The 276,226-nt window shown below is 39.5% G+C and overlaps 9 protein-coding genes across 17 annotated transcripts; 7 read left to right on the top strand and 2 right to left on the bottom strand.

The window, feature by feature from the left end:
• The first annotated feature begins 15,946 nt into the window (after nt 1–15,946).
• LOC121503700 (N-acetyllactosaminide alpha-1,3-galactosyltransferase-like) lies at nt 15,947–38,129 on the top strand. The gene is made up of 6 exons (XM_041778229.1): nt 15,947–16,227; nt 19,413–19,497; nt 19,596–19,685; nt 21,373–21,468; nt 34,736–34,873; nt 35,007–38,129. The coding sequence occupies exons 2-6, from the start codon at nt 19,493–19,495 to the stop codon at nt 35,689–35,691; spliced, it is 1,014 nt and encodes a 337-aa protein (XP_041634163.1). The 5' UTR covers nt 15,947–16,227; nt 19,413–19,492; the 3' UTR covers nt 35,692–38,129.
• Nucleotides 38,130–44,905: 6,776 nt separating this feature from the next.
• On the top strand, nt 44,906–48,295 carry LOC121507200 (N-acetyllactosaminide alpha-1,3-galactosyltransferase-like). The gene is made up of 2 exons (XM_041783410.1): nt 44,906–45,038; nt 45,172–48,295. The coding sequence occupies exons 1-2, from the start codon at nt 44,959–44,961 to the stop codon at nt 45,854–45,856; spliced, it is 765 nt and encodes a 254-aa protein (XP_041639344.1). The 5' UTR covers nt 44,906–44,958; the 3' UTR covers nt 45,857–48,295.
• A 4,398-nt stretch (nt 48,296–52,693) lies between these two features.
• LOC121507410 (N-acetyllactosaminide alpha-1,3-galactosyltransferase-like) lies at nt 52,694–76,616 on the top strand. 2 transcript variants are annotated; one of them, XM_041783719.1, is made up of 6 exons: nt 52,694–52,819; nt 65,312–65,406; nt 65,500–65,589; nt 65,781–65,831; nt 75,436–75,573; nt 75,698–76,616. In XM_041783719.1, the coding sequence occupies exons 2-6, from the start codon at nt 65,402–65,404 to the stop codon at nt 76,380–76,382; spliced, it is 969 nt and encodes a 322-aa protein (XP_041639653.1). In that variant the 5' UTR covers nt 52,694–52,819; nt 65,312–65,401; the 3' UTR covers nt 76,383–76,616. The 2 variants fall into 2 exon arrangements, with proteins under 2 accessions (XP_041639653.1, XP_041639654.1); XM_041783720.1 differs by lacking the exon at nt 52,694–52,819 and adding an exon at nt 63,793–63,877.
• A 5,384-nt stretch (nt 76,617–82,000) lies between these two features.
• si:dkey-264d12.5 (coiled-coil domain-containing protein 30) lies at nt 82,001–100,186 on the bottom strand. Of its 4 annotated transcripts, none has more exons than XM_041783081.1 (21): nt 99,846–100,186; nt 97,848–98,024; nt 97,609–97,729; nt 96,342–96,550; nt 96,073–96,168; nt 95,548–95,713; nt 95,231–95,302; nt 94,913–95,028; nt 92,444–92,563; nt 91,885–91,974; nt 91,532–91,648; nt 87,730–87,852; nt 87,403–87,477; nt 87,191–87,288; nt 87,039–87,099; nt 86,850–86,962; nt 86,519–86,660; nt 86,096–86,232; nt 85,844–85,961; nt 84,267–84,328; nt 82,001–84,077 (listed from the first exon to the last, which is right to left on the bottom strand). In XM_041783081.1, exons 1-21 carry the CDS (start codon nt 99,858–99,860, stop codon nt 83,963–83,965), a joined length of 2,343 nt encoding a protein of 780 aa, XP_041639015.1. In that variant the 5' UTR covers nt 99,861–100,186; the 3' UTR covers nt 82,001–83,962. The 4 variants fall into 4 exon arrangements, with proteins under 4 accessions (XP_041639015.1, XP_041639016.1, XP_041639018.1 ...); XM_041783082.1 differs by having other exon boundaries at nt 87,730–87,837; XM_041783084.1 differs by having other exon boundaries at nt 91,550–91,648.
• Nucleotides 100,187–102,720: 2,534 nt separating this feature from the next.
• On the top strand, nt 102,721–108,080 carry emp3a (epithelial membrane protein 3a). 2 transcript variants are annotated; one of them, XM_041778849.1, is made up of 5 exons: nt 102,721–102,844; nt 106,195–106,303; nt 106,416–106,518; nt 106,684–106,824; nt 107,297–108,080. In XM_041778849.1, the coding sequence occupies exons 2-5, from the start codon at nt 106,226–106,228 to the stop codon at nt 107,470–107,472; spliced, it is 498 nt and encodes a 165-aa protein (XP_041634783.1). In that variant the 5' UTR covers nt 102,721–102,844; nt 106,195–106,225; the 3' UTR covers nt 107,473–108,080. The 2 variants fall into 2 exon arrangements, with proteins under 2 accessions (XP_041634783.1, XP_041634793.1); XM_041778859.1 differs by having other exon boundaries at nt 102,734–102,844; nt 106,179–106,303.
• A 4,391-nt stretch (nt 108,081–112,471) lies between these two features.
• Nucleotides 112,472–120,513, top strand: fam83e (family with sequence similarity 83 member E). Its single transcript, XM_041783593.1, has 9 exons — nt 112,472–112,933; nt 113,447–113,593; nt 114,706–114,830; nt 114,916–115,350; nt 117,205–117,264; nt 117,350–117,421; nt 117,497–117,728; nt 117,810–118,028; nt 120,236–120,513. The coding sequence occupies exons 1-9, from the start codon at nt 112,472–112,474 to the stop codon at nt 120,413–120,415; spliced, it is 1,932 nt and encodes a 643-aa protein (XP_041639527.1). The 3' UTR covers nt 120,416–120,513.
• Nucleotides 120,514–121,669: 1,156 nt separating this feature from the next.
• On the top strand, nt 121,670–129,753 carry utp3 (UTP3 small subunit processome component). 2 transcript variants are annotated; one of them, XM_041815139.1, is made up of 16 exons: nt 121,670–121,822; nt 122,044–122,131; nt 123,203–123,259; nt 123,345–123,401; nt 123,488–123,593; nt 123,681–123,749; nt 123,844–123,965; nt 124,060–124,215; nt 124,930–125,001; nt 126,388–126,428; nt 126,513–126,609; nt 126,795–126,932; nt 127,025–127,161; nt 127,237–127,297; nt 129,135–129,242; nt 129,530–129,753. In XM_041815139.1, the coding sequence occupies exons 1-16, from the start codon at nt 121,806–121,808 to the stop codon at nt 129,617–129,619; spliced, it is 1,416 nt and encodes a 471-aa protein (XP_041671073.1). In that variant the 5' UTR covers nt 121,670–121,805; the 3' UTR covers nt 129,620–129,753. The 2 variants fall into 2 exon arrangements, with proteins under 2 accessions (XP_041671073.1, XP_041671066.1); XM_041815132.1 differs by having other exon boundaries at nt 123,488–123,749.
• Nucleotides 129,683–133,777, bottom strand: ppcs (phosphopantothenoylcysteine synthetase). Of its 3 annotated transcripts, none has more exons than XM_041815154.1 (4): nt 133,693–133,777; nt 131,628–132,165; nt 131,438–131,541; nt 129,683–130,399 (listed from the first exon to the last, which is right to left on the bottom strand). In XM_041815154.1, the coding sequence occupies exons 2-4, from the start codon at nt 132,160–132,162 to the stop codon at nt 130,073–130,075; spliced, it is 966 nt and encodes a 321-aa protein (XP_041671088.1). In that variant the 5' UTR covers nt 132,163–132,165; nt 133,693–133,777; the 3' UTR covers nt 129,683–130,072. The 3 variants fall into 3 exon arrangements, with proteins under 3 accessions (XP_041671088.1, XP_041671096.1, XP_041671082.1); XM_041815162.1 differs by having other exon boundaries at nt 133,592–133,725; XM_041815148.1 differs by lacking the exon at nt 133,693–133,777 and adding an exon at nt 133,508–133,625.
• A 5,392-nt stretch (nt 133,778–139,169) lies between these two features.
• Nucleotides 139,170–263,440, top strand: foxj3 (forkhead box J3). The gene is made up of 12 exons (XM_041779309.1): nt 139,170–139,403; nt 182,516–183,014; nt 225,216–225,290; nt 232,309–232,392; nt 233,801–233,902; nt 237,578–237,706; nt 243,467–243,641; nt 246,484–246,978; nt 247,565–247,666; nt 248,223–248,414; nt 250,771–250,869; nt 253,296–263,440. Exons 2-12 carry the CDS (start codon nt 182,694–182,696, stop codon nt 253,406–253,408), a joined length of 1,887 nt encoding a protein of 628 aa, XP_041635243.1. The 5' UTR covers nt 139,170–139,403; nt 182,516–182,693; the 3' UTR covers nt 253,409–263,440.
• The last annotated feature ends 12,786 nt before the right edge of the window (nt 263,441–276,226 follow it).

The following is a 276,226-nucleotide window of genomic DNA, read 5'->3' as shown; positions in this document are numbered from 1 at the left end:
CTGTTTGTATTAATAAGAATTCATATTGCACTCTGGCTTATAAAAAGCTTTTGCTTCAAATAGCACTATGTCCATCCTGTCCCCATCTGCATGTCAAAGGGACAGGCTACTAACTAGATGCCAGTACTTTAAAACTCCTGTCCTTTAACTCCCTGCAGTGCTCTTTATAGTGAATGTTTTGTACAAGGAAAGTTAGGAACGCTTGGGGTGTCAGTTTTAAATATCTGCACAGAATATTTTTGAGGAGTGTACATTTATGAACATAGCGTTTTCTTTTTTGTGATCAACATTTTATTAACACCGTTCATCATTACAAATACAATACAGAAATGTTTACCAGTGGTGTGGGGGAAGAAAAAAAAGACAAACAAAAAACAAAACCTCCCCAGCCATCCACCATAGCTTCCTCAGAACAGGCGCTGTGGAAAAAGAAAGTGGAAAAACCCCAGCCACCCACCTAGTAGCTCTTAGATTGTAGCACATTTTACTGTTTCTTTAACACTTGAGCCATGACCTCTTCCTGTCATGAACCATGGACTAGAACACAGATAAAGGCAGGACCCAAATGCACCACTCAGGAGACCAGTTGAGGAGAAGCCAAAAATCAGAATCTTTAATTCAGTCCGAGTCAAAAACCAGAGATCCAAAAACTCACAGCAAAGGTACAGGCAGGGATCAGGCAAGAGCAGAGTCGGGAAAACTGGCAGAGTCGTAACAAAAGACAAGACGAGAGCAAACTAAAGAGCCGGAACGTGAACTAAGGAGAACAACGGACTGACAAGGAGGTGAGTGTGCAGGTGAGTATTATACTATGACTAATCAGTGATGCAGGACAGGTGTGAGGAGCAGCATGCAGGACGGAGAGCAGCAGTGGGAGGAGACGAGGTGAGTGACACATGAGGGATCGGGAGTCAGTGAGGAAGGGCGGGGCGAGGTGAGCGGAGCGGAATCAATCTAAAACAGAAAAGGAAAATTAGAACACGCAAAACATAAAACAGACATGAATGTGCAAAAAATAAAAGTGAACAAAAATAGACTTAACAGACAGGGATCATGACACTTCCATGTTGACTCCGTTGCTAACGTTAGCTAGTACACCGGGTGATTTCGGAATAAGGGCGTTGATAATGTTTGCTGTCTTCAGGTGCCTCAAGACATGTTAAGCAATCGATAATGATTTGGTTGAAGTTACTTAAACCGATTCTGTAGTGAAATAGGAAGGTTACGAGAGGAGCTCTTGCTCTTCACAACGATTGCAGCCAGCGGTCACTTGATCTCCCCCGAACATATTATAGCTATTAGCTATAAGCACTGAATGGGCTACTGTTAACACTAATCAGTAAAGACTGTAGTCAACACCAGAACTTCTGCGGTTGATTCTAGTAAGTGGGTTCTTTACAACAACATGAGGAAAATGCCACTGTATTACTTTTACTTGACCTCCATAGTGACTGCAAACACACAGGAGGGTAAACAAGATAAAAACAAAAACTCTCTTCATTGCAGGAAATATGCACAAACATTTATATGAATTTTTATAAAGTTAATGGTTTATAAAACAAGAAAACAGACCACAAGATTCCAATTTTTAAACTTTAATTTAACTTAAAGACCCTCTAAAGTCAAAATAAATCTGTATTTAGGTTTGTTGTATGACAGGCCAATGTCAGACAAGTTTCAGTCAAACAAAACATTTCTAGGTTTATAAAATCAAGCTTCAAAATCATGAAAAATGAGGCAGTAAAATCTGCTCTAGGATGGTGTGGGGTGTCTGTTGAATGAGCTGAAGCCAAGCCCACTCAGGAGAAATATGATCCTCCCAAATTTAAAAAAAACCTTCAACCTGAATGAAAAATGTAACTGACTGCTAACTTTCAACAAAAGGCAGTGACATCAGCTAACAGCAGACTGTACTGAGATTAACTGCTCAGTGATTTTATATTGTGTTAGAGGGATGGGATCATTCCCCCTCGCCCAAACTAAACCCAGCCAGGAAAGAGGTGAAAAACTTCCTTATGGTCTAAATACAAAATTCAGTCACGTCAGTGTTTTTACATTTGTACAGCAACCGATTTCCAACATTTCTAGTTCATTAAAACACAAATGTTAGGTTTCACTTTACAGGGTCTTTAAAAAACCTGAGTGATCAACAAAAGGAATCACTTTGATAATTCAGGCTAGCTTCCCTCCACCACAGAGTGCTTTGGCATCACGACTAATGAGCTTACATTACTGCCTGGGTTCATTTCCTTAATGAGTTCTCCTAGTTCCATTGACCATGATATGAGAGGCATTAGCGACCTGCTAAATGACATTTCCTCCAGCTATATGACCCAGCAAACAGATGTTATTTCTCTATGGAAAATAAGTGGGGACTTAGCACTTACTGTAAACATTAGAACCCTGGGGAGTGTTGACAATCCTTACTGCGTGTTTATCCATTTTTAGACACAGTCAACAATTTAATACATAAGGGGATGAACTTACATGTGAGCCATGAACAGTAGTTTAGATAGTTTTGAGGGTAAAATGCCTTAATGGTGAGACTGCTGACAACAAACAGACACTAAAAAGAAAAGGAGGCCAGACAAAATGTATGGCAGATAGGAAGTGTTCCAGTTTCAATTTCATTATTAGGCAAATGCCACTGTGCAAAACCACAGCTTCTCACAGAGACCAGAGTTGCACCATTTACAGACACTGGACCGCATGTAGCTATTTGATCATTGTCTTTATAAGATCATATTTTAATATGACTATGTCATTTTAATTGAATGGGCTGCCCTTCTGCAAAAACCCAAATCTTTATAAAGTGTTTTTGCCTGATTTCCTGTTAGTTTATCTACTTAGTTTGCTACTCTCATTCTTATATTAATCTACTTAAGTTTCCTGAAGTGCTTCTGTTTTAATAGCCTCTTACTATTTTTCTTCTTCTTTATTTATTTAACACCAAAACACCAAGTCAGAATCCTTGTATGTGAAAATGTACATGTCAATAAAACTCAACTGAATCAGATTGTCCTAATTTGCTTGTAATCAGTAAAAGTAGGCATTAAAGCAACATTGACTTCATTTCCTGAAATAAGATCAAGATCTAATTTTAAGAAACTTGAGCTGCATTATGTAATATTATTTCATTAAAATGTTGGTAAAATAGCTTTAATGTTAATTATAATGGTTTTTGGTACTCTGGACTACATATCTTGCTTACGTAAGCAATATCTCGCAAGAGGGAGGAGTGTTGTACTTAAAATCAGTGCTGCTGTGAATAAGTTGTAGATATGAGGCCACAGACAGTGCAATGATGAATTTGGGCATAGGTGGTCGCCTGTGACCTCATACACCAAGGGGCATAAAAGCAAGGATAAATGTGGGCATCAAATATGAGGTATACATCTTTAAGTTTTTCAATAGTTAAAGGTGCTGTTGGTAAGATTTTGGCACACAGCCAGCTAGTTTGAGATTTGAAAACCAGTACAGCCCCTCCCGACCTGTTTCTCTCTCAGTTCACTCCCCACACTCCTGTTAGCCCCTCCCACAATCTCGCGCACAATCCAGTTTTAACCAACATGGCGTTGGACAGTTGTCAACAGATGGAGCGATGAATATGGCCATATCTGATTCTAAGGTAAGAAAGATTGTGATGTCTAAATATAATTCAAATAAAAGCTCAGGGATTTACATCCTGCTATTTCCCATTTGAATATTTGTCAGAAACGACGCTCAGATAGCTTATACCAGCCAAACAAGGACGATGCTAGCAGCTAGCCGGCTAGTTAGCAACAAACTAACACAGTATTGGTTAACAAACGCTAGCCAACACCGAATAAAGAAACACACTTTTATTTTCAGTATGAAAAAGACGAAAGCCACGACTCCAGCGGTGGCTAAGAGTTAGGACCATCCACAGCTGGAAGGCGAGGAGTAGAGGGAGCCGGGTCGGCGCGACCGAAGCTGCGGAGCCGAGGGAGAAGTGGCCGTGGACATGGAGGACCGACAGCCTACGGTCCGATACACAGAGATTTTTACAAGCTCAAATAATGGCAGAAGAGTGAGTATGTCTTTTGAATAAATATTTTCCATGTTGTAAAACTGATGTAATTGACCCCTCTAGTATAAATTTGTAATGAGGCTGTGTAGCTGAGTAAATATTTGCTATTTTGTTTCGTAAACATTCTCAAAACCCCTATTTATGTTCTCTGTCAGAAAAACAGTCCTAATAACTATTTCTGTGAACTTTTTTTGACCTACATTAGGAGTCATCCTGTAAATAAGTTATTAGTTAGTTAGTTAGTTAGTTAAATTAGTTCCACATAACCTGTTGTGGGGGGGGGGGGGGGACAGCTTCTGAGCTGGTAAGACGCGTTGTGTTACTCTCTCTCATTGTTCAAGCTAGCGGGTATGAAAAGTTGTTAAACCTGTTTTAAATGACCTAGAAACGTAATGTGGATTAAATATGAGCACATATGTGACTTTTACAGTGGGTTTTCATCGTTTAAAAAAAAAGAAAATTAAACTATGTTAAAAACGTCGGAGATTTGGCCTCATTTACATATCATTTCACTTGCTGCAGGAGAGAGAGAGAGAGAGACCCTGCTGGTGCCTGTGTGTGTGACGTGTGCCCCTCTGCATTTCAGGTGGGTTGTGACATTGTTGTGTGGTATGTTTTATTTTATTGATGCCAAAATGTTAATGAAAAATGTCACAAAAGACAGTGTAAAAGTACACAAAAAAAAAAAAAAAAAAAAAAAGGGACAGCTTCTGAGCTGGAGAGAGAGAGAGAGACCCTGCTGGTGCCTGTGTGTGTGACGTGTGCCTCTCTGCATTTCAGAACATTAAAAGCACTGAACCTGATTTCCTGCCTGGGTGCCTACTTTCATATATGCCAGTGTCCATCTTGAGTCTGCTACAGCTGTTTATTTTACTTTACCAGGTTAGAATTAGAGGCCTCACCCTGGAGCAGCTGCAGAGATGACTGAGATCTTCATCACCATCCAGGGGTTCACAGTCATCATCATTCATGTTTGATTTAAATACACTTAGTACTCTGTGGACATTTACATACGTTTCACTTTTTAGGTTCCAGGTTATCATGTTTAATTCGATTTTTTTTTAACTGTATACTTATATTTTTCCAGTTTAAAATTTGATTCTGCTTATTACCTTAGTTTTACTTTGAGCGATTTCAACACTTGATATACTTTTACTTTGTTTTCTTAGACTTGTAAACTACTTGTAGATATGCAGTTATAACATTTTTACTTTAGAGTAAAATTAAATCATAAATGTGCCATGTATACGTTTCAAGCCACTCTTCTAATAAATCATTCTCTCTTATTTAAGAAATCACTGTAACTTTGTTTAATACACCACCAAGTACTATGCTGCATAAAAGATGAGAAAATGTGGTCCAAAAGTATTTTATTAGGTAAAATAAACAGCATTTTTGTGCATAAGATATGGTTCTCAGCTAGCTGTCTAAGATGGTTGAAATAAACAGTGACTGCTTGTCCTATGAGATCTTCAGTGCAGCAGACTGGGACATGGTCTGGAGGTAGGAGTACAGCTCTAGGAGTTTAGTCTTCATCCATGGTTTAATACAGTTTCACAGCTGGAAGTGCATCCCACCATTGCTCCTTCTGAAGATCACCACCTGACCTGATTAAACAAAAATGAAAGGCACAAAAGAAATCAGAATACACTGATCCACCGTCCAATGCCTGTAAATTCAACAGTGTGGCTGTAGATTATCTGTGCTGCATTTCAATGGCCTTGCTGTTGTATTGACTACTCTGACATATTTTTTACATAGATGAAGCTGCCCTCTTATCTGTTTGGGGTCACAAGTGTTTTCTGATCACTTCCTGGGGGTAATAATGTGGGAATGAACTCAATAGATCTGTAAATAAAACAAAGGGGCTTCTAACCTCCAGTGAACGCATGCTATGAAGACAACAGTTTTGTTGTTTATGCAAATTAAAATCTATTGTGTCTCTAAACCAATATCTAATACGATGCCATACATTTGTCGTCATTTATTCTATATGTGGTGTATTGATGAAGCGGACTCAACGTAATAGTCACCCATTTAATCGGCCATCTTGTCAACATTGCATACAGCAAACTGTGCATGTCAGCTACCGTGTCACAGCAGGGTCAAATTTAGAGTAAGTGCTTTTCAAAATACAAAGAACTATGTGGTTAATATACCACATTTCCTCCCCTTTTAGCTGAGATCTGAAACAACAAAAGTGATAGCTTCCATGTAGCACTAAAATTAGCATTAGCTTTGATAAACACAGGCATTAATTTCTCTTATAACTCCAAACATGTCAAATAGACCCTGTATAACACAAATTATGTTTTATGACAATAACAATATACTTCTTTTACTCCCTTCCTATGTAAGCAAGTTAAATGAACATTCATTTCTCTCTTTCTTAGCTGAACAAATCCTTAACTGGTGGTTTAAATCAGCTCAAGATATAATTCACTACCTACTCTCTAAACCTTTAGGGTATACCTTTAGGTTTATCTCACGGTTTGAGCGCCTCAGAGCCACAGGTTCAGGCTCGAGAGTCTCAGGTGACTGCCTGGCAGAGTCTGTGATGTTGGTAGGACTGCTGCAGTCTTTCTCTACATCTGGCTCAACTCTGTGCTCAATGGTATCCAAGTCTGGCTCTGCAACAGCTTGGGCGTGAAGCTGATCTCCATGTCGTCTGTGCGTGATGATGGAGTCTCGCTCGCGGACTTCACACGACACTGGGCCTGTCTGTCTCACCACCAAACCTGGAATCCACTTGTGTGCTCCGCAGATACACCATCTCATCTTCTCCAAAGGATCGATCTGCAGCACTGCGGTCATGGCGGTCCTTTTGCTGGTATTGTTTTCTCCGCACTCTCTTTAATGCTAGGCTTAAGAAAATCCAGCCTAGTCCGAATGTGCCTTTGCAGGAACAAATCTGCTGGTGACTGCCCAGTTGTGCAGTTAGGTGTGGAGTGATACTGCAACAAGAACTGGGAAACCTTATCTTCAAGGTTGAAAGGGGCGTTGGCTAGCTTTTTCATACCTGCTTTAAATGTCTGTACATATCTCTCTGCAAGACCATTTGTTGTAGGATGTCCAGGAGCGCTTGTGGTGTGCAGAATTCCATTCTGCTTGACGAAAGCTTGAAACTCCTCAGATGTGAAGGTAGTAGCGTTGTCTGTGACAAGTTGCTCTGGAAAACCATAAGACGCAAACAGTCTCCTCAGTCTGGTGATGGTTGCCTGTGTGGTGATTTGTGACATGAGAAACACCTCCAACCATTTAGTGTGTGCATCCACAACAATCATGAACATGTTGTTCAGGAAAGGTCCAGCAAAGTCAATGTGTAGTGTCTTCCAGGGCTCACCTGGAAACTCCCATGGGTGTAGTGGGACGTGCTGAGGCATTTTTTGATCTAGCTGGCAAGTGTCACATTCTTTACATAGTTGCTCCAAATCAGAGTCAAGATTCGGCCACCAGACATATTTTCGAGCTAGGGCCTTTGTTTTTACTATGCCTTGATGTCCAGAGTGAATCTCTTTTAGCACTGCTCCTCTTAGCTCGGAAGGAACAATGACTCTGGTTCCCCATAAGACACAGCCTTGCTCTGTAGACAGTTCATTTCTCCTCCTGAAAAACACCTTTAAGTTTTCAGCAACATGGGTAGGCCACCCTTCCATGACATACCTGAATACCCAGGACAGCTCACCATCCGTGCGTGTCACTCGTGCAACCTATTTGGCATTTAGCGGTGCTGCTTGTAAGTGCTCAGTCAGCAGTGAATGCACTAGTGCTGTGGTTCCAGTAGTTCCTGTGTCAATTGTCTCCAGCAGAGGGCAGCGAGAGAGTCCATCGGCGATGCTGTGCTCCTCTTACTTGCGATAGACAATGTGGTAGTCATAGGCTGATAGAATGATTGCCCACCTCTGCATCCGTGCAGCAGCAAGTGTGGGAAGGCCTTTATGCTCTCCAAACAGTGTCACAAGGGGGCGATGATCTGTCACTAGTGTAAAATGTCTGCCCCACAAGTACTGGTGAAATTTCTTTACACCATATATCAGTCCCAAAGCTTCTTTCTCTATTTGAGAATAATTCTTCTCAGCTTTAGTCAGTGTACGGGAGGCATAAGCTATCGGTCTCTCTTCCCCATTTGGCATGGTGTGTTGAATGACAGCTCCAATGCCGTAAGCAGAGGCATCACAGGCTAAAGAGAGTGGCAACTTGAGGTCATAGTGAGCTAAAACCTGGTCACTCGTCAACAGCTCCTTACATTTTGTAAAAGCTGCTTGTCATGCTTCAGTCCATTTCCAAGTCACATCGGCTCAGTTTGTACAGTGGTGCCAACATCGTACTTTGCTGTGGTACAAATCTACCATAGTAGTTGAACAGTCCCAAAAAAGCCTGAAGCTCGCTAACATTGTTAGGAGCCGGAGCTTCTTGAATAGCTCTCACCTTGTCCTTGGAGGGCTGCACACCTCGTTCATCCAGCACATGACCAAGGTACTTGATTCTCGTATTGCTGAACTCACATTTGGAACGTTTCACTCGAAGTCCGTTTTCCTGCAGGTGTTGTAGGACCTTTTGCAGGTTTTGGACATGCTCATCCTCTGAGCTCCCTGTTACAAGCAAATCATCGAGGAAAACAACCACAGGTAAGTCTTTCATCAGATTCTCCATTATCCGCTGGAAGATGGAGGGGGCAGAGCTGATTCCAAAAGGGAGTCTGTTGTAGAGAAACAGTCCTCTGTGGGTGTTGATAGTAGTGTACTTCTTTGAGTCATCATCTAGTAAGACCTGCTGGTAAGCTGCAGCTAAGTCTGTCTTTGAGAAAATCTTGCCTCCACTAAGGGTAGCTAGCATTACCTCTAAACGTGGTAAGGGGTATATCTCTGTCTCCACTGCCTGGTTGACTGATACTTTATAATCTCCACATAAGCGGAGTGATGCATCTCTCTTCTGCACTGGCACTATGGGCGCTGTCCATTCACTGTGCTTACCTGGAGATATTATGTTAGCTTCCTCCAGCCTCCTTAGCTCCTTTTCAACCTTGTCTTTCATAGCAAATGGGAGAGGTCTGTGCTTACAAAATCTGGGCTGTGCATCTGGTTTCCCTATGATTGAGGCTTTAATGTCCTTGAGGGTTCCTAATTCCTTTTTGAACACCTCTGAGTATTTATTCAGCACCTCACTTAGTGATGTACACTTGGGTATGTGCAGACTTTTTATCTGCTGCCAGTTTAGCCTGATTTTTCTTAGCCAATTTCTGCCACACTTTGTAGATCCACACCCTTTAACCACCAACAGTGGCAAGTTAACTGTTTAGTTTTTATAGTTAACTTTAACAGTAATCTGTCCAAGCACTGAAATCTTACCTCCATTGTAAGTTTTGAGTCTAACCTTAGTTTGCTGCAGTGGCAGATGTGCTAGTTTCTCAGTGTAAGTTCCCTGTGATATGACACTCCTAGCTGTTCCTGTATCTATTTCCAACTCCAAGTTAGTGTCAGCTACTCTGAATGTCTCTTTGTACAAGTCATCCTCTTCATCAGTCACAGTCAAAATGCTGAATATTCCTAGCTCCACATCCTCATCCACTTCCACATATTTTGTATTTTTCCCTTGTAGTCCCTTATCCTGTGTTGTCTCTTTTTTGGCTGTCTGCACCCTGGAGCGACATGCCTTCTTTATATGTCCAGTCTTACCACAATTGTGGCACTTTGCTTCTTTAAAATGGCACTTGTTAGCTAGGTGGTTTTTACCTTTGCACCTATAGCAGTTTTTATTTCTTCTGTGTAGTTTCAGCTTGTGAACGTTGGCTGCTCCAACACTTCCCCCGTCCATACCTCTCAACTGAGGTGCGTCTCTGTCGGCCGTCTCCATGTTGAGGGCTATCTCCACTGCTTTAGCGAAAGTGTGGTCGTTTTCTGAGAGAAGTCTCCTCTGACATGCTTCATTTTTGATCCCGCTGACGAACCGGTCCCGAAGTGATGCGTCCAGGTGCGCGCCGAACTCACAATTAGCTGCACACTGTTTTAGCTCAGCAACATACTGTCCGACTGGCTGGCTAGCCTTCTGGTTACACCGGTTGAAACGGAATCTCTCTGCAACCAGTATTGGCTTCGGCTTAAAATGTCCCTTTAGAATAGCCACAATTTCATTAAAAGTCCTATCTTTGGGCATATCTGGCTGCACCAAGTTTCTCAAGAGTCCGTACGTGGCCGCGCCCATAACACATAACAATGTGGCTACACGTTTTTCAGCGGGTACATCGTTAGCGACAAAGAACTGTTCCACCCATTCAATGTAAGCTGACCACGGTTCACTTTCTGGCATGAACTCATCTGTTCTTCCGAACTGGGCCATGGTACTCACTAGCACCAACAGTGTCTCTCCTCCCCTGCCGTAGAAAAACAAGTTTTATCCTCGTTGCCAGTTTATGTGGTGTATTGATGAAGCGGACTCAATGTAACATTCACCCATTTAATCGGCCATCTTGTCAACACTGCATACAGCAAACTGCGCATGTCAGCTACCGTGTCACAGCAGGGTCAAATTTAAAGTAAGTGCTTTTCAAAATACAAAGAACTATGTGGTTAATATACCACACTATAGCACAAAATCATGATAGGAAAAGGGAAACAACTAAAACCGGCTCCTCTTTCTGGTAAGTGTTGTTTCCACATGACTTTAAAGCACGTCTGTGCTAAGCAAGCTACATAGGAGAATTTTACCTTCTCTGATTAGCTGGTAAAATGACTGTAAAACTAAAATATGATCTGAGTAAATCATCCTACAAATGCAACACAATTAGAAAATGTTAACTAGGAGCTGTAAACTCTACCAGAAGCCTCTCCGGGCAGCACCGCTATGTTTAAACGCAGCCCCCCCAGCAGTGTCGCCACTTTGCTCGGTGTAATGTGTACACAGTAAGTCCCGGTATTCACAAAGAAGCGTTACTAGGCTTTGGAAAAACGCTTTATAATGGGTGTAATGTCCTGTCCAGATAATCCGGAATTTCCCCAATAAATCCCCCTAACTTGGGCTAATGAGCCCTCAACAGCAGTGACATTTCCACGGTCAACAAGGCTACGCTACGCCGCGGGCTAGTAGGCCTCAATAAAGCTAAATCATACAGCAGGTGATATTTATACAAATAGTTATATTTCTCGCCATGAGACAATATGGCATAATAAAAAAAAGGCCAGTTACCTGTCCAGGAGAGAAGCAGTCAGCCCTGGATCTGAAATGAAACTTCTCAGCTCCCAGGCTTCCTCAGATAGCATGCTGTGCCGATATTTACTCTCATTTTATTTCCTGCTCAGTCCTCTTCTCTCCAAGTGTTTGCAGTGTGTTAAACTCTAGGAGTCCGATAAAGACGGCAAACTTTGTTATTTTTGGCGTTGGCTACAGCCCACAGTAGCCTGCACTGAGTTAGCGAAAGCTGGAAAATATCCTGTTGTATGGGAAGAGTGGGGGTCCTGAAATAGTAAACAAAAAGTCGAGCGCTTCGGTATCATACATTATAGCTAGCAAAACATTCTGGTGAGAGGAGTTATGAATTAGCCTCATGTTATTGTATTGCACACCCATCTGCCACAGACGCTGATGTAGACATCTGTTATGATCAGATGTTTCTGTGCTCTTCATCGGTGTGTTAAAGGAGCAACTCCTATGGAGCTATATTTGTTGCAAAAGTATTTGCAAATGCATACAAAGATTTGCAAATGCGTACAAAGATTTGCAAATGTGTACAAAGATCTGCGCACAAATCTGCAAATGCGTGCACAAATCCACAAATGCGTGTACAGATCTGCAAATGCCTGCACAAATCCACAAATGTGCGTACAAATCCACAAATGCATGTACAGATCTGCAAATCCATGTAAAGATTTGCAAATGTGTGCAAAGTTTTGAAAATTTGTACAAAGATCCACAAATGCATGCACTAATCTGCAAATATGTAGACCAATTTGTAATTGTGGACTTAGTTCTCTTTGGTTCAGAATCTGCCTCTCAATTGGCTGTCATACACATGTGACTTTTGCAACACTTGTACCGCACACGATTTGTACTGAGATCCTTAAGCTTGTGCTTGGATCTGTAAGCGTAGAGCCTGGGTATTTGCCCTCAGCGAAGGCTCACAGGCAAGGCTGCCTTTCTCATCAGATAGGCTTCACACAGGAGGCAGCAGTTAAGACTAACAGCTCTGTGTTAACGTCAGTGTGAAATGAGAAATGTTATCTTATTATACTGTTATATTATTATTATTATTATTATTATTATTATTATGACTTCCTCATCTCCAAAGTCGTATTACAGCGGTGGTTGAACTGACATCTCTACAAGACAGGGGGTTCATTGTGTTGTATTTAACAGAAATCGCCATTATGACGCTGTCTGAGCCAGGTGATGTTAGCAATAAGATCGATAGAGTGGTCTGTAACATTTATATTTATATGAATATCATAGGAAGAGAAATATTGTCAGTTTTGCACGGAGCTGAAAAGCACCGACCACCGAAGCAAAGGGCAGTATCGCGGACTTTCATTTACCAAGTCATAGGTCCAATTCTTGCATCTTACACAAATCTTTTATTTTTATTACCTGGCTAGGAAACATACAGGACTTGAAAATTTGCTTTAATGTGAACAAAGGAATCCCAACATTACAATGTATTAATGTTTTCAGTGAATCAGCATCAGGCCAGAATCCGCGCACGCGCGGACGGGAGTACATGACAGGCTGAGAGACTCTTCACCAGTGGAAAAAGAGTCATCACGCTGACGCCGTTTGTGCTGCAGGTGCAGGATCAGCACCACACTGGGCAGGGCCAGGTGACTCTGAGGTCTCTAACTTCAGAGTTTTTCTGGTAGCCAAGCCGAACTTTAACTATCGATTATGTTTCAATGTTGGAATTCCTTTGCTCACGGGACTGCAGAGCGATTTTCTATTTTAAGGGCAGCTGACGGAGCTATCGGCGTCATGTCAGAGCAGATAATCAAAATATTAAAATGACTGTTTAGCACGAACTGTAATGGACTGAAAGGAATATTTCGTTCGGCCAGTCGTTTTGTTCACACATTAAAGCAAATTTTCAAGTCCTGTATGTTTCCTAGCCAGGTAATAAAAATAAAAGATTTGTGTAAGATGCAAGAATTGAACCTATGACTTGGTAAATGAAATTCCGCGATACTGCCCTTCAGCCACTTGATGCTCATGGTCCAGCAATACGGAGTAATGTCATTTGATATCAACATTGGTCGGTGCTTTTCAGCTTCCTGCAAAACTGACAATCTTTCTCTTCCTATGTTATTCATATAAATATAAATGTTACAGACCACTCTATCGATCTTATTGCTAACATCACCTGGCTCATACAGCGTCATAATGGCGATTTCTGTTAAATACGACACAATGAACCCCCTGTCTTGTAGAGATGTCAATTCAACCACCGCTGTAATACGACTTTGGAGATAAGGAAGTCATAATAATAATAATAATAATAATAATAATAATATAACAGTATAATAAGATAACATTTCTCATTTCACACTGACGTTATACAGAGCCGTTACTAAGTCTTAACTGCTGCCTCCTGTGTGAAGCCTATCTGATGAGAAAGGCAGCCTTGCCTGTGAGCCTTCGCTGAGGGCAAATACCCAGGCTCTACGCTTACAGATCCAAGCACACGCTTACGGATCTCAGTACAAATCGTGTGCGGTACAAGTGTTGCAAAAGTCACGTGTGTATGACAGCCAATTGAGAGGCAGATTCTGAACCAAAATGAACTAAGTCCACAATTACAAATTGGTCTACATATTTGCAGATTAGTGCATGCATTTGTGGATCTTTGTACAAATTTTCAAAACTTTGCACACATTTGCAAATCTTTACACGGATTTGCAGATCTGTACATGCATTTGTGGATTTGTGCACGCATTTGCAGATTTGTGCGCAGATCTTTGTACACATTTGCAAATCTTTGTAGCATTTGCAAATCTTTGTACGCATTTGCAAATCTTTGTACGCATTTGCAAATACTTTTGCAACAAATATAGCCCCATAAACTCCCAGCATCTAAAGGTGAGTTAATACAATCATGTCTGTCACCTGTAAATTATAATAACTGAGATAAGTCTATTTATCTCTCTGAAAGTGGAGTGTGTGTATAACCCTAACCAGTTGCTGTATCAATGATATGAATTATACAGATGAATTCTGTTATGTTGTTGAGCAACATGCCAACATGTTGTTATGTTGCCGTTTTTGGAGGGATAGAGATGCAGGTGGTGGTTATGCACCTGAAATCAGTATGTTGTGCTGGTTGACTGTTGTTGCTTGTCGTTAGGAGTTATTTTTGCTGTACTTAAACTGTCAGTGGACTTTTATGGAGTTTCGTACCTTCGTCTAAAGAAAAAGCACTAAATATTGATTATTGGGTGTTTTTTTTGTGCATTCTTGCGGTTTTTGGACAGAATTTGGGCTGGAAACCATCAGCTGTATCTGGCAACACTGACAGAGATCTCGCAATAGTGCCGTTTTACTCCTATCATCAAGAGCTCTCTATGGATGTACCAACATTTGATCTAAATAGAAAAGAAAAAAATTAGCATTGGTTAGCAAAAAGTTACCTACTGCATCTTTAATATGAGTGTTTAGAAAGCCAATAAGGCCCAAAAAGCCCCAAAATGTCATCATTACCAAGCAAATTATAGCAAGGTGGATCTAAAGCCTAGGGATTCCTAAAGCATGTGCTGGGGACACAATACCTCAGGTGGGACCCAAGAGGTCATTTATAATACCTAAAAACCATATAAAACATATGCAAAACTGGATTGGATGTAATTATAAGTCTCAGAAGTAACAAAACACAGCCAGAAGTTTTAACTCATGCCACCTTTTTGTAATTTATTTTGTCTGCTGTATAGAACCAGGGAAACAGTTTAACTGGTGTTGAATAAACTGGTGACAATCCATAAACCATTCTACTAAGCTGCTCGCGTGACAATTTGAAGAACATTTAAGTTTATTTGGAGATATTAATGCTTCTAGGGAAAGAGTTTGCAGGGCCACAAATTACACTTACAGAGATGAATATTAGAAAATAAAATTGAAGTGACTTTACTTGTGCTTTGTCAAAGGAAAATAAACAACAGTGGCTCATTGCTTGTACTTTGTGACCACAAAAACACTTTCTAAGTAATTACAATGTCTCAGAAAGCCAAGCATTTATGTAGAAATCCTCTGTTTATGAAGTAAAAGACAAATATCAATCCCTGAGTCCTATTTTATGGTTGTAGGGTTTTGGGTTTTTAGGATTTTAGGTCTTAAACTGGCCCAGAGCGCACTAAAGTTTGGAAAAGGCTGGCCTAGAGGTATCAAATCCGTATAGGTTACTCTGCAATAAACAATTTAAAATACATTAAAGCCATGATGTGTGGAAGAAACCCTAATACCACACCTTAAGTGTGCACAAGTTACAGCTTGCCTAAACGACTAAGTGTTGACTTTGTGTTCCTGCTTGCTCACGTTCTGTAGTTATACATTATTGCGACTTAATAAATCAAAAAAAGATTTGCTTACATTTGTTTCTTTGTGCTTTCTGTGTCAGGGGACTCCAAATGACCCGATCCGCCCCTGCTTACAGGTGCAGTAGATAGCCAAATGTACTGATTTGAATCCGTTTTTTTTTCTTAACTGAAGGATTAGGCGGAAGCAGGCGTTCAAATTAAGATGTGTTGACTCTATTTGGTATGTAGTTCTTAAATCTTGCTTTTCACTTGAGATTTAATAGTTTTCCTAACGGACATAATTGCATCTGCTACTTCCCAGAAATGCTGTTCACAGCAGGCACGCGCAAGAAATCAACAATAGGTCAAGGGAAGGACGGCACGGGCGACTGTGGCTGTCAGTAAACTGGACCACATCTTATCATCTTCCTTCGGTGCTGTGATGGAGCAGCCGGTTCACTTTCCTATGGGAGCTGAGGAGGACCATTTTTGCGTCAAACTACCAGTAAACAGAAAACGTACGCGCCTTCATATTATGAGATGAAGGTAAATGGGATTGTTTTACACCACCTTCCTTTTCCTTCCTCACGCCACTTCAGCCTGAGGACGACGCTGCAGACACACAAAGTTTGTTGACCTTATACGATTCATTTTTGGACAAGCTGGATGTCCACGCGTGTCACAGACTCACAGGTAATGACTTACTTTAAAATGTCACTTTGCAAGCTACAGGCCAAAATCTGTTTTTTTTTTTAATTATTTCTGACGGTATCGCAGTATCTTCATGGTGTTTTATTTCACTCCTCTGTCTCCCTTACCCCACCATGGTGCCGAGATCGTGACTGCACTGAAAAAAAAAGATTAGTTGACCCTACTTCATTTGATTAATTTTGACAGTTGCACGAAATATGTTTATCTAGATCTAGATATGATTTTTTTGTTGACTGAACTTAATGTTTTTAAGTAATCTCAAATGAATAACACAGGTAAGTTTAACTTAATAATTTTGTGTAGCAGGTGCTACGTTTTTTTAAGAAAAGTCAATTAAACTTAGGTTAAACATACTTGAATGAATGGAGTTGAATTAACTGAATTTTATCTCAATTTTAGCAGTTGCACAAAAGAAATTTGCCTAGATTGCACATCAAATCCACATGTTTTTTGTTTTTTTCTAAGTTGACTCAACTTATTATTTTTTAAGTAATTTCAAATTAATTTACTTTAGTTTTAGCTCAACAAATTGCCAACACATGGTCATTAAAAATTTTTTTCAGTGCATGCTCAGACAGGGCAGTACGTGGTCCTCATTTGAACACAATTTTTTTTATGTTCCTGGTACACAATTAAAATCAACTTGGCTGAACATATTTGTAAGATTACTTTTACATAATTAAAATCACTTTAGTTTAACACAACTTTTTAATGTTATTTTAACACACTTCAAACCAACTTATTTGAACATAGTTTTAATATGTTACTTTTGCACAGTTAAATTCAACTCATTTGAAATGAAGACAGCACATTTAGAAATTAGTCAAAAAACATAAGAGGGATTGAATTACACTAAATAATTAGATGTTACAAATACTAAGGGTCAAAATCTGTTTCTTCAGTGTGTCAAATCAGCCGGAATCGTTCACCATCATTCAAAATACTTTCTGTTTGTGACCACAAAGTACATTTTTCAATGCAGACAAAAATTGTAGCTGACTAACAGCCTTTGTCTGCAGTGATTTGCTGTCTGATGCAAATTTTCTTTCTGTTCAGAATGATGATAGCACACAAAATGTCAGTAGTCATGGGTAACCAAATGAAGCAACAGCTTATTATTCATTAGCTATCAGTAGATTGATGCAGTTTGACTCTGAGTACTGATGATTATAAGTTTAGTCAAGAGGAAGACATGAAATGCCATATGAGTCATAAGAGGATTAGATATCAACTGTCTGATTATTGAAATAAAGTTAAGTTGTACTTTATTGACCCCTGGAGGGAAATTCATAGTTTACACTCTGTTGTTTTTTACATGTTACACACACATAGAGTGATGGCCTTGCTGCTCTTGCTAAGCAGCTACCATGAGCTTGTTGGGGGGTTCAGTGCCCTGCTTAAGAGCACTTTGGCACTGCTCAGGATGTAACCTCTCCAGCTGCTAGGCCATAGTCCAGTTGCCCTCCCACTGGGACTTGAACCAGCAACCTTTGGCTATCCAGCCCAATTACTTGCAGCTGAACTCTTTCCAGACTGAGCTACTGCTGCCCTCAAATACTCTCCAAACCCCCAGTCTACCCTCAAATGTCTTAATTTTCCTATCAAGGAGTTTGTTATGTTTTTGCAAAGTGATGCATAACAGAACTGATGGGGCAGAAAAAGGCTTTATAAATAGTAACAAGACTCCTTGTGTTAAATTTGAGATTGTCTCAGGTTGCTCACATAGTGCATCATTTGCATCTGTGAAGTCCAGCTACTTTATAAACACTTTCAATTCTTAAAACCTTACAAAGAAAAAGCCAAGCTCTTGCAGAAATTGACAGCAGTCACAAAATTCTGAAAAGAGTAATATCCCCACCACAATACTTAGTCAACAGACTATGGATATAGTATACTATAACCCTTTTCACCCGTCTCATCAGAAAGGCATGCACAGGTTGGTTGTGATTAGAAGTACAAAGAGTAAAAAATTGAACAGGAGGTCGTTCAACGTCATGATGGACACTCCAAAAAGTAAAAAAAAACAGCAACCATGGGCACGCAGATAGCCTAGTGGTCTAAGGCGTACCCTGTGTATACGGGCATCCCAGTTTCGAATTCAGCCTGTGGCCCTCTGCTGCATGTCTCTCCCCAGTCTTGTCCCATTTCCAACTCTATCCACTGATCTCCTCTGTCAAATAAAGGCACTAAAAAGCCAAAAAATAAATCTTAAAAAAACACAGCAACCACACAAAGAGGAAGTGATGTCAGCCGTTTGGTGGATGGGGACTGAGGGGGAACAAACTGAAGAGGAAAAATAGCAATTTTGGAGTTTTATACAAAAATCTAGACATTTTTATGAAGTTGTTGTGGTTCCAGTGTCAAAGCAGTATACCCAAGAAATTCTCTGAGAGGTATGAATGACAAATTTGGACAGGAAAATCTAATAATATTGTATTGCTGTAGTGAGACACCTAGTTTACAGTAATGATAAATGTCTAGCAAATCTGCCCACTGATCTTGCAAAGCAGATGGACACGCCCGTTTCCTTGTTTTTCACTGGCGAATCCATCTTGTTAAGCTCCCATCTGAAATGTTTGGGCTCTATTAGAAAGTGACAGGACCAATCAGCAACGAGGGGCAGTACTTTCAGGCGCAGCAGAGTCGTGACGTTACCAAGCAGCAGCAAGACCTGGTGCAGTTATGGAGGGAGAGATTAGCATGGATGCTGCTAAAGTGCCAGTGTTATCAGAACTTGACGACATTTCTTAGGTAAAAGAACAAAGAACAGGAGTGAGTTGTTTTCTTTTCAAAAACAACAAAAGTCGAGTACTTACATGTCTATAGTCGCCATGTTTTTTGTTATTCCTTAGTAGCTGCGCGTGCGCAGCTTAATAACTGCTACGTCACGTGTTTTGTTGCTCTTATTGGCCCGTAGGGATGTGATAGACAGAACATTCATCCAATCACACTCCGAGCTTTTTTCAAATCCTCTGGCTTTTCTCAAACGTTTCCTATTGAAGCTTTCTCAGACGGATGTGTGAAACAGATCCATCTAGCGTGTCAGGTTAGCCCACTGTCATTTAAGCTACAATATTTGGATACAGAGCTAAACAATATATCCCTAAGATAAATAAAACTTTACCGAGGGGTTGGTAGCTAACATTAACCTCCTTCTCTCTTGTCAGAGGTGCTGCTTTATCCCTGTTGCTGTTGTTACATTCACTAACAGAGATCATCATCTACTGAACTCCTGCATTCTCCAGCGATGGGGTATTTTCATCTTAAAAAACCACTTTGTGTTTTATCTTGTCATGCTATTACTCCATTTTTGCTTGACTTTCTTCTCTGTCTTTGTCCTTATTTCTCAGGTACATGCAGAAGATGAGGTGTATTTTAAAATGTGTGCTCTGTGTTCCCATTGCATGTTCTGTTTTCTACTTCATGTCTTGGTCTTTGAGGTGAGTAAAAGAAACAAGCTTGTGTTTTGTGTCAGTTTCGGACTCAGCAGTAGGACATCAGAGATCCAAGTGGTGCAAGTCTAGCCTACACAATTTGTTACGCACGATGCAATACGATATGGTACGATATGTATAATACGATACGAAATATTGTCCCCTTGGAAAAAATTGTCTTTGTACTGCACACATTCAGCTTCCATCATCAGAAAAGATAATAACAATAGAAACAACATTAGCACTCAATACATATGAACACACCAATGAAAAATTATAAGCACGTACTGCACAATGCCCACATCCCATACCTGCATAAAACTAATTTAAGTAATGCTAGACGCTTGTTTGTCCAAAAACAGGTTGGGCTGGGTCCTAAGGGAGATCCTGTTGACTTTAAGCTTTATGATTTGTAAAACTGGACCAGTGCAGGATACTGTCAGAAAACCAACTCAAAATCAAAGTTGTTCAACCGCATTATCCCCTACTTTGATTGGCTTTTTGCCGAGTTAAGAAGTGAAGAAAATTGTAGCTCTAACCAGCTTTTTTATGCCGTCCTATATTTGGATAAAACAACAAGGAGTTGCCTTTTATGGGTATTTGATTATTGTTTTATATTTTTAATCAGATGTTATCTTTATTTCCAGGGGAGGCTCTTGTTTTGCTTTGTCTTTATTGTGTACAACAATGGAGAGAGTCCATATCATTTGTTTTGTTAGTGCCTTGGTTTTGCTGTTTACGATAGAAAATAGATACAAATTTAATGTAAAAAAATGGAAAGAGCAAGTCAGTATAAAAGCTAAGAGGACTTTATGAAACATCAGGTCTGCCTACAGGAATGACTAGGCCCCTCAAAGTCTCACTAAATTGGTTCTCCCCAGATGCCATTTAATAATATCTGTGTTTGCACAATCAATAGCGTTAGCACCAGATCCCTGGTTAGCATTTGCCTACTGGGCCTGCCTCCATTCATCTTTGGAAAAGACGGTAAAAACAAAAGTTAAGAACATTGATATTCCAAAATAAAGGCTCATACCATTTCAAGAACAGGTATTTACATTTTGGACTGGTTAGGAGTAACCAAGATGTGTATTTCTTGTTGCTTTAATGAGTAATGATGTGGATCAGATCAAAAATAAAAGTTCATCATTGCTCAAATTTAGGATGGACTTTGTTTTTGCTAACCTCCCTGGTACAGTGTCCAATGTAGGACATCCTCAGGTCTCAGACTCAAGTGCCAGATCTTAGAGAGGTCTCAGGAAAAAATGCCTCAAATCCTAGGGAAAGCTGAGTCAAGTCTCAGGAAAACACGGGTCAGGTCTCAGATGTTCTTCTTGTAGTCTCAGTTTGTCCTAAGACATGGCACAGTTCTTCCAAAGACCTGAGGCCTTTTTTTCCTGAGACCTGGCTCAGATTTTCCTGAGACCTAATTCATGTTTTTCCTGAGACCTGATGCTTTTTTTCTCAAATCTACCACCTGAGTCCCTTAACTCCCCTTGTGGGCAGACTTGTGTGACCTCATGATGGTGTCACTGTTTGATGTTGTGATGACTTGGTTTGTTTCCTGAAGTGTTTGAAAAATTAATGCATCAAACTAAATTATTGTATGAGTAATAAAAGCAGAGACCAACAGTGAAAATGGAGATGCACAAAATAAACATTTATATAACCACATATCCTCTTTCCATGTCAGACTTTTACCAGACTTCAAACACATGGATAAATGCTCCTTCAAAATGGCAAAGATGCTGATTTTGGACAACAGTGTGGATGGCAGCCTCAATCTTGGGTAAGGCTGTTAAAATCTTTTTTTAAGCAGCATGTGCACCACAATAATGTTTGCCATGTATATTTAAACTCTTATCTCTGCAACGAATCACTAACAGCAGATTTATCTGAAAAGATCGCATTGCAAAAAGAACAATCTGTGGTCCTGAATTTTTCTCCTTTAAGTAGGTACTCAGTGGCTGCAAAGATGTGTGAGTGGGTGACTGTGTTTGGCCGTTAGCTTCACTAGCACAGCCACTTCTCAAATTAAGAACATGTTATTGCCTAACAATGTAAATCAGATTACATTACATGGGTTGAACAGTTATTTTACTGGAAAACAACCATCAGTCTTACACAACATGAATGCTCATGTTTGTATGATACTACAATCATGTACTTTAAAAGTACAAAAAAAGTCGAAATGTCTATATTACTGTAAAAGTGGCTACTCCTATGTTACGTATATTTGAACTGAGTACTTGTATTACCACAAATATATTTTTTAAAGCTAGAGAATCATTTCATTTTGTAGTTGTAACAGTCAGTGTCTTGTCATAACGGCTGCCATAAAAGAAGCACTCTGAAACGTCAAAACTGTTACATAAGTAAGCGAGAACTGCTGCTCAAAGCTGCCATTCTGCTGCTGTATCTCATTCATGTTTTGTGCTGCTTACTTGTGACCCACCATGTCTATCCTCTGCCAGCCTGCAGTTTCTGTTGCCTAAGTGCACCTGATAATGCAATTGATTATTCCCTCCTCTGATCCCCTTGACATTGTGGCCCAAGTGGACATTTTCATGTCCAGCAGAGATGCCCCCTGCTCAACTCCACTGCTTATGTTTGGTTTTGAATTGGAAACTCTGTTAAGTAAAAATCTGCACTCCATGAGGTGTTTTGGCCAAGAGGTATGATGAATTTCATATAGCAAGGGAGAAAGAACGTTAAAAATGGCCTTCCTTGTAAATGCTGCATTTAATCTTAAAATACTTTGAATGTAGCTCACAGTCCAAAACCAGGGAGGCCACTTTTAACAACTTATCTCCTGCATTATGTGAAATTCAACCATGAAATAAAAATGGTGGTAAATACACCTTAGAGACTGCGGCTTTTCTTGGATAAAGTTCTTAATTCAGACCTGAAGGAAGCAATAGAGGTTGGCAAAGCTGAGGAGTGCATCACTGTGACATCTTTTGCTATTGTTTATACTGAGAGCACCCTGGCAGCAGAATTTACATGCATTTTGTTTAGGAGCAAAAAAGTGTGTGGTCTTGTGGAGCAAAGGCTGTGCCTTTAAAGCTTAGTGGAGCTATATAACTAATCCATCAGTTTGATGAGAAAAGTATTCAGCACTTTGATTCTTACAAATCACATTGAAATCAGCAATATGCAAATATTATCTACTCCTAAACTTTCTGGTATAACACATTTTTTTATTCAACTTGGGTGTAAGACAACTGAGTTTGACATTTTCAATTGTATGTAAAAAATTAAAGACCAAAAATATCTGTGATTCTGATTAAATTCAAGATACTTGTGCCCTACAAAGAAGATCAGTGCTCATTGAAGATATCCCTAATCTATTACTGTGTGCCTCAAGGGTTCAAGGTTCAAGGTTCACTTTATTATCCCTGTGAAGGGCAATTTGTGTCGCAGCCAGCAGTCAAGACATACATCCAGGTCGATCATAAAAGCAGCATAAACGACACAATAAATAGAAGCGCAAGAGGCAGTGTGCAATACAATAATAACACATAATAAGAAATAACACAGGCTTCAGCTAATCATTTAGAAAGCCGATGGCAGCAGAGAGTTTTTAGCCTTTTTGTCCTGCATGCTGGCAGTCAGGATAGACTGGACCTTTTTGACAGTCCTAACTTTGAACAATTGAGTTAGGTCAGTAAGAGTCATACCTGAAATTTTACTACAGATTCTTAAAATGCCCCGCAATCTGTTGCGATTTTTGATACTGAGGGACCCGTACTAAATGACAAAGGAGAAAGTTAAAACAGATTCAATAAAACAAGAGTAAAACATCTTCAAAAAAGTGCTATCAACATTAAAATCCCTCAGCTTCCTCAAGAGGTGCAAACATTGATGTACTTTTTTACAGACAGCATCCACCTAGGATTCAAAAGTGGGTTTGTTGTCGATGACCGTGCCCAGATATTTATAGCTCTGTACCACTTCAGCAGCCTGGTTGTTGATGAAAACAGTAAGGGGTAGCAGTTGAACTTTTCTAAAAAATAAATTGTCATTTCTTTTGTTTTTGACACATTAATTTGAAGGGAGGAGGACGTACACCAGTCAACAAAATCAGACACAACAGGACTGGGGTCAGGATCATCAGTGCTGAGAAGGGACACAATAACAAAATTGTCAGTAAACTTAATGAACTGACGGTTGTCATAGAGGCTCTGACACTCATTAGTGTACAAAACAAATGAAAGAGATGAGAGAAAGCATCCTTGAGGTGATCCAGTAGAGGACAGTGGAGGCTTTCCTGTCTGGCTGCTAAGATATGAGGCTGTATACAATTAAAAACTGATGAAAAGTCAATATAAACAAGTTGAGCAAATGTTTTTACACCTTCAAGATGTGTCAGGACTAGGTTTAACAAGGTCCCAATGGCATTTTTGACACCCCTACCTGACCTATATGCAAATTGAAAGGGGTCCAGATTTGCCTTCACAGTTTTACAAGTCAACTGTGCAGACTGATGGGTTGCAAGAAACCAGAACTTCACCAGGGTTTTCAAGTGGGAACCCTCCTTTGCTGGTGTTTCATCCAGTTAGTCCCATGACACCTCAAGATTATGCAGATTAATGGCATCTAAGGATAGATGGATAGGATTAAAGGAGAAGAAGAATAAGAAGACAAATAGCAGGCAAATAAACAATAGTAGAAAGTCAAAATAAGACTTGGTGGATGCTAAATCCAAACTGACAACAACAAAGAAGCAAAAGGTTCCAAACACAAGAAAGCTCCCAATAAAGGAAATATTCAGCTACATCAAAAGATTTTTTCAGCCAGCATTCTCCTCCTCAGACTTTAATGGGAATTTCCTGGAGTATGGACCTTTTTTGATAAATTAAATACTTATTAAGTTGAATAAACAAAAAAAAATTACAATTTAGACTTACAATTTTACATGTGATGTTACAAATTGAAATACATCATTAAAAATAGCATGATTCTTATAGTATGAGACTCTATCTTAAAGTTTATACAGTACTATTAAAAGCATAACTTATCCAAAGTGTCATGATCCAGGTTTTGATTTATTATGTTTCTGAGTTTTCCTATGGTTATCCTTTGTGTATTCTGTGAATTCTAGTTGACTTTGTATTTGGTTTAGTTCTTAGATGTTATCTGTAGCCCTTGTGTTTCCTTTGTTCAGCTTTTCATGTTTTATATAGTCTTTGTGTTTCCGTGTATTTTGGGCTTTTGTTATTTTCCATGTGTCTAGTTTTTTATTGTATTAAGTAATTCCCTGTGTTCCATGTTTAGTTTTACATCCCTTGTGTTTCATGTGTAGTACTCCATGTATTTCATGTCTAGTTTAATTCCCTGTTTCATGTTAAGTTTCCCTGTGCTTCTTGTTTTGTTTCATGTTTTAGTTTTACTCCCTGTGTTTGAGTTTCCCTCCTTGGTTCTTTGTATCCTCCTGTGTTTTCAGTGTTTCTGTAGTTTAGCTTCTTGTGTCCAGTTTTCAGTCCTTGTGTGCTTCTTGTGTTAGGTTCCATGTTTCCTGTTTTATTTTGTAGTTTGCCTTCCCTTGTGTGTGATTCCAGTTTTGCTTCCTGCCTGAGTTTCCCTCCACTTTGATTATCCTTCACCAGTTTCACCTGTGTCTGATTGTCCACACCTGTCTGCCATTGTTAATCACTCCCTGTGTATATAAGCTCTGTGTCTCCCTGTGTCTGTGTCGGTTTATTGTTGCAAATGTCTTCCCCGTGCTTGTTACTCCTCGTGTTAATCTCAGTGTTTTCTCCTCGTGCTCCCTGTGGATTTTGCTTTTGTTGGACTTTGTTTTAAGTAAGTTTTGTTAATGGCTTTTCCTCGTGATCCTCAGTTGCTTTTTCCTGGACTTTAGTTTGTTTAATTAAATCTTTCTGTTTTATCTGCATTTGGGTCCTCCCTTTTGAGTTTTTTTCCCTAATCCTGACACAAAGATTCATCAAGTTTTTTTCCCAAAACTAGGACTGCAAACAGCACTGAAGGGCCCTCTCACTGGCAAAAGCAGAAAGGCAATGTAGAGCCTCCCAGGACTGTCACTGAATGTAAAGTAATGAGCTTATTGCATTTTGTATATGAGGTAGTACTACTCATCATCAGTAAAATATAGAATTGATAGGGCAGTACAGATATTTATTATTCTTCTTTTAGTCGGTGGCACTACAGCAAAACCAGGAAATTAACATTTAAATGTGTAGACAAACAGACTCTGATCATTCATGTGAAAATTGAGGGTGTTTAATGTGAGCGTTACAATGACTTCTTGTCAAATTGGTGAGACATGAAAATTGTAGCCATCGGCAGCGAGATGTCCTTTAATGAAACATGTCAGTGTTGTGGAGAAATATTATAGCGTTTCATTCCAAATCTAAGGTATGATTTGGACAGAAAGAGTAGTTTAGAAATGTTCCAGTTGTGCCACTTCTTCTTGCCAGTATGCGGCCTTTTGATGAGATGTTTGCACGTAGACATGTTCAGTGTGATACTGTGGTGTTGGAAAAATAAACTTTGAAGAAAGAGAATGGTGTTAGAAAAGTCCCAACAGGTTAATCATTTATCATCAACTGAAAAAGGCTGACATTGAAATTGAGATAAAGCTGGAGGACTTCCTGTTGGGATTTTGGCATGGGTCCTTTCATGGTGTATATGCAGGTTAAAGATCTTAAACCTGTGTGTAATGGTGGGGAGGGGCTGAATTTTTGAAAAAAGTTGCAAGAAAGCAGATCAAAAATCATACAAAGCAAATGTATAGGCCGCAGGGGGGGCTCTGGAGGGATTTGATGCATGAATGTATTCAGGATCAAAGTGCGATCATCTCTGGGAAGCTTGGTGAGGACTGACATATGCACTGAGAAGTTATATATGGCATTATTGTTCAGAAAACGCTGCAAAAAGTTGTAAAAAATAGAGCAAGATTGGGCTCCAGTTACTGCCCTGTCATATGACGTCCTCAAGTTTTTGGCAGCTTTTGATCTCTATCTTCTCTAGAATGACCATAAAAGGTAATCAGATAAACTCCCTAAGACTTGTTCGTTAAAATGTACGACCTGTCCATCGGCGAAAACACTAAAATGCTGTTTGTAGTGCGTTGGCCGAGACTTTTTTCCCCATCTCCGATTTTCATGCCTGTAGCTCTTGCCCAGTCCCCTATTTCACATCTTGGGGCACAGTGGGTGTCATAGTTTTGGTTTCTCTTCTGCTCGTCTTTAAGGTTGTTTATTGTTTCCTAGGTTCCTTTTGTTTGTTTTAACCTCCCGTGTTCCCATGTCCCTATGTGTTTCCCAGTTTAGTTTCTAGTTCTATCTTGTTCTTTCCTCTGCATGATTTTCATTCTCCAGTTTACCCTTGAGTGTTTCCTGTTTTATTTTGTAGTTTTACCCTCCTTGTGTGTGATTTCTGGTTCTCTTCCTACCCTTTTGGGGCAAGGAAGGATCCTTGAACGGTTGTTTTTGAAAGATACTAGGTCATCGACTGCCAAGGACTGTTCCATTGTTGCTGTTCCAGTTTTTCCATGGACTGTCCCGTACCCACCGTAAATATGTCATCATTATTTCATGTCATCAAAGTAAAGTTGACCCATCTAGTTAACCCATCTACAGCGCAGATTAACTCAAAATCCCTGAAATGTCTCTGGCAATGCATTTCGGGCAGTTTGTCCAAGTAGGGTTACCGTCAAGCGTGCTGCTATGTATCCGCAAATGGGCCGTTGATCTGGTAGTGATCAACCAACTCGATATGGAAGACGTTAAACAGCACGTTGGCCCTCTCGATGGGAAATTTGAGTACAAAAAAACCCCAAGACAGAACAGTCGACCGACATAAAGTATTATGCACATTCTGCAGGAAGGAGTTTTCTTTTCACCGAAGCACTTCCAGCTTAAAATACCACATTAAGGTGAAGCACAGATTCGTCTGGGATTCTGCTAGCACTTTGGCTAACACGTCGCCAAGCTTTCAAAATGAAATGTGATTAATATAGATTAAAAATGAATGTTATTTAATCATGATTAATCAAAATTAATCCACAGCAACCCTTATTTAATCAGATTAAAAATTTTAATTGTTTGACAGCGCTAGTATTATGATTATATGATGATGCAATAGCTTATTAGATGGTGCCGGGTAAAACTTGTGAAGTTGTTGTTAGTACCCCTCCCATTTTGATTTCTGACACTGCTAAGTATATAGGCACGACCCTTCCTTTGATGTAATCACACACACTCGCTAGCCTGTTCCAAATGTGTGTTCAAGAGTTGCCAAGGAGGACTCTGGCCTAGCCTCCAAGGGACCTGACCTGAGTCCTGGACTTTGAGAAACAGCGAGCTTTAGGTATTGTTTGCTAGTCTTTTGTGCATTTTGATTTTGTAAGGATTTTTTTTTTTTTTTTGTCGTTTTAGGTAATTATAGACTTGAGTGCTTTGCGTTTGGGTCCTCTTTTAGTTTTATGTTTACTAAACCATCACAGGTGGGGTCCCTTTGTGTTGCACAGTTTCAACAAAATGCAAAAATGTCCACTGGGGGACAGTTATGGGAAAACTTTGGAGAGTTTCTGAATGGGTAATGGACCCAAATTAATTTGGCTGAAGAATAAAAATAATGACTACAGTTTCAATAGGGTCCTGAGGTCGGTGCTTGGGTCTTAATAATAATAATGATAATAAACAGGAACAGAAGACTGAACTACTATGGAGGAAAAGCCCAACTTTTAGGCATGAACTCTCCCATCAAATACAAAAGAAGGAGTAGATGAGAACTTACACAAAGGAGTCTCTATTAACTTCAGCAGTATAAACTTTATGATATTGTCCAGGTGCCATTATACTTATAAGGCTTTTACTATCTTTGAACTCCTGCTATAAAAATATCAGCTCTCTGTAGAGTGGAAACTACATGGACTAAACTGTGCCAAACTCTCCCCAACACCAGCAAATATCTGTGTATTTACAGACTACTTTTACATTATTCTACATTATTAGATTAAAAAACAACAGAAAAATAACTGTACTATATTTTGGACTTAAGTTTGTCCTCAGATGCAGCTGAAAGTTAAACAAATTTAAACTTTATGGTGTATCACTGGCACACATTAACATTGTAATGAGCTTTACAAGGTTGTTATGTGGTTTAAGGTACACATAAATGAACTACCTTGTTTTTTTCGGTTGTAGATCAAGCTCTATCAAAGTAAGGTAAGGGAAGAAAGCAGAAGATAAGTCTAGAGGGACTCAGTAAGATACAGAAAACAAAACCAGTTTGCACTGCTGATATGTTATACAAATGTTGATTGAAAAATGTATCTGCTCTGTTTTAATCAAAATATTGAGGAAAATAAGCATAATGATGCCTCTGGTGATACTGCAAGTTTTTGATCTGTTTCAGACAACATTTACACCACTTAAGGAAGTGTCACCAAATTTTGAGAGAACAATTTGAATTGAACGTAGGATTTTTTTTTCATCCAAAGTTCATCACACCAGCAGACAGCAGTCAGAGTGAAACTTTATGAATGTCATTGGCTTCCTGAGAAAAGAAATGTTTTAAGGCTGAATCCCAATTCTCCCCTTAACCCTCAATCTCAAGCTCAATCTCTCAATCTCAAGCTCAAACCTCAGTCTTAACTCGCCCCTCAAAACCAAGTGCAAGGGCCATCTCGAGACTTAGAAGTGGGACACCCCTTAATAGCAGTTATGATTTCAGACTGTAGAGGGCAGTAATGTGCCAAAACTGTGTAGTCTGTCGATTCAGAGGAAGAAGAAGAGCATAGACCATAGAAGAGAAGAAGGAGATTATTTTATAGAAATGACTGTCCATACATTTCACGTTGCCTGTATCTTGTTAAAACAACTCAACTACATTACCACCAAGAAAATGACATGTCGTAGGCTTTGTCCGTGACGGCACGGTGACCTACTTACGATTGTAAAAATAAAAGTAAATGTTACGCTACATAAAGGCAATCCATGAAATAACATTGTTATCAACTAAGATATTGGAGTGGTTTTCGTATTTTTTAGATCTCTATTAACAAAGAAATTTTCATTTGTAGCTCCAATTCTTCCCCGCATTCCCCAATACCAAGGGAGGTCAAGGAACATCTCAAAATTGAGGGAGATAAAGCCCTCAAACTCACCCCTCAACTCAACTCTCGGGAGAATTGGGACAGCCCTCATGCCTCGCAGGAACGTGCATTTTGAGACTGAGGGTTAAGATTGAGGGGAGCATTGGGATTCAGCCTAAATGTTGCGGCACAAAAGCAACAATGAGTGGCACTATAGAAAACAGCGTTCAGCACCCAGTATGTCACTGTATTTTACACAAGGAATGTTTCCATCAAGATCTTCCTCAGGCCTCAGATCTTCCTCCTCTGTAGATTAAAGGTAGCATATTATGCAAAATTCACTTTTTTTTTTTGGCTTTTTCTAACAAAATATCTGTCCCTGGCCTGTCCACAACCCCCACAAGAATCAGAAAAATCCAATTTCTCCCCTTCCTCTCTTTCTCCACCTTTCAGAAAATGTGTGCTGAAACAAGCCGTTCTCAGATTTTCCTCTCATGATGTCATGTAGGGAGTTAGCCCCAAACCCAGTTTCGATTGGCCCTCCCTGCTTGGAAGAAAGTCCCGCCCTCCTCTCCTGACCCTCCTCTCAGATCAGAAGAGCTACATCCATTAAACCACATCCATTTCCTGAGGGGTGTGTAGTCAGGGGCAGAGTGTTCACATTTAAAGCCATAGACACAGAAACAGCTCATTCTGAGCAGGGCTACAACAGAGGATTTTTCATACATGCATTTTTCAGCAACAAACTTCACATGCATGTTTTGGGGACCTCTGAGACCAATATAAACTTGTCTTAAAAGGGTAAAATATGTGACCTTTAGAGCATTTCTGGAGCTGATGATTCGAGGACAGCTGAGGACAGTGTTTATGCTTCACTAAGATTTAACTGGCTGAGATCATTTAAACATATGTACAGTAGGTATACATCACATCTTAGATCTTATAACTGGACACTGGATAGTTGTGTGGTGATCTCATGTGCCCCACATGCAGAGGTTATAGTCATCATTGCAGTTTTTCCTAGACAATGAGACTAAACTGCATTCCAAATTATTATGCAAATGATATTTTTCTCTGATTTTCCTAAATATACAATGCAAATGACAGTCAGTATAATTTTCAAGTCATCAACCGTTACAGCAGGATTCAAATTCTATTAAACAAACCTCCCAATGATAACTTTTTTTTTTTTTCAAAAATAAGAAACTGAAAATGCACTGTTCCACATTTTTATGCACAACGAAGTTTTTAAAACATTTTATAGGTTGTAAAGAACTGAAAACGGTCATTTATTGAATTTGCAGCATCAGAAGGTCATATTTACTGAAATCAAAATCTATTTCAATCAAAAACATCTAAACAGGCCAGGTTACATGTTAACATAGGACCCCTTCTTTGATATCACCTTCACAATTCTTGCGTCCATTTAAACTTGTGAGCTTTTGGAGAGTTTCTGCTTGAATTTCTTTGCAAGATGTCAGAATAGCCTCCCAGAGCTGCTGTTTTGATGTGAACTGCCTCATAGATCTTTAGCTTGAGGATGCTCCAAAGGTTCTCAATAAGGTTGAGGTCAGGGGAGGATGAGGGTTGTTGTAGCCAGAAATACTACATTAAAGACAAGACACGAGTCAGAACGAGTTGAATGCAGCCTTGATGTCACTTTTATTGCAAGCAGGAGAATGGTATACAAGTGAGATGACCGACCTCTCTGATCACAGGCTTTTTATATCTCTGAGCCTAAGTGTGATTCCAGACACTGTTCCAAGCCCAACATTAATCACTCTTTCTGGTCCAGTAAACATCCGCCCTCTCAGAAACTTCCTCAAAGCTGGAGCCTTGCATAGCCAGAGGCCACATGAGCACTGTCAGCCATTATATAAGTGTATACTTATATGCAAAATATAATGCCTCCACAGGGCCACACCATGAGTTTCTCTCCTTTTATGCCTATAGCAGCCAATGACACAGAGGTATTCTTTGCAGCATGAGATGGAGCATTGTCATTGTTACAACTCGGGGGGTAAAGGGAAGTAACATAAAAACCAGATGTGAAAAGGTTAGATAAAGCTATTTATTAACAAAAGGTTTGATCAACAGAAACCAAGGTGAGGCATCAGAGGACTGCATTAGCACTGTACAAAAGGTGACAAAAGAGAACTAAAAGAGACCCTAACCTAGAGTTTTTGAAACTACTTGAGTTTTTAGCAAAGAAAAGAAACAAAAACCTAATTAATCTAACCCAAAATAAAATACAATACCAGCACCCAACTAACAGATATAAAACTAAATGTGTGTATAAAAAGTAACTAATTTGGCTACAAAACCACAATTCCTAGTGCCTCAGTAGGTTTACAGAATTACAGGAGTTTAACAACAATGCCGACTAATGAAGAGGCACCGGCTCCTTTTATCCTCGGCGTACTCCCTTCTGATTGGTGGATGGGCTTAAGGACCTCCGTGCCAATCAGGCTTCCCTTGCGCAGGTGGATGCAATCACTGAAAGAGCTCCTGCAGCAGTGGCAACCTGAGAGCTGCAGTGGTACTCATACAAGAACACTTGCACACACACACACACACAAGAACACTAACACACACTCAACAGGGAGAGGAAGTAAAATTCCCAGACAGCCGTAACAGTCATGCATGGAGATCATTTTGCTACAGAAGGCATGGTTCCTCTTTTCATACCATGGAAGAAAGTGGTGGGTCAGAAACTCTGTATACTTTGCCGAGGCCATTTTTACACCTTCAGGGACCCCAAAGGGGCCTACCAGCTCTCTCCCCATGATTCGGCTCAAAACCTGACTCTGTCACCTCCTTGCTGATGTTGCAGCCTTATTGGGACAGGGTGGCCATCCACCAACCATCCACTACTCCTCTATCTGGAGTCCAGGGTTACACGGCACTCATCAGTAAAAAAGACTGTTTGAAAATGAGTCTTCATGTGTTTCGGGACCCACTGCAACCATTTTGCTTGCATTGGTTAGGGGTGGCTGAACAGTAGGTTTATACACGACTGCAAGCCTCTGGAGGATCCTACACGTTGAGGTTGGTGGGACTCGAGAGGCTCCAGCAGCTTCAAATACTGGTTTGCTGCTTTGTAACATACCAGCAGCTGCTCTCTTAATCCGATGAATTTGTCTGGCAGGAACCTTCCTCATTATGTCTTTATCTGCACGAACCTGTCTGTGCTCTGAATCAGCCACAAATTTCAAATCAGTAAGATTTTCATATCTTGTCCAAGGCATGGCACTATTTGACACTTTTTGGCAGCAGAGAGATCCTTTTTCTTTCCCATATTGCTTGAAACCTGGGGCCTGCTTAATAGTGTAATTTTTGACTCTGAGCTGACTTTTATTTCACACATTAAGAATGTAACAAAAATAGGTTTTTATCATCTAAAGGACATCGCCAGAGTCCGCCCCATTCTCTCTTGGGCCAACATGGAAACGCTGATGCATGCTTTTATCACCAGTCGTATAGACTACTGTAATGCCCTGTTCTCTGGTCTTCCCAAAAAGAATATTTCAGGTCTACAGTTATTACAAAATTCAGCAGCACATGTCCTGACTAAGACCAGAGGACGGGCCCACAATCCACCGGTTTTAGCATCACTGCAATGGCTCCCCGTGTGTTTTAGGAACAATTTTAAAGTTCTTTTACTGGTTTTTAAATGTCTTAATGGTCTTGGGCCTTCTTATCTTTCAGAACTGCTTTTACCTTATGAACCCTTGCGGACCCTGCGCTCCTTTGGCAGCGGGCCCTTAGTCATTACCAAAGTCAGGACACACTCAGGGCGGGGCGTCTTTCCAGTACTATGGCCCTCAACTATGGAACAGCCTGCCAGAGGACCTCAGGGCTGCAGTGAACATTCATGTTTTTAAGAGCAAGCTCAAGACACACCTTTTTAGCTTAGCTTTTGATTAAGATTGATCTATTTTATTTATGATATTTATTTATTTTAGGCCTTCAACTTGTATTTATTTATGAATTTTATTCTTTTCCTACCATAATTTTTTAAGTTATGCTATTTTATATTTTAGTTCTTAGCTTTTATTTGTATTTTAGTTTTTACTTATTTTTATCCTTTTATCATTTTTAGGATCTCAAGTGTTTCCTCTGGGGGAGCCCTCTGCCCCAGGAGTGGTGGTCGGCTGTGGCTGCAGGGGTCTGTCTCGTGGGTTCCTGGTGGAGGTTTGGTGTCTGTGCCCCAGCTCTCCTCTGGGTCCTGCGTTGGTGTCCTGTGGCTGTGGGTGACTCTCTGCTCCTGGTGCAGACGGCTCCTCTGATGGCGCTTTCTCAACTGGTTCATCTGTTCTCAGCCTCTTGTTCTCAGCCTAATGTCCACTATTTTAGTGTGTGTGTGTGTGCATGTTTGTGAAACAGTGTGTGTGAGTGGGTGCACATGTAACTGTTGTCGGTGGGGTGGTTGATCAGCTGACAGCCAGCTGATCCCAATTATCGACTCCCACATCAAGCTCCCACAGCCAATCACAGCTCTTTCATCCAACGCAGCAGTGTATGTAAATATGAAGTACTTCTCACTAAACCCTACTTGCATTAATGCTGATGCACCACGCTGCTGCTGCAGGCAAAGCTTAACCTCCTCCACCCCAGCCCCCTCCTTTATAGCATAAAGCTTGTTGCACCCTCATATTCAGACTCATGCTACTTTGGATTGTTTTTAAACTAATTTTATTGTCCACAATATGCATTGTCATAAACTGAGGCTTCTAGCCATGTGTTGCCTGGAAAGTCAAAGCATGCTTAACCAACCCAGGGAGCATCTTTTCAGCAGAGCCTTCTCTGCCAATTAAAACTGCATATCCATTTTGCAATAAATGACTAAATGTATGACAAAGGTGTTCCTGAATGAATAAACATTTCTTTAAATAAAGAGAATTGTGTTACCAATTAAAAAAAAAAAATCAGTAATAAAAAAACTAGTAATAAAGGACTTCAATTTAAGTGAAAATGTCGTCCTGTGTTTCAGGGCCAGAGATGATGTGCAAACATGCACAACATGGAAAGCTCCCATCATCTGGGAGGGGATGTTCAACCCTGAGATTTATGACCAGAGCCACAAGGCAGCAGGGTCCTCTGTGGCTTTAACAGTGTTTGCAGTTGGCAGGTTTGTTTTCTTATAAACATATCCTGCTCTGATTATTAATAATAAAAGTACATAACATTTATATGTTGTAACTACAAATAGAAGGGTTAGCGTTAGAACATAAATTAAACCCAGCAATGTATCTCTCTTAAAGGTACCTGGATGCTTACCTTAAGAACTTCCTGAACTCCTCTCAGGATCACTTTATGGTGGGTTTACCTGTCACATATTACGTGTTCACAGACCAACCAGAAAAGATGCCTGATATTAAGCTCGCTCCTCAGCGAACCATGAAGGTCATCAAAGTGGAGAGACACACCAGGTGGCAGGACATCTCTATGATGCGAATGAAGACCATAGTAGATATCATTGAGTCGGATATTCGCCACCATTTCTCTCATGTCTTCTGCTTTGATGTGGATCAGGTGTTCGCTGGGAGATTTGGCTCAGAGGCTCTGGGAGACTCTGTGGCTCTCCTCCACGCCCACTTTTACCACCTTCCAAAGAAGATGTTTACGTACGACCGCAACCCCAAGTCCAAGGCGTATATGGAAACTGGGGATTATTACTATCATGCTGCTGTCTTTGGAGGCTCGTGGAAGAGTGTGAAGGCGTTGGCCAAGGCCTGCTATCAAGGCATCATGGAGGATAAACAAAACAATGTGGAGGCTCTGTGGCATGATGAGAGTCATCTCAACAAATACCTGTGGCTTCACAAACCCAGTAGGGTGCTCTCTCCAGAGTATTGCTGGGACCCCAGTATCGGCTCTAAAAGGGATATACGAGTCACTAGGCTACTGTGGGAACCAAAACAGTATGAGAAGCTACGCAGTCCCTAATGTGCTGTTGGATAAAAGAACAAAATCTCCTGCTTTATTTGATGGGACACCTGTTGACTTCATTTAAAGAGAAACAGGATTCTTTTCCTCCTATTGGCATGTTTACATTTCATTCATATGTCATCTGACATCAAATCAATTCAGGTAAACATTAAACAAACTCATATTAAACTGATTGTTCCTGCACCTGCCTGGTGACAAGTTCAATTGATAAATGAAGACTGACATAACTGAGCTGATGAGTGTCAAGACAGCTAGCAGCAGCCTGCTGTTATTCAAAGCAGTTGGTGCTCAATTTAGCATAGCTTATATCATTTAAATGGGAGGGTTGTATCAAAATTCAACCACTGTGCAGTTTAAATGCAGTATGTAAAATGCCACTACTGGGGGGCTTTCAACCAAAACAACAACACAATATAATGAGTACAAACCAGTGCCCCCCATCTCCGCCCATCTCTGCTGTTTACTTCTTGTGTTGAATTGAGGACTCTGTTCAGTTAAAAACAACACCTCATAAGGTGTATTTATTAACCGAAAACCAATGTAAATTTCTCAGAATGAAGAAACGTGCTCAAAGAAGCACTTCCCCATTCACGCTGAAAGCAGTCTCAGAATGCTCATGTGCAATGGGAGTGACTGTAGAGTGCATTGTTGTAACAGTGGTGAAAACAAATCCATTAAAGAACTCATGCCAAGTAATTGCATCTACAGAAGGTCTGCAGATATTCTCAGATTTGGTCAAAATCTACCAGGTCCAAAAGTTCTGAGTCCATGATTTTTGCCTCATTGGCTTATTTTATGAAAGAAAATATGTTTTTTAAAAGATGTTTTCTTTCTCTCTCTTCTTTCCCGAAACAAAAGACAAGTATGTCAAACAACTTCAAAATTCACTATCCCTTTAAATACTAACAAAACTGCTGGTATTTTTAGTCTTGTTCAAGTAACCTAATGTTGTGTTCACACCAGATGCAGACGACCACCTATTCACATGCATCTGAATGTGCAAATTTAGCAAAACTGCTTTTTTTTATTTGTTCAAATAACTTGCTCCACTTGTGTGTCAAATCACGTTGTGCAAGTGCCCCCAAGACGTGAGAGGGGAGGGGTTTCCTTCTCCTATTTGCACCCCACATCTTCAGCATTCATGCCACCTAAGGCAAATTTGCTTCTACTTGTGTCTTTACGTTGACTTTACATTCAGTTAACTCACATTAGTTGTTTTACTCACGTCCTGTGTGAACAAAACATTAGAATGTTAAAATCTGATATGAAAATAGCATTGCCCCTTCTGGGCTGAAACCTCCTATCTCCATTTTATATGAGTTCCCTCTTTTTAACTTATCAGAACTATTCATCACTCTCGACATCTGACTTTGAGCTTAACAAATTGTAAACTAGTGAAAAGTATCAAAAGAGCTCGTACCTAAACCCAGTAACTCCTTTGGACATGAGGTATTTTAAGGCAGAGGTCAGTCTTCACAAGTTTTATTGTCTTTAACTGTCTCTGGCTCTTGACCCAGTTTCTTTTGAACTGAAGAAGCCTTTTAGGGAAGAGATGTCTTCAAAACCTCAAGATCTGGAAAACTGTGACATGGATGAATGAGAACCTACGCAGACATCTTTTATAATGGTCACTGTACCAGATTAGGTGACTTCAATAGACTACATGAAGAGACCCCATCAATCAATACGACTGATGTGGTGATATTGGATAGAAGAGGGGCTGGGCTATATTATAACCAGACAGAAGACTGTAAACAAACATACAGTGTTTCATAAGACTGTATTTGTTTGGCTGCTAAGGTGTAACTCACCAACTGGTGCTGCTGTTACTTACACTGTATATCAACAGTATTGGGCATAATGTCACCAGTGCAAATTTAATTTATATGCCAATGACACTGTTATTTATTGCTCCGCTCCTACACAGCATCAGGTTCTCTGTTGTTTACAGGAAGCCTTTGATATTGTACAAGAAACTCTGTGGGAATTAAAACTAGTTCTGAATCCTGACAAAACCAAATTCATGTTGTTTACAAACTCAAAGGGGAGCTGAACCTTCCTCATATCACTACGTCTCAGGTTGATGTGATTGAGTGTCATCTTATAAATATCTTGGATTCTTGAATGGTGACTTTAAGCTTCATACTGATCAACTTGTAAAGAAGTTAAAGTTGCGGCTGGGTTTTTATTTCAGGAATAAGTCTTGTTTTTCATTTGAAGCAAAGAAAAAGACTTGTTTTTGCCACTTTTTTGCCTCTGATTGATTACACTGATGTTCTGTACATGCATGCATCTTCTCAATGCCTTAAATCTTTGGAGATTGTGTACCATGGGGCGCTAAGGTTTATGACAAACCTTGAGTCCTTAAGTCATCATTGGACTCTGTATGATCGAGTTGGTTGGCCTTCTTTGACCATGCACAGTCACAAAATTTATGGTTGCTCTCTGTTCCCAAAGTCAGGTAAAAGGAGTTTCAGGTATGCTCCTCCTGCAGCCTGGAATCTTCTTCAAGAGACCTTATGTCTTGAGGAGCTGGTCTCCTTTAATCTTTTCAAAGATAAAGGCATTGGAGGATGATGTATCAGGTTGTAGATGTTTTGACTGATGACTTTCTCATCCGTGTCTCAGATTTGGAATGTCTATGGTTGTAATTGCTTTGTTTTTTGTGTCTGTATGAATTTTAATCTCAGTGAATTTCTTCCTGGTTACATAAAGTCAAATAAATCATAAATAATCTCTCTTTTTTCATGTTGCCATTTTGTTTGTTTGCATTTGTGGCAGCTGCTTGTGCAGAGTGCTCTGTGCTTTTACTGTTCCAAGCTATAAACAAATCATAGACTTCATGTCCATGTCCTCTTTCCTTAGTCAGATAAAGAATTTTGCTGCTAATTGTTCTCTATACATATCACATGAAAATCTCTGTAGATGGTCATGTTAAATAAATGCAAACAGTGGCAGATTAAAAACCTCTCCAAATTAAACCTGAGGCACATCTCCTCACAATACACCAAGCTTTGATCACTGAACATTTTTAGTCATCTTGAGTATCAGGGAGGATCTTAAAGCCGGCCTGCTTGCTGTTCTGTCGTAAACAATCCCACTGCTAAAGATGATAGAGCAGGCATTCACTGGCCTTCACAGTCAGCTGCGTCTATACCTGTGCACAAAGGTAAGACAATTTTGCCTTTTAAAAATACTCACTGAGGCTAATAGTAGAGAATCTTCCTGTGATAAAGCCCTACCTTTAGGTCAATCAGAAATAATGTTAATGAACAAATTATGTGATTTCATTCATGTCATTAACTACATGATGTCAAGACCGCCCATAAAGCCACTGTTATCAAAGCAACAGAAGATTAGTTTTATTTATTTTACTGTAGCACAAATACAGCCTTTTTCAAAATGTAAACCCTTTTTCTTATTTTCTTCTTCTTCTTTTTTTTTTTTTTTTTTAGTGGTCAAGAAGTGGCAAAATAAGTAAAAAGCTACTAAAATGGCCAAAAAGTGGCAAAAATGAGCATCAAGTGGCAAAAAAGTGGCATTTAATTAGGGTGTGCTATTCAATTGTTTGTTTTTGTAAAAATGCCTGTTTCTTTCTTCTCTTTCTGTACCTTCTGATTTTACCTCTTTGTTCTTTTATTTGGTTGTTTTGTAGAAATGTCTGAAATTTTGCTCCAAATAGCACTAATAATGTCCCACCCAGGGCTGCCTCTTCTTAAGTGCTAGGGTTAAGACAACCAACCTTTTTCTAAATACACAGTAAATTCATGCATTGTGGTGAATTGAAAATGCAATCTTTTTTAAACAGATGTCTTAAGGCCTCTTTTCCAAATGACTTTTTGGCAGGTTGAGATATGTGTAAGTTTGGACTGCTTGCTAATCGTGACAACATATGTGTTACATTATGACTTGAAAAACAGTCATTTTTGTAATAGGAATATTACATCAGATATAATCTTGTTCTTGTGTTTTAGCTTTTTTTTTATTTGAACCATTTAAATGCATTAGAATGACTGTACTGTGGTACTGCTATAAAATCAACATTACCAATGTTAAGATTGTAAAAAGTATAACAAGTTAAAACTTGTTTGGAAGACAGGGACGGTCTCGATGTTACATCTTATTTCCCTTAAGTCTGTTAAACAGTGATCAGAAGATTATTGCCAAAGTTTTATCCAATCAGCTATCCAACCATCTCGGTGCATTTATCCATCCCGATCAGACAGGCTTTATTCCAGAGGGGTTTCCTTTTTGTAATACTCGTCACATATTGAATATACTGTATGTCAGTAATAAGCCTTACTCTGCTGTCATCTCCTTGAATGCTCAGCAGTCGTTTGACCAAATTGAATGGACATATATGTTTAATGCCCTTAAAAGTTTGGTTTTGGCGAGAGGTTTATGACCCTGATAAAAATGCTCTACTTATGTCCCAAATCTTCAGCCTGTGACAGATCCCCACCATTAACTGGCTGAGATTATTTAAACATATGTACAGTAGGTATACATCACATCTTAGATCTTATAACTGGACACTGGATAGTTGTGTGGTGATCTCATGTGCCCCACATGCAGAGGTTATAGTCATCATTGCAGTTTTTCCTAGACAATGAGACTAAACTGCATTCCAAATTATTATGCAAATGATATTTTTCTCTGATTTTCCTAAATATACAATGCAAATGACAGTCAGTATAATTTTCAAGTCATCAACTGTTAGAGCAGGATTCAAATTCTATTAAACAAACCTCCCAATGATAACTTTTTTTTTTCAAAAATAAGAAACTCAAAATGCACTGTTCCACATTTTTATGCACAACAAAGTTTTAAAACATTTTATAGGTTGTAAAGAACTGAAAATGGTCATTTATTGAATTTGCAGCATCAGAAGGTCATATTTACTGAAATCAAAATCTATTTCAATCAAAAACATCTGAACAGGCCAGGTTACATGTTAACATAGGACCCCTTCTTTGATATCACCTTCACAATTCTTGCGTCCATTTAAACTTGTGAGCTTTTGGAGAGTTTCTGCTTGAATTTCTTTGCAAGATGTCGGAATAGCCTCCCAGAGCTGCTGTTTTGATGTGAACTGCCTCATAGATCTTTAGCTTGAGGATGCTCCAAAGGTTCTCAATAAGGTTGAGGTCAGGGGAGGATGAGGGTTGTTGTAGCCAGAAATACTACATTAAAGACGAGACACGAGTCAGAACGAGTTGAATGCAGCCTTGATGTCACTTTTATTGCAAGCAGGAGAATGGTATACAAGTGAGACGACCGACCTCTCTGATCACAGGCTTTTTATATCTCTGAGCCGAAGTGTGCACATAGTATGTGTCCACATTTACCTAGCTACACACTTCTAAATGTTCAATACAGACACATTTCCTGACAACCATCAAACATTCCTTTGGTAACTAACAATATTTGAACTGCGCTGCTTGGAACAATGTCTGATTCCAGACACTGTTCCAAGCCCAATGTTAATCACTCTTTCTGGTCCAGTAAACATCCGCCCTCTCAGAAACTTCCTCAAAGCTGGAGCCTTGCATAGCCAGAGGCCAAAATATAATACCTCCACAGGGCCACACCATGAGTTTCTCTCCTTTTATGCCTATAGCAGCCAATGACACAGAGGTATTCTTTGCAGCATGAGATGGAGCATTGTCATTGTTACAACTCGGGGGGTAAAGGGAAGTAACATAAAAACCAGATGTGAAAAGGTTAGATAAAGCTATTTATTAACAAAAGGTTTGATCAACAGAAACCAAGGTGAGGCATCAGAGGACTGCATTAGCACTGTACAAAAGGTGACAAAAGAGAACTAAAAGAGACCCTAACCTAGAGTTTTTGAAACTACTTGAGTTTTTAGCAAAGAAAAGAAACAAAAACCTAATTAATCTAACCCAAAATAAAATACAATACCAGCACCCAACTAACAGATATAAAACTAAATGTGTGTATAAAAAGTAACTAATTTGGCTACAAAACCAAAATTCCTAGTGCCTCAGTAGGTTTACAGAATTACAGGAGTTTAACAACAATGTCGACTAATGAAGAGGCACCGGCTCCTTTTATCCTCTGCGTACTCCCTTCTGATTGGTGGATGGGCTCAGGTGGGGCGCAGGTGGATGCAATCACTGAAAGAGCTCCTGCAGCAGTGGCAACCTGAGAGCTGCAGTGGTACTCATACAAGAACACTTGCACACACACACATACACAAGAACACTCACACACACTCAACAGGGAGAGGAAGTAAAATTCCCAGACAGCCGTAACAGTCATGCATGGAGATCATTTTGCTACAGAAGGCATGGTTCCTCTTTTCATACCATGGAAGAAAGTGGTCGGTCAGAAACTCTGTATACTTTGCCGAGGCCATTTTTACACCTTCAGGGACCCCAAAGGGGCCTACCAGCTCTCTCCCCATGATTCGGCTCAAAACCTGACTCTGTCACCTCCTTGCTGATGTTGCAGCCTTATTGGGACAGGGTGGCCATCCACCAACCATCCACTACTCCTCTATCTGGAGTCCAGGGTTACGCGGCACTCATCAGTAAAAAAGACTGTTTGAAAATGAGTCTTCATGTGTTTCGGGACCCACTGCAACCGTTTTGCTTGCATTGGTTAGGGGTGGCTGAACAGTAGGTTTATACACGACTGCAAGCCTCTGGAGGATCCTACACCTTGAGGTTGGTGGGACTCGAGAGGCTCCAGCAGCTTCAAATACTGGTTTGCTGCTTTGTAACATACCAGCAGCTGCTCTCTTAATCCGATGAATTTGTCTGGCAGGAACCTTCCTCATTATGTCTTTATCTGCACAAACCTGTCTGTGCTCTGAATCAGCCACAAATTTCAAATCAGTAAGATTTTCATATCTTGTCCAAGGCATGGCACTATTTGACACTTTTTGGCAGCAGAGAGATCCTTTTTCTTTCCCATATTGCTTGAAACCTGGGGCCTGCTTAATAGTGTAATTTTTGACTCTGAGCTGTCTTTTATTTCACACATTAAGAATGTAACAAAAATAGGTTTTTATCATCTAAAGAACATCGCCAGAGTCCGCCCCATTCTCTCTTGGGCCAACATGGAAACGCTGATGCATGCTTTTATCACTAGTCGTATAGACTACTGTAATGCCCTGTTCTCTGGTCTTCCCAAAAAGAATATTTCAGGTCTACAGTTATTACAAAATTCAGCAGCACATGTCCTGACTAAGACCAGAGGACGGGCCCACAATACACCGGTTTTAGCATCACTGCAATGGCTCCCCGTGTGTTTTAGGAACAATTTTAAAGTTCTTTTACTGGTTTTAGTTTAGTTAGTTTTAGTTATGCTATTTTATATTTTAGTTCTTAGCTTTTATTTGTATTTTAGTTTTTACTTATTTTTATCCTTTTATCATTTTTAGGATCTCAAGTGTTTCCTCTGGGGGAGCCCTCTGCCCCAGGAGTGGTGGTCGGCTGTGGCTGCAGGGGTCTGTCTCGTGGGTTCCTGGTGGAGGTTTGGTGTCTGTGCCCCAGCTCTCCTCTGGGTCCTGCGTTGGTGTCCTGTGGCTGTGGGTGACTCTCTGCTCCTGGTGCAGACGGCTCCTCTGATGGCGCTTTCTCAACTGGTTCATCTGTTCTCAGCCTCTTGTTCTCAGCCTAATGTCCACTATTTTAGTGTGTGTATGTGTGCATGTTTGTGAAACAGTGTGTGTGAGTGGGTGCACATGTAACTGTTGTCGGTGGGGTGGTTGATAATGGGATAGGGTGGTTGCGGGTGTGTTGGTGTGAGGGAATGACTTTAATTGTCTATGTTAAGCAAAAGGTGGGGGTGAGTGGGTGGGTTTGAGGGAATGTTTTTATTTTGTCTATGTAAAGCACTTGAGTTACATGTTATGTATGGAAAGTGCTTTATAAATAAAGTTGGATTGATTGATTGATTGATAAAGTTTGATTGAATCAGGAACGCCCTTCTCAAGTAGTTTTCCTTTAATTGGGCTCACCTGGCAAACTAATTATCACAGGTGTCTGAAATTGATTTCAGTGATCCAAAGAGCCCTGAGACACAATACCAACCATGAGTTTAATTGAAAAACAAAACAAAAAAAAGAATGTTTATGACACTAAAAACCAATTTGCATACAAATTTGGAACACGGTGTATACTTGGAAGTATGGGTGGCAGAGGGGGATCATCCCACCCACTTCATTTCAGAGCTTGTGTTTTTCTGCTCTTTTGACATTATTCGTCAGCAGGACGTTCTATAAAGATGCTAAGATAACTTCACTCACCCCTTGAAATGTTTAACTCATTATTCTGTAATCACAGCCAGTTATCTATGTTTGTAAAATCTTCTTGTTGATAAGGTAGTGCATTTCATCCAAGAGTGCAGAGTACAGGACAACATAAGTTTCAAAGAGCTGCAGAAAAAATGTTAAAAACAACAAAATAAGAGCTGAATTTTAACATAAAACATCACTCCTCAAATGCACATCTCTCACGTGCATTTACATTGACTTTAACCCTAATTTAAGATAGAGCTTTCAGAGTGCTGATAGAGATCCGGCAGATCCAGAATGTATATAAAATGCAGGTTTGAGATCAACTAAATGAAGCCTTGCTTTAAGTAATGCAGGATAAGGTAGTTATACGCCCAGTCATGATCAGCTGACAGCCAGCTGATCCCAATTATCGACTCCCACATCAAGCTCCCACAGCCAATCACAGCTCTTTCATCCAACGCAGCAGTGTATGTAAATATGAAGTACTTCTCACTAAACCCTACTTGCATTAATGCTGATGCACCACGCTGCTGCTGCAGGCAAAGCTTAACCTCCTCCACCCCAGCCCCCTCCTTTATAGCATAAAGCTTGTTGCACCCTCATATTCAGACTCATGCTACTTTGGATTGTTTTTAAACTAATTTTATTGTCCACAATATGCATTGTCATAAACTGAGGCCATGTGTTGCCTGGAAAGTCAAAGCATGCTTAACCAACCCAGGGAGCATCTTTTCAGCAGAGCCTTCTCTGCCAATTAAAACTGCATATCCATTTTGCAATAAATGACTAAATGTATGACAAAGGTGTTCCTGAATGAATAAACATTTCTTTAAATAAAGAGAATTGTGTTACCAATTAAAAAAAAAAAAAAATCAGTAATAAAAAAACTAGTAATAAAGGACTTCAATTTAAGTGAAAATGTCGTCCTGTGTTTCAGGGCCAGAGATGATGTGCAAACATGCACAACATGGAAAGCTCCCATCATCTGGGAGGGGATGTTCAACCCTGAGATTTATGACCAGAGCCACAAGGCAGCAGGGTCCTCTGTGGCTTTAACAGTGTTTGCAGTTGGCAGGTTTGTTTTCTTATAAACATATCCTGCTCTGATTACTAATAATAAAAGTACATAACATTTATATGTTGTAACTACAAATAGAAGGGTTAGTGTTAGAACATAAATTAAACCCAGCAATGTATCTCTCTTAAAGGTACCTGGATGCTTACCTTAAGAACTTCCTGAACTCCTCTCAGGATCACTTTATGGTGGGTTTACCTGTCACATATTACGTGTTCACAGACCAACCAGAAAAGATGCCTGATATTAAGCTCGCTCCTCAGCGAACCATGAAGGTCATCAAAGTGGAGAGACACACCAGGTGGCAGGACATCTCTATGATGCGAATGAAGACCATAGTAGCTATCATTGAGGCGGATATTCGCCACCATTTCTCTCATGTCTTCTGCTTTGATGTGGATCAGGTGTTCGCTGGGAGATTTGGCTCAGAGGCTCTGGGAGACTCTGTGGCTCTCCTCCACGCCCACTTTTACCACCTTCCAAAGAAGATGTTTACGTACGACCGCAACCCCAAGTCCAAGGCGTACATGGAAACTGGGGATTATTACTATCATGCTGCTGTCTTTGGAGGCTCGTGGAAGAGTGTGAAGGCGTTGGCCAAGGCCTGCTATCAAGGCATCATGGAGGATAAACAAAACAATGTGGAGGCTCTGTGGCATGATGAGAGTCATCTCAACAAATACCTGTGGCTTCACAAACCCAGTAGGGTGCTCTCTCCAGAGTACTGCTGGGACCCCAGTATCAGCTATAAAAGGGATATACGAGTCACCAGGCTACTGTGGGAACCAAAACAGTATGAGAAGCTACGCAGTCCCTAATGTGCTGTTGGATGAAATAACAAAATCTCCTGCTTTATTTGATGGGACACCTGTTGACTTCATTTAAAGAGAAACAGGATTCTTTTGCACCTTCCTGGCATGTTTACATTTCATTCATATGTCATCTGACATTAAATCAATTCAGGTAAACATTAAACAAACTCATATTAAACTGATTGTTCCTGCACCTGCCTGGTGACAAGTTCAATTGATAAATGAAGACTGACATAACTGAGCTGATGAGTGTCAAGACAGCTAGCAGCAGCCTGCTGTTATTCAAAGCAGTTGGTGCTCAATTTAGCATAGCTTATATCATTTAAATGGGAGGGTTGTATCAAAATTCAACCACTGTGCAGTTTAAATGCAGTATGTAAAATGCCACTACTGGGGGGCTTTCAACCAAAACAACAACACAATATAATGAGTACAAACCAGTGCCCCCCATCTCCGCCCATCTCTGCTGTTTACTTCTTGTGTTGAATTGAGGACTCTGTTCAGTTAAAAACAACACCTCATAAGGTGTATTTATTAACCGAAAACCAATGTAAATTTCTCAGAATGAAGAAACGTGCTCAAAGAAGCACTTCCGCATTCACGCTGAAAGCAGTCTCAGAATGCTCATGTGCAATGTGAGTGACTGTAGAGTGCATTGATGTAACAGTGGTGAAAACAAATCCATTAAAGAACTCATGCCAAGTAATTGCATCTACAGAAGGTCTGCAGATATTCTCAGATTTGGTCAAAATCTACCAGGTCCAAAAGTTCTGAGTCCATGATTTTTGCCTCATTGGCTTATTTTATGAAAGAAAATATGTTTTTTAAAAGATGTTTTCTTTCTCTCTCTTCTTTCCCGAAACAAAAGACAAGTATGTCAAACAACTTCAAAATTCACTATCCCTTTAAATACTAACAAAACTGCTGGTATTTTTAGTCTTGTTCAAGTAACCTAATGCTGTGTTCACACCAGATGCAGACGACCACCTATTCACATGCATCTGAATGTGCAAATTTAGCAAAACTGCTTTTTTTTATTTGTTCAAATAACTTGCTCCACTTGTGTGTCAAATCACGTTATGCAAGTGCCCCCAAGACGTGAGAGGGGAGGGGTTTCCTTCTCCTATTTGCACCCCACATCTTCAGCATTCATGCCACCTAAGGCAAATTTGCTTCTACTTGTGTCTTTACGTTGACTTTACATTCAGTTAACTCACATTAGTTGTTTTACTCAAGTCCTGTGTGAACAAAACATTAGAATGTTAAAATCTGATATGAAAATAGCATTGCCCCTTCTGGGCTGAAACCTCCTATCTGCATTTTATATGAGTTCCCTCTTTTTAACTAATCAGAACTATTCATCACTCTCGACATCTGACTTTGAGCTTAACAAATTGTAAACTAGTGAAAAGTATCAAAAGAGCTCGTACCTAAACCCAGTAACTCCTTTGGACATGAGGTATTTTAAGGCAGAGGTCAGTCTTCACAAGTTTTATTGTCTTTAACTGTCTCTGGCTCTTGACCCAGTTTCTTTTGAACTGAAGAAGCCTTTTAGGGAAGAGATGTCTTCAAAACCTCAAGATCTGGAAAACTGTGACATGGATGAATGAGAACCTACGCAGACATCTTTTATAATGGTCACTGTACCAGATTAGGTGACTTCAATAGACTACATGAAGAGACCCCATCAATCAATACGACTGATGTGGTGATATTGGATAGAGGAGGGGCTGGGCTATATTATAACCAGACAGAAGACTGTAAACAAACATACAGTGTTTCATAAGACTGTATTTGTTTGGCTGCTAAGGTGTAACTCACCAACTGGTGCTGCTGTTACTTACACTGTATATCAACAGTATTGGGCATAATGTCACCAGTGCAAATTTAATTTATATGCCAATGACACTGTTATTTATTGCTCCGCTCCTACACAGCATCAGGTTCTCTGTTGTTTACAGGAAGCCTTTGATATTGTACAAGAAACTCTGTGGGAATTAAAACTAGTTCTGAATCCTGACAAAACCAAATTCATGTTGTTTACAAACTCAAAGGGGAGCTGAACCTTCCTCATATCACAACGTCTCAGGTTGATGTGATTGAGTGTCATCTTATAAATATCTTGGATTCTTGATTGGTGACTTTAAGCTTCATACTGATCAACTTGTAAAGAAGTTAAAGTTGCGGCTGGGTTTTTATTTCAGGAATAAGTCTTGTTTTTCATTTGAAGCAAAGAAAAAGACTTGTTTTTGCCACTTTTTTGCCTCTGATTGATTACACTGATGTTCTGTACATGCATGCATCTTCTCAATGCCTTAAATCTTTGGAGATTGTGTACCATGGGGCGCTAAGGTTTATGACAAACCTTGAGTCCTTAAGTCATCATTGGACTCTGTATGATCGAGTTGGTTGGCCTTCTTTGACCATGCACAGTCACAAAATTTATGGTTGCTCTCTGTTCCCAAAGTCAGGTAAAAGGAGTTTCAGGTATGCTCCTCCTGCAGCCTGGAATCTTCTTCAAGAGACCTTATGTCTTGAGGAGCTGGTCTCCTTTAATCTTTTCAAAGATAAAGGCATTGGAGGATGATGTATCAGGTTGTAGATGTTTTGACTGATGACTTTCTCATCCGTGTCTCAGATTTGGAATGTCTATGGTTGTAATTGCTTTGTTTTTTGTGTCTGTATGAATTTTAATCTCAGTGAATTTCTTCCTGGTTACATAAAGTCAAATAAATCATAAATAATCTCTCTTTTTTCATGTTGCCATTTTGTTTGTTTGCATTTGTGGCAGCTGCTTGTGCAGAGTGCTCTGTGCTTTTACTGTTCCAAGCTATAAACAAATCATAGACTTCATGTCCATGTCCTCTTTCCTTAGTCAGATAAAGAATTTTGCTGCTAATTGTTCTCTATACATATCACATGAAAATCTCTGTAGATGGTCATGTTAAATAAATGCAAACAGTGGCAGATTAAAAACCTCTCCAAATTAAACCTGAGGCACATCTCCTCACAATACACCAAGCTTTGATCACTGAACATTTTAGTCATCTTGAGTATCAGGGAGGATCTTAAAGCCGGCCTGCTTGCTGTTCTGTCGTAAACAATCCCACTGCTAAAGATGATAGAGCAGGCATTCACTGGCCTTCACAGTCAGCTGCGTCTATACCTGTGCACAAAGGTAAGACAATTTTGCCTTTTAAAAATACTCACTGAGGCTAATAGTAGAGAATCTTCCTGTGATAAAGCCCTACCTTTAGGTCAATCAGAAATAATGTTAATGAACAAATTATGTGATTTCATTCATGTCATTAACTACATGATGTCAAGACCGCCCATAAAGCCACTGTTATCAAAGCAACAGAAGATTAGTTTTATTTATTTTACTGTAGCACAAATACAGCCTTTTTCAAAATGTAAACCCTTTTTCTTATTTTCTTCTTCTTCTTTTTTTTTTTTTTTTTTAGTGGTCAAGAAGTGGCAAAATAAGTAAAAAGCTACTAAAATGGCCAAAAAGTGGCAAAAATGAGCATCAAGTGGCAAAAAAGTGGCATTTAATTAGGGTGTGCTATTCAATTGTTTGTTTTTGTAAAAATGCCTGTTTCTTTCTTCTCTTTCTGTACCTTCTGATTTTACCTCTTTGTTCTTTTATTTGGTTGTTTTGTAGAAATGTCTGAAATTTTGCTCCAAATAGCACTAATAATGTCCCACCCAGGGCTGCCTCTTCTTAAGTGCTAGGGTTAAGACAACCAACCTTTTTCTAAATACACAGTAAATTCATGCATTGTGGTGAATTGAAAATGCAATCTTTTTTAAACAGATGTCTTAAGGCCTCTTTTCCAAATGACTTTTTGGCAGGTTGAGATATGTGTAAGTTTGGACTGCTTGCTAATCGTGACAACATATGTGTTACATTATGACTTGAAAAACAGTCATTTTTGTAATAGGAATATTACATCAGATATAATCTTGTTCTTGTGTTTTAGCTTTTTTTTTATTTGAACCATTTAAATGCATTAGAATGACTGTACTGTGGTACTGCTATAAAATCAACATTACCAATGTTAAGATTGTAAAAAGTATAACAAGTTAAAACTTGTTTGGAAGACAGGGACGGTCTCGATGTTACATCTTATTTCCCTTAAGTCTGTTAAACAGTTTCCTTTTTGTAATACTCGTCACATATTGAATATACTGTATGCCAGTAATAAGCCTTACTCTGCTGTCATCTCAGCAGTCAGCAGCTCAGCAGTCGTTTGACCAAATTGAATGGACATATATGTTTACTGCCCTTAAAAAGTTTGGTTTTGGCGAGAGGTTTATGACCCTGAAAAAAATGCTCTACTTATGTCCCAAATCTTCAGCCTATGACAGATCCCCACCATTCCTTCTGCACTGTGGTACCAGACAGGGATGCGGCCTCTCTCCTATGCTCTTCGCTCTTCCCTTAGAACCTCTTGCAGTTTCTACAAGAACATGTCCTAAGATCTCTGGAATGTCGTGCAGCTCATTTGTCTCTACTATAGGTCTATAAGCGGATGATGTGGTATTGACTCTATCCGATGTAAAGACCTCTCTCTCACCTCTTCTTAAATTAAAAAAGACGTTCGGTCAGCTTTCTGGGTTTACCATTAACTGGGACAAGGGCATTCTTATGCCTCTTTCTGACGGCCTTGACCCCAACTTTCTTAATAACCTGCTCTTTAGAATTTCTGTTGATACATTTATATACCTAGGAATAAATATTACAAGAAACCCAAAACTTCTTTTTAAGTCCAACTATCTAGATTTAATCAATGCATTAAAAAGTATGATAGAAAAATGGAAACTTCTTCCCCTCTCTTCACTTGGCTGAGTTAATATAATAAAGATGATTGTTCTGCAGTATAACCACCTTATGTTGTAATTATATAATAATTGACTCAGACCCAACCATACTGCACCTTCTTATATTTATATGATTTCTGAAAATATAACAATATGAACTAGTGATTGGTGATCACAGCTCATTTATTATTTAGAATTATGTTTAAAACTTATTCCAGATAATTGTCTTCTTTTATAACGTAACTTTTAACAAGACACACCTGAAGTTACATTCATAGATTTATTTTTTATTTTTTGTAAATTATATTTTGTAACACTAGATAACTGAAAAAATAAAAACACATGACGTATCCCTACTCACCCCTGCAAAAATTGATTTTTCCAATTAAAGTAGTACGCACGATTGTTCGACCAATTGGATTTTGGTTGAACATGAGGTCATTGACCAATTAATTGACCAATTGACTTGAGGCTGTCAGCCCTACACTCGACTATGTACAACTTGCGATTGATGGACTCTCCTTATGATCTCTCTTTGATTCATGGACATTATTAACTGCTGGACTGACATGGACACATTCCTTTGATATTTTTCTTTTTTGTTAGGGTGCAGGTTGTTTGTATTTGGTCTGTTGTTGTTTTTGATATACTGTATTGGATTTGCTTTGAATTTTTGTCAGTTTTTTTCTTTTTGTGTATTTTAATAACAAAAATGTTCAGAAATAAAATTTATAATAAAAAAAAAACTTGTTTGGTGGCATGTCAGCTGATGTTGCAATGCTCAACAGTTTGCCTTGTTTATTTATGGTTTCAATCACCTGACATCCTTGCTTTCTTGTACTTTTCTCATCGCTGTGTGGACTAATTTGCAAATACTTGAAGGCAAAAATAAAGGCTTGAAAGTCTGTCGCCTGCAGAGCTATTATTAGTGCATGTATTTTCTCTTACAAATTTTCACCTGGCCTAGAGACATGTTGAAATATTATGGTATAGTGAGTTTGAGTTTTGATGCTCCTTAAGATCTGATGAAGCAGCCTACAGGTGGCTATTTGGGTGTTTAGACTTTTTAAGTATTCTATTTCTGTTGCTTAATTTGCTGCACAGAGAGGCTTTCAAATATATTTTTCTTACTCACTGTGATTGCTTGTAGGCCTGGGACCTCCAAATGATCAAATGGAGCATTTTTATATTTTATGTGAGTGTGTTTGAAAATGTCTTACTGGCTTTTACCTGGGGTTAACCACAAAACAAGAGCACACAGTGACATCTCTCCTTCTCTTGTAATAAATGGCTGTCTTACCACATAAAAGAATGTAGCTCAAAGTTGATTTTGTTTTTATTAAGTTATCAGTAGCCTGAGGCATAAAACTGGCGAAGCAACAATACTCAGTGATTCAGCGCATTCAGAAGGTGTAGGGTCTGAAGTGGTTTGGATTTTATGTTTGAGAACAATGTATTTTCAAATAGTTTTGATGGGCAGGTATTAAAAGTTGTGTCAAGGTTCATGATTACCACGCTTGATCATTTATTCAGCTCCAAGTTAAATTAAAAAAAATGTGAGCTTTCTTGTTGGTCATGGTTCACCAGTGTGGAACTTGTTGTTCAACAAAGGTAGGGACATAGAACAAATCTATGCTAGCATGGGGTGAACAATCTGGATTAGACTCCAACATCTCAACAGCTGTAGTTAAAGCATGTAGCTGGGCAGGTTCTGGGCATTGGTAACACAGGTGATACCTGTGAGGAACGAGATAACCCTTTATCAAAAAATCAAAGGGATTTTTGTGCCTTAGATTTACTAGAAACATTTTAATTTGCCACATTATTACACCTGTATATAGACAGAAGTTGTGTTAGAACATGATCATGCAGGATGAAGGTAAATCTGATCGAGAGAGAGAGAGAGAGAAGAAAGGGGCGCTTGTTTCCCATGCCAACACGCGAAGATGTTGGCTGTTTGAGGATAACGTCTGTCACAGTAATGATCATAAAGAGTGAATGTATTGACAGGGAGTGGCTAAGAAAAAAATCCTTTATAAGCTGGACATCACACCTCAGTTAATGAAAGACCAGAAGAGACACACAGCCAACGGACTTTTCTCTCTTCTCTGCCTCTCATGCACGTCCAGCTCTCTCTGGCACACGGTAACACTACTACTTTTTTGGGCTTTATTTGTGATTTTATATCAGGTTATAACTTGGACTTGCCATGGGAAAATAGCTTGTAATAAATTTAATGTGAATTTTGTGATAGGAAACGTGATACTCATGGTCAGATTTGCATTGTTACTGCTAGACTACTTGGTAATTCACTGATTCTTGAGAATTTGGATAAAACAGGTTTTAATTTTGAAAATAAAAAGTAAGTCAAATTACAAAATCTGAAGGTATATCATCATAGACGAAGGTCTTGGCTATTCAGCAATGTATTGGTGCAACCTCCTGATTTTGTATTTTTTTTTATAAAATAGGCGTTTTCCCGATTATTACTTTGTTTTTGTCAACACTGTCAGACACAATAAAAAGAAAATTATTTTTCATTTATTTGGTCTAATATGTATTTAGAGTTTTTAAATCATTATCTGGGATTCTTAGGTCACATATATGCTGTTAAATGTTGAATATTCACTTTTGTTCATTTTTTATACTGTTTCACATGTACTACTTTAAAACATCTAACATCATACAGTGTTTACTTTTAGTCTAAATAGAAAAAGTAATGCTTTTTTATTTAACAAACATATTTTAGTATTAAAAGAGACTATTACTTTAATAACTCAATAGCACTGAAGAAACATATTGTAAGCATATTCATTTAAAACAATTAAAACTCCCTCTGACGGTGGTGACTTTAGAACTGACAGTGGTGACACTAATCTGACTATGCTGACAGTGGCCTCATTACAACATACAACTCTGAAATGTATACCACTCAAGTCAGTGGCTTCTTGCTGAACAACTTTATTTAACTATTTGGTCCAAAAAGTAACAATCCTGAGCACTGTGATAAACATTTTTCAAGGAATATAAGGTACAATGAAGCAATATCATTATTAAGTACCCCATCCCCATATAATCAAATATCAAATCATCGTAGTAAAAAATAAAGTCATTACCAGTAGGAATAATGTACAGTGCACCACTGACATCATCTTAAACTGTCATCTAGTGCCCCCTACCAATAAAATGATACAATATATTCTTCTGTAAACTTACAGTGAATGTTAGATTTGGTTCAGTATTCTAGCTTCCATTTAGGACCATTTGTAGGTTTTTTGTCACCACCGTCAGACAGAAAACCTGACGGTGGTGACGTCTGACAGTGGGTGACAAAAAACCCACTCTTTCACATGATATGCATGAGTTGTTCACATTAGCCATCTTGTTTTCCCTCTGTTGCTAGCTACTTCAGACCTCTTCTTAAAAAGAAAACATTTATCTCATAATCTATTCAAATATATTTTATACAGAAGAGACGGTGTTGACATGTTATGGTTGTGACAGTAGCATTGTCCAAAAATATGAACAAGTTTAAGAGAAAATAGCAAACTTAGAGGAGCTTGAGTGATCTTGAAGCATACAGAAGAGCTGAAGGTTTGAAAATGGGGTCTTCAGGAAAGTAGTTGACCTTGTAGTTGCCTGATTTTATTGCTTTTTATAAATATCTGACTGTGGTGACGAATATGTGGGACACATTTTGAGCAACCACAAAATAATAGTAAATATTGTTAAAAACTCACTGTTTTTAGTTTTTAATACATATTATAATTTACTCTTTCATGTAGTAAATATATTATTCAATTCAATAATTACTTTTTGTTTTTTAAATCAGGTTTAAATGATTATCTCCTATCCGAGGATAACAGGTTTTATAGGCAGTGGGCCAGCATATAATCATTAAATTAATAAAAAATAAAAATAAACCTATAAAAGAAAGTTACATATGTGCAAAGGATCCCCTGATCATTACCTTGATTCTTTTTATTTATGAAAATGTTTTAACACAAGTGGGACATGTTTTATCCAAATTCTCAAGAATCAGTGAGTTGTATTTGAGAGGGAAGCCGTAAATAGGCTACAGCAATGATAGTTTTGTGTTGCTATCTTATCTTTATGTAGTAGTATTTTATCAGTTATCCATCAAGCCCAAAAATAAATACAGTATATAAAAATCCTGAATCAAGTCAACAGTCATTTCTAATGATTACACCTTTGAGATAAAAATAAGTTTCATTTGATGAGTTACAAGTGTTTATTTTCAAACATATCTGTGGCAAAATGTGAGGAAAAGTCGATAAAATAATTCACACAAGAGGCTTCTATAAATTTGTCATGCATGTTACAAGGGATATATGATATTAACATAATATCAGAATTAAGCAGATAAAAGCTGAAAAAGTTGAAGGGATATGGGTAATCAAATTTACCAAAGAAAGTTTCTCTTACACTGTGAACCTTCCTCTTCCATCAAAAACACTGATTTTAACAAATTAAGGAGTTATTCTTAAATAACAGCTGGTCATTTTAATCAAGTAAGCTAAAGTGCCATGTCCCCAGCAGAGCCTCTTATAAGGGGGGATAAAGGGGAGAGCTTTCTGGGGCCCAGCCAAACTGGGGGCCAATGGAGTTCAGGGAAATCATGGACCACTGTAAACTTAAACCTTGGTGATGATGTTTTACTTATTTATTTATTTATTTATTTAAACCCTTGTGTCTCTATGTGGTTGGTAGCCACTTGGGGGTGATATTTACTTATCTAATTTAACCATAACTCTCACTCTATTTGAGAGAGCGAAATAATTTTTGGTGAGTAAACTTACTTCTACATAAATTTTAAAATTGTGGTTTCAAAAATTAAAAAAAAAGGTCAAAAATACACTGTGGGCAAATTTACTACCCTTTGGTCCTGTAGTGGCTGTTGAAAGCCACTAACTTTTGCCACTGTAAAAACATGTCAGATGAATATTGATGGATTTTAACCCTTTAAATGCCAATTTCATAGGTGATGCCACTGATTTGGGAAAAAAAAAAAAACACAAAATGATCGATTTTCAGTATCAAAAATGATCAGAGGCTGGTGATTTTTTACGTGCTCTCACACTCTTGGATATGTCAAAGATGAGTAACAAAATTAGCTTTGATGCATTATTATCTTTTGCACAGCATCATATTTGAATTTTGATCCCCCATTGGCTCCCACTGTAACCAAAGTTTTTGAATGCACAACCATGACACTGCATAATCATGCATTCTGCAAAGGTGGTGTGTGTGTGTGTGTGTGTGTGTGTGTTTGTGTTTGTGACCGCAGGGGTGGACATGCGTGTGTGTGTGTTCTGAGCTGCTGGGGTGTACCACTGGCTATGGCTCAAGATCTGGAGGATACAGAGGTGATGAAAGGGACTTTTTTTCTATCAGCTTGGTGTGAGAGTTAGGCTGCATAATCATTTTCAAGGCCTCACTGCAGGAGAAATGTCTGTGACACATGGTCTGGAGGACAAAAGGGTTGGTGCATGAAATTTGTGCACTCATCTTGATCTGCCTGAGAAGATAATAACATTCACCCCTGCTCTCAGAGCTACAGAGAGCCGTAAACAAAAACAAGCATACAGTAATAGGTCGTTTCCACTGAGCGGTCCGGCTCAGTTCGGTGCGGTACGGCACGCTTTTTTTGGTGTTTCCATAGAGAAAGGGTCCCAAAAAAAACGACCCGTACCATCCCACTTTTCCGTAGGGGTACCACTCTTATCTAACCGTACCAAAAAGGTGGAGCTACACACACAACAATAGGGGCTGCACTGACATCATTTCAGTGCGCGACTGAGCTGCTCGCCTCCAGGCTTCAAACAAGGAAGTCTGCGCTGTGAGAAACAGGTGAAAACGGGAGAAAAATTGACCAACATCTGCCTAAATAGGAAATATTTGGACTCGATCCAAACTGTTTTCTAGTCTATGGATATTGGTATCTGGCCACAAATCAAGTTTTCTGACGTTTATCTGGATGATTTTAAGTACACAAAGCAGAGCCCAAAGGCTCACATCAGCCTGATCCATCCGCGATGGATGAGAAACTAAATAAATGCACAAGTTTTGTGAACACGAAGCCTTTGAACAGTTCATTCTCATCTGTAACTAGTGATTAATCTACTTCTTACCTTAGGTAAACTGTGAAAATATTGCTCTGTGGTTGTTGGACGGGCTCGTAAAACTTCAGGCTGCAGACTATTTTACAAAGAGATCAGCACACCCCGGATTTCTGACTTCATCTAGCTTGATTTTAACACCAGCTGAACTTTTACTTTATTTTTAATGCCGCGAATTCTCACAGTACAGCTCTAAACTTTCATATTTTGTCGTATAAACTGTTCTAGACAAGATATATTCACATATTAATGTAGTGTTACAACTCAAACCATCTCTGTACATGTATTCCATCAGCTGAGGATCTGTACTGACAGCGGTTAACGTCATTAAGATGTAGTTATTTTTTTAAAAAGCACAAAAGAAAATTGTATTACAAATGTTATTTTATTGTTAAATAAATACAAATGCTTCCAGTCTCTGTCATGCCATTCACACTCAGGTCAATGGCACTCAAGCGTTGGTTTTTAAATGACATATATACGTCAATGGCACTCGATGAGTTGAGAAAAGAAAAAAACATTTTGGATATGGCACTGACAGGCTGGGTACAGCTTTTGGACAGAGGCAGTTCATGGACAGCTTTAGGGCTAACCTTTCAGCCCAGCCCCAGGCTCCTGGAAAAAGCTTGGAGGTGTTTGCAGCTGATGTGAGCCGGCTGTTTGCAGAGGCATTCCCGGATTATGGGCCCGTTGCAAGGAGAGAGGAGACGTTCCGATGCTTCCTTGCTGGCCTGGATCCAGCTCTCAAGGCCAAGTGTCTCGAGCAAGGAGCTACAGACCTGGAGGAGGGTTCAACCATAGCAGATGGGTGTGAGAATGCCAGGTAGGCTCTCAGAAGAGACTGTGTGAGTAGTTACCCAGCCACTCAGCCTGCAAGTGGAGGACTTTGTGTGGCTGAATAACCCCACAGAGAACCGCACGAAACTGTACCACACTGGAAGGGCCCCTAACAGGTTGTGGAGGTGTTGGCTTCTGGGGGTGGAGATGCATTGACTTACCATATTGTTAACCCCCTGGACTCAGTGGATAGGGCTCAAGTGGTTCACCATGAGAGGCTGAAGCGCTACACGCTGCCAGTGCCATCTGTTGGTGACCCACCCTCTTCTCCTCTACAGGCCTCTTTCCCTGTGGGGAATGTATCCATCCCTCTGTCTCTTCAGCTAGGTGCTGGGGATCTGGACTGTGGATTGAAAGGGGGGATGGCAGGACCTTGGCCGAAGCAGTCTCACAGGGGATGTGCGCTGAGGCCACCCTCTCACCTCGGGGACTTTGTGTTGTTTTGATAATGCTGTTTTGACATGGGGTTTTTTTTGCTCCTTGTTCTTGGGTAAGTTCGGGCTAACCAGGTTAGTCTAGGTTGGTATTTTGCTAATGGTCTGCGGGGTTTTTTTTTTTTTTTTTTACAATGTACTTTGTTGGCTGAAACAGGACGTTTCTAAGGGGGGATGCGTGCAACAGACTTTTCCGTGTTCTTTGCACTTGTTGTTTTGTGTTAATTGTCCCTAAAGAGTTCCGTAGTTACCGAGACGTTATTTCCCGTTGCATTTTCTTCCACCATAACACCAACTAGACGAACCCACCTAAGGCTCGGTTACACTATGTACAACTTCACATGCAAAACATGCCCATGCCACTGCGCTGCAATAGGCAAATGTGGGTGCGTCAGCAGTGTGTATGCGTGCCCATGGCCCAGCATTCACTCAGAGCAGAGGCGTATCCACCCCGGGGATGAAAATATATCATCAGATGAGGGGAATAACAGAATCAGAAAGGGGGAAATACCCCCCGTCCCCCCTGCAATTCGCACCCTGGTTGGGAGACACAGCAAATCCTTTTGCCACGACACATATGAATGTGTCATCCTGGATGAGCTGCACTACCTGAGCAACTTCTTTTGGTTGCAGATACCACCTCATGCTACCATTAGTGGTGAGGGCACTAGAAAAATGCTTAAATAACAAAAAAAAAAGGCCAGAAGGACGGGAAGAGGGAAATGGTCTGTGGCCACCACCTGCAAAACCATTCTTTAAAGTGGGGGTATTTTGCCTTTTTTCAAGGGTTTACACCATCTCTCTGATACCCATGTAGTAGCTTCACATGGATTACAGCTCAAAAAACTCCTCATGTTTATCACACTGGCGTCCTGAAAACCCCTTATTTTAACCTCTGTCTGAAACGCTTCATTTTCGCTGCTGTCTCTTTAACTCCCCCTGCTCCACGGACCTTCTTTCCTCTGATCGGCCGATTTTCCAGAGGCTGGCCGGCGGCAGGACTCAATGTTTTGTGCCCGCCCCTCCAATTTGGCTAATGTTATTATGCTAGTAGTTGAAAACTTTGAATGAACTGGTCGGACTGAGTAAAATATGGCGAATTTTGAGATACGCCTGTACGTGTTAGACCCAGAGTCTGATCCTGATAGTTTGGAGAGAGGGGGGGAAGAAAAGCAGCAGCAGCGAAGGATAGAGCAGGATGTATCTGTTTGGTAAGTGTTTATTCATCTGTTGCTAAGTGGCTAATGGCTAAAAGGCCTTGTGGGGGCGGTCTGTTCCGCTTTGCCAACAGCACCGACAAACCCCGAACCAGTCAGGAGATCCTATTGTGATGACCTCATCAGTTTGGTCCATCGAAATCTCATCTCGGTAGAATCTTGGTGAGATTTTCAACGAACCGTTTTCATCAGTTCACACGCTAATTCAAAGATTACTGCCACATACGTCTCTTGCGGTTTGAAAATTTGCATACGTGGAGTATGGACACCTAACGTTGTGACTTTATATTTATGTTTTAAAAATTGTCAAAGTATAATACCCCCACTTTAAAGCAGTTATCTTGCTAATTGCCTCTCTTTTCCACCTTTTGTCAGTCCCTTTGCACAACAGCAGGTGAAATTTATTCACAATCAGCATTTTCCTAACTGGACAGGTTGATATCCCTGGAGTGTGACTGACTTGGAGTTACACTGTGATGATTATGTGTTCCCCTGCAGTGGATAATTCTGCATGAGCTTTTGATTATGAGCGCTCTTTTATACCCTATCATGATTCTATGACCTGTTACCAATTTACCTGCTTATCTGTAGTTGATACATGATTTTTTTAAGCATTTCACAAGATTTCTGGCCCCTGTTTCATCTTTTTAAAGACATGTTACAGGAATCAAGTCCAGAATTTTACTTAGTTAGTTAGTGAAGTTTATTTTTTGAACATGTAAAAGAAAAAAACAAAACAAAAACATAACAATGAAAACATTGTCATGTACCTTCAGAAGACACACATTTTGAAGAGAGAGATAAAACAATTACGAAACACTTTATGGTCTAGATAAGGCTACATGTTCGAAAAGGAGTGGGAAGAAAGGCAAACTTTTTTAATCCCACCCCTTCTTAATAAATTATTTAATAGAACTGTTCATTATTCTGTAATGAAAATAATCACAGATAGAATTATCTGTATCAAATAATAATAAATATTCTACCTCATTAATACATTTTTAAACAAACAAAGTTGATATTTTTGGAATCTAAACAGGTATTTACAGAGAAATACAACACAAACAATACCAACCTTAAGATAAACAAGAAAAAACACCAAAACAGATAAATAAGTTACAAGCACCTGGTTATAATCAAACCCTTTCCTCATCCCTGTACCTTGTGAAAATCCCCCCCTTACAATGCTTTTTGAATTGGTTTATGTTTGGACATTCCTTTAGCTCCACATTCAAACTGTTCCACAGCCTCACTTTTTTGTTTGTGTGCACCCTCCTTGTTTTAAAATGAAATGTTCCCCTTAAGATATAACCCCCATCCCTTTCAGTGAACAGTTTTTTAATATTTTGTGGTAATGAATTATTTTTTGCTTTGAATAATATTTGGGCTGTTTGAAATTCTATAAGATCTGTAAATTTGAGTAATTTTGACTGTAAGAAAAGTGAATTGGTGTAATCCCGATATCCAGCTTTATGTATGATCGTTATAGCTCTCTTCTGCAGAATGAATAATGAATGTGTTGCACTTTTGTAATTATTGCCCCAAACCTCAGCACAGTAATTCAGATACAGTAAAACTAGAGAACAGTAGAGAATGTGGAGTGATTTGTGATCTAAAACCTGTTAAGCTCTGTTTATTATTGCTATGCTTCTTGACACTTTGGATTGTACATGTTTAATATGTGATTTCCAGTTGATTTGTTTGTCTGTTTTCACCCCACGAAATTTGATTTCATTAACTCTTTCAATATTTACACCATGTATCTGGATCTTGATTGAGACATTAGACCTGCTGTTGCCAAACAGTATTATTTTTGTTTTATTTAAGTTTAAAGATAATTTATTTCTATCAAACCATATTTTTGTTGTGTAGTTCTGCAGTTATTACCTTTAATAACTACTTCAGATCATTTCCATTACAAAAAATGTTGGTGTCATCAGCAAACAAGACCATTTTCAATACCGCTGATACTTTTGATAGGTCATTGATATAAAGAAGAAACAGCTTGGGACCCAACACTGACCCCTGGGGGACACCACAAGTAATGTCCAAACATTTAGAACAATGATCACCCACCTTCACAAACTCTTTCCTGTTGTTCAGATAGCTCCCCATCCAGTGTAATACTTTCCCCCTGATTCCATATCGTTCCAGTTTTTTTGAGTAATATGATGTGATTTATTGTATCAAATGCTTTTTTTTAGATCGATAAATATTCCAACTGCATGCTGTTTTTGGTCTAAAGAATTGGTTATGTCCTCTATTGAATCTCTTAATGCTAGTGATGTTGATCGTTGTGACCTGAATCCATATTGACTGTCACTGAGTAGGTTGTGTTTATTTATGAATTTGTCCAGCTGGTTATTTAAGAGTTTTTCTAAAATTTTTGCGAATTGTGGTAGTAATGAAACAGTTCTGTAGATTGTGGAGTGGTGTTTGTTCCCAGTTTTGTAGAGCAGTATGACTTTTGCTGTTTTCATTTTGTTTGGAAATGTACCGGTTTGAAATGATAGGTTACAGATGTATGTTAATGGTTTTGAAATCCCCTCAATTACCCATTTCACAGTAGCCATGTCCTCACAGTCAGTAGATCTTTTGCTTTTACCTTTCATAACAATATCTTTAATTTCCTTTTCGTCTACTGCTGTAAGAAACATTGAACACAGGTTTCTGTCAATTCAACTATCATTCCCACCCTCAGATAGCAAAGGATCTGGTATTTTTTTTGCCAGATCCAGTCCTACACTCACAAAGAATTCATTAAAACTGTCAACCACATCATTCATATTATAATTTTCAGTGTTGTTGACAATGAAATGTTTTGGATAGCTGGCTCGTACAGGACCAGTTTTTATTGCATTGTTCAATATGTTCCATATTCCTTTTACATTATTTTTGTTATCATTTAAGATTTTGCAGCAATTATCTCTTTTGCTTGTTCTTATGATATTTTTTGATTTAGTTTTATATATTTTATATTTATTTTCTGCCCCTTTAGTTCTCAGTCTCATTAATTCTCTGTGGAGTGTATTCTTCTTTAGGCAGGCATTTTGTAATCCCTTTGTCAACCAAGGAAGGTCAGAATATTTCAATTTCCTGTTACTTTTATGTATTGGACAATTTTTTGTCATATAACTTTCTGAATATTCTTAAAAATTCTTCATATGCACTATTTACATTGCTCTCATTGTAAATAATATCCCAGTTTTGTTCCATTAAGTCCTTTTTTAGTGCGGTTAATGATTCCTCTGATCTCATCCTTTTATATTCTGTCCTTTTGTTGATTCGTCATGTAGTTGTTGTCATGTACAATAAAAACTGGCAGCTGGTCATTGATGTCACTGATTAACAAGCCGCTTATTGTTTTTTTTTCTGAAAATGCCATTTGTGAATATATTGTCAATCAATGTGGCACAGTGGGAAGTTATTCTGGTGGGTCTGGTGATTGTTGGATACAAGTTCAAGCTATAGATTGTGTTAATGAAGTCATCTGTCATTGTGTGTTTCTTTGGATTAAGTAGGTCGATGTTGAAGTCTCCACAGATGAATGTTGTTTTGTGATTTCTTGATGCATATGTTTTTCCATCCAGTCCTTGAACAACTCCACAGTGGATCCCGGTGTCCTATATATGCAACTAATTAATACATTTTTACTTTTTTCTTCACAGATTTCTATTGATATGCACTCGAGTATATTGTCAATTACAGTTGACATATTGTCCAGTATCTTAAAGTTTAATTCTTTATCCCCATAGATCGCTTTTTTATTATTTATTATTGACAGAGTTGAAGAAGTTATTGTCCGGGTATATGTCATGTTGTCATGATCCAGGTTTTGATTTATTATGTTTCTGAGTTTTCCTTTGGTTATCCTTTGTGAATTCTGTGCTTTCTAGTTTGACTTTGTATTTGGTTTAGTTCTTAGATGTTATCTGTAGCCCTTGTGTTTCCCTTGTTCAGCTTTTAGTGTTTTATATAGTCTTTGTGTTTCTGTGTATTTTGGGCTTTTGTTATTTTCCATGTGTCTAGTTTTTTATTGTATTAAGTTATTCCCTGTGTTCCATGTTTAGGTTTTCCCCTGTGTTTCATGTGTAGTACTCAATGTATTTCATGTCTAGTTTAATTCCCTGTTTCATGTTAAGTTTCCCTGTGCTTCTTGTTTTGTTTCATGTTTAGTTTTACTCCCTGTGTTTGAGTTTCCCTCCTTGGTTCTTTGTATCCTCCTGTGTTTTCAGTGTTTCTGTAGTTTAGCTTCTTGTGTCCAGTTTTCAGTCCCTGTGTGCTTCTTGTGTTAGGTTCCATGTTTCCTGTTTTATTTTGTAGTTGCCTTCCCTTGTGTGTGATTCCAGTTTTGCTTCCTGCCTGAGTTTCCCTCCACTTTGATTATCCTTCACCAGTTTCACCTGTGTCTGATTGTCCACACCTGTCTGCCATTGTTAATCACTCCCTGTGTATATAAGCTCTGTGTCTCCCTGTGTCTGTGTCGGTTTATTGCATATGGCTTCCCCGTGCTTCCTCGTGCTCCTTTGGATTTTGTTTTGTTTCTTTGATTTTGATTCCAGTGTGTTTATTCAAGTAAGTTCTTTTGTTAATTAAATCCTTTTGTTTTATCTGCATTTGGGTCCTCCCTTTTTGAGTTTTTTCCTGAAACTCCTGACACATGTTCCATATCTTGTAGGTTATGATCAGTGTATTCACAATGTAAAGGTTACTTCGCACATCTATTTCTTAGGACAGGTGCGTTGGAGGGCAGGGTATCCAGCAGACGGAAAAAAGTTTTGCCTGATGAAGGTCTAGTAGCGAAACGTTGCAAATAAATACATCCTTTTTTTTTTTTTTGAAAGTTGGACTGTGCGGGTGTTACCTTTAACTATGATCACTGTATTGAAATGTTTGCAGTTCCAGAATGTCATGATCACTGATCCTTTGAGTAATGTTATTATTAATTTCAGACGTAGATGGTTGAATTCTTTCAATGTGTGTCATGGATGTGCATTATTGTACCTCATAGACCGGCTCATGTTGATTATTGGTATTTATCCAGATCCGTGATACTTCTAACCATCAGCACTTTGGCTTCCTCTGGTGTTCCATTGAGTTTGATGAATATCTTGCAGTTAGTAGTCCGGGTATGCTGTATTTTTTTCTGTTTCTTCAGGTAACGTGCTTTTTTTGCGATGTCTACATTCTGGGGTTTAATATATAGCCCAGTGATGATAACATCATTCATTCTGGTGTACTGCTCCAGGTCTGCGACCCTGCTTTCCAAATAAGCGATACGCTTCTCTCTCTCCGCATTCTGGACACAAAGGGCTTTAACCTCCTTGACCAGCTCCAGTATGCCCTTCTGCTGTAACCTGACAGCAGAAATTTCTTCAGCCATGAAGTTGAGTGACTTTTTAATGTCATCGACCTCCTCCGTAGCCGGTGCTTTCTTCGGACCCATGTTTCTGCCTGGTGCACTGAGAGTTTTCAATGCCGCCAGCTGTTAGCACAGCCAGCTGTTAGCCAAGCAGCCAGCTAGTGGCAAAGCGGCTAGTAACTAGTTGGCAATTAGCTCTGCTTGCTTAAGTCCAGTCAGTGTCCAAAATCAGCTTCTGTACCAGGCAGGGGTCAAGCCGGGGGTCTCAGCAAATGAACCAAGTCCATAATCCAAACTCAATAGCCAGTAAGTCAAAAAATGGTCAAAACGCCAAGCACCAAGCAGCAGCAGCACACACAACCAACAGGAAGCGACAGGACCCAACAGGAATGATACTGGAAACAAAGTATTAAATGTGATTGATTTGGCATTATATATGCTGTCTTTGTGTTTTATTCAGTTAAATAAGGTTGAAAAGGATGTTTTGTTTTATGTCTTATTTGCATATATGGTATTGGTGTCAGTGTATCAGGTCTGTGTTTCTTGTATTTCTTATTTGTTATTATGCAAACCGATGTGGTCTCATTCGCTGTAAACCACATTAAAATATTGAACATTAACTTACCTATTCTAACATCTCTTCTCAGAGGTGCTGCTACCTTTGCTGTTGCTGCCTTTACTGTCATCAGTAGCAGAGTTCATCATCTTCTAAACTGTGGCTCCAGCATTCTACTGCAATGGGGTATTTTTTTATCTCAGAATTGACTTAGTTTTGTACATTTTAATGATATTGCCCTGATTTTTATTTGACTTTTCCTGTGTCCTTTTTCCTCAGGTACACGCAGAAGATGAAGTGCGGGTTAATATGTGCGATCTGTTTTACCGTTGCATCTTGTGTCCTCTACTTATCATCTCGGTCTTTTAGGTAAATACAAAAAACAAGATGAGCCTAGTCTCAGTTTGGGACAGAATTCAGTAGTTCACTGAGCCTGGCCACAAAATCAAAGTAAAGTATATTAAAGCCAGCATAGGTTGGACCAACTTTCATCCTTTATTTTGTTAAGAATAAAGATGTGTCTTTAAATGTATCTATCTACTTTTTTGCTGCTCTTAAAGTGCATCGATGCCAGTTTCATACAACGTCGTGGTTGACAGCCTTGATCTTCGGTAAGGATGTTAAATTTTTTGTTTAAGTAGCCTTTGATCACCATAATGTTTGCAACTATAACTAATTATTTCAATGTTGACACAGATCAGTCATAGTGAGACTTCCTCACTATCACTGTTCTTGGTCAGCGTTGAGACAGATATGCATGAGAATACCTTCCTAAGAAAGAAATGTTTTAGATGTTGTGATTGAGTGGGATTTGGCATCAAATTTAGGGAGCTAAGGAAGACAAGAGGGACTTATGTGCAGTATTTATTACTCTTGCAAATGTGTTTGGGTCATCTAGAGCGCGTTTGATTTCTTCGCATGATTTCTTTATTGATTTTGACAGAAAAAAACTCTTTAATGTCCAAGTGAAAACAGATTTCACCAGAGACATGTCAATTAAATAAAACTAGGTGATGTAAAATAAGTGACTGCATATATATTCACCCCCTTCAAGTCTATTTTTAGTAGATGCACTTTTAGCAGTAATCATAGCACTGAGTTTGTGTGCATGGGTCTCAGTCAGGCTTGCACACCTGGATGCTGCAATTTTACTCCATTATTCTATGCAAATTGCTCTGAAAGGTTGCACAGGGATCAGGTTTGAACAGTTCTTTTCAAGTCCAACCACAAATTCTCTTTTGGATTGAGGTCTTGGCTTTAACTCAGCCACTCCAGAACATTCACCTTGTCTTTAAACCATCTTTGTGAAGCTTTTGCTGTATGCTTTGGGACATTATCTTGATGGAAAATAAATCTTCTCCCAAGCGGTAGTTCCCTTGCAGACGGAATAAGATTGTCTTCTAAGATTTTCCCTTATTTTGTTGCATTCATTTTACCCTCTACCTTTACAAGCCTTCTAGGGCCAGCTGCCAAGAAGCATCCCCACAGCATGATGCTGCCACCACTGTGCTTCTCAGTGGGGATGGTTTGCTTATGATGACATGCTGTTTTGATTCCTGCCAAACACAGCATCTTGTAGAAGGCCAGAAAGCACCATTTTTGGTCTCATCAGACCAAAGAACTTTCTCCCACTTGGTCATGCACCCTCGCACATGCCTTTTGGTGAACTCTAGTTGAGATTTAATGAGTTTTCTTTAACAGTGGCTTTCTCTTTGCCACTCTCCCATAAAGCCTTGAATAACTGCAAATGAATAACCTGGGCAACAGTTGTTGGAAGCAGAGTCCCATAACAGCAGCTGAAGCTTGTAACCCCTTTCAAAGTAGTCATAGGTGACTTGGTGGCCTCTCTCACTAGTCTCCTTCTTGCACGGTCTCTCAAGTTTGTGAGGACAGCTTGATCTAGGTAGATTTACATGTGCCTTATTACTTCCACTTTTTGATGGTGATTTTAACATAACTCCAGGGGATGCTCAGTGCCTTGGAAATTTGTTTGTATCCATTCCCTGACTTGTACTTTTCATCACATCATAACCTTTCTTCTGGGTTGCTTGGAGTGTTCTTTTGTCTTCACGGAGTAATGGTAGCCAAGAATACTGATTAACCAGGGACTGGAGCTTCCAGACAAATTTTTCTTTATACTACAGTCACTTGTGGCACATTCATTACACTCAGGTGATTGCCATTTCACTAATTGTGAGACTGGCACCACTAGCACCAATTGGCTGGACCCCTGTTGAATTGGATCAGTCACTTTAAAGGGGATGAATATTTATGCAGTCCCTCATTTTACCTTACATATTTTTGACGTCAATTACAGAAATCAGTGTTCACTTTGACATTGAAGATGTTTTTTTTTTCTTTTCAGAAAAGCCAAATTATACTGACCATAATTGATTATATAATCAATGAAAGGGTAAAATATCCAAGTGGGTGAACACTTTTTATAGGCACTGTAGATATTATGACAGGGTGCACTATTTCCCCTCTAGCTTTCACAATGACAATAGAAGTCATTATAATAGCTTCCAAGAGTGTGGTAGATGGGGAGAGAAGGCAGGAAGCAGAGGCTGCTCCTTGGCATGCTGAGATTCTAGGCAACATAGGCCAGATAGGCCAGATAGGCCAGAGAGGCCTGGGGCTTGGCTCAGGTAAACCAGCATGGAGCAAAGCAGGTCCTAAGGATAGAAGGAGGCTGGTAATGGAGCAGGTACATAGGAGGAAGTAGTAAGGTGTACTAAGGCTTTGGCTACCAAGCTGGGACAGTGGATGAAAGCTGAGTTGGAGGGACAAATTCCTGTTTGGGGCTACCTAAGATGTCCTACCCTTCACCCCAGACCCTTAAACACTGGGTTGAAAGGGACCCATCATGTTCTTTGTTCTCAGGGACAGCAACTTTGAGGCACATCTTGACAGTGTGTAAGATCAGTTTGTCACAAGGTAGTTATACATGATGGTATAACAGGGTTTTAAAAGTCTAGCAGCAGGAATTGAAAACATAAGGCAACAAGTAATGGAAGTAATCGGGGAGAGAGGAGAAAGGGGAGAGAGATAGGAGAAAGCTTGCAGTCATGGCCAAAGTATTGGCACCCCTGGAATTTTTCCAGAAAATACACCATTCCTCCCAGGAATTGTTGCAATTACAAATGTTTTTGGTATACACGTTTATTTCACTTGCGTGCATTGGAACAATGCAAAAAAAACAGGACAAAGCCAAAATTGACACAATTTTACACAAAACTCAAAAATTGGCCAGATAAAATTATTGGCACCCTTTTAAAAATGTGGGTAAATCATTTTATTTCAAGCATGTGATGCTCATTTAAACTCACATGTGGCAGTAACAGGTGCTGGCAATATAGAAATCCCACCTAAAGTCAGTTAGAATGTATAAAAGTTGACTCAACCTTTGTTTTGTGTGTCTGTGTGTGTCACACCAAGCATGGAGAAGAGAAAGAAGAGCCCAGAATTGTCTGAGGTTACAGAACCATCTCCAGAGATCTTGAAATTCCTTTGTCTACTGTGCGTAATATAATCAAGAAGTTTATAACCCATGGAACTGAAAAAAGAATGCAACACAGGATAGTTGGAATGGTGGATAAACATCTTCAGTCAGCTTCCACACAAATTCAGGCTGTCCTGCAGACTCAGGGTGCTAAAGTGTCAGCTTGGACCATATGTCATCATCTGAATGAGATGAAGTGCTATGGCAGGAGACTGAGGAGAACCCCACTGCTGAAAAAAAAACATAAAAAAGCCAGACTGGAGTTTGCAAAAATGTACCTGAGTAAGCCTCAATCCTTCTGGGAGAACATTTTGTGGACAGATAAGACTAAGGTTGAGCTTTCTGGTAAAGCACATCATTCTACTGTTTACGGAATACGAAATGAGGCCTACAGAGAAAAGAACATAGCACCTACAGTCAAACATGGTGGAGGTTCATAGATGTTTTGGGGTTGTTTTGCTGCCTCTGGCACTGGGTGCCTTGACTGTGTGCAAGGAATCATGAAATCTGGAGACTATCAAAAAATTTTGGTCCACAATGTAGGGCCTAGTGTCAGAAAGCTGGGTCTGCGTGAGAGGTCATGGGTGTTCCAGCAGGACTATGACCTGAAACATACCTCAAAAAGCACCAAGAAATGGTTTGAGATAAAGCTCTGGAGAGTTCTGAAGTGGCCAACAATGAGTCTGGATCTAAATCCCTTTGAACACCTATGGAGAGATCTCACAATTGCTGTTGCAAGAAGGCACCCTTCAAATCTGAGAGACCTGGAGCAGTTTGCAAAAGAAGAGTGGTCAAAAATTCCAGTTGAGAGGCGGAAGAAGCTTGGTGGCTATAGGAAGCAATTGGTTTCAGTTATTTTTTCATTTTGCATTTTGAGATAATGCATCCAACATGGCGGCGCCATAGACGCAGCGGCTCGGAGCTCTTACTTTAGATCTGGGGACCCCGTCGCTTACAGCACAGCCAGGACTGAAATGTGGAAGGGCATCTATACCACCAAATTATACTACGAAAGGCATATTGAGGCCAAATTTTCTAGTTCCACAAACCCCAGGCAGGTATGGGAGGGCATCAAGGCTACTACGGACTATAAGAACAGACCTACATCTAGCTCAGCAGACCCCACCTTAGCTGAGGACTTGAATTACTTTTATGCCCGTTTTGACAGGGAGAACACTGACCCTGCTCTGCCTCCCCTCTACTGACACTGTTCCAGTCCTGAGTACACATGAGGTGAGACTCGCCCTCCGCAGCATCAACACTCGAAAGGCCGCTGGACCAGATGGAGTGCTGGGCTGGGTTCTTCAAGGCTGCACAGCTGAGTTAACGGACATTTTCACCTCCATCTTCAACCTGTCACTGTCCACTGCGTGGGTCCCAGCCAGCTTCAAGGCAGCCACCATAGTGCCCATCCCCAAACAGTCGAATGTCACATGTCTAAATCAGGGGTTCCCAAACTTTTCAGCTCGTGACCCCAAAATAACAGCGTCAGAGATCCAATGATGTTGCACAAAGCAACTTGCTTTTTAGGTACTTTATTATCACTTTTAATCACAAATGTCACAATAATCACGTTTTTATTTTAAATTAGACTCATTTTGACACATTTTTTACAATAATATACAAAATGTATGATTTAAAATCATATTAAATTTTGGAAATCATTCCGTGACCCCCCCCCCCTTCACTGTCTCACGACCCCCCTGGGGGTCCACTTTGGGAACCACTAATCTAAATGACTATAGACCGGTGGCACTCACTTCCTTACCTGCTAAATGCCTGGAGAGGCTAGCCATCAAACACACTGAAGGAGCAATACCATCTACAGTGGACCCATACCAATTTGCATACAGGTCGACTGAGGATGCCATCGCCATTGTGCTCCATACACTGCTGGAACATCTTAACCTGGGACTAAACAACACCCTGTGCAACTGGATTATGGACTTTCTAACTAACTGCACACGGAGTGTGAGAGTTGGCAGGCACACCTCCTCTTTACTTCTCATGAACACTGGGGCCCCCCAAGGATGTTTGCTCAGCCCACTGCTCCACACCCTGTACGCACATGATTGCCCTGCCTCCTCTCCAACAAATCTCATTGTCAAATTCGCCGATGACACCACAGTGCTCGGCCTCATCAATAACAACAACGAGACACCATACAGGACTGAGGTGCAACATTTAACATCATGGTGCGATAACAATAACTGTTTTCTTAACATCAAGAAGACCAAGGAAATTATTGTGGATTTCCGCAGAAACGGACAACAAGACCACTCTCCGCTTTCCATTGGCAGTGAAGTGGTGGAGAGAGTGACTAACTTTAAATACCTGGGTGTAAATATATCTGAGGACCTGTCCTGGAGCATTAACACATCCTCAACTGTGGGGAAAGCACAGCAACGCCTGTACTACCTAAGGAAGCTAAGGAGCGCCCACATCCCAAAGCAGCTGATGGTGAACTTCTACAACTCTGCCATCAGCAGTGTGTTAACCTATGGATTTCTAGTGTGGTTTTCCAGCTGCACTAAGGCTGATCAGCAGGCACTCCAGCGGGTGGTAAAAACAGCAGGAAAGATCACTGGGACTACTCTTCCAGAGATCAGTGCCATCTACACCACCCGCTGTCTGAGGAGAGTGTAAAATATCATGCGCGACCAACACCACCCGGTGCATCACCTATTCCACCTGCTTCCCTCAGGTAGAAGGTACAGGTCTATATGGGCCGGAACCACCAGACTGGCCCACAGCCTGTATCCTCAGGCAGTGAGGCTGCTAAACAGTTGTCCCCCTCCTCTCTCTGCCCCATCCGGAATCACCCACCATTCCCCACTGTTACAATAGCTGTGAACTGGACTTTGCATTGTTGCATTAATCTAAAGATCACTCAATAATTGTATGTACGTCCCCTCTGTGTGTTAAAATGCCCTCTAAATGCTGCAGTACCATTGTTACTGTTGTTTACATTCGTGCCTGCACTGTATCATTTGTTTTGAATAATTTATTGTGTGTAGTACTGTGTATAGTGTGCTAATTTTACACAGTAGGTGTTTAAGAATTTTTGCACTTTATTACAACTACTGCTATACAGTGTATGAATGCTCCTAACGAAATTTCATTGTTATATTTATCATGACAATGACAATTAAAGCTGCAAGCCGAACTGCCATGTTGTCTACAGCCACGTTTTGGGGACAGAAAGAGCGAAACGCGATTTTTAAATATGAACCTGCCCGCCGGTCCTGAAATCTACCTGGAAGGCAGCACAACTTTAGAAACGTTACAGAGGCTAGATCTGATTAGCAATAATTCGCTAATGTTTGCTTTTGTTACTAAAAGTTACCAAAAACTATAATGCCAGCTTACAACTGACCTACAATCTATAAAAATAATGGTTACAAAAATGAATGAATAAACCCTCACCTCATCACTGCTGTAAATAATGTCTGGCTCACGATCCTTTTTGGTCTTCACAGGCTCTCGTTGCTTAGTGATGTGATGTTTTGGTAATGGATGGGCTCATTCTAAAATCTGAATGCTAGATGTCGCTAAAATTCCAATTTCTACACACTGCACCTTTAAGTTTAAAGTGTTTTTTTTTTTTGTTTTTTTTGGTTATTAAAGGTTGTCCTAGTCAAATAGTCACTTGTAAGTGATACTCCAATGTCTTCCCATCATTTTGACCCTTCACAGCATCAGGCACAGCTACAAAAACATGGTCTTTGCTGCCATCTAGTGGGTCACTGAAGGTTTTGACCATTGTTTTAACAAGCCAGTAGCTCTGAATCACTCATTTTTAAGATACTTTTTCCATTCTTTTAGTTACCCCCTCCTAATTTTTTTCATGACTTTTAATGTTTTGCCATGGCGACAGATGTGTTAAATAAACAGATATAGATGCATAAAATACAGAGGTACAGATGTGTACAAGTTTGTTTCATTATTTTATTCAGTGCTTCTATATCTTAACTCAATTTAGCAATTTACCCTATATTCATGGATAAAAAGAAAGAAGTCAACTTTGTAATGTGTTGTTGGCTGAATGGATCCTGCTCTTAATTGTGTTGTAATACTGTGTATCATCAAAAGATGGCAACATAGCCTTCATTTTGGTTCCATTAAGAGAGGACAGAGTGTTGAACATTTCAACATTGAAAATGATAAAAATGGACTTTCTTTTGTTTACAATTTGGGTCCAATCATCTCGTTTTGCTATTGAGTATTTTTCTGCCAAGTTTCATGGCTTTACAAGTTTTGTAGGCAATAATTCTACTTTCTGTTACATGGCGAATGAAAAATTGTCATCAGCACACCAAATTAGATAAGGACTCTTGACCTTCAATTTGAGTAATACTAACCTTGAGGGATCTCCCTGGGCTAATTTCAGCAGGATTTGGCCAATCTTTTAATAAATGGAAATGTTTTAGTGAGCACCAGCCACTTGAAAATTTGTAGGGGGCGCCAATAGGCCACGCCCACCTACAAAATGAATATCAGTCATCTCAGCATGCCAATGAGATTTTTTTTGGCAAGTTTCATTGGTCTACATGTCTTAAAACCATTTGAAAAATCTACTTCCTATTTCATGGCTAACAAAAAATTGCCATGGCCATGCCCTTTAACATAGACATTTGACCACTGTATATGTGTAAGGCCAACTCCTTGGGAATGGTCTGAGGGATTTTCAGAATGATTTGTCCAACCATGTAGGTATTGTGACGTGAAATTCAGGAGTAGTGACTTTCTGTTGCCAGAGGGTGGCACTGTACAATTTTTCAAAATTTCAAGTATGTATGTGTTCTCGCCTGGACTGTTATCAAGCACATGAAATTTGTCTCAGATATGACCATGTATACTAGAGTTATGACTGTTTAAACATTTTTGATGAAAAAAAAGGCGACTCTTGACTTTGTCGCTCCGCCAAGGCCACACCCTCTGACGAAAAATTCAATTTTATTTTTCACAAAGCTAAATCCACTTCTTTAGTCCTTTCTGACAGAAATTTGAAGTGGATATCTTGGATAGTTTTTAAACTGTAGCTTGCACCATAAACCTTGACATATCCTGTCACCACAAGGTGGCGCTATGATCTGTAAAAATTCTGACCATATGAGTGGATGCAGGCCATGGCCGTCAATATACCTGAGCAATTTGAGTCCAATCGGACAATGCACGGCTGAGTTTTTAACTACTTCCTGTTTACTAGAGTCACATGCAAATTTGAGGGCTGGCCATTGCCACACCTTTCGACTAATGGAAAAACCCCGAACCCCATCAACCATGTCTCATATAGCTCTGTGCCGAAGTACAAGTTGATCTGATGAAATCCCCCAGAGGAGTTATTCCAGATATGACCCCTGGAAAAGGCCAAAAACAGCCCTTTTTTTGCATATTTATTCAAAATGGCGGATTTCCTGTTGGAGATAGAGTGTAGGCCCAAGAGGCTTTTTTGTAGGTCTCTCCAAGCCGCACCTGCACAGAAAATTTGATGAATCTACGACAAAGTCAAAGGAGGTGGCTTTAACTTTGAAAACTGTTAGGGGGTGCTATTTTGCAATTCTGAGTTTTCATGTTGGAGACCCCAAAAATGTCAAAATTTTCACGAGGACGGATGTATGTGCAAAGTTTCCTGCAAATTCAGAAATGTTAAGGGCCTCAAAAGTCCATGCAATGACGACAAATTGTAATTTTGATAATCCTAGCGATTACAAGTAGGTCCTCACACCACTCGGTGTTCGGGCCCTGATAAAGGATTGACTGATTGAGAAGAGTGTGCAACCAAATATTAAGTTGAGGGTGTCAACAATTTTTTTTCCAATTTTTGTGTAAAATTATGTCAATTTTGTTTTTTTTTCTTCTGCTTTTTTTTTGTGTTGTTCCAATGCACATAAATGACATAAACATGTATACCAGAAACATTGTAATTGCAACCATTTCTGGGAGAAATGGTGTACTTAATAGAAAAATTCCAGAGGTGCCAATACTTTAGTCCATGACTGTAGATATGCAGATTTAGGAGCAGGATGCCAGATAAAGCAGTTCAGGCCAGTCAGTGGATTTGGATAAAGAGGAATAATGCCAGCTGGGGGCAAAAATACAGGTTGATGAAATCCCTGAACTCCTCTATTTGTTATTTTCTCATAATCTCACTCCTCTCTTCCCTTGTGAAAATGAGAGAGTAGGGGGAGGTAGAGCATCAAGCCATATCAGGCAGGGTTAAGTGAAAACCCCAGACAGAGAACCTCACCTTAAGCTCTGCCTACCTATGCCTATTGCTAATCCCTCTATCCCTCGCTCTCCTTCTTCCAATATTTCTCACTTTCACTTGTCATACATTGAAAATATTTGTGTGTGGTTGTCTTTCAATTGTTGCAATTATATGTGGTATTAGGGAAGGCAGTATCAGCATTGTTACGACCTGGAGCTTGCATGTATGCCTGTGTGTTGACAGTGGCATTATTGTTAAGGCTGTGTGGGTCACGTGGTAGGGTAGGTTAGATAATGATGTACCTGTGCTGGCATGGTAGGAGCTGGTATGGAGGGGGATGGCGCTGGGACGCTGGAGATCACTGTTCAGCCCTCTGGAGGTGTTGTTGGACTAACTGAATGAAACCCCAGCAAAGACGAGCAACCCTGGTGAAGTGCAAAGTAGGAAGGAAACGAGTAATAAAGGACTTCAATTTAAGTGAAAATGTCATCCTGTGTTTCAGGGCCAGAGATGATGTGCAAACAAGCACAACATGGAAAGCTCCCATCATCTGGGAGGGGATGTTCAATCCTGAGATGTATGACCAGAGCCACAAGGCAGCAGGGTCCTCTGTGGCTTTAACAGTGTTTGCAGTTGGCAGGTTTGTTTTCTCATAAATATGTCCTGCTCTGATTACTAAAAGTTAATAAAAGTACATAACATTTATATGTTGTAACTGCGACTAGAAAACATAAATTAAACCCAGCAATGTATCTCTCTTAAAGGTACCTGGATGCTTACCTTAAGAACTTCCTGAACTCCTCTCAGGATCATTTTATGGTGGGTTTACCTGTCACATATTACGTGTTCACGGACCAACCAGAAAAGATGCCTGATATTAAGCTCGCTCCTCAGCGAACCATGAAGGTCATCAAAGTGGAGAGACACACCAGGTGGCAGGACATCTCTATGATGCGAATGAAGACCATAGTAGATATCATTGAGTCGGATATTCGCCACCATTTCTCTCATGTCTTCTGCTTTGATGTGGATCAGGTGTTCGCTGGGAGATTTGGCTCAGAGGCTCTGGGAGACTCTGTGGCTCTCCTCCACGCCCACTTTTACCGCCTTCCAAAGAAGATGTTTACGTACGACCGCAACCCCAAGTCCAAGGCGTACATGGAAACTGGGGATTATTACTATCATGCTGCTGTCTTTGGAGGCTCGTGGAAGAGTGTGAAGGCGTTGGCCGAGGCCTGCTATCAAGGCATCATGGAGGATAAACAAAACAATGTGGAGGCTCTGTGGCACGATGAGAGTCATCTCAACAAATACCTGTGGCTTCACAAACCCAGTAAGGTGCTCTCTCCAGAGTACTGCTGGGACCCCAGTATCGGCTATAAAAGGGATATACGAGTCACCAGGCTACTGTGGGAACCAAAACAGTACAAGAAGCTACGCAGTCCCTAATGTGCTGTTGGATGAAATAACAAAATCATTTTTTACATCCCAATTAATTAATGGGACTACAGTTGGCTTCATCCAATGTGAAACAGGATACTTTTCCTGCACCTTCCTGGCAAAAGACAGTTAGGTAGCAGTTATAGATGTTTTTTCTACTTCTTTTGTTGCGTGTTCTAGGTTAATGGTATTTTCTTTTATTTTCTTCTCTTTCTATAGCTTCTGTTTTTGCTATTTTATTTGATTTATATATAGCGTATATATGTATATATAGTGTGTGTATTTATATATATATATAATATATATATATATATATATATATATATCCAAAAGGATTTACTCACCGATCCAAATGATGTAAATCAGGTGTTCCAATCACTTCCATGGTCACAGGTGTATAAAATCAAGCACCTGGGCATGCAGACTGTTTCTACAAACATTTGTGAAAGAATGGGTCGCTCTCAGGAGCTCAGTGAAATCCAGTGTGGTACTGTGATAGGATGCCACCTGTGCAACAAGTCCAGTGGTGAAATTTCCTCGTTCCTAAATATTCCACGGTCAACAGTCAGTGGTTTTATAACAAAGTGGAAGGGATTGGGAACGACAGCAACTAAAATGACACCACGCCAATTTTCTGCAGAGTCAATCTCTACAGACCTCCAAACTTCATTTGGCCTTCAGATTAGCTCAAGAACAGTGCGTAGAGAGCTTCATGGAATGGGTTTCCATGGCCAAGCAGCTGCATCCAAGCCATGCATCACCAAGTGCAATGCAAAGCATCGGATGCAGTGGTGTAAAGCCAGGGCTCAACAGTGTGAGCATTTCACTTGCTTTTGCGCCTAAAAATAGGTGTGTGTGAACTGTAACAAATATTTAGGGGCACGTGCGCATGAAAAAATAAGCCAAAGCAGCTGAAGGAGAGATCCATGGAGGAGAGGAGGAAGACGGAGTGGGAGAGAGGAGCTTGCTGAACCAATGTGGTCCGTAGTAAAACATCACGCGATTTGCTGGTTAGCGGAACCAATCACGTGATCCGCTCGTCAGCGGAAGCCCGCAAACTTTCCTCAAGGACGGCGAGCGAGGACAGAAAGAAGGCAAGCGAAGACAGATAGAAGGCAAGTTAGTTAACAAAACACACAAAAATGAAACCTATTAGTCACTTCTTCAGAAGATCAACTCCGACTGAAGTTGTAGCAGTTGACGCTGAGAAGGAGGACGACGATAAAGGCGACGAAGACGTCGCGTTAATGTTAACTGAAGCCCCCGGCAGCCATCCTAGTGCATCCTCCACCGCCGGTGTGACCAGTATGACATACAAGTTTAATCCTCAATGGCAAAAAACCTTTCCTTGGCTAACTTAATGTACTGTAAATACTGCAGAGGACAAAAGCAGGTGGGGAACTCAACATTTGTTGCAGGCAAGCCACACCTGAAAAGAGACGCAGTCCTGAAGCACAGTAAGTCACGGAGGCACTTACTTTGCAGAGATGTGTTCACCACCAGAGAAAATTCAGGTACTATGCAAGATTTTTGCTATTTCTCTCAGCCCCCTTAAATTCCAACTAGTAATTTTTACTTGAGACATGTTTAATATTTTAGATCCAGACTGAAATGTAGTCCTGTCCAGTATTAGAGTAATATCTCTGCAAATAAATAAAGACACTGCTTTTAAATGGCCTGCAAACATGACATACGGTAAAAAAAAAAGAAAACACAACATTTACAAAAAAAAAAAAAAGCTCCTGCCAAAGACACCACCCACCCTAAACACTCCCCCAACTGAAGTGCTTATAAACTTGAACTTTCTTACCCATATCTCCCAAAGTGCAAAAAGTGGCTGGGGTACGCTGATCCACATTTACATGAGGAGCAACTAATCTACGTGAACCACCTAATGTGAAGGTTCAAGCTTGTCATCAGCTGTGCCCACTGTATCAATTAACAGCTTATATTCTCCACGAACATTCAGAACAACAAAATTCTGGTTTATAACTTGTATCAAATAACTAAAGATGCATTAGGTCTGCGGTTTCACAAACTGAATAAAAACATGTCAGAGTGAGAAGAAATAATAAAAAGAGTTAAATAAATGGAAAAAAGTCCCTCTCTCTGAACTTTTAAGTGAACAGAAATTTCGGAAAATAAAATAGCTGAAGGCAAATAAAATGATTTCCTGATCATAACATCATAGACTAAAATTAAGATGAGTGAGAGAGACACAGGAGGACCAGACCTTTTTCCCACTCCATTAACACTGTCATAGCTAATAAATTGGAGTTTAACAATCCTACCACTTACAAATAGAACACAAATTAAGCAGTGATAATAGTGTAGACCTACTAATGATCCACCTGGTCTTTTACAACACTGGTGTAATCAAACCTGTATGCCCATATGCATGGAATAGGGTTCATCCTTTAGACTGAATTTCCCGATGGAACTCTTGAGCCTCCCAAGGTGATGAGAAAAGGAACATCTTCCTGTTGTGGACCACTCATAACTTGCAGGGATTAACTTGGAATCCTCTGAAGATTCCCATCTCAGTGAACAGGTTTCTGGCTGTAGTGAACTCACGGCGTCTCCGCATGGTTTCTGCTGATAGGTTCTGTACAAATGTCAGTTTGGCTCCGTCGTGCAGGATATCTTTCTGAAATGCCAGACGATAGACAGTCTCCCTGTCCTGGAATTTCAGGAAGTGAAGGAGAACTGCTCTGTGTTGGTTAGGTCTCGCTGGTGCCAGGGTGCGATGCACTCTCTCCAATTCCAAAGTTTGGTCAGGGCTGAGCCCCAGCCACTTCGACAACATTTCATAACAAAATCCAGCAGTGGACGTGTACCTTCGGCGTCTCTCGGAGACCAAATAGCCGCAGGTTCTTCCTCCTGCCTTGGTTTTCAAGGTCATCAACTTTGGTCTCCAAATACGTCAGTCATTTCACCGTTGAAGCGAGTTTGTTCTGAGTTTTAGCTAGCACGTACTATGCTCTGGACACCTGGCTCTCCATTTCTTCTAAACGTTTAAGTGTGCGCCGATGCATCATGCGAGACCTCCACTAGTTTTCCCTCTAGTGCTGTGATGGCATTTGTCACTTCTCCAAGGCTATTGCTTATATCATCCAATTTCAGACCAAAATCTGAACGGAGCGACTTCAGCTCTGCTAGCACAGTGGTAATGTCGGCCATGTTGCTCATGTCGGCCCTTTACTGGTGAAGGACAGGTCTTCTTATTCGTGGCCGTTTTGCAGGCTTGTGTAAAAATGTTGCACTCCCTCGTTGACCGAGATGTCGACATAATCAAAACAGGATGGAAACCTCAAGTATTACACCACAGTCCGGGAAATAAAACATTATGTATGCACAGCTGGCTAGAGCTCCTCACTTATGCTGCCATCTTGTTTGGGTCACGTGACCACCCCATATTACAGATATTAAAGAGGAAATTCTGATGACAGATTGTAAAATGCCATGACGGAATTTTCACGATCCTTTCCGTCAAAATGACCGACAACAAAAAAGTCCAGCGCAACCTCTGCGTCAAGCCCTGAAAGCAGTGGAGACACGTTCTCTGGAGTGACCAATCCCTCTTTATCTGGCAATCTGATGGACGAGCCTGGGTTTGGCGGTTGCCAGGAGAACGGTACTCGTCTGACTGCGTTGTGCCAAGTGTAAAGTTTGGTGGAGGGGGGATTATGGTGTGGGGTTGTCTTTCAGGAGCTGGGCTTGACCCCTTAGTGCCAGTGAAAGGAACTCTGAATGCTTCAGCATTAGGGCTGAAACAATTCCTTGAATTATCTGGGTAATTCAATTCAAAAAATTCCTCGAGGCAAATTATCTGCCTCGAGGCTTCGCTTAAATCAGTTATATATCCATATACTGCATGACTCGCAGTGCTCATTTTGTGTCTGCAGACTTAAGGGAATTTCATAAACTTCTCTGATTGACCCGATGGTATCACACAAAACCTTTACCCTTTACCCCCCCCCCCCCCCCAATCTCTCTCTGCGTGCGCACGTTATCTAAAATTCACCGCTCTGACATCTTTATTCCAGCGTCTTTTTCAAAAAGCTTCAGCACCCTGAACAATTTGATAAGAATCATATTGATAATGAATTGACACCAATAAAATAGAAACACGCTATTGCCACAGACGGTGACAGAGAGAGACTAAAGTTCATCATCATGCAGTCAGGATTCAACAGGTCACAGAAGCAGCTTTATCCCTTAAAATCTGTTCTCCTTGTCAGTGGATGGTCTTAAAAGGTCATATTTTTATTTCATGGTGGATGAACTCACAAACGAAAATTTACAAAAATTAAAAGTGAACACTCTTTTGAAAAATAGACCATATTCCTGTAATCTAAAGGTTCACCTTTTGGCCATCATCAGACCACTGTGTGAATGATGGAGCTTTATTCTTGCTATTATGTGAAATATTAAATTCAAGCATAAACTAGAGGATGTTAAAATGATTAAGTCTCCCTTTACTTCAATGACAAACTGGAAAATGAATATGAACTACAATGAAAGAAATAGTGTTGGCACCAAACATTTCCTGGTAAAGGATCCCTTAAACCCCAAATATGGCATAATCTAATGTCATTATTTGACTTCATTTCCTTGTAACTTTAAGAAATGTAAACTGTCATCAGAACTTCATTGCACTTTTTAAAATATATTTTCTTTAGAGAACCTGTTAATACCAATCTTTAATAAAGACGTAGTTCACTTAAGGGACCAAACTTCTTTTCTCATTTGTCTAGAACTACTTCTCTTGAAAAAGCAAAAAATTGATTTAAATTTAAAAAATTTAAAAAATGCAATCTTTCTTATTAGAGTACTTGATTAATCGTCAGAAGAATTGATAGAGTATTTGACTACAAAAAGAATCTATTACTGCAGCCCTATTCAGCATACCAAGAGATTTTGGACAATTCCATGCTTCCAACTTTGTGGGAACAGTTTGGGGATGGCCCCTTCCTGTTCCAACATGACTGTGCACCAGTACATAAAGCAAGGTCCATAAAGACATTGATGAGAGAGTTTGGTGTGGATGAACTTGACTGGCCTGCACAGAGTCCTGACCTCAACCCGACAGAACACCTTTGGGATGAGTTAGAGTGGAGACTGAGAGCCAGGCCTTCTTGTCCTACATCAGTGTGTGACCTAACCAATGTGCTTCTGGAACAATGTTAAAAAAATCCCATAAACACACTCCTAAACCTTGTGGAAAGCCTTCCCAGAAGAGTTGTAGCTGTTGTAACTGCAAAGGGTGGACCCACGTCATATTAAACCCTATGGATCAAGAACGGGATGTCACTTAAAGGTGCAGTGTGTAATATTTAGCCTAGTAGCATTTAGCTGAACAAACTTGGTAAAATAAAGCAAAACATTTCTAAGATGGTCTATCTAAATAAGTGTTTAGTCATCTAAGTTCAAAAATAGCTATTTTGAAAAAAAACCAACAACTCAGAATAAACCTTTAATTCATACATAGGGAGGGTCCCCTCCATGGATGCCGCCATCTTGGATTTTTACATGTTTCCATGGTATCATAGAGGAAAAAAGGATAAATAAAGTTATTGTATTGTATTCACATTACAGATACACATTAAATTCAACTGGTTGCCACAGTTTACAGCAGAGAAATGCAATTTGGAACCCACTTCTAGATGTTGATATTCAGTTTTACACACAGCACCTTTAAGTTCACATGCGAGTCAAGGCAGGTGAGCGAATACTTTTGGAAATTTATTTATACATGTAGCTTTTTTGCTTATTGTGTGTGCATGATTGTTTGAGATTAGGGATGTTAGGATACCATTTTTTCCCTCCTGATACGATACTGATACCAAGGTGTTGGGTATCGGCCAAGCCAATACCAGTCTGAACTATCTGAAATGACTGATCAGACTCACAAATTATTTTAGATCTAGGCTATATTTGACTTAGAACATGGCTTAACTATTAGAATTGTAAATGTAAAGTGTCTCTGTGACCCTAAAGTTGTTTTCCTGCTGATTATTGAGTTTTGCTGCTAAATATTAAAATAATAATACAGGGGGCTGCATCACAGGCTCTCTCTCTCTCTTTTTTTAAACACAAACTTTAGTGCACTTTTCCAAATACAATCTAAAATTTACAACTCGCAGATTAACAATTGTTGATAACAGATATGTACTAAACGTATACAGTTGTATAAATCATCAAGTGCATAGAACGCTCTCTCTCCTTTCTGTTACTTTTTGCAGCATCACATGATTACGGAACAGCCTGCTATTGGCTGACAGACACTGAGAGAGAAACAACATGGTGGTTAGCATTCGAGCTAGTGGTAATAAATGATCATAATTAGATTAAAATGGATAAAAAGACATTCAATATCAGATTTACTGGTGTGGATTTAATCATTAAAGTCCCCAAAACACACATGAGTTCCAGGCTCGCTGAGAACGCTGCCATACGGAATTCAGAGGCATCAATAGTGTGAATGTGAAAACAAAACGTCTAGATTCAAGAGGAAAACAAGAGGTAACAATTTACGGTTCAAAAGTTATTTAACTTTTTATACACGGTGTCATTTCATGTCTTGTACGAGATCGCCAGTCTGAAAGGCGTTTTAAAGGCGTTTTTTTCTCATTCAGAGAAAAACTGTCACACAGCCTGTATTCCTTGCAGCTGCAGCAGGTCCCTTGGTTGTGCTGCTGCGCTCAAAACGGAAGGCTGGCACCAAAGAAAAAACTATTTCCGGTTTATAGCGCTAACAATTAGCATGGCAAAATGAAGCAAACTATAAAGTTAAACCAAACGATATCGGATCAGTGCATAAACTTGTGTACTCGCCGATACGATACCTTCATTTTAAGCAGTATCGGATGTATTTCCGATACTGGTATCTGTATCGGAACAACTCTATTTGAGATAAAGGGAAAGATGAATACTGACAAGCAACTTTGACATCCAAGTACACATGTCAGGCTGGGTTGCTTTAATTTACTCACAGACTTTTGTTTTAAAAGCTGTTGAGATGTAAAACGTATTATGTTGACAGGACATAGGTGTGCTAAGAATACATCTTTAAATGGTTAAATACAAAAAAGGCAACCACACGCTGCACGCAAGCATGATTTGATTCAGGATAATTTAGAGTCAACAAACTGTGCTAAATGACTCATTTTAGTTTGTACACAGGTAAGCATGACAGTTTAGAGATTAATCAAACTCATTATGGTGTGTGGTAAACCTTAAAATGGAATATGTGAAGGTTCTGTTGTGTGTGGAAAGATTTTGTTTACCTGAGAAAATTTTTCATGTTGTAAATGTTTTAGTCAGGCACAGTTTGGTGATGAAGGAAAGTTTAGGTATTGCTTTAAACAACTAAAGTACGTTGATCTGTTCTGTATAAGTCTTTTAAATATATCCAAGACACTCTGATCTGAGATGTTTCAGAGAGGTCTTATGTTCAGTGAGAGCATAAAAATGAAGTCATAAGACAAAGGAGAGGCAGAGAAAGGGAGTATACTCTGTTACATTAATGATATTTACTTACAAATAAAATAGTGTCTGTACAGTTTATGTTGCAGTTACAGAAGATCTCAGGAGCAGGTTCTATCTGAGCTGCTGAGGCTAGCTGAGGGAATGGTGTGGTCTGAGAGGCTCTGGTTGGAAGTCACATTCAAGTAGCCCATCTCTGAGGCTCGGGTCAGGGGTCTAGAAAGGACACGATGAAAGGAGGAATTAACATCTGACTGCTCATGCTGAGTATTTTCAAATAAGACCTGAATTTCAGACAGCTCAGATGTCATCACACTGCAAATGCAAACAAAGAGAACAGACATTTCATTGTGATGCAATTGGCAGGTACAAAAGTTGGCTAAAGTGACTGATTATTGGACCTACCTTGAAGCTTGCAAACTGAGAGATTTTAAAACCTGCACAGGATTAGATCTTTTCTTCAGCTCCTAGTTAAATAAGAAAAGTGTGTAAGATATTTTTTTGGTATGGTCCAGTGGACTGTATTGAGTATGTTTAACAAAGGTAAGGACATGACTGTCATGAATGAACACAGGGTGGATCCATATTTGTCAAAACACTCCGGATTAGATTCAAATTTTTAAGCAAATGTAGGATTTTCAAGGGAAAATTAAAAACATCTAAATGTAATATGGCATTTTCTTCATTAAATTTAACCCTTTTTAGTGTTTTTTTAAGACCCTCTTCAAACATTTTACGACTCTACCACAAATTCAATTTCTACCTCATTACATTAACAACACAGTTTCGTGTTTTGTGCTGATAGTAAAAGGAAAGGTGTAACAAAAAAGAAAAGAAAAGGAGAGAAACGTTATGATAGTATGCAAATTCGGCTTTCTTCAAGATTTTTTTTAGACTAGACTATAAGATAAAAACATGAAACCATAAGGCAGCTTACAATAGAAGGTCTTATTTTTTTACTTTAACTGCCCAAAACCATAAGGCAGCTTACAATAGAACGTCTTATTTTTTTACTTTAACTGCCCAAAACTAGTTCCACCACAATATAAAAAGTACCTATCTACAAGTTTTGCACTGCTGTTACAGCTAAAAATAGAACAGCGTACATTAAGGTTTTAAGAACAAAAAACACAAGGTATAACTGGCCATTTCAGGAAACTTATAAGACACTTAAATTCTGATTTTAAAGCATTTTAGAGCTTACAACCTCTTTGGATTTTCTCAAAAATTAAATAACATCAAAATTTAAGACCATATAGAGTTGATTCGTTTTAATATTTTTTGAAAGTCTTAATTCTGGCTACAGTGATTTATTAATTTTCAATACTTTTTAAGACCCCCGTGAACGCAGAAGGTAATTTCATAAATCCCTTAATTGGTTCATGACTAAGAACAGGGTAAGTACAAATTTAAAATACTTTTTACTTTTTGATAATTTTAAATTCTGAGAAAATGTGTGATTTGTCACATTATTATACCAGTACACAGACAATAAGGTCATGAAAATGAATGAATAAAAAGGCTTGATTAAGTGGATTGATTATTCTAGGGGTAGATTTGGGAATGAATGAATCAAAGCCTCTAATTATGCAGCACTTGACATCCTCCCTAAAAGCAAAACAGCTAAGTTTCTAAAAGTATGTACTAGCATATAAAACTTTTCTCCTTGTACAAAGTGTGCCCATAAAAATGTGAAGTGTTAAGACCATAATTGTTTGTCTTAACCAGGCTGTAAACATGTTTATTTTGTGCATACCCGACTTTTTTAGCCAGCTTTAAGTGGACACTCAAGTAGTTTCAGTTTTTTGCACTTCCTTAGTTGCTTCTTTTATAACCACAGAGGATGCCGTTTATGCTTCACACGCAGTTTTGCATAGTCCCACTCAAAATTTCTATAAAACGTACTAGCACAGAATTTTAATTGTGTTCAAAGTTGGAAAGGAAATTGATATTTAAGAAGCTGCAAGAACACGTAGCTGTACCTCATTAAGGTGAAGTGTCTGCATGTTCTGCAGGCTGCGTTCCAGGACAGCAAGCTGGGTGGACATGTGGAGTATTTTGTTTCCAAGTTTCTTGTTTTCCATCTCTAGAAAATCCACCCTGAGCTCAAAGCAAAGATAACATCAGCTAAACCATTCTGTTGTTTCATAAAGAGTTCTTTTCATTACTTTCTCCTTTACTCTTGAAAAAAATGTGTGGACCGAAAAGTGTCTCATACTGTACAAGCTCAGTACCTGCATTTAGACAAAGAAGCTGTTAGATTACAGTCTTTCTTGTTGTTTTCCTCTTCATTCAGCTGTTGTAGCAACCTTCTCCTCTCAACAAGTAGTTTGTCATTTTCCACAGCTATACTCATGGTTACTTCTTTCTCCTGGAGAGATCAAACTTTTTTGATTCATTCAGCATGGATTTTCTAACATCTCATTCATTTAACATTAGTCTAGAGGCTAGGGCTTGTGTTAATACAGGAAATACACATTGCCTTTGAATCAGAACTTCAATGCTTTATACTTTCTGTGGACTTTCACCACTGGCACAGTTAAACATTAACAAAGTTAGCCTCTGTATATGACTGTATTAAAATGATATAAAACAGAAAATGAAACACTGAAACAATATAGTTCTTTTGTGTTATGAAGTAAAAAATGCATGTTTACCTTTGCTAATGAATGGGAGCACAAAGAAAGCTCCCGCTCTAGATTATGAATCTTCTCATCACGCCTTGTAGTTTCATCATTAAGTTTCTGTTTAACTTGAAGCAGTTTGATCCTGTGCTTTTCCTTGATCTCATGGTACTTGCTGTAAGAAGGTGGGCAATTATGAATAAAGAAGAGAAATTAAAGAAGAAAAAAGTTATTTTAAATTATGTAAAAGGTCTTGGGTGATCCTTTATATATCCTGTAAGTTCTCTCAAACCCTTTTATTGTTTAAAGTTTCCCTTAATGTGGGAGAGTTCTTCACGTTAAAGCAATGTCTAAGGCCTCTTACCTCCTCTCTTTGTCCAGACACTGAAGGGTTTCACAGATTTCCTTTTTAAGTGTCTCACATTCATCCTGGGTGGCCAAAAGAATCTTCACTGCCTCTTTAAATTCAGGGAAGTCCTGTGGTCCAACGCACAACAACCAGCATTCATAAAAAGAAATAAAATGGAAAAAGTCTCCAGATTTAATAATTTACCTTAGGTTTTGTGTTTTCCTTATTTTGCAGGAGGAGTATTTGTGTCCATTGCTCTTCAAGTCTGAAAAGAATAAATTATGTTGACTGTAACACCCAGGGTTTGTATGAATGTACAGTAGTTGCTGTTTGGTGTCAGGAGGTAAATATTTTACCTGCTATTCAGAAGATTTTTCTCTGTCGTGAAAATGGTGGCCATTAATTTGTCCAGTTCTTTTTGGGAATCGTCTAGCTGCTGCTTAAGTGTATGTATCTAAATGGGTAAGAAAACAGTTAAATGTATGAGAAACATGGGCCACGGATAGCCTAGAGCTTGACCAATTAAGATGAAACCACAAATAATATATAGCTATGTGAAATCACTTACCTCTGACTCCTTTTCCAAAAGACATCTGGACTGAAGGTCAAGCTTATTTTGTAAATCTTTGCAGATCTCAGTGCTCTGAATCAAATCAATTGTAAAAATTGAAACTCAACATAATTAACATAAACTATCACATTAATTGGCAAGCCAAATTTGATGTTATTCATGAGCTTGACAAATTGAAATCTAAATTACCAAGCCTGTAATAACCCCCTTAACTTTACGCAGTCATCAGTGTAGATAATTTAGATATCTTCAAACTATGTTGAACTTCAGCTGTTTAATTAACACGTGATCTGTTCATGTAAAAACATGTCTGGTAAATCCTACCTGAGCTAACTCATTAGCCTGGCTGGCCTGAGCCTGCACAGTGAGGAGTTTCTGCTTAGTATGCAGCTGCTGCTCCTGCAGGGCAGACTGAAGCCGCTCCACATCCCTCTGCAGAGAAATAACCTTAGAAACAAATCACAAATCACATTAATGATGCACTTTAAAGGTCTGATTGATGGGATTTTTTTACACTGGATAACAATAAAGGCACCAATGCTTCTAAAAAGGTGTATTATTCTTATTTACCAAGCATCTATATCTGTAAACCTTCACTTTAAAGCCTTGTTCAAACCAAGGATTCACAGCAAGATGGGTTGAAAATTGTAATTGCTTGCAATGGGCTGCTATGTGAAGTTGTCAAAGCTGACTTTATCTCCTACAGCCTTGAATTTCTCATGTATTTGCTCAAATAGCACCATGCTGCACGTCCTGCTTATGTGTACAACTGATGGACAAGACAGAGGTGTTAACAGGCTGAAGTTTTGGTGTGTAATGTGAGAGAAGGCATAAGTTTTCAGTTGCAAAATTCACAGCATAATTATACTCTGCTTTAAACAAAGATTTGTTGGCATTTATAGCTTATTAAATTGAGACTACCACTTCCCATTTACCTCCTTGCAATGTTCTAAAAACAGCTGTCTACAACTTGCTAAGCTGAATCTCAGGTAACATCACCAGGGGCCTCATTTATAAACGCTGCGTACGCACAAAAGAAAGCGTACGTCACTTGTAAGTAACGTTTGGGATTTATAAAAACAAACTTGATGGGAAAATGTGCGCACCTCCACGGCAGCTCTGACCCTGCCGTACACACAAAACCTGGATAAACAGGAAACTGACCTCAACAGTAGAAGGATGAAATTAAGACTAATGTGAAATTGATACATTTGTGTGAAATAATCAAACATTACACATTTCACAACACATAACATATATGAAGGATATATTTGAAAAAAACGAAAAAAAAAAAAAGAAGAAAAATTTACATTGATGCCCGAGGGAGTGCACGCACACGCGCGTGCCCACACACATAGCCTTTATTATTGAATCGATCATGTTCTGTCATTGTGAAACAAACCCTACATGTTTTTATGACATCCATTCACATCAACAATAATGCGTACAGTAACCATGCTCCCAAAATGTGCCATACAAATAAAGTTTTACATTTATAATAATTGTAGGCTAATCAAAATGACATGATCAACGACATGATCGCTTCTGGCGCATTTGGTGCGTCAGTGTCCCCCTCCGCCTCCGTCACCACACCGCTCGTTTTCTGTCTTGGTCCATCGTGAAACTGATATCATTGAATATTCATCAAGGGCGTTCACCTGACCTTTTATAGGCACCATATGGGTGGGGCAAAGCGTTCCCTCACGTGCGACAACTTTAGAGTTGATTGTGATTTATAAATGAAAACAGGCGTAGGACGTGCGTGCGCATTCTGTTATAAATCTGAAAGTTTTTGTGCGCACGCATTTCCTGTGTTTCCGGCGTATGCCACCTGTAGTGATCTTTCCTATGCACAGTTTTATAAATGAGGCCCCAGATGACTTGATTCGAGCTGCAAAGGGTCAGTCCAGACAGCTGCAGCCATTGCCAGCAATGTTCTGAAACAGTCTCATTGTGTCGCTAAACTTTAGTCTGAACTGGGCTTAATAAGGTCATCTTTGCTCTTTAGCTTCAAATCATTATACTTTCCAAAAATGGACTCTGTATCCACATGCTACCAAATGCATCATGCGTCACTCTGTACAATTCATTTTCACATGGTTTGGAGGCTCAAAAGGTATATCTATAATTTCAAGTATCTTGTCTTCAAGCAGGGTCGAAGGGCCAGGGTCAAATTTTCTCCCCAGTCTAGCACTGTCCCCAAACAATTGTTCTGTAAACCCTCAGTATTTCTGAGGTGTTCTTCTATTTACACTGGCATTTCATACTTATGGCTCAAGCAGATAACTATAACATGTTTTGCCCTGTTTAACTGCAATGCAAATAGCATATACAGTTGCAAGTAAAAGTATGTGAACACTTTGGGATTTCTTGGATTTCTGCATAAATTGGTCACAAAATGTGTTCTGATCTTCATCTAAGTCACAACAATAGACAAACACAGTCTGCTTAAACTAATACCGCACAAAAATGATATGTTTTCATGTTTTTATTGAACAAACCATGTAAACATTCACAGTGCAGGGTGGAAAAAGTATGTGAACCCCTAGGCTAATGACTTTGCCAAGAGCTAATTGGAACCAGGAGTCAGCCAACCTGAAGTCCAGTCAATGTGATGAGATTGGGTGTGTTGGTTAAAGCTGCCCTGCCCTATAAAAAACACACACCAGTTTGGAATTTGGTGTTCTCAAGAAGCATTGCCTGATGTGAACCATGCCTGGCACAAAAGAGCTCTCAGAAGACCTACGATCAAGAATTGTTGACTTGCATGAAGCTGGAAAGGGTTAAAAAAGTATCTCTAAAAATCTTGATGTTCATGTGTCCACGGTAAGACAGACTGTCTACAATACGAGAAAAAGTTCAGCACTGTTGCTACTCTCCCTAGGTGTGGTAGTCCTGTAAAGATGACTGCAAGAGCACAGCGCAGAATGCTCAATGAGGTGAAGAAGAATCCTAGAGTGTCAGCTAAAGACTTACAAATATCTCTGGCACATGCTAACATTTGTGTTGACAAATCTACAATAAGTAAAGGACACCACGGAGGAAGCCACTGCTGTCCAAAAAAACATTGCTGCACATTTGAAGTTTGCAAAAGAGCACCTGGATGTTCCACAGCACTACTGGCAAAATATTCTGTGGACAGATTAAACCAAAACTGAGTTGTTTGGAGGGAACACACAACGCTATGTGTGGAGAAAAAAAGGCACAGCAAACCAACATCAAAACCTCATTGCAACTGTGAAATACAGTGGAGGGGCCATGGTTTGGGGCTGCTTTGCTGCCTCAGGGCCTGGATTGCTGTCATTGAGGGAAAAATGAATTCCCAAGTTTATCAAGACAGTTTGCAGGAAAACTTAAGATCATCTGTCCAGCAACTGAAGCTCCACAGAGGATGGGTGATGCAACAGGACAACAACCCAAAGCATAGAAGTAAGTCAACAACAGAATGGCTTCAACAGAAGAAAATACACCTTCTGAAGTGGCCCAGTCAGAGTCCTGACCTCAACCCGATTGAGATTCTGTGGCATGACCTCAAGAGAGTGATTCACACCAGAAATCCCAAGAATATTGCTGAACTGAAACAGTTTTATAAAGAGGAATGGTCCAAAATTCCTCCTGACCGTTGTGCAGGTCTGATCTGCAACTACAGGAAATGTTTGATTGACGTTATTGCTGGCAAAGGAGGGTCAACCAGTTAATAAATCCAAAGGTTCACATACTTTTTCCACCCTGCACTGTGAATGTTTACATGCTTTGTTCAATAAAAACATGAAAACATATCATTTTTGTGCTGTTAGTTTAAGCAGACTGTGTTTGTCTATTGTTGCGACTTAGATGAAGATCTGAACACCTTTTATGACAAATTTATGCAGAAATCCAAGAAATCCCAAAGCATTCACATACTTTTTCTTGCAACTGTAGACAGACAAGATACAAAACATAAACATAAAAAACAAGGTGAGTATGTGATTTTAGATTCCCAGTACTTACAGGACATGTCTTTATAATTTGAGAAACATTCTAATAATATTTCATCAGTTTGTTGACATGTGAGAGAACTGAAAGGCAGCAACCTGTCTTCAGTTGTGTTTGACTGTGATGCAAATATCCATGATAGCATTCTTACCCATTTTAATGTACTCACAGTTTCCTCCTTTTCCACGAGACATCTTTTCTGAGCATCGAGTTCCTCTTGCAATTTTCTGCAGGTTGGTTCAATCTGTACCAGCTCTGCTTCTTGTGACTTAAAAAAATAACACGAAAACGTAATTTTCTGCAACAAGGACATGAGGTTTCTGCTGATGATTTAGCATAGAAGCACCACTTTAACCTGCCTGTAAAATGTTCTATAGCTACCCTTCAAAATACAGGTGAGTAATAGCAACCATGTTTAATACTTGGGGCTGTGAGAAACAAGGTTACATTGTACACAAAATTATTAGGCTGTTGTAGAGCAGGGGTCTCTGTACTGGGACTTACTTTTGTTAACTCTTCTGTCTGAATCTCCGCAGTCTGGAGCTGCTCCCTCGGGGCTGATCCCAGCTGCTCCATCTCCTTCTGCAGAAAAATCTGGAAGATAATGATACTGCATTCAATATCCCTGCATCAACAGGGTCAACAGTTATTAGACCATTTAAAGATATAGCTAGTTTAATTTGTTATTAAAATATGCAGGAATAATGCACAATTTAAAGGCAGCCACTCACGTCTTCATAACTGTCATAGCTGATTTGTAGTGAAAATCTCTGCTTCCTGAGCTCTCATACAGCTAAAGAGGAAGTGATTTTGTGTTTGGAGTTGCAAATGTCAAATGTGGCAAAGAGCAACAACTACTAAATGCAAGTCTTGCAAAAAGCTCCTAGATCAGAATATAGACATATGCTTCACAAAAAATATTATTCCACTACTTTCTTACAGTAATTTCAGTCTGAACAAGCTATTTTTAGAAAATTGTTATCTGCAGAATGTTACTGTTGCTCTTTAACATTTTTGTTGTCAGACTGAACACAGAGTAAAAGGGTTAAGGGACAGGGCTTACTTCAGCCAGCTCTTTGTCCGGGTTGCCCTGGACCTGCATAGTGAGGAGCTGCTGTGTAGGCTGCCGTTGCTCCTGCAGGGAAGACTGCAGCCTCTCTACTTCCCTCTGAAGGGACACCACCTGTGAAAAAACACACATAAACCACAATGGCCTTGATTTCTACTTTCTACTTTTTGCATCACCCAAACACAAGTTAGTTAATACATTAAAATTATTAGTCATCAGTCTAATACACAAAGAAAATCCCCAAAATGACAACATCTACGCCAACTAATGCGATTGCTAATGGGTCGCCAGAGACTGCAGACCATCGACGTCGTTGACAACAAGGGGCTTCAAGACATCATCTGGGTTGCCTCAGATGACCCGTACCACAGAACACCTACGAGAACTACTGTCAAAAGAATCCGTGAACTCTACGACAGCTAAAAAGGCAACTAAAGTGGAGCAGCTGGCCCGAGCTACATTTATTACACTGATGAGAGACTGTTGGACATCAGCCAGCAACTTCAGCTACCTCGGGGTAACAGCACACCTGATCATTCACTTTACAGCAGAAGTTATTTTGTACCTGATATGTTTGTCTGCTGGGCTTGTTTACAGTCTATAAATATTATTGCTCAGTGAATTAAGACACTCTGATTTACAAACCACAAATAAGCTTAAAAACTCTAGTTTGTTTAATATTTCTTTATTTAAACACCATACTTGTACTAATTTATCTCAACCAAAAATACAAGAAAACGGTAGATTTTAAATGTTAATTTACAGATAATAATACTAATAATAATAGTACATTTTTAGTAAAAAAGTGCTTTTAAAGTGCTGTACATAAAGTTAAAATAATGAAAATAAAACACTTCATAATAAGAATGTTTAAAAATCACTAAAATTAAAGAAATGCTGTGATTAATCATGATTAATCACAGCACAGTGATGTGATTAACTTGATTAATTTTTTTAATCAATTGACAGCACTTCGAACGCAAGAACGCTTCGTAAACCTCTAATTGTCTCTCTAGTCTCTCTGTAAAATGTTTTAATTACATTAGTTTAGCCATTTTATCTGTGCAAAACTGTATGTAGTTCATATTATCTCTGTCACAGCCTGAAGTCTGCAAAGAAAATCAAGCTTTTCTTGTCTCAATAGTCTGTAATATAAAGCGGTATTAAAAAGCACTAATACTGAAGCAATGCCTTACCAGCCAAAAGGATTACTAATAGATTTAATGCTGTTTAATAGTTGATAAATCTAGTCTTATTTAGATACTGAAAAGAGAAACCATGTTATCTCACCATATTGTTCTGGGCATGGTTGTTTAAAATAATCTAACAGGTTATCAGATTAGATTAAATCTTGAAATCAGATTGTGTAGTCAAAACAGGATCAGGTAATCCAATCCTACTGTCAATCAAGATATAATTACCAGTTTGTGTTGTTCATATCTTTGAGTTAGATTTGGATTACTTTGATCCATACATTAGGATTATCCTGATTCCAGCAGAGGGTGGGAATCTAGCTTGATTATAAAGAAAAAGCAAGAAAATTATGAGACTGCTCAAACAATACAACATTTACCGGGTGAGTGACATTTTAAGATATTTTGTGTATATATATTTTTCACAAGAATGATGTTTTACTCTAATGACATAGCTGATAAGGACAAAGTAGGGTTTGTAAAACAGCAAAGTAATTTTTCTTCATTAAAAATTTTCACCACCAAAGCAGCATTATCATAACCTGACACGCCAGATGGATGTGTTTCACACATCCATCTGGGAAACCACTGATAGACAGCATTTGGGAAAGGGCAGAGGCTTTGAAAAAAAAAAGATTCGGATCATGACTGGATAAGCGTGCTGTCCATCACATCTTTACGGGCCAATCAGAGCAACAAAACACGTGACATTGTAGCTGCTAACAAGGAATGAAGTCCATATAAAACAGCATAACGTGAACCATGGCGACTATAGATATGTCAGTACACAACTTTTGTCATTTTTGAATAGAAAACAACTCAGTGCCGTTCTTTGTTCTTTTTTTCACGAAGAAATGTTGTCAAGTTCTGATAAAACTGGGGCTTTAGCAGCATCCACGCTAATCTCTTCTGCCATAACTGCACCAGCTCCTTGCTTCTTGCTTACGTCACAAATTCACTGCGCCCGAAAGTACTGCCCCTTGTCTCTGATTGTTCCTGTCACTTTCTAAACGGGCACAAACCAATAAGACGGGAGCTTTGCAAGATGGATTTGTCAGTGAAAAACACAGAAGCGAGCAGATCTATCTGCTTTGCAAGGTTAGCATTATCAAACTTAAGGTATCCAATTTAAACATGTTTAAACATGTTTCTGTTAGTGGAGATTTTGGTGCCCCCCTGTGGACACAGTGTGTAGTGTGAAGTCCCTTTTCAAGCACTGTTTACACTGTTTACAAACAAAATACATACTTTGTTGTAGCAGGTATCTTACCTTCTGCTGCAGGGAGTTTTTCTCAGCATCCAGAGTGCGTACCCTGTTCCTCAGGGCTCTGATCTCAAGGTCCAGGCGATCATTCAGCTCTTTGGTCTTTCGCAGTTCTACCATTTCTTTTGATAAACAGCCAGACAAAACAATTACTCAGTCAAAGATAATAAATCTTAATGTTTCTGTCACAATACATTAATGTTTGAAAGTTAAGCATAGTGTGAAAAAGTGAAACATATTTATTCTTTCTTCTGTAAAGCATAAACACAACAGCATATTACATTTTTTTAAACTAATAATACATATGGCGAAAATCCTTCTTACCATATTTCTTTAGTTTCTCAACTTCCTGTCGGAGTTGCTCTACCTCCTGCTGTGCTGCCTGTAGCTCAGGCTCTGCAAAAACAAACAAAAAAAACCATCAACATCTCTCTACAGTGTTTTTACATGTTTACTTACTGCAGGAGTTTCAGCTTTCATTCAGGGCAATGGAAGTTGGTTGACAGGTCAATTTAGCTCAGTTGCTTTTGGATATTGTATGGTGGTATCTGACTCTAAATTTGTTAAGACAACTGCATCTCTATCATAAATATGATAAATATCTTAATTCTTCTTTTGGAAGGCTAATCTATATTTCTTACCATAAGCTCGTTGGGTCAAATGAGCAGACTCTAGCTCATCAGTCAAATGCCTGATCTCATTGTGGGCCATAGCCAGCCGACGGGAGCCCTCCTCCAAATCACGCTCCAGACGGGAACATTCCCTCTGCATGCTGCTTGCCTGGCCAGCCAAATGCCTGGCCTCGGCCTGCAGAAAGTGGGGAGAAATACAAACTAAGCAACCAAGACTACAGTGATTTCTGCACTATAAGACCAATTTCAGATGCAAAAGAACTTATAAGAGACCTTGAAAAATGAACTGGATAGAGATGCGTGAGTTGTGTAGTATCACTCTTCTGTCATGCAAGGTTCACTAACTTGTGCAGGTAAAAGATCTTAAAAACACTGGAACGAGAAAGAGATTGAAGTTAATGTGGGTGCTGCTAAACAGGGGTTTATAGGAAACATGCAAAAAGATCCTTTCATTCCAACATGCATGACCTAAAGTGCAGTTTTTAGTGGTCATTAAAGTGAGATGCAGTCATATTTAAGCATAAAAGGACATACTGGGATGAAAGTATGCTTGCTCTGAGATGCTTTGTGCAGCCCAAAGAGCCTCTTCCATGGGTTCTGATGATGACGTACTGCCCCCTTGTGGGGTGACTGTGGATTAACATTCAATCAAGATCACATGAGTGAGTCATTTTGAAACCGTGGTAATGTGAATTACAACTTCATGGTTTAATTTAAAAAAAAGAGATATGACAAGCAAATGATTAAAACTGGCTATATGTACACATAAGTGTGTGTGCTGTATTTACAGGTCATCCACTGACCTGGTGTGTATTTATGCACTGCCGTTCAGATTTGACATCAACCACCCCTCTGCTTGTGTGTCCTTTCAGGTGAATTGGGGCTTCACTTGTCTCAAAAAAGGAAGCTCTCTCCACCAGGAGGTAGGCCACTTGTTCACTTGGGCTGCTGTGAATCAACTCTGTGAGACCCTGCTGGTACAGCATTTTAGCCACCTCGCTTATCTGGGCATCTATCTCAAAAGAAAGAGGAGAGACAAATTTTACATCAAGGTTTGTTTTTGCAATTACTGCAAGAACCAGTTTGACTCACCCACTGTGTAAGATAGTCCTTAGGCTCCTTGAGACACCTTTTAATGGAGCCTGTAAAGTTAACATGATGTACAATTGCAAAACAGCTCTCTGAGTATTTATCCTTCAGCTATCTTGTCTTTGAAACTGAGAAACAGCAACTCTCTGTAGCTTTTAAGGCTTTACTTTAGGAGTGGAATGGGCTTTTGTGGTCCTTGTTTCCACTGAAGAGAAAATGGGACGATACACTTGGATGTGTAGCTCTCTATAGCCCAAATGGCTTAGGAGTGGTATACAGTAAGTGTATTTATTTACCATTTACTCCCTTGTGTTTATTCATTGCCTCCTATCATTTTGTCATCCATATTTTATTCAATTAGTATTTTATCCTATTTTATATAGCTCATGTTTCCATGCATTAGTCTCTATATCATTTTTAAATAGTCTACCCTTTGTCACTGATTTTCCACTTCCTTGGAGGGCACTTTGAACTGCATTATAATTCATTTGAAAGCTGATAAAAAATAAGGTATTACTTATTGTTTCAACAGGCCCATTAAAGCTCAGTAAATGAAAATAATTTGTAGAAGATTTGATAAAACAGAGATCTGAAAATTGCATTTATAACTTGTCTATTTTTTTTAATAATTGTATTAAACAACAAATTAACAAAAACTTCAAGCCTGTATGTTAACTGGTTAGGTTATGCGGTGCTGATTGGTTTAAAACTTCCTTTCCCACCACAGTGCAGTTATGGTTCTATAGCAAAACTCTTTCCATGAGCTTCGCAATAGGACCATCCTGAACTGTTCCCCACACAATGGACGAAATGCTTCATGTTTTAATTTCCATGTCTTTTTGAACCGTCAGGACATTTACTAAAATATAAAAATCAGGATATGGGGGAAAGGGTTAGGGTTAAAGTTTGAATGTCATCAACATTGCTCTTGCTCTCAAGATTGTACAGTTTTTTGCTGTTGTAGAGGTAAAAATTTAAAACCTTGAAGGGATATTAAACGCCGAAGCTGGTCCTTGAGCTGATCATTTTCATCTTGTATCTCCTGAGCCAGAACGTCTTTGTGCTCTGTAAAGATTCGGATCTGCTCCAATGACTTGCGGACCTTACAAAAAACAAACGAAAAAAAAAGGACAGTATGTTAGCAACTAACAGCCACAGACGTTCAAGTGCTGTTACTCTGATTGACAATCCTGATATCACAAGTAACTGCAATAACTTACATCTGTCAACTCTGCTGAGTACTGTAAGCGCTGCCTGTCCAGGTCCCGTGTCACACTGCTTAGACGGCTTCTTGTGCGTTGGAGGGCACGCCAAAGCACACACAGCTGAACCTCCTTGGGGGAGCCAGGAGGAAGTCCCTCCTCACAGAGCCATTTGGCAATCTGCTGTAGCTCCTCCTAGGGGACATGTAGTTGACATGTGGACATCATGGACAAACCACATTATATCCTACCTACAGATGAGGACAAAATGATCAGCCCCTTCCCAATGAATTTTTCATTTTTTAAAAGTATTTCCCCAATGCTGTTAAACAGAGCAAGGAATTTTACCACAGCTTTTCCAAACTTCCTAGTTTTATTTTGGATGCTTGTTTTTTTTTTTCTTTTCATAAGGAAGCAAAATTAGTTCATAAAAAACAAAAACTATCAGGGTCAAAAATAGTAACCCCCTGATGGTAATAGTCAATTGTGTCTCACTTTTGCTGGATAACAGCCTGCAGTTGTTTGGTGTAGTTTTCATCAAATCTCAGGCTCTTCTCCTGAAGAATCCCAGCCCATTCTTCTCTAACCAATCTTTTAAGCTCCTCCAGATATAACAGTCTTCTGGCATAGACCTTCGTCTTCAGTTCATGCTACAGATTTCCTTGACTTTACAATTTTTAAGCATTACAAAGTTAAAGCACATTATGCACAACAGTGGTTTGTGCTATGGCTCAACTAAAAGGTCAGTTCTAAAGGGGGCTAATAATTTTTTATCCTAGTAGTTTATATGGCATGATGCTTTCAGTGTTGTGTAATTTTAATTAAATGTAAATTTCACTGTAAAAGAAAAAGATTATAAAAGCTGTAACATGTTGACTTAGAAAAGGCAAACATTAATTTTCTCAAAAATGTCCCCAATAAATACTGTCTGTATACCTGTTCATCTCCTTAAAGTCCAAGTGAAAACACAGATCTATGTATCCCTGATTTTTTAATTTAGACCCTTAGAAAGTTGTTCACCTCTTTCTGGGTTTGTTTTTATCTGAACAGGGCAAATATACGAGCCCATGACACCCCCTGTGTTGATGGAAAATTTGGGGCTCGAGGTATGTTGCAAACAGATAATAGAGAAATGTAATGAAATGAAACAAACAGAAATATACCACCATTCTAGCATCACTCTATTTCTAGTGAGAGGGTGTGGCTTCTCATTCAACTGACACGCCCACACAAGAGCAGATATTACTGCCTAATTTTCATGATTTTGACGCTTCATTTTTATAAACTTAGAGATATTTTTAACAACTGAAATTTGGCTTGGTGGTTCATAACAAAGTAGCCTATCATACAACAAACCTAAATAAAGATTTTTTAAATCACTTTACAGGGACTTTAAAGCTAAAGTAAGTGGGATGACACCCACTTGAAAAGTGTTTGCACAAGTTGGGGAACAGCTGTTTCCTTAGAGACAGCTGGCATCACAAATGTGTTCCTGTGGGGCTGCTTCTTCCTTCTTGTCAGTGGTGGTCGAATAACTAAAAAACGGGGCAAAATAAAACCTGCAAACGTTATCTTCTGCTGCCACACCAACTGGAGCATCAAGTTACTTTGTAGTAGCATGCTCGGCACCCACATCATCACTTTTACATTGAAGTTCCCCTACACTAATTTAGCTATTGTACAACTGTAGGAAATTAACGTTCAATTACGTAAAAAAAGAAAAGTTGTTAATCTATAGATTAGTGGTTGTACATTTCATATCTAGTAGAGAGCAAGCTGGAAATGTCGGGTGATAAAGTTGGTGTGAAGTTGACACTTCAGAGCTTTCTTCCCCGAAAATGGGGACGGATGAAAAACGCTATATTTGGGACTAAACATTTCCTTACCACCAGTTTTGCACATGCAAACCTCCATGACTGCCACAAGTGGCGAATGTGGTTTTACATTTCTCCAATTCAAGCCAAAGTCAAAGTTTTAAGCTAGCTCCAAAGAAAACAAAACAAAGTAGTTCGGTACCTCCGGCTGATCCATTTGTCCTCCTGCGAATAAAAGGCACCGTATTCCGTAGTCTAATCTCGCATTTTTACCTTTTTTTGTCGAAATGTTCTCACACAGACGTTAAAAACACGAACACTAGTCGGCGGTTGTTCCACTCCGGCGTTTAACGGTTTAACAGTACGTAACAACCAGTATGCACGCACCCAACTGCCTATAAACTCTGGTATTTAATAAACAGATACTCGAAACTTTCACGCCCAGCAAAACAGCGAGTGATATCATGGTGTGGCCTGAAAGAGCGTTCTCTAAAAGGACACTGTCTCTGGTTGGAATGAGGCTCTGTTGTTTCCAAGTTGTAAAAATCCTGCTCCTGCGCACTGTGATTGTGGGTTATCCGGGTGTCTTTGAAGGCATCTTGTTGGACCGTTAACGATGTGAGCAGTTAAAATTCACAAGTAAACCTCAGTAAAAATTAGCTTTTTGTGTTTGGTTTTTTGTTGAATCTATAATTTGACCTGATAAAAAGGGAAATGATGCTACTAGCACTGATGGACTGCAGATTTCTTTTGCTCAAGCCCCAGTTTTATAACACTTTTGTGGTATTTATGAGCTTTTGCTCTTGAGTGACAGCCTTTTCCCTTATGTTCAATAGCCTTTCAGTTATTTTCAAGTTTAGTAACATTTAAAGGTGTAAAAAGTACAAGACTACTGTACTCAAGAAAAAGTAGTTATTCTTGTTAAAATGTACTTATGTAGAAGTAAAATAAATTTACTCAAGTAAAAGTTTACTTTAAGTACTGAGTAGCTACTGAGGAGTTGTAGAACAAAATATGATCTTCCCAACTGGCAAGAACAATAAGAGAACAGATTCCAAACCAGGTAATTAAGGTAAAGTCATAACTTTTGAAATATGAGGCAAGGTGGGTCTCTTCTGGCAAGAACAAAGCAGAGTCAACCTCATGGCAAGGCAATGCATACTAATGCACTATGCTTCCTTAAGGAGCACCTACAGTCACAGACAGGAACTCTAACTCTGTGGATAACTTCAAGCATGTCTCACATAAAGTCCATCCATTTTCGAAACCGCTTATCCCGCTGAGGGTTATGAGGGGGCTGGAGCCTATCCCAGATGGCACTGGACAAGAAGCGAGGTACACCCTGGACTGGTGGCCAGTCAATGGCAGAGCTCACATATAGAGACAAACAACCAGGCACGCTCACACTCACATTTACAGCCAATTTAGAGGCACAAATTAACCTAATAAGAATGTCTTTGGTGGTGGGATGAAGCCAGAGTACCCAGAGAGAACCCACGTATGCATGGGGAGAACATGCAAACTCTGCATAGAAAGAAAACAAAAACTAAACACTCTGTCCAAGGGCTGATGGGAAACTCTGCCCACACATCCCCAAAGATTTGACAGGCAGTAGGCAGAGCTTCAGTCAGTTGAGAGTAGAGTTGGTGATTTAACACTGACAACTAATTCCAACACTGAAGACAGTTTCACTCAGGATAGAGTTGAAACTTAGATATCAACACCTCAGTGTATGCTGTGTACAACAGCTGTTCTGCTACTGTGAGCTCAACACAGGTAGAAAAGTACAAAAGTATTGTACTCATGTAAAAGTACAGTCACTATGACTAAAACTTGCTTGAGTAGAAGTAAAATACTGATTTCAAAATGGAGTTGACGAAGTACAATTTCATGAAAAAAATACAGTTATTTGAGTAAATGCAATTAGTTACTTTCCACCCCTGCATTTAGCCTCCTTTAAAGAAGATAAAAGTTATGAGATAATGACATATAAGATCTTACTGTGTATTAAACTACCTAAAGTGAATGAACATATCCATTACTTCTATCAAATCAACCATAGCATTACTTACTTTTAGTAATAGAGTATCAGTATGGTATAGATAAGTTAATGAAATAAGCCATCACAAATTTCTTCACCAATAATTTTCTGTAATCAGTTATTGCACCATTAAAAAAAAAACATTATTTTTATAGGTGTCATTGATCCATTGTTTCTGCAGCTGCAAGTATCTTTTTTACAAGGTGCATCCTTTCAAGAAATAACAACAAATTGTTAAAGAGTGCAAACAACTGTGCAATCAATGCAATAAACATATATTAAAATATATCAAGCTGGAAGATCAAAGTTTTATGTTATTTTACAACTTTTGCACATAGAGTGCTTTGCTGATTTGTGACTTTCCGTATCTTTTATTGAATCACACTGTGTGGATTTTACAATCAGTGTTTTCGGAGATAAATTTTCTTTCAAAATTTGACAACAAAATTTGCTTTAACTGTAACTGGAGTCTTAATGAAACTGAGTCTCAATGCAAATTGATGCTCTAACTGCAGTGTGTTGTGTCTTGGGTGGTCTGAGATTTCCTGCACATTTACAATTATAAGTGGGCAGTGTTCTCGTCTTGTTTCCTGCTGTTCAATTGACCTCACTTTGAAAATACTGTGGTGGCCTTTGTGCCAGACTACACAGCTGGCATGGACAGCATGAGTTCATATGCAGAAGTGGTGAAAAGTATTGCTTTAATAATAAAGCTTTCAACTATTTTCATCCTACATATCTAGTAGTATATTGGTTATTACATAAGCTATTTGAACTCTATGGCTTTAAGTGTTTTTCAGTAGAGACTGAAATGGGATCTTATTCTTATCACCTCATCTTTTTAGCTCCAAATATCAGTGTAGATTGGATAACTGCAGTACAACTTTTGAGGAAAAGTTCTGTGATGATGCTAAACCAGAGGAATGTTGTTCTTGGTATTGAGCTGGTCCAGACCACAGATTTGAGGGGGAGGGCAGTGAGCGTTTAGAGGAAATGGGTGAGAGAACTCCTCCTATATCGAACACCACATTCCTCTTTTGCTCCTTCTGTCCAAGATTTGGAGCGAAACGTGAGGACAGAGAGAGCACAGACAGAGGATACCACTGGGGAGAAATCAACAACACTGAAGAGTGCTGACTTCAAGGCGCAGAAGCTGAAGGGTAAGGCATTCCTGGAAACCTCTTAATTATGTTGCATCTTTTATTATAAGACCAAAAACAACCACAGCTAAGTATGATGCAGCTTCTGTCTGAGGAGACGCAGATCACACCCAAGTTTGACAACAAGCTAAAAACAGAATCCTTAAATCTTTTTCATTCTCTGCATGACATGCCTGCAATATTTACGTTCATTGCCGAGGTTCTGCCTGTGCCTGGTACCTCTCACTGTTATATAAACCAGATGTATTAGTGTGTAATTAAACACATGCCTCTCCGAATTGTCCACAATCTAAGAGCAACAGTGATTTCCCTCTATGGGCAGAGCTGGGTGGGAAAGACAAACATGTACAAGGTGTACAAAACCAACTCCTTAAAGGCTAAGCAGCTGACACTTGAGGGGAAGGTTGTATAGGAATAGTTAATGTCTGTTGCGTGCTTGTGTTTGAAATTAATTTAGAATTTTTCGAACAAGGCAGCATAGCCATAGAAAATACAGTATGCTAAATAGGCTTTTGCACAAGTACATCCCATCTAACATGTGCATCACAATGCTCCTAATTTAGCTGGAAAAACAGCAGAAAACACCAGCACGTGTTTCTAGAATTAATTTCTAAATCACAAAAAAAAATTATATTTACAGTTGTAAACAGCTGTATCTGAGGGAACTGAAACCCTCAAAAGGAACAAATGTTGCTAAAGAAAGTTATTTCCCCTAAATTTTAATGGAAGAAGTTACCACACAAATTCGGGTAAAATCATGAGTCACTAAAAAGTATTCTGGGTACCTGACTTTAATTCTGAAGCCTTAACACGAACTTGAGTGGATTTGTGGGGACAGAATAAAAGCAAAAGTTGACTTTTTTTTAAAATGAAACCTCACTATGACATCATTCGTGTTGTAAATATAAAGCTTGCACCCTTATTCACAAAAAATGCACAAAGGTGTGCCGGGCAGTTGGCAGAGAGTGTTTCCGACTACAAGTTTGTTTACAACTGTTACGATTACAAGGGGCTGATGTTCTGATGTATCCCATGGAGACAGACAGAAATCCCCCTTGTATGGTGTGCCTTAATGGGCAGAGATTGTCAGTACAGATGTTGAGATGCATGATGAAAGTGCTCAGAGGCACACAGAGAGCCCACTGTGTCAGACAAAGTAATGCCTACTAAAATATTCACCCCCTTTAAAGTGACTGCATTCAACAGAGGTCCAGCCGATTGGTGCCAGTAGTCTCACGATTAGTGAAATGGGGATCACCTGAGAACAGTGACTGTGTTGAAAGTCCACTCACTGGTAATCAATATTCTTGGCTACCATTACACCATGAAGACAAAAGAACACTCCAAGCAACTCAGAGAAAAGTTGAGGGAGAAGTAAAAGGCAGGGGATGGATACAGACACATTTCCAAGGCACTGAACATCCCCTGGAGTTCAAGTTAAATCTATCATCAAGAACTGGAAGGAAAATGACACGTGTGTAAAACTGCCTAGATGAGGTCATCCTCATAAACTGAGTGACCGTGCAAGAAGGAGACTAGTGAGAGGGACCACCAAGACAGCCATGGCTACAGAGATGGGACACTCTACATATATTTTCTGGATTTTTCACCAGTCAAAGCTTTATGTGAAGGTTGCAGATAGAAAGCCACTGCTGAAGAAAACTTAGATTAAAGGGATACTTCAACATTTTGGCAAATTTGCCCATTGCCATAATCCCTATAGTCTTAGTAATAGGTTCGTTACCTTTAGTTGTCCGTGCAAGCTATTTTTAGATCGGCGCTGCCGAGTTCGGAGCGGCTGTGCCAACTCCTTGGAGTCTTACAGTATTCCGGCTTTTCCTCATCAAACTCATCAAATACACAATCTAACAACTCCAAAATGCTCTCGTGGCCAAGTTGTGACCTGCACATTCACCACGCTATGAAATAATAATGTATAATTATGTAACATTACGACACATGAAGCAAATACTCAGAACTACTTTCTGAGTAAACCACTGGGCGGAGTGACAGTGCACGCCTGTGGCAGTGCCATAATTCCTTGGTAGTTCTGGCTTTGCATTTAGCTTTAAAACATCGCCGTCTCATAATGTTCCATGATTGTTTCATAGCATGGTGAATGTGCAGGTCACAACTTGTCCATGAGACTGTTTTGGAGTTGTTGGATTGTGTATTTGCCAAAAATACCCAAAATACCATCTGTCTCCATAGCGTTAGCCGCACAGCTGGTATATCAGTCCCCCCAGATCTAGAAACAGCCTGCACCGACAACTAAAGGAAACAACCTATTACTAAGACTATAGGAATTATGGCGATGAGCAAATTTGCCAAAATGTTGTATCCCTTTAAATCTCAACTAGAGTTAGCCAAAAGGCATGTGGGAGACTTCATTGTCCAGTGGAAGAAGGTTTTTTTGTCTGATGAGTCCAAAATGATGTTTTCTGGCCATCAGACAAGACGCTGTGTTTGGCACACACCAAACATTCCACACCATCCCCACTGTGAAGCACAGTGGTGGCAGCATTATGCAACAGGAATGCTTCTTGGCAGCAGGCCCTGGAAGGCTTGTAAAGATAGAGGGTAAAGCGAATGTGGCAAAATATAGGGAAATCCGTGAATTTGGATCATAAATCGATTCATTAAAATAAATGTAAAGTTATCGCTGTGCTTGTTAACCTGAAAACTTTTTCGTCTACTTGTATTTCCTTACTTGGCGGGCTTGCCTCTGTTAACATGGCAGCGACACACAGAGGTAACAACAAAAAAGACGTTCAGTTCAAGTGACTTCCAGTATTAGAAGACAAGACATGGCAGTAATTTTTTGACTTCTGGGGTGAAGTGGAGGTCCTCTGATGCATCCAGGTACTCTTGAAGCTGCACAGAAATGGTTTAGAGACAGGGTGAATGTTCTGGAGTGGCTGAGTCTAAGCCCAGACCTCAATCCAATAGAGCATTTGTTGCTGGACTTAAAAAGGGCCTTTCATGTCTCATCCCCATGCAACCTCACAGAGCTTAAATAGCTTTGCAAAGAGAATTGGAGCAAAACTGCAGTGTCCAGATTTGCAAGCCTGACGGAGACCTATCCACACAGACTCAGTGCTGTGATTGCAGTTAAAAGTGCATCTACTGAATACTGGCTTGAAGGCGGTGAACATTTATGCAGTCACTTATTTTACAACACGTTTTCCCTAATGGACATTGATTTGTAGAATTCTGTTTTTCACTTGACATTATGGAGTTTTTTGTCATTTTAAATCTTGACACATATGGTATGTATTCCACAGGCTTTAGTCTTTCCTCATGAATATGATCCTACAATCCTAATGAATAACAGGGCTGTTTGTGCACAGGATATCAGACACTCAACATCCCAAAGCAGCCATGGTGCTCCTACTTATATCCATAATTGCACTGCATCTGGTCACCTTGGCCATGCTCTTCACTGCCACCCTGGAAAAGGTGAGACACAGCTGATGTCAGAACTTATGTAGAATCTCTTCATAGTAGATGTTTTATCAATTCTTGTTTAAAAAAAAATGTGAAAAAGTATCTACTTTCTTACTTGTTGCAGTCGTGGTGGGTATGGACTGATGAAGAAATCACAGACCTCTGGTATAACTGCTTCCACGATAACGCCTCAAACACCTGGTTATGTGCTGCCACAGACGAAAGCGGTAAATTTCAAAGCATTTGTCTGCATGCTTACCTGTATGTACATGCTGGTTTATCTTTATTTAATAGTCACAGTTTGCATAATGCATGATTGGATGTTTCCAACAGGAATGAGAATTTGGTTTTGCTTGAAAGACAGCTTACTTTTCTCTGACCTCTATTTCCAGACTGGCTTCAGTCTGTCCAGGCTCTCATGGTCCTCTCTGTGGTCTTCTCCTCCATCTCCTTTCTGGTTTTTCTGGGTCAGCTGTTCACTATGGCCAAAGAAGGACTCTTCTATGTCACGGGCCTCTGCCAGGCATTTGCAGGTGTGTGAGGACCTATTCTAAAAGCCACAAAAATGAAAATAAAAAACCTCTTTAACTTTCACCTCTTCAATGACCACATAGAGCTTTCAGGGTGGGAAAATCAAGTACTGTTCTGATGACATATTGATGTTTTATAAGTCATACAGAATTGACAGAACTGAAGCTCAAAAGTATCTAAATGATAGTGTTACCATACAGAAGTGGTGCAGAATAGAAAAAAAATGGAACAGATTCCAAGCTAATGTAAGATGGCAAACAATTTATTTTCTCATGGACAAAATATTGCTGACTTTAGCTATTTTTAAAAAATGTTTTACATTGAACATGGCCGGGTGAAAGCCTGGATTGTTAGCATTTTTTTCCTCTGTTGCTCATTCATCAAGAGGCAGTGAAAAAATGCCACTGAAAAATAAATGGCTGTAATGAAATAATAAAATCTGAAGTTAAAGTTCTTACTGTGTTTCTCCTGCAGGTTTCACAGCCTTTGCTGCTTGCCTCATCTTCACCTTCCACAGAAAGGAGATCTTAAACGACACCAGAGACCTGAGCAAGGGACGCTTTGGCTACTGCTTCATCCTAGCATGGCTTTGTGTCCCTCTCCTCCTGGTCAGTGCGATTCTGTACGTCCATCTGCGCAAGAGACAGTGAGCAGAGAAGCTGAAAGAGGGAGACAGGGTTTCTTAATATTAGTATGGTAGCCATTTTCCTCTGATGTGAAGCCTTTCTTTGCACCTTTGAAGCCAAAATGCTGTTTAACTGTCATACATCCTTTTCTAGGTTCAAGCTGTTTAAAAAATTCATTAAACCATCACTATTTCATCACCTCTTTAACATTACAGCAACTGAAAAGTCAACAAAAATTGAAAAAATTAAGGTATTGTCTTCTTGCCTAAATTGTTTGGCTAGGATGTGGCTTTAAGCTAACACTGGAAAGTCCTTAGACCAGGGGTTTCAAACTCAATCACAGAAGGGGCTGGTGTTCTGTCAGATTTTGCTTCCTTGTCAGATATTGCTACTTCTGCTTTTTCCGGTAGCTGCGTCTATTGATTTTTGCTGCCTTGTCAAATTTTGCTCCCATTACTCAATGCATTAATATAAAGCCAATAATCACCTCACTACTGAATTAAGACTTCTGAATTAAGGTCTTACCTGAGGGCCTAACAGGGTCCACATTTACCTGTCAGTTTCATTTTTTGCCAGTATTGAATTATGGGGAAAAAGTTAGCAATGATGATAAATGATTTTGGGATTTAAAAAGTCAAAATGATTAGTTAAAAGGCTCAAAATCTGAGATAAAAAGTCAAACTTATTTTTTCAAAAGGTCAAGACACAAAATGAGATGTTAAAATAATGCTTTTAATAGGCAAATATATAAAAAATGAAAGTCACAATCATGTTTTAAGGCAAAAATATGGCTTAAAATTGAAAATGGTGTACCTAAAAGGTCAAAATATGATATAAAGATGGAAATAATAAATTCAAAAGTTCAAAATATTAGATAAAAGTCAAAATAATCAATTGAAAAGGCCAAAATTTGAGATAAAAAGTGAAAATAATAAATTGATAGTTTAAAATGAGATTAAAAAGTCAAAATTATAAGTTGGAAAGGTCAAAATATGAGACAAAAAGTGAAATTAATACATTGAAAATGGTCAAAATATGAAATAAAAGTCCAGATAATTTATTGAAGTCATTATTGTGCAATGCAAATAAGAAAATATAAAATGAAAACAAAAATGAATTTGTTTTCCCACATTTCTTTCGATTTAGTTATTTTTATACATCATATAATTTTTTGTTGTTTTTCAAATTTTTATGACTAAGGATATTTCATATCTTCAAGGTTAAGTTTACTTTTTTATACTGGAGGAAATCTGCAGACCTCATGTGTTAGAGCCAGTTATAATAAGAATATGATTTGACCTTGAGGGCTGGGTGTAACTGTACCACAGGCCGGATTTGGCCCCGGGCCTTGAGTTTGACACCCCTGTCACAGACATAAAGCAAAGTATAGCTAGCTGTAATGTTAGCTAGAAATGGGTTGTTGAATAAAATAACAAATGGATGCCGTTTTACTGAACCATAAATAAGAGTGCATGTCAAGCTAACTGAAGGTTAGCTTGTATGTTAGCTAGTATGTAATCTAAGCTATCTTTTGATACAGGAAAGGAACACATTTATAGCTAACGTAAGATTTAAAAAACAATTGAGGAATACAAACAACAGCAAAAAGTTTTTAGAAAACTATTTTTAGCCATAAAAGGAGTCCCAGATGAATGCTAAAACATCAGTTTAAAAGCATTTTACTTTTTGCAGGAATGCTTTTCAGCTAACTTAACTTTAATGTAAGTAAGAAATGGTTGAATCTAAAACACATTTTTAAAGTTTATTACCCTGTGGTAGTACTGTCAAACTAGTTTTCTTAGCAAAACTAAGCTTTCAATTTGAAAAGAAAAAGCAGTTGATTTGTTTCTTAACTATAGGAAATGTGTTAGCTTTTGAGCTAATGTTAGCTAGAAAATTGTTAAATCTTTAGCAAATGAACTTAAAAACAGAATGGGTACTGAGCGTAAAGTTAGCAAGGAGGTAGTTATATGCTAATATTTTGCTATAGTGAATAAAGCCAATTGCAATGTATTTTAAGCTTAAATATCATATATGTTGTTTAAGCTGGAAATGCGTGTACAAAATTGTTCTGATAAAGATGAGAAAATTTCACAATGGTCACTGAAATACTGTGACACTGGCAAAAGTAAAAATAAATTTAAAATTATCTGAAAATTAACTAGTGAAAATCAGACATTGCTTTTGAATTGTGGTATAACAGAATCATTAAAAAACAGTAATGAAACAGGCATGAACAAAATTGATGGTATCCCTAGAAAAGATTGAAAATAACTTGATCATAGTGACATGTTAAACCCGTGGACCTTAAACTTCAGAAAAATACGTGAGGCTGTAGTCACAAGAACATCAAGCTGCCTGGAGATGGTCTTATAGCCGTTACCTTTAACGTGCTTGCCTATTATTTTTTTTATCATTTCCTGGGACGACTCTCTCCTTAGTTTTCTGAGGTCCATATTCAGTGTGGTACACACCATGATACCAAACAGCACAATGACTTCTTTACACCCTTTAAGTAGACAGACTGACACAAGTTTGAAGGCACCTGCGATGCTAATTACAGGACACCTTAGTTTAACATGTCCCTAGGGTCACATTATTTTCAATCTTTTCTAGGGGTACCATCAATTCTGTCTAGGCCATTTTTTATGATCATGTTGTACCACAATTCAAAAGCAATATCTCAATTTTCATTTTTTATTTTCAGTACATTTTTATTTATTATTACTTTTGTCAGTTTCAAGTTATTTCAGTGACCATCATGGAATTTTTCGTTCTCTGTTGGAAAGATACCAACAATTTTTTCCACATGTGTATAGACCAATGTCCCGGGACATTTTCAACACTGGGGCTCAACCTCTAAAGATTTTTCTTAAATTTTTCTTGAGAAATTTTCCAATATAAACCTACATTGGAATCACGTTGTGCTCTTAAACTACTGAATTTTTGCATTTTTAAATTAATGAATACCATGTGCTTGTAAGCTGGAAGCTTGTGCTTTTCCTTGTTGGCATGAAAAAACACCCATATAAGGGCATGGGACTGCAGAGCTGTGTGCGAACACAGAAGCCACACAAGAGTGAGAAGAGAAGTAGCAAGAACTCAGTAATGCCAAAATTAGAATGAGTATGCAACTTGTTTACTATACAGTTCTAAAGGGGATGCAGTGCTGCTCAAAAATAAAGCAGAGAAAGACACATTTGATTATAGATTTAGTGTCAATAGTGGATATTCTGTACTTGGTAAAAACACATAAATTGGATAATTTCTCTGTTGAAAGTTGGTCATACTTAAGCTGTGTCTTTGGGTACATTATCTATTAGCATAAAGGTGCTACATTTATTTTTCAAAAATGCAGTTAAATACAATGTAAGTTCTTTGTTTTTCTTAATTCAGTATATTCAAGTGCTTATTTGTTCAAATCTTACCATTTCCCTGTCATATCAGCACTCAGCTGAGTGTAAATGTGCTCTTAAGTGTTTATAGATTTTGACTGTAGTCAGAGGAAATGCTTCAGTTTAAATATTGTGAAGTATGAGCATTATCCTCTTCAATTCAATAGAAAGCACACATGAAGAAACAAGATGACTGGGACTGAAACGCCTCTTTCAAAAATACATTTCTGTTTTCTTTATGACTCAAGTTCCACCCTACCAGCTGTACGGTATGCGGGACATTTTCTCAACCTAATGGCATCTGTCTGTGAGACAAATTGTTGTCACTCAAGATCAGAACAAGATAACTAAAGGCCTTTAACCTCAGCGCTACAGTTAAACCTGCTGTAAGATACAAAGTTAATGTACTACACGAGTGAATCTGAGATAATAAGTGGCCTATAGCTCTTTGTTATAAATGACTGATTGTGATCATAAAAAATTATATAGAAATTTATTGATTTTTTTTGTATTTTGTATGTACATTTCTGTTCATGAATTAAAGGTAATACACTGATTGTTGTCCCTTTCTTTTTGAATAGCTAGTTCTGTGAGCAGCCTGTTTATTTTGTCTTAAGTACTCCATGTGCAGCACAGTAAAGGTGCAATCCTCTGACATAACACCGTGATTACATAAGGGTGCACCACCGTTGTCATTTAAGCAGCCATCGTTTTGTGGTATTCATTGTTTACTTTGGTAAATTATGCTCACGCTTTTTAGACAAAACCTCAACACTCGCGTCTAAATTCACAAACACATTTTTCTCTGCGGTTTTTCGTTTTTTTTTGATCATTGCAGGAAGTTAGACAGAGCTACGTATTGTGCTTGCTGACAAACCTACCTGTCAGGCTAGACTAGTCCTGGGGGAAAACTTTGAAGAGTATTGCAGCCAGTGAGATAAAGTGAACATATTGAACAATTGTATTCACCACATGTCTCACACACATTCAATAAGCATTTAAGTAGAATATGATCTCAGAGACAATGACTTTAATACTGTAACTTTGAAAGTAATATAAGGTGGCTGGCAGGTAACCTTTCCATCAGCTGCTCAGTATTTCTGGAATCTGACAGGAAGTAGGAGTGGAAGAGCTAAGAGGAGTGAAGTAACATGCAGGGGAGGGAACACATGTAGAGTGACAGAACCTGAGAGACTATTTGTATTTGCTGAGCCTGAGAGGTGAGACGTGCTGCCCAGGAGGATGTGAGAGAAAGGGATTTCTGTGACTAAAAAAACTGAGCAAAACTCATGGATCACCTCTGCTTATTTTGATACTTTACCTATTTTCTTGGAGAGAAGCTGCTGCAAAACATTTAATGAGCTCGGGAGTGAACTTATGAACCTTGCTCAGGCCTTATCTCAGCAAGGAGTAGGGTGAAACTCATCATCAAGATTGTCAGCCACATCAAGGTATGTCTTCTGGGAATATTGTAACTTTCTCTCACAAAGATGAATGAAAGACTGGCATTAACAAGATTGAAGGGTGGCATGAAGTGGCTTGGAATAGTTTTGTTTTCACACTGCTGAAGTCGTTAGTTAGAACTTTGATTTAGCACTTATTCCCAGAGATATACCAAAGCTGCAGGCATGTCAAACTCCCAGGAGCAGAGCCTTAATGAGGATGCAGTGTTCCTGCCGGTTACTGAGTCCTCCCCAGAGTTCCTCTACAGTGAGCTGGAACGTCAAGCAGTGGAGAGGCTGATCAATGCCGGACCAGAGGCCTTCTACAGCTCCATCGGCGCAGAGCTCTCCGGCTGCTTTCTGTCGTCTGAAGAAGTGAGCCAGATAACAAACTGGGCTCAAGACTATCGCTTAAACCCATCACAGGTGCAAACAGTGGAGAATGGATTCAGCTCAGACATCAATGACTTCTGTTCCACTTACTTCCCTTTACAAACTGACATACCAGCCCCAGACCTGGAGCTGGGATGGCCTGAGAATAGCCCCTGGGTACCACAAGGAAGTATTACAGTCCATACCAGTCCTCCAGCTGAAGGGGACCCCCCTGTGAGAGAGGTCATCAGACGGCACCTGCAGAAGGCCAGCCAAGTATGTTTGCATAAAAATTATAAAGATGAAAGATGAACAAGATACCTTTTAAACAAATGAGGCAAAGTTGTACAGCTTTGCATTGCTGGTCATTTTCATGGGTCTTTTTTCAAACTGTGCTTGCACAACCTTATATTTTTAGAGGTTTGGGTTCATAGCTTCTTGTTAATTAACATGTTTCCTTTAAAATTTTGTGATAAAGCTTGTAATCTCATAAAACATAATCATAATATACTGCATCAGTTGTAAATAGGCATCTATTAGAGTTGTCAGATAAGCAGAAATCTGTCCAGCAACAAAACTGAAGCTCGCCTAAAGTTTAACTCATCAACATTTTTACTATTTTAAGATTTAAAAAATTTACTTCATGAATTTTACTGCCAGTACTTTTTAAGGTATCTTAATGTAAAACCATTCTTGCTTCTATTGCTTCAGAAAAAGTAAGGGATGTAGAGGTATCACTACATCTGTTTTTGTGATTCCAAGCAAAGGCCTTTCTTCTATATATTACAGGTGATTGCCATTGTGACGGACAGGTTGACAGATGGGGTTATAATCGGGGACTTACATACTGCCGCGTCTCGGGGTGTCCCTGTTTACATCATCCTGAACCAAAGGTCCATCCAGGAGAACTTCACACTCAGCAGGCTAAGGCATCCGGTGAGTCATGTCTGACAACATCAGCACACACCCAGAAGCCATCCTCCACAATTCGTATGACATGGCAATCAAAAAATGTAAGAGATTTCATTTAACCAATCAATCAATCACCAGTCCATCAGATCAATGCATTATGTAACACGTCACTGAAAGTATCACTCTTATTAAAAAAACTTGAGACACTGCATTTGTACTCTGTGGAGGTATCTCATAAACTGCAAGAGTGACTTTTCACTTTAACATTGGTATGCTAGAAATGTAACGTGTGTTTGGCAACACAAAGCCCAACTGGTTACACAGCATTCAGCGTTATCTGTGGTTCTTTTCGTTGACAACCACAAACACCCTTATCATGAATGCAGTAGGGTCTGAGAAAATCTCAAAGACATGGCTGAATAAAGCGTCAAACTCTCTGTCTATAGACATGTGATTTAGCTTATTTAAAAAAGACAAAAAAAAACTGATGGGGTAAAAAAACATTACATTTAGAAAAAAAGTCACAGCACTTTACCTTTTCACTGGCAATCTCCTCTGTTTTAGCTCATCTCTACTGACAGGAATCTACTGTGGCTAATATACTTTTTAAAACATAACATAAAAGTTGGGGCGCTGTGTAAGATGTAAATAAAAACAGAATGCATTGATTTGCAAATCTTATAAACCCATATTTATTCACAATAGAACAGAAAAATCTCAGATGTTAAAACAGACTTTTACCAAGCAAACACTTACATGCTAAACTCAGATGATGAACATTGTCAACATTTTACAATACAATTCTAATCCTGCCCTTTTAGTCCTAAAAATAGTTGAGATGTGATGGACATGGTGAACATTATACTTGCTAATAGTTTACGTGTTAGCTTTGTCACAGTGGTCATGTTAGTGTGCTAACAATGGCATACTGTTTATAGCACCAAAGTCCTTACAGACCCTACTGAACACTGTCTAATCTTGCTTTTGTAAAATGGTGACTTGTAATTGTCCATGAACAGGATGTATGCCATGTTTCAGTGTTATTCGTCAAAATTAGGGCTAACAATGTAATAGGCACAATGAACTTCATTGTCCCTCTTTAAAAACAGTTCTAACCTGGTCTTGTGCTTTGGCAGAACATACAGGTCCGTGTTCTTGGAGGGAAAACCTTCTGTTCCAGGACGGGCAGAATGGTGGTTGGAGAAATGAAAGACAAGTTTATTTTGGTGGATTTAGAGACGGTCATTCATGGCAGTTACAGGTGAGCAGCTATTTACTGACTGATTGATTATTCTAACTCATTTTTAACACAATCTTGTGTAACAAACTGTCTCTGGTCTCTGAAGCCTCACATGGACAGACGCTCACCTCCACCGGCAGCTCATCACTGTTTTTCGCGGCCCAGTCGTCCAGACATTTGACAGAGAGTTCAGGATCCTCTACGCTGCTTCCCTCCCCGTCTTGGACACATGGAGGGTTGGAGGAACTCACGTAGATGTGAGCCATCAGCTGAAAGAGTTCTCAAATCAAGGGTTTAAGAAACAGCTCTCTTGGGAGCCTGAGTTAATCAGCCCCCCTTCCCCACCTACTGATACTCTCCTGGACTGGGAAGCCATGGGGGTCTTCCAGATAGACTCCTGCGTCCTGGACAACCCTTTTGATCAACAAGAGGAAATTTTATTCAAGGAAATCCCCCTGCAGAACAACATGCTGTTTGCCAAAAACACACCCATTGTGAATGGTTTTACTGACAATGGGAACCAGTTTGTGGATAAAAAAAGGTAATCATGATCAATGATGACAACGTTTTGTTCATGATACTGTCTTCGGGGGAAAATGGGATGCATACAATGCAATTTACTCTGCATACACATGTCTATCAGTGGATTCTGCATATGATTACTGAATCTGTGTGCAAGGAACCATCTTTATAATGGAAAAAGGGTAGTTGATGAACATTTTAGTCACATTTTAGTAGATTAAATTAACACTACTGTACGGTTAGACAGTGGTCAGGACTGTCACCTCTTAGAAAAAGGTTTGTGGTTTGAATCCCGAAGTCAGATAGGAGCCTGTCTGTTTGGCATCTGCTGTGCATCCGTGAGCTCCTCACACAGTCTACAGACATGCTTGTTAGGTTAATAGGTGACTCTAAGGCTACATTTATGAAGTAAGTCTGACTGCAGCCCACTCATCTCTGACGGTTCATCTCTGACGGTCACTCTCAATCATTAATCTGACATGCCGTATTTTCGTATAGAATAGAAATACACGCTAGAGTAGATAATGGAGCTATGGAGCTACATAGCTAACAGAGCTACATAGCTAATGTAATGAAAGCTAAGCTCACAAAGCAGCTACATTATCTCTGTAGCTAAGTAAGTTGTATTGGCTTAAGTAGAAATGTTAATAACTTAGCTAGCATAGATGCGATAGCTTCAGTCAAAGCTGGTAAAGATAAAGCGAGCCACCATTCCTGTAACTACTTCTAAAATGGATCTCGCATATTATCATAATTTGATCCCAGATTAGACCTCTGACTTTTTTCTCTGTTTTATTTATGAAGGTTTTTTTTGTCTTTATTCTAAAAAAAAAAAAAAATTCTGGAAATAAATTGTACCAGCAAATTATGGCAGAGAGATATATGGCGTCTCAGATGACAATTTGTGAGAGTGGCAGCCAGACTCCTCCCAGGCCTTAATGCTCATATCTGATCATTTTGTTTGGCTGTTCACACAGCGGTCAAATTACAAAAGATCGGGTATGGATCTGATTTAGCACCACAAATGAAAGCCTGAATCTGATATGATAAGATCAGACTCAGTATCACTTGTGCTGTTTACATATGGTCAGAAACAAACAGATAAAAGTCATATATGAATAAAAAAATCTGATTTGGGTCACTTTAACTGAAGCATGAATGTAGCCTATATTGTTCATTGCTGTGGGCAGGGTGGGTTTACCCCACTTCTTGCCCAATAATAGCTGGGATTGGGGACATTGGGGGTGGAAATTTAACTAGTGAGGTGGAACAGAAAGCCAGACAGAAGCAGACTTGTCCTCTTACCAGTGTTTTAGGGAAAACTGTCTGAAAGCAGAAGAACAGTCTATGCAGAGAGAAAGGAGGGAAACTATATCTACTGTCACCCAATCTCAAATCCGTATTGTGTGATCATATTAACGCCTTGAAAATGTTGTATTAAAAGAGGACTTGAAATCCTGGATAGCTCAATGGGTTACACCACTGACTATTGTCTGGAAGATCAGTGGTTCAAATCCCAACCAGTGGGGTATCCAGTCTGGACCCTTGAGCAAGGTCCTTAACCCCTGGAACACCTGCCTACCCTTCTGTATGTCTATTTGGATAAAAGCATCTATGAAATAAATGACATTGAAATCCTCCGAATAGCCATGTGTTGCAGCAGAAGCCCCCAAGACTTGGTTATGAGTAGACTAAAGTATAACTCTGCAATATGTCTATGAAGTTTGTAGTGTAAGTTACAGCTTTTGAAAGTTAAGGCAAAATATTTCATTACACTGTAAGTCAGTACTTTTACGTTTTGCCCTAAAAACATGGTTTTTATTTGTGCTAAAGTTTGTTTGCACTACTAAATTAATGTTTTTTAATATGATAGGGTCAGTAAAATCACCTCCCCAGTGACAAAGACCATCCCAGATAAACCAACAACTATCAGGTGAGTCGTGCAGCCAGTTTCATCTTAATACTGTTTAATAGTACTGTCTTTTTCCTTTTTAAATGTTGTCTGTATTTCTTTACAGGGATCCTGAGTACTTTCAGACCAACACACAGCACTCACCAACAGACCCAAGGTCTCCAGAAAGAATTAAAAAGTAACAACCAAAACATGTCCAAAAATCTATTTTGACCAGTTATATTTGAAGCTAAATGTGATTATTCTTCTTCAGGGTGGAACAAGAATTAGAGAAGGCCCTTTCCAGACAGCTCTCCACAGAGAAGAAAAAAATCACAGATGATAAAACAAGACCTGAAGATAAAGCAAAAGAGCAAACACCTAACATGGTGCCACTTACTCCAACCAAGAGGAGAGCTCGCTCAAGGAAGGAGTCGATCCCTGAGGAGGAGAGCAGAATCACAAATGAAACATGCTCTAAAGTGGAGAACACGCCGTCTTCTAGAGTAAGAAAGTGACCTCTGCTTTTTAAACACTTGAGTTGATGCTGATACATAAACTGAGATACATTGCTCCCCTCTTCACAGAAACCTTTGATCCTGATGGTGCCACAGTCTGAGAGTTTCAGCTCTCTCAGCGACATCATGAAGAGGATTCAGCTTAAGGAGAGCTCTTCAGGACGGCACAAGAGAACATCGAAGGCTGCAGTGTCAGAGATGAGCCGGTCCATGATGGATCTGAGTACAGCTAACACAGATACAAGTAATGATGAGAGAGGAGTCCCCGTACCAAGGTTCAAGGGTGGTGTAAGTATGAATTTATCTTTCTACATATGCACTTGAGAAGGAGGGGTGAAGAGGAAAAACACTGCTCACAAGAAGTTTACACTGTAAAAACCGATCATTATGGTAACTTAGAACCATTGCTAATTCTACTGTGGTTTAGAGTTGTGATAACTCAATATGGTTATGCCCCTGAGCCATTAAAATAAGTGAATTAGTGACTTTTTTAGGAGTATTCATCAAAGGCTATGCTGAAAAGATCAACCAATTTTTTTGGTAGTAATTTAAAGTGTTGATGAAAAGTTTGAGTGAAAAAAGTATCCAAAGTTATTTCATAATGAAAAATGGATGTATGGCCTTATTTTTTCTTCTTATTCTTATTATATCACATTAAATGTTTTCATAATATAGCCCCCAAACATCATAAGGACCGATGTTAAATAAGGCAGCTATTTTCAATGTAGTCTTAGTCTTAAAATTAAAATAAACTTTAGTTTTCATCATTTTAGTCATGTTTAAACTTCATAGTTTCAGTATTGTTTAGTTTGCAAAAACTCAGAAACAGTTTAGTCAAGTTTTAGTTGTTTAAATGTCCTTCCATTTTGGTTAATGCTTGATATCAAAGCATGTCTAATATTTGAACCAATTTAATCAGCCATAATTCATATAAATGTAAAACACTCATACGTCACACTTTTATTGATTTAAAATAAACTGATAAAAACTGACATGCCTTATTTCTACAGTGGAGAAATTTTATACCATGCATTCAGAAGTCATTGCAAAGTGAAAACAATATTTTAGGATTTTTGCACATTTATCTAAAAAAAACAAAAAAAACAAAAAAAACAAAAAGGAAATATCACATTGACATAAATATTCAGACTCTTAACTCAGTGCTTAGTTGAAGCACCTTTGTTAGCAATTACAGCCTAGAGTCTTTTTGTATGTAATTCAACCATCTTTGCACACCTGGACTGGTTAATTTTCCAACACTCTTCTTTCCAAATCCTCTCAAGCTCAGTCAGGATGGATGGGGATATTTTGTGAACAGACATTTTCAGGTCTTTCCAGAGAAGTTCAACAGGGTTAAAGTCAGGGCTCTGGCTGGGCCACTCTGGGAAATTCACAGAGTTGTCCCTAAGCCACTCCTGTATTGATATGGCTGTGTGCTTAGTGTCATTGTCATGTAGGATGGGGAAACCTTCTGCCCAGTTTGAGGTCCTCGGTGCTGCTGAACAAGTTTAAATTGAGGATATCTCTGTACTTTACTCCATTCAGCTTTCCTTCAACCCTGCAGTCTCCCAGTCCCTGCTGCTAAAATAACACCCCCACTGCATGATGCTGCCACCACCATGCTTGGACATGTTCCTCCAGACATACTTAATGTTTATAATTGAGGCCAGGCAAATTCATCTGACCAGATAATCATGTTTTCTCACAGTCTAGGAGTCCATCAGGTGCTATTTGCAAACTCCAAGTGGGCTTTCGTGCATTTTGCACTGAAGAAAGGCTTCTGTCTAGCCACTCTGCCATAAAGCCCAGATCAGTGGAGGGCTGCAGTGATGGTTGTCCATCCAGAACTTTGTCCCATCTCCACACAGGAGTGAGAGTGACCATCAGGTTCTTGGCCACCTCTCTTAATCAGGCCCGTCTCCACTGATTGCTCAGTTTGGCCAGCTGACCCGCTCTTGGAAGAGTCTTGGTTGAGTCAAACTTCTTCAATTTAATAACTAGAAAACCACTCAGAGAGTTCAGACCCCCGCCAATAGCCCTAACTCCCAATAGTACAAAATCTTTAAAAAAAAGATGTGTGTGCCTTTCCCAGTCATGTCCAATCAATTTAATTTACCACAGGTGGATTCCGATCAAGGTGTAGACAACCTAGCAAAATGCCAGGTGTTGTTGCAAAGGGTCTGAATACTTAATGTCAATGAGATATTTCAGTTTTTTTAATTTATCAAAATTTCTTAAAATTCTGTTTTGACCTTATCATGATGGTGAACTGAGTGTATTGAGAGGATAAACTAATTTAAACCACTGCAGCATTAGGCTACAACATAAAAAATGTGGACTGAATTAGGGGGAGGGACCACCATATTTGGAACCTTATAAACTCTGATTTTCTTATCTATGAGAAGTAATAGAAGTATGAAGCCATCTTCTCACAGTTAAACTAAAGCAGAGAGTGAATTTAATGCCTTTTTTTCTGTCCATCTCTATTCCTTTAGCAGCACTTTGACCCGAGTCCTGCTTCCTCCCTGATGAAGATCAGGAGTGATGACTTGAAACCCTTATTATACAGAACTCCTAAAAACTTTCTGCCTAGAGAGAGGCCTCGCAGCTCCAGCTACGCCCTCAAAATGGACTGGAGGAGGTCATGGGCCGAGATGAAAACTGAAGAGGAATGAAGAAGAAAAGATGAAATGCTTTAGCAACAGCAAATATGGCTGCCAGCTGTGGCCAGTGTGTTGTTTACACAAAATAAATGGGATAATAAATCACAGTGTATATAGTATTATTCTGGTTCTATCTGTTTATGTCCTCTGAATTTGACGTTTGGTTGTTTGCCATGAATGTGTTTGTAACCAAACTTTACTTCATTTTATAATTAAATAAATAAACATGCTCTGTGATTGCTGTTGTGATTGTCACTTTGTTTGCAACCAAATAACCCAGAAGAACGATTCTGCAACAGAGAGGCCTAGTTATTTAACTAAAAATATGACTGTTCTTGCAGAAATCAAGGATTAAGATTGACACTATTTGAAACCTGGAATTTGACATAAGAGTTAATGGTGCTGAACAACAGCTGAACAACAGTTTTCATTGTAGTGTTTGAATCAGTGGTTCTCAACTGGTTGGGCATCAGGACCCATCACTGCCTCCTCATGAGAAATTGTGACCCAAAGATTAAAAAATATTCAACCACTCAAATGAATTAAAACATGATTAAACACAGAAGTAGGACAAAAAAAATGTCTGAAAGGCACTTAATTAGAGAAGGGTATGCATAGACTTTATTTATACTTCATTTTACCAAGACTGAATGGAAACTTTCAATTTCTGGAGATTTTATCTAATTTTCTTGTGAAAACCAGCTTTTTCATTCCAAAAAAAGGTCAAATTTAATGAAAAAAATGAAAGAAATGTACTTGCCAATTCTGACTAATTTTCGAAAAGTTGCCAACTGTTGGTTGGATGGGTGTTTAGATTCTGTCCTCTGCCACTGAGGATGACTAAGGGCATTCCTTGCCTTTGAAGGTGATGTTATTAAAACATCATGATAATCATATGGCATAGCAAAAAACTAATAATACTAACAATGTTAATTATTATTATAGAATATTATTATTATCATATTATTATCGAATATTTTTGAGTATTAATTCAAATGTGCTTAAATAACTCATAATTTAGTTTTCCATGTTTTCTTGAATCTGTTCTCAGATTTCCACTGCCTGGTTCGATCACAATCTGATTAAGTTAAAAAATAAACACAAACATGTCTTTTAAACGTTAAAACATCTAAAGTTCTGTCGTTTTCCCTTCTTTCTGTTCGTCTTTTACTTTTTTAAACAGATCAATTTAATGCTACACACTCCTGAACAGTAGGTGGCGCTTCACACTTCTATGTGAGTCGCAGTAAGGGCAGTGAAGAAGAAATCACGGAAGCACATGGTGGTGATTGTGTCCATACTGCTGGATGTGTACATTGTAACTCTCACATTTTTAAACGGACGTTTAATTTAATTACTAGCGCGTTTTGGTTATCTACACGAAGGATTCATTCATATCATCATGGTCCGAGCAAAACGGTGAGTTCAGCTGATAATCGGGAGCCCGCGGGTTTACGTTCTGTTATGTGACTGTATGTTGACTTTAAGTTTATGGTCTCTTGCGTTTTTATCCCTGACCGGAACATTCAAATCCCCTCGAAAATCTGCACGACTTCAAGATATGAATACATATCAACACAAACACCAGATGCCATTTGAGATTGTTTCAAGCTCATCTATTTTCTTCTGTTGTTATTCAGAGCTACGAAGATGAAAAGGCCAAAAAAGACGGAGCAATATGATGAAGATGATCCTGAAGCCTACACGAACATGCCTTTACCTGATAAGGTAAGAGGACGAAACGGATGTTTTGATCTAAAGCATTTTAACTTTATCAGTAGCTTTATTTTGTTCTATTCTTGTGTTTTGACTGTTAGATTGTTAAATAAGTTACAATAAAACTTAAAAATAGAAGTCATTGGCAACTGGCTAAATACTTGATTTCAGTCATCAGAAATAGGTCAAAAACTTATTAGGAGATATTTTAACATATTTGTGTAACTTAGACTCTATGAAGGAGTTGGCTTGCTATTTTTAGATGATTCATTCATTTACTTTGCATCATTCATGTGAAATGGGTGCATCATTAACCTTTAGAAATTGATGATACTACCATTCATTAAAATAAAGAACATTGTAACTTTCCATAACATGTGGCCTTGAAGTATCAAACATGATGACAGCCATTAGAAGATGTACAAATGTAAGACAGTTGGACATGGTAATGAAGGCAAGACAGGAGAAAATTAAAGTCATCCAGGACTTGACATTTACACTGGCCAACTAGCCAAATGTGGGTGGATTTCAGCCATGGCAGGTACCATATTGATTTCAAGTAGCCACTTTGGCCAGTGGAATTTATTAGTGTCACAACCTCAGCGTTCTTTGGTGAATATTTGTCTGAGTGAGAATTAGATGAAACCAACTGCATTTCAGATTTTTTTGAATAAAGTTAATTAAAAGACAGTGTTTTAATAATGATATAAACTTAGTATCCATTAAAGAAGGAAATGGAGTATGTGTTTCATCTCATACCAGACAAACCTAATTTGGCATGTAACACATTGTTTCCATTCAACACAACTGTGGCCAGTGGAAATGCTTGGTGGCGAGTAACTTTTCAAAAACAAGTAGCCACGGTGGCCAGTGAGCGAGAAAGTTGACTTCAAGCCCTGATCTTATCAATCAAATTATGAGTACCAGTTTTCTTAGTACAGCAACAAATGATGATTTATTTACTAAATGTGCACCAGACAAGCTTCTCTCATCCTTTATCTGACCCTTCATGAAATTAGCCTTGGCACTGCAGTCGACACTTTCATCAGTCACATTTTAACACACTTTCTCTTTTATTTTTAGAAATCTTCCAAGTACGCTAAGGACAAAATTGACGAGTTTCACGATGAGAAAATCAGAGTAAGTTTCCCTCACTGTTTGCATTTTTATTACGATTTGTTTTGAAAGTGTATTAACTTTTAATTCTGTGGTGTGTTTGCCACAGAAACTCCTTGCCAGTGGTGTTCAGATGGAGAGCGATGTGGAAGAACTGGATGATGAGGTGATGGCTTATATGTTATTTTGGTTTACTGTCAGGACTTGAATATAGCTGACGGGGGAAACATCAAGCCTGTCTGAATTTTACAGGAGGAAGTGATGGCTTTGGATGATTCAGAGTCAGAGGAGGAAGAAGAAGAAGAGGAGGATGAGGGAACAGACATGGAGAGCGATCTAGAGGGAAAAAAAGAAGAAGGTTCATATAAAATTACTAGATATTTCTATGATTTTGGTTCACTTTTGTACAACCTTAAAGTAACTCTAAAGTTGCTGCCTTCCTCAGATCTTCCAAATGAAATGGCCTGGGGCACCAAGAAGAAGATGTTCTACGACACAGACTATGTGGCCACCAGTAAGCATCATCTACAGAACATTAACATGCCATTTGGGATAACTTACTTGCCTATTTTGCTAGCTTTTGCAACTATTATTTTTTATATTTTCAGAGGGGAAATCACAGGAAGAGGTGGAAGCTGAAGAACAAGAGGAAGAAGAAGAAGCCAAAAAAATCCAAAACCGCTTGGCTGAAAATCTGAGTGAGGAGGATTATGATTTAAATCTTTTTCAGGTATTTCTTTTAGTCTCATGTACATCTGTAGGTATGTTACATGTGATGATATCTAAAATAGCTTTGTTTATTTAATGTGTTTGTTTGAATGTAGGAGTTTGCTGTAAAGGAAAAAGATGAAGAAAAGGCTGTAGAAAAGGAAGAGAGGATTGTGAAAGACCTGAAGCAGATGTCTCAGAAGGAAAAGATGAAACTTCTGAAGAAAGAGTCACCAGAGCTGCTTGAACTCATTGAGGACTTCAAAGCAAAGGTAAAAACGGACTTTAACTAGAAGTGGACCAGTTGACTGTCTGGTGACGACAGTCCAGTTCGTCACCAGATTAACAAAGCTAATTTTGAAGTGGAAAACCACAAAATTTTACATAAAACCACAGATTTTTTGTGGCAAACATTAACCTTTTGATTTCATAATGTACTCACTTATGGTGGAAGCAATAAAATCAAGGAATCATGTTGAAATGAATGGCAAAGCAACCCTAAGGCTGGCCACATTAAAGAGGGGGTCCTGGCATGTGTTACTGTTGTAGAAAAACACATAAAACAAGGAAAAGAATCAGGATAAAACCCTGGCTGGAAGGCTACGATGCGATTTTGGGCAGTAAAGTTATCTTGTTGTCACCTCACACTTGAGGATTATCACTTGAGACAAATAATCATTTTATGACGAGCCTTCACTCAGGATACATCCCCATGATCATGGGGGCAGGCAAATCTGGCCTCGACTTGAGCTTAAAATCCTGTAGTGTGTGGCCAGCATAGAAAGCCAAAATAATCTGCTGTTGACCTGCAGTCGGTGTATTTGTGAATTATGGGTTAGACCTTTAAAAAACATACAAGAGATCAGAACTGACCTACATGTAACTAAAACACACACAAAACAAATTCACATGAAATAGCCATAAAATATTTGTGATGCTAAAAAATGTTAAGATGTAAGATCATTAACGCTGTCTTTTGTTTTCAGCTCACTGAACTGAAGGAGGAGCTGCAGCCCCTCGTTAAGATGGTTGAGGACGGAAAGATCCCACCAGGCAAGGTCAGTGCATTCACTTTTACCTCTGAATTTATCACCAGAGCTTAAATGCTAAAGTAGTGTTTTTATTATTTCTATATAAGAATAGTCAGAAACAAATTTGAAAGCCTACTTATGGGGCAGGTATGGGTATGTAGTTACTCATGATGTAAGTTATGGTTATCCATGACACATAAGGTTGTTCATATGACTATCAATTGAATGGATATGTAGCTAATTTTATTCCTTTAACTACATGGCTTTTAAGATTCTTTAATAACATGTCATCTCTTTTGGTGTAGAATATGTAAGGGATTAATGTTATAGTTGGGGCAGCTTTTATTTTTATTGTTGAAAATAAAATGTACTTACTTGTGTGGAAGTATCCAGATAATATTAAAACTGTCACATAGATGGGAATCAGGGTTCAATACACTGATATTTAATGATGATTAGCATAAGGAAATACATCAAACATTACCCAAATAATCAAGGTTTAGTTATCTTGAAAATTTAATCCTTCAAAAAAATCACACCCCAGGTAAAGAGTAAATATTTGAATAAGTCCACCATGCTGCAGAGGGTTGAGTCAGATGCAGATCATTCATGTATATTTTGCAAATGTCAAAAAAGTATTTTCTGGAAAACTGTACACTGCAAGAGATACTCAGATGAAATCCTAGCAAGCCTCTCTTTGTAATTCAGATTCTTCTGAAAGAACTGTATCACTAAGGGATAGTGATTATGGTGTAAATACTGTGGATCTCTGCTAAAAATTCTATTCTATGGAAGCGAAGTAGAGTGGTAGGACAGTGGAGAAAATCTTCAAAATGGAAAAACAAAATCATAGTTTTAAATTGCAAGATGGTTAGCTGTTTATACTGAGAATTGAGAGACTATTGGAAATTTAACCACAAAGCATTACCTTTTATTTATTTAATTATTTTATTTGAGGTTATGACTCATAAATTCATGGTTGTTATGCCTATATATTCAGCTGTGGACTTCATATGTACACACGTTGAAAAATTAAGGTGTCAAAAATGTGTCATGCAGATTTAGCAAAGTATAGAGTCCCTAGGGATCTGACTTATTAGTTTTTGTTTTACTCTGTTTTCCCTATGATAACCAGTAAACTTTGGTTGTCTTCTGAAGAACTTGATTTATTTATTGTTATCATGGGATATACAAAACTCTGGGATTCTTGTGATGATGAGTAAATTATTGTTTTCTGAAGGTGAAGACATTAGCTCATCATGGGGAAACCAGCCTGTTACTAAGTCAAGATCTTGAGAAAATGACCAAAATTGACTTCTTACCAAAGGAGAACTGAATGAAATACAAATTATGGCCACCTAGACCTTTTGAAACAAAGACGTTTGAATAACCTGGTTCTGTTTTTTTCCTAAGGGCGCTGACTATCTCAAGACAAAACAACAACTTTATCTCAAGTAAGTTAGATTTATACTGCATTACTTACTGTAAGTCATGTCACACTCTTTCACTGAATCACTCATGAAACCTTTCTGTCACAGTTACTGCACAAATATCAGTTTCTACCTGGTACTGAAAGCCAAACGCATCCCTGCTCATAACCATCCTGTGATTGAAAGGCTGCTCACCTACAGAAATGTGAGTCCACACATAGTGACATTAACACCAGCCTAACAGGTTTGCTGAAATTGGAGTTTTAAAAAAGTCAATTTCAACAGTTTTCAGGCAAGAAAATGCATGAATACTGAATGGTACATATAGCTAATTGGTCTTAAATATCTGCCACACACACACACCTCTAAGTGACTCTTGAATGCCTGCAGCTCATCAATGAACTGGGCTCAGTAGATGCTCGGCTTGCACCGCAGTATCGCCAGCTACTGGCAGGCGAAGAGAGGGAAGAGGCCCCGAGCAGACCAGCAGAAAGCAAGAAGACGAAGATCTCCAATAAGAACAAAAAGGTGAGATTTTAGCATACTTTCATATTTTCAGTATGGAAGTTCCTGATCTCTGTCATGGACCTTGAATGATAATGAGCGCTCTATGTTTGCAGGATTCTGGAGAAGCTCATCCTGAGGCGGAGGAGGACTCAGACTCTGACCTGGATGAGGAAGCCGCTCTGCGCTTCTATCGAGACATTGAGCAGCGAATGAAAAAGAAGAGGAAGAGTGATGTGCCAGAAGCTGAAGAGTACGTATGAATAGAAATTCTGAATTCTGGTCTGTACAAAAACAAAACGGGGGTTGATAAATTGATTTGTTGCAGGATGGAGGAGGATGAGGAGGAAGAGCTGGATCCAGATGCTAAGAGAGGAATCACTTACCAGGTACTGAATAACAACCATTAACATGCAGGAATACTGGGATTTAGAGTAAGATGCTCCCATCAAACTTCATTGTAAATGTGTTTTTTTTTTTTTTTTTTTTTTTTTTTTTAAGATTTATTTTTTGGTCTTTTGCCTCAATAATTCAGAGTTGATTGATAGGGTTGAACAAGTATACTTTAACAGGGTTCCCACACTGTTTTTAATATTAATTAAAGACTTTTTAGATCCTTTAAAGACATGAGCTGAGACAAATTAATACCACTTTTGTGCAGCAAACGGTAGAAATGAGATGTGTGAGATTCTCAGTACACTAAATAGAGCTGAATTCTCTAATTTAATGCACTGTTCATGAAATGTCAAATGATCTGATACTTTTTTGGGTCACAAAATCCTAAAAGTGATTATTTCTAGCACATTTAATGCATCTTTTCTATCACTATAACACATACTATATTAATCATAATAAATGCTGCAAGCATAAATGCAAGAAAAGTTAAATTTAGCTAGAAAACAAAAATTGGATAAAGACACATCTTAGTTAAAGTGCCTTTAAAATTCAAGACCTCTCAAGAACAAAGACCTTTTGCCTTAAATTTAAAATTTCCAGACTTTTCAAGGATCTGCAGGAACCCTGATTAAAATTCTTGGAGGACCAGGTCGACAGAATTTCCTAAAGCGAAGGTCCAGCATCTCATTTAATCTAACCTATAATACAATTCAGTCATGTTCATGGAAAACATTGAAAACAACAATACTTTATGAACTGGAGATAATAATATAATTGTAATAATCTAACTATGCAGTTGAAATATCAAAAATTGTTTTTGTTGCAAGCTAAAGAAGCTTTGTGGGCTATTGAGATACCCTTGCAAAGCAGATGGATACACCTGTTTCCTTGTTTCTCACTGGCAAATCCATCTAGCAAAGCTCCCGTCTGAGCCATTTGGGCCCGGTTAGAAAGTGATAGGACCAATCAGCTATGAGGGGCAGTACTTTCAGGCATGGCAGAGTCGTGACGTAAACAAGCAGCAGCAAGAGCTGGTGCAGTTATGGAGGAAGAGATTAGCGTGGATGCTGCTAAAGCGCCAGTTTTATCAGAGTTTGACAACAATACTCCATTCAAAGAAGAACAAAGAACAGCAGTGAGTTGTTTTCTCTTCAGAAACGACAAGTCGAGTACTTACATGTCTATAGTCGCCATGTTTTGCGTTATACCTCCCAAGCTGCACATGCGCAGCTCAATAGCGGCTACATCACGTGTTTTGTTGCTCTGATTGGCCCGTAGAGATGTGACAGACAGAACATTCATCCAATCACACTCTTTTTCAAAGCCTCTGCCTTTTCTCAAACTATTTAGATGCAAAATGGTCAACCTACAGACAGCTCTAGAAAGGTGCCTAGTTCACGTGAAAAAGCTAAATTTAGAAAAATTAAATAAAGATGGATTGTTGTTTTGCTGTTGTCTAGATATTAATTTTTAAAAAACCTTTTTTATTATAACCAAAACAAACAGCTTTAATATGTGCTTTTCTCCATGTCTCCCTCATGACTATACTGTCAAGTTTAAATCTGAGCTGAAACTGGGCCTCTATCAGACAATTCTGGGGTCATTAAGGGATTTATATGTCAACCTAAAGCCAAAACAACTTTAAGGGAGCGTTGTTGTTCAGAGAATGATTGTGTCATTAATCGTATTGTACTTACGTTTTAAGGCTTTGTGGATGCATCTTACAGTAGTTATTAAAATATTTCAGCATTCATAGCACTTAATAATTCACATCATGCATCTTGTGTCAGCTGAACAGCTGTTCTAAGTCTGTCCCTCTGTGTTCCACAGATGGCAAAGAACAAGGGGCTCACACCAAAGAGGAAGAAGATCGACCGCAATCCCCGAGTCAAACACAGAGAGAAGTTCAGACGAGCCAAAATCCGCAGAAAGGGCCAGGTTTGTATTCGACACATCGATGATAAAGCTCTCTTATCCTTTCATGAAGATGTATTTTTTGGGGGACCTTTATGGCATCTTTTGTGAGAGCTATGAAAGCTGAGAGTTGGAAACTGGGGGCCTCACTTGAAACCTGGACACCGCATTGAAAATAGCCTCTGAACATGTGGCGTGCAGATAGAACTATGAGGCTACCAGGGCCCCATCTTCATACCTAGAGTAAATGCTGATGTGTCAAACACATTTCCAATATGATGTAATTATAATCAGAAATTTATGCTCTTCAGGTCCGCGAGGTTCGTAAGGAGGAGACAAGATACAGTGGAGAGCTGTCTGGTATTCGTGCTGGTGTCAAGAAGAGTGTCAAGTTTAAGTAACTGGGTGGGAATCCAAAATGTGCTGCTAAATGTAGTTATGAGAGTGAAAAAACAACATTTGACTGTATTTGTAAATGTTTATTATTACTGGTGATCACTGTAGTACAGCATATTAAAGGCTTTTTCATCTGCCAGTTATTGATGTAAAAATGTCCTATTCTGATCATTTGATAAACATTTTACAACCTTTTAATAAGCTGTTTATTGTCCCTGTACAGAGACAGCTTTGTTAGCTTTAAGGCCCACTTTTAAGAGCACACCAACATAACAGGGGTAGGCATTATGTGTGTATTATTACAGTTATGACTAAGGTAATGCAACCCTGCAACAAACTGAATATACAGTAAGGTCTTAGTAAAACTGGAAAATACGAATTAAGCCAAGTTAAGGATCAAATAAGAGCACATCAACTAATGCGTCTCTGACTCAAACATGCAGAGTGGATAACTGAAGTCAACCCACTTGTTCGCTTATGAACTTGTTGTGTGCTAAAGTAAGGTTGCTGACTATCCTCTCCTCTATGTCTACCTCATTCTTCACGTCCTGCTCGGAGAGGATCAGCTCCACCTGAGTCTCAGGGGTCACCACCACCACATAACCCCGTCTAGAGTCCAGTACGTTGGCCACTACCGCCTGATGTCTGTAGGTGTCCAGAGCCCGTCGAGCCTTGTCCAGCAGGATAGTGGCATCTGTCTCCAGTTTAAATGATATGACGAAAGCTTGAGGGGCCCAGTCCTTCACCAGTGGGGACAGGATCTTTGGGACCATGTTCAAGCTGAGCTAAAGAGGACAAAATAGGAGTTGTCATTAAAAGTCTAAAAGCACTTTCAACTTCTTTTTACACACTCTTGAAGAGTTTGCCACACTTAGTGCAGATCAAAAACCTGAGTGAGTTGTTAAACCTTCCACCATCAAGTCTGCACGAATGCTGACATACTGAGCAAGTGTTAACGCCTTTCTTTGTTTATCATGAGAGTTATTTTATGCATAAAAAAGCTGCTTTATCACCCACACAAACTAAAATACCTCTAAGCAAAACTAAAATATAAAAATCAAGAAGTCAAGATGATATAAGGGGTCTCATACACAATTACAGAGTTTATTTGACCTCATAGTGGTTTGTTTCAGCAACTGAAACCACTAATCCTCTTGGGAAACATCAGGTTGAAACTACAGGATGAAAGAAGAAATGCCCCCTCAAGTTTTTTTCTGAAATTGTTGAGTGATTTTAATGAGACTGCACCACAGTATTTATGTGGACCTGTGTTCCTCTTCCTCTTTTCTGGAAACACTCCCTTTAAAAGTTTTAAATCTCTCAACTCAACAGTCAAAATATAATATCAAGAAACATCTACATGCCAAATTCCAAATGCAAGAGGTTGTCAAGGGACAGAACCACTGAGTTCATAAGTGGGACTTCCTATAAATGATGAACCTGAGCCTAGGATGATTCATTACAAGCTGTCAACATTATAAACAATTCTGAGTAAAATCAAATCATGGTTATATAAATTTCCCTTTTTCGGAGTGAATAAAGGAAGTTCAATCCAAAGTTTGCAGCTGTTTTCATTCAAGAAGGGTACTTCACTGAGGGCACCATGTCAGATGGAGATCACCCCCAATGCTGGAGTGTTTGTGTGAAGGGGTTAGTGTGAGATAGACCCTTGGAGCTTTTAGCTGTTTTTGTGGCTGTTTAATTGTATCTTATCCTTCTCAGCCTGCATCCTCAGAGAAATGCCACCAATATGGCTAAAAAAACAAAAAAAAAATTAAACACCTTAACATTGGCTTTTGCTGAATTTGCTGAATTGTACTCACTTGAAGAGGTCCGTTGGAAGACTGGATTTTGTGTTCGGGCATCTCAGACGCTGGGATGTAGAAATCAGACACTGCTGCAGCCAAATAAAACATGGCCTTGGATCCTGGGGAGATAATAAATATTTGAACACAAGCTAGGAACACAGTTGATATGAGCCACAACAATATGAGCATTAGTGATGTCTTGTACCTATTGTGCTGAGAGCCTGAGCTGCTGCTTTGAGAAGATGCAGGTACTCTGACAGTGTGCTGAACTCAATGGGCAGCAGAAGTCGTCCTTCTTTCACTTCCTGGTACCTCTTCAGCGCTTTGGCAATGTTTGGAAGCACCTCTTGGTTAACCACCACCTCACCTGAGTCACTCTCTGCTCCCTTTCCACCTCTGAACATTAGGGCATCCAGCATGTTTATGGTTGAAAACATGCGTGTGTAGGGGTAGAGGGAGCGGTGTCTGTGTAGGAAGACAACAGCGTAACCCGCATCTAGGAAATACTCTGCTGAGCAGGCTCCTCGCCTGCCGCTGCTGAAGTTATCCAGGAAGCGAACGGTGCGGGACTCAAGAGGAACTTTGGTGCCTCCTGATGTGATAAGCACCACCCTGCGGCCTGCTGCTGCATGATGTGCAGCAAAAGCAGTCATCTTCTCTTTGACCTCCTCAACGTGGGAGGGAACAGCAAATTCTTCAGCTAACTTTCCATCGATGGAAGATACTCTGGGTTCAGCCATCACCTTATCAGAGGGAGGGGACATGAGAGAGGAGGATTAAGTGTAGCAAAGTAAATATAAAAAAGTCACAGTATGGAAATTGCTTTTAACTGAAACGTGATATTTTTGAGGAGAGAGGAGACCCAACACCTCCTTCTAATGAGAAATCGCAACCGAAAAAAAAAAAAAGAAAATCAGCCACACAAATGCATTCAATGGAGAATGTTGCAGTTTGGACCTTAGATGAAACACAACATGATTAGCCTAAAGAAAACAGACAATGCGAATATGTCTGAAGGCATCTAGTTACAGAAGGCATCCAAGATTGAATGGAAACTTTCTCAAGAAATCGTCTTATTCTGGGGAGGAACCAGCTCTTTTACTAACCTGGCACGCCAGATGGATTTGTTTCACACATCCATCTGGAAAACTTGCGATATACAGCGTTTGGAAAAGGGCAGAGCCTTTGACAAAAACTTGGAGTATGATTGGATGAATGTTCTGTCTGTCACATCTTTATGGGCCATTCAGAGCAACAAAACACGTGACGTCGTCGCTGCTACAGAGGTGCACAGGCGCAGCATGGAATTAACTCCATAAAGAACTGGATAACGCAAACCATGGTGACTGTAGACATGTCAGTACACGACTTCAGTCGTTTTTTAAAGAAAACAACTCACTGCTGTTCTTTGTTCTTTTAACGAAGAAATGTGTCAAGTTCTGATAAAACTAGCACTTTAGCAGCATCCATGCTAATGTCTTCTGCCATAACAGCATCTGACTCTGCAGCACCCGAAAGTACTGCCCCCCTCTCTGATTGGTCCTGTCACTTTCTAACCGGGCCAAAACTGTTCAGATAGGAGCTTTGCAAGATGGATTTGCCAGTGAGAAACAAGGAAACGGGGGTATCCATCTGCTTTGCAAGGTTACTCTTTTACTCCAAGAAGAGAAAATAAATGAGGTAAAATTACTGAAATTTACTTGCCAGTTCCACCTTATTTCCCAAAAGTTGCCAACTACCCCAGCTTCATGAACAGTCTGTCCTCTACCTTTGAAGGTGATGTCATTTAAGTATCAAGGATTTTTGTGCATCAAAAACTTTTTGTCCCCCTTTTTCTTCCAAGCACAAATTCTAGACTCACTGGAAACACGACCCACTTTTGGGTCCCGACCCACCAGTTGAGAACCACTGACAACTTCCATGCTCATCGTGACGTCCAGTTATCACAACATGCATGAAGTTAGACTGAGTGAACACTGACTGTAAAACTACTGCGCTTAATTTAACTGTATTTGCTTGAGACTGAAACCCAACAAGGAATCAAGACTTTAATCCAACTTTACAGGGCGTATTTTCTGTATTTACCTGCTTAATGTAGTAATATGACCAGCTGACTCTTTTTTAACACCCCTCTACAAAAAGCACAAAACCCACTCGACGGAGCGTTACCTGCCTCTTGATGTGATTTGCCGCGGAGACATTAACATACAAGTAACAGAAAATATGTTATTTTATCCTAAAATGTAAGTATACAACTGCAAATGTCCTACTTTGAATAATGGGTTGTTGTTTGACAGTCAGCAGCAGCTTCCAAACAACTTCTGCACTTCCTGAAACCACTGGGCTTACTCGTTGGTCTTTATAAATGCAGCAGTGAATCGCTGGCGCCCCAAGCGGCTTAAAAGGATAGTTCAACGCTGCTTGTGCTGTTGTGGCGCCATAGATACAGGTACAGCTGTAGGTCAGTCAGGGGCGGAGAGGGAACAAGAATGTTGGAATCAAGTAAAAGTAGGCTTACTTTGATGAAATAATGCTCAAATGCAAATAAAAGTACCAGACTATGGACAAATGATGTATGCAGGGATGGAAAATGACTACTTCCACTCAAATTACTGTAAATGAGTAGTTTTTTGGGTAGGCCTACTTGTACTGAAACAGTATTCAGTGTGGGAGTTATTGGACTGTTGATCCACCAATGCTACTTCAAGTCTGCACCATGCTCTGCACACAGTCAGTTGATCTAAGCTCCGCCCACTTCAATTTCAAATCTGGGAGGACGTGTGGACAGAGATCTCACTCATGAACTTGGGCAGAGTGTTTTTATGTATTTGATTGTGTTTGGAAGCTCTGGCATTACTCTAATAAAGTGGTTTTCAAACTTTATTTGGCCAAGGAACACCTGCAATCAAGTCAACGTGTAAAGCCACACCATATTTGTTCATTCAAAACAGCACCATTAACACATGTCCTAGTAATCTAACTGTTGTAATAACATATGTTTGCACAAATTTCCAAAGCAAACCGAGACTTGCCTCAGGCCCACCAGTGTGCCTTGTCACACCATTTGAGAACCACTACATGAGGCAGAGAGCTACAATTACTTGAGACTGAACACCAGTGATGGTAATTTGAGTGGATGTAGCTACAGTTGCAGTCATAATAATAGCATTTAGAAGATTAAAACTCTCCTGCAAGGTGAAAAGTATTGTTTTGTCCAATCAATGTCCTGATTTAGTTCTGGTCCCCCAGATTAAACTGCCACACAGAATAATTATTTTTAACACAATTCTTAAAAATGAACCAGAATATTCTTCACTCCCTCCCAGCATTGTGAGTACTCTTGCTACAATTCGCTGTCTTTCTCTCTGTTAAGCTCTGACTTGTCTCCTAAACCAGGCGTGCATCTTTCAAACTCTATAAACTCCAAAACTTTGAATAGTAACACACCCAAAATGCTGCTGGGATTGAAGTTACTTATGTCCACCATCTCCTGGTATAAAGTGGTAACAGCGTAGACCTCCGCCATTAGCCCTATCTCCAAATAGTACAGAATCCTTTAAAAAAATTCCTGGATCCAGACGGTAATCCGGATCACTCCCAAAATCTAATCAGTTCTTACTTATGCCATTTCTGACATGTCCTGAAAATTTCATGAAAATCCGTCCATGACTTTTTCAGTTATGTTGCTAACAAACAAGCAAACAAACAAACAAACAAATGAACAAACCCACATTGATCACATAACTTAGGTAAAAATGATTGGCTGACCCTGAGAAAAGAAGACTGTTTGTTTGCATCTGATCTCAACAGTGAATTCAGTGTTGGTGTACATTGATTTAATAACATCATATGGATTTCTTTTAATACCACTCTGAAGTAGTCTAAAGAAAAGGTACACATGTCACACAGAATAAAAGCTTTCTTAAAGACAAAGAGTTCTCTTCTGATTTATTTTCTGCTATTTCAGAGTAGAGGCTGAAGATTACAATGACACTGTGATCTGTAAAAAATCAGAATTGTCTGAATAAGGATATCACAGAAGGTGTTTTCCAGATTACTATTAACACAGATCCTATGATACTTATTACATTTGTAAAATCAAGCTAAAACTGAGAGTTACCTTCCAATTTACACACAATGTTAAAAAAAAACTTCCATAAGGGTTTGAGCTGCCACTGTCAGCAGCAAAACTGAGTCTAGGTTGTCCCTTTGTCTTCCAACATGACAATGACTCCAAACAAACGTAAATAAATCGACTAAAATAAAACATCATCTCTTGTTTCAGATATAGTTAATAGGATTTAGTTTTTCTTTTTGTTTTTGGTAACATCTGTTTTTTTTTTTTTTTTGGTTTTGTTTTTTCCAAAATATTTTTATTGAGAGATGTAATGAGATAATGGCAATAAAAAATACAATCCACTCTCTCTCTTTTTTTTTCTCTCATGTATAGACACAAGTATGCAGGCGTGAATGCATACCTATACATTCAGATACAGTACATGCAAACACTTAAATACACCTGCACAGATACATGTTAACAAAAGCAAAACAACCCAAGCAAAGGAACAATATAGCACCCCTGCACACCCCACCTAAACCCAGCACAATATGACCAACACACAACATTGCCTATCGATGAATTATGAGACACAGAAACAGGCACACATTCAGTTGGGAAGTAGCTCCAAGCTTGTAAAATATGAGATAAATGGTTGCCATTTATAGAAAAACTTATTGGTGCATCCTCTCAAAGCATATTTTATCCTCTCAAGTTTCAGAAATAATATGGTGTCTTCAAGCCATTGGAGATGGGAGAATAGTTAACAGATTTCCAATGTAAACATCTGTTTTGTTTTACTTGTCACCATTTTTTCAGTACAGTTGCAGTACCCTTATTCAGCCCACAGGAGTCACTGTTGTCCTGCTGAATATACCAAACAAGTTCACTTTTATTTTAAACATGTGAACTCTATTAAGTTACTACATAAGTCTTTGAGTAGGTTGGAATTTTATTTTTAACTTTTTGTTCAGCTTTAATAGATACATAACTGATTAACTGATGTATTCAGTTTAAAGAACACTTTCGGGTTGTTGATGTTTGGAAATACATGTTAAAAGATGCATAAAATATAAACATATTCGAAACAATAGTTTTCTCATTATACAAAATGCTGAACTTGGTAATACCATTTCAAAAAGACAGTCCCCTGTGTATAGTTTACTTTTGTGAGCTGAAAGTATCAGTATTGTTTTCTTCAAAAGCTGTCATTTGTTACTCAGTACCTACACAGACTAAAGTGGCCTATTGCTATAAGAAATAAAAATAAAATCAACAAAACCAGGAAGCTGTCATATTAAAAACCTGAATGACAACATAGTTCAACACTCCTCCATATGGATTTCATTCAGAGGTTGGTTGAGGTAAGTTAACCGTGCTTCAAAGTAACTTCCCTCTCTGATAGAAATAGTAGACACACACCCACCCACATTCACACCCACTCACAGCTATTCTTCACAAGGTAAAACAAGGTCGATGTGAGCTCAGGGCTGCAGATACCTTTGAGAACACTGAGGTCATGTCCTTGGTTGTTTGGTTTCGAGAACTTTAGAGCTTTATCAAGTAACTTCAAGTATATATTACTTACAAGGAAGAGTGTCAAACTTTAAAGAAGAATGTAAATATTTATTAAAAAAAAAACACTACAAGCAAAAGGAAAAACCTGTCCTCTTTATCTCACCACATGAACTTTGAAAAATGTAGATTTTGGTGTTGAAAGCCTGGGGCATATGACTGAATAGAGGGTGAATTAGTAAATGATTACGTTTGAAGACTGGCAGGATCAGCTGTAAATAGATGGGACAGGTAAGGATTCATAACTGAGAACCACAAAACTTAAGAAGGCTAATGCCAAATAAAAAAATAAAAAAATAAATCTGGACAACATTAAAACAGGAGACAGAGATGGATTCAGAGTTAAAATGTGCTTTAAAACAGGGGTTTTCAACTGGTCTAACCTCAGGAACGTCTGCCACCTCCTGAATGAGCAATCACGACCCAAGTCCCTGATTTTTTTCAACATCATAACAAAGAATATTGAAACTTGTACCATATATGGAACAAAACATGACTTACTAAAGAGACAGGACTAACATATTGTTATAGAAACACAAACTGACATAAAAGACTATGTTGTTCCATTCCCACTTTAGGTCCCGACCCACCAGTTGCCCCTTTAAAGCACCTGTAATAAGCTTTTATCAGTTGAGAAACAGGCTGAAATTAATATTGGTGCTTCTTTATGAGGTATAAAAGCTAAAAAATTAGCACAATAGCTGTTTTTTTTTATATAGCCTTTTTATTTTCATCATTTATATTTAGTGCCAGAGCGGTTTCAGTGGGGTAGGCATCAGAGGAAGGGAGTTATAGCATGCTCCCAAAACTGACTCTTTTTTTTTTTTTTTTTTTTTTTTTTTTAAATTTTACAGGGAAAGATTCTTAGCAAGGTGTACATTTGACACTTAATTGGGAGCAGAATTTATATTTTTATTTTAAAAAAACAACTTTTAAGGGTCCTTTCAAATTAAATTTAAATCTAAAACAAATAACATAAATTGAAATTAAAAAAAAAAAACTGTACAGGACTAAATTAGCTCAAAAGTTTGTTCAACTTTGACCACAGGGTGCGCCAAAGTAAACACAAATCCAAAATTCCTTACAGCAGCTTTAATCAGTCAGAAGCTGCAAAACTCGGCCAGCTCCACATTATTCAAGTGGTTCTACCTTCTCGCTGCAGCCCTGTATTTATTAACATTGCTTTTCATTGCACTGTTTGTTCTTATTATGACAATTCTCAAACACAAAAATTCACATATTAGAAAGGTGGAATAACGGAGATACTTTATTCAAGTTTTCCCCTCTCTTACAGCTACTTTAAAATAAACCTCCTTTTAAATATTACAGGTTGCACCTAATGGCTTGATTCTTATAACTCTAGAATAGTTAGCTGCAATTTATAATGTGCTTATGCTGTAGCAGGGCACATAATCTTTTTAGCTTTTAAATTCATGTGAAGCTTTTTTTTTTATTTGGGACTTCAAGGTCTTTAAAATCTATTTAATAACAGAGAATTAACATGTACAAATGAAGACTTAAAGACTTAGTAAAAAAGTGAGAACCACACAAGTATTATAGTAGATTATGATCATGTGTTACAGCAAACTAACCAAATAATAAGGATAAACCCCAGTTAAAGGGATTTTCAAAGCCTGGCAAAGAAACGGTTCATTTTATTGGTTTGTTACTTATCTGTCAGGACTTTAATCCTTTTAATAAGCGATTAATATGAATTTATAAACCTTTTGCAAAAGTTAAATAGTCAGTTTGTGGTTCTTGTGAACGTCTTCTCTACTCTGGTGTACTTTTATTCAGTGTTACTAGTTTTTCTGTATATTATTTTGAAGATATGCTTCACGCCTGTAGGCACGTTAAGTTATGTTTATTTAAAATGCTTCAACTAATGCGGATCAATTGATTGACAGGTATGTGTGGGCTACTCTACTGCTTTTTCCACTGCGGGTTTGTGCATTTTTGACCGCGCTCTAGTTTCTGTGGCGGCAGGCGTGGTGAGCATAGGAGAAAGAGTGAAAAAAAAAACCCTTCATGTGCGTCGTCTTATGTGAAAGTAGTTCCGGGCACTTAACCCAAACGGGGGAGAGTCCCGGATGTTGGCTCGGCCGCCGAGAGAAAGGCAAACGGGAGAAGGCGGAGAGAAGCTGAAGAGGGACGCCACGGCACCGCGGGCACACCGGCGAAGCAACGGCGGCTGTTTGCACAGGACGATAACGTCAAGAGCGCGGGACACTCCCGGAGAGCTCCCTGTTTGCTGAAGAAGAGGTGCTGGAAGGAAGGGGAGGGGGCAGTTACTCTGAAACTACCGTCAGGATTACCAGAGAGGCACCGTCACAGCAGCTTTCACCCAGAGTAAGTGAGCCACACGGGCATGGAAGTTGAACTAAGGCCCATGAAATGGACGACTTTAACGGGGAAGTGAGCTGCACTGAAGTTGTGGGGATTGAGCCCGGTGAACAGGCCCTGACACACGGCTCTCCAGTCGTTGTGGCGGGGCGTGCGGGGACACATTTTTTCCCAGAGAGCCAGTGTGTGTTTCCCTGTGGTCAGTGTTTGTAATGTACACCCCGGCCGTGTTGCTGTATAACTCTCCCCAAGTTGACAGCTCTCGCGTTAGCCTGCTAGCACCGCCGTGCAACCGGTGACAACTGACAGGGCAACTTTGACAGCTAGCTAGCCAGTTTGGGTAGCCAGCTAACTTTAGCCGAGCGTTGTCGGTGCTTTTCTCCTGGGCCAGGACTACTAGGTGTGTGCGTGTTTTCCTCGCATTAGGTGGATATAACGAGCTATCCCAGCCCTATAACTGCACCCGTTAGCTAGCTGTTTGGTATGTGAGACGGTGTGTGTCCAGCATGAAGTGTCTGTGTGTATGAACCCAGTGTCATTTGCTTTCCTGCGTGCTCCGATGGTATTTGACTCACAGCTGTTGCAGTGTGTTTTCTCGTCTGTCAATCGTCTGTTTCACGAGCGGCTGATAAATTCCTGTAGAAAATAATAATACTCGTTTTCTTGAAACTACTCGACCTACATTTGAAGGCGCAGGGTTGTCATGTGGCTGGACAATCAACAAGTGCAAAGCCTGTTTCAGGTGAATTTTGTGCTACTGAATATGGCCTCTGGTGGTGTATACCCCTCGTGTGTTGCCCTGAGGTGGCACATACGGGGTTGCAGTTAAATATTTGGTCCTGTCTGTGTGTATGTAAGGCATGTCTCAGGGCATGTTGCTCTCTGCTTTGATGTTTCGCCAGTCGGCGTGTGATCGCACAGGACAGACTCTGATTAGTTAATGCAACGCCTTTAAACTAAACAGCTGTGGCATTTGCGTGCAGCTGTATACTAAACAGTGCCCTTGCTTTATTCTGACATTCTTTATTAGAGGATGGATGACTGAACTCCTAATTCTGCCTCCCTGTTAACTTGTGTGAGTTTCATCAATGGAGCTCCTCGGCTATTTTGAAGATTCTGGTGCGGCTTATGACCTGATGGTGGTAAATTTCTCGCTTTCAGTTAAATCTATCATATCATTTTGTTAATGACAAAAAATGTTGAAAATCTTAAACCTTAAAAACAGCATAATAAAAACGTTAATGTTTTGACTAAAACATAATGTTATAAATTCCCCTTTATATATCCCAGCCCTGCCAGACTTTTTGGTTTAACGATCAAAATGCCCATAATATTAGTCAGCACCCACAATCAAAGGTCAGACCTGGTCTGCCTCTTAATCACCCATCCTTTAAATAGCAGGCTCACAGCTAACCGTCTGGATCCCAGCTATGCATCTGTGCATGCAGCTTTAGATAAAACACATGGTTTTCAAGTTTTGCTGTTACTCAGTCATGGTATGAAAGTCAGAATAGATTTGTATTGCATGCTGTCTAGAGATGAATTAGTAATCACATTTGCGGCTGATTTATCCTACTCTCTACTGTACTTTCTCTTGCATAGCTGAAACAACTATGTGAATTCAGCAGTGGAATAATTGGCATAGACAGTGGAAGTGACATTTTTTTGACAGTTAAGAAATGACCCAGAGTGCAGCCAATGCATGCTTTGCAGACTGAGTGCAGACATATGAATCATGGACACACACGTTGTAAAATGTGTTCCTTTTAGTGCCGATTATCCTTATTTCAGCACTAAATACACAATGTGGTTGTTCAGTTTTGCTCACAACAAAAGGTTGTCTGAAGATTTCAATGCCCCAGCACATTAACAGGCATCCTCGTGAACAATTTTATCTTCGATCAGACTAAGTGAAGTGACTGACTTTTGTCTAATTTCTTTTGTAAAACCAACCTCAAGGTTTTGATGAATGCACCAAAGAAAGTATAGAGAAGATTGCACATCTGTTTATTCGCACAGTCACCATTTAAAAGTGTGAATGGGAGGATGTGATACAGCTTCTCTTTAATGGTGGTTTCTGCCTGCAGCAGTCTTTGAGAAGCCTGTTGCTTAATGGTTTAATAACACGACACCTACTTCTCCAAGGTCTTCCTGTGTTCTCTGTGTTTAAAGCACATTTATCTGTCATTTCTGTGGGTAAAATTCATTACGATCAGCTGTGTAAAACACAGAATATGCAGTAGCTAAGATGAAATAATTAGAATGCATCACAGATGACATTCAGCTTTGTGGTTATACAGTTGAATTGAATAGATTAAAAGGAATAATGACATGATATGAGGCTAATTTGGGTGGATGCCAAGGGTCAGTAAGCCAGCATACATGGCGGACTGAATTTCGAACAGGTTTCTACTATTTGAACTCAGGCTCCTCATTTTGAATTCAGGATGTGGCCCTGTGCCTAGCCCCGTCTCACTGAGAGGCTTTTTAATTTCTCCCCTTGTTGAAGTGATTATTCAAATGGCCGTCCGTGAGATGCAGTTATCAGACTCCTGGTGGTAGTTGAGCCTGTGGCAACATGAATGCCCATCACAGCCCCTCCTTCCTCTCCTCCTCTCCCTCCTCCTCCTCACCCTGTTTAGTTGGACAGCACCCAACAGGTACCCTCTGTGGCAACCCCTATTAGGCCGCCACAACTTCCCCCTCAGGCTGAAAACCTATTGTGTTATGCGATTGGCAGATGGCAATTTATTCATGAGGACGGCTGATATTTTTTTGGCACGGTGAAGTGGTGATGATGTCGGTCAAAGGCCTCTGTTTAGTATTTTTATGAGGACTTTTCTTTTTTTGGTCTGGGTCCAAAGTGTTTCAATTCATCTCTGTTCAGTTATTTTAGGTTGGAGTTTCTCTGCACTTCATCGCCCATCATCTTGTCCTTCAGCGCGTTTTTCACCTTGGTAGGGCAAAAAAAAAGGAAAAAAAACAGGATTTACTTTTTCTTTTCAACAGCTGTTAACTCCGCGCGGAGTCTAGGCTGTCCTCTAGAGCCAAATAACTGGACAGCATTGTTGAAAAATTTCTCCTTTTACTCTTTCCCATTTCCAGTGTGAAGTTTTGCTCTCATGGAAGCTGCATTGGTGAGCAGGGACTGGCTCAGTCTTCATTAGAAACGCTGTGCATCACTAGAATGCAGATGAGCTATGAAGCCATTCATCTGCTGGAAATGCCTCCCTGATTCCAATTTGAATCTTGTTTGCAGTCACATTGTGTGAGCCCACTTCTCCATGTTAAAGAAGTCTCTTTATGTGAGAGATCAGAGGGGGATAATTGCACTTAAGTGAACCTCATTTAGCGCTGGCCAGAGCAATTACTGTAACTGCAGTTCTAGGCGCTTTTTGGGGCCTGGAGCAGCTGTCATTGAGTCTCTGTAGCTGAGATATCAAATAGTGAATGGAATGACATTCGCATGGCATCATGGGAATGGCAGATCCTTGGATGGATTTAATTAGTTTATTCAGGTTTTTTGCTCTGCTTCTGAAAGAAAGGCATAATTAAAAATGACAATTAGAAATGCACTTTTTAAAGTAATGATTGAGAATAAATTATTCTCAAGGTGCTGTAAGGTGAAAAAAGCCAGTTCTCTTTCTTCAGGCGAACCCCCCTGAGCTTGAGGGAGATGTTTTATCATTAATGTTATTCAGGAGCCAAATTTTGAGTTTTGCTCAGCTGGGTGCTTTAATCTATTTTTGCTGTAAATTAATGAATTTTTAAAGAGCCCCTCGCTGGATACGGGTGGATATGGGAATGCAGCGCCGGTTCAGTTTTCAAACGAGCCTCTACTCCACCGTCACCCCCCCACCCACCACCCCCCCCTCCCGGGATGGAGGGGAGCGAATTTACTGAAGCACTACACTTTCATTTTTTATTCATCCAGCAATACACTGCCTAGTTCTCCTCATCCTACCTCCTCCCAGTCTATTGAGTCGAGTCTGTCAGGCCTGTGCTCATATCATGTCCCGGGTTGGAGTTGGATGTGGACATGAATCAGTGAGGGGAGCATGTGATGTTTAATTCAGCTGCCTAATATCATGGGCACATTTGCTCAGATATGTGTTTTTATGTAAGTATTTAGCAGTTTATTTCCCCAGTCAGAGTAGCCGGGGCCCTTCTCTCTGCAGGGGGAATCTCTGTTACTACCCTCACTACAGCAAGCAGGGTAAGTTTAGAAAATGTTGGAGAAATTGTTGTGGCACAGAGTGTTGGCAGATCTTGTATTGCTTAGTGGTTTCTTCTGCAAGTCATTTGAACACTATGATAGCAAAGAAAGTAATACATTTTGTGTTATGTCTGTGATAAACTTGATTTGATCTTATCTGAAGTTCAAGTTCAGGAACAAGATAAAATCCATAAAGAGAAATGTTTCTGCAAATGTCAATTATGTGTTCAGTGGTTGTAGTTCACTGACTGTGAAGTCAAAATCAGGAGCTACAAATCCCCTCTGTTCAACAGGAGTTAACAAGAGTTAATGCAATGTACACCACTGTGTCATATGAGATTTCACTTATTCAAGCGTCGATGAATAACCAAGTCCTCACTGAATAAGACTAGCTTGACTTTTCAGTGCCTTGAAGGATTTAATAATTCATCATATTGTGTGCTTTGTCCTTGAGTTTTGATAGGCTCAGTGTATCAGCCTATTTCTCTTAAGCTTTTTTGTTCTTAACTCAGTAGAAGCAATTGATATGCTTATATGATTCACACTCTTAGGAGAGTTTCGAGCTGCGTGCAGGAAGAGAGGGTTGCTAAGCTGACACTGCCTAAGTAATAAGTACGGGGCTTTCTTCAGAGCGTTTGGTATCTGTTTTAATCATTACAGTGGCTCATGTGGCAGATAGGAAATTCACTTCCAGGTAAAGCGGCAGCATACCCAGAGAGACAGTATTAATATAGCAGAGATGGGTCCTTGTGTCAGTCGTGAATGGTGAAAATGTGATACTAAAGGTGTTAGCAGCAGCAGCAACCGGCTGAGCGACACAGCTCTGTCTGCACATCAGCGACCAGAAAAGGCTGTTTTATGACAGATCAGACAAATGGGGGCAACAGCTCCTGTGCTAAAATCTCAGTGGGAAATGACGATCTGATAACACGATATTCCCAAATGCTACCTCCAACTCCCTTCTGTGGGCTGCATATATTTCAGGGTAATTTAGAGGGATACCTCAGCAGTGACAAGTGTCAAGACTGCTCTAACACAAACTTGATTTAATATGATAATAATGCTGCTCTTTAGGAAGTAGTTTGGTGCATAAGCATCAGGTTTTGTGCATTGCAGCTTACCAGAACTACAGATAACACTGACTGCTGTTCCAAAGAGAGTGTGACAAAACCTTACCAAAATGAATCAGGTTCTCTTGATGGGTGAGTGTTACTTTATGGGACAATGTCTTTAGGTACTTTCTTGTTTGCTGCAGACGTATTTGCAGGAGGGCATCATCAAAAATGCTGCTATTTTGTACCAAGAGTAGGGGTGGGAATTACAGGGTACTTCACAGTACTGTATGATGCTATAGAATGCAATTTAATTGTAAGACAGTCGTATAATGATACATCATGATATCTAGTTATTGAAAAATGAAAAATAAGGATGCAAGATATCTGATTTTTGCTGATATGTGTGATATGTGTAGGCAAACAATTTCACATCCAGTTACAGCAAATTATTACTGCATTAGGTCAACTTGTCTGGAGACAAGTTAAGGCAGAATATAAACCAACTTCAAACCGTAGTGGTGCAAAGTAGGTTGCAGAAAATGACTACTGTTAGCAGTGCAAGAGCCGCTGGCTTTCGATCCTCTTTGCAAGTTTATGTCCACATTCTTGTGTTTAACATTGTCACTCAATACTTAAGTTTTGTGTGAGTATAACCTGACACAGCCTTAGGACAACTTAATTCTTATGTTCTAGATCAAAATAGTGCTAAACCGCACTGTTCCTTAAGATGATGTTGATGCTATCTGTTCACTGTTTTTTTATATTAAGGCCTTACAGCTAACCTTGCAAAGCAGATGGATGCACCCGTTTCCTTGTTTCTCACTGGCGAATCCATCTTGCAAAGCTCCCATCTGAACCGTTTGGGCCTGGTTAGAAAGTGACAGGACCAATCAGCGACGAGGGGCAGTACTTTCAGGCGCAGCAGAGTCATAATGTAAACAAGCAGCAGCAAGAGCTGGTGCAGTTATGGAGGAAGAGATTAGCGTGGATGCTGCTAAAGCACCAGTTTTATCAGAACTTGACATTTCTTAGTTAAAAGAAGAACAAAGAACAGCAGTGAGTTGTTTTCTTTTCAAAAATGACAAAAGTTGAGTATTTACATGTCTATAGTCACCATGTTTCACATTATTCCTCAGTAGCTGTGCACGCGCAGCTCGATAGCAGCTACGTCACGTGTTTTGTTGCTCTGACTGGCCCGTAGAGAGATGTGACAGACAGAACATTCACCCAATCACACTCCAAGTTTTTTTCAAAGCCTCTGCCTTTTCTCAAACGTTTCCTATTGAAGCTTTCCCCTGTGTGAAACACATCCATCTTGCGTGTCAGGTTACCTTACAGCAGCATAGGAGCAGTCATTAGGAACAGCAACAGGGCTGCTGGTGGCTGGCAGCTGCGTTACAGTTGGACTGGGATGATGGGCCTGAAATAAGTAGAAAACGTTATGAATTAATTTCACTGATTTGTAAATCTGGTGCTGACTACCAAGGGATCCAGGTTTAACTGTTTAGCCAGCTTATTGTGTGCATTCCTAGCTCAAATCCAAACTCCTGTCTGTAGAACTCTCTTTAAAGTCTAAGGAATGAGAATGAACAAAGACACTGATTGTAGCTGACATAGGTCTGTTGCTCTTCCCTAAAACTCCATCAACGTATCATATATTCCTATATGCGGACGGTATCTACAGCAGATATATTGGTTGCAGGGCTACACGGCAGTGCAGTGCTTAGCGCTGTTGCCTCACAGCAAGAAGTATCCTGGTTCGCTTCCTGGTCAGGGCCTTTCTATGCACAGTTTGCATGTTCTCCCTGTGCATATGTGGGTTCTCTTTGGGTACTCCGGCTTCCTCCCACTACCAAAGACTTGCTCATTAGGTTAATTGATCACTCTGAATTGGCTGAAGGTTTGAATATGTGTGTCTGTGCCTGGCTGTCTGTCTCTATTTGTCAGCCCTGCGATTGCCTGGCAACGGTCCAGGGTGTACCTCAACTCTCGCCCAATGACAGTGGGGTGAGACAATGATAGGCTCCAGCCCCCTGTGAACCCCAGCTTAATAAATGGTATAGAAAATGGATGGATGGATATCGATTTGCAGCAGTTTCCTAAGTCCCCCAATTCCAACAATTGGATTTTCAAGAACAGAATGAATGTATTTATTAATTGCAGTTTGGCAATTTGGTGCTAGTTTAACCTCTTACCATTCTTCATTGCCCAGCTTCTGTCTTCTTCTTTGATATCATTGTCACCTTTTTTGTTGGCCAATGAATTCCTGTTCATGTCATCCTCATTCATGTCATAAGTGCCTCTGAGGAGCCATGAAGTAGTGAAACGGTGAGTCAGAGTGGTAGTGAAATCTGCAAAGAACGTGGCAGTTTTCAAATTAAAATCCTAATGTTTTGCACCACTGATTTGATAACATGAGTCAGGATGTTGATATATTGCTGTATTGAATTTTCCTTCCCCTAATCACCTAAACCTTTACAAGTTTACTTAAATACTTTTTTCTTTTCTCTTAATCATATTGGCAGTTGAATTATTTGCTCAGGCTGATAGATCTAGCCTTATCAGCTAGAAATGTGTAAATCTTGTCATCGTAAGTGGCATCAATTTTAAAGTGGACCCTTAACAAGATCGTATCATTATCAAGCAAGATATATATGAAGTGTTGTGTGCAAATTGCAATAATATTGGCCCTCCAGGTGTATTGACTTATTGCTTTGTGCTGCATACATTTACTGTGCAGTAATTTAGTGAACATAAAGAATTTCTTACATGTATAAATGACAGTCTGCAAACTGGGAGGCGAGAGTCAGAGGGGGTCAGGCTTAATTAAGTCTAGCATCTTAAGCCTGCTTAACAAGGTTAAATTGTGAAGTCTTGAGGATGTGGTTTGATGTTATATCACTCAAGATCATCCTGTGCTGACAGTAAAGTAATGGGAGACTAATCAGTTATCATGAGATCAGAAGACAGTGCGCATGTCAACAGCCCTGTGTTGCTCAGTTGCTCCTTCATTTGTTTTTGAGATTTCAGACAATGCTAATGTGGGCTGTTCCAGAAATAGCTCCATGCAGAGGTTGGAGACTGTGTGATGTGGTGTGTGAAGCTCATGATCTGTGGAGGAGAGTGCCAAGTTTGTGCAGATGTGGTGTGGCTCTGTGTGATGATTTTAACACTTCTTATTCATACTTCTTTCTAATGTCTAGCTGCACTATGCATGCTCAGCAGAACTGGACGTCAAAGCCCCTCTGTTGTCGTCATTTGTCGCTCCCCTCTCTGTGTGAAACCTGATGGATTAACTTTAGTTGTAGTACTTGGAGTCTCCATCTGTGATTCAGAAAACCCCGAACAGAAGCCAAGGATTCTCTCTGTGGACTTGGAGGAAATGTTGATCTATGTGTGGACCAGGGAACCCACACAAGCAATGACTCGCTCTTGCCCCATCACTCCCAACCCTATCCTTCTTTTCTTCCTCTCACACGTACTCATCCTCTTGATTATCATGTCCTTCTGAATGCTCTCTTTTTTTCTTCACCACTTTCTGCGCCACACTCTCCTGTGCTCTTCACTTAGCAAACAACACGTCTGTAGAGAATTCAGAAGAATGCGTCTTGTTACTCAGATGAGTCATACTTCCTCTGGCCTGCATGCCTCTCCCTCAGGGTGGATGAATGAGAGGGCGGAGAGGTTAGCTGGAGGAGGGGCTCGGTGGCTGAGGGGGACGTGGTGTGTGCCAGTTGCTCAATGTAATTAAGAAAGTATCGGTGTGTTGGTCACAGGGTCTGAGACGTGTGCACATCAGCGCTGGCTCAAAATGCGGTTGTCCTCTATGTGACCGTGTGACTGGCTTTGACCAGGCTGAGTCACTGCCTCCCAAAAAGTCACTGTTTGGGAATTTAGGCCCAGCTCTGACCGGACAAGCCAGCCACCCTGCTCAGGTGCTGCGGCCCCAGGAGGAGAGCCTAGGGTCGCAGCACCACCATGGCTCTGGATAGAAACCAGCCTGCACCTGCAATGTGAAGAATCTGCCTGCTGTACTGAAGGAGATATAAGACTGTCGAGTAGTTTGCATGCACCCAAATGTTCCTCAGGAGGCTTACAAGTGTGTGTTTAAAATCATGTTACAGTTAACTGTGTAACACTCCACTTCTCTGCTTTTAATTCCCAAACTTCTACATCTAATTAGGCTTAATATCACATTGTACCTCAAAAATGCACAAAGCTGTAAGCAAACTTGATTATCTTCATAAACATGATGAAATTGTATCAGTGTATTATTTGGCCCTTTCAGCAACAGCTCTGTCTCTCCCATACCTGCCCTGCTTGGTCCCCTGCCAAAAGCTATGACTCACAGGAGACTGAGTGACCTACTTTTTAAGTCTTCAAGGAGTGCCAGAAGACTTTTTTGTATTTGCAAGACAATACAGTGGGTAAATATAAGTCAATTAAAATGCACTTAATGCACTCATTTCTGGATTTAAGCACCCAAAGGCTGTGTCAGCATGGCAGCCACCTCAGAGGATTCCCTTCATTATCACAAGGAAAGAAGATACTTGGTAAACAGTCGAGCTTTGATATCTTATTACAAGTAAACTCAGTTTAAGGACACACTGGCTCTCATCACGCCAATTTAAAAATAAAACTCATTTAAGTGCTTCATAATCCAGCAATATCAGAGCGCTTTATGCTTCACGTTCCCAGTTTATCCAGGTTGTCAGAGATTACGGTTTCTACATGAAGACAAAGCATTTATCTGCAGGAATCAGTGAAATTTGCCTGGAGGCCTAGTCAGTTTGTTTTGGTGACAGAAGAGTTTTGGCTCTACTGTCAAGGTAAAGTTTGAACAGTGCTCTTAAATATTTTAAGGATTAGTGTAAGAGATAAAAAAAACATGCGTACAGAAGCTGGTTTGCAGTTAGTCTACCTCCTTAAGGAAAACAAGAATGTAATCAGAGGCCACAGGATCACCTAGATGTTTGGTTTTAGCTGTTTTCTGATTGGAAGAAGATGCAGCTTTGCAGCCGATGGAATTTCCACTTTAATTGCTAATTGCCGTTTTTTCGTTGTGTTGTCTCTCATTGAAGCAGAAACAAGCTGTGTGGTTGAATGTGATGTCTTGGCTGCTCTATTCCCTTCTACAAGGCTTGGCTTCTTTGATATGTCAGTTTTGTTTTAGTCTGCCGCCTTCGTCTTGACACGATTGGCCCCGCTTGCTCCGACCTCCTGGAAACCCCCCGGCATGCCCGCCCCAGGGTGTGTGTTCAGTCATTTATTCAGCTTCCTCTAAAAAGACTGCCATGCCTTCACTTCCCTTCTAGTTTCCCTCTTCTTATTAAGATGCAGAAGGCAGAGCAGCGTTTGGTCTGAAAGGCTTGGTGCTGGGGGGTTACTGGTGTGTACAGTGGGGGGTTGGCGGAGCGGCTGTGAGCATGGGAACTTTAATGACTTAATGTGTGTGCTGTACAGCCCGGCCACACTCGAATCACAGCATTGCAAGCTGTCTGCAAAACTTAGCTTCTTTCCTTTTGTGTGAGTCCAGTGAAAGAAAGTCAAAATGATGCCCTGACAAAAGTGACTATAATTGGAGAGGAACAAATTATTAAGTCTTTGGTTAATGCTGATTGCTGCTTGGGTTTATGCCTGATAATCCCTATTTAGTTATTCCAAATGACTGCCTTTTTGAAACCTCTTTATTTTTTTTTAATCTTGTCAGTTCTCCGATGAATTTTGTCACGTTTTTGCTTCTTTTTAAGAAGTCCCGGTGGTGAGCCACTTTGACCGCCACTATGGCATTTCAATGTCTTCTTTTGTTTTATAAAAAAACATCTTGCTTTCAGTGAAATTCTCTTGCGGTCTTTAGAAAGCCTGAGCATAGAATTTCTCCGTCTAAAGGAGGCAAGCCTTTATTGCCAGTGTGTTACAAACTGTGTCCTTGTGCTTAATGATTGTAAAAAAGACATATTATAAGATTTTGTTGATACAGTTTTTTTTAAGTTTCTATTTTATTTTTCCTTGAAAAAACAACGAAACAACCTAATTCAAACTCGTGTATATCTGCACATCACTTAGTTCAGTGGAATACTTATGGTCTTTTGTTTGAAGAATGAGGATCGTCTTTGCATTTCCTGGTGGATGCTGTGGCTGCTGCCAGCAAAACTGGAACCAAATATCGATCTACAATACATTTTTCAATTCAAGGGTGTGCTATCTTTATTCACTTCAGTCGGCTACTTTTTTTTCTACCTTCCAAAACAGCTGAAACATTATCTGACATAATTTGACAGTACTGAGCAGCACATCCAGACATTAAGATACATTATCACTTGGGCTGTCAAATGATTAAAATGTTATTCCTGATTAATCTCATAATTTATGCAGTTAATCGTGATTAATCACACTTTTTGTTGCATTTTGAAATTTCACTGTTTTCCATTTCAATCTAGTTTTGATTCCTTCCGCGTTACAGTGACGTTCTTGTTTGAGAGGTGCTTTTTAAAATGCTTTGATTGGTCCGCTGGATGATGTGCTGTCAGTGACACACCTGCTGAATAATGTCAACGCTATTGTTGTTGTCTTTGTCCACTGTCATATTTTACTGGGAAACAAAGTGTTCTGTTCGGTACACGTCTGTACTGTACCAGGAGGCCCGTACTGAATCAGTACGATACGAATACACGTACCTTTACACCCCTATTAGAAGCAGAGGTGGTGGACTTATCATACATCACTGTGATTGCAGGGAGTCGATGTGTTGGCTTAACCAGGGTTTTCCCTGGCTCATACTGAGGCAGCAGTGGTACCATTCTGATCACGTGTACCCTGACCTTTCTAGGGGGGTCCAGGGGCATGCTCCCCTTGGAGAAATTTTGGACATTTTAAAAGGTAATTACATTAATTTAGTAAACTTTGAGAGTGGAATTAAGAGGCTAAATCTACTGAAAATGTTTTTCTTTTCATAAGTTTGTGCTTTAATTTTGAATGGTTTCCTGGTCTTACCTGATAAAGGTTTTAGTGATACAAGTGTTGTGCCTAAAAAGCTGTTATTAACATCAAAAAGCTTTTTTAGTCTTTCTTCAATGAATGTTTAATTTTATGTCCATAATAACTGACTCATTGTCCACTTAAAGAGGTCATGTGGCCTGCATAATCATCTCTGATTTTAACTGAAACCAACTTCCACCAGAAAGTTGTCTGTCACACCCTTTATTTCATTTTACCCTTATTCCCTTAATAATGCTGGTATTGTTATTATGTAATTTATTAACTATCTATTATAATAAATTATTTAAATAGTATATAAATAATATAAGTAATATGTAATGTGATTTCTGGGTTAAGTTCGGAGGATCAGCATTTTGTTTTATTTCTCTCCGCTAATATTTTTGATACATAAAATCAGTGGAACTGAGAAGTTTACTGCAGCTTCTGCCTGGAGGAAATATAAAATATCTAACAAAAACATGCATGCACAAGCTACCATAATTAGAGCAGCGATGAAGAACAAAACAAATGAACCACTGCCGCAGCAAAGTTTAGAGGCTGCAGTGCAGTGGTTATTCTCTTAATGTGTTTGTTAAAATCCTTCCCAGACCAGTGTTGTTTCATTTGACAAAAAGTGACTCAGGTTATTAAAAGATAGATAACTTTTTTCTTGAAGCTAGCAGTTGTGCCATTCCAGTGACGCTATCCATGCCTTTAAATCCCTTACAGAAGCTTTTATGTTGAGCCTTGAACTTGGGTGACTTTTCAGGAACTTTAAAGATTAAATTTACACCAGTAGATTTGATATTGAATGTATTTTGATCCGTTTTCAATCATTTTTGCTGCTAGCTTGATGCTAACAAATGATAATGGCAGTTGCTTTGTTAGGGGCTGTCAACCAATGACAGGCTCATCAGGTCATGTTTTGTCAAACTGCACATGCCTAGATAGTCTGAATAATGGAGAGAAAAAAAGAAAGAGAGCCTGTGATGTGCCACTTTGTGTCATTGTTATTTTAATATTGAGCATTGAAACCCACAATAATAGCAGAAAAACACAACTTTAAAGGTCACAGAAAAGCTGTGCATTATGATTCTATTAGTTATTCTGAAGTCACTGTAGGGCTTAAATCATGTGAAGCACAGTCAGTCCAGAAAGTTTACACCAGTATCAGATCAGTACTCAGTATCAGCTGATACCCAACACTCTGGTATTGGTATTGAGAAGAAAAAATGGTATTGGAGTATCTCTAAAATAATGCACTAATTATGGACCCTCATTAATTGTGATTAATGCACCCTATTAATAACTTTTCATTTTCTAATATGAAATAAGATTTCACTTGCTTAATGTAAAAGTGACATCTCAAAGCTAAAAAATTAGACAACAGTTGTACAATAATGAGAGAATTAATGCAATGTTTAATCTTTAGGTGCCCAGTCAGGTTAGTTGCCTGCCTTAAAATAGTGACACGTGGCACACGGAGCTGCAAAATAAACACAAAGAAAATGCCGAAATGAATAGGTCTTATTAACATACTGTGCTTTTACAATTAATGAGCAAAACAGGTTGAAATTTGACTCAACTTGATATAAAATAGTTGCAAATAGGGTGCCTATTTTTTGAATTCCTCACATCCTCTAAGGAAAAAGAGTGCTGAACTATTTGTCCTGCAATCCATGTATTCTCAACAACAGAAATCCTAATGTTAAGTTCTGTTCACGCAGTGTAAGAGATCTGTTGATATTTTTTAAAGATAAAGCGTCCTTGGGTTTCTTGAAAGGCGCTATATAAATTCAAGATATTAAAAAGATGTATGTGGAGCTTTTCAACTCTGTTGCATAATGGAGAGAGGTGTTTACATTAAAAATGTTTAGTGGCACTCATCCTATTGTCACATTCTCCCAAAGTGCCAAAATCACTTAATGTTTCTCACCCTCTCTGCATATTTTGAACTATAAAAATTACTGTGGTGACTTTCTTTATTAATCCCAGCAAGTTAACCTGATGGCGCTACAATATAATGCATTATATACTTTGAAAGTTCAAGGAGTTGATCTCTATAAAAAAAACTAATTGCATCTTGGTTTTATTATTTTGTGCAGGACTGAGAAGAATTAAAGTAGAGTCAGGGTTATGCTGTGGTATTCAATAGGAATATAATCTTTATCAATATGTAAAGCCTCATAAGAAAATGTCTTTAATTTGCATCATTTCAGAGTTGAAAAATATGGCACAGATGGTTCAGTTGAGTTCAGGTATTTACATGTTTGGTTGGAGCCAGGTTGTGTGTTGTGGTGGTGGTGGCAGGTTTCATTTGACGTCAGCGCCAACATCCTCCACACCACCACCGTCATTACCTTCACTTGGGGACGCTGCAACCACTGCAGAAAAGAAAAGTTTCTGTTTGAATCTCTGAATTGTCATTTCTGAATGGCAGTGAACACATTTGAGGTAATTTCTTTCCAGACTGTGGTTTCACAGTTCTCTCTCTCAACAGACAAAAAGTTTTTGTTTGTTTTGTAAGTTTTGCATTGAGAGTAATCTGTTTCAGTGCATTTCCAATAATAGACCCCTTCTTTGTAAGAAGGAGTCTGTTAGATGTGCCTGTAAGATGTGCTAGTTTCTTTGGTCAGGAGATGAAGGAGTGAGGCCACCACCATGTGGTTGAGGGTTATGCCTTAACCCTGTTATGCCTTCATTTGGCAAGAATCTTTTTTTTTTTTTTTAATTTCAAATGCCGTAGAAGGAAAGGATCTGAAAGTCTTGGGAAAAAAGTCCAGTTCTCATTTTAATTTCTCTTTTTACATTTTTTGTCTGCTTAGTAGGCACTCGGAGGCTCGTGAGTCAGAGTGGGCTGGGGAGGATTTTACTTGTCAATATGATGCAATAATTGCATTTTAAACTGTTACACTGGCATGCTTTGCTGGTTTACATTTACAGATCCCATGGGTAGTTTGAATAAGTGAAAATTCTCTGATATATTTTATTATTCTCTCTGCTCCTCTGGACATTGAGACTTGGTGTTGTTTTCCTACAGTGAGGTCCTTGATCAGCAAAAAACACAATACAGGCCAGGACAGGAGCTTCTACAGTACATGAATCTGCCTTTTTCAGTCACGGTGACTCATAACACATGGCACATGATGCTCTGCTTTCACTAAAAGAGTCATCGTGAACACAAGCAAATCATTTGAAGTGGACCAAAACCAAAACACACACTTTCTTCCCCTTTTTTGTGGTGTCTATACTTTTTTTAGTCAAGTATACGCCAATTACTCAGTGCTGACCAAGACGCTGACCAACTACTTGTGCTCATGGTAAATTTTGGACTTGTGAAAGGGCATGTTGTCATATCACAGTGTGCTAATCTTTACATGGAAGAAGCAACTTTCTGCTTTTCTTGGTCTTTTATTAGTAGTAACCAAAGATGAAGGGGCTCTCTTTAAACTTCTATTTTGCAAAAATATTTTTGAAATATTCGTAGACAATGATTGATCTACATTGATACAAATACACAATGCGACCCAAAGTGTTTTGTAGCTGAGACATTCCTGTAGCTGCTGACATCAACTGTGGTCAGAGACTGCAAAACAATGACTGTGGTGAATTCCCTCAAATTCACACAGTGTGAAAGTTAGAGATGTTCCAGTATCAGAAATATGTCTGATACTGTTGAAAATGTGGGTATTGGTATCGGCGAGTACAGGTGTTATGCACTGATCTGATACCGTTTTGCATAATCATATTTTGCTTTGTTTAGCCATGCTAAATGTTAGCGCTATAGACTTGAAATCAGTTCTTCTTTGCTGCTTGAAAACACAGCACACATAGCCTAAACTACCATTTTTATAGCAGCAAAGAAGAACAAAACAAAGGTGAACAAAGGACCTGCTGTAGCAGCAACGTTTGGTAGCATATGTATGTATTTTTTGAAACCCCTCTAGACCGGCACTGTTATAGTTTAAGAAGTGACACAGGTTATTAAAAGTTACATAACTTTTGAACCATAGATTGTATCTTCTTACTTTTTGTTCCTCTTAAAGCTGGTCATTGAACTTTTCCAATGATGCTATCCAGCGATCCTGGAACACAGGTGTCTTTTCTTTTTTAATCAAGTTTTGATAGTTTATTGCCATTATTTTCAGGCTAATGGTCATTGTTTTCATTGTTTTCCCAGAATGCTTTGTGAGGGGCTGGTAACCAATGGCAGGATGTTCTGTTATCACATCATGCTGTGTCAAACTGCACATGCTTTAACATGCAGATCATTGTGGAGACGGCCGGATTGGAGCATAATGGAGAAAAAGAGAAAAAAGAGCCTGTAATGTGGCTATTTTTGTCATTGCTATTTCAATATTTAGCAGTAAAATTCACAATAGTTGGCAGGAAAAAACACTTTAAGGGTTACAGAGAGGCTGTTCATTAAAAAAATATTTAGCCATTTTCTAAGTTCACTGGAAATGATATGCAAGTTTACCCAGCATAGTTGGTCTAGAAAGTTTAAAGTGGTATTGAATTGGTACTAAATGTTCGACCAGCCACTGCAGTCCACTGTGACCCTCTTTGTTGAGTTGCTTCATCCCAAATAACGAATCCTGAATTATGTTGGTAGGCACAGCAGACCCTGGCAAATAGGTTCAACTTTTATGGATTTTATTGTAGATTTAGTCTTCATATGGCACTGTTGGGAATCAAATATGTGAATTTATAACCAGTTCTAAATTGGAAGCTATTCTTGATGGCCTAGGGTTATTTGTTGAACCAAAATGCTGATCTTGTTTACACCGGTTTTACAGGTTTCAGTGTCGACCTCTAAAACAGAATTTATCCGTCACCAGCTAGTTTACCTGTGTTTGCTTCTGCTCAGAGTGGCATATCGTACAAATGTGGATAGTTGTGGATTTGGTTTGTCAGTTTCTCTTTAGAACCTTTTGCCATTGTTGTCTCTGCTGCTTTGTTGGCTTTGCCATCTACCCTCTGCTTCCGTACTGCCCACTGAACAGGGTTTTCCTTGCTCTCAAAATTTGGTGCTGACCACCACCTAATTTTGTCCCAACAGCAGGCCTCATCAGAGACAGTCATGTATTAATGAAGACTAGACTACATTCTTTCAAGGGGCTGCATTGGATGAAATTGACTCCACTAACTGCAGTATGCCATTCGTGGAGGTGGCACATTTGTTTGCATAATCTAGTCAAATTTTATTTCTTCAATGACATTATTACAAGAATTTCTTAAGTTGTAAAAGTGTTTCATTAATAAAGTAACACATCCACACAAGGAATGGCTCATTTAGAGCCAGGCTGTAGTGAGTCATGTGGGTCACTTTAGCTGTAGTGGTCATGTGGACCTGTACTGCATTTTGGGTCCGTGTCATGCATGTTTATGTCTTTGAGGACAAGCACAGCCAGCAAGCCAAACGGGGGATGCAGGGAATGTGTGGCAGTGTAGTTAAAAGCAAGTACATCTCTTCCTTATGGTGAGTAATATTTTTATTATTGGACTTAAAGCTGCAGTAAGCAATATATTTTTAGTGTTGTATGCCCACAAAAACAACACAACCCGTCAAGGTCTAGTTATTGAAGCCATCTAACAGAATAACAGTCTTCTGCAATGCCTCCTCGCGCTGTGCTCTCTCTTGAGGAAAACCAGCAAGGGACTCGCAGCCAATCATGGCTCAGGTCAGAGGGAGTGTTCCTATTGGCCGCTGTAGTAGTTGTTCTTGCCTGTAATACAGCCACTGATTTCAGTGGAAAAGCGGAGCAAATCACTCCTAGAGAGCTTTGCCACAGTCAGTTTCAATTCAGCGGACATGCACATCCACAAGGAGGTGTGTGAGAAGAGGGGCGGAGCTACGGAGCTCAAACATGGAGAAGAATAGGAAGGGAGGGGGAGTAGAGTTGATTCTACACAGCTCTCATCAAATAGTACATACTCTGTAGCTTGAAGTATTTCCTTTTTTTTCCTTAGAAGATTAGTCTTCAATGCCAATACATTATCTTTTAATCACTGCATGTTGCAAATTAACAAACTGCAAAGGATGAAACGTGTTAAAAAGCGTCTGAAATAATCATTGAAATAGACATCAATCAAAATTGGTAGCAATAGCTATACTGTTGATCTACCTATCATAGGTTAACTAAATTAAAGCACTAATATTCCATATAAAAAATGCAAGGAAGAAAAAAAGGTTCTTTAGTATTGAAAATAAATGTAAGGACAGATTTAGTCAAAACAGATCAGTAATTTTGTGATTATAAAGATAATGCTCTTTTAGTTTTGGCCCTAGGAGACTAAATAAACCAATGAAATGAGAAGGACATTTTTGAAAGCCATGGCACATACATAAAATCCAGTCATCGTTCATTAGGCATGTGATGAGTTAGTGTGAATGAAGACTGATGGCACAGTAACACATAACTCTCCTCTGCTGAGCAGACTTGATTGTTAATGTGCAGGCAGGGGAGCAATGTGCTGCAAGGTAGACTTGTGTTTTTCAATTTATTTCCTGCATATAGATATATTTAAACTGAATAGTGTGCAGTGCAAAGTCTTTCTGGGGGAGTATCTTTGTGTGTAGGTGTGTGTATGGCCTGTTTAAGAAGCCTGCATTTGTTTGCTGGCTGTGTCTGGGGCCCAAGGTGGAGCTCTTTCTGTCAGATGAGTGAAGCTCTGCAGAGGCAGCCACTGGGAGTTCTGTTTCATCTCCTCTCATACTGCTCTGGAGCAGACATGCAAATCCGCTGTAATGAGTGCAGCCTGTGTGGTGGTGGTGGTGGTGGTGGTGGTAGGTTGTGGGGGGGGGGGAGAGAAAGGGGGATGAACTCAGGAATTTAAAGTGGAGAAAGGGAAGGTGGAGGAAAAAGGTGAGATGCAGACAGTCATGCCAGATTGCAGAGCAGGAGAATTTAAGGGGGTTTAGGAGAGGGTTATGTCAGGAGTGCTGGAAGTGACAGGAAGTCTTCCCTCTCAAATCAAACATTCATTAGCCTGCTGCGGCTGCTCTCCCCTGCGCTGTGGAAACATCGAGGTAAAGATGCAAATGGTGCCACGTTAATTAGCCTTATCTTTTACACCAGCGAGACGCGGTGTGAGAAAAACAAAACAAAAAAAAAATCACAGTGCAAAGTCATCATCGCTGTTAGCAAATGTAATGAGGCTTTTGTATGGATTCTGCTGAAAGTTTAGCATCCTTAAAGGCTTGTTATTGATGTGATTCTGAGGTTTGTGGGTTTACAATTTACTACAAAGATGTAACCTGTTAATCATTACAGCTGTGAAACAGTTTGAGCGACAGGATCTTTTTAAGAGATCACAGCAATAGTACACAGCTTCACATGAATGAAGAAAATCCAGTTTTCTCTCTGGATTTTTTAACAACCCATAAGCTGTACAGAGGGTAAGCATGTGATGTCACTGTAGGTGAAAATCACTGCGGTTACATCCACTGAGTTGTAGAAAGAATGCTACAGAGATACAGCGCTTAAGTTCAGCCTGAATGCAAAACACTAACCTTGCAAAGCAGATGGATACGCCTGTTTCCTTTTTTCTCACTGGCGAATCCATCTTGCAAAACTCCTGTCTGACCGTTTGGGCCCGGTTAGAAAAGGGCCAGTACTTTCAGGTGCTGCGGAGTCGTGACGTAAGTAAGCAGCAACAAGAGGCCAGTGCAATTATGACGGAAGAGCTTAGTGTGGATGCTGCTAAAGTGCCAGTTTTATCAGAACTTGTCGACATTTCTTCATTTAAAGAAGAACTAAGAACAGCAGTGAGTTTTATTCTTTTCAAAAACGAAAAAAGTCGTGTATTGACATGTCTATAGTCACCTTAGTTCGCCTTATTTCTCGGTAGCTGTGCACGCACACCTCGGCCGCGGCTGTGTCACGTGTTTTGTTGCTGATTGGCCCGTAGAGATGTGACAGACAGAACGTTCATCCAATCACACTCAGAGTTTTTTTCAAATCCTCTGCCTTTTCCCAAATGCTGTCTATGGGGGGTTTGCCAGATGGATGTGAGAAATCCATCTGGCATGCCAGGTTAGCAAAACACAAAAAACTTCTAAATTTGGAAAAACGTGAAGGATAAGATTAGTCAGTGGGTATTTATCAATGGTTATATTTAGTTAGTAAAATTGGAATTTAAGACTTGCACTATTGGTTGTTGTCAAATTTGAATCAAATGGAAGGAAACAACAGTTTATCAAATGGTAAAAATTAAAACATTAATATACAATTTAACCCAATAATTTCCCTCCAGGCTTGCTTTGTGTGCTTCTGCGGCTTAAAACCAGGTACATTATAAATACCAAGAAAATTTGTGTTACTGTTCAAGAACTTCTGGTTAATCATGTCATATGAGTCCAAATGTGCTTAATTTCAGCAGGTTAAAGTATTCACTCCCTTGAATGTTTAACCCTTTTAACGATTTTATAAATTAATCATGGTCAATATAATCTTGCTTTTTTGACCAAAAAAAGACAAAAACACTCTTTAATGTTAAAGTGAAAACAGATTCTTACAAAGTAATGCTAACTGAGTTAAAATATGTAATACGAAATAAGTGCAAAAATATTAACCCCCTTCAAGTCAGTATTTAGTAGATGCAGCTTTGACTACAGTCACATCACTGAGTCTGCCTGGATAGGTCTCAGTCAGGCTTGCACATCTTGACACTGCAGTTTTACTCCATTCTTCTTTGAAAAACTGCTCAAGCTCTGTCAGGTGGCACAGGGATTGAGGGGCATTTCTGCCAAGACGCATCCCCACAGCATGATGCTGTCACCACCATGCTTCACAGTGGGGATTGTGTGTTTGTGGTGGTGTGCAATCTTTTGTGTCTGTCAAACACATTTTCTTGTCTGATGGGCAAAAACCACCATTTTACTCTCCTCAGATCAAAAAACTTTCTCCTATTTGACCATTTGTGAACTCTTGTTGAAATTTACTGAGTTTTCTTTGACAGTGGCTTTCTGTTTTCCACTCTCCCATTAAGCTTTGACCAGAGAGTCTCCTCCATCTCAACAGCTGAAGCTTGTAACTCCTTCAGAGAAGTCATAAGTGTCTTGGTGGCCTCTGTCACTAGTCTCCTTCTTGCACAGTCACCCAGTTTGTGAGAACAGCCTGATCCTGATCCTTCCAGACACAGGCATCTTTGTTCTATAATCACTTGAAACACATTCACTGCACTCAGGGATCCCCATTTTACTAATCATGAGGCTTCTAACACCAATTGGCTGGATGTCTGTTGAATCAGGTCAGTCACTTAAGGGGATGAAAATGTATGCATGTGCTTATTTTACCTTACATATTTTTGTTATATTGACATTACTTTGTTTTCACGTGGACATAAAAGAGTTTTTTTTTTTATCAAATAGCCAGATTATATTGACCATGATTGATTTATAAAATCAATAAAAGGGTAAAACATCCAAGGGGTTGAACACGTTTTATAGGCACTGTGTTAGTCCATTTTTCTCCCATTTCCATCATTTCCCCCACTGAAGTCAGCCATGTTGCAGCCTCTTTCGCCTCTCAGTCCTACAGAATGGTCGTGTCTTGGTTGGTAAATGACATCAGTGCATCTCTGTATACTAAGTCAGTTGATTGATATAGATGGGGGTAAACGCAGCATTGTAGGTATAGAATATTTCACCTGCCATCCCAGTCTGTGAAGTGTGCCATAAACCCCCATTAGTCTATGCTGGGATGTACGAAAGCTGTGCCAGTGTGATTTTATTCTCTCATAAAGAATTAAATCCCCAGTCAATGCTGGGACGCTTTGGCTTCTGTCGCCATCCAATAATGTAAAGCACTCAAGACTTTTGATGAGCTCTGCAGATCGATCGGAGGTTAACAGCCACTCCACATTAGCTGAGACCTACAATATGTCATGGGGTCTTTAACCATTCAGGGAGCATAGAGCTGTGGCTCTTTTGCCTGGATAGACAAAACGATCAGCTCTGGGGTGTAGAAGTTAGGGTCTAACTCCAAATCCTTCAGTGCATATTTCAAGAACCATAAAGATTAGGCAAATAGACTGATAATGGATTTTAAAGCTCTGTCTGAGAGGACTACAGAGTATGACTGTGTTTCGCTTGTGCTGAAGTATAGTGCTACATTTGGTGAAAAAGAAACGTGCAGAGATGGAGAGAGGAAATCCCAGAAAGGCAAGACATCAATCCTCAAAACAAAGAGGATACTAATGTTATAGTAACGTAATTATAGGGGTTCTAGTTTGTTTCTCTAACTTGTTCTTCTTTGCTTGTTTGCTTTTTCAGTTTTTAACAAAATCATCCCCCTAACATGTAAAGCAGTTTCACTTAACAACCCGTGCTTTGTCAAAGAATTGGTGTACACAGATATTGTATGGTCTAAACGCTTGTGTTGGACTGGAAAAGTGCCTCCAGATCTTCACACTCCTTGCTGATTGTTTTCGGACCTGCTGAAGAAAGAGGTACCATGTGAGCCAAGACTTAGGGGAGCTCAGGAAGGGAGGCTGGAGGTTCCTGCAGTTGATTAGCAGATAAAATGCCTGAGTGCCTTTAAAAAAATTCATTGAGGTTAAAGAGAAGTGCAAGTTAAATCTTCCAGCTTCCAGCTGAATGTGTTTAGAGCTTTAGCAGTTATTAGATATGTCCATGGTTTTGGTTCTTTTGTAAAGTATACTAGTATATTTTTTCTGTGGTATCCTTAGGTTTTGACTGTTCTTGGGACCAAAAGGGTATTTGCAGAGGTTACCTTAGCATAGAAGTTGGAAACATGTATCAGCCTTTTTCCACTCTTGCTGACAACAAAGAAAACCTGATTTCAGTCACAGCCTGAATGAATGTAATCTGCATTGTCAGTGTAAAAAAAAAAAAAATCTTATTTCACAAGCTGGGACTGAGCTGTTTGACCCATCATGGCCAATATGATGCTCGAGAGCAGAATAAAATGTCATCTGCCCACACGGCTTCTTCTTCACCTTCCTCCTCTGAAATTAGAGTTCCCTATTGGAAACACCACAGCCAATTTCACAACAGCAGAGCTGTGTGTCTCCTCCTGCTGCTGCCTCCTGTCTGACAACACTCTCAGACTGCTGCCTGTCTGACTGCTTGTTCACACAGAGGCGAGTATTGATGTTCAAGGCGATAGTCCATGCAGTTTTGCATGTTTTACTCCAGCTGCTCTCAAAGCTGAAACAATCAAATGATTCAACCTTTCTACGACTGACAGAAAAAGTAACCGGCAACCAGTCGATTTAAAAAAAAAAAATCAAGAAAAAATGTCCAACTGTGTTTGGTTGCAGCTCCTTATATAAGAGAATTTAATGCTTTTCCTTAATTAGTCAGTTGTTGAGAGATTGAATTGCCAGATATTCATAAATCAGTCATTCTAGTCAATAAAGAAGGAAAAAAATATCAAATGTTTGCTGGGCTCTGCATCTTCAACAAATGTGAATGTATCTTTGCTGTTTTTTTCTGGCATATATGGATGTAAATATGGACATCTCAAAAGGAGAAATCAGACTTTTAAACAAGACAAACAGAAACAGTTTTTTTTTTCACTTTCTATTTCCAAGACACGACTTATCAATAGTTCTTTAACCTGTGAGACCAGTGTTGTCGTACACGACAAGAAGAGATGGGTGTTATTCAAAGTTAAATAACTTTTAAACCATAAATCTTTTTTTAAATCAAAAGCCACTTGCTTTTCCCCCTCTGTATGCCCTTTGATTTGCTGTTCTAATGACGATATCCATGCCTTTGTGGCCCTTATGGTAGCTTTTCTAGGGAGACTGGAACTTGGTCAACTTTCTCGGGTCTTTAAATATTAAATCCACACCAGTAACTCTTATACTAAACGTCTTTTTTAAATCAATTTTTAATCCACTTTTGATCGTTTGTTCCACTAGCTTAGCATTAGCCACCATCTTGAGTTCCCAGAACAAATGTCACATGGGCTGTGACAGCCAATGGCAGGCTATTCTGTCGGCTTTGACAAACAGTGCAAGAAAAAACAAGCCTGAGATGTGGTCCTCTGTGTCACTGCAGACAGGAACTGCTTTGAATAATGGCACACATGAAGTCAATGTAAAACAGTGTAAGGACCTTTTTTGTAAATATGTGAATATTTTAAAGCCTTTTGATCACAGCATGATTTTTTTTTTCACTTTTTAGTCCTAAATAGATGTGAGAAAGGGTTTGTGCAAAAGACGTCTTCGTCATTATTGTTTACTGTGTGCCACGCATAAAAAGCTTTGAGTTTTAATTTCGGCTAATTTTTTGATATTGTCTTTATAGTCCCATAACTTTTTAAAAATTCAAGTGACATTACTGCAACTCAGGTTTTCCTGAAAAAGGATGTTTAGAGCTTGACTGTGCACCACAGGATTGATTTTTACAAGCTTATTAGGACAGTAAGGTTAAAAAAAATAGCATAGAGCTTAGAGGGTTAGCTATCAGGGAATATAATGAGTTTAGTCACCAATAAACATGATTTCTTTTTATTTGTATTTTAAGTGTAGAGTTCTTAACTTCCATTAAGCTGTTCTGTAGGAGAATTATGTCATGATTAGAATTCTTCAACATGCTTGACAGTTTTTTCTTCCTATTAATAAGTCGTTATGAAGATCATTTTCAAAATGTATCCAATTGTAATGAAGACATTTTTGCTCTACCTTCTTTTATGATATCAGACTGTCTCCAGTATTGTTAATCGGTAATAAAGCTAAATTCTACCCAGTACCACTGTAGGAATAAACGTGGTCAGGTAAGGACTTGAAGCCAAACACTTCTGACTCTGAGCCTAACTCACGTGTCTTGTGTTTATTGTGGCAAATCCTCAGGTTTTGTGATGACCTATTGTGGCTCTTCTAAGGCAGCAGCCACACACTGATGAATCCTCTTTTTTCTGCCAAGAGGTATTTTGACTGCAGAGCTTAAACCAACAATGACTACTGCTACCTTCTCCCCCCTTCATCCACACCCAGATAAACAGCAACATTGTCTCTAGGAAACCAAATTAATTGAAATTATCTGGAACGGACAACGGTGTGGGCTGAAACAAACAGGTATAGACACCAACAGCTGTCCGTTCCACGTGAAATGCTAATTCCTGGCATGTCATTCATACATGGCTGTACGCAGCCTCGGTCTCATGTTTTACTCTGCTGCTCTCGTCTTAATCAGCAGTAGACGAAAGCACACTCTGCCCTGAAATTACCATGGAAGTCATCTGGAGGGTGCCCAAGGAATTTATATGCTTGTATAAACACAGACGATTCCTGGTGACGCAAGACAGCACTGGTTTGAATTCAACAGCTGATTTGAGTGCTTTCGTACTGTATTCTGCAACTAAGCTTGGATTGTTTTTGTAGTAAATGTTCCTGGAACATCTTTAGGCCTGGGATCACTTGTAATCAAGTAGATGATTGATCAGTTTGCTGTGTTTTGATACCTGGATACAACACAGTTTTTGTCAGTATTTATACATTTGTGCAATATTGTTTCTGTATTTTGCAATTTAGTTTCCTAATTGTTTGACTGATGGCATGTTTAAAAGGACGTTGCTCTGTAAATTATGTTGACTTGATTGACATGAATGAAACCTGTGCAAGGGTCCAACCCCTGATTTTGAAAAATGAAACCAATCAGAGAAGGCATGACTGCTGCCCTCATACTGAAAAGCCTATTTTGACCAATCTGGTCATGTTCATTCCCTGGTAAGAGGACGGTTTTGGTCTCTGTAGCCTTAAAATATATGAAAACTGTATGGGTGCCCTTTTCTTTTCTGCTTAATTTTAATTTTAGGCAATGAAGTTCTTAAAAAACAATGATAGACAAAAGAACTAGTTTAACCTATCCTCTGCTGGTGCTGTTACTCTGTATGACCACAACATGATAATTTACCTGAGATCAGTCCTTTTTCTATCTCCAAAGCACTGGTTGCTAGTGGCAGCCATAATAGATATTAATGCTGTGCAGTCTGCTGTTTCTGGGAAGACGAAATAAGTCAATTTTTTGGAATGGGGGACTAATAAATTATGTTATGAGATTGGTGCATTGACTGGCGTACTTGCTAATAGCTGATATTGCATTTTACGCTGTATTGGACATGTTTCCTGTACTGGTAACGACCCAGGAGTGCTTATCGTTTACATGTAGCTGTGATGTCTTAGTAGTGAAGGAGACAGAGCACCAAGAAAATACAAAACAATTGAGTTGTGACTTCTAATCCCACTAATTTGTCCTGTGTTGTTGTGCAACTTCCCATGCAAGCCACATTATCACTCTGGGGAAAGGGCATGGATTTATGGCGGGTGGCCGCCCCTTAGCAGTATGTATTGAAAATCTTGATCATAATTTGCTGATATTTCCTGTCAAGCTTTTGCATTCAGTAGACCTCTGTAAGCCTTACTTTCATCACGTACATGTTTGCTCATGTAGCTTCAGTTGTTTACGTGTTATATGTTAAAAGACATGTCTCAGAGAGAGTGGAAGAGTGTTATTATCTGCAGGTACAGTGTATGACTCCTGCAGCATTTTAAAGAGCCTGTACGGAGGTGCAGTAAACCAGTGAAATGGGACATGAGGAGTCAAAGAGCAGCGCTTGAACAGCTTAATGATGCAGAGGCATCCAGCTTTGTCAGGCAGTAAACTCTTTAATATGCTGTTAATTATTTCTGAGAGATTGAATATTGATTAAAAGCAAAATGGTTTTAATTATAACTCCAGCTTTACTGCCATCCTAAATGAAAAGGATATTTTGGTTTTCCAAACCTCACCTTATTTCATCATTGTTTAAATTTTATTTGTACTTTCTGCTTTTAAAGGCAAGCTTTTTGTGTCACTGTAACTGTTGTTACCGCTCCTTCTCTCAGAGCTGCCTGTGCTGATCGACTGTCTAAATTTGAAATTCATGACCTGATTCCTGCTCTGTGTTGCACTCACAGAACATGCATTGCCCACCTAGGTAATTCCTTTAAATCACGCTTGGGTAAATCTAGCATGGTTTCCTCTCAACACATTTGAGTTGCACTTTTAAAATGCAGCTCATACACGGTTGTTCCTGGGAAGGACGGCTTCTTGAACACATTTAACCATGCCACTTTATGTCTGAGTAAAATGAAGAAACGAGTCTTCTGAGTGAGTATTCTTTATGTAGGCACTATGAGCAGTTCTTCTGTCTATTTTAATCAAACTTAACTTGTATGGCATCACATAAATAAAATGATCTCATACTTTTAACATTAATTATATAGAATTATTAAAAACATATCAGAAGTTTAAACTGAGACATTTATCATGTCATGAAAAAATATTAGCTCATTTTGAATTTAATGGCAGCAGCACATCCCAAAAAAATAGAGTCAGCATTTACCATTGTGTAGCATCCCTTCTTTTAACAACAGTATGTAAACCTCTAGGAAGTGAGGAGACCAGTTGCTGAGAGGAGAGTTTTCCCATTCTTGTCCAATGTAGGATTCTAGTTGCTCAACAGTCGTGGGTCTTCTTTGCTGGAGTTTTCGTTTTATGATGCACCAAATGTTTTCTATTGGTGTAAGGTCTGGTCTGCAGGGAGGGCAGTCCAGACTCTTTTATTGTGAAGCCATGCTGTTGTGATGGATGTGGTATTTGGTTTAACATTGTTTTGCTGAAATATGCAAGGCCTTCCTCGAAAGATACATTGTCTAGATGAGAGCATATGTTGCTTTTAAACCTCTATACTTCTCAGCGTTGATCGTGCCTTTCCATATGTGTGAACTGTCCACGCCTTAGGCACCAATGCAACCCTGTACCATCGAAGATGCAGGCTTCAGAACTGTGCGCTGATAACAAGCAGAATGGTCCCTCTCCACTCTTTGGACACGGCATTTGTGGTTTCTAAAAAGTATTTCAAATTTTGATTCATCTGACCACAGAACAGTTTTCCATTTTGCCTCAGTTGATTTTAAACAAGCTTTGATCCAGAGAAGACTGCAACATTCATGGATGGTGTTCATGTATGGTTTCTTCTTTGCATGATACAGCTTTAACTTGCATTTGATGATGGCATGGTGAACTGTGCTGACATACGATGCTTTCTTGAGGTGTTCCTAAGCCAATGCAGTGATTTCCCATACAGAATCTATCATCATGACATCCAGTATTAGCCCTGTCTACCTTCAGCCTTGCCCCTTGCGCACAGATTTATCCAGATTCTCTGAAGCTTTTGATGGTATTATGTACTATAGATGATTGGATATTCGAGTTTTATATTGAGGAACTTTTCTGAAATTGTCCCAAAATTGTTACACCCAGTTTGTTGCAGATTGGTGAACCTCTGCCCACCTTTACCTCTGAGAGATTATGTCTCTTTAAAATGCTCCTTTTCTACCCAGTCTTGTTACTGATATGTTGTCAATTAACCTAATAAGCTGCAAAATGTTCCTCCAGATAATTAGAACCATTTACATTTCCAGGTGTTGTTTCTGTAGGCACTTAAAATATGAGCTGTTGAATTAATTTGTATGGCTTCCAGTAAAAAAAAAAAAAAGCTCTCATGATGCTTTCATATAGCATGTCTGTAGTGTGTTCTTTGTAAAGTAACTTCATTAGGCCTGCCCTTTTTGTCACATTAGGTATTTCAATCTGAGAGTACCTTGAAATCGGTCTTTTTTGTGTGATGGAAAGCTCTTTTATTGCAAGCAGATGGACCCAAGCTCACTTGAGACGGACTCAATACTTAACATCGATGTTGAACTTGATATAGAAAATGCAAATGCTGCTGAGGATAGGCCCTGAAAGATTGCCACCATTGCCTGCCAGTGCCTTAAGTGGTCTGGTTGTGATTCAGCAGCAGGATCTTGCAGGCTGCCAGGCTGGCATGGAGTCAACCTCCCAGGGGGAGTGTGTTAATGCAGGCCCCCAGGCCGTGGGAGCTGGGTAATTGGGTTCGCATGGTCGGTGTCAGGGCACCCCTGCCACCTCCAAAACAAAGGCCACCTCCCAGGCAAGCTGTTGGGGACAGAGAGACATCCCACCCCCCTGATCACAGCTCTGATTCACTGGAAAGGCTTATTCAATTACTGGAAACTAGCACTTTTTTTTTTGTACTGACCTGCAGATTGTGCAATGAGCTGAGGCCTTGTGCTTGTGTGTGTGCACCCTTGAATAGCCTTTGTGTCCTTTAATCTTTGTATACATCCAGCCCACAAAACCCACATTAACATGGAAAGTGTCTGACTGATGATAGTATCCCTCTAACATCTCTAATATCCAACACTGCTCCATCTATTCAGATCTCTCTCTTGGTTTGTGGGGCTTCTTTCAGGGGGGTCACAAACCACGTTGCTTTCTTTGCGGCCTCTCCAGACTGCCTGGAGCGACTCAGTTGATCCACAGCCAACTCCCACATCTTAAACTGCTCTGATCCTCTGTCCCTCTGCCTCCTCTGACTGTCTGTGTATTTGTGTCTGCAGCAGCTGGATGCTTCTTCTCTTTACCACGTTCTTATTGGACCTCACTTTTGTTTGGACGCGGCTAATAAGACAGAGGTGTCTCTCTTGCCTTTTTAAGGTTCAGTGGGCTTTAAGAAACTTAGGGTTTAGCTTTGCTTTGTTGACGACTCTCTCTCTTCAGCGTTTAACTGCCCCACAGCCACAGTTGCGCTCAGGATTGATTGGCAGAATAATTATGGACTTGATTTGTTCAACCACAGGCGAAGTGGGATCGAGGGGGTAGGGGAGCAGAAAGAGCATGTATACCATTTTTCTTTTTTAAGAGTGCAGCAGAGAGACCTGCGTGCCTGCATCTTAAAAGCCAACTTTAACGCAACGTAGCCCACTAATAACACTGACACTTGAATTGCACTGTAAAAACAGACACTCTTGCACATTCTGTCAGCAGCGAGGAGGCCCCGGTTGGCGCCCGGCTCAGCTGTAGGCTGCAAAAGGCTGAACAATGTGCTCAGCCGCGTGAGCACTGAAGCGATAATTGACACATCCTAAAAATGCAAGTAAGGACCGGGTTATTAATGCTTTCTTCCTGGGGGTGGATTCAGCTGAACCATTAAGCCTTTAATTGAGAAGGAAGACTGACATTAAAAGCTGTTGCCTTGGCATTGCTGTTACCTACTTTGTGTTTTTTAATGAAGATGAGGCTTATGGCGGTTCCCTGCATGATTACTGAGCTCACGTGCACTCACAATACTCAGACGCACTGCTATTTTAGTTTAAGAGACCTCAAAAATAACTCCTTAAGTCCTTTGCCTCCAGGGCTGGAAGAAGTGAGGAGTCTCCTTTTGACTGAAGGGCAGGTGAGCCGAGTTCCCACCCCTCCCTATTTATCCCCTTTGCAGTCACTATGAAAACAAGGGCTTCTCCCATGCTAGATACAAAGCTGTTGATATGGAAGGTATGACCCGGGTTTCGGTCGAGAGTAAGGATGCCAAAGGCTTGTTACCAGGTTACATCACTGTTGTTGTTGTGAGTGCATGTGCCAAATCTTCAGGCATAACAGAGGGAGCACGCTTAGCAATTCCCTCCCTTTTGCCAAGTTACCATCACACTAGAGGAAGATTCCTGTCATAATGAGCTCTCTTTTTTTCTTTCTCTCTTCAAACACACCAAAGTCTCGGCAGCATGTAACAATCAGTGGTGTAAATATTCATTGTAATCTGTTAAATACAGTGACATTGTTTTCAATTCAGTATTCATCACTTCTACAGTGCAGAGGTAGCATATATTTCAGCACAGCCATCACAGGTCTTAATGATTGTGTGCCTGTGTAGCTGATCAGGCTCATGCTGTTTGAGTGTTACCCGTGATGGATGCATGACTGCAGTAAAAGGGGATTAATCGCGGAAATTGCAGATAAGTGCAGGAGAGCGCTGGTCTGGTACCTATCAACAGTCTTGTGTCTGCAAGTGGGAGTGCGAATGTGAGCTGAATAGCCTACTCTTTTCTCAGAGAGGAAATGATGACAGTAATGCAGAGGCATTTTGAAGGGAAGTTGTTCTAGGTAGGCAGCTAGGTGTTCAAGGTACAAAATGAAATAGACTAGCTGTGGGGAGTGTTATATAATAATTATAATTACATTTTTGTCTGTTTAAGCACAAGTGTTTGTCATTTAAGGACAGTCTGAAGGACATGGAACATGTCTAATTGCAATCTGTGAAAGAAATAAGGAAAAAATATAAATAATTTAATCATATGTTTCATATTTTTGAGTGCCAGTTGGCTATTGATATTAGTGTCTGCTCTGTAGGAACAAATAATTTGGCCACAAATCACAATTTTTCTCATTAAAATGTAACCCAAAGTATCTGTTATCATCAGACTTTTATCTAATTTATGCTGATAATTTACAACGATAACCTGCAGAGCGACATGACTAAGGTAGGCTGTTGAACACAGTGAACTCTGACCAGTGTTGTACGACTGCAATTAATACAAGGCTCTGCTAAATGATGCAACACTGCTGCAGTGCAGTTTTGTTGTTGTTGTACACAGATTGCACATGATGGGCGTTGTGGACAATTGGGGATTTACTCTTGCAAATCTCTTAATGGAATAGATAAGCATTTTTGGAAATACCCCTGTGCCTTTATGGTTAGTATGTAATACAGTAGAAATTCCCACTGTTTCCAAACATTTCTTTATACACCTTTTTTGTATTGAGAACAAAATACTTTTTTAAGTCTTTTCAAGGTTTTTAAACTTTGAAGAACCAGGTAGGTCTTATATTAACCCTCCAAACACAGTTGATCTGCAAGGTTTGCATGACACTAGCTGCTGCCAAACCTGCTCTCCACACAAAAAAATTAACTGTTATCAGATGTTAATTGTACATATTTGGGATGATATGTAAAGATGTTTGAGCTAGCTGATAGCAGTGTTTTTCCTCGATAACTGTTTTGGTGTAAGATTCCACAAGGACAACATTTCTCTCATGTGTAACAATGAAATAGATCAGGAGTTTCTCCAGCAGGTGACTTCCCCTGTGAAATAAAAACACCTCTTTTTTGAATCAGTTATTAGGTGTTCTAGAAGTCAGTCTATGTTGATTTGACACCAAAGTTAATGTTGGCTACTGGGGTGGACATCAGTAGTTAAATCAGGATATAATCCTGATTCATTGGACAATGATTTGATTTTTGTTGATGTCATAAAGTACGCTACATTATGATTTCAATTCAGTTTGATTCAGGGACCATTGATCAAAATTTTGTTGCTGAAATATTTTTTCTGACATTTAAATGAAAAACTGTTGTTTTTGACAACCATTCTCTCCAAGGCACCTAACTTTCTTCTGTATTTTTATCAATCTTAAAGCACCAATTTGTGCCTTTCTGCACCGTATAATCATCATCCAGCCTTGTGTCCGCTTTGCTTATTTTGGATTTCTTTTTGATAAACTTACTTACATGTGGACTTGCTTGTCATGTTCTTTTGCACTATTTTAGCCCTGCGTACTTTTAGCAGCTGCACTGATGTTGCTAATGTAGTTTTTGATTAGTTTTGTATGATGTTAAAAAAGTGTAAAGACAAAGTGACGTAGTGAAGGATTTACCTTATTTTTGCTTTACTCTAATCTTGATTTTGATAAATGGAGGGATTGGGACAAATTTTTGACAGACAAAGAAGGTTTCATAAGCAGTCCTGCTTAGGTCATTTCAAGCAGCACACACGGTTAGTCTTCTTTATTCATTCATTAGTAGGTAGAGCATTCTGATTACTGTCAATTATATTTTTTTTAACTACTGGCTGGTATCCAGATCTTGCTTGCATTATCCCCTCCATTATTTTATCTTTCTGTTTTCTCCTTTAACAATCTTCATCACCAGTAACAGCAACAGGTGAGCCTCGTGTCAGGAGTTTTATTACTGATGTAACAAATCCAAGAGAATGCAAAACAAAATCAGCTGCAATGAGCTGCACAACTTTAAGCGTATTTACATGTCAAACTACAATCATTGCATACGAGCAATAGACTGTCTCTCTCTGTTTGCCTGCAGAGCCAATATGAAATGCTGCTAACACGACTTTCAAGCTAGGTATCTGGAGGGGAGATGCTTTTTTATTCATATAGGATCTTGGTTATATAAATAGAAGAAGAAAATGCTAAAATTCTCAGCAAATAAAGTGTTTTGTTTGCTGCAGGTATTGTTTGAAAATTCAGGATGAGGAGCAGCTGAGTGGAACTGCGATGTGTGTGCAGGACGAGAATTTCAAAATAAAAGTGCATCTTAAAAATGAAGGTGAAGAACGATGTTTATACTCAATCAATTTGATTGGATGTTTGATTAGCAATGAGAGAAATGATCCACGTCTAACCTTAGCACCTAATTAAGCCCTTCTGTTTAAATGAATCTTGATGCAAAAAGGATAAAAAGTAGACCTGCATTAGTGGCTACACAGTTGTGATAACGCCAGGTATGCTATGACAGATATCTGTACAAAAAGAATTTCAGTTTTTCATGTATCAGCATTGTTATCTGGCATATGCAGCGTTTTTCCTATGCACCGACACACCAATGGGAAAACGTGGCAAGTTTTCCTTCCTGCCCAGCTCTGGTCCTGACTACTGTGACCTGAGTACAAAGCCTCCTGATGTCACCAATACATTTGTTTTTTTTTTTAAATTTTGCAACAGAGACCTGAAATAGATCATATAATTGTTCAAAGTGATGTGTAATTGGTGGTAGATTAACAGCAACAATCCAGGCTTTGTGCATATTCCAGAGAGATTGGTAGATTTGTCTCTTTTTTTAAGAGGACAGAACAATAATGTGCATCCCAAAATGTTAAAGTACAGTTAATCTTGATAAGAGTCAAATTTCTGCTCATGAGTTAAAATGTACAAGTGGTGTTTTTTAAATCTGGCTTTTAAATGGGCATATTCTGGTCCTGTACACAGCATACATGTAAGCTGGGCTGGTATTCAGTGAGTCAAACAGTACAAATGAATTTCATCAGGTTTATGACCTTACATTATTAAATAGGAATGGTGGTTGAAAACATTAAGTGTGCATCCTGTCTCCTTCACTTAGGCTTCTTAGCCTGGGCTAGCATTTCCTGTGGGGTGTCTTGTCATGTCTTTAAACACTACTGGGAATAAACCATGCAGCTTAAGTTTTCTGTTCATGGGACTTTCTCTTGAAAGAGAAGAATTGTTTTTTTATTATAGAGGATGAAACCAGCATCATTCACCTCTTTTTAGGAAAAAAAATCTTTCTTTGAGTGTATGTGTAATCTGCTTCTGCTTCAGTCAGGTGTTCCCTAGTTAGCTGTTATGTTTTGCCATTATGCTGAAGGTTGCGTTTATCAAAAGTGAAGTGAGCTTATTTTAGCTTAGTGTGAATTTTTTTGAAGTTGCTCTCAGATCTGAAAACAGTGGTTTGAAGTTATTCTTGCCTGCCATCATAGATCTATTTGTCATTATTCATTTACAGTTTTAAAATATGAAACATTGCAGCTGATTGATTGTAGAATTAGAGTTTGAAAGTTTGAAGTGATTGTATCTCTTTGTTTTGGGTATGGGGTAATAACTTTTCCCATTGATTTTGATTTCCTTTATCCCAGAGCTTCAAAACAGAACAACAGAGATTTCCAATAATACCCACCATATATATACAATACAGTCATTTTGATAAAAGACGGATTGGGCATGTTTACAGAGATGGATTACCTGCCTCAGCAGGTGTCTGATCATTACAAGATGATTTTCATACTGTACTGTAAGCTGCAGGAAGTACACATTCAGCTATTTAGAACAACCCAGGTCTTTGTAAGTGCTCAGGAACAGCATAATAGATGATAATGTGTATATCGTCACATCAGGACAACTTTTGTGGCTCTTGTTTGATTTGTCAAAGGGGGTCTCTCTTTAAAAGGAAAACCATAAGTAGTTTCAGCTTGGACTTAGGTGAAACAGAATTATAGAAAAGACATTTGGTTCCTATTTATTGTTCTTCAGTCACTACTCAGGGGAGACTTTGCATCACCTGTGGCTTACTTTACATATATTTTGCTAATAGGGCAGGGATATAGTGACTGAGTGCTTTTCTTCAAAAGGACCAAGTCTTCCAGAAAAACACTTCTGCAGATGGAAAGAAGGAACTTTTCTATGGGAGCATTAAAAATCCAGGTGGAAATCAGTTTATGCTGATCTTTTCCATTCAACAGAAGTTAGTGAAAGACGGTTTCTTTCTGGAAATAAATTTTATACAATAGTACTAAGATTAAATACTCATGAGTAAACATTACAAATGAAGCATCAGATTGTTATCATGCAGACTTCTCACAATGCAGATTTATCTGAGATTGATTTACCTTTGCAGTCATACTTTACAAGATACTTAAGAAACGCCTTAACCTCCTGAGACCTGAGCTCGTGTTTGAAAATGTTTATTTTCTCCAATTTATCTGTGATAAATAGAACCTGATAAGTTTAAAACCTCAGCCTTGTTTTTGAACATGAATTAGTTTTCACCAAAAATGATATCCACAGATACCCTTAATGTCCTCTTTCTGCAGAAAATAAAACATTGGATCAGTTTTAGAGCAAAACATTTTCCCTTAAATTTCCATGTAAATTCCTTAAAATATGCAAGTGAATTCCCAAAATCTCAAAGCAAATACCCCCTAAAATTCTTATCAAATTCCCAAAAATTTACAAATATGTTCTCCAAAATTCCATGAAAATGACAGAAAATTCTCGCAAACATCCAAACAAATTCCTTGAAATTTCACTGACAATTCTTGAAAATGTCAAAGGACATCCTGCCCCATATTCTCAACAATATACCAATAAATTCCCCAGTTTTAGTAAAAATACCAAAAAACTTCAACGACAGATTCTCATTAGATTTGCCCCAAAAATGTCAGACCACATTTCCCCCAACACTTCCAAAATCTACAAACCTGTCCAAAACTTCCATGGAAATACTTGAAAGTACTATAATACTTGAATACTTGAATTCCTCCAAAATATCCATGAAATTTCCTGAGAATTTCATAGCAAATTCTCCCAACATTTGAAGTGAATTACTTTAATGGACAATGCTGGACAGTTATCTCAAGCAAAAGTTATTACTCTGTTGTGGGAAAGCTATGATGTAATGCCCTCATATGTGCATGCAGGGTCAAAGGAGGTTAACTTTGGGAGAAAAACTACTAAAAAGCTCAGTTAGCAACTGTTCTCACACTTTATCTGGAACATACCAAGTTGGTCAGAATAAATAGTGTGTTGCACGTTTGTGCTTTATTTAAGGTGAATATTGACCTTTTTGATGCAGTTGAACAAAATAATAAGAATTTAAATGTATGGCAACTTTGTATAATAACTGTCAGGTTCCTTTTGAGCTCTAAAAACAGTGATATTTAAACCTATTCTGTGTTGAAAGTAAATGAGATACAAGATATAAACAGCATTTAAGAACATGGCAGTGATCTGCCAACAAAACACAAAACACAGCGATTTTGTATGGATGCTGCGTTCTGTAGTACATTTACAAATTCTAACAATTTGCACTGTATGTAAAAGGTGGCACTCATTGTTTTTGGTTGTTCCTTTTTCAATTAAATATGGATACATTAAAGTACATGAACTCTAAAGTGGTATTTCAGAAACTTTGACCACAGTCTAGTTAGATGTGAGAAATTAATTCATTGTCTCAATTTGAGGGATGTAATTGTTACCTTTGTGAGGTTATGTTCTCTCTTCCACCTGACAGTTTCTCAGCAGGACTGCAGAAACCACCTCCATGATTTTTGTGAAAGTTGGTGAAAGGATGAATCATGGGCAGGGGGAGAAGCTATTCAAATTTAGCATCATTAACATACTGTTTTCTAACAGAACGCTTCAGAGAAGACGCGGTTGCAACTCACGGATAACAGACAAGGTTGTCTACATTGCAATTCTGGTGTTTAAACATCACAAAATCAAACTCTTGGAGAGTAAAAATTCAGTTCTATGATCATGGAGTTTCAGGTTACATCAGGTTTTTAATAACAAGCAGCCATGTTTATGAAGCAGGGATTATATATCCCACCTGATCTGGAGATGCTTGGAATCCCCGAGGAGAAGCCAAATGTTGAAGGAGAGGAGAGATATCTGGATGGACTTGCTTATCCAGCTGCCACTGCAGCCCAACAACGGATGAGCTGAAATATATCCAATTTACGAGTACAGTAAATGCACATCTCAGATAATTGTAAAGGCACTTGCTTTTTAATGCTTTCAAGGGTTATTACAAGATTATATAACATTCAGAAAATAGTAAATTATCATATTGTTTTTCCCCCAAAACCCTGTGTGATCACTTTAAACCTCAACATGATTTCAGTGCCAGTTAATGCTTAAACATAGATTTACACAGATTGTGCAAAGGCGTTATTAAAAAGGGATTTGTGGATACACATGTAAGCAGCATCTAATAAATAAATTCAATCGGACTTTAAACAGCATAGAAAGTACACCGTATTCAGGATTCAGATCAGGAATGACAGTAGAACACTGTCAGATATATCCCAGGTTGCAGACGTTTTTCCATTCAGCAGTACAGAGAGGATTGAGGCAAGAACAGACATACCCACATTTATAAAACATCTGCTCCATCTAAATGAGATCTAAAATGGAAAAAGGTGGTTATTGTCTTTGTATAAAATTTTGAAGACAGTTTAGTGCTGTTCATTTTAGCAATATCACACTTGAAATATTAAATTCATCCTGGGTGGGCTGTGCTTTGTTGGGGTAGTAAAATTTTTAAGTGCTTGCTTAGTACACACATGAATTTTGCAATAGTACGAATGGGGAACAGGAGAGATTTTATGACGCAGTTGCTTCGGCCAGACCTCTCAGTGTGTACTTGCCGAACACGGTGAAGTTGACGTAATCTGCTGTGTTGTGTGGAGTAATCCCTGGTTGTTACTCAGCTAGTTGCCTCATTGCAGATTCCTGAATAAAAGAGGGCCTGGCACATGTACAATAAGCCTGCTGTCATTTTGATTGAGCCACTTCAGACTCAGTAGCTGAGACACAAAACACAATCACTGATTTGCTGTCAGTGCTCCGTCGGCAGCAGCAACGTTGATAAGTCCTGTCAAGAACTTGTTAAATTAAGATGTTTCAAAAACCCTTTCAATTTCTCATTCAGAACTAAATCTGCCATTAATCCCTGGAGGATAAAGAAACTTTGAGTGTTGATTAGAGAATGAATTTGACCGTCCATTTCTCCCTCTGAGCCTTCAGAAAAACTCTCAGTGCTGCGTTCTAAAAACAAATTAAAGTCGTGAGAGAGAGAAAGAAGTTTTCTTTTTGTGGCGGTGACAGTGACAGAACCCCATTTTCCTCGTGACAGATCAAAGTGGCTCAGTTGGTGTGTGGGAACACAGTTCTGTTCCCCGGGGCTCGTAATCATAGTGCCTCAACTCTCTGACTTCTTCAATGCATACTCTGTTGCTGCTTCCTGCTCTCTGCCAGGCTTGATGCCAGCATCGTGGAGCCTTTCACACCGTCTCCTACTGCTCCAAAGCCCCTGATTACTCTTCTTCCAGTCTTTCTCGCCTCCTTAGTTCTCCTACCCCCAGACCCATTGGTGAACATATTCAGACAGCGCTCCCTGATGCAGCAGCACGCTGGGGCTTGTCCCTGCTCTGACTGTCCCACCGCCCGGAAGGGTAATGAAGGCAGCAGGGGGGCCGCCTTGCTGCCTGCTTGCGTCGCGCTTCATCATTCCTGCTACAGCCAAAGGTTCTCTAATTAAGACAGCGACTTGGCCCGGCAGATTATGTAGCAGCTGGATCATTAGCGTAGAGGGTCAAATGGCATACGTCTCCGTGTAGCAGGCGGAGCTCCTTTCATCAGCCTCTGTCTCTGTCAGCTCACCTCTGGCGGTCACCAGACGGCTTGGCCTGTTTCTTCCTCTTTGCTGCCGACTTCAGCCTTTGTTCACGCTGAGTGTGGGGGCTCTGAAAGAATGGAGACATTTACATTCACAACACCAATCATTAACTTCTACAGATCCTTATTCCCAGCTGACAGTATATCAGGTTCACCTAGAATGAGCCCAGCACAGTTCAGCATGACAGACACTGAAGTGAAGGATGGTGGAAATGGATGGGCGTTTTATGTATGTGGGTTGGTTTAAGTGGATGAGATGTCAAGGAATTAAAAGAAGTTCACATTAGAATTGTTAAGGAGCCAAAATGATGTCTTTAAACACCCAAACATTTGACTTGAGTTTGAGTTCTCCAGAAAAGAGATTGAAATTCTGGATCAACTTATGCATGAATACTTTCAGTGCCACTATGCATGATGCTGTTTTCTTGGGGGAGGTGAAAACATTTACATTTCAAATCATGGTTAAGCTATATATGATGTTGTCACAATAAGTGGAGGCTAGCTGTTGACAATGCAGTGAATCATAGTATCACCCTAACGAATGTTTCAGAATGGACGCATGAGACTGCTGTCTTGGCCGTGACACGGCTTGATTTTCAGTTTTGTTTGCATGTCAGCAATAAGTCAGAGCTTTCAGACTGCTTGTGTGAGCACCACATCTCACGCTCCTGATACTCGTCTTACATGCAGGGAATCTAGAGAATTGAAATCTTGCATTAATTATTGACCAAAATAGACCAGAAAATGATAGCAATATTTACCTTGTTGTAACAAATATGTACTTTCACACTGGTAGAATATGCTTGCAGACGTTTCTTGACCAAACATGATAAAGGCCACAAGTTAAAACGCATCTGTTTAATGAAGTTATTCTCTAAACTTCTTCTATCTATAAAGCTTTTGGTTTCCGCTACATGCAATATCTCACAGGAAAGATAAACACAGCATGAGTACACTTCTGGTTTGTGCTTTTCGATTTAAAAGCCTTGTTCAGCATTTCTTTGTTTGTACAGCATGCTTTTTTGAATAGCTCCTGGCGCGTTCACTATACACTGAGTCAAATCATTTGTTGAGGTAAAACTTACTGAGCTAAATTGAATCTACTATATTTCTGTGTATAGATTGATAGTTGGATAGATATATTCTTTGTTCTTACAACTTTGACTTCCTGTGGTTAGAAGCTGTTTGTGTGTTTTTAAGTGTATCTGTGTAGCTCTTTTAGCATCTGTTTTGTCATAGAGCTTGCACCTCTGCGAGCAATATTACGGTAGTTGAACTCTCAGTCTTTGTTGATTGTTGTGAAGCTGACAGACAGACCATGAGTTTTTCTGCCCACCTCCTCTGGTCACTTGTTGTCTTTGAGTGAGGAGTTTTGTTGATCACACCAGTGCTCTACAATGTTAATTTACTCATCAGTGTATCAATATTCCTCAAATGTAGGATAATGACCTAATGAAAGCACATGCCTCAGTATTTTATACTGTCAGCATTGGTTGCACTTCCATGCAGGTTGCAGATGAATTTTAGATGGGAAAATAGGTTTAAAGGTGCAGTTTATACCCTGTATTTACGCTAAGTGTGAATATAAAGTAATGGAGATTTTAGATCAGATCTACTGTCTGAAATAATCTAATAATGGTGTGGCATTTCTTATAAATTTGTGCTGTATAATTATGAAGCAGAATTTGCAAATGTGCACACTGATAATGTGTTTAAACCTAGTACATTTTTTATATGTTGATATCTAAATAGGACACGTTTCAAAGAGGAAAATTACCGTCATTAGCTTGTGAGTCACCTTTATTTCAGTTACAGGGTGGAGAAGTGTGCTTGTTTGTCTTTTTGGTGATGAGGAACCATTCTCCAACATTAGGCTGACTCACCTGTCAGTAGTCAGTCAGCAAGTGGACTCATCTTTTAGTCTGCTCATGACTGCAGAGGTTGGCTCAAAGCCTTTTCATCAAGGCCTCCAACCTGTGGACAAACATGGTGTAAATGTTAATGAAGGAAGAATAAAAAAGAGCAGAAAAAGAAACAACATGATTGTTTTCAGGCAAAAAGATTAAAAGAAACTATTCGAGTAAGTGTCAAAAGCCTGAATGATGGTTGTAAAACATTTGTTTTCCTCTTGTTTTTTTTTTTTTTCTCCAAATATTTGTAGGCATCTTGCTTTCAGTCATTTTGAAAAGATTTCAAAGATGACAAGTTTTCACAGCGGAAAAAAACATCAATAGTGGGTCAAACCGCCCTATAGCATAGCTATGCTTTAATGTCCTCCACCTCTGTACTTGATATTTAGCTATATGTAGGTTGCCTCCTTCTCACAGTTTGGGGTTAGCCTTTTAAAACACACGAATGGATGGTACATCAAAAGGGTCTGCTTTACGTTGGAAAACTAATTAAGACTTTTGGTGTTTTTCTAAAAACTACTTTTCTGACATAGACTAAAGGTGAGGACAGCTGCTGTTCTCCATCACAGCAGCTTTTTAAGAAATGTTTTAATGCTTAAAGGATGTTTTAGGTGTGGTATCACTTAAAAATAAAGACTTTTAATATGAAAAACAGAATTAAAAGGTCTTTGCTGAGAAAAGCTTGTACGGCTTTTTCACAGTGACTCTGGAAACTAAGTGATCATAAGGGAAGATTGCCCATTAATGATCTCCCTGGGCTCAATTTGGTTTTTGCCTTTTCAGTATTCTGTTTGGATGTGCGAAGATTTACCTTCATCATCCATCTCTGCCTGTCCACACTGATAGCAGATATTGAATTGGTGGCTGGGCACTGGCTAACCCCTGCTGTGTGAGATCAATTGAAAGAGACAACCACAAACTGCTTATGGCCAACTGCCACCAAAGGAGACTGTCCAATTTGGGATTTCATTACTCTTCTTGCTGCATCTTGTAGTGACAGAAAACTTCTACAACCATATTTTTAATTTCTAAACAACCTCTTTGAGTTACTGATGTAGTTGGGAGGTAATTAATTTTGGATTTAATGTGATTTTACTAACTTTTATTGAGCAATAAAAATACAACTTTAAACCGCTGTTTATGAAAAAAGGGTTAAATGTGAAGTATATGTAAGTAAATCTCACATAGCACATTTTTGAGGATGTAGTATTTGACCTATTGAGGACTTTCAAGACTGTGCTTATTTCCAGCCTGACAGCCTGAGTGCACCCTCAAAACCACACACACACAAACACAAAAACACACACTTGTGCAAGCATGCTTAGTCAAGAGAAAAATCCCACAACTTGGTGAGGATTTCTCATTCTCTTGAGTGTTCCCCTTTTTTCCCCCTCAGCCAGATTGCAGTGTCATCCTGCTCAGGTTTTTTTTTTTTTTCCTCCTCCACAAATGCCTGAGTTCACCTACGTGTGTAACTTCAGGCCTTTCTACTTGGCCCCTCTATTTTAAGACCAGGAGGGCAGTGTGCCGAGAGGGCCAGAGAGAGGCAGGCTGTTGCAGGCAGCACTCTGCACAGCATGGCCAGCACTCACAGAGCAGCCACGGAGAGTTTGCAAGACGACACTTGCTGGCTTGTTTACGGCAGAGGCTCCATTTGAGGTTGGGGTGGGGGGGTGGCAGGGAAAGCTGGCAAGCAAGGAAGAAAGGAGAGGGGGGTTTACTAGCCTCAAGAGAGTCGGAATTCCTCCTGAGCCATTCCCCCATTTGGCTGGCAGTTGTGAAAACAATTGCCTGGCATTTACTCTCTCTGTGTGCAGATGGAGTCCCAGCTATGAGTCAGCTTTGAGAGCAGCAAGTGGTGGAGAAAGTGGTGGGCTTGTGATCTCCTGCACAGAGAAATATATGAGCATACTTTACAGCGACGCTTGGTTTTTGATGTAGGGCAAACTGTTTAGAGCTGCTTCCTCACTTCCATGTCTTTTTATTCACTGCAGTTCTGCTGATATGCATATCTTTTATCTCCAGTGTTTAGCTGCTCCTTGTAGCAAAGAGCAGTTGACTAATAAAAGCCTGTCTGTCTCCTCATCCACCAGAGTCGACCTACAGAAGCTGATGTCTTGAGCTGCGGGAGACTTCAACCTCAACCTGTCACCCACCCCGTTTGTTATTCCACACCTGGTTCACTCTCCTTCCGTCGCAGAGCACCAACAGCAGCCACCACTGCCGCCTCCACCTTTTCCCCACCCCCCTCCTGCCCAGCCTGCCGTCACCATGACGTCGGAGCTGGAGAGCAGCCTGACCTCCATGGACTGGCTCCCTCAGCTGACCATGCAGGCGGCCATCCGCAAGGCGGACGCCCAAAATGCCCACGGGCCGGGCATGGGCAAGAAGAGTGCCCTACTTGATGCTAACACCACGCTGGACCAGGAGGAGGTGCAGCAGCACAAAGACGGCAAGCCTCCCTACAGCTACGCCAGCCTCATCACATTCGCTATCAACAGCTCGCCAAAGAAGAAGATGACTCTGAGCGAGATCTACCAGTGGATCTGTGACAACTTTCCCTACTACAGGGAGGCCGGCAGCGGTTGGAAGGTGGGTTAAAAAGGATATCCTGCTTTTACTTTAGTAGAAATGTTCCTTTTTTTCCATCGACAGCACTGTTTCCCTACTAGAGATTTGTGTATTGGCTTATTATAGGGATATTTGGATACATTCATTTCACAATGTGGTAGGATTGGGAGGTATCCATTTTTTACACTGTTGAACCTTCCATACGATATTACCAACAGGTGTTAAAAAACAATACTGTAGATCCACCCAAGCACTTGTTGCATGACTAACGCATGCATGCTCTGTGTGACCCTCGACCCATCCTGTAGTTTGCCAGATCAGGAAGCGGCGCCGTCGTGATGTAGTGCAAGCCAGCAGAAATGGATACAGGACAGACTTTTGAATAGCAGGTTCAGATTTCAGATCATGCCAGATAAGACAGAAGTTATTTGCTCCTACTGTTGACATGAACTGAGTTACTAGGAGTTTGTAGAGTCTTGATAGCCCAGACAACTCGAGAGCTGCCCCCTTAGCTGGATTGTTTTCAACAGAGACACTCAGACAACTCTGCAAGCAGGGATGGACTCGCTATCTGGCATTCTGGACATTTCCTGGTGAGCCGATGCACTTTGGGGCCAGTATGATTTATTTATTTATTTCTGTTATGTATCGGCTCCATAGCGTTGCTGCCCGTTTATATTGACTGTTGACTGGTCTCCTAAAGGTCCGTTTGCCCCCTCTCCCATCCCCACTCAGCTCCTGCTCGAAAGTGAAAGTATTCGGAGAAAACTAAACTTACGCACTTCAACAATCGACTTGAACTGTAAAAAAAAAAAAAAAAAACAGTCAATCAAGATGCTGCAAAAGTGTAAAAGACTCTGCAGTCCCTACAGGAGACGGTCTGATGCTGGTGAATATACAGCTGTATCATGATGTGAAGGAGAAGGGGACAGAGCAGGTGAGCAGAGGTGTTACAGGTGAGCCTGTGAGTGAATGAGCTCTGTAGAGTATCATAATAGTAGCTAAAAAGCATTATTAGACTGTGGGTCCCCTTTATTTATGAAGAAAAAATGGTTTGAGATTAAATCTGTAGCTCTTCTATGATCTGAAGAATCAAAGATGGTTAAGTCTTCTTACTACACCTTAAAAGTTCTCCATTGAGACTTCTTTTACTTTGTGTGTTCATGAGTTTTGAAAAGCAGCTTCAAACTTGTGTCTATTGGCATTACTCCAGTAAATCTACTGGACTGATGACATTTCTTACTGTCAGCATTTATTTTACATTTGTGCATTGTTTTATTTGAAAATAATAGATGATAAATAATAGCAGACATTTTTAAGTAATTACTTGCTTTTTCTCTTGAGTAGGGCAGATGTGTCCACCTTACTCACCTCTGACCACATCAGAACAGTGAAACACCATTAGATGTGTCTGTGCCTTACTGCTGAGCTCTCAGTGGAGACTTGACTTCTCTCCTTCTTCTTCTCTCTAATCTATAGTGTAATTCTCTAACTGTATTTAGTCTCTCTTTTTGTATCATCCCGTTGTGAGTCCTCTTGGTGTAAAGGGATGTTTCTGTGAGCCTATATTTCCCCCACATGAGACTGAAATTCTCTGCTTTAGTGGGAAGGATCAGGGATGATCTTTGAGTGAGTTAAACTTAACTGACCATGTTCTTTATGTCCATGTGTGATGATGAGATCTGCTGTTCTGTGTTAAGCTGCTGAGAACAGAGGAAGAATTAACTTTATAGAAGTCTAAAGTTGGGCACTACATTGGGGTATCATTCAGTAATGTTATATAAAGGTCAGTATCTCCATCTGTTGTCATTGTTGGGCTTGAATTTACCATGTTATGCTCTCAGCAGATTTTTGGAGCATTCAGTATCTTTGAACTTAGTCTTGAGAATTTTCTGGACATTATCTGTCGTTGTTTTGGGTTGTTGACATGAACAAACATTTGCATAAGGAAAGCATTTTTGTCCACTTGTGTTGATAAGGGTATTTAAATCATGAGAAATATTCTTGTATGGTACATTTAGAACAGATAAAAAAGTGTGATTAATTTGCAATTAATCTCAAGTTAACTATGAAATTTGTGAGATTAATCGTGATTAAAAATTTTAATCTCTTGACAGCCTTAGTAATAATTTATCAGAGGGTGGTATCGATACTGATCTCTGTGTCAGCAACAGTAATGCAACACCTTTAATTTCAAACACCATAAAAACGAACACCATGGCAATGGTATTGTTGATTTCTGTTCGTGGTAAAGTTTCTTGCTTGAGGCTGTTTGGTTGTGCAAAAAGTAAGAGAAAACTTTTAACCAATTTTTTTCATTAATGGAAGTTTTTTATTGAGCGTACTTTCTGTTTTCGCCTGAATTTGTAGAAAAGTTAAAACGGATAGTGTTCTTCAACATGAATCAGTGTTTTGTGGTCATTGGGTGACTCAAACAGAGTTAGAAGCCGTTGGTAATAACCCTCGTCACTTGCGAGGAAGCTTAGAGAGAAACTATGAGTGCGCCAAATCACACTAAGTGCCTTCCTCCAGTGAGTGAAAAATGGTGCAGCCCTGAGAGAACCATATGAAGTGTAAAACCCTGGATTAATATTCAGAGAAGTGGCCCCTATCTGTGCGAACACAGACTAAATAGCCTATTCATGGGTGGTATTATTCATTGCAGATGCCTTGATAGGAGAAGGCCATTATGCAGAAGGAGAGAGCCAGTGCTGCTGTGTCATCATCTCAAGGAGCCCATGATATACCGAGATGAAGCTATGCTGATTGCCTTTTAAAGGGCCCAGATGGAAATTGATATTAGAATGAGTTTTCCAATCAGTCGACGTTTATTGGAAATAGAATCTTAGGCACTGCTTTATTGCAGTCAGACAAGATGTATGAAGCCCATTTCCTGGGGCGACAAGATCTGGCAAAGGGGACAGGCTGCATGGAGGTCCGTGTGTGTGTGTGGGTGAAGGGGAGATGAGAAAGCATGTGTTATTGTAAATGGATTGATTTTCAGTGTTTGATGCAAGGCCTTTTGTGAGGAAATGAATTGTTTTACTCTGCAACCAGTGTTATGTTCTTTACCTTCATCATTCTTTATTTAGTTGTCAGCAGCATCGCAGCATATGTGCTGTCCGTCAGTCTACGCACATTCATTAAAGACGTTTTCTCTCAACAGTGAGGTGACCTCTGTATTTTCCATTGAATCTAAACATGTACTACAGACTGCAGTCTGTTCTCTCCAGACACTGGTTCAAGGCTGCAGAAGCATTTTCTCCTCATACACTGCTGAGTTATGGTGGTTGGCAGGGCATAAAGCCCACATTGCACTGTACGTCTGCATTTAGAATCATTAATGTGCTAAAATTTAATTTTTGTTCAGATTGAAGCTAGCAGAGAGGAAATCATAATTTAGGCAGCATGAAGTGGACGTCTAGCTGTGATATGAGGGTGTGCCTGGCTTGAACAACTTAAACATCTCCAAACAAGACAACATAGAGTTGACACCTTCATCCAAAGCACCTAAATGCAAACGCGTTATATACATTTATGAGTGGGTGGACTCAGTGGGAATTAAAATGGAACTGCTGGCAGTGTTAAAGCTCAGCTCTACCCACCAGTCACATTCCCACTATAGACTGGCAGAAAGCTCTACATGATAATAATCCATCAAAGCTGGCTAATGTGTTTGGCTTTAGGTGTCAAGTGCAGCTCAATCATGAAGGTCAATCAGGGGCTGATCTCAGCGTTCACCGAAGAGAATTCTTACAGATATTATAACATGTTTAGATTCTTGTTTCAAATGCATTAAAGTTTAAAATGGCTTTGAAATGTAGCTGCTCTCAAATTTTCCTCTCTGAAAGTGTGTTTCTGTGATGTATTTGATAGCCAACCATTGAATTGGTTCAGTCCTTTTTGGGATTAACTGACCGAGGCAGATATCCAATACTGGAGGTAAGCATGCACTTTGAAGCAGCGTGAGATCATGGGAGATGCTTTCTGTGAATTCACATTCTCTCACGGAGGAAAACTGACTTCATACAGGGAGGGTTGTTAGATAAAATTTACGTCAAAAAAATTATCTGTCACCCACCATGCATGTTTAAGTAGATTTATGTTAGTGTTACAATTAGTGCAAAGTGAATACAATTAAATAGAATTCAAACTTTAACATAGACTTCAGGTTTAGATAGACATCAACACCATGCATTTAAAGATAGCAAGAGTTTGATGTCTTATCATACATAGAACTGTTCATTATTTATAGTTATCTGTTCATCCATTTAAGGAAGGGTGATTTCATTCTCAGAGGCAAATCCACACAAAATTTAAACGTGAAATTTGTAAGTACTCCTTGGAGAGTGATGGTCCTGTGGTCACAAAAAATCTCTTATGATAAAGAAACACTAAATGGTTAGGGATGCACAGTATTATTGATATGATATCAGCAGATATTAGCTGAAAAAGTCTACAGACGGCAGGGGTAGTTGTTGGAGAAAACTAATGCTGAGACAAGTCAGTAGAAGTCCAAAAGCATCTTCTCTTTCAGTGTGGCTTTAATCAAGAAATGTAGCGCAGTTCTGATAAAACTGCCTCTGTACTCTAGCTACATCCAAGTAAATGCTACACTGGAGGCAGCTATTGCTATCTGGTACACCTAAACTTGGCCTTTAGCAGGTTTAGGTGTACTGGAAGCTTTAGTTTAACAGACCTGGCACAAACTTCTGACTGGAACTTTACAGGATGGATCTGCCTGATGACAGAGATGGAATCATTCCTTTTTTATAAGGTTATTTGATATCAGCAGATAGTATGAACATTTCTGACGATATTCACATCAAGTATGTTAGTTATTGCTGTGATCTTTCTAGAAGTCAGGCACTGTCCATTGCAATGTGATCCAAGGTAGTTCTAAGTTTAAGCCCCCTCGACAGCCCTCCACACGGAGACGAATTCAGGAGTATATGCAAAAGCATTTTGTCGTATCGGCGTTTCATCCACACAGGAAATGTGTTTTGGTAGGCCGTAAACGCTACTTTTTGAAACCGGGTTCCAGAGTGAACAAATCTGTAAACGCTTACCATTTCGTCTCCATGTGGACAGCCAACCGCATCTTTCTTGAAACGATTACGTCACACATAGGGTAGCCCACTTACGCCGCATGCACAGTCGAACCAAAACAACAATGGTGGATTACAGGGTTGTGTTCATGCTGCAGAAGCTACCAAGCTTATTATAGCTTTCACAGCAAAATCTGATGCTCCCTTACCACTACCGAGAACATCACACACCAGATGTTCTTAAATCCACCGTAGAAAACAACCAGAAAGGCGACTAGGAAAAAAGTTTGTGGCAGTTTTCTGTAATCCTCTTCTCTCTTTTGGTGCATTTTCGTGTCAGCATTACAGCGCCACTCACAGGCTTGGCATATATACTACAGCACTTTCAGTCGTTTTCAGTGGTTCCGTGCTTATGAGGACATTTCCTGATATGATCCCGTGTTTACGGAAAACTTAAAAAAAAAAAAACGGAAATATATATTGTTTTTGTCTTCATGTGGACAAGGCCTAAAAATACTTTAATTTTTCTTTTCGGTTTGATCACAGAGCAACTTAACAAGTCACTTCCATTGAGCTCATGCATATAATACAAACGTACAAAATACAGCCTAATGTTTTTGAGGCAAGAAAGAGTAAATAAGAGAGCATTGTGTAGGGAGAGGGGAAATAACCCTTATTTAATCCCCTGGCCTAATGTAGCTTTGTTTATCAGTGAAGTTTTTGAATAACTATAAATCAAAACCCACCATCCCTGTAAACACTAAATGTTATGGTGGCCTTTCAGTTGGTTAAAGCCATTTTTCCTAAGAATTAAATGAAACATGAGATGGTCCCACCTCCATGAGTAGGTCCTCTACTCACCAGTAGCACGCTATACATGTGGGTAAGTGCTTGGTCTGAACTGCTTCTTGTATGATGTAATTTTTATTAACATTGTATAGCAGAGGTATATTTGGGGAGTGTCTAACTATATCACCCAATCCTACCATAAATATTGGTCTGTACTGGCTGTAAATATCAGCTATATTTACACAAAAGATTGTGGAGTTAAGGCAGGATCAAGTTTTATGTTTGAACTACATTCACGTGTATATTGTTTATATAATCCGGTGAATTTGGAAATATCTACAAAAATATAGTATTGTGCATCCCTAGACATGATCTAAAATTTGATATGAATTTAACGTGAAGACTTCTGTGCATTAAATCCATTGAATTCACTCTGCTGCTTTCCAGTGGGTGAACAGCACTAAAGCATCTTATCTGATATATTTATCCACTAATAATGTCTGATGAGGGTCTTATTTCTGTTTTTGGATTCTTCTGTATTTACTGGGCCAACGGGCTCTTGAAAAGGAAATGATTAATCATAGATTTTCTTTGTGCCTTTATTCATTGCACCTCCATTTTTAGACACAAAGCGAAAAGCTAAATGAGCCATACGTCATACTGGTACGGGCTAGTTTTCTTTTCATTGTTGTGCATAATGTAGATCTGACATTACTGAAATGATGCCCTGCATATCAGTAGAGGTTATAGATTTAGTCAGCACTTGTGGAGATTGACGCTCTTCAAGCAGTTTCTGGTTTAGTAAAGGCTGCATAGATCTACAGATTCTGTCCTGCATGTGGGCTGCAACTGTAGAAATACCCTGAACATTCAAAAGTGTGAAAAACCACATCACTCTAACCAGGATTCTGTACAGCACAGGAAGCTCTGAAACAAGCAGTTTAAAGGCTAGAGCCTGCGTCACGATCCCTTTCTCAGTTCTTGTTAACAGGGTGTTTTCCCTGCCAAAGTTTTTTTTTTTTATTCTTAGAATCTAAACACCTGAGATAATGTGTATTAAGTATAAATCTTTTCATTGCATAAGACATGTGAGAGAAATCCAAGAGCGCTGTTTCCATGCCTGGGGTATTTGAGCGAGCTCCAGTAGCCTCAGGTTTGTTCCTAATGTTTTTGTGCTTGGAGAATTTTCACAACCCATCACACAAATGATATTTTCATCTAAGCCTGACTGTGCAAGCGCCTGGGAAATGTTTCCCTCCCAATCATCAGGAGGTCACCAGGAGCATGTTCAGTCGTGAGGCTTTTCAGAGATGTGTCTTTGGAAAAGTAAAGCAGCATGTCCTACACCTCACTGCGATGGTATTATTCTGTAATATGCATGCAGTAGTAAAGATTTCCCTCCACTGTGACTATTAATAAGCCGTGAATCCACCTATAGTGTGGCTGAGTATGCGTGTTTGTGTGTGTAATTAGTTGGAAGAGAGCTTGCCTGGGTGGGGTGAATGTAGGTCGGATGTAGTCATCGCTTCTCTGTTCCCCTGGAGATGTCAGTCGCAGGAATTTGGGACTCAATGCACGCATGCGTCTGCTCTGTATGATAATGCAAGCTGTGCCGGCGAGAGGAGGCCAGGCTAATCTGGGCACCAGCAACTTATTTAGTCATCTCAATAGAACTCCATTAGCCTGCGCTTTTAAGAAATATCAATAAGTGCTGTCAATAAAAACAGATAATTCATCAAGGTCAAAAAAATGTGAACGCTGCCTTCAGGAGTGCAGAATGTGTGTTTGGCATCTATGAGCAAGCCATTAGAAGGTGCTTTTCTTAACACCCTCTCCAGCTCTCAGAGGTATTTATATTGTGAAGGTTTGTCTAAGCAATCTTTTTTGCGGCTCAGCTTGTATACTGTAGCTCCTGTGTCCTTCTGTTGGTTGTATGGCAAGCATGCCAGATTCCTTTCACATAGCAGTGCTCCTAAGCACATATTTCCAGGATCAGAGCAGACCTTTTACTTGCAGCATCATTGCATAATGTTGATAATGTTCCTACACATCCCCTATAGAGCTGTAACTATACCAGAATTTTATATGAGACATGATGTAGAGACATTCAAACAATATACATGTAGATTCCTGTTTTGATACCACGATAAAAATGTTGGCATCCATAATTAAATATTCAATTTGCTTTTACTGCAGGAGATTTTTCTCGAACAAAAGACTGTCAAAAAAATCTATTTGATACAGCACAAAGCATAAATGCGTAACACAGGTGCAATCAAAGTATTGAATAATATATAAAATGTTGGTGGCTTTAGTCTCTTCTTGGTCCCCGTTCGGTCAGGGGTCATCAACTACATTTGTACAAAGGGTTGCAGACACTGTGAGGGCTAGACTGTTAAATAAACTTAAATAAATTTATTTTTATTTTTTTTCTAATTGACGAACATACTATTGTTTGAATACTTTTATTTTCTTTGTAATGTGTCTAATTCTAAGCTGTTAGCAATGAACTCAGTTCCACATGGGGGCAATTGAGACATTCAAGCTACATATTTCTGTGGCTGCCATGTAGATCCTGAGTGGTGAAAAACACGCAGTGCGAACAGGTCTTTTGTTTTATTTTCAGGCAGTAAAACGTACACTACCAAAGCACCTCAACCATTAAATAATGCAGAAAACAGCAGCTTAAACAAGAATGGTCTGATGAGTATAGCTGTGTCCGAAACCACTCACTCATTCCCTATTCCCTATTCCCCATGGGCTATGACGTCATCGCTGTCTCACTGTTAAAACATTTAGCAACAACATTAAGTGGCTAAATAATATACATGTTTTGTGTGTATTTTAACTTATTTTTGCATAAAGATGATGGTCTCATGTCTTGTAATCCTCATAGGGGGGAAAAAGTTATTCTGTTTTGAATCCTTAACATTTTTTACAGATTTGGTTAAAGCCAACTAACAAAAAAGTATTTTAAAAAGTTTTTAAATGTGTTCTTGTGCTCCTCTCGTTCGTTCATCGTGTTTGAGAGCAGCAACTGTGATGCATGATGGTAAATATTGCTGGCCTAGTGACCATCAGCTGTTCACTACTTTTCAAATTGCATTGTGGGAGGGCCGCTGGTAGTCGAGTGGTTAAGGTGTGCACCGTGTACGCGGCCAGCCTGGGTTCGAATCCGGCCTAAGGCCCTTTGCCGCATGTCTCTCCCCCACTCTCGTCCCTGTTTCTGAGTTTAACCACTGTCCTCCTCTATCCAATAAAAGCACGAAAGGCCCAAAAACAAATCTTAAAAAAAATGCATTGTGGGATAGAATGAGTGCACTATATAGTGAATAACAATACTCACTCAGAATTCGGACACCACTACAAAATGGCATATTCACTAGATAGTGGACTATATAGTGAATAAGGAGTGATTTGTGACACAGAGTGACACAGCCTATGTGTTTGTCTTGCATTGTATTTGCTAATAATGACTGAAGGGTGGATTTTTGTGAAACTGATCAAACAGTAAGCCAGTCTTTAAAAAAACTGCTTTAATCTCAAATATTTTAGGGGATACATTAACCCTCTGAGACCGCTCTTGTTGTACGAGATGAAACATGTGCTATTCAAAGTTAAATCACTTTTGAATCATAAATCGTAGCCACTTGCATGTTTTTTTTTTCTCTGAAAGTCCTCTGTTGTGTAGGGGTGTGACGAGATCTGGTACCACGAGATCTTGCGAGATCAAAACGTCACAAGATTTCTCGTCGAGGTGAAAATCATCTTGTGAGATCCATATTGCCCAGACACCAGCTCTCCTGACAGAAAACAATACCTAACTTGAAGTTATAAATGATCACAAAGATGCCCTGGACACTTTAAAACTGTTGGTGAAGGAGACAATGGAGAAACAGAGTGGATCTGTGACCCCCCCCCCCCGGCGTGCCCCACTCGGGGCCGCACATGAACCACCAATGCATAATAAGTTCATCATAATGGTGTGAAATGATGAAATGCTGCTGCTGGAAACCTGTGCAGTCTCCATGAGGAGAATACAGTGTTTATTTAGTTTGTGTATACGCGCAGACTCGCTCATAGTGCTTTATAACTTTGACTCAGTCACTGCTTTTTCATGTCTCCTCCTTGTCTCACTGTCAATCACTCATCCATCAGCTGTTGGCTGTGCTATCATCAGTCAGAAGCTAAACATCTGTAGCGCAACAGGCTGTTGTATACTGCAGCGGTAAACTTAGCAAAACAAACTCTGCTTGAGCGCCATAGAGTCCAGTTAAATGTGCCCTGTTTGTTGTCTCACAGCAGGCAAAGCAGAGACACACACTCACTCACCAACACACACACATAACGTTCATCTGTGTGTCGTGTCCAACAATGTCAAAGCTCATATGATAAAAAAAGACCCCAAAATGATAAAATAGGCTATTTCTCTTAATTTACTGTAAATGTGTTATTCACAGAAATATTTTTTCTGAGTGTTTTAAATATGGATGTCCTTAAGAGGGTGAGAAATAGTTTGGTTTTACTGATGCAGCTCTTTATTTTTCAGTCTGTTGTAAATAGATTTAAATATTACTTTCAAAATAATCTAAATATTTTTATTATTATTGTAATTATAGCAATGAGTTCAGAGTGTAGTATAATAAAGATGTGGTAGACTATTAAAATGAAAGGTTTGATTTAAAGAGCATTAAAATGTACAGTTTGAGTCAGAGTTAGAGAAAACAAACTGTGTGTAACTATTGATAGCCTATTCAGTACATGAGGAGTTAGTTTAAACATTTCTGAATAGACCTGAATGCTTTTAAATTATGACTTTCAGCCACATAAGGGACATATTTTTCCACTCATATTGTTTTCCAAAAGAACAAAAAAGTGTGAAATCTCGTCTCGGCCTGTGTCTCGTGGGCCCAAATCTTGACTCGTCTTGTGAGATAAGCATCTTGTCACACCCACACTGCTGTGTCATTCTAATGATGCTATCTATGCCTTCATAGCTTTCACAGAATGTTTTCTAGTAAACCTCGAGTATGGCTGACTTTCTGGGTTCTTTAAAGATTAATTCCACACCAGTAACCCTGATATTAAATGTCTTTTTATCCATTTTATAACCTCTTTTTAGATTGTTCCTGCAGCTAGTGGCTAATACTGTCACCATATTGTCTGCTTGGGATGAGGCAGTGACAACCAATGGCAGGCTGTTCCATTGTCACGCTTTTTTTGCTGAACAGCGTAGCGCATATGCACATGCACTGACTTAGAAATTGGAGAAGAGAGCTTGAATGAGTCATAATGGAAAAAAGAGACACAAGGAGGCTATGATTTGTCCCTTAGAGTTGGTGCAGACAGCTTTGAATAATGACTCAATTTCCAAAAGCACAAGGACTTTTTTTTGTTGAATTTGTGAATACTTTTAAGACTTTTTTGCCACAGGATGATTATTTTTTAACTCCTTTGTCCCAAAGAAATTGAAGAACAAGTTTGTGTAAAAAAAACTAAGCCATTAATATTTACTGTATAGATTGTTGTAATACATAAAACCTTTGAGTTTTAATTTCTGCCTTCTTATCTTTGTCTTTTTAGTTGAATAACTTTTTAAAAATTCAAGTGATATTATCATGTATGTCCTTAAAGTCCAGGTTGTCCTGAAAGAAGGATGTTGTGAGCTCGACTGTTCACCATAGGGTTGATGTTTTACATGCTTTTTAAGACAGCAAGTCCAGGTGAGAGAAAATGGTTAAAAAATAGCATGGAGCTAATATCTGTGGAAATATAAAAGGAAAGAAATACAAGATACCCTAAACACAACAAGTACATTTTTCCTCAGCACATTTTCAGAATTTAATTAATCTTTTGGGGGCTGGATGGGAGGCTGTGGGGGGGCCTCATGTGGCCCCCGGGCCTCATTATCAATGCTTTATGTTATCATTTATACTTGTACTCAAAACCATAAGTTGTGCAGTTAAGACTTCCATTTTTAAGGCAGTTTGTACAACTTCTCAGTTCTTCTCTGTCTCTTTATGAATGCAATCTTGCGTGTCATGAATGGCCATTCAGCGCTTTCTCACTTTTGCTACCACTGTCTGTGGGGAAGTTGCTAGATAAATGATTTGCAGACGTGTGGCTTCAAGACACTTCAAAAAGACAGCTGCAGAGGAAGGGTATTCCCCCCACCAGTCAACCTCTACCTGCATGCAGCATGACGGGCAGTTACAGGATTAGCAAACAGGTTGAAAAACCACAAAGGTTTTTATTTACGACATTAGTAGAGGTGTTGCTATATTGAAAAATAGTGCTTTTTTTATTTGATCTTTTATTTGAAATGATATCTGTCTGTATTTGTCAGTGCATTTAGAGAAAATATGCCATCTTTCACTTACAAAATCAAAAATGACACATCTAAGTGACTGCTTAATTATGAATTAAAAATGAACCTCTACGATGTCAGTCGTTGCTACAGTAACACCTTCATACTGGAGGGGCTAATTAAAGCAAACACTCTTAATTAATCAGCATAGATGTTTTAACTGTTTGCACTCCTTCTCCCTGCTCTTCCACAGAAAATATAAGTCTTTTCAACAGAAGATGAAGTGACAGTGTGAGTTTTCTTTCCTGCTATATTTTCTTTAGAAAAAAAAAACTGTTCAGAAAAGGTATTGAACAGAGACTCCACATACTCTCTCAAATGTTGACCTCCTTGCTCGTCTCAAACCTTCTCCCGGCTCCTTGTGGGCTCACTTCAGGCAAAGTGTGTAAATTCCCCTCTGCATTTCTTCCAGGTGAAGAATGCCAAAGAAAATCTGGAGCAATTCTCAACCAGTTGAAAAATGCTTGAAATGTTTGCTCTTGAACTTTAACTGTTGAGGAGATTGTTGCTACTGGCATGATTTTATTTTTTTATCTGGTCCACACCTGTGTACAGGAGAGGAAATTAGCAGAGAGATAATGTAGGCTGTTGTTGATTGCCTAGCAAACATCTATTCTCCCTCTGCATTTTCACCCAGGTCCATAGCTCTTCCATGGTCTTGTTAACAGGGTAATATAGCTTTGGTCTGTAAATCGTCCGGTGTGCAGAGATGGGGCGCCGAGCCGCCTTCTGCAGGGGCCCTGGACCTCGCTTTGATCTCATTATAAAATGCAAATACACGGTACCCTAAACAGATCAAAGGTTCAACTTCCCATTGGATCTGAGGCTTAATAATAGCAGCCCCGAGCAGTTTTCTATTTTTTAAGAAGCGATTTGGGTAGCTACTGGTCCTCCAGGACATTATTTACTCTGGAGATAATGTTCCTGCCTCTGACTGGTGACTAGCCACAGCTCAGAAAATCCCTGCTCCTGTTGCTTATTTGAATAAGATTGGTCAGGTATGAGGAATTTGCGTCTTTTGCCCCTATCTCCCACCTCAAGCTTAGGTTTGCAGGGCCTGAAATCTGAAAGTGTAAAATTGCTTCGGTGCCAGACTCGCTGATACCTTCATCTACTTTCTCAGCCTGTATCATCATTACACAGTGGAGCAAGAATTTAAATTTTAAGCACTTTGCTGTTACTGTATTTCTCAGCAGCACTGTTACATATTTAGAGCACCACTCTTTTCCTTTTGTAACCCTGACACATCAAGCCAAACATGATCCTTTTTACAGAGGTCATTAATTTCTCCAGTGTCTTATGAACCTTGGCTGGGATGCAGTCTGATGAGTGGTGAGGTGATTTTGAGTATTTTTTTCCTCATCCTGGATTCCTTCATAATTGTAGAGACAGCAGAAGTGGCTGTGTGCTGGCCCAGCGCTCACTTTGTCAGGTGGTGGGAGGGGTAGTGATTCACTCGGCAGCCAGTTTGATCCTGCTGTGAGGCGGGTTCCCGTGTCAGGAAGCTCCAGCCTGGCCACCCGCCCACCAGCCTCACCTTGCGCCCGCCTACCGGCGCCCCACCGCTCACGCTCTGGCCCTCAGAGTGGGCGGGGAGAGCAGGCTGGCAGGCCTTGGCACGGATACATTTTGGCAGGAGCTGCTGTCCCCACACTCCGCCGAGTGAAGTGCTGACTGCAGTGCAGAACATAAAAGGCCCGAGGCTTCTATCGCTTCCTCTTGTGGCCTGCAGGCCTGTGAAGAGATGTGGGCTTCAATTTTACTTGAAACTGTAGCTCTCTTTGACAGTCATAGCCACTGATTCACAGTTCATCCCCTATATATATGACTTCTGTTATCATTTTAAACAGCCATTAACCCTTAACAGCTCCCTCCCAGCTGCTCTCTGTGCTCACTGAGTTGTGTGATACAGCTGCCAGTTGTAAAAGCTCACGACTGTGGTCATCAATTGATTGAATGAACTTCCTCCTCAGTGATAATGAGATGTGATGAAGTCAATACCTGACTCACAGGCGGGGACACACCACTTATACCACCACCGTGTTTTCTTCTCTAAGAATTGTTCATGATGCAGATTTCAGAGGATGATGATGGGCTGTTGCACGCATTCTTAGTCAGTGAAAAAAGTGTTAATCAGTTGTATTGTTGAGGCATGCCCTTCAGTCAGTAATTATGGAGAAATATGGAAGGCCGAGGCTGCAGGATCTGTCAGTGTAGTTAGGTCTGTGGTAGAGCTACTTTCACTCTTTTCCCTTGGTTAGCTCAGACCTGACCTTTGTCTCAGTTGCACAGAGGTTTGGATATGAGAACTATAAAGTAGACTGAAGTATTTAGCTGACTGGCATTAGTCAGACCCATAAGACTCTTTTAATAGCCGTAGATGGGGTCAGGATCTGTATTTCTATGTCTTTTCCAGAGCTGTCCGTTTATGTGGGGATTGAGATCATCACCTCCAGCAGGCCGTGTCCTTGCTTTGTCACAGAGCTGAAGCCTGAAGGCAAGAAAATCAACCCTGATGTCACAGTTTAAGTTATGAACTGCAAGGAATTTGAAACACTTTTCAAGACGACTTCTAGCTGGAAAAATCATTAGCTGAATTTTCAGAGGGGAGGATGAAGGACTATCTGACGCTGCATAGAAACTCTTTAGTCATCCTTCTGTGGCAAAAAAGTTTTGGACAAAAATACCATTTTGCTTTGCTGGTTTTTACTTGGTTTTCCCAGTGTGTGGCCTTTGGCCTCTGTTGTTTTTCTGCTTGGTTGGCCTAGTGTTGTTGAGACTATCTGCAGAGATTTTAATCTAATCATAGATCTTTTTGTTAAGTAATCAGGTCAATTTTTGTCTTTTTAAGATTATATCAATGCTTTTGTGTCACTGCAGTCAAGATATAAATTCCAGAAATCAATTTTGATGAAATAAACAACAATCGCAGGTCAATTCATGTGTTTTATATTCTGCTTTGCATTCAGATTTCATTCATTACGGTAGTTTTTGTTGAAGTTAAAGATGATTAAAATACAGTTCTGCTTTTATTTATCCTGGAGTCATTGGCCTAGTTTGGATGAACACTATATGTAAGAGCCAAAAAATTTCTACTCAGTATAAGCCAACTCATTTCCCTTTATGTATAAATAAAGCCCAGATATTCATGTAACTCAATTTATGCACTTTAATTAAAAATATGACAAAGAAATTAAAAAATAGTCTTGATAACATTTTTTAGGGTGTCTTCATGGTGATCAGTACCATTAGAAACATGTCACCAGTATGAATATTTTTCTCATTTTTTAGCTTTGAGCCTTCCCTAACCTTCAGCTGTTCTTAAACTCAATGTAGTAAAGTTTAAAAAAAAAAAAAAAACATCAAGCTAAAATGAGTATTTATCTCGTTGGTAACAGCCACAGAAGTCCTAAAAGATCACTTGACTACTTTTTGATTTTGAATGCCTTGAAAAAAATCCCTCGATTGTCCTTTCTCTGTCATGTGGACCTTAAATAGTGGATTATTGAATTTTAAGTAGGGCTGTCAGCATTAATGCAGTAATTGAAATTGATTAAGATCCATAATTAGTGCTTTCATTTCTTTTAATTGTATCAATTGCATGCTTTTTTGTCCCTTTGGTTAAGCTACTGAAACATCTCCTTGCATGTTGAATACGTACACCATTTCACCTTGATGTCTCATTTCAGTATATATTAAAAAAAGCACAGCCAGCCTAGGATATCCATCAAAAAGTCATCTGCTCCTCATGCTGTCTAACATTTCTTTTTTGCAGTTATTTTTATTCAATCTGTGACAAATTCCTTTTTTTGTGGTTAAATTCATGTCATGATATTCAATCTATCTAAATTCCTTGTTTTCTTTCAAAATAAAAGCAGGTCTATAGTGAAACAGGAAGTCAGTTAACATACTCTCTTAACCATAATTTGATTGTAGTTCAACTTTGAGTAGTCATTACTATTTTCAGTATTTTAAGAAGCACTGTCAGTATTACGGTAATTAGTAGTTTGTACTTTTCTGCCTAAATTTTCACTGTAATTATCATGTAAAGTAGAGATAACTCAGTATGTTATGTTTCTAGGGGGAACGGGCTCATTTGCACTACCACCAAGCAACAGGTCTTGCTGCTGTGCCAGTCTCATCTCCTGCTTTGTTCAGTGTGCTCTATTGCTTGCAAAGGCTCATGGGACTTCTCATGTTTAGTTAAAATGTGTGTTATAGATTTAAGAATCCTGCATAAGATGACTGATAATGTTTTAGTTGTTTGTTTTACATCATGTTCAGTGCAATGTAAGCATGACTTCTTTGGATAGCGCCGATTCATTCTCGATGTTACAAAGAAGACAGGTCTAGACTGTACTCTCTGTTGTGGCCTATTATAATAGACCAGTGATAATCATTAATATTATAATAAAACTATCCTTTTATCAAAAAAAAGTCCAGCATAATCACTGTGAGCACAGCACTAGCAGTGTTCAGCCCCATTACAGTGGTGACATAAACCTTCCCTATTATAGGGAAAGACTGTTGAGCAGACCAGATGACAGCCTCTGCCGAAGCTGCACCAGAGTTGGAAAGGTATCACTACAGATGAGGCTTACCAGTTTGTTTTTATATGAGATGAAACAAGTAAAGGAAAGCTGCAAACTCTGGCAAGCAAGCTTTTTATTGATTAAAGGGTCCTGTCTTTGAGCCATTCTTCACCTGCCAAGTCATCACAACTGAAAAATCCAAATGTTTTCTGCAGGTAAATACAAAAAAGACATTACATTTAGGAACAAATAGAGATTCTGTGTTATATTTACACATCTATCTGTGTAAATAAATGATTTTGAGTAAAGACCACTAAGACCACTTGTTAAGTCTGCTTCATACAATCAACAGTTATTGTTATCCTTACTAACAGTCATTGGTTCTAACATTTTTAAAAACACAAAAGGTTTTATGGCGGTTGGTTTCTAGTACTGTCAACTAATTTCGTTTAAGAGTCTAAATAATGATTTTGATATCAGGCTAACAAAAACAGAAGTCCTTAGTACAGAGGGTTGACTGATGTCAGTGTTTCAGGGCCAATGACGATATTGATTATTAATAGTTTGTGAGACTTGTGACCGATACTTGGAGCTGATGTGCATTTATTATGACGTACAAAATGTTCTTTATGTGGCAAAAGTAAAATTGCATTATCAAAAAATGAAGAAAAATAAACAATTCAGCATTTTCTCTATCCGCGTGAGGTACGGCACAGGGCACCACTGTAGCAACAGGAACACAGAAGGTCCTACACTCACTGTGTCAGTGGCACCCAGACTGAAGTGCTGATTGGTCAGTGCTCAAGTGATGTCTACCTAGTCAGATTGTTTTGCATGCGGGACGGTTGGGGAGACTGTGGAGAGTGAAGATAAAGCCAGAGAGGAAGAGATACATTGCAATGGAGCAAGAGTAGCACACTTTCTGATTAATTTTAATGATTATCTGTGAAATAAAATACCAGTGCCGATAATTGGCCTGGCCGATAATCAGTCAACCCCTCCTAGGCACCCAGTGTTGGGTAGTTTGCATTTGCTAGCTGCCAAAATTTGTAGGCAAATTCTTGTTTACAGTCTAAACTGGCAATGTTTGTGCAGTGTAGACATAGCTATTTTAAGTAAAAGAACACTCCTCTACTCAAAAGCCGTTTGGGCCCGGTTAGAAAGTGACAGGACCAACAGCAACGAGAGGCAGTACTTTCAGGCGCGGCGGAGTTGCGACCTAAGCAGGCAGCAGCAAGAGGCCAATGCAATTATGGCGGAAGAGCTTAGGGTGGATGCTGCTAAAGTGCCGACAAAAGTCGTGTACTGACATATCTATAGTTGCAGTGGTCAACATCATTCCTGGGTAGCTGTGCACGCGCACCTCGGTGGTGGCTACGTCACGTGTTTTGTTGCTCTGATTGGCCAATAAAGATGTGACAGACAGTATGTTCATCTAATCACACCCTGAGTTTTGTCCAAATCCTCTGCCCTTTCCCAAACGCTGTGTATTGAAGGTTTTCCAGATGGATGTGTGAAACACATCCATCTGGCATGTGAGGGTACTGTTATTATTGACAAGGGGAAAAAAATTACATTTTATAACCAGAGAGGATCTCAAGTGGGTGATGTTTCCAAGCTTTTCTGAGTCATATAATACAGAACAATTGACCAGTACTCTTGATAAATGGCTGAATTTCTTTATTAAATGGCAAACAGTAAAGCATAAGTGTAACACAGTCGCATAATGTTAATTAGACATTGGCAAACATAGCTAACTAGTTTGAAAATGAAAGAAATTACCTTCACTTTGATAAAACAGTAATACAGTAGACTTTAAAAATCTCCATAGTCTCAACAGCTGTCTTAATTTGATAAATGCTAATGAGTTTTAATAAGTGGTCAAGTAACAACAGTTACAAAGCCCCACTATACTTATTATCTTCTGCATTGTGACAATTCGCTGAATAAAAGAAGAAAATTGTCTTTCAGATGCCATTTTTCTCCTCCCAACTTCATGTACTTTGCCTGACTGTGGTCAGATCACATTGGTTCAGTGACTGGCTGGAATACAATCAAATCTGATAGTAGGCTGATAGTATGAAGGGAGTGTCAGACTGAATAATGGAGTCGTAGTACCATAATGACCATTCAGCCTGATTATCAGGCTACCTTTGTTTACATTGGGCTCACAGATGGAGCCTTTAACATCTCCTCTTGTATGTGCACTGATTTTGCCTGGGTGATGAGGCAGAGAAAGGAGGGAGGTACACTGATGTATTCTGCATGCTATAAATAGAGCAGAGTCCTTGGAATCGGCCTTTAACACTGAATCTGCTCTGTTAAAATCATATAAGCTGTGTTAGACTTGATACTGCTGCCACTGTCTGCATAAAGATTATATTTTCTCACAGCTCTAACCGTAAACATGGTACCATTAAATCTTGACAAATATCTTTAAGAATGTATAAATGAGACTGATTTATTATTTTATTTATTTTTAAATTTCTCCCTGCTTATTTTTTAAATGTAATTAATAATATTCATAATTAAGGTAGCCTGCTCTCCCTGAAGAACTGTTGCCTCCTGTGAAGCGTGCAGCTAATTTATCTGCCAGCGCTGTGGCATACAAGCAGCGTTTCCTTTTTGGAAATGAAAGGAAAAGAAAGCTGCAGGACTAATTAGCAGCTAGGCTGGAGAGGGATCTTTAAAAAAAGTCTACAGCAACCTGAGACTGCTGATAGGGTCAGAGGTCTGTAGCTTGACGGAGGTGAGCCCTCTGCTGAATATCCACTTAGAGCGACTGGGAGCTGAGCCGTGCTGTGTTACATCCAGACGGTGGGTCAGTCATATCTGATAGAAGGATTTTAAAAGGGAGTAGACTGGCTGGATGTTCATCATGCCGATAAAATCTGCATGGCAAGTAATTATCTCTGGAACACATTACACTTCGTTTAATCCGGTCTCTCTCTTTTTTGGCAATAGGACAACCTGTGTCATCTCTGTGTCTGCACTGTGAGCAAATGTCCTCCCTCTACCCTTCACAACCCCTGCTTTTTTGAGTGATGGCTACCAGCCATGTGTCTCCCTTGCCTGGCATTAAACGCTGCTTATTGATAAAGATGTCAGCGTGGTGGAGGATATGTAGGAAAGGGTTTTTTCGTCCTCTGCCTTGTCAGTGAAGCAGGATCACTGTCTGTAATCCCAGAGAGATATTTGATCGTCCTGCTGGTGCGTCCTCAGTGGGGTCAGCGGTCTGCAAAGGGGGGGGACAGTGACACAGCTGTGGCAGCCGAGTGGAACCAGTGATGGATGACATGCCAGAGTGGGCCGCGCTGCCTGCACAGGCGCCTGCGTTGACAGGCGCAGCTCTTGCATCTCACATTCAGCATCAGTAGGGCTAATCGCGGGTCATGCCTGCCACAGATGTGACACACGAATATCGCTCCTGTAATTGCTCATTTGTCAACGTCACATTCTCAAAGAGCAGACACATTATTGAATCAAACTTGCTGTAATGCACAAATAAGCACAAAAAAGAATGCAAGTAAATTATATTACAAAGTAGGGCACTGTAAGCATTTCACACTTTGTCCTCTCATGCAGGTTTGTGCCATGGGTAGTCTTCACAAGAAATGCACTGCTGGTGTTCAGAGCTGACAAATTGCAGGAAAACTCCTGAACACTGTCTAAAAAGCACAAATAATCATTTTGGGTCTCTGTCTTTAGCTTGTGGCTGATTTTAGTTAGAATTGTGACTGATGATGTGTTGGTTTTTAAAGCTCTTTTTGACACTCTTGATCATCAAAATAATAAGAATTGTGCTTGTGGTACTAAAAAGAGCAATTTTATTAAAATTCTGGCATCTTTTAAGTGCCTTTCACTCTCTTGTTTTGGGATTTCATCTTACAGATGTTTTCTTTATGTTTGAAATAGTGACTTTCTATTACCTGCCAGGAACAAGGTTTCTGTTTCTGTGCTTGTATAAAAAGTAGTCATTCCCTTTGATGTTTCATCCTTTTTTAAAAAATTTTTTTAAATCAATAATAGTAAATATATTTTGGCTTTTTTGACAAAAAACATTTCAAAAAACCTCTTTAATGTCAAAGGGAAAACAGATTGATTAAAAGTAATGTCAATTAAATGAAATTTTAATGTAAAATAAGTGACTGCATAAATATTTATCCCCTTCAAGTTAGTATTCAGATGATGCATCTTTAGCACCAAGTCTGTGTGGAAAGGTCTCAATCAGGCTTGTACATCTGGATACTGAAGTTTTACTCCATTTTTCTTTGCAAAACTGTTCAAGCTCTATAAGGTTGCAAGGGGATCAGGCATGATCAGCCCTTTTCAGGTCCAGCCAAAATTATCTATTGGATTGAGGTCTGGGTTTTGACTCAGCAACTCCAGAACATTCACCTTGTTGTCTTTGAACCATTTCTGTGTAGCTTAATGCTTCGGGTCATTGTCTTGCTGAAAAATAAATCTTCTCCCATGACGGGTTCTCTTGCAGACGGAATAAGATTGTCCCCCAGGATTTTTCTGTATTTTACTCTCTGCCTTTGCAAGCCTTCCAGGGCCAGCTGCTGAAAAGCAACCCCACAGCATGATGCTGCCACCACTGTGCTTCACAGTGGGGATGGTGTGTTTGTGGTGATGTGCAGTGTTTGATTTCTGCCGAACATAGCATCTTGTCTGATGGCCAAAAAGCATCATTTTGGTCTCATCAGACCAGAGAACATTCTCCCACTTGACCATGGAGTCTCCCACATGCCTTGTGGCAAACTCTAGTTGAGATTTAATGAGTTGTCTTCAGCAGTGGCTTTCTCTTTCTCACTCACCCATAAAGCTTTGACTGGTAAAGAATCCAGGCTACAGTCGATGTATGCAGTCTCTCCCATCTCAGCTGCTAAAGGTTGAACTCCATCAGAGTAGTCATAGGTGTCTTGGTGGCCTCTTTCACTAGTCTCCTTCTTGCACGGTCACTCAGTCTGTGAGGACAGCCTGATCTAGGCAGATTGTTATGTTCCCTCCATTTCTTGATGATGGATTTGACCTCTGGGGGATGTTCAGTGCCTTGTAAAAATGTTGGTATCTATTCCCTGACTTAAACTTATCAACCACCTTTTCTCTGAGTTACTTAGAGTGTTCTTTTGTCTCCACGGTGTAATGGTAGCCCGGAATACTAATAAACCAGTGACTAGACACAGGTGTCTTTCTACTACAATCTCTTCTCATTGTGAGACTACTAGCACCAATTGGCTAGACCTCTGCTGAATTAGGTCAGTCACCTTAAAGGGGATGAATCTTTATGCAATCATTGAACAGAGCTCAGAGAAAGCGAAGTAGCCTTACACTACTGAATCAGTGGATACGGTGTCACAGAGGGATGCTAATGTTGCTTTACATTTGTGGGGCATTTTTTGCTATTAGCTACAAAAGATGATAACAAGACAAAGTTAAGTATACAGCTTTATTCCACTCCCTCCAAATAGCTGTGAGAATCTGTTATTGTGGGTTTAATTGGTTAACAATATTTTTGCAAAACAGGCATTTAACCAGGAGCTTCTTACAAACTGTTTTTGTAGGGTAAATATGATGGATGGTGTAAATGATATTCATTATTTTTTATTTTGCTTCTGGTATCCAGTGGTAAAAGCCACGTTCAGTTTCTCTAGAAATGTGTTGGCTTCTTTCCAGTAGTATGTAAATTGCTTTGTAAGTGTGTGTTCATGTGTGTGCTGGCAGTGATTATAATCCAAGCCCTGGCTGTAAGCCCTTCAGCCTGTGCTCCAGCAGCCACAAGGCCACAGCCTTTTCCCCACCAGTTAATTGCATCTGAATTAGTCCATTAATGTGGCCGTGTAGAGGGATGAAGGGGTGCACTGAGGTGTCTGGCCTCTTTTGACCACTGCGATGTATTATTAATGGGTCAGCAAGTCTGGCAGCTCTGCATTAACTTGGCTAATGGACTGTGGGGTGGGTCTATGATTCCCTTTCAGAAGAAAATCAAATCTAATACATATTACAAAAAAAAGGAGCTTCTCTTAGGCTTTCTTCAGTTTGTTAATATGAGTGGAGCAGTGATTTGAAATGAGCAGCTGCTTCATACCATTCCTTTGTGGATTTACTCCCTGCTGGCAGGTTACTGCTGGGAGTCCAAGGTTACACTGAGTCATCACCCTGTGTCTGTCGTGGACATGTTCAGTAATGTTCTCAGCTAATGAAATGCTAAGTATGTGATCAGATAAATAGGGCTGATGGTCAACGGCTTAATTTTCCCTGGCTTGTGTTGTCTTCAGCATTGGGGATGACTGTAGTAAGTCTAAAATTAAGAAGTGTGAGATATGATTGTTCGTAGTCAACTAAACTTAAATTCAGCTGTAAAAATCGAGCACAACTCCACAATTTTATTAACATGGCTAAACAACATCTGTGGGTAAACAATAACCAGCTGTTTTTTAGATTGTGGCTAACCTAAGCTGTGTTGGCGCTACCTGCCTTCACTCTTTCTTGTTGTTTTATGACCACATGCATGTTCAGATTATTGTCTCAGCTCATGTGTTGTCTGGCCTGATATAGTCTACATACAGTTCTCTAGATCAAATATCATCAAACTGCTCCATGCCATCTGTCTACTGTGCTGGCGTACGTTGGTTGTGGAGCATTAGACCGCTATTGTCATCAACCAGATCTACGGCATTTACAAGTGATGGCTGTTTACCTTAGACACAACATTGAAATGCACACAAATTTTGGATTGTATGGAAAATCTGTGCATATTTATGATGTTTGTATGGCACCAGTTTAGGACCAGTGCAACCAAGAAGTCTTCTGAAAAGTATCAAGGACAGTTGAAACAATGGTGTGGCATGCAACTTGAGACAGACGGACAGACAGACAGACAGACAGACAGACAGACATGGCACTAATCATAGTAAGATCTGAATACTTTTTGACTTTCAAGGAATTCTTGTGCTGACTTGTTAGTGTGATGACCTTAATTGTTCAGTCGTCTTTCGCCCACACCCCTGGAAAGAGAACAACACAACTATTAACAAATGAAAAGGTCTGTGTGTTGCTGATGGTAATCTTTTTGACACTGAAAACCTTACAACTGATTACCTTAAAAAAGGTGATTTTGTTGGCTTTGCCTTCATTAGAAAGGACAGCTGGGGAGAGACAGGAAATATAACAGGGAGATAATGGGAGAAGACATGCACCAAACAGCACCAGGTTTCTACCCTGTGGCCAGTGCTTGAAGGACTGTAGCCTCTGTATTTGGGTGCCTTTTCTACCTACTGAGCTAAACCAACACCTTAAGCGATACACTTATTGTGTAGGAAATAGACTCAACAGTGTGAGGAAACAAGGACTGCTATCTGTATGGTGCTAGTCCTGGGAAGTCCTGTGATCAGTGCAGATATTTTTGAGCACTGCCCTGATGGCCAAACCACACACCAAAGTAAAGCATTGAAAAAGCAATATGACGCAGCCTAGCCTTTGCTGGAACAAATTAAACTAAAAAACTCAAGATAAACTGTTTTAGCATTAAGAGAATTGGTTTCCACAAGGCATGTAGCACCCTATAATGTAATAATTTCCCAAAAATGTAGTAACGCCTGAAAATGTAATAAAATTTGCACTTAACTCAGTAAGACCAGGATGTAGTTGCACGTCCCTGAGTATTTGCACATGTGCATATGGCTGGATGGTACTCAAGGTCTGCAATTTTACCCAATAGTCATTCTGTTGTTTCAAATCCAGTGTACTTAACATTCTTAGATTCTTAAAACACAAAATGTAGAAAATGAACATATATGTTACATTATCTGTCAAGTATTTCATTATCAGTTTTGAAAAAAGTGTTATCACAATATCAGTCCGGATATTTTATCACATTATTGGTAAAGTTATTACATTATTGGGTTTTATTACATTTTCAATCGAGTTAAGTGCAAATTTTATTACATTTTCAGGTGTTATTACATTTTCGGGAAATTATTACATTATAGGGTGCTACAGGGTCTAACTCATTTTACTGGTTGGCAGTGTGTATCTTACGTATTCCCTGGCTCTCGAAATTGTAATGTTTGTCAACACCTTCAGTGATTTCCTTACTCTTATGATATTCCCCTTTTATTCCACAGTTGATTTCCTGGAAACAAATGAGACTTAGAAAAACAGAATTAATGACCTGATATTTTGCAAAAAAGGGGAATTTGTATCATTTCAGCTTCTGAAATGTGAAATTATCTGCTCCCCCCCCCCCATTGTTGATCTCAATTTTCTTATGTAGTGGACCTTAAAACACTTTGAGAAGCAATCTTGAGTCTTGGTCAAATAACTAAGCAATTATTTAGAAAACAGCATAAAGATTTTCTAAAATTTAAAACATTTGTTGCAGCCTTGCAATCAGAGTTTTCTTTAACTTAAAAAGCATAAATTAAGCACTTTTTAAATCCACCTGCACAAATATAGTGTTAGCATACAGCTTTAATCCTTGTTTGTTTCTCAGTAGTCAAAAGAAAAAGCTATACAAAGACAGAAGGTTAAGAAGTGCATGTGACTCTTACTTATTTTCAGTCCGATGGTAACTTGCATATTGAGCAGCATAAGCTCTATAATGTTTGCGTCAACATGCAGAAAAATAAAAGGTCAAAACGTCTCAGTTTTTCCTCTGCTCCATATAATATGTTTTCAGCAGGACTTGTTCTGTTTTGCATTTTGTCCTCCAGACATCAGGTCCTATATTTTTTCTATTCAGATGTAGAATGTTCTTCTTGCATTTAAGCCTTTAAAGAGAATCTACATCGAAGCAGTGCACAAAGGGCTTTCGGAGCCGTTACTTAATTTGTCTAACTCTTAAGTGGACAGTTGGCACTACCCCGTCACCATTAGTAGCTGCAGTCAGTTCTTCATTGTTAGTGGGCGCTGTAGTCAGCAGGCTGCTGTGAGCCATTGTCAGAGGATAGCATCAGAGGCTCTTCTTGTGGCTGATAATTAAGTGGCATACTGACAAACGGCTTTCATCAGATCCCTCATGTGGAACTGAGAGCATGCGAAGGCTTTCAGGGAGGATAAACCGGAGGACGTCACTTTGCCTCCAATCTTTCATGGCCTTGTGCTGCCTCTGCAGTGGAGGAGGAACGGAGAGAGAAAGCGCTCTCGATAGCACAGGAAGAAAGTGCAACAACCACACTCAATTTTCAGCACTGTGTAGGGCAGTTCTTTCTCTCTCTCTCTCTCTCTCTCTCTCTCTGCTGATATTGTCAGTCTATACAGCACCGGTTTCCCAGTCTGTCTCGGGTGACCAAGCACACAGTAACACGTGCTATGTGCTTTTTTCACATTGAGAATCTGTCAATTATTTTTGTTTCCTTCAGGCTGATAAAGCCTGTGATAACTTTAGTCGCTCAGTGCACGAGAGCAGATAGGCCAACAGAGCTTGAGCTCAGGCTCTGATGCTACAATGATCTTATTAAAAACACAAAATGCCACATCAGTACAGCTTTTATGCACCAATATATTCCTTATAAAAACAAAGTCAGGATAAGTACTGCTAGCTGTCAAGTTTTTTAAAACTAGTATGCAGCATTTTCATGTGCATTTGGCAATATTTAAAACAAAATTGCTGTGATTTCTCAGAAATTGAGATTTAAGTTTTGTGTCCATATCCTCAGAATAAGATGGAGTATTAGTTAACTTCAGCATACATTTCACCAGCAGCTGGTGAGAGGAGTTAGCCAGAGACAATACCCAATACTTCAACATGTAATTGACTTCAGTACAAGTCATTGATTGTAATTCACTATTCAAACATATTGAATTGTTTTCAGTGAAAGGGTTATTTCAGAATTCTCAGTCATCTAAGTTAGTTGTTTTTGTGTAATGTGAGTGACAGTTTCATGGTGTAATAACCTGCATGATATCTCTTCAAGGCCATTTTCAGCTTTCATTCTATATACTTTTAAGTGTTCTTCACTGAGCTATTTACATACAAAATTAAACCGAGCTTCAGTAAGGCTCAGTTAGCCCTTTTAATTGGACAACTGTCCTTGTCCCACTGTACATGCATCAGTGTAGGATTCATTTGATGGAAGTTAGTGGTGGCTAATAAATAATAATAATTTCTGCCACAGGATGGGGTTTTGCAATACCGTCATCACCAGTTTAAATGCAAGCATTGTGTTGAAGAATATACAGGAGGCATAACCGATGCCCCCTGTAGTGTAGCAGAGTGATGTGGGACGGACAACAGTTCAGTCTGAGTCCAGTCATTATCATGTTAATGAGCCAAACATCATCCGTTTGTGTCGGTGTAATTAAAGTGAAGCCCAACAGTGAGGTGAAACATGCATTCTCTTCTCTCCTCTCAAAGTCTGATGGCTGCAGCTAATGTTAATCTGGTTGTATGTTGACAAAATGAACAACTTGAAATTCCTCCTGCTCATCTGTTTGATAGTTTCTGCCCAGTTGCATGTTGTCCTGAACTTTCAAAGTAGTGGTGAACAGGCAGCTGCTTACAGCTGAGATAAAGAGGATGAAGAAGACAATCCTTGCCACTCTCTAACTAACAGCTGTGTGGAAGTATGTCAGACATAGACTACACACGGGTGGGCCTTCCATGTTTACTTTATTTATTTGCAATCACCATACCTACGTTATCCACACTGCTGTCTACCAGGGATGTGATGAGACACTTATCTCACGAGACGAGACAAGATTTTATACTTTTTTTAGTTTTGGGAAAAAAAATACATGGGTGGATAATATGTCCTTTATACAACTGAAAGTCATAATTGCAACACATTCAGATAATTTAAAGTACCCAGGGCATCTTTGTGATCTTTTATAACTTCCACTTTGGTATTGTTTTCTGTAAGGAGAGCTGCTGCTTCAAGTGTCTTAACAATATTGATCTTGCAAGATGGATTTTTCCACGGCGAGTAATCCCATGGTGTTTTGATCTCGTGAGATGTCGTGGCACAAGATCTCGTCACACCCCTACTGTCTACCCAATAGTGCGAGTGGTATATGCTACAAGAGTAAATCCACCTGCATCTGCTTTGTCTAGATGTTAGTCTGACTTTGGAAATTTTATTTTGTGCGATTTCAGTCCGGCTTGCATGTTTACCAGATTTTTAAAGTCCAGTGTTTGTCAGACTTACACAAAAGACCAACTTTTTAATCTTTATGTGAACATACTGCATGACACAGATGAGCTGAGGAAACAGAGGGCTCTACTCTCTGTGCGTCTTTTTTTAATCCGTAGAATTTCTCCTGAAAGATGCACAAAACAACTTAAATATTAATATTTTTAAGGGTGATATGATTTTTGTTATTAAAGTTACATTTTGCATCACTTAACAGGAAAAAAGTTTGATAGATGGACCAGTAACCTCTTGAAAAAATCCTTTTGGGACCATTTGACCTGCTTTCAGACAATCCTGGCATAAACACTCCTCTGATTAGGATTTCCTCCAGTGACTGTTTCACACTTAAATTTTTCCCTAACTTGATTTTAGTATTGCTATGTCTCAACCTTTTTGTTCCAGCGTTATCTACTATGTTTTATTGACTGGTTTACCATTCAACTGCATTTATCTATCACTCTATCTGCTGCCAATTTCCAACGAGGTCTGTGCTCCATCATCATTTCTCCTGAATTCTTCTTGGTTCATTGCCAGTGATAACCCCGTCGAAGGTCGCAGATGTTCTGAAATAATCCACTTAATGGAATAATGCTTCGGTTCTGCACGCTGCGAGTGTAGCAAGTGCAGCACCACCAGAGGTTGTACAAAGCGCTTTGACTGTGTGCAGTTTGGCTCTGAGCGAGCGGGTGAGACAGAGTGGGAGAGACACAAATATCGGCAAAAGAGGAAGAGAGACAAAGACAGATAGCTCTCTGAAGGACTGTGCTCAAACAGGCCTCATACAAGTGGCTCAGGGCTTCTGTTGTAGTGTGACCCGCCATTCACTGTTGCATTAAGTGATTCTTTCCCCCAAAGCTTTTCAAATCTGCAGCGACTGCCTCCCAATTTATAAGGGGAATGCTCCAATTTCAAACGCAGCATTCAAGTCCAGGCTGTAACCTCGAGTGCACCTCGAAAATAATGCAGAAGTTTTTTTTCTCTTGAATTGCTGCAGGTCCGTTCCAAGGTTGGCCTTACAGCAACAAAGCAGGCAGGGGAGGGAATATGGGTGCATGCGTCTGACTGAGATTGAGTTCAGAACATTTATATTGGAGCTTTTGGTCTCTAACCCCAGTGCTGCTGTTGAAAAGGGAACATCCTTGGTGCAGCATTCATAAAGTTCTTATATGCCACTAGAGGACCGCAGGGTTTTTTGTTTAGGCTCGATGTATTGTCTAAGCTCTATAGGATGCAGTATCCTTGGATTACCCTCGGCAAAATTACTTGGCAGATATAAAGTTGGCTTTCTTTGCTAACTTAGGAGGATTGTACATGATCAGAATAGACCGCCCTTGCCTTTAATATGTTTGCTGACTTATGGTTAATGTGTATGTGACAGTAGTAGACAGCCTGGACTCATAGGGCGTTCTGCTGTTATCAGCCATAGCCTTAGAGATCCATTTTTATCTCAAATAAATGCTTTCTTCCTCTGATGATGCACCTGCCGCCTCTCCTGTCCGTCCTCTTTACCTTTCCTGCAGTGTGAATGTATGGAGCTGGCCTCTGGAAACACTACACCTGTGGAGGCGGATGCAATACACACGACCTCTGTTGTCATCTCAATTGGCTCCCCTGTAGGGGCAGAGGAACTTTGACAGCTTTTATTCTTTTTTTTTTCTCTCCCTCTTGTTTTTATATTCATTAATTGCCCTCTGTAGCTCTTTAAAAATCCTGAATAATAAAGTCCAAGCATCTGATTATTGCCATCATTGTTCTCACTTTTCCTGATAACGTGGTCTTTTTTGAGTCCACACATGTAATCGCTTATCAAGCTAATTTCTTTCTTGCATGTATTGCCCTCATTATATTAGCCTGCCTGTGAAAAATGGGTTTAATTTAGCCAAATGCTCATTGTTGAAGAGGAAGGGGGGGGGGGTTTGAAAATACAATTTCCCCATAGTGTCATCTCCTTCTGCAGAAGTGGCTGTTGAGTTTTAATTACTATAATACCTCAGAGTGCTACACCAGATGACCTGAGTGAGTCTAGATAGTGAAAGTTGTGATCATTTAGATTTTCCTGGATTGCTCGTTTCTTTTTTTTGTCTTTGCATTATAGACGTAGACATACAGCCCTCCTAGCATGGAGTAACAGGTTATTATATTTATGACAGATTTCTCCTTGGCATGTATTTTTCTGCAGCAGGCAAGCAAGCCATTCATGTTTTATTAAAACTACATACAAGTGAGTAAAGATCAGAGACTAAGGGGTTTAAACCTAGCATGCCAACACATTACTAGATGCCGAGGGAGCAGATCAAATGCCTTTGAAGACGTTTAAAAAAATCAAGTTGAAAATCGTTATAGTTGGCTTCATTGGTATTGGAGTGTGCTCTTTGGGTCTCTCCGTAACTTTGCTATATATGCGAGCTTTGTGGTGTGTGCTATCAGGCTTCTTGAGTCTGACAGTGTGGTGTTTGAGGGGGAGGGGTCGCTATAGTCAATAAAGCTTAAGAAGTGCTAAATAGAATTAAGTAAATCTTTAATAGGGGTTTAATGTGTTTTTTCGTGCTACTTCACAGTCACAAGTTGGGTTTCTAAGAGGATTTTTTTTTCATGATTTCTTGTGCATGCTGTGTGGGGAAACATGAGGTGACTGGTTTTGAATGTTAAAAAAAGCAGACACATTCACGGCTGCACTCTTTGTCATCACACAGCATGTTTTCATGTGGTCACTCAGAACAGCCTCGCTCTGATGAAGGCCTTAAGGTCACAGCGCTCCTCTCACAGCTAACAGGATTAAATCTTCCAGTGATTGCACCTGAACGAACTTACCTTTCTCTACCTGTGTATGTGTGTCCAAAAAAAAAAAAAATTATAAAAAAAATTTAAGGCTGTTGAGCGAATGCTGTGGCATCCCACATGCCTTCCCACACCCACTACAAATAGACAGCGAAGGTGCTACATTCCGTGGCCTCGGTGCAGATCCCCGAGGCTGAGGAGTATGTTCTGTGTTGGTGGGCATGTCACAGGGTCCATAGAAAATAACAAAGACCTAAAAATACAGTAATCTACCTGTGTGAGTGTAACTGTGTCTCTACTGAATCACTTCCCCATTCCTTTATTCTGGGCTTGCTTGATGCACTCACTTCTTCCTGCTCCTCACTTTTTGTCTCTCTCTTGTCCTCTTTTCTTGAGGGCTTCATTGATTTTTTTCATATCATTCTGAAGATTATTTCTCCTTTTGTAACATGGTGAAAAATGGTTCTTTTTAATTCTCCCCACATACAAAGACAACCAAAATTCTTCTGTTTGAGAGGATGAAAGACTACCTAAAAGATCCAACTTGAATGGATTAACGATTGATTAACTTATTGAAAACTTGACCAGTTATTAAAGCTCTGATATTTAAAGAATACTTCTATATTGTATCAAGTTTTGAACAAGTTAATGTGATAGTAATTCCAGCTCTAATTTTGCTTTTTACAGACCAAATTTACTCACTTATTTAATTGCTTATCTCTTTATTAAAGAAACCTAAATCTATCAATCTTTATTTGTATATCGTAGGGGTGTGACATGTGGCATGAGATCTTGTGAGATCAAAATGCCACAAGATTTCTTGTCGCGGAGAAATCAATCTCGCATGATCAGTACTGCAGGGACACCTGGAACAGCAGCTCTCCTTACAGAAAACAATATCAAATTGGAAGTTATAAGATCACAAAGATGCCCTGGACACTTTATAGTTGTTGGTGGGAGAGCTAATGAAGAATCAGAGCTGATCTGTGACCCATTAAGATCATTGCTCAAACCCCACCCCCTCCTCCGCATGCACTATTTGGGGCCGCATATGATCCGTCAATGCATAACAAGTTCATCATAATGGTATGAAATGATAAAATGCTGCTGCTGGAAACCTGTGCAGTGTGCTTGAGGAGAATACAGCGTTTATTTAGTTTGTGTGTGCACACAGACCAGCTCATAGTGCCAGTATCTGTGACTTTTTAACTTTGATTCAGTCGCTGCTTTGTCATGTCTCCTTCTTGTCTCACCGTCTGTCAGTCACACATCCATCAGCTGTTGGCTGTGCTATCATCAGTCAGAAGCTTAACATGAGTAGCACGACAGGCCATTGTATACTTCAGCCATAAACTTAGCAAAACAAACTGCGTTTGAGTGCCATAGAGTCCACTGTTAGCTCCAAAAAGCGAAGTTCTAGCTCCACTTAAACATGCCCTGTTTGTTGTCTGACAGCAGGCAGAGCAGAGACACACTTGCTCACCAACACACACACACATAACGCTCATCAGTGCGTCGTGTCCAACACTGTCAAAGCTCATATGATAAAAAAAGACCACAAATTGATAAAATAATCTCTTTCTCTAAATTACCGTAAACGTGTTATTGACAGAAAGATTTCTTCTGAGTGTTTTAGATATGGATGCACTTAAAGAGGAGGAAAAATAGTTTGATCTTACTGATACAGCTCTTTATATTTCACTCTGTTGTAAACAGTTTTTAAAGTACTTTTAAATATTCTAAATGCTTTTATTGTATTTAATTAAATGTGATATTAAAAATAATTATTGCAATTGTAGTGATGAGTGCATAGTGTAGTAGAACAAAGATGTGGTCGATTGTTAAAATGAAAGGTTGGATGTGAAGAGCATAAAAATGTACAGTTTGAATCAGAGTTAGACAATAAAAATTGTTCGTAAGCTCTGATAGCCTATTCAGTACAAGAGGAGTTACCATAGTTTAAACATTTCTGAATAGACCTGAATGCTGTGTGATGTATTTTTCCAAAATGAAAACAAAAATGTAAAATCTCGTCTTGTGAGTTAAGTGTTTCATCACACCCCTAGTATATCACCAGTTCATTACCAAAGTTATCTTAAGACACTTTTCAAGAAGACAGGTCTAGATTGTACTCTCTTTTATATTAATGATAGAGAAAAAAACAAAATTAATCCACAATGAGCTCAGCACTAAGCAATATTTAGCACAGCTTCAGTGGCAAGGAAATCTTCCCTTTACCAGGCAGAAACCTTGAGCAGAACAACAATGAATAAGATAGATACATCTTCTATGTATCAAAAAAATCTGAATTAACTTTTAGAATTTCTTCATAGAAAATGCACATTAATGCATGTTTCTATCCACCTCTGTAATGCAAGGATAAGGAGTCCAAGGTTGACCAGTAGGAAGAGCTTCTCTTGCAAAAAGATGGAAGAACCCTGCAGAAGAAGAGGATCCTACAAGTGTAAAGCATGCCAGAACTTCGTTAGAAGACAAAGAAGTAAAAGAGGGCTCAGTGACACGTTGCACTATGGTCCATAGCCTTTGTCTCAGAAGCTAGTGGGGAGATGAAGAAAATAAAGGAGGATTTCATAAGTGGGAATGTAAAGTTGAACAACTTTCAAAGGTCCAGCTGTTGAAACAGTCTTATTAAAAGCACTGGTGCTAGCTTTAGTCTGTTTATCCAGAGATGTCAGTTTTTAATCTTATTGTGATTCCACTGCAACAAGATGCACTTTACTTTCATTGATACGCTAGTTTCTCCAGCTCCTCCAAGTGCAAACATTTTTTGCAACATTTCGAGGTTTTTTGTTTTGTTTTGTTTTGTTTTGTTTTGTTTTTTTCAAATTTGCCCTATTTCCACTCAGACTATTTTTATACAAAAACTAAAAATGCGCACAAAAAGTGGTAGATGGGGGAGTAGATGGCCTAGTATTTAGGTCGTGCACCATATATGTGAAGGCCTGGGTTCTAGTCCTGCTTGTGGCTCTCTCACTGCATGTCATTCCCCATTCTCTCAGTTCTGTTTCCCACTCTATCCACTGTCCTGTCTCTCCAATAGAATGAACACAGCCCCAAAATAAATCTTAAAAGAAGAGGGAAAAAGCTCCACTTATGATGCATTCCTCTAGCAGGGAATCCATTGTTACATGCGCTGTCAACATTAATGCTTTTAATTAAGGTCCATTTAAAGTGAATTCTATTTTTTAGATTGTGATCAATTGCATGCTTTTTGTAAACTTTGCAATGTCTCTCTGCAGCCACATTGATGTAAAATAAGTCAGCCACTGCTCCTCAATGTCTCATTTTACCTTAAAATACTCACAGATAGCTCAGTAGAAAAGCCAAAAGTCAGCTGCATTTTGTCTCATCAAATGTTTCACTTTTACCATTCCTGTTTCCTAATTTCCTTTTCAGTCCATAACAAGTTCCTTTTTCCATGTTTGAGTTATTGTCACAATCTTCGATCTACCTGAACTTCCTTATTTTCTTTATAAATAAGAGCAGTTCTGTATCAAACAGGAAGTCAATAACCCTTAGTTTAAGACAAAAATATTAATCATTTTACAGCCCTTATTATGATTAAAAAATCTCCCCCTGGATGAATTAATTTTTACACAGTCATTATAACATACTCATACTGTAAAGTTGTTCTTTCATTAATATCTGTGTCCCAGCATATCATTTATAAAAGTTATACAGGTTTATTAACACATAACCGCCCTCAAGCTCTTTTCACTGGTTTGGTTGTTGTTTCACTCACCCACTCAGTGACCTGGCCTCTCTCCCTCTTACCATTCATTCATCTAATAGAGCTACTTTCTGTATTTTTCACAGTTATAAAGCCTCCACCTCAGTACTAGCTCAAGTTTTTCACATTAGTCAGACCAGTTGACAGTTCAATGGGGGGTTAAGGTCCTATCCTGCAAGTGTGGCACTTGCAGGAATGTGTGCTCTAGTCTTTTTAATTTGTCACTGTCTGCTTTTATGAGACACTAGAGACTATGGCTATAACAATGTACCATTTCGTGTTCATGCGATGTAAGTGAAAATCAAACAATATTGAGACCAGTTTGGAAACCACAGCAGTGAATGGAGTCCAAAAGAGTCCACCCCAGGACTGAGTAAAATCTTATTTTAATTCATGAGTGCAAGCAAATGCCCCCACTGGATCTAAATGTGTTGGCAGAGTTCATATTTGTGTAATTTAAAGAGTCTCCTTTGTTGTCCCCAAAAGTATGGTACAGACCTGTTTTAAATCCATCCCAATTGTCTCAGTATAATTCTATTGCTGCAGCTTTGGGTTGAATACATGAAGGTCTGTATTTTCTTTTTAAAGCTTCAGTACTTCTCAGTCCTATTTATCTGGCTGCACATCCATGATGCAATTTCCTGTTCCACCACACCTCAAAGATGCTCTGTTGGATTGAGATCTGGTGACTGTTAAGGCCACTAGAGTACAGTGAACTGTTCAAGAAACCAGTTTGAGATGATTTGAGCTTTGTGACATGGTGCATTATCTTGCTGGAAGTAGCCATCAGAGGATGGGTACACTGTGGTCATAGGGAGTAGTGCAGTCTTCTGCTGCTGTAGTTCATCTGCTTCAAGGTGTGACGTGTTGTACGTTCATAGATGGTATTCTACATACCTTGGAGGGGTTATTTGAGTTACTGATGCCTTTTTATCACCTCAAACCAGTCTGCCCATTCTCCTCTGACATCAACAAGGCATTTTTGTTCACACAACTTTTATGGACCCCTCCATTTAAACTCCAGAGATGGTTGTGTGTGAAAATCCCAGTAAATCAGCAGTTTGTGAAATACTCAGACCAGCCCATCTGGCACCAACTACCATGCCACGTTGAAATCTTTCTTCCTCACTCTGATGCTCAGTTGCCGTCTTGACCACGTCTACATGCCTAAATGCACTGAGTTGCTGCCATGTGATTGGCTGATTAGCTGTTTGTGTTACCTAGCAATTACACAGTTGTTCTTAATAAAGTGGCCAGTGAGTGAAGTTATTGATCTGGAAAGACATGTTGATTTAAATTTTCTTTGATAAAATTTGGATAAATTTGAAACAGTATGAATGTTTAGTAACCTAACACGCCAGATGGATTTGTTTCACACATCTATCTAAAATGTTTGGGAATGGGCAGAGGATTTGAAAAAAACTCGGAGTGTGATTGGATGAATGTTCAGTCTGCCACATCTTTACGGGCCAGTCAGAGCAACAAAGCCACAACCGAGGTTGTCAATTAAAACTAGACCAACTAAGAGTAAAAATGACTTAAATGTGACCAAAGAATAAGACTAAATTTAATATAGCTGTTAACAATAGGACTGCTGTCACCAAAGCTTACCTTTCCATGCTGTGCTTCAAACTCTTTACTTTCACTACTATTGCTGTTTTTCTTTTGGGGGGTGGGCTGGGATGGGGGACCAGAGTAATTATTGTTTGCAGTACTTGTCTTTCTGAGCAGCACCTGTAGCAGGAGACCTTGTTTCCTGAAATCAGTGGTTCCTGACACTGTTCACCACTGCTTATTTTCCCCCACACAGTCATGCTAGGGAGAACACTTTGATCACAAAGTCCACAAATCCAGCTAGATTTAAGTTCCCTTTTATTTGGAGATAAGTCTTAAACACTTTAAGAGCACCCCTGAGTTGCCTCAGAACTGTTTCAGGTGAACTCACACCTGAACTAATGCCTGTTGTTACTTTTTGTTGGTCGTGGGGAAGAGTGGGCTGTGTGTGAGTGGGTCGGTTGGTGATGAGAGCCCCCGCACACTTTGTCTAGAGGCATAAAGTTTCAGGAATATCTCTTGAATGTGGGAAGGCAAGAAACCTATAACAGCATTGAGTTATCCATGTAGGACCGCAGAGCAATGACTCCGCTGTATTGGTTGCTGGTGTTCGTCACCGTGTCATAACCGGTACTTGTGCCTACATGTGTCTGTCCCAGCATGCCGAGCTTGCTCCCTTGGGTTCCTGCGCGAGAGCACGGGGCGCCTCCTCCTTCCCAGCTGTGAGGAGCAGGGCTCTGACACGGCCTGTCCCTTTAGCTCACTCTGAACGTTTGACACGCCGAGCGCAGAGGTCAGCCTGACCTACTTTCCCCTTGGCGGCCCTTCTGCTGAGCTGCAGTGCTCCTCAGCAGGGGGGGCAGCGAGGGCGGAGCTGCTTACGCCTCCACTGCTGTCCTGGTGTGTTAAATCACCGCCATTTGTTAGGAGACACGTTCCAGTGTGCGTGTTTTTTTTTTTTTTTTTTTAAGGTGTGTAGGAGGCATCCCACTCACACAGACACACATGCACACACACTCAGGCCTGTGCTGAGGTTGGATATGAAGTGCTCTGTGGGGGTTGCAGGTAGATGCTGGGCAGCACTTGGGCAGGACCCCTGCAGTGAGCTCTGTCTGACTCACTTTGTGTACCACCGCTCACACCCTCTGACCCCCTCCATCTCCTTTACTTCCCTCTGCACTGGAGCTACCAACTTAGCCCACTGTCTTAAAGCCACTACTTTGTTCTTAAATTGACTTTGGTGCTACATCTAAGAAGGCGCTGCTCAATTGCTGACATATTGTTTGTAACTGAGCGGTAATTGGCCTTAATTTTTCATCGTTCCCTATCTCTCCTACCCTGCAAATACACCCAGACTTATCAAATACAGCCACTGACGCTGCTGTCATCATGCTTTCTCTCCCCCTTTGTTCTGGTTCAACTCTTCGCCTACAAATGACCCACAGCCTGTTAACTTTACACTAAAGCAGCAGAGAGAGTAACAGTAAGGGACGTGGTGGGCACAGGGCCTGTCAGCAACAGAAGAGAGAAGGCAGAGTTCATTAAAAAGTAAACTTTCTAATGTAGCCCCTGCCTCAGCTGCTTGACTGTATCAATGATTTAGGCCCCGCCAAAGGTCCTTAATGGATAGAGCCACCTCTCTGTGGCACACACACAGACACACACTGTGGCTGTGGAGGAAAAATGCTTTAAAGTGCTTAAGTGTGCGTGGCATTGTACAGCTTGCATCACATACCCTCTCGCTGTTGGACATGTCTCTGGGTTTAAAAGGAGCAAAGGCTGGCTAAGGTGAGAGCCCTGCATCTGTTTGTCACCATCCACTATGCATGATCGCACTGTGTGTCCGCATTGTTTTATTCATATTGTTGAACTGCAATAAGGAGAAAGGCTAAAAGGACACAACCTGCACAGTGTTGTTTCTGCAGCATGTCTCTGAGCTGTCTCTATATGCTCTCCATTACTATTATTCTGCCTGTCTTTTAAAGTGTTTCTAAGCTAGTACTCATCTCAAGTCCCAGCAGCATCTAGGATCTGATTCCAAAGATTAATTTTTTTTCCTATCGTGTTGCTCGATTACATTCAGACCGCAGTGAATTCTGATCGCGGTGCTACCCAGTGTGCATCCATATCTAGTTTGGAAGATCTGATAACAGTGTGACCAAAATATACTGTGGTTTGAAAACTTTCCATGAATGTATTCTGGTATGTAACTGAAGCTGTAATGGTTGATAGTGTTGTGTTTTCCTGTGTTAAAACAGAGAAAAGGAGCCCTATTAGTCAGCCAACTGATTGCTACATTGGCACAAGATGTATTCAATCATAATCAACAAGTTGTTTCAGTTAGAGACAGCTGCTGTTCTGTGTTTTATCTATTCTACTTCACATATTTATAGATGGGTACAGATGCCATTAATTCCACTCAACTAGTCAGTCAAAAAAGTTTTGGATTTAGTTATTGAGACAAAAGAATTATGGATAATCTATGCTTCACATGTTTACATTGTTTATCCTGTTTTTCATTGCATTTTTTTTACACAAATTTAAGTGAATTTCGTTCAGTTTCCTGCAATTCTTTGGTTTGAAGATGCAGAAAAACCCAATGTGTGACTTGTTAGTGTTCATCTCTTATTTTACTGTCTGTTGTGCTTTGTATCATTGTCTTTGTCTGTATGAAGTCAGTGTCCTCACTTCAGTTATTTAGATGATACTCCCCCCAAAATCATTTGAGTTTCAAACACCCTGCAGTCTTTAAGGGAGGAGATTAAAATATGGTATCCTAACTATGGTTATCCTGAATTAGTTCCTGCTCTTTGGATGTTGGCAAGTAGAAATGACTGAATGTATCCATTCATCTCACTCCAGACTAGGCCTGGACAGTTTTGGAATATAATCCTATTGCAGTTTTTCCCTCTAATATTGTGATTGCGATTGTGATATCCTTTTTTTTTTTTTTTTTTTTTTTTTTTTTTTTATAAGTTTCTCATCTGAAACTTTCAGTATTGATTGTTGGGTGCCTCAGGGTCCAGTGCTCAGTCCACTGTTTTCCAGCCATTACATGCTTCCTGCTTAGTTCCAACTTGCAAAAATACAATGTCTCCTACCAGTCAAATGCCAAAGATACATATAATTCATATGTCTCACTTTCCCCTGATAACCTCAATCCCATAAAGCACTCAGTGAAATGCACTGATAAAAAACTGGATGTCACAGAACTTTCTTTAACTTAACAAAGACAAAACAGAAATCCTGATTGTAGGTCCACAAAAACAGAGACAAGAATTCATGTCAGTTTCATCTTCACTTCATTTTAAATACAGTGAGCATGTCAGAGTTGTCACTGATACAAATCTAAACATTCAGCGTGATAAAAACTGTCATTACCAAAACATCCTTCTGCGGTAGGGGGTATATTGTTTAATGTGTTTAATGTGTGCAATTAATCATGTTGTGTTATAACAAACACAGTATGTGGTAAATTAAACTAAGGCTGAACAATATGTTAAATATCTGTTGCGATTATTTTGAAACTAAAACTTAAATATTTGCAAGATGTGTAGAGCATAACATCAGCCTAAAAAAAATATTATATTGGTATTTTGAAACATATTTAATGTCAAAGAAATATTGCTACTTCTGGTATTTGAAAATTGCAGTTGGACTTATAATCAAAATTAGAGCTGACCGCCTCCATTTGATTGGTCAGTTGTTTGGTTGAAAAGCTTGTGTCCTATATGCATAGGCCTTTGTAGGGTTTGGAGCAACCCATCTCTACAGTGTAGCTTCAACACAGTCACGCTTCACTGTTAAAGATACTAGTGATGCTAGATATTATCGTCAGGATATTGATATCAGCAGATGGAGACAATTCTGCCAGTATTTACAACCTAAATATCGCTGTTGATATCAGCTGTGTGTAATACATATAAATACGTTTGTGGTGTTTTAGGCAGGACCAGTAGACCTTCGTCAGCTGAAGTCTTTCATCATCATTCCTCACATTATAAAGTGAGCTATAAAAAGCCCTCTGAAACATAGGTATTGTTTGAATAAGGTTTTCTGAGGAACTACACAGCTGCACAAGTATTTCAGTGAATCATGTTGCAGTTCATCAGTCAAGTGTTGTAAAACAGGCAACTCAGCCACTGCATCGGCTCAAAAAGGTAGAATGACACCAGCATCTCTTGAGGTCTTAAAGGTAAATACACAAAAATGTTGCATCAGATCTAGTGGATTTTAGCCACTGAATTTTTAGGTCTTAATTACATTTATATATCAGCATTGGCTCAAATACATTCTGAATCATCAGCATATTGGGTATCAGCAAAAATCACAAAATGCAAAATTGCACCCCTAACAAAGTCTTGCATTAAAAGTACATGTAATAAATAAAAAATGTCTGCCTTGTGAAGAACATGTCTATCTTTTATTGTGGAATCAAATGTTCTTTGTCCTATTTTATGCTGTTTCAAGAAGAACTAGACTACCTCTGTAAGATGAACTATCAGTATAAATCAGTACTATATTGATGTCAGTTAAAATGAGATGGTAATTATGACATTTTGGAAAGTGGAAAAATCCTTTAATGTGCATCCCTATTTTTTTGTTGAGCATGTAGCCTGATTATACAACAAGGCAGTGAATTTTACTTCTTTTGTGTAAAGTCCCACCAGACACCCCCCACCCCACCCTGAGAACTTCTCATTTTTACATAATCATCATTTGTGCAGACACAGATGCCCATGTAATTTTGAGTATATGCATTTAAATGCATATTTAACACCAAAATAAAGCTGCTTAGGAAAATACAAATGAGAACAGAAGGTAGGGTAAGTTTGCACCGTTTAGATGATGTCTGTGAAGTTGTACAGTATTTTCATTTTGCAGCAGATTTATGACCATGATTCTTCTACTGTAGGTCCAGAAAGGAGCAGAGCTTGAACTGAGATCACTGAACACAGGGCAATGCAGTAGTGTGTTTGGTCCCATCACTGCCTCACAGGCTGGCACCAGATACTTAAACTTAAACTGCAACAGGGAGCCAGTGTCGTGAACAAATTTCAGGGGATCTATTGTAACATAAAATCTTAGTGAGGGAGCAAACTGCAGCCGGTTTAGAACTGTCTTTCAAGCCTAAGGGGATGCTTGTTTGATACTCAAAAGATAGATTTTTGGTTGAGTTTCACTTTTAGAAAATATTCCCTTCTGGCTTCAGAACAGGATTATTTTGACTACAGCACCAGTTCCCCCCTCTGTATTTTCTGCTGGAGAGCTGTGTTCGACTTCATCTGGATTGCATTGGCATTTCAGAGTGATTTAACTGGCAAGATTGACAGCATTACAACGAGGCTGTCATTATCATCCCTCCTGTGGCATAATTGCCTATACTGTTGAACAAGCAGCTCCCATCTCTTGCACTTGGGGGTCTCTCTCTCTCTCTCTCTCTCTCTCTCCCTCACTCTCTCTCTCGCTGCCTGTGCTTCTCTCTACTCATCTCCTGCATCCGTTAAACTCATCAGAGGATCCTACAGCTTTTCAGTGTGGCCATCTGTCAATACCACTCCATAAAGTGGAGAGGGGAAGCGTGTGCATCCATTGGCTCTTGTAAGCCCTCAGCTGGCCTACCTCCAGCTGGTTCCGAGGGCCTCGCAGTAGCTGGTTAACCCGGGCCTAGAGCATCGCTCTCCGGCCCTTGTGGCTACTTCAACCTACCTCGCCTCCCCCCAATCAGGCAGCTGGATGAACCTCCCTCTTCAGTGCTGTGAAGTAGCTTGTAACACTGTAATGAGTTAACTTTCAGAATGATCTACATAATTTATTTCCTGCCCCCACAGGAGCTTGCTGAAGCATTAATTAATATCAGGCCCTGCTATCAGCAGCCATCCCAGTGTGGGATTCCTTCTGGCTCCTATTTTTGGCACCCGAGGAATTCGATATATTTGTGTAACCAGACTGCAGTTTGTTGGACATTGATGAAAGATATTGCTTCCTGGTAGCTTTGTACACAGACTGAGCTTGTGTATAATGCGTGTGGAGTGAAATCTGGACACGGCTATAGGCCAGATCTAATGCCACTGAAACAAGCCGACCTCGATGACAGGAGCTGTGACTAAACCTAAGCGATATATGCCAACAAGTTGTTTGCCCTCGTTGCTGCTGGCGGGGATGTTTCTTCACACTCAAACACTGCAGACTTTGTGTAAACTGATTTCTGAAATATGTTTCACTCACCTCAACGCTCTTCTTTCTCTCTCTCTGTTTCCCCCCACAGAACTCGATACGGCACAATCTGTCATTGAACAAGTGTTTTCTCAAAGTGCCTCGCTCCAAAGATGACCCGGGAAAGGTGAGACTTTCAGACATGAATGTAATTACAAAGAGCAATGCATGTAATCATGAGAAGAATAATGTTTAATTTCTCAGCTGGCAGGATTTCCAGTTTTTTCTTTTTTTTTTTTTTTTTTTTTTTGGTGTGTATCATGCTTTCTCTTGTGGAAAAATGTTACCTTTGAATGGCTGCCAGGACTCTGACAGTCTGGAAATGCATGGCATGCTCGTAATCTATTACGAACCCTCCACCCCCACACAATTGCGTTTCAGATATAAGGAGAGACTAGTTTTTTGTACCAGCACAGACAACAGATGTTGGTGAAGGAGAGAAAAGTCAAAGATGGGCAGAGATGGGGCCATGACAGGGTAGAAGTCAGGTCATTTCCAGAATCTTGAATCCCTGAAGTATTTACTCAAGCTTAACTAACTCAGGAAAAATAGACCTTATTTGCGCTCCACTCAGCTCCCTATCTCCAATTTTTCTTCCCTGTAAAAGAATATGCAAGTTACACATGTTAATTTGACATTTGAATCTCAGTAGGATCTCCTAGAGTTGCCTATTCAGCCCGATTTCCTCCACAATCTGTAGCGACATCCACCTGATAAATAACATCCCCTGATCCACTGAGCACTTCATGAAGAGGAGCCTTTGGGCCTATATTTAGTACCATGGTGTGCATAGGTCTAACCATATGTAGCCTAACCCAGATTTCATCGAGGCACTGTCAGAGCATACGCTACATATGCTTCAGGAGCCACACAAATAATTACACACACGCACACACACACCGACACATGCATGAAGAGTAGCGCCTGGCTGTGTAGGGGATGGGGACTGAATGCTAATTTCATGTTTTGCTGTAATCCTCTGATATTGACACTCCTGGGAGCTGCTCCACTAAATACAAAATAATCTATTGCTGTATGGATCCCATTCCAAATGCATGGCCAACATGCTTGCATCCTTAATGTTTAATTTGGAATTTTCCTCACTCCCATCCCCCCCGAAGACAACTTCAAAGAGGCGCTAGCCGCTCTTGATATGTTGCATCAATATTGTAATATGGCAGGAATATGAGAACTGCTGCTTGGATGAGATAGGAGAGTCATGTCGCTCCCTCTCTCTCTCTGAGATGGTGTAAGAGATGACTGTCAGTGTTGTACACTGACACGCACACACCTCATCCACCTCAGAGGTAGAAATGCAGCCAGTGTTGGTACTGTGAATAATCTTGATTTTAAGTGGTCTAAGTCTCAGACTGGTCTTTCCAGGCTGACCGGTGAACATGCTTTGTTTGTTCTTCCTATATTTGCTCACGAAAGGGGAACTAGATGACATAATTACGTTGATGTATGAAAATGAGTGGCGCCATTTAGAGGAAGCAAACACCTCTGTTATCATGATCTTATTTTTCTTTGTTTTTTTTACTATTTTTTTTTATGTTTATCCTTTATAATAAACAAATGCAACAATAGACCAACAAGGTCTTTATAACAGTCAGAATGTTTGCCAGTGTATAAGATTAGAGTTTTTAAGACATAAAATGAAGTAAGACTACGAATAGGGATGGATTACAATAGCATGCAAATCATAATTCACTAATCAAGGAATATTATGAATTAATGTCTCTTATTTTTTACTTATTTATCACAATTTCAACTTTTTTTCTCATGATTCAGACTTACTTTCTCATAATTTTGACCTTTTATACAAAAATTGATTCAATTTTCCTAAATTTTGACTTTATGTATCATTATCATATAAAATCTCAAAATTTTGACCTTTGATCTCATAATTTTAATTTTTATCCTATGATTTTTACATTTATCTCATAATTCTGACTTTGAATGTCATAATTCTGATTTACCTTATTGTCACACTGTACGTATCTTAGAATTTTGACCTTTTATCTCATTCCGACTTTTTATCTTATAATTTGACATTATATCTCATTATTGTCATAGCATATCTTATTATTTGACTTTTTATTTCATAAATTTTACTTTGTATCTCATAATTCGGATTAATCTTAATATTTTCATACTATATCTCATAATTCTGACATGTTATTGCATAATTCTAACTTTTATCTCTTAATTTTACTTATGTCTCCTTATTGTCATACTTTATCTCATAAATCTGACTTCTTTTTCATAATTCTGTCTTTTTATCTCATAACTCTGACTAATAATCTTGATAATGTTATAATAAATCTCATAATTTGGACTTTTAATCTCATAATTCTAACTTCTTGTCTCCTAATTTTTACTTTTTATCTTTACTTTATATCTCATTCAAATGTCATACTAAATATTATAATTTTGACCTTATATCTCATAATTCTGACTTATCATGGCAAAATTTCAGTTTTTAGTCACATAATTTTGACTTTTTACCTCATATTTTTAAATGTTTATCCCATAAATAGGACTTACCTTTTCATAATTTTGACCACTTACCTCATAATTTTGACCTAGGATTTCATTTTGCTCAAAACCAGTAACTTTCAATTTTCTTGATTCACTTTTTGGGTTGGTGGAAATGGGTTTCCATAACTACCAGCTAGTAGTATTTGCAATAAATATCTGTCCTTTTTTTATGTCCAACTGGTATTTCTGGCAGAAACTGGCATTTCTTGAATATATACAGTCCTGAGAGAAATTGTAAGATCTGAGCTGTTGACAGATCTGGTCACAGTTAAAACATCTTCTCAGGGACCGTATATTTGAAGATCATATAGCAGGCTTTGTTTAATGGCTGCAGAAGATACTGTGGCTTTGTGTTGTTGTTGCCCCAGACTCCACGGACACACTCTGCTTGGCTTTGCTTCAGTATTTTCTGTATATTTGTGAATAATTTAATGACTCTTTATATGTTTTCTTTTTTCCTTCAACTCTCAGGGGTGTGTGCATGGAAATGCAGAAACACCCCCTCCCATGAGGGTGAACTTAATGTGTTCTTCCCCCCTAATTAAAAGGAGCACAACATAGCCTGGCTTTGTCTCTGTGACTCCTCATTTTGAAACATCTGCAATCTAAACCACTGCAATTAACCCCTGTATCTCAACACAGAGATGGATCACATGTAGAGACACTGCCTCTCACCTTTCTGTTCATTCTTCGATTCAGCTTTTTGTTGGAAACATGAGCTGTGTAATGAGCTGCATTTTACTATAGTCGCCATCTATATGAGAGGTTTCTTCATCTTTGGTTGATTGTGCTGTGAATTATTCGAACTCTCTGAGGGAAATGTTAATTGACCCCAAAGCCTCTCACATATTAAAACTTGTAATTTTAACCCCCTGACAAATATGGGCCATCCCTGGCTTTTCATTTTAACAACTACAGCAGTAGTGTTGGTGAGCTGTGAAAATAACAGATTTCCTGGCTTTAACAAGAACAAGCCATTGTGTATGCAGCCATTATTGTATAGGTACTTGAGACACACCTCGTTCTCTCCTGTTGTTCAGAGAATTTCTCAAGGAAATAACAATTATTCTTCATGCTAAGGAAGTAATTTTAAAGGTCCTGATCTCACTCTCTCTTGACAATTGAGATTTTATCAGGGGCCATATGAAATATTAAAAATAAATTCAGAACTGGCAGGTCCTTAAGGTAAAAATCTGTACTGTAAGGTGTATTCCTGTTGGTTTAGTGCAGGAACACCATTGAAAAATAAATTAAACGAGGCCGAATGCAAAGATAAATAATGCAGACTGGTTGTGGAATTGCTAGCTGCAGCCCCAGAGCCAGCCCCAACTGTTCACTCGTTGATTAGCCCCACTCAGACCTCAGAAGAAAGCAACGCGGCAGGGCTAGTGCTGCCCCGATTCCTGAGCTGAGACTGTGGAGCCTTCATCCTTGGCAACAGCGCTCTGACTCAGTACCTGAGGCTGAGGAAGTACCGCTTCAGGAAAGGCTTAGCATTTCACCACCACCAGCTGCCCTCACCAGCCTCTCATTGAGGAGCAGCCGCAGAGGAGGAAAAAGCCGAGCCTTTCCTACTAACAAAGCCCACCCACACGCCGCACAAACTCACAGCCATCAGCTCAAATAAAAGCTGATAGAACAGACTTTAGAAGAGCAGACAAGGCTGTGGATTTTTAAATAATTTTTCAGTGCTGAAAAGAGATGGGATGCTTTTTGTCCTGTCTAAGGTTGTCAAAATTATTGATAATTTGATACTTTTTGATATCAGGTGTTTTAAAACAATGCAATCTCATTTTTTTCTGATAAGTTATACAAAAGTACCAAGGCTTTGACAAAACCCTTCACATCTTCAGTCATATTTTTCTTGTAAAAGGAGTTTACAGCAATTTAGACAGTGTGCTGGGGTTCACTTCCAACTTTTTGCAAGATAACCCGGCTATAGACATCAGTTATCCATAAACACATCTGCATTAAAGTCTCAGCTTTTGATTGGTAAATACAGAGGACTCACTGGTGAAAGCTGTTCTCCTTAGCTTTGTTTTCACAAGTTTTAAGAGTTTTTGATTTTTTTAGAGTTTAAAATTATGGACTGCAATGTTAATGATCAATTACTATTTCAATTTGAAATATAGTGGTTATAATAGATCATATAAAATGGCTTAAGTGACTTTTTAATCATCATCAGTATTTTCTTTCTTTTAAAATCTTCTCTCTTGCTATCTTTCTTCTTCCAAAAGCAACGTCTAAAAGCAGTTTATGGTTGTTGAGGCACATTCTGCTGTTGCATGCGCCAGTTGAAGTAAACAGTGCATGCACTTACAGATACAGGGCCTATAAAAAGTATTTAACGAACTGGATATTTTACCCTTTTAATGTCTAAGTGAAAACAGATTTCTACCAAGTAATGTCAATTAAAAAAAATATGAATGGTAAAAAAGGTGGCTGCTTAAATATTCACCCCCTTTGAAAGTGACTGACTGTATTTAACAGAGGTCTATTAAAATGGTGCTAGTAGTCTCACAATAAGTGAAATTGGGATCACCTGAGTGCAGTAAATGTGTCTTGAGTGATTGTAGTGTAAACACACCTATGTCTGGAAGGCTCATTTCCTGGCAACCATTACACCATGAAGACAAAAGAACACCCCAATCAACTCAGAGAAAAAGTTTATTAAAAAAATACACAGTGCTTAACAAATTTTGTAGACCACCTTTCATATTTGTCTCAGAGACCATCCAGCATCATGAAGTGCTTTAATGCGACTCCTTCATTTTCAGTGAGCTCTCCACGTTTTACCGTTTTGAACAGGAATGAGGAATTTCAAACTGAATTCACCTTTTTATACCCAAATTTGAGCCGGCTCACTGGGCTTCTCTGAGAAGTCAGAAATTAATCAAGCATAACATTCAACCACTAAAACTAATTTTTCTGTTCAGGAATGCAGGTAAATAACTATAATTTGACATATTAATCAAAAAATAATTATGTGCTTTACTATTTTTTTTCAGTTTTTTTGTAAATCAGTAGATTTTAAAATTCAGGGATAACAATAATAATTATATTTTAGCATTAAAAATATCATTTCAGTTAAAGAGCTTCTACATATTGATGTATTAACCATTGCAGAAACATAAAAAATGATTTTGGTAATTACCAATGCTGTAAATTTAGGGCAGCTGTGGCATAAACCTTACTTTGGGTGGTGGTCTAATAAATTTGTCAAGCACTGTATGTCAGAGAATGGATAAAAACATTTGCAAGAGTCTGAAAATTCCTCAGAGTTAAGTCAAATCCATCATCAAGAAATGGAAGGAATATGGCACATGTGTAAATCTGCCTAGATCAGACCATCTTCACAAACTTAGTGACCGTGCAAGAATGAGACTAGTGAGAGAGGCCACCAAGACACCTAGGACTACTCTGAGGGAGTGAAAAGCTTCAGCTGCTGAGATGGGAGACACTGCATACAGCTGTAGCCCTGGTTCTTCATCAGTAAAAGGTTTTTGGGAGAGTGGCAAAAGAAGCCACTGTTGAAGAAAACCCGTATCAAATCTTGAATTAGAGTTTGTCAAAAGGCATGTGAGAGACTCAGTGGTTAAGTGGGAGAAAGGTCTTTGTCTTACGAGAGCACAGTTGTGCTTTTTGGCCATCAGATAAGGCTGTATTTGGCCGACACCACACACTACACTTCACCACAAACACACCACCCCCTCTGTGAACCACGATGGTGGCAGCATCATGATGTGGAGATGCTTCTCAGCAGCTAGCCCTGGAAGGCTTGTAAAGGTAGAGGGTAAAATAAATAAGGCAAAATATAGGAAAATCCTGGAGGACAATCTTATTCAGTCTGCACCTTGGGAGAAAATTTATTTTCTAGAAAGAAAATTACCCAAAGCATACAGCTAAAGTTACACAGAAATTGTTTGAAAACAACAAGGTGAATGCTGTGGCTTGACTTGAAAAGGGCTGATAATGTTCGATCCCTGTGCAATCTGACAGAGCTTAAACAGATTTGCAAAGAAGAATGGAGTTCAACTGAAGTGTCTAGATGTGCAAGCCTGATTGAGACCTATCCACACAGTCTCAGGGCTGTGATTGCAGCCAAAGGTGCATCTACTAAACCCTGACTTTAAGAGGGGAAATATTTATCCATTTGTTTTTATTCAAGTTACATTACTTGGTAGAAATCTGTTTTTGCTTGGACATTAAATAGGGTTTTTCTGTATTTTTTTGTTCAAAAAGCCAAATTATATTGACTATGATTGATGTATAAAATCAATAAAAGGTAAAACATCCAAGGGGGTGAACACTTTTTATAGGCACTATGTCAACTACATAAGCATTTGAAGCCAGGTGCCTCGCAGTTTTTGTGATAATAAAATAACCAAAAGTTGGGCACTTTCAACTTACACTTTGTTGTCATTGTATGAAAACAGGTATCAATACTGTCTGATTTTTACTGCCAATGTATTAAAGTTAGAGATTCTAGTATCATGTCAACCCTAGTCTTGCCATGACAGAAAGTAAATGTTTTAGTCCCTTGTAAAAGACATAAAGCAATCTCTCATGTTTGATCAGCTCACAGGTGTTTGTTTTGTCTGCAGGGCTCTTACTGGGCCATCGACACAAACCCAAAGGAGGACGCCTTGCCTACACGGCCAAAGAAGAGGCCGCGGTCTGGAGAGCGGGTGAGTGTGAGGACAAGAGAAAATCCTGCGAAGAGAACACATTTCTCTACATATGCTGTTTCTCTTCTAAAGCTTCTGCCTCCATCTCTGCTTAGTTCAGGATTTATTCGTGCCTCCATGTCTCTATGTCTGCCTCAGTTTTCTTTTACTTTTGCCCTCCTTTCTCTCCCACTTTCTCCCACTCGCACACATGCACACTAACACACACACAGGCTCAGTAGGAGTTCATATCCAGACTTTATGTAACTGCCTCTCCATGCTGCTTCGCTAGCCTGTCATGAAGTGGGGTCCTTATTAATAAACTGTGCCCCAGGCAGCCATTACATACATTACATTCTGCACTCACTTTTTTTAACAAACATCAATTAATGTAGAGCTGTGCACCAGCTATTCTGGGCGGGAGCTTTTGTCTTTAATTATGGATGAGTTTCATCCAGCGTTACGTACAGCTGTAGGTTTAAGTGAGCCGCTCAGATTGACCTGACCTTGGGGCATCCCGACGCAGCAGGGCTCTTGTCTCCTCCTTCCCCACTTTGTGGCTGACCAGAGGCTACAATGAAAAGGAGGCTTCTTTTCCTCACACGCTAGCACACGCCATTGTCTCTAGCACACACATACACAAGCAGAGAGACGACATAAAACTTAACATGCTGTTGACGTAGTCGCCCTACAGCAGCGAAATACTATCACATCCATTCAACCAAGCGTGTCTCTTCGCTACCGTGAGATTTTTATATACAACAAATGCAAAGGTACAGGAAGAGTGCATTATTTTTTATTATGCAGCTCTGCCAACAGTTTCAGCTAAATCTCTCCCGATGCAATTCTGTTCACTTGAGCATGACACAAAAGAACGCACCCAGTGAGGAGTGTGTTTTCTGTAAGACTCATGCGCTGTGCTCACCCCTCCTCCTCCTCCCCCTCTAGACACTGTCTGCCTACAAGGCATTCCATTAAGAGTCTCAGACATTGAAATTGAGAGTTTGTGAAATCTCATTTATGTTTATCATGAATTAAAAATGGTATTGTTGGCAGCCAATCCTCTTACAGTAAGCAGTTTTGGGAGACAGGCATGCCAGAGTTATCTCTCTCAACAGTGCGCCTATACACCAAGACAAGGGCATGTGCTTGTGTATGTGTGTTAGGCAGGAGGTGATAGTGGGGATGGGGGCAGTCTGCATCTTCCCAGAAAGCAGTTCAAAGGTGACCTAAATAAAGGTGTTGCTCTGTCTTATTATAATATTTTATTTTTATTTGAATGTATCTTGCCTGAGCAGATTTGTCACAAGCATAATGCGGGTCTTTTTTTTTTTTCAACCTGCTGAGGGATCTCATGTGTTTAATCATTAGATGGTGTTGAATTATTATTTTTTTGTCTGCCTCCACACCCCGCCCCCAACCCCCACAGGCTTCTACGCCGTACAGCCTGGAGTCGGAGTCTTTGGGGATGGAGTGTATGATCTCTGGAAGTGCCTCTCCAACGCTGGCAATCAACACTGTGACTAACAAGGTACTACAACCAGCCATCCAGCCTCCAGCTCCAACACACACCTGGCTACACGGCTGCACCCTGACCCCACCCACTTCTCCAACCACCTACAGCACTATTCCCCACAGAGAGAGGAGCACTCTAGTGGAGGGGAGATACACACAAAAGCACACACGCACATATGCCTAAAGCTTCTCTGCAATGCATCCCACACCAAAATACACAACTCTCTGCACTGCAGCACCTTTTTTCCTCTACAAAAAACAGGCAGCAGGCTCTTGTTATCACTAGCGCGGAAATATGATGCCCACACTGATACTTAGCGTTCAGCAACCTGATAGACCTTACACATTCCCGTGCAGACTTGCAATACGATACACCGCATGTTGTATGGCCTTTCTGTATTCGCACCTGAAGTTGAGGTTTACGCCCAGAGTCGTGTTTCTCAGCCTGTGACCACATCAAGCTCCCACACTCCAGGTGACCAGCCCCTGCCGCTTGTTCTGTCTGCTCTCTGCAGCCCTTTTTTATTTATTTATTTTGAATATGTGTTAAAGCCTGGAAACACTTGTACATCACAGAGCAAAGCTACAGGGATTGCTAGCTGTTAGCTGTGAGTGTGTGCTGCTCACTCTGAAATTTAAATAGGCTTTTTAACCTTAAGCTCTCATCCTCTGAGCCCAGTGGGGGCAGCTCTCAGGTGTACTTTTAAAAAGCCTACAAGAGTGGCTTATTCATTTGCTGCAAGCGTTACAAAAAAAGGGTTTAATGTGAACAGGGGTGTTCACAGTGAAGAGGAGTTAGCGCGTGTGCGACGAGAGCTCCAAAGTCTGTGCATACGTCGCTGTGTGTTGTAACTTGTGTGTACATGCATGTAGAGTATGTTACAGAGTGTTTCGGCTTGTTTTGACGAGCGTGTCAGTGGCGGGTAGCTTGGGGCTGCTTCCATGAAGAACACACAGTTTTTCATGTCGCTGCAGCCGACAGATTCATGGGACTAAGTGTGGAGAAAGATGACCCTTTTTCCTCTCTGATTGCTACAAACAAGCACTTGCCGCAGCACCAGTCTCCTTCAGCAGTGACAGCATAATGAGGCCCTAATGTAAAGAGCTGACAGTTTAGAGTTTGGACTCTCGCCATCAAATACCTCCAGTCAGATAAGTCAGACTAGCAACAAGCAGAAAACATTAAACCGGCACACAAACGTGCCTACTGTGTGATGTCAAGACAAGATGGAAAGAAATTTTTTCTTTTTGTTCACCTGATTGTGACAAAAAGTGTTACAAAAGACAGAGTTTAATAGCAACAGATCTGAGGCCCTAACTCCTCTGAGAGAGCTTGTTTCTCACTGTCTTACACTGTAAACACACTACAGGCCACGCCTCTTTCGGCGCAGTGTGCCAAGCCACAGGAATTCCCTCTCTCTGTTTTTTTTTATTCTCTCTCTCCCTTTTCTTTTCCAGTCTCTCTCCCCTCATTCCCGCCTTCTCTCATACACCAATGGGAGACGCTGGCAAGACGACTACTGAACCAGCAAGAATCTCTTCTCTTTCTCCTGTCAGACATTCCTCACAAGATTGTCCTTCCCCCTTTTCTTCTTCTGTCTTCCTCACAAACTTAACCCCCCACATCCGCACCCAAGGTCTAGTTTTCAGACGCCATGAATATGACGAAGCTCTAGCGATGATGATGGGAGAGAGGGAATTGTTGGAAGTGCGTTTGCTGATAAATAGTCGGGCCTTTATTTCCCCTCCTCTTCCTTCTGTTTCCTCTCTTCCTCAGCCTCGCGCTCTCTATGTCTAGTCCTCATGCAGGGATTGTACCAAACACTAGCTGGCATTGTTAGAGACACCTGGGCCAATCTTGCTTTGATTTCATAATCCATGTCTCATGCTCCAGATTAGGCCTCCGTGTAAAAGACACCTCTGGCTTTTTACTTAATTCACTGCTAATAATAGAACTCTGCCTGCTAGCAAACACTGTACACAGTATTTATTGTGAAGCTGCTGCTGCTTGTGTGAGCATGCCTACCTCTGTCTGTGGCTTTCTGGATGTGTGTTATCCTTGCTTTGTGCACATTCATAGGGTGTGTGTGTGTATTTCTAAATAAATGGGTTAGATGTGACTGGGTTTTAGTCCATGACAGCGCATGCTTGAGTGGGCGTCTTCACCTAGGATACTCTGGGGTCGGCGCAAACCACAGAGTGGCGAGGTTTTCAAATCATCACACTTTACGGGTGAGCAGAGTAAAAATAGATTGTGGTAAGAAACTTAAGGCTAACAGCCTGTTTTATGACTTCATTACACATAACATTTATATTTCTGTGGTGCACTGTTTTTGATTAGCATTGTAGCGCTGATTCTGTTAGCGTGCTTAAGCCTTCAGTCTTAGCTGCTCAATGAGTTCCCCTTCACGCTAATGAACACTGGAGCCAGGCCCGCACTGACTGAGTGGAGGAAGGCAGGAGTTGCCTAATGAGCTTCTCTAACCAACCCCCTTATTCTACTCTTCCTCTTCCTCAGCTCTCTTGCTTGTTCAATGTGTTGTTGCCTAGATTCAGCATGAGAGCACTGTTTTTGTATTTCTATCTCATTCCAGCAGCTCAAGAGCCAAGCTCCATATTAAAAGCTTAATATGATCGGACGCTCTCTCTCTGCATGTGTGCTTCCTGGATTCGTACCAGCATGTTAGTCAGCCGGCCAATCAGCCGGGGCAGAGCAGGCAGTGAGCGGCTGCCTTGGTTTCCTTGCCTCCTCACGGCCTCTGTGGAAGCTTGCAGCGCTTCAGCTGAGACAAGAGGCTTCAGTCTGCCGCTGCTCTGAGAGGCAGGGTGCTGGGCAGGGCCCGACCAATCTGCCCGCCTGAAGGCTGCTGCCACTGCTGTCTCATTGTGCTGAGCACAGAGCCTGCTCTGTTCCACTCACAGTGATGAGCAGAAGCCACCATGCTGCACTCAGTCATGGACGGACACACACACACACACACAAGCGCACACACCAGTCTCAGAATGCCTCTTCTACTCCGACACCATCAGTGCATTTCTGCCATTCCTCTCTCACAGTATAAAACCCAACACATGGTCTATTCTCTGTGGGTATCATTAATTTCATTATCTGCATCGCTCTTCTTACCATTGCATTAATTGTCTGACGCCGCACTTTATTCAAGGAGGGTGGGAGGACTTAACCTTGTGAGACGATAATTAAGATTGTCGTCCTGAAGTGCCTCTGCTAGTTTCGCCGCTATATTGAAAGGTCAGTGTCTGGGATGCACTGAAATCCTTTGTTAGCTGTCCCAAACGGGTTTGCGCTTGGTGAGCAGATGTGGCTGACATCGCCAGTAGTGTGACCTTTAGTGATGGGAATGTCTCAGCTGTCTCCATACCCCTTTACACGTTCAGCTGAAACTCCTCGGAGACTGTGGTGGACGAGGAGTAGCACCCTGCATCTCCCACACTCTAAATACAGTGGAAAGAGACCACTCTGCTGTTATGACATGTTATTACATGCAGTATACACACATGCTCAAGCTTTACATTTCTAAACTAAATTACATTTTAACTATAGATCAACATTATTTTTCATACCAATGATCTCAGTGGAATGATGCTTTACTCTAACCAGGAATGGAGGTGGCATCAGTGTGGATGTGCATTGTAGACCGACCACAAACTAACGTACATGTCTTTGTTTCAGGTGGCGTTATACAACACAGACCAGGAGGGGAGTGATAGTCCAAGAAGCAGCCTTAACAACAGCCTGTCTGATCAGAGTCTGGCCTCCGTCAATCTCAACAGTGTGGGCAGCGTGCACAGCTATACAGCGGTAAGAAGAAGCTCACAGAGAGCTAACTTAAAGTGATAGGGGATATCGTTGGGGTCTCCATGTATTCCTGTTGAATTAAATTGCCTTACAGAGAGAACCTATCTGAACATAGATAACTCATTTTCAGCAAATAAAAGGAGAAACCCAAGGAGCTCTTACTGGGATTTTTAGTGTTGAAATTTGGTGAAAAACAGGTCTAAACAACCAGTGAATGTCTTATTTTAACCATTTTCATTTTCTTTGAAAAATCTTGACTTTTAACCAGTTTTTACTGTCTCTCTGTGGCTGTAATAAATGTTTTTAAACATGTTTTCAACAGAAAATACTCAGTAGGAAGTTAGTGTACCCAGGTGGGTTGTGAACTAGATTGTTTTCTTCAGACAAGTGCTGCCCATCACACAAATTTCTCTACTTACCTTAGTTTAAGTCTTAAGTCAAAAGAAGACTTGGAAAGTCACACTTGCATTTACTGAACAACAACTGCACTTTAAATAAAACAATGTGGGCAAAAAAATGCAGTAGATGTGCATACGGCTTAAAAATGTTTTCTTATCCTTTAGCTCCAGCATGTTTACTAACCTTCTTAAACCTTGGTCATACACCACTGAAATTAGCAGCAGGTCTTTGTTGATGTATTCATTGATACAACTTGTGATCCGTTGAGCCCTTGCACTGTTGTGGGGAAGGGGGACTGCGAGTGCTTCCTTAGTAGTCTTTTGGCCTGGCCGGATTCTGCTCCTTGCATTTTTCAGGATATTTTCACGATGACTTGCCAAGTGGCTCCTAATTCTAGCCATATTCCCCATCAAGTCTGTCACTGCAGTGCCTGCATATGTAATTGTTTGTCACCTTTTCTTTTACTCACTTCTTGACATCAGGAAACCAAATGCTTCCACACGTCAGATTTGAAAGTCACTGGAGCCTCCACAATCTCAGAACTTTGTCACTCAGTTCTCCTTCACCATTTGTAGAAGCCCCTATTTTCCCGCTGTTAGATCAAGTCAAGTTAGACATGATCAACTTACTCAAACTAGGTAACAAATATTTATCTATTTAATTTACTCACAAGAGTAACTTGGACTTGCAACAAGTGACTTATCTCTGCCACTACACAGACATGGTGGAGCCTGGCAGCTCTGCTCCACTGAGGGCACAACCAAACCTAAATGGGGATATCAGGAGGCATTTTGAATTAAAAAAAATGCAAAGACTGAGGCAAGCTGAACCAAAGAAAGGCCATAAGCAATTTGTACCACACGGATGTAAAACAGTATGTAAATATTACTGGCTTTGGGTCAGTTTTGAATGCAAACCATGACATTTGGAACCTGGTTGAAACGTTGTTTATACTTTTTTCCAATTTCCAGTTCTCTGAGAATCCATTTAATGTTGAAGCAAAATAGGTTTTGTTACTAAAACATCCCTACATTAATCGATATTGAATCAGAGTGGCTCGAACTGAATCGTGAATCAAATTGAATCAGGACCTTGTGAATCAGAATTGAATCAGGTCAGGCAATCGGGGCCTAGAAATGAATGATACCGTACATCTCTACTAACTGCAGGTGTACTGCATATGTGCATATCTCAGTAGACACAGACAGGCATAGGAGGAAGAGAGGCTGAGGGCAAATTCCTGACAAAACTTAGAGCAAAGGGTTTTTTTTTTTTTTTTTTTTTTGTATTTGTTCTCATCAAATTTACAGAGCTACTATGGACGGTTGTGTGAAGATGTCCAAGTGCAATAAAGTAGAATACACTTCTAAATCTTTCTAATTGATACATTGAAATAAATTGTAATTTTTGACAGCAGTACTCTACAGCTTTTTTGTCAAGATGAAGGCAAAAAAAAATGCATTTATAAAAACTGACACAAAAAACTTTTCCAGTCCTAAAATATCAGAATGCGCAATGAGTTTTTTCACCAAAGCTCAAAATATGGCAGCTTACCAGCCACATCCATTTGGCTTTGCGAGAGATGTTAAAGGTGTGTGACAAATCTGTATTTAACAAGCTAGCTGTGTTGTGTGACAGAAACGCACAAGGTTACCTCTGTTTTCCTGTCTTATGTGGTTAAAGTCAAACTGGGGCTCAGGTTAGGAAAACATCTCGGTAGGTTAAAAAAGTCTTAGAGGAGACCTGGCTTAAGGTTAAGATTCTCTGATCCAAAAAATAGCATTTTTTTCCTAAAGGTTTTATAAAAAGATGGTGGTATGAAAGAAACACATTCCCCCATGTCTGTCCGTGTTGAGTTCGGTTTGACTTAGTGACAGACCTATTTCAATTTAATGTGAACCCAGTCAGAACAAATCAAGTCCAAGGGTTAATTGAGAGGATGCTAGGAATTCTGGTTGTCAGATTTCAGCTTTTTAAAGCCTCTTAGTTGAATAATTTTAACAGGGTATTTATATAAATGTGGTGCCGTTGATCTTTTTTAGCAAGAGCTGCTAAAGCCAGATGATAAATCTTAATTCCATCCACATTTTTCAAACTATAGGGAAGCCACAGTGACTAAATGAATGGAAAAGAAACACAGCCAGACTTAGAAAGTGTACTGTGTACCATATTTCATCTGATCAGAAAGCCCCAGGAGGGTTTTCTTCAGAGGAGCCAGCCGTAGCCAGCAATAGACCGCAGTTCAGGGTGGACATGCGCTGGAGTACAACATCAGGAAGGGGGTTAAGGGAAACAGAGAAAAATGTGCACGCTCCTGGAAGCCAGACAAAGAAAAGTGCTTCTTCTGATGTCCTCCCACCAGAGATGCCCCCTCTTTGGTGTGGTCCTCCCGCATCCTCGAGTGCTCCCTGCTCCAGGCTCTGGGCATCGATCGGCTCTGCCTGATGGATGTGCTTTCTCCCTCCCTCACTCTCTCTGAGCCGAAGCAGCAGCTCACAGTAAACACTCAGGCTTTATTATCACCTCTTCACTCTTACCCAAGCCAGACTGTGAGCTCTGCTCTTCAGCTGCCTGCCCACATCTTGGAAGAGGAAGATGTTAAGATCAAAAAAATTGGACGTGACCTCTCTTGTAATGCTAGCCCACAGTGGACACGGGTCGGGTCCTGCTTTGAGAAATAGTGATGGGTTTTGCATCGCTGCCCTCGCTGTGATGAATCTCGTAGACAAACTCTTAGCTGGAGGGAACACGGCTCTCCGTCTCACACCCAGGGGCAGGCCATAACATCGACTGCCCACACAAATACATGGATTAAACGGCTGCTTATTTGTACAAGCTATTGGTATTGATTTTGTTTTAAATACATTTTGCCTGGCCACAGGAGTATTGGGTTTGTGTCCATTCCACTTGGTCTCTTAATGCTATGTTAGCCTAGGCGGTGAGCGCTGACCCAGATTACTGAGGTCTGTCTAATTGCTCTTTACATGTTTGAGTGACACCTCTTTAGATAGAAACAAGCTTTTTTAGTGGCTCCTCAAAGAATCAAACCTTCCTCAATCTGGTGCTTGCTGGATATATTGAAATAAAGCATTTTACATATCCTAGAGATTTGCTGTATTCTGTTATTGCTGCTCCATTGCCATGAGCCTATCTTTGAAAATGAATGTGTTTTATTGATCTGTATGTTTGATGGCTGCTCCTCTGAGCGTCGGTAGCCCAAAACTAAAATGAAAAGACTGTCATGATACCAGAATTCCAAACTTCAATATGAAACAAATAAAAATTAAACAATATCAGTACCTGTTTTGATACCACAAACATAAGAGTACAAGTCCTTTATGCCTAGTCGTGTGAACTTGTTTTAATAATCAAAAATTGCAAGAAAGCTTCTTACAGCTACCTGAAATGCACTAAAACATTGGCAAAGTTTTTGTGCAAGTTTGTCAGTCTTGCTCAGTTCTTTTGGATCCATTCCTCTACCAAGCACTTGTTTTATAAACAAGGTTATCCTTTTGAAATCTTTGTCACTTTGCAATTCTCTTGTTCTTAAAAATAACAGAGAATGAATTGATTTAGAAGTCATTGCATTGAAATGTATCAAACATGGCTGTCAGAATTAATGCATTAATCCTTATTAAGATCTCTTAATGTGCTTTAAAGCACATGTTGGTTAGGCCACTGCGGCATCTCCCTGTAGCCAAAGTGATGTAAATTAAGTACACCACAGCTCATTAATGTCTCATTTCACATGTGGACAAGTCAAGAGTCTTGTGCTATCGTGCGTTTTACTTTTTACCATTCAATTTTTCCTTTTCAGTCCAAAATAAGTTCCTTTTTCTGTGCTAAAGTTCATGCTATAATCTTTAATCTACCCAGAGTTATTTCTTGTCTTTCAAAATAAAAGCAGGTTTGTGCCCAAGCAGGAAGTAAACTACCCTTAGTTGACGACAGTAAAGAAATCCAAAAGAAACACAATCGGTGTTAAATGCAAAATAGCTATATTTTAAAATTTAACAAAAAGATGATATTGACTACATCACAACTGAGATCATTACGACTGAAATTTGAATAGTTTGACAGCCCTAGTATCAAACTGTCAAAAATTCTTAGAACAGTTAAACAGTTAACCAAATTTTTCATTTTGTAGATGACTTCTTACGGAAGAAGAAATTTGTTAAAAGGGGGCCTTCCGTGTAACACTGCAAGTTCCTCCCAAAGCATTCTGGGATCACTTGCAGCATTTACTAAGAGGTCCACTTTTAACAGCTTTCCTTGTAAGGGATGTACAATATTGGATTTTTGCAACACTTTGGAAATAACGGGGCAAAAACTGAAATTTTCACAGGGGGCTAATAATTTTGTCCTCATCTATACAGCCAGAATAGGCTGATAATCACAGCTGATACATTGGTTGTAAATACTGTTAGAAATGTTCGTATCTGTCAAACAGATAATGCACTTTTTAAGCTAAAGTCTGTGGATAGTGATGTAGGGATAATATTGTGTTTTTCTTTCTCATTATGTGAAATTCATCCATAAAACCAAAACAGTGGTTGACTGGTAAATTCTCCTTACAATGTTTTAGTCACTTGTCTAACAACCCGTAGACCACCCTTTACTTCAAACTATAGGTAGGAAGTGACTAACTCAGTGGATAACTTCACTCATGGGCCAAAAGTTTCTAACATATAAACAACAATACAGTGATCACTGCACAACAGACAGTGCCTAAACACATCTAAAAGACATGATGGGATAACTCTGCCCTGAAATGGTAGCGGGCAGAGTTTAGGTCAGTTGACTTTCTATGAAGTTAGACTAACACTGATGATTAATACTGTCAAACACTGTAACTCCAGCAATGAAAGCCATTTCCCTTGGACTTGTGTTAAAATTAAACTGCTGAGACTGAGACTTCAACACTCTAGTTTTTGCTGTGTCTTCACCAGACCAGTCCACATAACATCTTATTTCATGATAATACAAAACAAAAGGCATAAATTGCTTGGAATTTGTAAAAATTAGCTGCCAATGCAACAAGCAAGGTTTTCAGTTTCTTGATATAAGATAAAGATCTAATTTCGAGAGCGCATTTTGCCTGCTGCATTGGTGGCCACTTTTACGAAATACGAACAATTGTGCGTAATATCTAAAAAGAAAATGGCTACTAGACTTGTGGGTTGAATGTGGCTTGTAAGTGTAATAGATATTTTTCACTATATATTACACAAATATACTTGTACAGTTTTGCAGTGTGGTGCTGCCCTGTTGTCGATGAAATCCTTCACAGATCAAACATCAAAACTGCCTTATTTTACTCTTGTAAATCTTTAACTTTCTTTCCTTATATCGTCCTCTCCACAGGTGACCAGTCACCCAGAGCCCGTGTCCCAGTCTATGAGCCTCCAGCAGCCCCCCCAGTCCCAGTACAACATGCCCGACAGGGATAAGCAGCCCCTGTTCTCTGAATTCGAAGATCTCAGTGCCTCCTTCCGCAGCCTTTACAAGTCTGTTTTTGAGCAGTCCTTCAGCCAGCAAGGTGAGAGACCTTTCAAGATCATCAAGTGGAAATCTGATAGAGCGCCTTAGCTTTATTGATCATCTAACAAGAATGAGTTTAACATTTTTCCTGATATGGGTTTGTCCTCTATAAGGCAGGCCATTGAGTCTTTAGGTGCTAATTAGGTTAACAGAGAAGTCAACGAGCAATCTTAACTTCTGGTGTTTTTCCAGAGAAAATGTAGATTAGAGCCTGAGAGTTCATGTCTTAAATATTTCATTAGGGAGTGTATAAGGAATGTGCATGATAAGTCGGCCTAACGATCAAATGTTATCACTCTCACTAGTGAGTTGAATTAATTATTGATATTTTTATATGTTGGGCCACAGTGCTGGTTGTGTCTAAGCAGTAATGCAGCCACCTGCCACTAGCTGCTCTCGCTGCTCTACTGCCTGGATGTAAACCAGCTCAGTAGAGCAGTTCTATCTTTTAGGCACAGCATGGTAGTATTTTAATCTTGAAAATAAAGATAGGTTTACATAGACTGTGTCAGGTTAAACTGGAGCACATTCTGATTAGACATGTGGGATCTAACTTACAAAGAGGACTGGAGGCAAGCACCGTTGGCTCAATTAGAAAATACATTTTTCTTAGTATTTTCTTACCTTTAGACTTATCAACTACTTTGACTTTAAATTTCTGTTTAAAGAATACAGCATCTCTGTGAGCTTTGTAATGTCTGTAATGTTTCCTGGTGTAGATTGTGTTTCATCAGAGGAGCTGAAAGAGTTTAGAGACAGAGAAAAGTCCTTAGTAAATCTGTTGGATTTGAGCTTCATTTGTCATAATGATGTGTAGTTTGTATGATATAATACATTGTGGTGGATGGAGCTCAGCTTTCCAAAAGCCTGTGATTCCCTGCAGAACAAAATGCATTTTTTGCTTGTAATCTGATTGACTGATAAACAAAGAGCACTTGACAAGCGGGTTCGACTGAGCTTTCTGTGTATAACCTACTTTCACAAATCAAATGCATTTCATGCTAATGTTTTCAAAGACGTTCTCTCCTTTAATCTATCATCTATGTTTCATTAGTTGAAAGTTGTTACCTTTTTTATGGGCATAAAAGTGAAATCTCTTAGTCAGACAAGCTCTAGCAATTAAAAAGCGTAAATAATCGAGCTAGAGGATTTCACACTCTGCCGCTGTAGACAGTGAGCTAATTCACTGGCTTTGATAATAGGTAATGAGCTCGCATTATTATTCTGGTGCGGCGTTAATTGCTTTCTGTATTTCCCTGGTTGGACAATGGGCTTTCTGCACCGATAAGAGATGCACCTTTGTCACCCCTGCAGTGAGTGTTACGTGCCGATTGTGGAGGTGCGGGGCTGGAGTCAGCTCTAAAAGCACTCCAGCGAAATAGGTTTACTGTGCCAAAGCTGTGAAGGACAGGGCCTCTTAAGACCACTCCCTGCCACTCAGATGATTGCAGTTGGGTGTGCAGATGTTCATGCCCCAGTCGTGTCTGTTAAAGAGCCGAGCAGCAACACAATGAATTTGTCAAAGACGAACCAGAGCAGTGAGGAGAGGAGAGGCGGCGGCAGCTCCAGCTCCTGAACCTCAGAGACGCAACTAATGCTGAGTCATTCCCTGGTACGACAAAATGGCAGCTGGTCCATCTCAAGAGGAAAAGTACCTCAACACAAGAGGCACAGATCCTATTATTGAATGATGTTAAGATACAGTATCATAGCATTTTAATGTGGAGATCCTGCCTCTTCATGTCTGTTTGCTCTGTAGTTCATTTCACTTTTTTACACTAGTGTCTGAAACCACGTGTATGACACTTTTGCCTGATTGACTTTTCTCTCAGATGGCAAGGGCATTGAATCAGAGGCCTTTTTATCATTGATTAACTGGTTAATTATCACTGATTCCAAGAACCCGTGGTGACCTCTCTGAGCTGCTTTTTTATGACAACAACAAGACTTAACCCAAATATTATTAATTTACAATCTTAGCTAATTCTTTTAAAGGAAAAAAATGGAAAATTTTCATCTGAAAAGCTGGATTAAGATTTTAGAGTCAAGAATAACAAAAAGCTGTTTGAAGGTGTTTTTTGTTTTGTTTTGGGTTTTTTTCCTAAATTATTTCCGTTGGTGCTTTATTTTCACCTTGAATATAATACTTTCTATCATATAACAGTAAGTTAATAGAAATGCAATTTTGCGATTGACTGAAAGACAAAACAAGATGATTCAAGATGTCATCCAGGGCTCTTGGAGAACAATGATCATTAAAATGTCTGATTTTAAAAAAAGAAAACTAATTGGTCAATACAAAAATAATTATTTATTAATCATAGTGGGGTTTAGACTAGTAGGGATGAACAGTATTGATATTTTTTTTGCAAATATCCAAAATGCTGATATTTACACATTCATTTTAGTTGATATCAGTATTTATACCAATATTGTTCAGACTTCAAACTTCAGTCTTTTCAACACACTGTGAAATTTAAGGATGAGTAAAAAAAAAAAAAACTTTAGTTCCTAAAACACACTTTAAAGTCTAAGGAATGAGAATGAACAAAGAAGAAGAGATTAGCTAATGTTGGTCTGTTGGTCCTGCTTAAAACTCCACAAACATTTCATTTTCTTCAAGATGGATTTACCAAGGTGTTAAATCAGTGACCATAATGGGTTTGTCTTGAGCCTTGTTTTAGTTTAGAAGATATAATGATACGTAATTAAAAGGGAGCTGCTGCATCAATACCAAACTTAAGAACTCTGTTTAGCACATATTTCTTTAAGTACGTAAACACATTAGAGTACCTGTAAAATCATGATTTCCTTTGTGTTGTTGCATTTTTTTCTCTCAGGGTTGATGGGCATCCCGTCAGATTCCTCCCAGCAGACACACACCTCCTGCTCCTATCAGCACTCTCCAAGTGGCGCCATCAGCACTCAGAACAGCTTGTCAAACAACCAACCCAACAACCACCCCAACAGCCACTCCGCCAACAGCGGCCAGGTGCCCCTGTCCCACCCTACCCAGGCCCACCCCGGCCACGGCTCGCCCCACGCACAGCACCTCCCGCAGCACGGCGGCCCCCACAACCAACACAACCAACACAGCCAACATGCCCAGCACAGCCAACACAGTCAGCACCCACAGCACCCCCAGCACGCCGCACACTCCCAGCACGGGCAGCACCCATCGCAGCACCCGTCCCACGGCCAGCACCCGCAGCAGCACACGCCGCATCCTTCCCAACACGCGCAGCACAGCCAGCACCCACAGCAACACGGACAGCAGCATCAGAGCCTCTCCCACCAGCCCCATCCTACCCAGCAACAGATGGCCTGCAACACAGGTAAGACCCTCTGTGTGTCATTGTCTGCCTCTGAAGCAGCGTGTTGTTGTTTTCTGTTCATCACACAGACACACAACGAGAAGCGCGAAGACAGCATGCACACCACTCCATAATACCCAATCCTCATTTTTCTCTCATAAATCTCAGAAAAAATATTTTAAATACAGTCAGTAAATCATCATCTGATTTATTATCTGTGCTGAGGTGAGAACAAAGCAATGCTTCATCCAGCAGCTTCAGCTGCTCTTACAGAGTCAACTGGCTCCTCCTAGTGGCCGTAGCGCAGCACTGAACTATTAAAAAGCCTGATTAACAGTTTTATTTGGTGTACCCTTCTCATTTATTTGCCTGCACAGCTATAAAATTGTGACTTCAATGAAAGTGCTCATCTGGCTTCATTATCTAGCCCACAGTAAATTACAATTACAGAAGCAGTTATTGTGCAGTTGTCCACGAATGATGCAATTAGGAACAAATCTGTATTTGTCCCAGGAGTGAACTTTGCGTTGGAATTAAACTGACCTGTATCTTTAAAGTGTGCTGCTCTGTAATGTAACAGAAAGTCTCTCATCTATGTGTGTTGCAGGTTTACTGTCTGACTGGTACCCAAATCTGGATGCACTGAAAGAAAGCTGTCGTATTGCTAGCAGCTATAACTGGGCTGATGTTGACCTTTCTCCTTTTCAAGGTGCAGTTTGGATCCAACAAATAGACCACACTAAATCTAGAATTATTAATTTTTATGGATGTATTTAATTCATTTGTCTAAGGTTAAGATTTGTCTAGATAACAGAGGAAACTGACACACAAAGCCAGGAGCAGATAGTATAGTACAGCCCCAGCTTTTGATTGAGTGCTAGAGTGTTGACACTGTGGATTTGATTATGACTTTAATTAAACTGAGCTCTTCAATTAAATAACATTGCCTTCTAGTTTAATTACCAAAACAACAAGCTCAGCAGGTCAGTTTATCCAATTACAGTCTAGGATTGCAAGGTAGGATGTTTTTTAAATATCACCCACTGAAGGTTACTGACATAATGAAAATGTATTGCAACTAGTTTTTGCTTCATGTTTGTAAATTAGTTTCTCATAAACTAAATTAATTTCCTCTGGACAGTCGCCTGCTGCAGTTTCACACATTTCATTGTCACTAAAGGCATTTTAACACACAGTGATACTGTCACTAGCTTTACTAATAACTCCAGTGTCCTGTTAATAAATGCATGTTTTATGTTTCTCAGGATTAAGAGACAGTATGAGACAAGCCGAGTTGAACAATTGGTCCCTGGAACCCACTCAGATCGCAGACCTCTGCTCGTCCATCAACCAGTTTTTTGCCCGCACCGGTGTAATCCAGCCACAGGGGGCAGTGCAGCCTCCTGTTTGTCATGGCTCCATGCACCCCAACAAACCCAGCCAGCACCACAACACAGGTTAATCACAGTTCTTATACCTGCTTTCTCATTTAGATCACTGTTTAGCTCCACTGTGCTTTTTCACTTTCTTTTTTTTTGTTTTCTTGAGGGAGCAGACAGAATCTTTTGTGTGTTTAGATGTTTATATTTACAGCAGTTGTTTCTTATCTTTGATCACAGAGAGTAATCTGCATTATTTCATGTATCTTAAAAAAACAGCATTTTCATTCTCGGGAAGCTTACCTGGTGTTTTTTTTTTTCCTGGAGAGTAGTCATGCATAGAGTACAAAATGTGTTTTCCCTTTATGCTGATGATTCACAACCTTTTTGGCTTGTGACCTAGAAAAGCAAAATATGTCTTCTTCCAGCCCCTCATTATCAGCAACATGTCACTGTGACCAGATCAACAAATGTGTACTTTTCTTGATCTATTTTCGTAATATTTAGTGCCCTGAAGTTCTGAAAATATTTTACGGGGGAAAAGAAATCAAGATAAATATCTAGAAAAAAAGGCACAAAGATTACTTGGGGCTTCAGGGAAAGGCACGGATACTTTTTTCATTTTTAATTGTAGCTTTAAAATAGATAAACATGAATCATTGTATCGCTCATAGTGATGCAAATACAGTGCATTCAGTGCATTTATCAATTTTGTTATGTTGCAGCCTGATGCTACAATAATTTCATTCATTTGTTCTCTCATTAATCTACACTCAGTACCTTATAATGACAAAGCAACAAACATGATTTAAAAATTATTTGAAAATGTATTTATAAGAAAATAAAAACAGAATATTACATTGGCATAAGTATTCTGACTCTTTTGCTCAGTACTTAGTTCAAGGACCTTTGGCAGCAATTACAGTCGCAAGTCTTTTTGAAAATGCTGGAACAACCTTTGCAGACCGGGATTCTGGGCTACCTGCCTTTTTTCTTGGATGAGGACTGTTGATAGACAGCCATTTTCAGCTTTCTCCAGAGATGTTTGATAGGGTTCAAGTCAAAGCTCTGGCATGTCCACTCCAGGACATTTACAGAGTTGTCCCTGAGATATTCCTGTGTTGTCTTGGCTGTGTGCTTATGGTTATTGTCATTCTGGAAGGTGAATTTTCGGCCCAGTCTGAGGTCCTGAGCACTGTAGTACAAGTTTTCACTAAGGATATCTCTGTATTTTGCTCCATTCAGCTTTCCCTCAACCCTGACCTGTCTCCCAGTCCCTGCTGCTTAAAAAACACACCCACAGCATGATGCTGCCACCACCATGCTTCACTGTTTGGATTATATTGGGCAGGTGATGAGTGATGCCTGGTTTCCTCAAGACATAACATTTAGAATTGAGGTGTGACGGCTGCATTAATGTTTGTCATGCTGGAAATTAGTCCCTGCTCCACACAGGATCTCTGGAGCTCAGTCAGAGTGACCATCAGGTTCTTGTTAACCTCTCTTACCAAGGCCCTTCTCTCAGGATTGCTCAGTTTGGTCGGTCAGCTGGTTCTTGGAAGAGTCTTGGTTGAGCTAAACTTCTTCTATTTGAGAATTATGGAGGCCACTGTGGTCTTGGGAACCTTCAGTGCACCAGAATTTGTTTTGTAGCCTTCCTTGGATCTGTACCTTGTGACAATCCTGTCTCTGAGCTCTGCAGGCAGTTTCTTCGACCTCATGGCTTGGTTTTTGCTCTGATATGCATTGTCAGCCATAAGGTCTTCTATAGAGAGGTGTTTGCCTTTCCAAATCATGTCCAACCAATGTAATTTACCACAGGTGGACTCTAATCAAGGTCTAGAAACATCCTGGCAACAATCAGTAGAAATGGGAGGAAGCTGAGCTAAATTTCAAGCGTTGTTGCAAAATGTCTGAGTACTTATGTCAGTGTTTCATTTCAGTTTTAATTTCAATGAATTTTCAAGACATTCTAAAACATTGTGTTGCCCCTGTCATTATAAACAACTGTAGCATCAGGCTGCATTATAACAAAACTGAAAAAGTGAAGGGGTCTGAATACTTTCTGCCTGCACTGTAACTGCCACTGTGCAGTGTCATGCATTTTAACTAACTGTAAGTATTTCAGGCCTTTTAAAAAATATATTTTTTACTTTGTAAATCTCCAAGTATTATGCTTATCTGCACTTATCAGGTGAATTTGCTCTAGAGTAGCCGCAGTTAGACATTTTTGACCAGAAATTATACAAATACAGTGGCTGAGATTTGAACTTTTGCAGCATAAATATAGGTACAATAAAACTGCAGGGTCTGCTCCTTAAAGGTTATGTTATTAGTTGTAGTAAATACGTAATTTATTTCCAGGATCATTAAAGGATTAATTTAGTTTTATTTACCTAGTTAATTTATTTATTGATATTTTTTTTTTTTCCAGGAAATCTCTACATGGACTCGAGACAGAGCATGTCTCTCATGGGTCCTCCAGGATACCCCCACATGCCCCCCATGAGCACCGCAGGACCCACGATGACAGGTGATTAGAAGCCTTGGAAAACAAAGAATTACATAATTATTAGGGATGCACCGAAATGAAAATTCTTGGCCAAAACTGAAAATGAGGCAACCAAGGCCGAAAACGGAAACACCTAAATAAATCATTATGCCAATTTTTAGTACCATTGCATTTATGGTTATGACTGTGTACTAACCTCACTAAAATGAATTGCAATCACACATATTAATATTAATGCTTCAAAGAATAGATCAATAACAAAATTATTTAAATATTTATTAAGCACTGACATTCCAACAATGCACAATATAAAATAAAATAAAATACAAAATAAAATGTTTAACTTGACCCCATTCATGTATACATTAAATCAGTGGTTCTCAACCTTTTTCAGTCATGTACCCTCTGTGAAGTATTTTTTCAGCCAAGTACCCCCTAAACAGCACAAAGCTTTTTGGCCAAAAAGAAAGACATTAAAGAGTGCTGTGACAGCCATCTCATTTATCAAACTTTGTAACTGATAAACACTTTTAAATTACAAATATTAGATTTTTTCTTTCAAACATTTTAAATGTTAAAAATGCATGACTAAATTCATGGCAAATCTTCTCATCACTAAATGTGGGAATTATAATTAATGTAGTGAAAACTGTGAGTGGAAAGGCATAAAATCATTGAAACCCAGAAGTGTGCAAAACACTGCTCAGCTGCAGTGGTCTCTCTGGAACAATTTGGAAATAAAAACACAGAGCTTAGAAAGAACTAAAAACCTGTAAATAATTAACAAATTATTAAAAGACAGCTTAGATCAGCTGAACTGATTCCCCTTGTTGGGATCATAATAAAGATCTCTTCTCAAACTGAAATCATGAACTTGGTTATACATTAGCATTTCTTCACAAAAAATAAATCATGAACCTTTTTATGAATGGAGTGCGACATTGCTGTGGATAGTTTTTCAAAGTTTCGCTCCGACGAGCGCACATGGTGGTGGTGCCGATTTTTAAGGCAGACAGAGGAACAAAAACATCCTCCTCTCCAACACCACCTGATATTTGTCCTCTTCTCAATTCTGTCTGTGGTCAGTGCTTGTGTTTTTGCCTCATGTAGCCTGGTAGAGAGGGAGACAGGCAGCAGGCAGCCCAACATATCCATGTGAACGTAAATGCGCAACTCGCACAGCTGGAGCTGTTTTGTAAACTAACGGGACTTTAGTCTAGTGAAATATTTATCAACACAGTCTCCTCTGAACTCAGACATACGACTTATAAATACTCCAGATCAACCAGCTCACCGAAATTACTCCTCTGACCAGTCTGGAACACAAACAGGTGAGCCAATCTGTGCGCTGTAGGGGAGTTAACTCCTCTCACAGCGAGCCTCAGATGCGCGTTTATACTATTATTGATCATATTTGACATAAAATGAATGAAAAGTCAATCCCTCCTCTTACAAACTTGGCTGGCACAGTGAATGAAACAGTGAAACAAAACTGCACTGACCTCCTGGCTGTGCGTAAAAGTGCCGCGTTACGCATGAAGTGAAAGACAGAGAGGAAGAAACAGCCTTCTATCTTCCGCTTCAATAAATATCACTGTTTATCAGAGGACAGAAAAAACACATCGCAGACATTCAAAGCATGAATGTGATTTTATAATGTACGTAATGTACTCTCAAAAGCCAGCATAAATTTTAAAATCTCGCGTACTCCTTGGAGTGCCTTCACGTGCGCGTACCCCTATTTGAGAACCACTGATCCAAGTATGTGCCGGCCACGGTTTTTGCTTGCATCATCAAAACATCGTGTTTTGGCCTTGTTGTTTCAGTGATAAAAGTCTTTCGGGTGAAAACAGAAAATGCACTTTTGGGCCATTTTTGGCCGAAAATTTTCAGTGGCCGAATTTTCGGTGCATCCCTAATAATTATATCTTAATTTCTTTCTTCAGCTTTTTAATTGTTTTTTGCTCATATATACAAGAAATTATTGTGTTTCAAAGGTTCAAAACAAAATTTCTACATTAACTGAAAACTAATGACTACTATGTTTTATGGATGATTTAGCTCTCAAGTTTTCAAAACATTTAAACATTTCTGGGTTAAGCTGAGACCAGATGAGATGTTCAGCTTTACTCTGTTGCGTACTCAGCATTTTGAATTTAGGTCTCTGATCAATAAAAACCTTGTTCTATGGGATGCAGATAGCCTTGCTATCTTGTGGCTTTTTCACTGCATGTCATTCCCCACTCTCTCATCCCTCTTTCCAGCTCTACCCACTGTCCTATCTCTACAATAAAGACAAAAAGCTCCAAAATAAATCTAAAAAAAACCCCAACTCTATGCAATAAGGTGTTTTTACTAAACAATTAACCAGCATTTTCATTTCATAGATGACTTTCTCATAATGAGAAAGAAAAGCTGATAACAATAACAATGTTCCTCCTTTCCAGGACACCATGCACAGATGAACCAGCAGCACATGATACCTACCAGAAACTTCCAGATGCATCGCATGCAGGCCGATGACATCCAGGACGACTTCGACTGGGACTCCATCGTCTAACTCCCAGAAACTCCTTGTGCACACAGAAAGGGAGCGAGGAGAGGAGGTGGAAGCCAGAGGGAGCAAGGTGGAGCTAAAAGGCCACAGGAGGAGAAGGACGCTGGCGGTGGGATGCAGAAGAACATTCGATGACCTCGTCGAATGTCGGACAAAGACTTCAGAGTCCAGACATTTTTACAAAAACAAACATAACTAGAAAACGTTACTTTGAAGACAATCATATTTAGTCGGACATGTTTAAGTTATCACTCATGTACTTGTCTAGAGACAGGTAGAACACATTCACATCAGAAACCACACGCTCCTCAGCTCCTCAGACGGCCCTCTCCCTCTCCCGTCCCTCGCCAGCAGCCTTCCAAAGTCCGACCCCCTCTCTCCCCCCCTCCCGACCCCCTGCTCCGTAACTGTTCTGTGATTTGAGCGACGTGTTCAGCTTGTAATTCTTCTCGTGTTGACATCGGCCTCAGCTGCCTCTTGGATGAGTTTCTCTCTCTTTTTCAAAAGAAACTTATTTTGTTTTCATTTTGGTTTGAAAGAAACACAGGCCGCCTCTGTGAGTAACGTGATGGTGCTCGTTGGGAGAAAGCCGGCCTCTGCTTCGGCTGCATGGGTGGTGAAAATAGGTTTACAATAAGAGAGGTTTTGAACAGGGTGTTAAATGTTTTTATAAATAAAAAAGGCTTGATATTAAACAAACCAAGAGAGAGGGGATCACACAAAGTATCAGTGTGATTAGGCCCACTGCAACAGACAAGTTTTGGGAGTACAACAACCTTTTATTTCTTTCCTTTCTTTTTGTTTGTCCGTCTCAAGCACTTCAAGATGAGTGGATATGACGAGTGTGAGAAGAAAGTGAAAGCAGGGACTTTGTTTTGTCTTTTATTTAACTGAAAGTAACCTGAGGTTTAAGTTCTCTGTGTGCATCCTATCAGTTCATTATTGATCTTTATCAATTGTTAAGCTTTATCAATCAGAAGAAGTAACAGTACATACCAAACAAATTTGCATTTTTAAGCAAAGTTCAATGGCAAAGTTCACCAGTCTTAGAAGAGTAACTTGTTGATCATTGAATCTTTCTGGACTCTGTCTCAATCCAATCATGGTTTATCCAAAACACAGGTGGATTGTTGGATGTGTGAGCCAATACTCATCAAAGATGTTGACAATATGTGTAAGATTATTTAACTGTTGCACAATTTCATCACCAAAATATCCAAACTTAAGACTCCTGACAAGGTACTTTTTTATTATAATGCACAACAAAACATTGTGAACATGATTATGAGCTGTTAAATGTCATTACTGATGGTGAAGCCAAAGGAGTACTGTGGAGTCTAGTGGATCACATACAGCTGCTCTTAAGATGCATTTTCACCAAGCATCCTGTGTTAAAAGTTAGGAGAGATATCAAAATAACTCATCGGTATTGTCCTACTTTATTTTGTCTTTCTGACGGGGTACCTATCTGATCTTAAAGATAGGAGCTGGACTCACTGCAGTCTGTTGATTGGTCAAAGTAACTCCACTTCCTGTTTGACAAACACAAAACATGTCATGTTTTGTACTCAGCTGAACATCCTTTCTTCCTCATTTTGTTATTAAACTTGTTTTTACTGGAAATGGTGATAAACATTTAACAAATCAACCTTGTGGTGTGCTGGTTAGATTGAAATAATGACTCAATACAAGATGTCAGGTTACAAGCTATGATGTCTTAGGCTAATTAGCCTGTTCTAACAGCCAGCCCAGTGTTTAATGGATTAAAGAGCCCAAACTGAACCAAATCGAGCCGTTTGAATGCTGAAAGAGTGGCTTTTTACAACTGAGCCAAATGATCCAGATCTTCAAAACGAGCCAGAATTCCTCTCACTATTTGTGAGGCTGAATGGACCTCGCCTGGAAATGCAAGCAAGATCAGGGTTTGCTTGGTGAAAATGCCCCACTGGGGTACTTTGGGTTTACTATGCTTAATTCATCTTATGAAGGGGTTGCATGGGTACGAATTGAATCCAGACAAAAAATACAAAATACAGCTGTCTGTCAAAGGTAATTCTTGGCACACTGTAGGATTTGTAAACATTAAAATATCTTTGTTTCACATGGGAAAGTAGCTGTATGTTTTTTTTGACTGAATTCATTCTAACCAGAGGTGGAAAAAGTACACAACTATTGTTCTCAAGTAAAAGTAAAGTTACACTGGTTTAGTTTTTTTTCAGTAACAGTACTGGTCTAAGTAAAAGTAAAATATATAATTTACAGTTTACTTTAAGTTCTGAAGAGTAGGTACAGTAAAATATGATATTTCCTTATTGGCAAAAATAACAGTAGAATTCCAACCAGGCTGTTGAAGAATAAGCTCTATATGTTTTTTAGGAACTCCCAAAGTCAGAGGTGGGGGCTCTAACTCAGTGAGTAACTTCACTCATGGTGCAAATGCATCTCACATCACAAACAACTATAATTCACATGAGCAAATGAACTACAGCAGGGAACACTGTACAACAGGGAACATTCAAATACATATAAATCACATCTTAACACTCTACCCATGGGCATGATGGGAAGCTTTGCCCACACATCTCCCAGATTTGAAATTGCAATGGGCAGAGCTTAGTTCAGTTGACTCTACAGAGTTGAACTAGCATTGGTGGACCAGTACTGTCAAATAACTCTGGAAATGAAGACAGTTTCACTCAGAATGGAGTTAAAATCAACTCTGGCATGTTCAACTCTGAGATAGACAACAGCTGTTTTGGGATGTGATGTGGGATCACTCTCTGGCTTTGTGCTAGTGTAGTCAACAGAGAGGGAGAAAGTTTGGGAATATTGTATTCAAGTAAAAAATACAGTTACTCCGGTTAAAACTTAAGTAGAAGTAAAAGTACTGATTTTAAAATGTGTTCAAATAAGTACAAGTACTCCAAAAAAATACTCAATTACAGTAATTTGAGGAAATGTTATTAGTAACTTTCCACCCCTTTGTGCAACGCATGCAACCCCTCACAATCAGTCATAGATCTCTTCCTCAATGTGGAGCTTATTTGCAAAAAATGTATGTTGTTTTGTCTGTCTCATAAGCAGTTTTTTTTTCTTAAATTAAAAGGTAAATGTAAAGCTAGAGCAAAAAAGACTTTAGGTTGAAATAAAGCCCTACAACAGGGAGAAACCACTAGCTTTGTTTTTGCAAAAGGTGAAAAGTGAATAAAATGGCCCACCAGCAGACTGATACTTTGCTTTTCAATCAATGGGATAAACTCTGTCTGCTTAATCCACACTGTAACTGAAGCACAACAACAGCGGGAGGGGCTTTGAGGAGGGTTGTATGATTTATTTTGATCCTTAAAAAACAAGGCTAGCTGTTTCCCTTTGCTGTTTGTGCTAAGCTTAGCTTATTGTCTTCTGAAGCTGGCTTTATATTTACCCAACACACTTCAGAGCTGTGGAAGAGATCTAACAAGCCAAACAGTCCCATTTAAACATCTTAATGCAACTGAAGGTAAGAGTAGAGGTTCTCATCCAGTCTGCCCAAAGAGAAAAGAATCTGGTGTGAAAGCTTTTATAATTTGATTGATTAATGATCAATAAGATATGACTGATGTTGAACTTTCCATTTTGAAAGGTTTAAAAGGTGTTGAACTACACAATATTTCAGTGTGATTCATCCAAATTCATGTTTTTTTAACCTCTTGTATATGAAAGGGAGTTAAGAGTTGTGCACTCAGTGATTTTTGTCACATCTGGGTTTGAAATTCTTAAGATTTGATCCGTTTTCTGTACTGCCCGGTGTTATGCTATAGTTCAATATAGTTGGAAAGATTTTGGTGTTATACAATCATTACAGAACGAGAAATGTGACTCATGATAAAACTCATACGATGTGTTTGTGTGTGTTGTTTGAGCATATATGTGAGTGCGTGTGTATGTTTTGGTTTTATTGCAGTTTTAGGGCTATGAGTGATTGCTGCAATCATCTCGATGCTTTTTATGAGCACAAAGCAGATGCACACAGTGATCTGAGACAAATGTGGGTTTTTATTTTTGGAAGCACACACCAGTGAGATCGACCTTTCCTCTGTGTCCTGAAATAAGTGGCTCCTCAATCAGACAGGTGCTGAACTTTAGAGACACTTGGTTGGAGTATAACACACGTTTGCACATGCACATCTTTTGTTAATGTCTGTTTTTAAGAAGCAAAGTTCCTCCTCAATTTTATTCAGTCATCTATTCGCTCAGTCAGATTATCCAGCCCCAGTGGGGAAAAAAATCATTTCCTGATGCTTTTCACTGCAGAGCCTGTTTTAAAGGAGTAATTCAAAAATTTGGAGGGAATCATTCATTTGTTTTGTTTGTGAGAAAACAGTGCTTCTCATTTCTCCAGCTGCAGTTTGGCTGAAGTTAGTTCAAAGACTGAAAATGAAGGGAAACAGTCAGCAGGTTTTCTCCGAACAAAATCAACCTGCAACTCTCACTAATCAACTCTTTATATAAAGGTTGTATAAAGGCACATCTCAAAAGAATAGGATATCATAAAGAGTTAATTTTTTCCTGCTATTTTAATACAAGAAGTGAAAATTCCGTTTTTTCTAGTTTCATCTAGAACTAAGAGGAATATTCAAAGACTTTTTTATTTAATCTTGATGATTACAGCGTACAGTTCATGGAAATCTAAAATCCACTACCTTAAAATTTTAGAATATCACAAAAACAATGTCCAAAAACAAAAGGATTTATAAAAAAGAAATGTCGACCTTCTGGAGAATTATGCTCATTTATGCACTCAGTAATTGGTTGGTGAAACTTTTACACAAATTGCTGTATCTATGCAACGTGGCATGGAGCCAATCAGTCTGTGGCACTGCATTTCTGATAGCAGCTGTTAGCTCGTCTATATTTTTGAGTCTTGGGTCTCTATCTTCCTCTTCACATTTGGGGTTCAGTTCAGACCAGTAGTCTGGCTAATCAAGCACAGTAATACCATGGTCAGCAAACCAGTTTCTTGTGGTTTTGGCTTCACTGTGGACAGGTGAAAAGGAAATCAGTATCTCCATAAAGCCTCTTGGCAGATAGAAGCATGAAGTGCTCTAAAATCTGCTGGTAGAGGCTGACAGTGTCGACTCTGGACTATGGAGATGACATGGCACCCCCAAACCATAACTGACAGTTGAAACTGAAAATACTGGACTTCACCTTGGGATTCTGTGCCTCTCGTTGATTTCCAAATGAAATTCAAAATTTAGTTTAATCTGAAAACATGACTTTGGACCAATTAGCAACGCTCCAGTTCTTTCTTAGGTGAGAAGATCAGGAAACCTTTCCAAATTGGCCTCTTCCACAATATTAAAATATTTTGAGATAGTGGATTTTTGTGAGCTGTAATCATCAAGATTAAAAAATAAAATCATGAAATGTTTCACTTTGTATGAGATGAATCTAGAATTCATAAAAGTTTAACTTTTTGAAGTAAATCTAAGAACAAAAATGAACTTTTACATGATATATTCCGATTTTCAGTACATCTACTTCCTGATACCCCATTTTAAAAAAGTTACAGTGTGTTAACCTCTTAATGATCTACAGTGTTAAAGTCTATTAAAGCTTAAAAAACGCACAGCTATTTCCACCTGCATGAATCCATCATAATTACGCTGGCAACATTTCAATGTGTTGACCACGTATTTGTGCAGTTTAGATAGTGTGTAGGAGTTTTCCTCGCCATTTTTGTGTCATGGTATTCAAGCAGATATCTACATCTGATTTTTACTAGAGCTGTATCAAAGTATTCAAAACTGGTATTGTGACATCCCTACTTTGGATCTTTTTGTTTATTCATTCAAAACAGTGTAAAAATATGTTTTGTTTTTACATTTACGGGTTTTGAATTTATATTAATTGCTGAGCCTTAGAGGTACTATGTGTGGGGATTTGTTAGCATTGGAAAGAGCTGGGCTGACTTTCTCTGTTTTCAGACTTCATGCTAAGTTAACACTGCCTTCTGGCTGCAGCTTCCTCTTTATCAGAAGATACAAATGAGCAGCATCATATTATCTCTTGAAATTAAAGCTCCTGTGTTGAGTTTTATGCTGGATGCAAAACAGACTGAAATGAATACTGATGCCTCTTTATGACCTACAAAAACCAATATTTAAATCTTAATGCCTATAGCTGTTTCCACAGGGTGGACGTCAGGCAAACAAGCTGAAAAAACATCTTTTTTTTTTTTGTTTTCCACAATGACATTTCACAAAGTGATACATTTAACCCTTAGATACAGTAGAATACTGTAAAACAGGAAGAAGGAAGGGACAATATGTACTGCTTTGACCACAGGGAGCTTTCAGTTTAGCCTGTTTCATACTTCTGCATCAAATCTATGCTGTAATCTGCTGTGCAGTTTTGAAAACTGGTCAGCTGTGTGATTTCAATGCTTGTTATTTTTCCCATTTCTTATTCTCTGCTCATTTATATGGTGACTGAAACTGAGCGTATTATATTGTAGCTAATGCATTTAACAAAATACTGAGGAGCAGTTAATTCACTGCAATGATTGCAAAGAGGAGACATCGGAGGACATAAATCTACAGCTGCTGAATCAGCACTGTGCTCATTTGGCCGCTGAGAATCATGGATGTTTTCAGAAGTCTGCAAGTAAATATGATTACTTGATCCTCATCTGCAGCCGTTTATCTCTAAAGAATACACACAACATGCCTGTAGACTGAGGCTCAGTCCCATTTTTTAGTTTTACCCCATCCCCTCATTTTCCAGTGCCCCCTTGCCCTTTAAAACAGGGTAGCAGTGAAATCTTCACCTTTGAAATTGGATGACTCCACCAAACATTTCTACTGTTAATTAATTCTTTGTCAAAAAATCAAAAGGACTACAAAACATTGAAAACACATTAGATTACAATAACAGATTTGTGTTCTAGTGTTCAATCTACCTGGTGATTTGCAATGCTCCAGGAGATTTCCATAACATATGGTATGGCATATGCCTCTGGAAATCTTATTTAAAAGGGCACGTAGCCCTAGCTCCTCTCCCTAACCCTCCATTCCAACAAGAATTGGGACATCTTACCCCTAGGTGTGAATGCGCTAAACATAGGGACAAGGGGTGTATTGGGATTGAGCCAAACTGGGAGACTAGCAGTCACCTGCTGTTGGCCAGCGGACCAGTCACAGGGCTTGCAGGTTACATTTTTAAGGAGGTCTACGTCAGACCCCCCCCCCCCTTTTTTTAAGATTTTTTTGGGCATTTTTGTGCCTCTATTTTGATAGAGGAGGACAGTGGATAGGGTTGGAAACAGGAATGAGAGCGGGGGAGAGACGTGATAAAGGGCCTCGGGCCGGATTCAAACCCAGGCCATCCGGGTACATGTGGCGCCTTAAACCACTAGGCCACCTGCGCCCCACATCAGACTACATTTGCAGGCCTCTGCGCAGGTTCAGGGCTTCTTGAACCTTGGATGTAGATTTGATGCAGAAGTACAGATGAGGACAAAATTATTAACCCCCCCCATAAAAAATTCATATTTTCAAAGTATTTCCCAAGTACTGTTAAACAGAGCAAAGAGAAAAGAACTTTAACACAGCTTTTCCAAACATACTAGTTTTATTATGGATGCTTACATTATTTTACTTTGCATATAGAAACAAAATTATTTCACAAAAACTACCAGGGTCAAAATTATTAGCCCTCTCTGATGCTGATAGTCAATTTTGTCTCCTTTTTTGCTGCTAGTTTTCAACATGTCTCTGGAGGAATCCCAGCCCATTCTTCTTTGGCAAATCTCTTAATCTCCTCCAGACTTGATGGTCTTTTGGCATGGACCTTCGTCTTCATTTCACCCCATAGATTTTCAATGGGATTAAGTCAGGACTTTGTGCAGGCCAATCAATACAGTTCACTTTGTTCTTCTGGAGGTAGTTCTTCTCCAGGAAACGTATGTTTTGGGCCGTTGTCACGTTGGAAGACAAAGCAACAACCAAGACCTAGTTCTGACCTGTTGAGGTTTTCTTTCAAAATCATCACATATCCTTCTTTCTTCATGGTTCCTTCCACCTTTACGAGATTCCCAGTTCCAGACACACTGAAGCATCCCCACAGCTTAATGCTCCTATCGCTGTGTTTCACTGTTGAGACAGTGTTCTTTGGGTGATCTGCCTCATAGCAACATACATAAGCAACCTCTCCTTGGCCAAAGAGCTCTACTTTGGTCTCATCTAACCAAAGGACATGCTTCCAGTATGCAGAATCTTTCTCCAGGTTGTCCTTAGCAGCCTGAAGGTGTCTCTTTGTCTGCAACCTCTCTAGTGGGCTCTAGTGATGGTCTTCTTTGAGACTACTATTCCTGACTTGGTAAAAATCATTCACTAGAGTCTTGGCAGTTGTTCTGGGGTCTTTAGACACATCTCTTAATAGTTTTCTTTCCAGAGTCGTTAAAATCTTTCTCTTCCTACCTCTGCCAGTCTTGTAAAATACTAGGATGTTTTAAAAAGCTGTGTAAAAAAGTCATTGCTCCATTTAACAGCACTTAGGAAATACTTTGAAGCAGTTTTCACAGTTGGGGCTAATAATTTTATCGTCATCTGTATCAATCAGGCTTTAGGAACTTGGCACTGCTGTCATTAGCATAACGTGGATTTTATACTTTAATGACAATCATAAATTCGTTTTTGATGATACTGTAAAAGGCACTTTCAAGATTCATATGGTTAATTTATTATTTGTTAGTATAGAGCATGTAGTTTCAGACTGGTTATTTAAACTAGAACCAGTCCAGTTTTATACTGTAAATCCTGTCCAGAGCTGCTTTGTGCAGATCAAATCAAATTATCTTCTTTCACTGATGATACTGCCATTTATTTTTACATTTTTAGCTTGTTTTTTTTTCTTCTTTCTCCTGCCAATCAATCCTGCCCACCCCTGCATCTTTCTGCATTGTTTTGTCCCTCTTTGCATATCAAATGTCAGCTGTATGAGGAGGATCGCCTCACTTGTGGATGTATTCTCTCGGAGTTTGTCTTAACTGCCAGGGTTTCTTAACTAGAGCTCAAACTGCAAAAGGTCATCAGCTTTGTGATTGAAATCATGACTCTTGTGGCGTGTGTGGGCCAAAGGACTGCAAGTGAAGTCGGCAAAAAGAGCATCATTGTGTGTTCACTAAGACTGTATGGAGGAAACATCCTGTGTCTGCCCGGTTGGTGTGTTTCTCTGTTCTTCCAGGTGAAGATGTTTTTTAGCACAGAAAAATAAGATTTGAGCTAACGGATGTGGCTAAAAGGGAAAACTAAGGTGAAGACAATGACTGGATCACAATCACAACTTTATGTCTGTATGTGTGACGAGTGCGTGTTTGAGTTCTTTTGAAAATGATTTTTTTTTTTATTCATTGGACATGAACCTGCCAGAGAGATTACTATCAGTGGGAGAAAAAAAAGATTAAAAGATAAAAAAAAAAGAAATAAAAAAGCCTTGTTACAATGTGGGAGAAAACTGCCAACAAGTACTGCTGATCGGGGCTTTATTCAGTGCTGGTGTGTTGTTGTGCTTGTACATATATGTCTTTTCAATCATCCCTTTTTTCCTTTTGGGGGTGGGGTACCAAGGCTCGGGGTGGGTCTTATCCATGAGAAAGAGAGGAGGTAAAAGAATAGAGTATTTTGTTATTGTCCAATCAGAGGGTGACAGTATGTATATATCTATATTGTATATATGTGATGAAAATGCGTTGGCTTTTTGTGTGACACTACCTTTTACCTGTACTATGGTTCTACATTCAGTGTTTCAGTGTTGATAATATATATTTGGTTTGTTTTTTTGATTTTGTCTTTGTCATTTCTTGTATTTTTTTCTCTATTTGTCCTTTTTTGTTCTGTTTTGTTTTGTTTATTGCACGGTTTATTACTTTTTGTTGTCCAATGAGGTGACACAGCTACTCTTTGTATTCGTTTAGTGCTGTAAAATAACAAGTGTTATTAGAATTGTCGATACCACCGCCCACCCCACCCCCCCGTCCCCAATATGCATGAATGGCACTTAAAGAAATAAAGTAACTTCACTGTGGATTACTGTACTGTCTGGGCTTTGTTCAGCACAATTTCAGACAAGGAAGGAATGATTGTTCAGAAACACAGCAAGGAAATTTCATTCATTCCTGTTATTTCATTCAAATCCTTAGAAGATACATTTATGGAAAACAGGTACAGACAATAATAGAGCACATACAAATAATATCATCAAAGAAGGTGAAGCATGGCAATAAAAGACAAGAATAAAACAGGAAAAATCATTGTATTAAGAGGTAGATCAAAAGCCAATACAAGTTTTTAAAAGATGATTCAATAAACTCCTCACAAGCAAATTCACCCAAAAAACTGGAGTACATGAGTCACTTTTTGCAATTTAAGGACTAGTGTTTTGAACCACACTGCATTTTATCACAGGCAAACAGCAGAGGCGTGAGATGAAAAAGTTTAATACCCTCAAGTAAACAAGTGGAGAATAATTGGGAGCTAAGTGGGAAATGAGTTGTAAACTAGTGTGGAGTAAGTAGTAAACAAGTGGGAGAAAGGTGGAGAATAACTGGAATAGATGGTAAACAAGTGGAAAATAATTGGGGAATAAGTGGTCAACAGTTAAGGGTCTGGTATAGTGGTATTAAAGTGGAGTATAAGTAGTCAAGTGGGGAATCAGAAAAAGTGAATAAGAAAGAGGGTCTGGCTGCAGATAGCACATCTCTGACGACCCTCTCACAGACCCTTCATCTGACACACACCATATATCAGAAATGAAATACCTTCATTTGTTGGTACAATGTAGCTATTTCTAGTTTTAATTTCTTTTATTCAACTTTATTCATAACCAAAGTCTGGCAGTTACATTCATGAAATAACCACAATGCAAACATGACGAAGCAACATTTTATAAATAGAATAGAGAAAAAAATCAGAAGTCTAATCTGGGATAAAATCACACAAACAGGTTCCTTAGCTCCAGCTAAAACTAACATAGCTGCGCTAACTACATAATTAGCATAAGTCAATGTAGCTAGGTTAGCTTTAGCAACGTGGGGAAAACAACTAAAGCTAACATAGCTACGTAGATAACAGATACATCGCTTTGCTTTGGAAGCTAGCCTTCGCTATGTTTGCTACACAGCTCTATTATCTATAACTAAGTTAGCCTAGCAGTGTGAGCTTTAGCAAACGTAGCTATAGCACTCCACCAGTGCTTTAAGGTTTGCTTTTGCACATCCAGAACCATCCGTTCAGTAGACCTCAGTGCTTCAGCTGGAGTGTGAACATAGTAAAGGTATAAAAGCTCAAAACATAGTCTTAAAAAGATTAACATTCATGAATCAAATTCACATAAAGGAAGAAAATTAAACCTCAGCCTAACTTTAGGAGCTGGGATTCAAGTTTAAAAGGAAAAGACAGCTGGCTATTATTTTTACTCTACTTATAAATCAGTTAATTTTTCTGTTGCAATGATGCAAAAATAACTGACTTGGTAGAAATGCAGTACAGCTTGCTGTTGATGCCTGTCATTAGTGTGTTGCCTTTTGGTGTTCATAACTTTAGTGGCTTCTGTCATTTTCGTGGGTTGGCTTTCACAGCTTTCATGGGTTGGCTTTGTTTTCTGTACGTTCAGATGGACAGGACACGCTGAGGACAATCCATTACCATCCAATGAGAGGCATCAGACACACATGTGAGTAACTTATGTCATCATAGAGATGTTAGGCATATAAATCATTAGGTATTTTAAGAAAATGTATAATTTGCTTGGTTTTTAATTTAATTAAAAGATGTCATTCATATGTAACCACAGCAAACACTAAATGTTTTTACATCTTTCTTGGGCGGCAAAGATCTCAGAGGAGGCACAAAGCTTGGTCTGCTCTGAGGTTGTCAAAATTAGATTTGCACACACTAAGTAAAATTCTGATGAAGCAGTACACAGTTTATACAATAAAAACACGTAGAGCCATTGTCTTGGGGCTTTATCAACAACAATGAAATAAATGTTGATTTCTGGCAACAATTTGTGTACAGTTTTTTTTTATAAAAGTAGGTAGGTCAGGAACCACTGTGATAGAGGGTCATTTTGGGCCTCATGTGCAATACACAAATAGCGTCATTGCAAATAAAGCAAAAAACTGAACATGGAGATATTTTAACTGTGTATGTTCTCTCCTGGTACTCCGGCTTCCTCCCAACACCAAAGACATGCTCGTTAGGTTAACTGATGACTTTAAATCGTCCTGATTGGAGTGTGAGTGTACCTGGTTGTTTGTCTCTGTATATCAGCCCTGAGATTGACTGGCAACCAGTCAAGGGTGTTACCGGCCTCTGACAGCTGGGATAGGCTCCGGCCCCCGCAATCCCGAACAGTATAAGCATTGCAAAAAGAAATGATGGATGGATGGGATCTTGTAAAAGGAGTAGCCCTTGTCTATTTTATCACAAAGTTGTAGCAGGTATATTTGTAATAAAAATGGTCAATCTTAACCAGGATACCAAACTATTCCACTATAAAAGTATGACAACTTTTGTGCACAGGGGTCCCACAGCATACAGCAGGTGTCCCTTAAACATCCTTAGTTCACCACTGCTGTGCGCTCTGTGTACAGAGGCTGCTCCGCCTCTTTGTCTGTTGATCTAAAGTCAGTTTAAGACTGTGTATTCAGTGTGGCAACTGCTGTGGCTTGACTTCAGACTTCAGGATCCTTTAGTATCCAAATGGCTGACATCACTCAGAGTTCAACTCTTACCAAAACAAAAAAAAAAGAGAAAAAAGATCATCAAAGTGTTAAAATGTGTTTCAGTCTGGCTTTGTGAGAAGAAAATGGCACCAAAATAGACAGTTGTAAATACTACTCTGAGTAACGTTTCCTTTTTTATATTGTACAGACAAACCTCTTCAGCAGTTTGAATTAAGTACCCTGTTTGACCAAGGCTAAGGAGGAATGACCCCTGAAGTCCCTGAGTATGTCCATATGATCCCACAGTGTGTTTCTCCTTTTACTCTCCCCCTCCCCAGCCGGGACTCCCCCATATGGTGTGTCCCTTCAACATGTGTCCACACTGACACCTTACACACACGATTCAGCCCTACAGGGTATACATTCACAGCGGGGGCACTGATCTGTATGCTGCTCTGGAGCCATTAAAAGATTTTCCAAGGCTCTAAAGAAGAGAAACTAAACAGACGGACATCATGTGTAAAGCCTCGTCTCTGCTGCTCCTCACCCTGCTCCTCAATGTGCAGATATGCTCCACAGCTCCTATACGTAAGCTGAGAATGTCTCTTTTCAAACATTAGTGTGAAATTTAGTGGTCGTAAGTATTAGAAATGTGATCTTAAATTAGTTATTGCCTTCATTTAACCTCTCTTTTTAATGCAAACATTATAAGATTAACTATACATGTCACGTGTGAGTTCAAGATCCTGTGATGCATTTCTAGCTGGTTAGGAAATTGACTGAAATTTATGCTGAAGTGTCTTTATCACCTCCAGAAGCAAACAAGAACACCAGCATTTAAACTGATCATTTCAATACAGCTATTTTTACTGATAGATTGATATTTTTACTGACAACAGACAATACTGTGCATAAGTTTAAGGCGTGTATGGCACTAAGGATTTATCGTGCACCCGCCACGCCACAACTTGGGGCTGCAGGGAAGAGCGGATTGGTATATTGATGTCCACCCTGATGTAATAGACTGGCATGAGTACTGGGCAGTGATAGTTGTATTATTTAAATCCCACAAATCTATTTTTATATGTAAATGTAGCATAAATGAGCCCAAATGCAGCTTTATACGTCAACTGGACCAGACTGGACCAGGCATTCTGTGCTTGGGTAGGCATTTCTCACAGCCTCAGGATATAATATGTATCCGGTACAGAGACCACAATACAATACGTATCATGATACACATTGATTTGAGGTAATAAGCATGTTGAAATAAACATTCATCCATTTTCCACACCACTTATCCCGTTGGTGGTCCTGAGGGGCTGGAGTCTATCCCAGCTGCCATCAGGCAAGAGGCTGGGTACACCCAGGTCTGCACATGTCTTGCACTGAATTCATTACAGTAGCTGTTCTTTATTGTAGAAGATAACGGAAGAGATATAGTTTTCAGGTTCTCAGACTCCAAAATACTTATTTAAATTCTCAGAGATGCAAGTAAAATAAACCTTGCAAAGCAGATGGATATGCCCATTTCCCTGTTTTTCACTGGTGAATCCATCTTGCAAAGCTCTCATCTGAACCGTTTGGGCCCAGTTGGAAAGTGACAGGACCAATCAGCAATGAGGGGCAGTACTTTCAGGCGCAGCAGAGTCGTGACGTAAACTAGCAGCAGCAAGAGCTGCTGCAGTTATGGAGGAGGAGATTGACGTGGACGCTGCTAAAGCGCCAATTTTATCAGAACTTGACAACATTTCTTCGTTAAAAGAAGAACAAAGAACAGCGGTGAGTTGTATTCTTTTCAAAAGCGGCAAAAGTCGAGTACTTACATGTCTATAGTCGCCATGTTTCGCATTATTCCTCATTAGCTGCACACGCGCAGCTCAATAGCGGCTACATCACGTTTTGTTGCTCTGATTGGCCTGCAGCGATGTGACAGAGAACGTTTACCCAATCACACTCCGAGTTTTTTCAAAGCCTCTGCCTTTTCTCAAACATTTCCTATTGAAGCTTTCCCAGATGGATGTGTGAAACACATCCATCTGGTGTGTCAGGTTAAGTAAATTAAAAGTCTATTTATAATCACTTAACTATCAATAAATTCAAATACAGTAATACTTAACTTTTTAAACTGAAAATGGCCCTCTCTGTTGTCTTTCTTGCTGTTGTTTTTCATACCTTTCATATCATATTCTGGTTTCATTTCACTATAAATCCATTTTTAATAGTAAGAATAACCTTTTTCTTTACTTTTGCCTAAAAGGCCACCACAATTTCTGTCACGAACCAACAAGTGGAGATGAAACAGTGTTAGTCACACTAAAGCAGCTGATCAAAGCCTCCATTATCAGCACCGCTGTTCGGCTCATGTCTTAACAAATAAAGCATAAAGTGATGCTTTATGATTTCCTGTTGAGAAGTTGAGCTCGGTGAGCCTAGCTGTTGTTGCTAACTGCTAATTAGCCTGGCATCGTATGTCGATGAATATCAGTGTTACTACAGTGTTTTACCTTCTTACAGCTTACTGTATATAGCTACTCACAACCAACTCCAGATTTTTTTTGGTGTTTGAAGAAACCCAAAACATTCCAGTATCATTGTTTTTAGCCTGCTGGCTGTTAGGCATGCAGTTTAATGAATTTTGTTAACTGCGCCATAGAGGATGTGTATCTAAAATGTCACCACAGCATGTACAGCCATGTCAATTTGTAAAACTTGCACCGATACATGTATCAGCAAGGTGCAGGTGGTGATATATTGCAGTATTGTTTTTTTAGCACAGAGGCCAGATAGCACTATACTGCGCATGCCTTACAGTCTCACCACCAGGCTTTGACTCAGAAGTTAAGTAGCATAAATGCTAAGCATAGCAGGTGTCAGGTTGTGTTCTACCTTTGGATATCCCTGTTAGAGGTATTGTGTCATTCTTGTTTGTTTCAAATGTAAAGTATAGAATGTGTACAAAATGTACAGAGCTGCTAAATATGTCTGTGTTTTTGCTGTTTGACATAAAACCAGTTAGCTGCTTGCTAACTTGTTAGCAAGTTCAACAAAAAGATTGTAAAAACCGGAGAGGGGGCATTTTGCTAGCTACCATAGTGGAGTTGGGCATGTTCCTGTCAATAAATTCATTCTACTGCTTTGCATTTACACTGGGACAAGTACAGCAGTCCATTTAAATAACCTAGAAGAGTCATAACCATAGCTGGATTTTATTGTACATGTAAATGTACTGAGTGTTACAAAAAAGGCACCACTTTTTCCATAATGGGCATCAAAATAGACCCATTACTTATCTAAATGTTATTGCTAAGCTACTTTACCTTAGGTATTCACACTTTATAAAACTAGGCCTCATATTATTCAATAGGAAGTTCTATAGATAATACTTTTTGCTAAATAAATTTTAATTTCTGTATCATAATATTTTTTAATCAAACTGCATGTTCAGTCATATACATAGTTTTCAATATTTTATTTTATATTTATATTTATTCTTTTATTATTTTGTTTTTCTAAACCAAGTGAACAAATTTAAAAAATAGGGCAAAAGCTGAAGATCAAGAAAACATTTGTATGAATGATCCAGATCCAGGCATGAAGCATGGTTTGAAAAATATAAAAAGCATTTCATTCATAGGGCTAGAAATGTTTAAAAAACACCAGTGAGTATCGACTTGTGCCTTCTTCAAGGTAGCTGATACGTGTTGGTGTATTTTTCATGTTTCTTGCTTTATGAATGCTTTGAAGGCCTTTTATATTTCTCAAACCATCATTTTGCCTGGAGCGGGATCACTTATGCTAATAATTACTGGCCTTAAGGTGTCCCCTTTCTTGAAGTCTGACCATCTAGTGATTACACCAGTGCTACGAAGGACCAAACTCCAAACTCCTGCTGCCTCTCTAAAATTGCTGTAGCTAGATTTCATAAATATGCATGAATATCAGTATACTTTTTAAATAATTTAAATTCAACAGTACACCGACTACACAAACTTGTGTTAAAGAAGTGCATAAAAGTGTTTTTTTTTTTTTTTTTTTTTTTTAAGAAGAGAGCCTGTGTTCAGTGTTACATAATAGGTTGATTGTGAGTCAACTGAATCCAAGACAGGAAAAGTCAAATACAGCTTTAGGTGTTTTAAAGCTTTGAATAATAAAAAATATGAGTTTAGAAACTGACTCATTCACTGAGGTAAATCAAGCATAATACTCCTGTGCCTGAAAGCGTGGATGTAAGTAACAGCCAAACTGATCTTAAAATACATTTATGGCCTGTTCAATGACACACAGCTCCTGGTAGCATACTGCCCTGTGAGACATTTGACTATAGTTGGATCTGTACACATCCTCCATGTTTGTCATGTCACTGAGGAACTTTTTAACCCTTATGTAAGGGTCATCATCATATTTGATGCCATTTTAGGGTTTAAGTGTGCTGTAGCTGTACCTTTTCAGGTGACCTCTTCTAATCCAAACTTGTGTAAATACTCAGAAAAATTGGCCTTTATTTAGTGTAATCACTTTCTTCAGTTACTGAGAGACTCTACAGTGCAACAGGAATTTCATTAAAGGTAAAATGTAAAAATGTGTGGACAAATGGTATAAAACTACAGAGGCCCTAAGCAGACATAATTCCATAAATTTAATATGGCTCTGTTTTCAAATGATAATGATTAAATATATGTTGTTTTCTCAAGATCTCATCCATCTCAGTTCAGTTTGTTTACCTTTGATAACAAGTTCATTTCAATTGTTTTCTTGTGATGTTGAGACATTAACTCATCTATTATGAGAAAATAGTGGTTAAAACAACCAAAATCTACCCCGTAACACCCCCATATGTGCCTAAAAGTATAATAAACCCTGAACATAATACAGAGCTGCAGCTTTATTGTGATAATCCTACAAACTGCAAAGCAGTTGCCTATAAATTGTGCACTTCAAGTGCATCTCAACAATTAGAATATCATAAAAACATTCCTTTTTTTCCTGTGATTTGATTCAAAAAGACAAAACTTTGATATATTCTAGAGTCATCATCACAAGGTAAAATATTTCAAGATTTCTTTTTATGTTGATGATTTCATCCACAGGGTACTGAAGTATGAGGCATTGGACACAGCTTAACATAAAGGCTTTTATTAAAGTAAATTTAAAATACTTTATATTCTTTTCTGTTGTCTGGAAAAAAAAAATCCATCAGGGAAATACGAACTTATTAGATTCACAGGAATAATGTATTACTTTTTTTAATGCAACCGCTCTATGTTTGTGGGAAATTGATTACATTTGTGTGATTTTAGCATTTAAAACTGCTGTGTTATGTGTAGGGGTTATTACATTTGCATGCTGTTATTACATTAGTAGGTGTTCCTATTATCATGGGAGAATGAAGTAAAATAAAACATGGATGTACGTCACCTTAAGCTTTCTATAAAAAGATTTTAGTTTCGGCCTCTAAAGCGACAAAAAATTCTACATTCCTCTAAATGAAGTCTAATACAGACAATGCTCTGAATTGATAGCCTGCTGATAACGTAATGTCTTGCTCAATTTTATTGCAGCTGCCAGCATTGGTAAGTCCTTAGATGTTGCTGAAGAACCAGGTCACCTTGTAGCACTTACTGAAGACCACAGTGACATTAAAAAGGAGGAAGAATCAGTTCAGGAGAAACTCATTCCAGTTGCTGCAGAGGAAGCAGCTCCAGCACCACATGAAGAAAACATTCCAGTGATCGCAGAAGAAGCAGAGCCAGTTTTAATCGAAGATCAGGTGTCTGACACGTCTGAAGATGCTGTGTCTGAGGAATCAGAACCTCAGGAGCTTTTGGCTGCAGCTCCAGCTCCAGCAGAACCTTCAGAGGAGGAGGCTGTCATTATAGAAGAGGCGCCTCCAGAGGAAACAGGACAGCATAATGTGGAGGATCCAGCTCCAGAAGCACTACCAGTTCTACCTTTGGAAACTTCAGAAGCTGATGCTTCTGAGGAAAATGCAGAGGAAATTGTTGGGGTTGAAGATAGTGCTGTAGAAAAGGAAGACCCTGAGGATCCAGCTCCAGAGGCACCAATACCAGTTCTACCTTTGGAAACATCAGAGGATGAAGCTCCTGAGGAAAATGCAGAGGAGGAAATTGTTGTGGTTGAAGATGGTGAAGTCTCTGAGCAGCTTGATCCTGAGGACCCAGCTCCAGAAGCACCAGTTCCAGTCCTACCTTTGGAAACTGTAGAAGATGAAGGGAAGGAAACTGCTGTTGCTGTAGAAAATGCATCCCCTGAAGAACCTCTTCCTGACACAACAGAAGAAGCGGAATCAGTTGTGCTTGTCCCTGTAGAGCTTGAGACAGAGGAGGCTGGTCAAGAGGAACCCATTGTAGAGGAAACAGTACCAGAAGAGCCTGCTCAAGAAGATCCAGTGGTAATAATTCCTTTGGATCCATCCGAAGAAGGACCTGAACTCGAGGAGCAAGTTGAAGAAGAAACCGTCCTTCTCCCAGTGGAGGAAACAGCACCAGAGGAGATAGTCCCAGAAGAACCTGCCTTTATTGTCCCAGTGGAGCCAAATGAACAGATGCCAGACCAAGAGGAACAAGAGGAAGTCATCCCTATAATTGTTTCAGAGACAAATGAAGAGGAAGCACCTGAAGTACATGCTGAAGAAGAAGAAGTTGTCCCAGTAGTCCTGGAAGAAACTGGTGATGAAGTGGACCCTGCCATCATTGAAGAACCTCTTCCCAGTACATTAGAAGAGGAGGAATCAGTCGCCATTCTTTCTGCAGAAGAAGAAGGTCAGGAGGAACCTGCTGCTGAAGACACTGCACCCCAAGAGCCAGTGGTAGAAGAACCTGTTGTTATTGTTCCTTTGGATTCATCTGAAGAGGAACCTGCAGTGGAAGAATCAGTCCCCAAAGTTTTACCAGAAGAACCAGATAAGGAAGGTCAAGTAGAGGATTCCGAATCAGAGGATGTAATCTTGCCTGTCCTGGTAGATCAAGAGGAAAATACGGAAGAAGACCCTACAACACAGGAAGAACCTCTTCCTGGTGAACCAGAAGAAGAGGAATCAGTTGTCGTTGTCCATGCAGAACTCGACACAGATGAGGACATAGCGGGAGAGGAAACAGCATCAGAGAAACCTGCTGTCATCATTCTTATGGAACCTACCGATGAAGAACCAACCTCAGATGACCCAGTCCTTATTATTCCTCTGGAAGACGATGTTCAGGAGGTTGAAACAGATGATAGTGATGAAGAGGTACTTGTCATAGCCACAGAAACCCTATCTCTGACTGAGACCAATGAAACAGCCCTGGATCCACAAGAGACAGATCTAGCAGTTGGGACAGAAGTTCACAATGAAACAGAGATCTTATCCGAATCCCCAGTTGAACTTGTAACAGCCAGTGCTTCCAATGTCACTGATGCACTGTTGAACATTCTCCAGGACAATGACAACGGAACCAGTATCAAGGAGGATTTAATGGCTGCAGCTGTACTGATAGAAGAGGAGCCTGTTGGTAAGATCACTGCTATTTTTGGATTTTGCTTAAATTTAAAGACACAAATTTCAGTTTGAAGAGTAGATGTCCCGTAGATGTCACTTTCTATCAGCAGACTCAAAACAAAGCTTACCTTCATGTCAATGAATACACCACTTCTCCTTATCATATCATTGATGTTCCAGTTGGATAACGCTTTTTTTAGACTGATCTCCACTCAGATATTCAACGTTTATTTGGTTCTCATTAACTTTAAGTATGATCAGTTAAACAAATCATTCTTTGTTTTGTAAAAACTACTAGTTCTTCTTGAATTGAATTCTTGCACCTGTGCTGCCGTTGAGTCACTACAAACCACATCCATGATTAATGCAGGCAACTTTTCTTCCCCCAAACAATGGCAAGGCTGGAGACTGAGGAGTTCAACTTCAAAAAGAGAAAGCTTGAGCCTCTAAATGTAACACAAACCAGCTGAAAGGAGCATAGTCTTGTTAGTGTAAACATAGAGCTGAGAACAACAAACAAATTTTGCTAGAATGTACTTGATATCTGAAACATTTAGATTTTAACTGTGGCATATTATGCTTTTAAATGTGCCTTTTTCCAAACATTGAAGCTCTACTTGTCTGAAGATTCAATTCATTTTCTTGTACTACATAAATATATGCTTCTGTTATTACCTATTACTGCAAAATTGAACAAACTCAGTCAAAAGGTGTCAGGACTAACTCTTGGGCCATAAGGCCATGTTTACATCTACTCAAGACCTCACAGAGTGAAAAGTTTAATAACCTTGCATGTAACACTTCTGACTGTTGAATTCACTAATAACAGTTTTGATGTTCTAGCTCTGGTGAATCGAGGGACAGTGCTTGGTGCAGCATTCTTCACACTTATGAGTTTCATCACTTTTGGATTTGTATGGACAACTGTATCCAAGAAACTACGCTGAATACAGGTGAGTATGACATCACCAATTCCAAGTTTTGTAAATAACAGTGTAGTATGAAAGGGTTTATTCTTAAGAATCTGAAAGTCAACTGTATAGATGGCTTCTAACTTAGTATTTATATAAGATGCAATAAGATGTGATGTCACAAAATGACATGACATGATGACATGATAGAATACATTTGCTGCTGACACAGTATCATACAATATGCTACATTAATTTTCAGTGTAATGCCACACATACAGAATCCACATTAATAATTATACCATCATTCAGTGAAAAAAGATCTCAAATACCACAGGAAAGTCAGATTTAAATTATTTTTAAATGTAAAGTTCACTCCAGAAAGAAGTTGGAACATGGCCATGTTTACCATTGTGTATCTTTCTCTCAATCAACTTGATTTAAAAAGTGAGCTGTGGCTACAAGTAGTGGTCAAAAGCAGCTGTAAATACTGTAACTCTTTGACTATTGATCTCTTCAACTGTTAACAGCTTATTTCTTACAACTTTCTTCCAGTACTGCTCATTTCAATGTTTTGCTTGCACAACCAAAATTTAAAAAAAAAAAAGTGAAGTCATGGTTGATGTTGAAAATGAGAATTTTATCATGTCTTAAAAAATGTTAGCTCATTTTGATTTTGATGACAGGAACACATCTCAGAAAAGTTGGGGCACTCCCATTTTTATCATTGTGTAGCACCCCTCTTCCTTTCACAACAGTCTGTCAATGTCTGGGAAGTGAGGAGACCAGTTGCTGGAGTTTTGGGAGAGGCATGTTGTCCCATTCTTGTGTGATGAAGAATTCTAGCATCTCAAAAGTCCCAAGTCTTCTTGGCAGATTTTTCATTGAATGATGTGCCAGTTCAGCACCTGGACTCTCCAACCATGTAGCCATGCTGTTGTGATGGAAGCCTAACGAGTTTTAACATTTTCTTGCTGAAATATGCAATGTCTTCCCTGAAAGAGACTTTGTCTGGATGGAGTATATGTTGCTCTAAAACTTCTATATACTTTTCAGCATTGATAGTCCCTTTCCAGATGTGTTAGCTGCTCATGCCATAGGCACTAAAACAACCCCACACCATCAAAGATGTGATCTCCTCTTTAGCCTGCAGGACACAGTGTCTGTAGTTTCTAAAAGGAATTTCAAATTTTGATTTGTCTGACCACAGAACAATTTTCCATATTGCCTCAATCCATTTTAAATAAGTTTTGGCCCAATGCATGCAGCTTCAGCCTGCAATTATGGATGGCATGGTGAACTGTGTTTACAGACAATGATTTCTGGAAGTATTCCTGAGCCATGTTCCTGAGCCTGAGCAGTGAATTCCAGTACAGAATCGTGACTGTTTTTTATTGCAGTGCCGCCTGAGGGCAGGAAGATCACATGCATCCAATACTGACCTTTAGCCTTGTTCCTCAGGCACAGAGATTTTCTTAGACTTTCTGATTATTTGGATGATTTATGCACTGTAGATGGTAGGATATTCAAATGTTACATCAAGGAACACTTATCTTAAATTGTTTCACATTTTTAGATGCAGGTTTTCACAGATTGGTGAACATTTGCCCATCTTTCCCTCTGAGAGACCCTTCCTTTCTAAAATGCTTCAAAATACCCTGTCATGAGATGTGTTGCTGCCATTAAATTTGAAATGGGCTAAT

This window comes from Cheilinus undulatus, linkage group 3 (assembly GCF_018320785.1).
Source record: "Cheilinus undulatus linkage group 3, ASM1832078v1, whole genome shotgun sequence".
Taxonomy (NCBI): Eukaryota; Metazoa; Chordata; class Actinopteri; order Labriformes; family Labridae; genus Cheilinus; species Cheilinus undulatus.
Note: the sequence above shows the minus strand (reverse complement) of the source record. Positions and strands in the feature narration are given on the sequence as shown.

Bases quoted from the DNA above. Each gene is read 5' to 3' on its own strand.
- LOC121503700 (XM_041778229.1), top strand. The intron at 21,469-34,735 runs GTAAGGCTGTTA...CCTGTGTTTCAG, and splicing joins GATGGCAGCCTCAATCTTGG to GGCCAGAGATGATGTGCAAA. The intron at 34,874-35,006 runs GTTTGTTTTCTT...TCTCTCTTAAAG, and splicing joins ACAGTGTTTGCAGTTGGCAG to GTACCTGGATGCTTACCTTA.
- LOC121507200 (XM_041783410.1), top strand. From the start codon at position 44,959: ATGTTCAACCCTGAGATTTATGACCAGAGCCACAAGGCAGCAGGGTCC. The intron at 45,039-45,171 runs GTTTGTTTTCTT...TCTCTCTTAAAG, and splicing joins ACAGTGTTTGCAGTTGGCAG to GTACCTGGATGCTTACCTTA.
- LOC121507410 (XM_041783719.1), top strand. The intron at 65,590-65,780 runs GTAAATACAAAA...CTGCTCTTAAAG, and splicing joins TTATCATCTCGGTCTTTTAG to TGCATCGATGCCAGTTTCAT. The intron at 65,832-75,435 runs GTAAGGATGTTA...CCTGTGTTTCAG, and splicing joins GTTGACAGCCTTGATCTTCG to GGCCAGAGATGATGTGCAAA.
- si:dkey-264d12.5 (XM_041783081.1), bottom strand. The intron at 97,730-97,847 runs GTAAGTTATTGC...GTTTTTTGTAAG, and splicing joins ACTCAGCAGAGTTGACAGAT to GTCCGCAAGTCATTGGAGCA. The intron at 86,963-87,038 runs GTAAATTATTAA...GTTGGACCACAG, and splicing joins AGGAAAACACAAAACCTAAG to GACTTCCCTGAATTTAAAGA.
- emp3a (XM_041778849.1), top strand. From the start codon at position 106,226: ATGGTGCTCCTACTTATATCCATAATTGCACTGCATCTGGTCACCTTG. The intron at 106,519-106,683 runs GTAAATTTCAAA...CTCTATTTCCAG, and splicing joins TGCTGCCACAGACGAAAGCG to ACTGGCTTCAGTCTGTCCAG. The intron at 106,825-107,296 runs GTGTGTGAGGAC...TTTCTCCTGCAG, and splicing joins CCTCTGCCAGGCATTTGCAG to GTTTCACAGCCTTTGCTGCT.
- fam83e (XM_041783593.1), top strand. From the start codon at position 112,472: ATGTCAAACTCCCAGGAGCAGAGCCTTAATGAGGATGCAGTGTTCCTG. The intron at 113,594-114,705 runs GTGAGTCATGTC...GTGCTTTGGCAG, and splicing joins TCAGCAGGCTAAGGCATCCG to AACATACAGGTCCGTGTTCT. The intron at 118,029-120,235 runs GTAAGTATGAAT...CTATTCCTTTAG, and splicing joins TACCAAGGTTCAAGGGTGGT to CAGCACTTTGACCCGAGTCC.
- utp3 (XM_041815132.1), top strand. The intron at 123,966-124,059 runs GTATTTCTTTTA...GTTTGAATGTAG, and splicing joins ATGATTTAAATCTTTTTCAG to GAGTTTGCTGTAAAGGAAAA. The intron at 127,298-129,134 runs GTACTGAATAAC...TGTGTTCCACAG, and splicing joins AGAGAGGAATCACTTACCAG to ATGGCAAAGAACAAGGGGCT.
- ppcs (XM_041815154.1), bottom strand. From the start codon at position 132,162: ATGGCTGAACCCAGAGTATCTTCCATCGATGGAAAGTTAGCTGAAGAA. The intron at 131,542-131,627 runs GTACAAGACATC...TTATCTCCCCAG, and splicing joins TCAGGCTCTCAGCACAATAG to GATCCAAGGCCATGTTTTAT. The intron at 130,400-131,437 runs GTGAGTACAATT...TGTCCTCTTTAG, and splicing joins CTTCCAACGGACCTCTTCAA to CTCAGCTTGAACATGGTCCC.
- foxj3 (XM_041779309.1), top strand. From the start codon at position 182,694: ATGACGTCGGAGCTGGAGAGCAGCCTGACCTCCATGGACTGGCTCCCT. The intron at 232,393-233,800 runs GTGAGTGTGAGG...CAACCCCCACAG, and splicing joins GGCCGCGGTCTGGAGAGCGG to GCTTCTACGCCGTACAGCCT. The intron at 250,870-253,295 runs GTGATTAGAAGC...CCTCCTTTCCAG, and splicing joins CGCAGGACCCACGATGACAG to GACACCATGCACAGATGAAC.